Source organism: Venturia canescens, chromosome 2, assembly GCF_019457755.1.
Source record: "Venturia canescens isolate UGA chromosome 2, ASM1945775v1, whole genome shotgun sequence".
Lineage (NCBI taxonomy): Eukaryota > Metazoa > Arthropoda > Insecta > Hymenoptera > Ichneumonidae > Venturia > Venturia canescens.
The window spans coordinates 9,681,076-9,969,433 of NC_057422.1; the positions used below are offsets into that span (position 1 = coordinate 9,681,076).

Genomic DNA, 288,358 nt, shown 5'->3' on the forward strand with positions numbered 1-288,358 from the left:
GTTGTTGACGATTTATTGTTAGTTCCGTTTTAGAATCTAACAAATCGGTTAACTCCGCACCGATTTTGGTTTTCAATGTTTTTTTTTTTTCATTTAACTACTTTTTTTCCAAAATTTTGTTCCAAAAAAAGTCAGCAGTCAAAAATCAGTCGACCAAATTAACGGAGGTTTCTTTTCAACTTCTCTTTACAACGATTTCTTTTTATCCATGATCATAATAAATAATAAGTATTGGAAAAAAGAATAATTTGAAGCTTAAAAATTGTCCAAGCTCGTTTCTCCACAGACATTTCTTACCATAAATACATAGAAAAAAATCACGAGAGGGATCGCGAGAAGCACGTGTTTGCATCAACCGTACACATACACGTGTGTATGTATACGCATCTGTATTCCATTTTTTTTAATATCGTATATTTGTTTTCGTTTTATTGGTAAGTTTAAAAATGATGATTATACAATGCGATACTACAAGTTAGTTTCGTATTATCGATTAAAAAGGCTGTTCAACGAACAAGGTAATGAACAAAGATACGATCGACGAAGATATAACGAAGGCGATAACGCCAGCGACTTATTACTCGATTCCATCGTATGCATTTACAAAGCGTGTCATCATTCTAACCCTAATCTTAATTTGACCTCCGCTACCTCGTACGTGGTAATATTTCGAACGATCAATAATCAATACTTCATCGTTCATCTATGACAATGTGCGTCGCTCGATTCTCAAATGATAATCTTAGAATCGGGGATCTCATCCTTAAGAACGAGTTTCCATCCCTCGTTCCATCACGCGAGACCCTATAAAAGGCAATCGAATTACAGTTCTATGGTTTTGGCACTTGGATACAAGATTCACGATCGCACTAGCGTTACAAAAGTCGTACACATACTTTCATCAAACAAACAAAATATGTATATTTATATATTCATTTATGAAAAAAAAAAAAAAAAAAATAAACATAAAAATAAAAATAAAAAAATTGACTTTGAGCCATTATGCGAATAGATGCCTCTATTATTTGTTGGTATATATAGGTATATATTTATATGTATATAAATTTATATATGTATAGAATTAATAGATCTATTTCTAGAATTGATTTGCTCTTCGTTTATGTTACATGCACGTTTTCATCGTACACCGCTCAAACGGAAGATAAACTTTTTGTATGACGTTCAGTCAAACGTGTACAGTTTTCTCGAGTCTGGCGTGGTGATTCCGACGTGAAATTTCGACTTTAATTCCCGATGAAATCTCTGCCATCACATATCGCGATGAAATAATATACACTTCCCAGTTGACATTAGTTTTAGTGATAAAAAAAAAATTGAAAAAAAAAAAAACGAAAGAACTTAAAACGAAAATGATTGGCGGTTCGTGTTCCACCCGAAGTGAAGCTTTAACGAGTGACACTTTATCGGAGTAAAGCGACGCAAAGCTGCGAGAAATGACGAAAGAAAAAAAAAACTTGTCCACGATTGTCTTTCGTTGGGTTGGGAAAATTTCAGTTCACATCGCTGTAAAGGTAAGAAGATAAATCGTAGAATTATCGTTTATTCATTGAATTCGATGCAGATCGCTCGAGAATTATTTCGGAAGCTCGATAAAATGATCGGATCGATCGAAACTCCACGGGGATCGATCGAACGGATCTTTGAAGGGGGACAACGGGGGCTAATATTGAAAGATAAAAATGGAAAATTCGTTGGAAATGTTAAAATGGCAGTGCTCGAAATATTCGAGACTCGGTATATTATATTATGCTAATGATAATAATACATATTCAATATTTTAATAATATTCGATGTTGGAAAGAAGCTCGAAAACAGTTTTTCTGGCCGGTCGCTTGAGTTGTTTTTTTTTTTTTTTTGTTCGTTACAAACAACACATTCTACAAACGTATATTTTATTAGAGGTTTTGACACTTGCGCGTCTAAGGTGACTCCGTTTGATTGTGGTTACAGTTAACAAAGACATTAAATAACGTAAATAATTTGATGCGCTCGTCAAGTTGCTAATTTTAGCGTTACTTTCGTCGTTCCACAAAGTGGCAACCGATTTCGTAGAAAGTGTTACTCGCGCAGTGTCTCTTTGATGTGGTGGAACTTGGAATTTTTGTTGTTCTCACAGTCGAACACACGTCGGAAACGAAATTTTCGTTGCTGTTTCCAAGGCTTTTTACACGAATTATATGTTTTACCAGCAACTAGTTTGAGACCGAGGATTATATTGATGGTCGACGTGTGTTCGACTCAGGAAGCAGAAGGAGAAACGCCACTGGCTCAAAAGTCGTGGCGCCGGGCTCGTGACTTTAGCTCTCAGGAGAATAAAAGAGGGGATTAAAAATCAAACTAGCCCGAAATCCGTGTGGACGGTGACGTCACGATTGTTAGGCTTCTCAGCAGCTGCCATGTTGACCTCGACGAGCGTGTCGACGCTGTTGATCGGGCATCCTTTGAGAATCTTCTGGGCTGCGAGACTCGTGAATTGTACTTGCATGTCGCTGAGACTCGGATATGAGTACAAATCCCCGCGACTCACGGTCTTCTCGAGATTCGGCTCGGAGCCCTGAGGCGCTCTTCGCTGTTTGCCGCTCTCGAGGTTCTCGATGTAAACGTTGTTGAAGGAGCCGCCAAAACCGTCGAACGATTTGGTCGGCGAAGGAGGATTCGACGATATATTATTCTTCGATCCGGGGCGAAGCAGGTTGCGATAACTAAGAGCATCCTTCGACAGGGAAAGGCTGAGTTTCCTCGAATTGTTCATAGCGTCGTTGGTGTTTTTGGTCGTCGGTAAATTGACCGGTGGATTTTCGTTGGTGTTGACGAGAGAATTTTTGTCTACGATGGCCATGCCGTCCATCAAGTGTGCTTGGCTGTTGTTCAGACGGTTGGTCAGCTTCAATTTGTTTGGTGCTTCGTCCTCGACTTTGGGCTTGTTCTCCTTATCCGATTCGGCTGAGCTTGGCTTCGAGTCTTTGCTGCTCGTGTACAAGGACGATGGTCTTTCCGGTTTCGTTACTTTCCACTCATCCAATTTGCTACCTTTACGATTTTTTTCCTCCTCGCTCTTCCCGTTAAATAACTTTTCATCTTCCAGTCTTGATTTGTGATTTTTCTCGCTCACGAGCTCCCGCTCCTGCTTGTCCTGCTTCGTCTTCGCCGAATCTTTCTCAGGATTCGACGACGTCGTTCCGTTTGAGCCTGATTTCGTCGTACCGTTCTCAAAAGTAATGACCGAACGCATCGGAGAATTGTTCTGATGCACGTAAATCTTCGTACCCGGGGAACCCGATATCGTCGTCGTGCTCGATGCGTTCGAAGCCAATGTTACGCTGCTCTGTATGGCACGCTGCTGCTGCTGCTGCTCCTGCGGCGTACTCGCAGGACTCAAATTCGTCGAAACTTGAAGAGTTATCGAGTTTTGCGCCTCTTGGAGCGGCGTCAATGCACCCTGCTGAATCACCTTCAACGGCGACGATTGCACGCTGCTCGTTAATTTACTCGTTTTCAATGGCGACGACGAAAGCTTACTGCTCGATATTGATTTTCCGCTCGAGTGGGTCGAGTGGCCCGAACAAGTCTTCTGGAGGATCTGTCGAGCATTTAAAAAAATATCATTACCTCATTTATTCCTGTTCATCAGAGAGCATGACAAAAAAAACTCAAAAATTCGTTTCTGTTTACTAAAGCGAAAAAAATCGTACGAAACTTGGCTAATAGCAAAAAACGACGTTATTTTATGAAAAAAAATCATCTGAACATGAAAAAATTCGATGGAGAGTTCAACCTCGTTCTGAACGTTATCAGGAGTCGATGTAGCAATAAGTCAGAAGGTTCAACCTGCAGCAGGAGAAATGATTTATGAAGTGTTGACCGACCTTGTGTTGTGGCGAGCCATTCGTAGATTTGGTGCCACTTCCGCTCGAGTCGTGACTCGGTCTCCTCGAGCTGTGCCTTGTGCTCGATCGACCGAGAGTCGCCGTTTTGGCTGGGCTGCCGCCATTGGTCGCCCTGACGGAACCGGAGCTGCCGCCGCTTCGACTCGGCGACGAGTTTGTCGAGTGTTTGCCATTTTGCATCTGTCCCCGTGTTTGATAAGGCTCTTGATTCGCGCTCTGCGGCATCACCGAGGCTCGGGATGTGCATCTGCTCAGACTGGAACATTTCGATCGTGGCAAAGTCGAGCACGGCGATCGGTGCCTTCGCGAGCTTCTGGGTGTCGAATTCGCCAACAAGCTCGAGGAATCCCCGCTCGGCTGACGCCTGTGCCGTCTCGGCAATGTCGCTGAGCGTACCGAACTCGAGTCGTCCCAGACCTGAAAACTTGCCTGCGACTGGTCCAGACCTTCGAGCATCTGAAATTACGATAAAACTATTGAGTCTTTCTGAACTCGCTCGTTCGATTATTCGCGAATCCTCAAGTTTTATTTACCGATGGACTTGCTGCTCTAGTTTGAGTCGCGACACTGTGCAAATGTACAACACGCGGATTGAACCATTCCGTGGGTGGATATTGGGCGCTGAAAGTCCCCATCAATGGTGTCCCCTTCCGCCTCGTGCTCCGTCGAAAGAGCCTCGATAAGAGGCTTATTTTTTCTGAAAATATACCCGACAAACCTTGAGAACAGTAGGAGATGGACGTCCAAACAAATTCGATTAAACGTACAGTCGAGGATCGGGGAAAGGCTGGCCGAGGCAAGGGTTCGATGGCATTCGAAGCTTACGACGTCATTTCATTTATGAATTCTCTTACTTTCTCTCTTTCAAACAATCGATAGTAATCGCCAATTGTTAGCTGCCAATCAGGCCATGACTCACGTGTCACACTAATCAAACATTTTGTTAGTTTCTCTCACCCTCCGTGCTTCGATTATCGTGCGACATCATTTTCAACATCCCATCAATTTTATTCTCCGTGCTCAGGTCAGTTTGTTAGTAGAAAAATCATTCTCCAGCAATATCTCAAGTTTTGTCATCTCCTAGCAGATTTTTCGTTAACACGATCCAGTTCTGAACGAGTTAAGTTATAGACAGCGTTATCCTGGTCTGAGACGAAAAGCGACTGAATCTGTCATGAAAAATCGTTAATCGAGTCCCACCGGGCTCTTTCATTGAAATTTTAACATGAAATTTTGAATCTCGGTTATTATGAAGGAAATTGGAAACCGCAGGAAATTGAATCAAATTCGAATGACTTTCAGAGATTATTTTGATTGCTCAGGTTTTTGGGGATGAAAATTCTTTCACTGATTCTGTCCAAATTTTCAAGTTTGTTCAGCTCATCAAGTTCCACAAACAATGAAATGCTGCTTTTTTCTTTGTAATAAGAATGAATTTTGGGAAAATTTATTTAAAAAAACGGTTCCTCAGAATTCCAACTCGGCGATGACGAAACTTGCAATCGTAATTCCGTGGTGCGTGTGACTCCGATTTGTTTGAAATCGAGCGCAGTTATTGTGGTTGATTAGAAGCTGGAGGAATGAAGATTCGGTAAAAAAAGAAGCTTTCGTTCTTCCATCACCAAGAAAACAGCCCTTTCCCCGACATTTTAGACTCACTCGTCGGACTGTGGGGCGTGCTGTCCGTGCTCGCGTACTCGGCGCTCGACGATGTATCGCTTCGATCCGGCCTTCGCGGCAGTGACCGTGAACTTCCGCTTCTGTGAAGGCGTCTCGCCGAGCCCCATAGTCGGAGGGAATGCCGCCTTTCGAGGCGTCCCGGTACCGATCTGCATCGCGCGAACAGCACCTTGTCGTTCGGGTTGCCTGTAATTAACCAACGAATAAATTATCATCGCCTTATGATTAAATTTACATTTTTTATTTACTCTTCTCAAGCTCGAGAGGAAATTTTCCGTCCGGAATATAACGGTCCCATTTATTCATATCGCGCATCGGCTAGAGAAATCGATAAAATCCCGTCAAGACTTTTGACCCTTGGCTTCGAAATTTGAATAACCGGATTTCCCAGATTTTACCAACTCGTTTTTCGAAAAAAATCACATTTTATGCTCTCCTATGAATGAATATTTATTCGTTATTTATTCCCCAATATTCGTGATAAGCAACGAAGGACGATCGTAAAATAGATTTTTCAAAGATCAAGCCTCCGCTATAATGAGCTTTCACCGAGCTCATTTCGATTTATATAAAAAGATCGTAGATCTTTTTATATAAACCACCGATCGGTTCCAGCGGCATCCGGAGCCATCAAAGTGCCAATAAATTAGGATCAACCTCCAAAATTCGAGGACACTGTTACATCTAATTCAAAAACGATGTTCATTATTTAATAGAGACCCAAGTATTGATCCACCTTTTTCTCCCTGTTGTCATGAGGGGGACGAAAAATACTTTTTCATCACCATTATAATAAGACCAAAAGGAAAACCAATCTACGAATAAGAGACCCCAAACAGAGTAAAAGAAAAAGTCTAATCAAAAACCCTTTACCATACCCCTATACAACCCCTATCATAATACAATGAACAGAAGGACATAACTGATACCCCTATAAATTGGAGACTGGAAGTCGCGACACAAGCCATAGGCGACTATCGATGCCACCTACGCACCGATTAACAAGACACCCGTCCAAGAGGGGTAACACACGGAGAAACTAGGCCACGATTCCATTGCAATCCTACGAATCAGAAGTAAGAATTTTCCCCACCATCAAAAAATTACAGAAGGACACCACCAGACAGAGGAACCCTTAGAGAGGGGTAACACTTAGGAGATCAGACCACAATCTTATCCACGAATCCAAAAAAGAGGATTTTTCCCACCATCGAGAAATTGCAGGAGGACACCACCGAACAGAGGAACCCTTTGAGAGGGGTAACAAGTATAAAACCCCCTGTATTACATCTCGGAGTTCGAGTTCGAGTTCGCAGTATCAGTCTTCAGTCTTCGCGCGGTCAGGAGAGTCCAGTTCGTCGGAATTCGTCAGAGTTCAAAGCTCACGGTCCTACTTCTTATTAGCGAGTCAGTCAGAGGCTCTACTTCATCGGTACCCGTTCTCTAAGTCCGAGATCTTCTATTTGAACTTAGCCGAAAAACGCGAATAAACCAAGTCATAGTCACAACAAGTCATAGTAACACCCCTCGTTTAAGTAATCAACGCTTTCTGTATACTTTTACTACGATATACAAAATTTGTACCTGCATCTACTAAGTACCTTATTCACCCGGAAATAAAGAAAACCGGGATATTAATTGTGATTAACATTGTTCGTGTAAAATTGTAAACGTGTCGTGCAGCATTTGTGGGAACAATAAACCACCGGAAAACTAACCAACGTGAGTAACTAATTCATCTCTTATAACGTCAAGCCCCGACACACGTAACTCCCGGACCGTCCTCCCCCGACATTCTTTCCATACCAAACGACGAGACTTCCGTCCCTGGGTAAAGGACTTGATTGTCTTGACCCGAAAGAGGAGTCATACCTGTGTTGCGTTCTCTCTAACTCCGATAAGCTCCCGGGGACGTAACAACACGTAGCCGAATCGTTCCAAAAAATCACCAGGTTGAAGGAAGTCAACGAGAAACTTGCTCAGATGAGAATAGAGCAGTAAGGAAAAGGGGAGGGGAACATCGTGCTACGTGGTAGTCGTTGATCTCTGGCCTTTGTGTGATCTCGACAACGCTTAACGGTAGACAATGTCGTGGGTAATGGCTAATGTATCGTCGTACTAAATCCGTTTCCCTGATCATGTACATTCAAGAACATAAATTAAAAACGTTTCAGTGCGTTCAAAAAGGTTGATTGAATTGCTCGATTTCGGTACGACTGAACGTGCCAAGCTTCGTATTTCCTTGAAAATTGAAACGGTTCTTTAGCTTTTAATGGAATACTCGAAAAATTATGAATATTTTAACCAATTATGAAGAGACTGTCAAAAAAGTAATTGAAAAAGGGCTTTTTGCCTGTTTGCCATAAAAAATGTTGTTCCAGTGGTTTTGAGTCAATATATAAACAGTGAAATTGTCGTTCGGAGTTGAGAAAATGTTTGGCCGTGTACAAAAATAGGTGCAGAAATATCTTTGAATTTATGGGCTCCAGTCTGCGAATGATTGCGAAAATTTGTCCAACTTTCTTGAGGTTAATGAATTTTTATATTGATATCGAGACACTTTCCGAGTAGGTTAGCGAGATGAAAAGTAATTATGTTCGCGCAGATTGTCGGCACAATTTTCGCAATGTTGTATAACGCGAAAGTCTTTCCCAGTGTGAATGTGTGCGTGCCGGTTTTTATCTTCGTTTGACGATGAAAAACGATCTTTCAAGATGAGAGAGGGTACGCGCGTACGAAGACTCGAAATGATTGGCACAGGTAGAACGGGTCAGTCGGCTGGCACTTCTTACGCCAAGGACGTCGACAACATAAACGCGGAATTGTCGGCGGCGGCGGCGGCGGCGGCGAAGAATCACACTCGTACTGTTCGATGGTTAAAAGAGAGGAGAAAATAAAATGAAGCATAAACGAGAAAGACGAAAGGAGCCCTTTGACCGCCAGACACAAAAATATGCCGCGGAGGACCAGTTCAAAATCGAGCAAAAGTTGAAGCGTGAAAAGAACGAATTTGAATTTTTTCTGTACTTCTCTCCACGGGCTCCTCGATTCCCCGTCAACCATTTTCGCAATTTATTCGCGTAATTGGATTCAACATTTCAACAGTTATGAGAAAAATCAAACAATGCAACGAGCTCCAAAAAAGTGGCAGGCAAAGAAAAAAACAACGTGAGAACGATAAAAACGAATGAACGACGGCAGAGTAAAATGTGTTTCACCTCCGCAAATGACATCAGCGAGATTGGTCTGGACGGCCTGATGCGTGACATTTCCGTCCCTGAGTGTGAGCATTTCGCCATGAACGAGCGCCATCGCCTCGTCGTTGCTCATGAGCATACCACCCTGACCACGACAACCGGTTAGCTCTCGTGAGTTTCTTCTCGAGCTACCGGAATCGCGTCTGAGCCTTCTCGTCTCAGGCGTAACGACGAAGTAACCCTGCGACGTGTGATAGATCTTTCGTTCCTGCATTAGCTTAGCCAGGGCATCGTAAACGAGCTCCCGATTCGGTCGTTGCATCGTAGGAAATGCATTTCTCAATGCGGATCTCAGAGTGTCGAGTGTTGCCGCTTGCCTTTGTGACGTCAGCTCGAGGATCGCCCAGCAAAGGGCTTCCGGTAGAGGTGTGAACTGGCCCTGGGATACCGGAGCTACCAGACAGTCTTCAATATCGCCTGAAACATTAATCAATTCAATATTTATCATTAGAAACTTGCCCGCTCCGATAATTCATTAATCAACTTCTTTTATTCATTTTCTATATGCAAATAATCACGTCAAAAGTTACTTTGCATCAACTCCGATCTTTTCTGCTTTTAATCGTTCCCCAATCGCTACCTCGAGTTTAACTTCATTGCACTGTTCTCTGTTGGAATGCATCAGAAAACACGCATTTCAAATTTCATTAAATTTCTTCCAAATATCCAAAAATTTAAATCTTCGGCAATGAAAATTCGCTTGCTCGTAATCGTTTGAATCGTTTTCAAACGTTAAATCGCTTTTATTTTTTAAACAACTCCATGACTCATAACAAGTTTTACGTTTCACAGAAACGTAGTATATTCTCTGAATAAAACAATCGGCGAATTTTCGCAATGCAGAAATCCCTGAATCGCGGGCGAGATATTTAAAACGTGCGGAGGCCTTTCTAATCTGCATCCTCTGCTGCGGGGCTGGGGCGAGAGATCGGCTCACAATTCTATGCCATTTGAGTCGTGGCTTCGAGTTTCAAATCTGTGTTATTATATAGTCAAAGTATCGCGAGAAGCATTTCGTTCGATGACACCATTGTATTTGTATATAGATCATTTTCCTAGGCAGCCGATGCATGGGCTGTTTTGGCCTCAGGTCGAATAATTTCTAGGTTTTCGTCTTGTATTGACTGCCGTTTACGTTGATTCTATACGCGAGCACAGAAGACACTTCGAATCTTCATTTTTCAGTGGGCGTCCAAAACTTTTTCCAATTCTCGAGGATGGTCGAAAAGGTCTTCGACTATCCTCGTTTGAAGCAGAGCTTTATTTGCCAAGTGACAAAGCATTAAATTCACGATGAAAGGAGCTCGATGCACCTGAGAAACTGACCCAGAACGACCCGTATGCGAACACGATGCACGAAAGTAAGCGTCGATCGGTGTTCTTGTGGTCGAGAAGTATAAAACGGACACACAGAAGGTGTTCAAATATCATCGGTATATAAATGTAACGAGTCGATTCTATATTGACAGGGATCGGATTTCCGATCGCGTGAACGATCTACAACGACCTTTCCCATGTCTCTCGTAGCGGAATTGAGATCTCAGTGAGTTATTCGTACTACTTTTTTCGCCTGTTCTGGTCTATACTTAAACTTGAATAAAGAACGATTGTATTTCGAGTAAACTGCGCAGGATCGACGGTTCACGTTGTTTTTCTCCGGAACGTTTGTCTTCCGGAATTTTCTGGATTTCAATTTAAAAATAAAAAAAAAAAAAGTGTCATTTCAAAATGAAAATTCATTAACAAACGATAATCGAGTACGAATCTTTTCGAAAACTTTTAGAACCGTAACGAACGAGGGAAACTTTGCCTCGAACCGCGCAGCGCCTTCGAACATGCCTGGAATTCTCTCACAGTAGTAAAACTCGACGTAAAGTCAGACAAAAGATTTTCTATCCTCGATAATTATTGAATTTATGAGCGCTGCGTAAGCCTGCGAAAATGCTCTTCGCCACTCACATCATGTTTTATCTTGCCCCCAGCGTGGTGTGCGCAACACTTTTTTCTTCGATTCCGCGCTAACGAGCTCTCGATCAGGCTGGAAAAAGCGATTTTCGCACTAAATCGTCAATCTGCGTTATTCGGTATGCGTTGGAATTCCGCAAGGCTTCGTGTGCGAAATCGCAATGATTAAGTGTTCTTTCTCTTTGCTTTCTTGTTACCTTGTGAAGCAGCACTTCGGTGTCTTCGCAGTCAGGCTCTCTTTCCTCATTTTTATTTTCTTCTATTTATACTTATTCCCTTTCAGCGTGTATGCAATAATTCAAAGGTAGATATCGATCGCTGCATCGATATATTTCGCACGATGTGCGTTCGATTGGAAAGAAACCTACGCGTAAGGCGGGTACGGTACATTTATAAGGTACGCGAGGATGAAAAAAGGAACAGAAGTAGAAAAAGTCCACGAAAAAATAAGCTCGGATGCGGGAAAGAACGAAGAAAAGAGGCAGACAAACTGAACGATGACGTTGTCGAAGAGAAAGTTGCGGTGTGAAGGAAACCGAACAAATGGAAGGAAGGACGATGAGGGAAACGATGATAAAGCGGTGTAAGCTCGAAACAAAAGAATTTACAAAAGAAAAATGTACGATGAGAAAAATAGGAACTCAATTTTTTTATTCTTTAATTTTTTTGTTCTTTTCACGATCGAAGAAACGATTGAAATTTCTTTACTTCAACTCTCAAAGTTGAAATTTTCGATTTCCATTAGTTTCGCGTCAACTTCCTTAATTGCTGCTCTCGAGACTCTCCCGGAGATCTCGTTAGCGAGCTCTATTCTGTCCCTGCTTGAGCAATATTTTCTCACAAATCTGAATCCTTACAGCACCGACGTATCTCACAGGAGTGTCTCGACACGATGCCTCGAGAGTTGGAGGCGCCAAGAGCTTGGGCGGATACTAACGCACACGCATCGAACCGTGGGCCACGAATAAATCTCTGTGGAATTGTATCGGTGGATGTTTATTCCTAAAGTGTACACGCGATCCTAGTCAATAAATACAGGAGCTTCCATGGAAAACTGCACACTCTATTTCCACTATTTTTATCGTTTGTTCCAATCAATTGATCCATCGCGCCAAAATTCACCGGGTCAAGTCACTCGAGCAAGCACGCTTAAAGTATTTCATGGAAACTTCACTAAAACTCGTAACTTTATCGTCAAAGTTACAAAAATGATCAAAAACTTTCTTCGCTGCTAGATCATAAAAAGGACATTTTTTTCTTCCTTATTTTTTCGTGTACCGTTCGTACGGAGAACTTCTAAACGCAGCATGAGGCCGAATATGAATTTTTTCACGTCGATTATGATAAATTATCGGTCCAGTTATCCATCGAAATGGGAAACTGAATCTCAACGACGCTGAAGTTTGCAACGCTCGGGTCCAACGAAATGAACGAAAAAAACATTTGTAATTCACCAATTTTTCATTTCACGAAGCATCGGTGCAGGTTGAAAGACTACGAATTGAAAATTCGGCAGGACATGAATTTGGAGAATCACTGGAATTATTGGAGAGTTTTTTAAAATCGTTTCGCTGGACTCGTTGCAAACTTCAGCGTAATTGAATCTCATGCAATGGAATTTTCATATTTCTTGGGCTTATTAGACACGAAGAGTCGAAAAAAATCAATCCCATGGCCAAGAAGTTTGGATGATTCTTTTGTTCGATGTCCGTAGAAAAGGACTCGAAAAAGATTCATTTGAAACGGAGCGACCGGTGTAGGTATCAATACATCGGAGATATCGTATTCCTACAGATATTGGTACATTATACACTGCATATAATAGGTTGGCGTATCTTATAAATTACGTATACAACTCGCAGAGCAATAAACACACGACAGATGGAAGGTGTGGAGAGATCGCGTCTCAAAACGCGCCCGGGAGTTGCGTTGCGATGCAGGAATCGCGCGGTATTAGTTTACTCTCCGGGAGCGTTGTGTTCGCGGAGCTGCCGCGTGGTAGTTTCAACGAGAGCGAGACGCTTCTGCTGCGTACTGCGCGGATCGCAGATTGGAAATTCGCATGCGATAAATCTCGTTCTGTAATAATGAATTGAGACGTTGAGACCTTACTCGCTCGAGGCAAACACTCTCGAGGGTTTAATGGAAAAACATTAGCCTGCCTGCATTCGCGTGTTCATACGAATGGATAGTCCGAGAGCATTTGGAAAGTGCTGCGTTTGGTCAAGACCTCGAAAAGCCTCTTTTGTCATTTTTCAGACGATTATCGATAACCGAATGACTTTGACGTTTGAAACTTTCGAGAATATCGAGGATCGATAGCCATTGGTGAGAGGAGGGAAAATCGCTCGGGTTGCTCGCCTCCGTTGTTACTGCGACGACATGTGCCTCCTGAAGACAACGCCCATGGGAACAGTATGGATTTTTATTTCGAAGAAACTTCGCTGACAAAAGAGACAAGAAGGTGATACACATACGTAGGAGGATTCACACGTTGATGCGTAGGGACGGGGCTCAGAGCCCACGTGACAACGTCCTCGGAGAAGGTCCTCAAAATTCTGGAGGTGTCACGAAAACGTGGCTCGAATACAACGAAAACGGTCGCTCGCTATTCGTGTATTGCTCGAGCATTCACTTTCGGTTAGGGCCAAGGCTGTTTGATCGATACGCAGGGTTAAGTCGACCAAGATTCCTGTGTCTTTGCCCTCTTCTTCGAGTTTGTAAAATCCACTGGCATTTCCATGCGACTATTATTATTGTGAAAAAAGCTGAGCATTGAAAACAATGCCGAACACGAGTTGAACAATTTAAACTTCTCCTCCACCGTGTTTATCTATTTATTTTTATTCTACTCGACGAAACGAGGCCTTTTATGGTTACGAAACAAAATGGCCCTTGTGCAATAATGAAACGGCTCGTTCGGCATTGTTACGACTCCGAAATTCTTCCACTTGAGCCCCGGCGTTGGAACAACACCCAAAGCCTAGGCGCGCATTCGCTCCCCTTCCCTGTTTTTGCAGATGCATTTTAATCCGTTCCACCCTCTTGGCAACGAGCAAGGGGCCAACGATCCTCGTGTAACAGGGCTAAACTCGTTGGGGTTGCCCCTCTGCATGATACAGCAAGGTCGCATACAAATATACTGGGCGTTTCATGAGAAAAAATCCATTTTTTTTTGTCTTTTTCTGTACCTTCCTTCATCCAATTGGTATAATTAAAAAGTATTTCTACAAATTGGATATTTTTTGTGGTTTTCTTATCAGATAATTTTTCAATTCGAGTCTCCGAATCCCATAAAATTTTTTTTTCCCATCTCACTTGTCAAGTCTGAAAACCACTCAAATTTTCTTCAGGCCTTTACGATGCGATTGACAGAAGCAAGAGCTCAGGAACCAGATCCACGAGATTCTGATAAATTCACGAAATTCTCGAGCCGAGAAAGTTCGGAGTCCTATCCGAGGTGGAAAGGCCCTTGCATCCTGCAATAATGTGGAAGTTTCTATCTGTTGAAAAACGATTGAAGCTCCGTACGTGTGCGTAAGCGTCGTGGTATGACGAATGTCTTTCATCCATATATGGTTTTCATCCCTTTTATTTGTGCCGCGTGTGCCTGCTGTTCTCTCGGGCACATATATACGTCGCGCTAGGAACAGGGAGACCCTCTGTTCCAGCCAATTAACGATCAATGCAACTTGTTCTCTCGACGCCCCGGCGACTCGCTACGAGGCTGCCCATAGATATGAGTGACGCTGACAGCGATCCCTGGTACCCACCGCAAAGTACCACGGAGAGAGAATCCTCTTGTAAATTATATTACACTGTATATCTCTGTCTATGGGGACTCTAAGAAACATTCTCCTCCGAGTCTCTTAGACAGTCGATGAAAAATTCAATCTTCGGTGCCCCGGTCCGCTTCGATCTTCCGGTCCAAGATGAAGCTCTGCGTAAAAAAAATGTGTGGAACTTAATTTTACGATTTTTTTTTAACAAATCGATATTATTTGGTCTTCAAAAGTTGGACTCGACGAAGAAAACGTTACGCGAAGATGAATTTTCTCATGGTAATTTTGTCGAATACATTTTGGGAAAAATTCACAAGCGAGGTCTGAAAAATCATGAAATTTCATGACAAATAATTTGGTTGTTTTTCGAAGCGAGAAATGAAATGCAGTGGTGTGAAAACGGACGGAAGGCCCCGTGCATATTGCAAATTTCTACTTTAGCAACTCCATTCGCGAATGCGAGAACAGCCGCGTACATGTGGAACGAACAATGAACAGTCTCTCCAGAGTATTCCGATCTCGTCTCTCTCCGCAGGTTCCTTCGCTCCGTCTTCATTCTCCTTTTATACTTTTTCCATATCATAAATGTCGGTTGTACAGTCGGCCGGCGAGAGAATATCAGCTTTGCTTTGCTTCTCGAAGTATAATGATACTTGACAGCATTTACGACGCACGTGAATTGCACTAGAATTCTTCGATGTAGCACATTTGGAATAAAGTCTGAAAAAATAGGAGAATTTTTAATATATTTCTCAAAAGCGTATCTAAAAACGTCAATAAAAACTTGAGCTTTTCCACGAAAGCGTTAAATAGTATGCTCTGGGGTACGAAAGTTGGCGTGCACATCGCTTCGCAGGCAAACTCGTTTCGGAAATAAACTCGGAAAAGGAATGCTCTAAATTCGATACTCCGAGCATATTTTTCTTCTTTTCTTCATATAAATTCCCCCTCCCCCTCTCATGCACACTTGTCGCGTTCGCAGATAGTGCCCTTGCGCGCGATCGCGCTATAAACTGAAAATAACGCGATCCTGGTGTACCAGTAGGGGATTACACTTTTATTGCATTAGATCGTCCATATACGATCGCGAGGGAGATCATAAGCGGGGAGTATGTTTTGTATCGAGCATCCGAGCGGTAATAAAGACACTCTGCTCTTTCTCCGATTTTAATATATGTATCTCCGGTCTCTGTGGAATATTTGTTACTGCGAAGTAAACATCGTCGAGAGCTACGAGTAAGACGTACTCGATCCTGAGAACGAAAAAGACTCGGTCCTCGCTATTCTCGTTCTCAATAAACCAAGTTCCGGCTGCTTTTCTCCTCGCTCGTTCTCCATAACCTTAAAACGTGTTGCGCAGTTTCCAGCAGTATTTCAAATTAGGAAAAAACCCCATTTTTTACGACGTAAAAAATCGTAGAAGTACCGAACGTGCTCGCGATTAAAACGAGCGCTAGTTTGTCACGATACAAAATTATATTCATTAAGTCTTAATTGGATGAGTTAATTTAGTTTGAAAGAAAAAAATAAAATGAAATTTCGATGCTGTTTCATTTTTAGGACGAAAATCGAAGTATTTTTAGTCGCTGCAGGGAAAAGAATAGTTCGCTCGAGTCCCTCTTTCACTCGCACTCTCGTCAGGTTATTCAACGAAAGTCAATAAATATGTCGGATTTTTCACACGCCCCCGCACCGTCTCAGGAGCCCGTCGACCGGAGCTAATAAATAAGTTCTTATTCTCTGGGTCCTTGGAATTTATAGTTCGCGAAAGTCTACAGTGTCTCATGCGCTTGTAACGATAAATTTAATACGCGGTTTGACAGAAAATTATTTTTGCCACGAGAAGAAATGTCTTAGACGAAAGTTAGTTTAGCGAATTTGCCAAAATACAGGGACTAATTTTGTTTTTGGGAAAAGATAAAGTACGAAAAAGACGATACAAAAAAATGTGACGACGAATTTATCCACAATTCTGATCGAGGGACGAATAATTGCGTTTGAATGAATTTGAAGATTTTGAGCACGAGGAAAAAGGTGTTGGAATCAGAGTGTGTACTTATCTCGTGTATGCAGAATGTCATGCCTATAGATATCGTACGCTCGAATCCACTGCATTTCCTGCGTAACTCGGCGAGGAGCGGCCCACCCACGCGTCTGCTCTGAGGAATATCGCTCTCGACGCGAGAACATATATTCGTACGAGGACCGCAATTGCGTGGGGAGGTTGCAGGACCAGAAAACCGAGACTCGCGGGGTATCACGAGAGAACAGCAGGTGCGTGTTTCTTGCGAGTTATACGTACGCTCCATTCCATCGATTCACAACAAAAATTCCATCGACGTCAAAATCGTTTGTACTTTCAATGAGAATTTATATTTTTTCTGACTCTACACTTTCCGAACGAATACGTAAATAACGGGCATGACAATGGGAGGATTTCTTCTTCTTCTTCTTCTTTTTGATTGGAGCTGGCTCCGGTCTACGCTCTTGGGAGGATTTCCACTAAAACTGATTAAAAAAACTATGACGAACGAGCTTTCGGTGAATCGCTGGTTGTTACGCCGTTATACGCTCTGACAGAATCGACTCGAATGTCGCTAGTGTCGCTACGCGTCGTTTGGAAGCAGCAGGTTGCAGGTTCATTGAAATAAACGCTCAGCGAAAAATCAGGCTCGGAATGATTGCTGCACTTTGTTGCTGCCTATTTTTCTGATTCTTTTGAGTCTAATTATATTAACAAACGATGTCGAGATGATTTGAATTATTGAAAATGAAAAATGATTTTTAGTTGCGATTTTGCGCGTGTGGCGTCGTTCACGGCGGTCCGCGCAGCTTGTTTTGGGCCTTTGTACGCATCTCAAGATGGCTGCCGCATATCAACAAAGAACGCGCGGGATCGTGCGCATTGTTCGCGGTAAAAATGTCGAGTCGGTTCGACAGTCGGTATTCTCGTCATTTCGCGAGTGTTAATGCGGATAATTATTGTGGTTGACGAATTGATTCTAATATCAATTCAATATTTTCGATACGTTTCTACAATGAAACATGCGCAAATATTTGTGTACGCTTGTTAAGTAGGATGAAAAATAGTGCTCGAGAATTATCGTGTCATGATGCAGATACAGTTTTTGTTCAACCTTTACACGAGCGAAATGTCGTGTTTTTATTTGAATTCGTTCTCATCGAGTAGTACAGCAGTCAAATTATTATGTCAGTTAAAACACGTCAGCAAAGACACGTTATCGGTGATCATGAGAGAAGAAAAGGCGAGAGAAGACAAAAAATCCAGATCAGATTGCACTGGTGCGCGAGAGAAACGATCTTGTTAGAACGATCGCGTTCTAAAGGTGCGTAGAAAAAATATTCTCTTCCGTCTCTCTCGCTGCTCTCTCTCTCTCTCTCTCCTTTTCGAAGGGTAACTTGAAAGCCACGGGGACGTGTGTACCCGATGTCCACGAGACGGAGACCCCGTGGCTGTACAGTGCTAAAGAGAACAGTCAAGTCGATTGATTCAATCTCGGTTGCGCAGTAATTAATCGGAAAACATATCGAGGCTGAGCGAGAGTCGCGGGAGACAAGATTTCACGATGTCGATTTTTATCCACGTAACGTGTACACAGCATCGAGCGGGGGTGTCGACTTTCCACGAGGTAAGAGATTAACATTTCAAGCTTTTCATATGCCTTCGATCGATGTTTTATGCAAATCTCGCTTATCTCGGTTATCTTCGAAAAAATAAACGAACATACAACGTTCATTATTTCAAACGACTTATTGAATTCTCGAATAATTTTATATCCCGAACCGGAAACCGGTAGCGCGACGATCGAGAATATTTATCGAGAAATCCACGGCCCAGTGAGTGTCTTCATTGCCAACGCTGCAAGCACACTAAACTCCTTGTCATCGTCCAAATTTTCGATTCCAAATTAACATTTTAACTATTTCTAGATGCGAACTTTGGAAAATATTTTTTTGTACATTCAATCGCACGAACTGTCACACGCGTTCGAGAATGGAAACGTATGCAAACGTTGCCAAATACTCTTTTCAATTTTTTATTCGAAGAGCCTATGACAGAACCATCTGCAAAAAAGGTCAAAAATCGACGCAAATATTTGCCAACGACACGCAACGAAATCCAGTTAAAGATTCGTGCAGTCCAACTCGCACATTCGTTGAAAGCTTCGAATGATTTGACTGCAGAGCAAGCTACACGATTTATCTTAGTCGGTCTCTCACACTTTTCTCTCTCTCTCTCTCTCTCTCTCTTTGTGCGTATAATAAAAGTTTGAAGCAGAAATTGTCGTCTACTTCGTGTTTTAGCGTCAATGATCTTTATTTTCATGTAAAAGGACAAGACTTTAGTGCTCTGAATGAAATTTAAGTACGACACGAGGCATAAATACGTCCGAACAAGGTTGTATATACGTGTGTTTTATAAGCAGGGAAATTCGGAGCGATAGAGCGTAATACTCTCGCGTGGGAGACTCGAACGAGAAGAAGTCTGAGTTGCACAATTTTCATGAATCTCCGTGTCTCTCGAATACGACTTAGTTAATCATATAGATATAGAACGCGACGCTTGGTATAAAACAGCGAAAGGAGGCAAAAGTGTTAACCGACGAAAGCCACGCCCAAGCTTCGCGAACTCGAGAATTATCGATGCGAATGCATCGATATAGACATTCGAGGACGAGGGAGAGTGCGGATGTGTGAAAAGTTCGTTGATCCGAGCCTCGAGTGATCTTCTTAGCGCGGGCCTCGTTAAATTTTCGTGCGTGTACGCGCTCGGGAGTGCTCCGTGCGTGTCACTCTAATAAGATTCACTAATTTCAACTAATTAGCGCGTAAATGGGCAATAACTTGGCTCCGAGAGCCAAGCAAATCTGCTCAACGCTTTTTTTTTTACTTTTATTCAATTTACGAGCCCGCCACAATGACGCTGAAGTTTCCAACGTTGGAGTTCAACGAAACGATCGAAAAAAACTCTCCAATAATTCCAGTAATTCTCCTATTTTGTTCTCTGCCAAATTTCCGATTCGTAGTTTTTCAAGTTGCACCAACGATTCGTGAAATAAAAAATTGGTGAATTACAAACGTTTTTTTCGTTCATTTCGTTGGACTCGAACGTTGGAAACTTCAGCGTCGTCCCGCCACATGGGATTGTGACTTCGGCCAATGAAAATATGAGCTGACAAATTATTCGTTTGGCAATAACGTGTATCATTACGCGCAGAGCAGACTCGCGGAAACAATTTGCTGTAACAGCTTTTTTCCATGATTATTTATTCGTTCAATATAAAATCAATCGAGCATTTTTTCCTCGCCTGCTCAGCAGCCATCGAGTTTTAATCGAATTCATCGAGGATATTCGCAGAGAAAGTAAGCACGGAAAAAAAATCGAATTATTTTACGATAGATGAAAAATATTGAAGTTTACGATAAAAACTTGAATGCGGAACGAATTATTACCGATCGAATGGGACGAAGTAACAGAATGTAACGAATTTTCTTCGCGAGACTCGCTCGCTCGATGCTGGTTTCGGGAAAGCCGAGCTCGCGCCTACAAACCTCTTATTTGAATACACAAGCGAGAAGAAATGGTCTCTTCCGCTTCGATCTTCGAATTCTCACTCCCTCTCTCCCTTTTTCGTTTATTCCTTTTTCCTTTATTTGTTTTTTTCACGTTTATAACGAGATACCGCACGGCAAGAAACGATCCGGTCGGTCGGGAAACTCTCTTGCGCGGAGCTATAACTCAGCCTCTTTCCTGTTTCCATCTCTCTTTTACTCACGTTTGACAATACGGACGTACGTGCATGCATGTATCTATCGACGTGAAAGTATGCAATCAAAATCTGTCGCATCGCGCAGCGAAAAGAAGTCCCGTGTCCTCGGGGCGTTCGTTTTGTTACTGGGAACTCGAGGTGTCGGGATTAACCCCATTCAACTACGAGTTTGACACGCGCGAATGAGCTTCCCTTACTTTTCTCCCTCGCCTGCTTCTTTCCTTATTTTTTCATGTTCTAACGAAATTTCGACCTTTATCTTGGGAGTCTTTTCTCTGGGCTCTCCGCGCGATATAAATTATTCACGGTGTTTCGGGACCGACGAGGGAATCGCGTCGTTCTCGGGTCTCATTTCCCCCCCTCGCTTGCCGCACGACGAAACAGTTTTGAAAGGAAGATGAAAGTTTATCGAGAATTTCGAAGATTTTTTATCTCCTGAGATATTTGACGAGAAAACGTGTGCTCCGCGTGAAGAGTTTCCCGGCTCTTTCCACCTTCTTTCGCGTCCGCTGACGAATCGTCTCTTTCACACGACACTGAAGTTTCCAACGTTGGAGTTCAACGAAATGAATGAAAACAAAATGATACATTCATCAGTTTTTTATTTCACAAATCATAATTGTGTAGATTGAAAAGCTACGAAGTATAAATTCGGCAGGAAATAAATTGGAGGATTGCTGGAATTATTGAACAATTTTTTAGATCATTTCGTTGGACTCCAACGTTGGAAACTTCAACATCGTCTCTTTCACTCTTTTAGCAGCGCACTCTGAGAAGCAGCCCTCGTGGCATCGGTTCTCGCCAAGATCTCGGTAATGTCTGGTATCATGGAAGTATTCGATCGCGTTTAAATTGCACAGTTGAGATGAGCCAGCACGTGTGTGAATACAAACATGTATTTGTTGAGAGGTGTTTGAACGTTTGCTCGGTGCGAGTAGAAGCTCCGCTCTGCATTGATCTTTCGTCGTGGTGCTGCGCACACCTTGACCGTGTAATATTCTCTCAGTTTTGTATATTGGCATGGAAACACAAAGTGCCAGGAAATGGCAGGTGGAACGATAACTTGGTACAAATTCGTGGAGAGAAACGAGAGTGATTATAACTCTCTGCGTACAGTCGGATCTCTTTGGTAAATTCACTGTCAGAATCTCTGATCCATCGGGGAAACGTTGAAAATGGAGTAAAATAGGATTTATGAAGAGCTTGAGTGTACGGCCCGGGGTCGATACATATTTGATGGAAAAAGGAAACGGAACGTGGTTGAGAGAAACGATTGCGGAAGCGTACAGAGATATGGCGAATTGTAATTGGCTGGAGAGAGGAGTGCGCGGTAATCAGAGGCGAAACGAACAAATTGTTAAGTAGCACGCTCTTCGGAGGCTCGCGGTAGGATCGATAGAGGTGAGATAAAGGGAAGAGATAAAAGCGATGAATCTCCGTATGACGTTAAAGACATTGGGAGAGAAAGGAGCTGGCGAGGTCGAGAGAAGCGCGTCCCGTGCTTCTCTCACGTTTCGGTATATCGCGTCGCGAACTAGAAAGAGAGCTCGCCGGAATCACGCCTCGAATTTGCATAGAACAACGATCGAGAGAGCGCGGGATCGTTATTCTTTTCATTCCTTTTCTTGTTATTTCGTTCGTCCGTTTTTATCCTTCTCTCTTCGCTCGAGCCGCGCGGCGCGCGCGTCTCTTTATTTCTTCGTAACATTGTGCGCTCTCGTCGACCGCGCGATCGATTCACAAAGGTCGTCCTGTGTTACGAGAGAGGCCATTTTTAAGTGTGCGCTACGTCGCGGTCTTTGCCATTTCCCATGAACGTTACCACAAGACCCAAACGAGATCCATATAAAACCGGGTGGAGGTCTCGAGAACCCAACTAGAACTACGGCCACGATTGATCACGACGATAAGGGAATCTAATGCCTCTTTCGCTTCGGATACTTCTTGCTTACTTTCGCACGTTTCTTTCTTCCGTAAGCCGCTCTCCTTCCTCCTGCGCGGCGCCGCCGCCGCCGCCGCCTTCCTCTCTTTTCCACAATGAGACTTCTCGATCGTCGTGCTTTATTGTGTCCGCGTGTACTGAATTCAACATCGACTAGTTGCGCGATAAAAGCCCGGGCATTCTTGCATCATATATACAGGAACGCGTGGACGCGGGGTGTGCGACGGTGAAAAGACGAGAAATGGGTCGGGGGCTCGTGCAGCGGGAACCGCGTGCGATTTCGGTGAAAAAGATTTATCAAACTGCTTCGTTTCTTTCTGCGGCGCTCACCCCTCGCGCCGCATTTTCCAACGAAATAATGAAATAAATTTAAAGCTCCTTATTGAAATATTTAAAAAAGCTTTGATAAATTGCATTTTGGCTGCGGACGAACTCGAGCGGTGATTCGAGTGGGCGATCAATGACTTCGCAATAATCTCCGGCTTTCTCGCGCACCGCGCACAGTTCCAGCGATAAACCGAGAGTGATACAGCAGCCTTACGTAGGACGTGGGGTCGCATACTCCCAAGGAACATATGCAAAGGCGCTGCCTCAACGAACGGAGGAAAGCCGTGCGTATGCGTGTTTTATGCATTGTTACTAATAATAGAACGCGCACTGTCATGGCAGCTGACAGTAGCCAGACTCGGGAGAAACAGGTGGGTCTTGTGACCCCACTGATATTCATCAACGATCGTTTTGTCACTGATTGCGAACCGTTTGCCATTTATTGTTTCATTCGGCTGCTGCACGCCTCTAATTCTATTGAGATCGTTGGCCCAGAAGCTCGAGGAAAGCAGCAGAGTCCGATTGATCGGACTGTGCGAGATTTATTCGACGACGAGGTGTTTGTTTCAACGAATCGTCTCTGAAGACGAAATTGGAGGATCGCTGGAATTATTGGAGGTTTTTTACACCATTTTCGCATGTCCGATTGAGGCAGTCGCGCAGATTTTTCCGTACCGAGAAAAGCACATCTCGCGCTCTCTCGCTTCCTTATTGAATTTATGTATTCTCGTGTGCAATCAATAGTCCGAGAAGTCAGTCTGACATTTAGAGGGGTTGATACACGCAGCCAACGTATTCGTTGGTGCATATAAAAGCCATGGGATTGCGTAACATGCGAGTAACAGACGATTATAGCTTTGCGCTGTAAACGAGGTTCTATTAATAGCACGAAACGCGGGATAAAACATCGGAATGCGCGTTCGGCCGAATTGATTTGCGATCGGAATTTTCAAAATGTTATATACCTTTAATTGTTCGTGATTGGGAATTTGATGGAGCAGAAGATAAAAGATTGATTTTCAATCGGAGAGCACATTGAAAAGGATGAAAAGGCAGAGTTTTATGCTCCTGGTGATTTTTTAGTTGGAGCCTCTGGCTTCGCAATTTGATGGGTCAAGACCGTGATCAAACTAACGAAGGCTTAATTATACACCGCAATATTTCATCGGCCGCGCAATTGCGAAGCCGTTGCAAAAATCCTGTAACCTCGATCGCGAGGCAGCGACTCGATTCACCGCGAGTTTTCGTGTTCCTTTCGTGGGCAAGGTCTCGTTAAAGGATCCTTTTGAAACTGCGCGGAGGTCTTGCCAAAGGTGCGAATATTCTCCCAAGGAGCTTAAGGATTATTGCGTCGAAGAGCGTGGCTCACCGAGTAGACTCTCGTTCCCGCGTGGTTATATTCTCTCTGGCATAAAAGATAAAAAAGCGTTCGCGAGTCCTGAGTCAGCTGCAGCAGGGAAGAGTCACGTTAATGGTCTCTTCCTATGCTGGTCTTCGGAGACTCGAGGGGGTCTGCACTCGGTTTATTCCCACGTGTCAGTGGGTCACCGTATCATCGAAGTTCACGATAAGAGAGAGGGGATATCCTGCTCTTTCTCCTTCTTCTTCTGCCTCGTTCTTCCCCCACTTTTTGTAAATCGTTACTGTTCGATCGGTCGTTCTTCATTCAGGGCGAGAGCTTCTGCCTCGATGTTGCTGCACATATCGGGGACTCTCCGTGTCTCGACACCGCGGAAGTCATTGCCAGATGTAAATTTCATGTAAATAGTACGAATGCAGGGGGGTCTCGGAGCGGGGACGACTGGAACGATCATCGATCGGTGACTTTCTCGGGTCGCGTACAGCGCACCGAACGATTTTTAAAGATTCTCTTCGAGCGTGGATCACGAGCAGGGACTCTGCGACAACGAGGATCGGGGAGCTGTGACGTGCCACGCGGGGATGAGAATATCGTCAGGCATGCCCTCGAGAAATGAAGAGAGCTCGGGAGTATTGTCGATATGAGAACAAAGTTACCGGGAAAAGAAAAAAGAGCGAGGGAGAGAGAGATGGAAAGACAACAATAACTAAGAGTTCGTGATCATGAGGCTCGAGGGCGAACGGAATTCATCGTTGGGATCCGGTTCGCGGGCATCTTTCGTCCTCTCAATTCTCTCGTGATGTTGTACAACGGGCAAATTCACAGCCCAGAAAGAGCCATCTCCCGGTTCGTAACATCGAGTCTCCGTGTCTCTCGCGTGTACGCCTCTGAAGGTAGCTCATACAAATCTCGCCTTCCGTTTCTCATTGTGACCCGATTAGCCTCGCGAGCGCGCGCAAGTTCAATAACGAGTGTAGCAATAAGAGCGAGTAAAAGGACTTCCCGGCGGTGGGTTTTTTCGTTTTTTTTTCTCGTCGTATAAACTCGTACGTTCCTAATGACCGATGCTCTCGAAATCTCGCAAAGCGGCGTTCACCTCTTGTGCGAAACGATGATCGTCCAAGTCTGCTGGATGCGCGGCGAGGCGGGGCTGGCTAAGTTGGCCGTACGATGTTTTTACCGACGTCGTATACTCGGGAACAACAACGATCGAGGAACAAAAAATCCCGGCTTTAAAACACAACGCTTGCACACATTACGCCGCAGAAAGAACGCGCCCCGTTAACTGTTCCGCTTCCTCCTTGGAAAAACGCTCCGGGACGTTGAAATCGGCGAGGTCGATCGTCATTACCGAACCCACGAGGATTGGAAACACTCTCCTGTTAACCTACTGCGTGCGCACGACTGTCGACTGACTGCGCGACGCGAAATAAGGGAAAAGTAACGGTCGCCCTCCTCGCACGAGGAACATCCTCATGACTCTCTCGCTTCATCCAAAGATATGAATTAATTATCCTTCGATCATTAATCATTTTGGCTTCCATGTATCTCGCCTTCGGAGATTTATGAAAGGGATTTGTGCTCGTTGCACAGTCAAAACATACGCGCAGTGCTCACGTCAACTGCATATACCTTGAACCCTACCCACTCTGCCTTGCCTGCCTGCCTGCCTGCCTGCCTCCGACTGAACGACATACCACACCATCAGGTTCTGTAATAATAGAGCCAGCCGATATTTTTGTCGTATAAATAACTCAGCCTGGCTATCACCGTTTTCAGTACGGAGGCACGCTTTGATATAACTACGCCACAACTACTCGGATCGTTTCTACACGATTTCCATAACAAACTGGCCCATATATAATTGACTCTTTTCGGCCCCCTCGACTTCCTTGGACCAAGTATCGTGGCTGCTGGGGTTTCTCTGCTCCACCCCACGTGCTTAGCGGACTTTTGAAACGATATCCGAGCATACCAGAGAGCCCGAGCCATGTGCGTTATCTCGTTTCACTAGTGCGTCAACTTTCCAATACGTTATTAGCCAGTCGAATGAATGAAACTCCGGCAATATCGCAATTCCATGTTTTTCATCATTTTTTCGATTTCATCCGTTCGTAAACACCCGGCACGTGCAATTTTTCGCAATCAAAGTCGGAGAATGAAGTTTTTGCGGTAAACTTGGCCGACATTGATATTTCGTTGACGGACGAACGAGGGGAGCACTCATTGATTCCTGCTCGCACTTTCGGATTCAATGTCTAAAGATTATTTGAAATAATTTCGGTTCGAAAGTCCCAGCCAGGAGTAGTCTCCGCAGTCACGGACGTGGATTCATAATTCGATTTAAGAGAGCTGGACGAGAGGTTTGTTACTCGAATGTAAGTTGTGCGAGACGTCCGAGGAGTCCAGTTCCAACATGTGCGCCTATTTAATTCGAACTTACGGTTGTCCCAGGCTCTGCACACACAGACACACACACGGACTCAACTCGCGAGCACTGTAATTCTGCATTATTGCTTCGCAAGGTACAATCGTGTGTGGATGTGTACGAATACGCGCGTGCACATTGAAAACTCGAGTCGTGAGTGGACCAGCGGAGAAGGACAATTTATGGGCGATAGTTGGTTGGTCAGGAAGGAGCGAGGGCGTGGGTCGGTTTTCAGCGTTTCGCAGTTCCTCCGTATAAACAGTGCGTTCTCCGGTGCGTTTTCCGCTATCTCTGCTCCGCGAGGCAGACACACTGCTCGAGAATTGCTCTCGCGCTCTCCCGATTAAACTTCCTACATGGCGGGCGCGGAACGCTCCGCGTCCTCGCGAGCGAGCGCAGGCAATTCGTACTCCCGGATCATTGATATAACAAGCCTTGGAGCTATTGGTTCGCTTTTGCCACATAAAATAGTCCTGGCCGTCGAAAGAAAGAACGGAGTCGAAAAAATTCCCGGCGGACTCGACGCACCGGGCGCGCGCACGCAACGCGCGACCGGCAAATTATTTAGCTGCCATTTCCGAAGGTTCCTGCTCCCCGAGCTAAATACTTGTATCTGAGAACTCACCGTTCGATTGAGATACATTGACTTATCGCTCGTACACCTACGCACGTCCTCCACTATCGTAGTTTTCACGCCGTAGAACGAGATCTCTGCTGCGTTAACTCTCTCACCGCGATATTTCGCCGCGCGGAAATTGTCCGGAAGAAATCGCCGCTATTTATATCTCCGGTATTGCCGGTTTGACTCATCGATAGGTTGATTTATCGGCGACGTTTCACATACGTCCTCGATCAAGTTCACTTTGACCATTTTTCATTTGATTTTTCTTGATTTATTCAATGAAACGGGGCCTCGCGGTGCGTGCAGCGGAAATGGAGCAACGTGACTCCAGTGTCGATACTTTTTACAATGTAATCGAACGTTTTTCTTCGTTGTCTAACATCTTCGTCGTTTCGCTAAGAAGAAGAAAGAAAAATGAAGATTTTTAAGGAAGATTGAGTGCCCACAATGGAATATGGCACACGGGCAATCCCTCGAGTTTCCTTGCGTCCGATATCTCTCTCAGATTTTCTTCTCAACGCTAATAATTAAAGGCAGCTTGTCCCGGATAGACTAATATGCTAATAAAATCCGTCCAGCGAGAGTGTAAAAGCATGTTGAATAAACACGTGAGTTCGAGAGCTGTACGTATGCTTATGACGCAGATATAGCGATGTGCGGAAGAAGGTACCGCAGAAACGGTAACGTGGGAAATACATATTAAACGTAATACCGTGTGCGAGCTAAACGATTTCTACGTCGCGTTCCTTTGACCCAAGGCTAAAAGAAAGATTTTCTCATATGGCACACGTTCCAGGTATAACGCCCAAGTGTACTCGTTCACAGCTGGCTAGTATTTATTAACGAGTACACGCACGAGATAAAGGATTTACCGCTCGTATAGTCGCGTGGAAAGTACCGAGTTTATTAAATTCTCTTCCTACCTTTTTTTCAAGTTCAAAATAACTTAATTATATCTTGTTCGGTTTAATGAAAGTTTGCATAACATTGTAAAAGCAACAAATATATTTTTTCCCACACACATCCACCATTTTTTCCCCCCAACTCCTTCATTATCTTTTTAGAACACCTTCAATTTACTGCTATTCAATAAATTTTCTTTGCATTAACTATGAAATTCATGCCCTACTTTTTGTAACATGGGCTCGGGGTCCTCATCGTCTAAAATGCTTTTCCCAGTCATAAACAAACTTATAACTTGAATATATTCTTATTTTGCAATAACGAATAGAACGGACATGCAATAAATATGATTTCATTGAAAATCAGTCGACGAAAAGTTCATTCAAAGGATGAGACATTTAGAAAACGGAAAAAAAACCTCATTCTTTCGCCACTAGGGTTAAAATCTACTCCCCTCAGGATTTCTAGGCTCAAATTTATAAAAATGGCTACCTTCGTCGATTGAAAATCGCTCCGTAAGATCAGCCATGTTCATAATTACTCTTTGATTTATTTTCCAGATCAATGAATTTCATCTTCACTCTGAGAGTTCGTTTCTCCCCAGTTGAGCCGAGAATAAGAAGGGTCGCACAGGAGGTTTTTCTGGAAGAAGCTACTTTGGATCGTGACACCGAGGTGAGGAAATTCTTGAACAAGAGTAAAAAGCATAATCCAACTTCATTATTATTAACGGCGCTGAAATTTCCAACGTTGGAGTCCAACGAAATGAACGAAAAAAACGTTTTTAATTCACCAATTATTTATTTCACGAATCGTTGGTGCAGCTTGAAAAACTACGAATAGCAAATTTGGCAGGGAACAAAATAGGAGAATTACTGGAATTATTGGAGGGTTTTATTCGATCATTTCGTTGGACTCCAACGTTGGAAACTTCAGCGTCATTATTATTATCAGAATTATTACTGTAATAACCTTCATTATATATCTCTCGCTGCATTATAATTTGGAATTTCGTAGGGTGTGAACCCGTAATCGTGAAATGTACTGTTAAGACCAGTCGGAGAAGAGGGATACATCGATACATCTGCAGGATTAGCAGCGTGTCACTGGGTCATCAGGTGGATATGCTATCAGCTCAGGTCTCTACGCTATATACGCAATACTCGTCCATACACATTTTCTCGTTGATACGAAGACTCGACTAGAATCACCGGTCGTTGTTGGAGTCTTATGTATCCATTTAAATAATGTAGACATGCACATATACGAATGAGGATTTGAGAAACGTGTCATGACCGTTATCTCGGGAAGCGGTGTGCCTACCGCATCAGGTAGTCTAACCGACGCCTCTGTGCGCTGCCTGCAATATTGTCTGTTAAAAGCAATACAGGATGGATCTTCGCAAGAGTAGTGAAGCGATCCTATGAGAATTTTATGAACTCTTTGCGAGTTTCTTGATCTCTCGCCTCCAGTCAAGCCCCCATCGGGCGCGATCATTAACTTCGAATTCCAACCATTTAGCACGCCCATTTTTCACCATTCCAATAGAGGCCTTTTTATACATGGAAATCGATGAAACAGCTCCAAAAACGAGCCGAACTATTCGTTTCGCTTGAAAGACAAGGAGCATTTTTAACGATAGAAAATGCGATCGAAATAAACGATTCAATGCAGTCCGCATTCCGATTGTGGCAATTCTAGTTTCTCGTATCTTGCTAAATAAATACAAAAATGAGCGTATGGGGTTATTCGTATTGGAAGCGAACATCGACGGAGCTAAATCAATTTTCTATCTGCTAAGAAATAACTCATTCGTCGTCGTAAAGTATCGGTCGGAATCATTTGAAATGCTAAATGCACTTAAACGTGTCATTTAATTTTATGTCGATCTGATTTAATGGCGGAGTGTAAAAAAACTATTTTCTCTCCCACAGTTCCAGTGGAGGAGTTTTTATGCTCAGAGATAACAGTATTGGTTGTAATTTGTGCAAGTATCGGTACAAGTGTACACCGCACACACGTGTATCTATGTGCATGCATTTATAAAAGTCTATAAACCGTGATGATCGAGGCGAACACTTTTAGCGAGACAAGGTGAGACGCTGCATGACCAGGTATCTTAGGTAGTTGGTACACACAGCGCACCGCACACCTTCGAATGAAGGGTGAGTACGATTACTCCCGGCTGGTTGCACCTCGTGAACATTGCACAGTCTCAGGAGCATCTCTCGTGATGATCCTAATGATAGCCGTTGCAATTCTCACCGCGCGCCGGTCTCGCTCAGAGATAAAGACGAGAATATCGGAGGAGAAAGAGAGAGAGAGAGAGAAATGGAGAGGATGATTCGAGCTGCAACAAGGTAAGGGGCGAGGGAACGATGAGAGCATCTTTCTTCGTCCGAGCTGCAATTATGGAATCGACGAGATCCTCGCCGTTTAAAACATTCTGAAAGATTTCTTTTTTTATGGTTCAAGTCTTTTGGTACTCTGATGAATGCGACGTCATTCGTTTTAACGATGCATCGCCCACTTCGGGTGCAATCAAATCTTGGGTAATTGACAATATTTAAGGAGGAAAGAAAAAAAAAATTGGCCTGTTTTCATACAAAATCCAATTTTTTCCACTCAATATCGCTGGCCCGTGTTTACTTTTAATTCGTTCACCCTCGATATTTCTGCTTTTTTCAGTCAAGATGAACAATCGAGCAATCGAGCAAGAGTCGAAGACAGAGCATGAGAGGGAAAGGAAGTTTTGGCCGAAAGAGAGACGAGACCGAGAAAGAGAGAGGACGATCCAGCCGATCGAGAATCATAAACAACCATTAACTGGGTGTTACGGTCAGATGTAATCCCCTGTTGGCCGTTCGATCGTAAGTAGGTGTTAAAGTTTGTGTGGGAGTTAATCGTGCCTGGTTCTCATGGTGAACTCTCGGGACGTGCACTCTGTGTGAGAGATGTTTACGTATATACCGGGGAACTCTCAGATGGAAGAAGATTGACCGATTCATTTTCCTGAATACTCAGAAAGGATGCTTCTTTGCATGTTCACCAGCCTTCTCGATTTCTCTGTTTTACGCAATTCAGGAAGTTCCATTCATTTCTATGTATCGACGAAGCGATGTACTACAATTTATCTCTACTGCTGCTTCGGATTCGTAATTCGCGTATATTTCAAATGATCGAGTTCTAATCAATCTTTATCCTCATATTTTCCATCTCCATTCTCTAGTGTATTGTTTCATTGCTATAGAGACTGTCAGACTGAAAAAATTGCTTTGTTCCATAAGATCCGAGTGGTCTGACAGTAAGGGCGTTGCCTCGGGCATAGCGATGTCCTCATCACTTTTCTATTGTTATTATGAAACGTACATTCAGAGGAATAAAGATATTGATAGTCGCTTAAATTTGAGTGCGAAACTTTCCGGGTTGTAATGGTTGCAATGAGGTCCTGTTGCAGATATAATGAGATGCTTGCATCCACTCGAGAACGTGCTCAATATTGCGCGATATCAACAATATCAACAGCCCATAAAATATTTCGATGACAATAATTGGCTCTTGAAGAAATCTCCGATAATTTTGATTCTTCTGTTTCATAGTTCACTCCAAGACCAGCGATCATTCTCTTATTGCCAATAAATGTAACCTTTGACTCGATGTGCTTCGATCGGCGGTGAATTGAAAGAGGAAGAATGCGGGACTGGCTGCGACAGAGTGGGATCGAGGAACGAGAGAGAGAAAGGTTGAAGAGCAGATAGCAGAATAGTCTTTGTTGCATTCACGCTTTACAGTCATATTAGATCGAGAGATTTCTGTCGCATATGCACTGTGTTCGTGCTGCTGCTGCTGCCACCTTTCGGAGTCAACGATCACGATCGATCGATTGACGATCGTTTTGAGAATAGAAAATATACACGTGCATTTGACGACTGACAGGAATAGGGTCTCGCAGAAATGATGAGCAAATTTCCGATCTCGAACGAAATCTCGTCGAACGTTTTACATTTCGTAAATAATTTGACAGCTGTCAAAAAAGTGGTTGCAGCAACGCCGCTGGCTGGGACGAAGTTCACTCGGCATTCGTAGTGAACGTAATCGAGTAATCTTATTCACATTCTAAATAAATGCTTGATCATAGTTATAATTCTTACGAAATCGCGATATCTATAATTTCGTTATTTTTCATTTGAACTTCGACTCTCATTTAGGTAGGCGCGCATGAGTTTCATCACATCGGTATATCTCAGCCATAAACGAAATCTCTATCAAGTTAATTGGACAAATTACAACGACGATGACAATGAATATTACAATTACAAAATCTATACCGACAACGCTGCCTAGTTTCAAGTAGTATTTTCAACCAGCTCGTTAACGTTTATTAGTCACAACGAGACTATTATTGCAGCAAGATTGCCAAATAATTGGAGCGTGTTATCGAACCAGATAGAAGCTTAAGATAAGAAGTGCGCGTGGCTAAATTTAAGAATTGGGCTCACGTGGACGCCAATTTCGGTGAAGCTGTTGAGCAAACGCATACAACTCGATCAATATGAGCAATTCAGAATGTAATGCTAGGAGTGTGAAAAACGGCAAGTTGAGAAAAAAGTACAGAGACGTGAAAGACACGCGAGCGTGTGATACGCTCGGAGTAAATTTCTCACGCGGAATCTACAGGCTACATACGTACCCAACGAAACACACTCACATTTACAAATCTCATTTTCGTTGGACCATTCTCCCGACACTTCCCGGACCCAGAGAGATGTAAATTCACGGCCTCGTACGTCCCGTACGTTCGTGTACATATGCGCGTGTGTTTCGATGGTTGAGGATGTCGTGATGTCCCAAAGAACAAACGTTTGAAGAAACAAGAGATGGAAACGCTGATAGAACGTAGTTTTTCTATTCTCTCTCTCTCTCTCTCTTTCTCGCGCTTTTTCTCTTGTTCTTCGTGGATGCTGCGTACGAGGAGGGCGACGGTTTGCCGTGGGCGTGTATAACGGCTGGTCGGCGCTTCTCGTCGGGCTCAGCTTTGGCATTAGCAACGTGTAATTGAATTTGCCGGGGAAATCGGTCAAGCCGCGTTATCTCTAGCTCTAGCCGAGGACGACACGCTTCGGGCGATCTTTCTCGCACACGCGCGCGCTATCAAATACCCGCGTTCGAGAGTCGTAAAACTGTGTGCTTACGTGTGCTCGAACTATGCTTTTCACGAGTCTATGTGTGCGCGTGTGTACTGCATATATAAATATACGTGCAGGTAGTCCTACGACGTGTAACCCAACCCTCTCATAAAACGGTACTTACTGCTATTTTTTAACTCAATTTTCATTGTAAAAATTGGCGTATTGCTCTTTCGAAAGGTCACACACATAAGCGAGAGAAATGGGCTTCGTGACTGTTTTCAGACTCTCGCTACGCTCTCTGAGAAACAATCGCGTTTCAGTTTGACCGTGAATTAACCTTTTTTTTTTTTTGGCAGGCTATACACGGGGCTGTTGATTTTCGTTATCCCGCTGGGAAAGGAATGCCCGGCTCCGAGTAATTGGACTAAATTCGTTCGGAATCAAAGGCTTTTGGTGTTTTCTTACGGCTCTTGATACTCGTCGTTATCATGACTTTTGAGAGAACTTGACCCACTTCGACTCCATCTCATTTTCATTTCTCATCGAACGCCAACAAATGAGGTCTTCATTCGTTCTCGTCCTAATAAAAATGTCCGGTACATCGGCCCCGGCATAGGTGAATTGGACCGCCCAGCGGGTGATACCGAGTCTCGTTCGAGTGTCCAGCGATCACGATTTTCGACATGTACATGCAGCTTACAAGTGCTGCAAGTACAAAAGTTCATCGGTAATCCGTCAATAACACACGATGTACCTTTGATTCTTCATCTTTTTATTTGCTCCATGCACCTTTATGCTGCTTGCTGCTATGCTCGCGAGGTGCTAGTCACACAGTGGAATCTGTAGTTTGACGATCAAAGACCTACAAATCTCTGACCGAAAACATTTTAACCGAGTTCAAAAGAATGTTGAACTTTCATTCGTTATTTATACGCACTCTTAAATCCATCGAAATTTATTGGTCGGCTACGAAGATGAAGAACGACGAAGGAATCGACTTTCGGATTCGACAGATTAGCTCGGATTGATATTTGAGATTACAGCAGAATTTGGGTATGTGGGACATTTCGTACCACTTTTACGTTCTGAAAGCACGAAGCCTTTTGGTATTTTTTTTATCTTGTTCCATACAGGAAATAGGGCACTTTATGGTTTGAATTTTTGTTTTACTTAGCACGCATTTAGATTTTCAAAATTAGATCTATTTCGAAAACTATAATTCCTTCGGCCTAAATATTCATGATTGTAAGAACTTGTCAAAAATTTGAAGAATTTGGTCCTTTCTATTTCATTTTCTCGAAAATGAGTTGAATTTAGAAAATTTGGGAGAGCAGGTTTAATATTGAAGACAAATTTTCGAAAGCTTTTTTTCATTCGATGTCCGCATTGAATTAAAAAATCCTATGATTCCCCTTCGGTTAGGAAGTGATTTTTTAAAATGATCGGTCACAGTGGATCCTTATTTTACGTAAAAGTGTATCGACTAATTTAATCCTTTAATTTAAGTGCATCTACGTAAAAGACGATCGAATGAAGAGTAACAAGATTTTCACTCACATTTCTGCGTGTGTAAATACTTCATTCATCCAACATTACATTAAATAAATTCTAAACAATCATCACGACCGCGAGTCTGTATTGAATATTCACTGTTAAAAATAGTGTGAATACTCAGAAAGCCCCGTGAGTCGAAGCTTTTTATATATCGAAAGCTCGTTTGGAGAAAGTTGTGCAGAAAATCACGAAAGCTAGAGTGAAAAGATTCGATAAAAAAGTGATGGAAAGAGGCATTTATTCTAGGCAAGAACAAATGGGAATTAGCGTGAAGAAATAAGCAACGATCCTGCACGATATCGGGGAGTAAAAAATCGTTTTCGTCTCAAACGTGTTCCTAAAGCGGTACGTTAAACTTTTCGACATTTATCTCGAATCGATTGGATAATACAAACAGTCTCGTAAAAATATGTCGAGGCGTGTGCAGTGTGTCCCGATACGTAATCCATCAATTACGCGTTTAAATGGAAGCCCGGAGGGCAAGCTATCCGACAGTTCGTCTAGAATGACGTTTTTTTTCTGCATCCCAGCGATTGCGTGACGCAAATTCTGATTTGGTGTGCAGCAGCAGCAGCACATGGATAAACGGTGTTTTGTGTGTTTTTCGAGAGCGAATATACAACTGTAGAGAAAACTTATGGGCTACCCTGCGTGTCCGTGCAACGATCGATTTGGAATCGATTTGAATCGACGGAGGGTGAAATAAGTTTACGCAACCCGAGTTTGCCGTGCACATGCATCGCGCCGGGATCGAGCCTCTATAGATATAGCGAATAGGAGTTCTGCAATTAGCCGCAGGCCCACACCAAACGGGTCGTTCAATCTATCAGTTGCAAAAAGTTTGAAAAAGAACATCGATTCCGGTTGAAAATATCGATTATGCATAACGGTGTGAGCAAGTCTACACGAGTCCCTTGCGCGGAACGAATGAAAAATCTCATTCACCCACGACTGTATACTCATTTAACCGGCTTCGTCGCCTCATTACAGACCGTTATAAAATATTCGTCGATCTCTTGTGCCAAAACCGATAAATCTGTAACAATATGCGATGTCTATATACGTACGCTGAGAGGTCTGAAAGTGAGAAAAGTGTGTCACGTTTCATTTAACACGGCCAGTGATCAAGTACGTACTTTTGACTTTTAGCACTCGATATTTATATTTATCGATAACTGGGACAACAGCCCCGGAGGTGTCGTGCAAACTTATGGCGAAGAACGACTCTCGCGGCATGTGCTTTAATCCAAATTTTGTGCTATTCGATCGTGGCATTATTTTCTCCCTCCCCCTTCCGGGATCTGCAACACCATCAAGTATGAACGGCTCGTTTCACTCGGTGCTAATGAACATACTTTTCGGACACCGTTGTACATTCAGACTGCCAAAAAAAGTGAAAAAACTTGTAACGAGAAATTGGAACTCGAGTTCTATCTCAAAATTTTCAACACATATAATTCGACCAAAATATTTCCCCTCTCCAAGTTTTCCCGAGTCGAGGTAGATCGTTGAATTTATTCAGTGGCGATCGAACGAAGAGGTCCAATGAAACGTACGGGACTTGAAAGCGATTATTCGAAACAAAAATAAAATATGAGTTTCATTCCTTATGTTACGAATAATATAAATAAATAAATCGTAAACTCAATATCCTCATTTTCCCAAGCACAAAATAGAATTGTCACATTTTCAATTTTAGCCCAAGTTTCTCGAAACTTGAGCAAGGAAATAGCGAAAAAAAACTTTCGTACGCACTTGGATAAATTGTTAAGTTCAGGTGAATGTAGTTCTCCGGAGAAAAGTGTACTGCAGACTGAACAGCAGACATTGTTGAGGGGATCAGCGGAAAGCCTGTTTTGCAATTGCTTCCATGCAGTCTCCGTGGTTTCATCCGAAATAGTTCGTACGTGCGATCGCTTGGCACAATTGCATCAATGTTTTTTCATTCTTATTTCGCAAAAGAATCGGTTTCGCATCGCAAAGCGATATATCGCGATGAGCTTGAGGGTTGCCCGTGCTTGATCAAGCTCATAAAACACCAGGGGATATTCAAGTTTAAAGATAATACGTGTGTTTGAGTGCTCGGGATATTATAATACGATCCTCTTGGAGGTATTATCGCTGCTGCAACGGGTGATGATGCGTATCATCAATCACCACGTCGTATTTGCAGTTCGTCATGCTTTCTTGGCATTAGCCTACATGCGCGGGGCGGCGCATTATCCTGCATACGCATGTTGGACATAAAAGTACTTGAATCACACACGTGCATATGGACGCGCGTATCATGAATCGGAGCATTGTGTCGACGTCAAACGACGACGCGAGGACTGCTCCGAGAAGGGGATAGAAAAGACATGATTCTGAGGAGAAGGCACAGCTCCAAACATGGGTATCGTTATTTAGATGTGAAAGCAGTGGAAGATTTGTTGATTTCCTTCGATCTATAACCCTTTGTTAAGGCTTTTTATTCCAACATTCGTTAAAGTCGATACTGCGAGGCTGAGAAAGCCTTCTGAGCCTCGGATCGGAGGTTTGGTGAGGGCAATTTTTACGCTCATTCGCTAGATGATTTTCATCCTATTCTCTCGCACATAGAAGCACCACCGATTCCATACAATGGGTGAGCGAGCAAAGCGAGCAATAAAAAGATCGCTACGAGCAGAAATCAGCTCAGGAATTCTTGAAGATAATTAGCCCCGAGAATTTCTCTCGTGTCGATAACGAAAAGAAAGGTTTCGCGTGCTCGCACGAGACACAAGTCAGCTCAGCATCACGCTAGGCACTTGCATTTTCGTACTTTAATATACTCCGAGCGCGGTGGTACACGCGGCTGCGAGGTAATTACACGAAGCGTCCTCGTCACACCTTATTCGCTTCTCATTCTATTGCAACCTCCGCTTCTAATAAACGTTTCGATTTGCGCGTGCGCTTAACGCACTCGCCAATTGCACGCTCCGGAATAGAAACAATCGGATGGTTTGCCTGCAAGAGAGCTCTGCCGGTCTCCGGTTATAAAAACGTCGACGAGAACGAGCCCAACATTCGTTTATATAGGGGAGTGGGCTTCTCGAGGTTCTTGCACCTCTTCCAATGTCCTTCCAATTCAGACCGGTTGATATTTCAGAGTTTTAAGGACTCCCAGACTACGAGCAATCCGACGCATTTTTCTCGTCGGCAAAAGTATCCGGTGGAGCGAAAGAGCGAGAAATGTATAAGAGCAGGAATAAAGTTTAGGGAATGTCGGAGAGACTCGTATTATCTCGTTGTTATAGGCAGGACTCTGATACTCTTGTTTTTCTTCGAGCAAACATGCTCCGTCGGGATTTCACTAAACGCACGTTCGCGCATAAAAAATGTGAATACCCACGCTCCGCGATCTCTCGCTCCGAACTTCCTCTCACTCTCTGTCGCGCGAGTCTCTCCTCGATGTTGCGAGTTTTTCTTGAGGAACGATCGAAACTGCGTGACCGAGTCCCACGCGAGGAAATTAGCAAAGGCCCGTGAAGGCCGTTCCTTGATAGTTGGGCGTAGCAGCTGCTGCTGCTGCTGCTGCTGCAACTGGCGTTGAGCTCGCGAGTGTCACGGACCGCGGAGCAAAAAGGACATCCGTAGGCAGGGATTATACGCTTGTATTGAGATTGGAGAAAGAAAATTCGTGTCAAAATTACGACAATAATGGGCTGTTTGAGTCGAATGGATTGCAAAATTGGTAGCGTCAAAGGTAAACAACGAAATGGATTGGAAGATCCAAAGTAGTTGGAATTGCGGCGTGTAATTGACGTTTTTAAGGTTTTAAGGTGGTTTCACGAGTGCCTAAGGTCAAAAGCCCAATGAAAAGTCCCGAGTTCCTCACATCCATTATTTTCATGAAATATTTTTCATTGAAACTCGTTGGCGAAATGCCTTTCAGTTCCAAAGTTACGAACAAGCAGAATTTCCGAAGCGTTGTTTCTCGTACTGCTCGATTTAGCATCGCGATAAAGTTGCGGTGCTCCGCCGCACCAGCGCAGGGTATCTCTGCCGGCAACGAAAACGACAGCGGCGAGTGCAGTCTGAAGCTTGGTATATGCTAATGCGTGTGCGCGAAAGTGCTGCGTGAAAGGAGGCGCGCATAGGTTCGAGACACATCCCGTGTGGTCAGTGAGACACAGGGAGACCCTAAATACAACGTGTCGTCGTCCCGGGAGTTCCCGCTCGGCTTATCCACTGGATCTTTCTGCTTTGCGAGCCCCCTTTCGAGCGGTGGTCAAAAAGTTTCGTAGTCTTTCGGGATCGAGGAGCAGACTGAGCCAAAAGCGTCGATCCCGAGCGTCCTTGGTGCTCGATGGGGAGAGGCTTTGCTCGTCGTGTCTTCCATATATTCTTTCAGATGAAAAAACTTGTGCCAAGTGTAGCATTGCACCCTGTTACGTACGTACTACGCGAATGCATTAAGGAGGCTTCTTGCACATGCTTTTTCAAAGGGCGCACCAGACTTTTCTACATATTCTTGATAAAACGTATACGCGCAGGTCCGATTCGGTCCGCTGTGTTGGTCGCTCGGCTTGTTCAATCTCAGGATCTTCTTGTTTGGAGCGCCGACGGCGCTAAACCGGTCATAGTCGCGTCCCCGTCCTCGCCGGAGAGCGTGTGCGTGCGAGTGTCCTTCGGAATCCCTATTCCCGGTTTCTCCTCGGCGTCCTTGCCCGCACTCTGTCGTGAAGTCAGAGTTTCTCGTGGTGCGCCGCCGCCGCCGCCGTCGCCTCCGTTCGTAATGCAAAAGTCCTGTTGGAATGGCTCCGCACGCTTCGTTAAGCTTTGGAGCTTGGGCCGATGGTCTGCGTCAACAATTAACAGGACAATGACGAAATCGTTGGGCAGACTTTGCTCCATGTCTCTTTCTCATCATCCAGGGAGCGGGCTATACAGCTCCTCGTACCCTGGACAGCCTTCTCTCCGAGGTAAGTTTCCTTGGGAATCGAATCTCAGGCAGAGTTTCTCCGCGGATCGCGATTGATGGCTAAAGTGACTGGTGAGAAGTCAACATCCGCTAGGCATTGCTGCTGCCGTTGGGATCGTGTGCTTCGCGTGCTTTGACTTTTACTACACCGCGAGCGATAGTCACCTGTTGGAAGAGCCTCCTCGTCTTACAACAAAGAGTGCTACGTGTACGATCCGCTTCGAGTATAGTCCTCGGTAGAATCGTTTTGTGCCCGGGGCTTGCCGATTGCTCGATCATCCAGCACTGAATCTTTCATCTCTTCAACTCTTTCGCGACAAAGAGCCTCCTTCACTTCATTCATCGTTGTATGCGCGTTGTGTGTACATTCCTATTCTAGTATAAGTATACACATGCCTTGTTGTATTATACGTTGAGAAAGGTTTACGTGCATAGAGTGATACGAGTGTAAGCTTTGGCCAAAGGAAACGGCTCCCTTTGATCGACGATCGGGGCAGGTACAAGGATAGGAGGTGCATGTCTGTCGATTTACTTCGTTTCGCATCGGTAGAGTTGCCTTTGCGATTCTCTCCTTCTTTCTTCCACCTTAACATCTCTCCTCGTCTTTCGTTCCTCCTTTCGCGTGTTGTATGCATCTTCCGAAGAGCCTAACACACCATTGAAGAGTCTGCACGAAAGAGACCGAGAGTGAGAGAGAGAGATATCCTCAGAGGACCTCTTCTAGCACTTGTAGACCATACACTGTGCGCAACGACGTACGATGCCTGATATCTTACGAGGGTGACTGCAAAGTTCAAAGATCGCTTGGCGACTTGGAACGCGCGCGCCTCGTTTCTCTATCGGATTTTCTCGCTCCTTTTTCTTCTCTCTTTCACTCTCGGCCTCTCCTTCTCGAGCTTTCGTCTTTCCGTAGATCGATTCGCTGACGCACCGGGAGAGTACCGCGATAAATCTCGGGAACCAACTTCTGAGAGAGCAATGTTTTGTTCGGAGCAATCCCAAGCTCCCATAGGTTGCTGCCTCGCTACAAACGTTCGGCGTATCGACGACGTGTTATGTACTTTGTACTGGTGAATGATGATGTAATAAACAGATCGAGTTGGAAATCATAACGGGGGAGCGAAAATGTTTGAATGATATTGATTTTATGGTGAGGCTGCAGTCTCGTACTCTTGCTTCGAAATCCTTATTTATTTCAGCTTTATAAATCGATGGAAGAGATTGAGGAATGGGTGTACTGTACAGATTTATGGTATACCGATTTATGGCGTGTTCCTGGATTGCGATATGAGAACAAGATAAAGCCAGGCCAGTGAAAAAATAGCTATTTGATAGGAATTACAACAAGATATACTTTCGATATCGAAGCGAAGCAATGTGTGCGCTCGCATGTCGTAACTTTTTTGCTGACTGCGCCACGTAAAAACAGCGATTCACATGGTTCGATGATCCCTGGACTTCTTCTATATGTAAACGAGAATTCTCGAGCACAGAATACACGAAAAGTGAACGACAACTTTGAGCAAGTTTCGCATAATCAGCTCATTCGAATGTGCTCTCGCAACGAGACTGACGGAAATCAGGCGTGCGCATGTTCCTGTCGAGAAAGCAGGTATCGGAGCTTGTTCCAAAATATCTACGGTCGTTTACGACGAACGAAATTGTTTGCCACTCGGCCAGATAAAACGAGTGTTTCACGGAGTAATATTGCTCGTTCAAGTATGTGCAACGACGTCGTGCAAGAATTCGTGATGTTCGATTGAAAATTCGTGTGGTCACGTGAATAGTACACGTGTTAGGCGAATACTTTGATCCGGAGATGGGGTTACATGCATAAATACTTCCTCCTATCGGTCGTTCTCCTCTATCTCAGGCGTTGTATCCTCGTGGCGTTACACAGGCACGCAAGCAGGCGCGTTTCCCATACGTGATCCTTGAATCCCGCAGGGCAAGGAAGCCCGGCCGCTGAGGCTCCCTCGGAGCCGATCGAAAATACTCGGACACCGGCATCAGAGCTGGTGGGGGCACATCCGATACTCCTTGCACTCTCGTCCCTCAATACACACATGAGAAGCTTCTCTTCGCGCGGTGAGATAGTGTAACCTACACCGGGAGGCGAAAGATTATGCATCCTGGAGATCCACGAAGTAGATTTCAGGCAGGCTGATCTATGCTCAACAACAGATCGGATGGGATCAAGCACGCGCTCGCATTTTATGCTGTAAATATCTCGCAAAGTTACTCGCACTTCGTTCTCTGCAAAGGTCCTTACCGGGGACACGAACTTTGACTTCCGGTAATGCGGATCGCGCGAATTATCGCTGTCTCGAGTTTCCGTACCACAACGCCCTCCATTGCAGTTCGCTCAAGAGGACTTTGACGTCAATTGATGCGCGAGCAGCTTTTCATGTTCGTGCGATCGTCAATCCCATTGGCTACTTTACCGCCACGCGGAGGCGAAGTATCAACGTAATGAAGCGAAGAACCAAGCGTCGTGATCACGGAGGTTTTGAAAGAGGCGAATAAATAAATAAAAAACTAGCATCGTTCCTCGCTCTGTAACTGGTGCTGTGAAGCGAATGATCGAGCGAGGCTCCTAGATCCGGAAATTTCTCAGGTCATCATACCGCGCGCTTGACGTCGGGCTACACAAACACTTCGACGTGTGTACCCAGCACACTTTGTATATCCTCCCTCTGCTGGCATATTAAAGCTCACCTCATGCTCGCATTCGAGCCTCTCTCCCGCCCGGAGTTGTACCAATGTTTATATACGAAGACGAGGGCGTAGGTGGACCTGTGAGAGCTCCTTTCCATCGGCAAATAAAGGAGATCGAGAGACGAATGGTCCTCGGGTGAATGAGAGAGAGAGAGAGAGAGAGTATTATCTCCGACACCCGACTCGCTCGGGAACGCGCGCCAAACGAGAAAAGTAACAAGAGTGATAGAGTGATAGCGAAATCCGCACATCAAGTGGGAGTTTGAACATACGTCTAGCTTTATATCTGGAACGGTCTAGTTCCCATAGTCTCCGCCATTTCCTTCGCAACATATGAGCAATGCAAATACACATGAATTATTGCGAGCTTGGTTTTTCAGCACACCTATACTTACGCCTAGAGACAAAATCTTGGGCTTCTTGAGTCTGCGAAAACTACGCTAATTTCGACAAATTTTTCGCCCCATACTCTGTGAAAATGGAATTTTTGTTCCTCCGGAATAATCACTTTCCGTTATCCGTGGCTCTCCCGTTTATCACGAATTCTCAAAACACACCGCGAGCCGAAATAAACGCGTTGGAATAAAGAAAATGATCATGGGCGCGGTTAACTCAATTTCGGTCATTTTTATTTTCTTCCCACCTCGAGATGGAAGTGAAGACTGTTTGAACGCACACGGAATGGAGGCAGAGCGAACGCTTTCACTCTCTCCAATTACGAATATGCTCAATGCACGTAAGCGTCGTTTCTCGTCTCGCAGCGGCGGGTGGCACGCTGGAACGAGTGACGTCCGGAATCGATTCAGGCAGATCTTTTCTCACAGTTCACCTAGATATACAAACCTCATGTGCCTAGCATGCATATGCACTCAAATATGCAAGTAGATGAGCTGGAATTCTTCATGGGACTGTGGGGCGTTGGAAGAGACATCGACAGAGTTTTACACATTGTGTGTATACCTCCGGGTACGCGTGTGTGGTTACATCCTTACACAGTACGAAACGCTTTACGTATGTAAGTACGTGCATCGTCGCGCGTTATTCGTGCGACGTGATGCTGCGGCCAGAAAATTGTCGATTCTCGTTAAGATAGCGATAACCACGATACGAGCGCGCGTCGGCATCGTATAAAGTTACTCTTTCATGTATGCCTTTACATATCGAACACCGAGTATGAACCTCTCGCATGCCTCCCCTTGATAGCAGCAAACTTCTCTGCATATCCGTACATTTCGATCATTTTCCGTGTCTGAATTGCCTCCATCCTCCTCATCTTTCATGTTTTTTTTTTTTTTTTTTTTTTTTCATACAACAAGTGTGAGGGAAGTTTCGATTCGGCAGTAGGGGAGGAGAACGTTTTTTTTGTTTCGGAATCGATTTTTTGGAACTCGCTGTCAGGCTACGCAGGACGATGGCAAAAATCGACTGACGGAGCCTTTTTTTAATCGGTCAAGCTGTGTCGAAGAATTTCGATTTCGAAAATTCCAAGTGAGGTTAGCCGACTGATCGATACTCTTAAGAAAAGTCGATCGGAGATCAAGTGACTTTTGATCCGATTGGAGCGTTTCGTTGGCTCAACTTCAGTGCTCTCGCGCTCGTAATACGTCGGGGTTTGGTGAAAAATGAATGGATTTAGTCGATGATTTATAAACGCGATGCGATCGTACCGTATGATTGGCACCTCGTAATGATACAGTGGGCGAACCAGCATCGGTTTTATCGTCGTCAGGTGCAGTAAAAGAATAGAAATACAAATTACGCAGAGATGCATCCGCAATCGAAGTGAATCCAAATGGTGCTCACTTTTCATTCTGAACTTTTAAATTCTCATTCTCATGCGATATATAGTGGCTCAAGTTTCTTCTCGTGGTTTATGTCAAAATGCCGAATATAATGAAGCATTCACGTTTCTCGTATTACTGCACGATGAAACTCGAGATCGATATACTATAAAACTTGAGAATATCGTGGAATTTGTGAGCTATGCAAAATAGCGAGACCAATTGTGTCGTACATAACACACGAGAGTTTATCTATCGCTTTACAGCACACGTCGTGAGATTGGGTGTATATAAAAACTTTTTTTGCATTCACTTGAGATCACAAAAGACCACCGGACGACCTATCGCCTCGGTTCTCGCCCCCTGGGGGCGAAAATGTCGTTTATAAGTGCCTGTACGCTCATTTTCATGGATAAAATACTACGGGGAGAGCGTTTTATAGGACCCTATGATCACGAGAGAGTTGCTCGTTTATCCAAGAGCCTCATTAAGTTATTACTTCGATGATCGCGAGGATTATCATCAGTTTTGTATCATTTTTTATTTTATTTAACAAAAAATCGTCACTCTTTTGCAGGCACGCGAAGATTCACCGGATTTTCTTCTTTGCCTTTCCCAGCCTCGGAACCTTTTTCATCTCGTTTCAGTCTCTCTCTTTTTTCATCTCCGGTGCATAATCTTCAGAGGTGGAAGCAACGCGTCTGTGAAGTTTGTGCTCGTCTCTTTCACATCGAATTCTTTCGACGGATGCTATCGTTTCTGCCTCGGGTATAAGGAAGACGTATTTTTTTATTCTTTTTATCTCATACAAAGTTGGAGATTTCCTACCTCGAAATCAACAGCACGAAGAATAAGAAATAGAGGACTCTAACTGGCTCAATTAGTTTTATGTGCACGCTACCGCGATCTCCGCTGCGGTGTACGTGCATCTCAACATGTGTGTTCACGTATGCGTATATGCAAAACGGATACACAGCCAACAGGACATACACAGTATATATAATCTCGTGAGATATGAAATCTCCTGGCATCTTATAGCCGTGTCTCGATTCGTAAGCAATTAATAATCCGGTTATCGTGTCCCCCGACGATTTATCCAATTGCTCGCGACTATTTAATTATTCAGAGATCCGTTACGTTCAACTCCGTGCTGCGAACTTTGCGAGCTCATGGCTCCGTTCAACCTGCGTGCATATACGTACAAGAGGTATTTAATCTCGCATATACGCTCCGTCATATTTTTCAACGTTCAACTGTTTTGTCATATGACAAAAAGTGGTCAGTTCTATGCGATGTGAAGAATGTGAAGCCGAAAAAAACAATTGGCGGTGTGATCGGTGCGGAAATGGGCTTGACTCGCCGGATTGCTAGAGTCCCGCAGACCCATCGCCGTTGCTACCAAGATAATCAGTTTCCCCAAAAGTCATTAATAGAAATCCAAAAAGTATATGGAGCTTGAAATATTTTTAAATTCGTCAACCACCTCACGAATTTGCCACCGCCAATTAGCGAATGTCCACCTCCGCGGAGGCTCTTTGCCACGACACAAGATTGAGGTAGACCGTGTCGAAATCCATGCGAAACGCCTCATACGTGAAAATAAGCGTCATTAAACGCACGCGTACAATCTTCTCGCACTGGAAACATCATCGACTAAACGTAAGTGCGGAGGGCAGCAGTCACAAATGTCGACGAGCGCGAGCAGTCTATTGCTCAGGTATATAAAACAACGACCGCACATGCGGAGAATCGCGCGAGAGATACGAGCCTGAAGTGTATACGAACACTCGTTAACGGTACGTATCGAAGATAGAGAACGACTTTAACACCGCGATTAGACACACGCGTAGTATATATGAACTTACGCATTCACGATTGCAGGAACGATTAGGCTCGCGGGGAATCGACTTTTGTACACCTCAAAACTATACATTCGATAAACACAAATGCGCGCGCACCTATACATGTGTGCGTACGCAGAGTAGACGCGGGCGTGTGTGTCGGATGGTTGCGCGCATCGAGGATCTCTTTGATACAGTGGGCGTGACCGAGGGAGGTCCACATGCTAAGGATTAATTTATTAGCAACTTGCAATTATCCGTTACTTAATTCCTCCTCGCTGTTACAGTAGGTAACCTCACGACTACTAAACGCATACGCGCACACGTATAAACGCATTTTATGCAGTAGGCACAAGTAGGAGTAATTATTAACCACTGCAGACGTATACATTCGCGTCTGCGGGACTTTATTGCGTGCGTATCCGCACATAACGCGCTTGTGTCTACCTTTGTAGAGGGCGTTCTATAGAAAAGTAACGTCGCTCGTTGTGTAACGAGCATTATTCTTCGTGTATCGCACTTTTAATTGTCTTGCAATAAATCAAAATGATATTTTTCGTTGTCGCTGAGAGCGCAGTACACGAGCCGGGCTCTTAAAAATTCTATGCTCCGAGTACCTGCGGAGAATTATTTTTGAAAAAGTGTTTTACCGAGGAAACTTGAGTCAATGGCTCTGTGTGCGTCTGAACCGCGACGCTGGGAGCGGGGGAGACGTTGGGGCGACCGAAGCGGGGGGTGGCTGACGGAGCCAAGGGTCGCAGGGCCCCGAGGATCAACGCCAAGGGGTAGTTTTTTTAATTATTGTCAGGGACGAAGTCCTGTAATATAACGACAATTTATCGTCTTGATCAGTAAATATTAATTCTTGTAATTCCGTAAAAAAATATATTTACTGCAAAATTAGGCTCGAGGATGAGGACGAGATATTGGGAAACTGTAAACTTTTCGTCCTGCTTATTTCGTCGGGTATTTTCGAAAGATTGAATCTCGACAGGAATAACGCGAACGGATTTATTTCGGAATTATGTAAATGTCCGCCGTGTTGCACTAAATGCCTCGTGCGCGGTAAAATTTTCACTGACATCCCGTTTTTTGCTGTCATTCGAGAGTCCTCGAGGTACGAGCGAACAGGTTTACATGCGTCTCGATAATATACGCTGAGAATATTTCGATGCACGTACACAACGCTGAGCGGTTGAATGCCAGAGAGCTACCGGTCTTAAATAATCGTTTAATTACCTGGCGATTTCATTAATCGGAGCTCTCTCCGGATTCCTCGATACTAACTGCTCGAGCGACCTCCGCTCGCTGCCAGAGAGGTCGCTTTCGATATTTTCATCTTGCGCCGCGCACTCTGCTACTTATTTACGCTTCATCCGGTTGAACGTTCACGCAGCTACGAATCTTAATGTCTCTCTAGCTGCAGCAGTCAATGACCATCCTGTCGTTTGTTCCTCCGCTGACGCGGTTAATTATTGTGTGGATAAACGAATGAGATATATACTGCAGTCATTTATCGTTTCTCAAGACGTTTAAAGCGCGTTGCACGCTAACTGAATTTATTTCCAACCATATTTCCAGACGACTCTCGAGTTGTGAGGAATTTTCAGGCTTTTTTCATACATTCATTCGTGCACTCGCGCGCACTCGGATGAAAAAAAATTACGTTAACATCTGCGAAGCCTCGTCGAATTATCGCGTTGCCACAAATTTCCATTTTTTTTTTTCATTCACAGTTTTAGCCACGAGAATGAAATTAGTTCAATGGACAAAAATTATTGTTGGCTTCATATTCTATTAAACATTTATACGAAAAAATCTGTTCACTCGAAAACGAAACAAGTTTTTTTCCACAAGTTAGCAGAATTAGGCAAATGGTGAAAAAAAGAATGAATCAAATTGCGTTTCAGTAGCAGCGAATTTTTCAGTTTTATGGAAAATTCCATAGAAAGTGTTACAGGGCCGCACTCGTGCTGTTAAAGCATAGCATTCAACTGTACATAAAGTTACATTAGCAGCCTCGGTTTAATCGACAGAGCAACGCCACAGGTACACGTAAATACGTTATTCGATCGATTTCTCAGTGATTAGAGACGTAGTAGATCGAGACGTGGAGACAGCCGTGGTGTAAAGAATTTGCTAATTAGGAGTCGAGAGTCTCGGGCTTCTTGTATTCAGTGCAGTATGTGTAACGAATGTTATTGAATTACAAAATGTATAGCTGTGCATATACATTTAAGTGATTAATCTATGTTTATAGGTCGATTGGATTTCCGATAGCACGTTTCGTGACGTGTCAGAGCAATTAATACCGATCGATTATAGGAACTCATTAGTTTTCAATGTTTATACGTACGAGTGTATAAAAACACTTGGAATCGCGCTGATGGATTGTGGGGGAAAGACCTTGTGTAACTTCATTGATGTTATTTATATTCGAGCGTTTGATATTGCAACGAGTACGCGCAATATTGATAAAATGTTCGAAGCTTTAAAGCTGATTTCAAACGAATGAGCATCGAGGTACTCTGTTTCGTCCAAACGCGTTTTCTGTCTATGGGAAAATCGGTAATTCGTGAAATTGATATTTGAAAAGCTTATGAAAGATGAATCTCGATGCTCTTGACATGCTAATGACAAGCTTGAGCAATTGAAGAAAATTTTGTCTTTTGTAGCAAGGTTCATTGTTGAATATTGTATCATGATTATAGTTCATTATGCGATAGAAGAATTGAGAGGACTCGTGCGACGCTCGTATGCTACGAATGCGCGATTATGAAATTTTGAATTTCATCATTTGCATTACGAATTATAAAACGCCTCCTTTCCGCCTAGTCGCGACGAAAAAAATGTTCTTTCTTTCGCTCTTCGTACATTTCCGCTTGTGCCGTGCGGCAGGAAATCGCCACTCTTGGCTTCAGGAGTACGCGCGAAACGTCACGAGCGTCTATCATAATCAGAAGGCGTCATAAGAGCTGTTAGCACGCTGGGTATCCTCGATCTTTATGGGCTGTCTTCGTCTCCCGTTTTTTTTCGTCCTCTCCTTCGCTCCTCTCGTACTTATTCCTCATCTCCGGTGCGCCGGGGGTCGAGGTCGACGATGATTGAGCGAGCGTGCCGCCACTGCCGCGAGGGTGTGGGAACCGTGGGATTTTGTGCTCGAGATCAATCGCGTCAAAGACCCCCCATGCACCAGCATGCACTTCGTTCCCAATCGGTCAGAGCAGCGTCAACACTCTCGACTAAATTATCCAATTGCTGAAACAATCGCCCTTCAGCTTGATCCAATGAGTTGAAACCTCAACGGCGGAGAGGACGCTCGACGAGAATTCACGACGATCATTTGAGGCTGAAAAGTTTTGGCACTTTGTTCTACTTTAGATCTTCAACATTGAGAATAGAAAAGATCCGAAACCCGAGAAAAGCGTTTTCAAAGTACGCGGAGATCGTTATTCTTTCGCCACGGAAATTGGCCCCATCACGATTCGCTGTAAATGCGAGCGTAAGTACGCTACGTCGTAGCCCATGGAGATGCATGTGTACCCTCTGGAGAAAACCAAAGACGAGAATCTCTGAGTTCACCGCTGATGAAAAGAGGGACAAGAGAGCTCGATCATCGGTTTCCCGGGGGCTTTCGCTCGCCGTACACAACACACTCGTACAAACGCCTCCATGCAGATATGCCTCGGATAGATGCGCTTGTATGCACGGTGGATCGATTGTTAGCTAATAAAAGGGCTTTACCGAGGCGGTGTAACTCGTCGAGTCATTTTGACAACGCCCTTTTGGCTGCCAGTGGTCGATGTGCACACCGGCTATTGCCGAGCAGACACACACTCATCTTCGCTTTGCTCCTTTTATCGTGACGAAGAGATGGGAAAATCGCTGTCTGGTTACGACGCCAGTATATTTATATACTGGAGATGCGTTTAGTGTGCGTTTACTGACGTCCCTATGTGGACGTATCCGTGTGCGCTGTACGTGTGATCGAGCGTGAGAGACTCATTTCGAGGACGCGAGCGCAAGAGATTCGCGACTCTTCTCGGCCGATCCCGTGCTCATATTCTACTCCCCGAGGCCGATAGACAACAACTTTACACGTTCGTTGACTCTTTCGATCTTTTCACCTCTGACACCGGACATTCGATGACGGAGAATGAGAGAACCTCGAATGTGCCCGGATCACAACGAGCGATTTTTATATACACGCTTGGATCTTTCTTCTTTCGAATTAAATCGACTGTTCCGCGATATGTGAACGTTTTTTTCTCGTGCTCTCCTTCCCGGTCGACCGGCGGCAGCGGGCAACTTTGTGCCAAGCCCAATTCAACATTGACCTCGTCTACGGAAGCTTCGAATTGTTGGAACTCCAAATGTTTAGCAAAACCTTCATTTTTTTCTTTCCATCGTTCCAAATTGGATCTCGAGTTTGCATCACTGCTCTCCATTGCCTGTTTGAGAACAAATATTCGAGAGTTTGCTCGTCGCGTCCCGCGTGAGTCAACGAACATAATCAATGAATTATAAAGTTTTTAAATAAATTGTCCACGCGGCGCTGAAGAGAGAAACGCTATTTGTCAAAGTCCGCGTCATAACCGCACAGGGAAATTTTGCCTTGTAGCGTTACATGGAATTTCATACGAATGCATATGTATTTACGAATAAATATATGTATGCAATGTTTGAAGGAAGCCGTGAGAGTTGCGATTTGTTTCGAGGACGCGAGAACCCAGCCCCGGAGGCCAGTAGCCAACTCAGCGGGGAACACACCGTGCGCCAGCTTTTGCTTGTGCTTACTCGTGGCTTGTTTGTATCTATCCCCACGAATCAGAGATATATCAAAGGATATGAGTAGGAAACTTTGACGTTCACGAACGTATTCCCCTCCTCGAACGTGTCTAAACACTCTTAGCGTCTCGTAAATTTATCCTCGACAGTTTATCTGTGCTGTCTCTCGTTCGCCTCTTCGCAAAATGCCCCTATAGATACTTACATTCTTCGCATAAATGCTTATGTGTATTCTGCCCGATGTAACATACCCGAACAATCCAAAGATTTCTAAAGTAACAAAACAGCGCAGCCGCGTGCAGCAATCTCGTTCTCGCGCTGCCCTCCAATTGAATGCATAAAAATCGCGACTCGCGTGTGATAAGACGTCGGAATGCAGAAAAAATATTGTCTTCGCAGCGACTCGTAGTCGTCTCTGGGTATTCAGGCGAGCAGAATCGTCGTATATAAACGAGAAAAATGTGTATTCTACTGTGAATCGATTCAAACGACGATACAGTGCGCATCGGCTGTGTCTCCGATTGAAAGGAAAAAATGGTCTGTCACTTGAAATTTTAATCCTAAACACCGATAACTGTGTTTGCGATCTTTCTGTACTTTCATCCTCACTCTCATAAGACTCGTAAAAAAAGAAATGAACCATTGTGCTGGCGGACCTCAGGGTTTTCGTTGACTCGTGATTTTGAAAAAAACTCATGAATATTCAATTGCCCGAACAATAAAACTGGCACAGACCACTTTTTCCTTTCAACACCCTCGCTATTTTGAATACAAGTGCGAATAACGATGATAATTGTTGGCTTGAATTTCACACCGTGAGAGATTCCATACACCGTGGGGCTTTTACTCGAACATGCGAAAATATACAAAAATGAGAATCAGAATCGCCTATTGGAAGAGCTCATGAGCCTCTTGTATAGAAGCCCGAAGATCGAGGAGACAAGAGAGCAAGCGAGAGAGAGAGAGAGAGAGCGAAGATGGTGTATATCCACCGCGAGAGTATTATAGAAACCCCTCATCCGATGCTGGGCTTGTCCAGTCAAGCTTTTCTCAAGTGCCCGTAGCATCTCGTGAACGAGCCTTTCCTATCTTTACGAGCATCGCAGGAGTTCGGAAGAGCAAGAGAGACGGAGAATGAGAGAGAGAGAGAGAGAGAGAGAGGGTGGGGGGGGGGCAGAAGCGCGTGCGAACATTGAACAGCTCGTCCAGATCTATGAAAAAAGAAGGGAAAATAAAAATATGCATTTATCGAGGAATCCGCATCAATGGGGTTCAACAAGATCTCGGCAACCCCCTTAAGAATCTGCTTCAAGGCACTCTCTCTATAACCGTGTCGGGTAATATAATATTAACGATACCTTCCAGAATATCTTAAAAGATCATTCGTCCCTTTCGTATAATCATAAAATACTTACCCCCCCCGTCATCCCTTCTACTTTTCTCGTGGCTACAAACTATTTTTAACAAGTCAGCACTTTCATTCTCTTTCCACGAAGTCAATTTAATCCTTTGACTTATCGCAATTGCATCTTTTTTTACAAACACCTCGAGAAATATTTCTACACTCTTTGGCTTTTGATATTTATGAGCTAAAATTCTGCTTGCTGTGGATTTAACGTCTCGATAAATGTCTACTTCTATGCCAAGATATTTTGCTGGTGTTTGCCGCGAACTCGAAATCTCAGGTTGATCGAAAGCAAATTAATATCGTAATGAATTATTCTGTGTTATTAAAATTTTATTAGAAAATCTAGCATCGGAGTATCGAACAAAATGAACGTTTTTAACACTGAGAATGAGCTTTTCTTTGTAACGTGAAGCAGTCAACGGGGAAAGAAAAGCTTGTCAAAGCGTTAAATAAAACGAGATTCCTGCAGAGTTTTTTCAAGCATCGTTGCCAATCTCAAATGGCATAGACGAAAGTACAGTTTAGCTCGCGACACAACAAGCTCAGGTGTTTAATGCGTCAAGAGATCGTTTGTAAATCGCATATGGGGAGAAACTATGACGGCGATAACAATAGTCATAATAACGGAGATAATAATGGCGCGTGAAGGGCTCCCGCGGCATTCGTGTTCGGTTATTATTTCTCGTTCTCTCGCCTGCGCTTCTAAATTACATGTATAAATATATACGGAGCATTGTTATCGCGTGCTTGTGATTATGGATGTTGTTATTATGGTAAATGATGATGATTATTGTTGTTGTTGTTGTCGTTGTTGTTGTTATTGTGGGAGAGCTTGCAGTCGAGAGGTGCGATATACACCGAGACTCCCAGGTGTTTGCCAGGGTGACTATTATGCACGGAAACTCGAAGTGGTTGTCGCGCGGAGTTGCCACGACTTATTCTTTACCGACTTAATCAATCTCACTGGAATGCAGCTACCGTCGTGTTTTCTCACCACCGTGATTTATGCTCCTTCCTTCCATACCTTTTATACGTTTGCTCTCGGGCTCCATTTCTCTTATTCTCACTCATCCTGCTGCGAGTAACGAATCCGCACGGGAGTCAATTTGTTTTTGGATTTTTGGACGAATCTGCGATTGAAAGACGGTTATCTGCTCGAATTGGCTTTTGGTCTCTGATACGTTTTAAGGAATATCGAATAAATTTGGATTTTATGAAAAAGTTATGCGCGGCGCTTAGATTCCGTTAAATATTCTACGATTGACTTTCCCACGAAATTCCCCAATTCCGTTATCTCTGAAATCCCACTTTGTGTATCCACGTTTTATGTATAACGGCTCGTCGAACAGTATTATTTTATTCGACACGTCGCGTCGAATCACAGTGTCTTACATACGTTTCGTAACCGATCTTCCGCCTCGCGGAGACTTCCGCCGATCAAACTCCGAAAGGTCGTACGCACAAAGTTCTGCTTCGAGAAAGGAGACGTCGAGTTTCGTCGTGTCACGTTAATCCGGCCTGCATAATTAGGTGAGGAAAATTTTGGTGTCCTCCAACCGGAATTATTCGATTGAACAGCCCACGCAATGTTTGTCATCGCTTCGGCTCGCGGTCTTTCGAACGAAAATATAGACATGAAGGATTGCCGATGCAACGAACAAAATGTGAAAAAAATCGTAAAACGAAAAAAATCATTTCGTTATTCTTACAGTTTCACGATGCCCACGCCTTGTACGATGAAAAAAAAGAACTGCTCTGACAGGAGAGTTTAAATAAAACAGGAGAAATCCCGTACACGAGATCTCTGTGCGGGGGAAAGAGACGGAGGAAAAAATATTAACATGAATACGACCGGACGTCGGGAGGACAATAAATATCATAGGCAGATGCGGGCGTGTTATAAACGTTACGACTAGACGAACAGCGAGGGGGCAAGAGCGAGAGAAGGAGGAATAAAAAGTAGAGAGAGGAATGAGAAAAAATGAGGGAGAGAATAAGAGGACCAGAGGGATCGAACAACTGCGTACATGCGAGCATCAGAAGCTGTTGGGATGAACGAACCGGAAGACGTGAAATGGTCAGTAGAGATACCCCGAAGGCCGCAATATATACGTGTGAGCTCTATACGTAGCCCATATGGGCCCATGGGCCCGGTAAAGAAACGTTAGCTATTATAATAGTGTCGAGTATTACAAAGAGCCAGGGCGATGAGTTAAGGTAGTTGTCGACGTGGCCGCGAGGGAGACCGGACAGCCGACCAATTACGTATATCTAACACACACGGGAAGTCTCAACTTTATACCACGGGCTCTCCAACGTCTCAACAGCAACAGCGATATTGTTACTATATGCATTTATATACGCCTAGGATTTTTATGAGTATAATTCGCGCCTACATTAGAATACTCATTTTTGTTCGCGTAAGAATTGTTACGATCGTGACGTCATACACGGAGACACACCCCTCTCGTTCTTTCGCCACTCGGTGATCGTCGTCACTCTCGTATCCGGAGTCGCGTCGACAACCACGTTCTAGGAGCATCTTGGATTTTAATGGGACGATAAAATGCCTGGTCTGGAGAAAAACATACTCGGGCATTTAGTTTTGGAGAAAATCGAGTTATTTATTTTCTGTCGAGGGCTGAACAATTCGGTATTGGATTATGGAAACGGGTCTCGAAATCAATGGCACAGAGTTTAAGCAGAGCTATTGTATGTTTTATTCAATGAACTTTACTCCATCTTGTCCTTCGAAAAACCTGCTATACCGTGTCAGAATGAAGCGAACGAATTTTTTATCTGGATTTTTGAGTCTGCGTAAAATCTACAACAATCGAAATGATATTTTGTCGAATCCATGGTTTTGCTTATTATCGTATAATAAAGAAGTGGATATCGCAGGTTCCGTTAGGGCTGAAAAACTGGATGATTGATGGGAACGAAATATATTGGAGTGTAGCTAGAATCGAGGGTGAAATAAAAGCACGCGAGAAGCGAAGGAGACTTATGAAGATCTTGAGCGATTTGCGCTGTGTATATATGCGTACGTGGACACGCACGTGTTAAACACACGAATAAACGGTGAGAAGGTTCCTTCGGGAGTGAGTACTCCCGCACATGGCATTAGCATAAGGGCCATCAGGCGCGCACGTCTCCGACAAAGAAGGAAAAAGAGGAAAAAGCGTTTTGATGGTGCCGGAGAAGCGGAGAACAATCTCACGGATGAGCGTGGGTGCTGCGTCTTCCAGTACATTCGTGTGTACACACACCGTGGAATATATACGAATAAGAACAAGCCAACGATCAAGAGGAAGAAGGAGAGGGCAAAGAAAAGAGAGTAAAAGATAAAAAGCGAGTAAAGGACATTCAGACACACACGCACACGCGGGTGCACGGGCACAGCCAGAGCTGCGTGCTTCGGGCTACCTGATAAGCGACAACGTTTTCCCGTTCATACGTAGGCGAGCCGAGAAACGCGAATATTATAATGATGTGAAAAAGCGTGCAGCAAGAGCGTTCCAGCGGCAGCAATATCGCGTTGATTCCCCCTCGTCCTCCATGTACTCGTAATACCCTTTCAGTCCCGCAAGTACATGCCCATTGATTCGCACGTTTTGTACAGGGCGTTTCGTAATGAAACGGCCAATCTCTCTGGGGTGGCTTGGAAAACTTCGTTTTCCAAGCCACCCCGTCGAGTTAATTTCTATGAAGTTTATGGGGTGGATTGATCGAAGGATGATGCGAGGTTTTGGGAAAATTTGGTGGTCGATGGTCGCATCTTCATAACCGCAAAAATTATGAGCAACGATGAAAAATTATTATTTTAGATGCGATGCACAATTGTTTTTAGAACGGCTCGTATAAGAAGGACAAACGGGGCGATAAAGTGCGTGGAAACCGCAGTGTGTATACCGATAACGGCGCGATAAGGGCCTTCTATGCTTACTTCGCAACGGGGAATTTAAGTAGTCGCACGTTCACAATACTGCGTACACCAATTACTTTATTCGTTGCTTCGCATTGAGACGTTATTGACACTTATTTAGAGACTCGACGTATTCAGGGGGGCGTGACGAAATGTTGGATGCCTCAATGCAGAAACGGAATTTTCTGGGTACGTTTCACGCGATTAGTTCATGAAATTCAATCGAATAATCGTGATAGCGAAACAGAAAATTTATCAAGCTGATTTTGGGATGAAAAATTTGATCGAAATAATGCTTCCTGCTCGCTGGATAATTCAGGTTCATTATTGCGAGTGCTTAACTTTTGTAAACGTCGTTGAACTTACCGAGACAGGTGATGGCGTGGTCGGCAGGCGGTCTGAGGACGTTCCGGGACCAGGCAGCCCTGAGAACCTCGAGGGCACAGGGCGGTCCGCCGACCATTAGTACACCCGGTGATACGTGACCCTTGTACCTCAGTTGACGAGTCGCGTCAATCAGGGCAGCGTTCCACCAACACTTTGAATTTGCTTCCAAAAAACCCTGCAACACGAATGCATCACATTTATCAAGGGATTTTATGATAGTTGAAATATTTTTTATTGAAAATATAATTATTTCTGTTTTTACAAATTGATTTTATGTTTTAAAAGAAATTTTGTAATTCGTCGTTCATTCGCGACTCTTAGGAATCTCGAGAACGCTCATGCCATTGAAGGCAGCATTCAGATTTTATAGGATATTACAGACGCAAAGTGGAAGACGGGACTGAATCCCAGCGATTACCTAGTGAAATACGATGGCGGTACTAAGTGTTTACCGCTCGAGGCTGTTTAAGACTACGAGGGTGTGTGGCGAGGGTTAAAAAAGAGCTAGTAAAAGCCCTCGAGAGTATAGTCAAGTCTTTGGCTACGGGGCCAACAGACAGAGGGAAAGTCCAGAAAACGTACGTTCGTTTTTCACCCTCTGCTCTCGTTTACGATTGGCATTACGCTCGAACGGCTCTATCGTTACCCTCCCTCTTATACGATGCTGGGAAAGCCGCAAGCATTCCCTTCGCCATTTTTTCTCTCCCTTTTCTTGAGAATCACATTCTATGCTCCAGCAAATACATTTTCCTCGGGCCTCTTTCATTATTTTTTCTATTCCGACCACTGATTTCTCTCTCTCTCTCTAGACGTTCGCTCGATGCGATTTTCGTTAAACCGTGAAATTTTCACTACCATCTTTCGACTTGTCGATCCTGAAAATTTATTCAAAGGATTTTTCTATTTTAACAAAAACAAATTGGTAAAAAAATTATTTCAATTTGTCAGATTCTTTGGAATCTCCTCGATTTTCCTCGTAGCTGGTGTTGAGAATATTTCTATTATGAACTAAATTTTTATGAATTTTGATATATTTTCGAAGTCTTTCTACTCCATCCACACTGAATAAAAGGATTGGTAAATTTAACTCACCAAATGCGATAAACGAAAATGTGTTAAAACTGATCAAATTTAGTTAATCTTGAATAGTTCTATCAATAAATTACTTCATATCTTTTCAGTTCAATCATATTTCGATCGTTGTATACAATCAGTTTTTTTTTGAACATATACTCTGCACGTAGTAACCGATATACTAAATTGTTCTGTTGAAGTGAATTGCCAGTTATTAGATTACTCTATTAGGATTTTTGAACCACGGAGAGGTTATAGTGATTTCATCATTAGAGGACTCATTGCAATGATTTTTTTTTTTATTTAAGAAGGTTGGATCACGAAATCGAAATAATCCGAATTTGATAAAATTTGGTGATAACGTTCTTTGGCATCGAGTATACAAATATAATTTTTTAAAAATTTTTTACTATCGAATAACTGAGCGTTAAATCGAAGTACCAGTGTTCAATTATACTCGAGAGCTATGTGGTAGAAAAATCTAAAAAAATGTATATTGTCATATATATTTTTAATGTATATTGTCATTATATTTTTACATTTACCAAATTTTATTAAATTCTTATCATTTCAAAATTTTTAACGTTTTTAACATGGTTCTTAACATCTCCGTTTTCTTTAATCGTCCTTCATCAACCGTCTTCATTTTTGTTTCCTCTTTTTTCGTCTCCCCCACTATTTTAGTCTTCATTCCTTTTGTCGGTTTAAACATTTTTTTCTGTAAGTCAACTCGAATAACTTGAATTTCAGCGGGTGCTTGAGTCCCAATAATATTGAATATTTGTGGGAATGTTTTACAAAATAGTACGCGTTCAACTTGTCCTAATGTCGCCGGTCAACTTCCCGCGGCGTTGTTTGTTTCTCCTTAAATAATTATAAGTATAGGCCCGCTGATAAAAGGAAGAGACGGATGATCGCCTATGCACGGTCATCTGATCTCGCATTTACATATGGACAGTGATAAATGCGTGGTCGGTCTTGTCGCTTGGTCGCTCTCCCACGATAAGCAGCCTCGGGCAGGCCGACGCTCAGTTGGGTGACCGCTCTTTCATGCGTCGGCCCGCGTGCATCAATCGCTGAGCGGGAGGAAGTTTTTCTCAAGCTCCGTAACAATACAGTTGCCGCTACCGATCGGATATTTTCAGTTTTCTTTTGGCCCTGTGGAAATGCCCTACAACAGCACTCGAAAAAGGACGCCCGTAGTGAACCTCATTGAGGGCGCTGCTTGACGCAATGGAAATTCGTAGAGTGGATCGTAGAATGATAGACGAGCATATCAAATCCTACAAGATGCGCGCGGGAACAAGGAAATCCAGAAAAATACAATTTTAGAAGAATATTCTCATTTTTGTAGTTGCTAAAAGTCTCATTTTTGAATTTATACACAATTTTGCTGAAAAAATGAACAATTTATAAGTTTCATTAACTAATTTTGTTTTCGCCTTATTCATCGTATTTAGTCATTATTCAAATTGCGGAATCAATCGATGTGGCAATATCGTACAATCGACAGCAGAATATTCCACGTGTATAAAAATAGTAACGCAATAAAAATAAAAGTGTTTCGCGCGTATGTATCGGCAGTAGTAACACCTGCGGCGGTATTGCGAAAAGCGCGAGGATAATTTAGCGATTTTTGCTCCGGCGAGAGCCGCGAGTGGAGAAAAAAGTAAGCTGATTTGAGGAAAAACGAGGGTCGTTTAGGGATGGATGTAGTCTGGGCGCTGCGTACGCGTTGATCGATGAGCGAAATGGAGAGAGAAAAATACTTGTTTATATACATATATACGAAACGTGAATGATCTAACTAGAAATGCCGGGTGTGCTAGTTTCAATCGATCTCTTTCACGTTTCTCCGTTTCTTCAAAGATTCGTTTTTTCTTAGTCTGTTCGATTTCTTGAATCCACGTACTCGTTGATTAGAAACTTTGTGTAATGAAGAGTTAAGAATTGAGATCGGCCATTCGCCGATTCGCACTACCAAAATAGTCCAATTATTAGCTCGCTTTCACATTTCTGGCTAGTATAATTTGTCTTGCTCGATTAAAAGGACATTAGCAGTGAAACGACGGTGGGGCGGGAGAGGTTTTTTCATTTCGAAATCGCGTGGGCCTTAAAGTGGAAGTGCGAAAGCTTCTTTCGGACAATTCTTTTGGGAATGTTAAAAATAACTAATTACAAAATCGTTCTAACGTCCGAGTTTTTATTTAAAAAGCACGACGGAAATCTCATGAGCAAGGTGAATTGGAATCGCTGCATCAAACCCAGATCGAAAGTTTCCTCGACAATTTTATCACGCGAAACATCTCCGGGTGACGAAGAGAGACCGAGGAAGACAGACTGGATAAGTGTCTCGAAAGTAAAAGTTTATTTCCAAAGTTCTAAGCACTCGAATTCTTCGTACGTAAGAATGAAACTAAGGCTTTCGAAAATGTAGCGAAAGAGAATGAAAAAAGTTTGTCTGCTCCGGGGCATTCTTCCACATTTTCTTGATAACCAAGGAAGGTGCTTTCTCGCGGTATCATCTTCAGAAGCTCGACGTGATAAATTATTTATTCGCGGTGAAATCGTGGCTTTCTGTGGCTTTCTGCACAGCGTGCGGAGTAACTCTGAAGATTTCTTTTTTCCTTGCACGTATTCCGCATTATGGGAACGAGAAACAGACAAGAAACAAGATCCTCTAATTACCTTCCTGCACTGATTAGTTCCATTTCGTCTGATACGTGCTTGACAAACTCGGTAATTAAAGGAGCCGAGGATGCCGTGGCCCCCGGTTGATTTTTGCGGAATAAACGAACTTCAATCCACCTCGAATAGTTTTAAAAACACGTTTCAGTATAAAACTGCGTGTGCTGCGACATTGCGCTCACGGTTGTCGCTGGAATCTAGCCGACTTTTTCATTCCATTCAATCATCGACATGACTGGGGCTCCAATAACGTTTTTATCTCTCGCTTGGCCCATCAACGTTTCTTCCATACATTTTTAAGAGTCCCACGAATTCGTTTCTGGCTTACACATAAAAATTTTCCAAGAAATCGTCATCTTGTATGATTCGCAGGCGAGAGTTAATACCCACAAGACTGTATTCCAAGTCGTTTTGCGATCGGGTGATCCGCGCTTCGATTGAGACTTAATGGCACGAGAAGACCGTCAGAATTTTATTGCCCCTCGACGAATCCACTCGCACTAATACACACATTGATAATAATTCCTGGAACACACGTATATTTGGCGAGAAGTGAGAGAAGACCAAGAAAATATATATCAAACGTGTTGTGTCAGGAACAGACGCAAGATTTCGAGAGTCGAGGGGACTTTTGGTAATATATATGCCAGTTGGATCGATAAGCCAAACCCTCTCCTACGCGAGTTACCGAGTCGAGCACTTAACTCCAGTATTTTGACGAGTGTCTTGTGGCTTTTTTCTCGAGCCTTTCTTCCCCTTCCTCCTTCATTTTCCTATTTTGCACAAATATTTCACAACTTTTCTCCTCTTCTCCAAAAGATTTTTCCAAACAAGTTAGAAACAGTCGAGTTGACTTTTCACTCTTCCTTCTCTCTTTCTCTCGAAAAGTGTTTCTCTTGTCCGATGAGAATTCTTCTGCGAAGAGTCGTACTTCAAGAAGTTCCGTGACATTTTTTACTCAATGTTTTCACGAGTTGTTTTCTTATCGATATTTTCTATGGCTCTTTCACAGGAAGAGACCGCGCGATATTTCTGCAGAGTTTTGTTTTCCTTCTTATTTTTTATTTTTTTTTTTTTCAACACTTTTGTAAAGTAGTATGGGGAAAAAGCAAGTGCACAGGGAGAGGACCCGAGGAGAAAGGAAATAAAAAGGGAGAGTCGCGCGAGAGTTTATGGTAGCGCGAATCGCTCGGCTGTTCGCTGGGCACGTATAACTCGCTTCACATATGAATCATATACATGTATATCCATACGTGCGAACGATTTCCTCACCACACACGTCTGGCAATGAACTTGCAGCATGTTCTATAGCTAAACAACGCGCTCGCGGAGAGCATTGCCTACACCGTACAGAATGGAGCACGCCGTATGTATATTTATACTGATGTGAATAACGAATATACAGATGTGTTCGTATTTATTCGATCGTAATGCAAATGCTAATTATTATGCAATGTTCTGGTGCGACGTGCTCTCGCATACTCGTGTGATTATCCTTTTAAAGTCGCACTCGCATAAGCGCGAGGGAACGCGAGGAACGAAAAAAATGAATTTTACATGCGTACTTGTTCGAAATTGTTTCATCGCTCCAAACGAGCACCTTCCGTGGGGTCACAACGCCAAATGAAAGAGGGTTCGTACACCTTCGGTGAATAATAATTCAATGAACGAGCGCTGAAGTGCCGTTTTCACAGTAACGTTTTTCTATTTTGCTCCTCAGGCCCATTTTTTAGAATTGAAATTCTTTTGCACGAGGGCTCCTTCGAGTGCAGATTTTATGCTCATTCGATATTTTGGACAATTTTTTTTGTATTTTTGGAAAGCCAGTGGAAATTTGAAAATATGAAGCATGTTGAATGTGTTCGAGCAGGGACGTGCAATCCAAATATTAAACCGCATTGGTCTTGCACCGAAAACCTAGAAAACAGTTGCATGGGAGGTTCTCACAATCCGTTGTCGAGAATCCGTCGGTTGGTTCTCCCAACGTAAACCATGTCAATATCAATAAAATGTTTAACTGTGGACAGACCTAGAAATGAATGTACTTATAAACACGTACATATAGGCAAAAGAAACATGAGAAGATGATAAAATGAGGCGATCGTTACTCTTTCGAATTGCCGTGGCTGCTATCCGTCATTGGCGATCGTGCGGAGCCTCGGGGGGCAGAATTGCGAGGAGTGCTGATAGGGTATACACACTTATTGCTTCCTACATCTCTCTCTTCGCGGTGCTAAACGAATGTGTGTATTCGAACTTTAATCAACAACCCCCGTCTCGAGACGGAGGAGTGCGTGTGTGTGTGTGAGAGAGAGAGAGAGAGAAAGAAAGCTGAAGAAAAACGGAGAGCAAAGAGCGAGCTTGCTTCGAACTTGTTCGAGTATTTTGCCTCCAACTAAGCGCGCGTACGTACGCACAGTTTGCTAGCTCCGGGCATAAATCACGATAACATAATTTATATGCTAATACGGGAACGGCTAGTCTCGTATCCGACAAAAAGAGAGACGAAAGAGAAAGACACAGCAATCTATCGAGAGTGAGAGAAAAGGAGATTCAGAGAGAGAGAGAGGGAAGGAAACGTGGGCTAAGGCTGTGTGAGTCTGCCGTTCGCATATCACCACCAGTTTGTTCAGTTACCGGTATATTTATAAATACAAATCAATGCGCTTCTGAACGGAAAGGGTCGTGCGCGAATAGTTTATAAGATCAAAAGTCCTTCCATCTCTGAAGTTATCCAGCGTGCATTGACGAACGGCGCCCAACGCGTCAAAGGGGTTCAATCAGCATCACTTCATCGCCCAAATATCCTCACAAAACTCTTTCTGTTAACATTCCATACCCGCAAATGCGTTCCTGCGTAGGACAGGCACTTTGATACGGGCGACTCCGCTGTTGCTCGATCCTCTACCAACCGACTTTTTCTACTGCAGCGCGGGCGGGCTGCTCGCATAACTCTCGGTCAGTGCTGGTTCACGCTCGCGAATCTCCAACGTTCTTTCACTCTCTCACCGTACGATATTTCCCGCACGTCTGACCACCCGACGTCTACACTCTCCTCTTAACAACTCTCGCAGAACATCCGCGAACAAGCAATTTTCGCGAGCTCACTATATGATCAGCCTCTCCGAAACTTGTACACTCGTTACTAACATCTCGATCACGTATTCGCTCTGCATCCGATGTCGTGCTTCATCGAAGAAGAATGTTTCCAAATACAGTCTTCGCGAGTGCCCAAGAGAATGTTTCGCGCGAGCTTTCTCGAAAAATACAACTTATTTAGCTGGATGCTACTTAATGAATGTTCTGAACGGCCAACTATTCAGATTTCCGATCGTATCAGGAACTCGAAGGTTCCGAGTGGTGTAGGAGTGTGCGAGGATCATTAAAGCGATTGTCGGCATTCGCGTGTCTTGTTTTGTTTGAAGAATTTGTCACTCGCTATTGCCTGCCTTAATAAAATTGATTGCTACTCAAATATATAAAATGTCGATTTATATAGAGGCCGATTTCGTCGCGTTGATGGAGTGAAATTTCTTCATAAATTTAGGGAATGTGAGACTTTGTAATTCTTGCATAAGTAATGACAAATTAAATCAGCGGTATCGTTAGTTTATGAGCACCCTACACGAGATCTGACAAAACTAGAAAGTGGAGGCATTTCGTTTGATAGGTTAACTCATTAAGGAATTTGAATATATTTTCTTTAGGTATAAAGTTGGAATGAAAATCGTTCCGTTTTAAATTCACGTCTATGATCGATGGCGTCGTAAACTCGTATATCACGCTGCCTCCGCTTTCCCAGCCACCGTGGAACGCCCGTGTCAGTCGGGTGGTCGCGAGTTTTTTGCTCTGGCAATTATATAGCTCGGATGAAAATCAATATAGAGAATCCATAAAGAGACGCGAGCAGCGAAGAGAAGAGTCGAAGCAAATACAAGCGAAACTATAGAAGGGTGGGAATTCTTTGACGAGTATTTTATAGCCTGAGACGTAGGATAAAACGAGCTCTCGCTAAGGGATTAAAACCAGAATTACGCCTCCCGTATCATGATAATCATAACAACAATAAATTGGCTTGATTTATAGAGCAAACGAAGAGACGACGTCCTTCCTTGACTCGCGAGAACCGAGAGCCCATCGCTCTCAGATAATGCCACAGACGGCCCCGCTCTTTCTCTCTTCATTCCTCACTATCTTTCGTTCTCTTATTCGCTCTCACTTGGAAGAGCTTTACGAACGACGTGCTTCGGTGCAAACGATATGCCGACTGTCCAAAGTGAGCTTTTGTTTCCTTTTTCAAAGTGTCAGAAACTACGTTCGCTATTTATGTTTGCTCCGATATATTTCTCGAGGATAAAAAAAACTTTTGAATCGGTATTATACACGAGAGGAGTAAATATAATCTGTCAGTACTTGAAACGTTAATCCGCGCGCTCCGAGTAGTCTCATACACAAAAGCTCACGAGCTCGTATTATACCCGCGCATAGTGATCACAACAAATTGAATTACAGAAATTTTATCACCGCACATATTAAGTCGTCAAATGATTATCCGAAGACGTTAAAAGTATTGTTTATTTTCACCTTTCGCTAACTCGTTAAAAAATTGATAATTGGCTCACACATCGCAATGTTTGATGCAATAAAATAGCGTTTTAATTATTTGTTGAAATCCTAATAACGAGCACTAATTGACCGGATATTTCGATGAAAAATTAAGGAGCCGCAGATATGAGTATTTCCTGCGTATACGCAAAGGTTAGATATGGTTTCGCATTGAAGTAGAACGACACGGAGGAGAAAAATATTCACTCTATCTACGAGTCCGTGTCACGTACGATATTATACATGCACATCGCTTGAAAAATGTCCTCGAGAACTGGAATTATTTGGAGCACGCTATACTATCTTAACGAGGTGTTGCTACGCTGTTAAGTGCGAAGGGTCGTTAGAAAATACTCGATTTGCAAACCTCGTGTCACCGCGGCCGTTGCTGCGAACTAATGTATCGATGTATTTATATTCGCATGCGTTGCTGGGTGTGTGACAAAAAGCGTATTTCAATATCTGCGACACTTTTTAGATGCCCACTCGACGGCAATCGAAGCTGTGACGTTCCGAGTCACCTAGTTTTACAGATCCTACAGGATTCTCCATAGTCTTAAGGTAGTTCACGCACGAAACGATTTTATTAAGAAAGTCTTGACTGACACGCACATCTAATTTTAAGGGGCTCGTCTTATTGGTTATTGAGATAAATGTGCTTAAATATGAAGAAAAATACACAGGGGTACAGAGACTATGTGTAAAAAATCATTTGTCTTTCCATACAACGAATGAACGCTTCTTACGAAGTTTATGAAAAAGTACACAATAACAATGAAGTATATAACGAAGGTTTGGAAAAAAATTCGAGACGATTGTCTCACTAGTAATAAAGATATATTACTTTAAAGATTGAACGAAATTGTTAATGAGCACTCGTATGACCTGACATTTGCTTATTTCGGTATTTTGTTTCTTCTTGGCTTGAGCCATTGCTGTCATAGCCTTCTGTATTTATATTAACACTTTTTTCTTGATCCATTCTCCTTTGTGCTTTCCTTTTGCCCTCTCTAAAGCGCTTTTTACATAAAAAATTAATGATCAGGCTTGTAATTTCATTCGCAAAAAGATAAGGTGAAAAAATTTATTCATAATTTCGAATTAGTAATAACTCTGACATCAATTTAAAGTGATTGTATCTTTAATGAGGAAGTAAAAACTTGGGCTTGAGGTCGATGTGAACGTTTGTCATCGCTTATGGGAACGACAAATTGTTGGTTGCGCGATAATTCCGAGCTTTCGCTCAACTCTGCAAATCAAAGTCGATTATGGCTTTGTAGACAGCAGCAGATGGCAAAGTTCCCCCGCGCTGTCCCAGGTCATGAAAAAATGCTACCGAAAAAGGTCAAGTCGATAACCCGCGAAATATTTGAAATCGAGACCTTCCGTGCGGCGACGTCACATCAGCCGCGTCAAATTTATTATTGAGAATCGTTCGGTTTATTTCGTCATGTGATACGGTGAGGAGTGAAAGTGCGACAATTGGAGAGGAAACGAGAGTCGTATTTGTCCCCGTCTAAGATTGAAGGTAGGGGGGACCCTCCTCCCGCTTCCTTTCTCGCTTCGCGCTCGTCTTATCTCGCGACAGGGAAGGATGCAACGACGCGCGATCGCTTGAGAATTGAGAGATGTGTGGGGTAATGAAACTGGACGTGGAGAACGAAATCCGGACGAAAAAGTATTTCGACATTGTCGCGGAAAAACGCACTATTTGCACGCACGCACGTATGCGTATTAATATATATTTATGAGTATTTATGGATGCAGGCGTATAACGTGCGGTATATTAATAATACAGTTTGTGGGCGAAAGTCACTGAGCGGTTTCGGTATCCGCAATAACAGCGCAGCGTGCGTCGTGGCCGCCCCGTTTGCGTTACGCGCCAACTCGAAAGTCACTCTCGCGGAGAAGCTTTTTATCGTGACAACGACGAGACTCGCATTGGATATTTCAAGAGAAAGACTGAGACCGAGAGTGAAAAAGAGAGGGAACGAGGGAAGAGGGAGATATAACGAGCGATCGGTTTGCACGTTTTGTTGAACTTGTTGTTCATTTATATTTCTATATTACATTATGTATATTAAAATATTGTAACTTGTAATCCACCTTTCACCGCATCAACGCACAACCGCAATCGTTGCAGTCCGTCGTTTCGATGCAGAGACCAGCACTCTCAAACGTCGATTCGAGAGTAACGTAATTGTAAATATTTTTCTTCCCGAATGAAGATGATAACAATGAAGCTAGATAAATGAGGATACTTTTTGGAAGAAAAGTATCAAAGTGAGTAAGTATAAGTATTGGTGAATAAACAATAGAAGACTGAGTGACTTATCGCGCTAACGCAGGTATCGTATCAACGCGAGAATATTTAAACGAAGCTCAAAACCCTCGGAGCTTTCGAACACGCGAGCTATTTCACACTGTTTTTTTTTTTTTTATTTTTTATTTTTCATTATCAGCACACGTAAAAAGAAAAGGATCCTCATAACTTCTCGAACGGTTTACGGTAAACATAGATAAAGAGCCATCCGCGGGGCAACAGTTCCTAACGTACGGCAGAGTGTGCACAGCTATGAAGTTTTTCTTGAACCCATCCGCGCAGGGGATTATTTACTCTGTGTGTTTGAAACTCTGTGTGTTCCTCACGGAGGAGGAGGAGACGCCTCTCTTATCTCTGAGCATCCACGTGCACTCTCAAGAGCTGCAATTGCAAACTACCAATATACGTAAAGATGTATATACGTGGAGAGCTGATATTTCAGAATTTTTTGTTTCGTCTCATTCCGCAGCACGAATGCACGTGCTGAAACATATCGTTTCGGTGCAAGGGAAGTGCAGCTTCGGAATGATTCAACAATCGCACATTCTTCCGATCCGTTTCATATTTTTTTAACGGTTTACATAACTTTTGATCTTATCGATTTACGGAGATCCGTGATCAAAGGGTTTTGGAAAATTGGTGAAAAAATTACAGCCGGTGAATGATTTTTAATGATTTTCGTGAAGTAACAACGATTTACAATGCAAATTTGAGATTTCTATAACCGAGCAACAGGTTTGCCGAAGCGATACTACGAATATCAAATTATTACGCTACACACAATCGTTGGGAAATAAAAGCTTAGTCGCGACCACTATCTGGCACTATAGCTTAGGATACCGGCGTAACAAAAAGTCTCGCCGACACTTGTATATCGCTATTGGGCTTGCTCGTGTACACCTATGAGTGTTTTATCGCTCATACTTTTTTCCTTCCTTCGAGATTCATGCCATTTTACGTCCACTTTATTTTTGTAATATTCGGCATTTTACGTCTGGGACCGGATAGTCTATTACCCAGTTTTTCTTTCTCCGGATAAATATCGGGACGGGATATCGGTTTAAAGCGTTGCCGCACATTCTCCTCCGAGCAGGTTGTTTTTTTATATTTTTGAAATATTATTAGTTTCTTTTTTTTCTTAAATATCTATCCGATAACGCTTTATTGGGCATAACTCTGAGCGTAATATCTTTTGGCATACGCAACGTATATATTCACGTGTCTTTATTTATATTCGCGGGACGCATAAGTTTATCGAGCATGAAAGGAGAAACGAGAAATATAGGGATATATATACGCGGTGTGTATAGATGCATACACATAATAGGCAGAGAAAAGGAGAGAAACGAAGTAACTGTAAACGGCATTATATTTTATTGCTAACTCGAAGACGGGACTTTGAAACATTGAACGTTCGACTGAACAATTTCCGCTTTTTTCCTCCTTTCGTATACTCCCTTCTCTCTCTATCTTTGTGCGTGTGCGCGCGAGTTGCGCGTTCCAATAAGCTCACCGTTCAAACCTATTATCATGAGTAAATTTGATACAAATTTCGCGTACCAATAAATTCGAGGAGAATGAGCAGGCAGTTCGGGCGGGTGAGCGCTTATTCCACAAAGCGTCTTTTACGTTCAAAATTTATAGAGAGAATGCGAGACATTTATCTCCGCGGGGCATCAATCATCGAGGCTTGTCGTTAGCAGGTGTTAATCATCATTGTTGAACAATAAGTTATCGTTCCATTTCGCGATGAGAATACACATTTTCATTGGGGCAAATGTGAATTTTACGTGTCGATTTACCCGTTGTCGCGATCGCATCGTAATTCTTTTATTTATAAAGAGGCCAGTGCGGCTGTTCGTGTGAAGAAAAAAATCTTGTAGGGCGCAAGAGGCTCGCGCTGAGATTTTTCTTTGTTACGAATATTGAACGATTCAGCACCTCTTCCTTGGTGGCCTCGTTACCCGCTACTTCGTTTACGTGTCACGGAGCCACTTCATCAAGTCCGGTGAATCAGGTTTGGGATCCTCGAGTGTTCTTCTTTTCATTTTTTTTCTACACCCCATGCGCTCCACTTTGAATTGATTAACTTCCGGATCCCAAGTACCGCGAAAGAGACTCACCAAAAATAGCAGCATCGTTGACACTCAAGATTTTCTGTGGCAAAATGTACTTCTTGCTCGCTGCGCTCCCGTTCTCAATTCTCGCCATGTAAAATTATAATTTTCATCGTCAAATCCCCGAATTTTCATTATCCCCTTTAAAAAAAATCATTGCCACACGTTTCAAGTTAAATCGCGATCATTCCACGTGATCACAGTTATTATTGAACGAATCGTCTGCCATATAGCGACTGGAAAACGAAAGGTTATGGTGTTGTTTGTGTGCACGAACGGATTAGCTGTAATCTGAATGGAAAAAGGAAGAAAAAATAAAGAAGGAAAAAAAAAACAGTCGTAATGAAAATGGCGAATGCAGGAGATCGAAAATACTGCAAGAGCCACGGCTCAGGAAAGAGGTGTGTAGAAAGAGACTGCGGATCGTGTTATTGGACCCGCTTTTGTTGAATTGCTCATAACTCATTGTATTTCATTGCCGTATACTCTTGAGTGCTCTCTCGTTCTCTGTTCGAGCCGTTTGTATAACGGTGTGTCCAGGCAGAGCAATCATAAACGCGGACGGGCGCGTGTTACCGCTTTTGCTCTGTAGCGTAGTATACAGGAGTGCTTACCTCCGGTTCAACGTGACTATAAGGCTCTGTGTGTATATTTGTCATATACTCGGGTGCGATTGCCGTAACTACCGATCGGGCTAATGCGTCCCTGGTGTTCCTCAGCGCGGTGCGTAATAATACCGCGGAAAGGATTATCTCGCGGTGCGTTCAACATCGTCAACAGACAGAGCGCGACGAGCGAGCTACATTTCGTAATCTTTGGTCGTGGCGTGCGCGGGATAATAGTTGCTCGATTCGTTTAACGATAGTGCTCGCTACCCAACAGCAGCAGCAGCAGCAGCAGCAGCAGCAGCGGTAAAAGAAAGAGAAAAGAAAAGTGAGAGAGGAAAATTGAGAGACAAAAAGTGAGGAAAACGTTGAGACTGCGGCGTCGCGTCAGGAGCATTATACATTGAAGAAATATAACGGAAAGAAAGAAAAAGAGCGAGCCGGTAGACGGCTAAATGATTGAGTGTTTTTGTCGTTCCCCTGTAAATTACCGCTCGCTTCACCTCGGACGTTGTATCGACACAATATTCTCGCAGACGCACTGCGAACGGAGAGAGAGAGAGAGAGTGCAAGCATACGAAATAGACTTGGCGGCGAAGCTCGTAAAAAGCAGAGGAAGACGCGCGCGCGCGCACGCGGTATCATATATTATCTCATACTTATGAGCGAGTCAAATGAGTTTTCCATCTCCAATGGACCTCAGCATATTTATCAATCGATCGATAATTACTTGATAACTGAAGGCGAAGAGTACATTACTCCGTGCCGCATATTGTTGACCTCTTTCGTCTCTCGCGCCCGGTAATAAAGGTTGATGAGTTACGACGCGCGGGAGAGTGTCGATAGAGCAGATTGAGAAAGAAAGATATTGGAGAGAGGCTCCGGCTCGATCTTACCTGGAAGAGATTGTAGCCCTTGTCGTACATCCACATCTCGTCGGCCGGATGTTCCTTAGCAGTCTCGTGCTGTTGTCCGGTGTTTAGCGAGTGCGGGGGTGGACCGCGACTCAGCTGGATTGCCAATGATCTCTGCAGGAGAAGTAAACATCTCGTTGGTAATCCCGGAGCCCCGGGGCCCGTAGCATCTCCCAAGATCGAGGCCATTTTCATTCGCCCGGCGAGCGAACGCCGAGCTCCTCTTTCCCTCTCACTACCCTCGTGGATCGACTTCCTTCCGCGAGAGGAGGCAATCTCGCTCGCTCAACCCGGCTAACAGAATATCACGGGCGGCCTCTGCGCCGGCTGCATCATCACGCTCTTCCCGCAGAGTTATTCTGTCGAGAAAACACAAAGAGAGAAAGAAAACGTTTCAATTTCGTGTTCGCATCAATTTTTCTCGCATGTATGGACTGCATACTCTCAGCAGACAGGATGTATTTTGTTCGTCACGTTTACAGGGGCCTCGTACACCGAGATGTACAATCCCGAAGCGCACCAGACTTCTTTCATAAAGTAAAATGTACCGTTGGCAAGCCAAGCTGAACCCAGACCGCCCGGAAGTTCCATCATTTCCGCGGCTTCAATCCGAGTCGCTGTGGCATCCCGGGACTTTGTGTGCACTCATTTCTTCCTATAACCTTTGAATTCTGGGCTCGAAGGCAGCTCAGAACTCCGCATCGGCACACTGTGTGGCAGGTACGGCAGGATTGGAAGATTGAGTAGAAAACTTGTTAGCTCTGACATTGGCGTGTACACATTCGTTCGAGGGAAAGTCTCCGTATACACCGAATGCACATATAATCGCGTCTCTAACTTGAACACACAACAGAGGCTTCCTATGAAATCCCTTGAAACACCACCCGATGGAAGATTATTCAATCTCCATCGCACTAATTATTTCTCAGTGTTCCACGCCTATACTACTCAACGTATCGCAAAATTATCGGACACGTGTATACGGGCCTTTGCTTATGATCCGTAATGCACTTTGACGGTTATTAATACTAAGTGGATCAAGCTTCAGTTTCATGCAGTAGCGTTTATAGGAAATTGCTTGGGTTTGTCAATTAGAAAAGTAATAAAGGAATTCTTCATCTAATTATAAATTCTCTATATGTCTAATTGTCATTCCACATAATTCAGGGACATCATTACTTTTGTAGAATCTATGCGTTTCTTTAAGGCTTTTCTCCTCTCCGTAAGAAGAGTTTTTTCATCAACTACCCACTAGAACGGAGAAATTATAATAATTTTTAAGTTGATAATCATCGGAATGTGGAGATCGATTGTTCTCGCATATACGTGACCAGCGTGGCTAAGCAGCTCTGGTATTCGCGTTGACGAAACGCCTTCTAGCTTTCCTGTACATGGCTAAAGTCTGACGGAGGGTTCGTTTCCCTTGTGTGCGTTCGTCACGTATCGACGTTATTGCCAACGCGTCCATGGGCATCTAATTGGCTTACTTCCCGCAGTAGTCAATTCCCAAAATGATTTCTCGGGCGTCTTTTATTCTGAGATGCTGTTGTGGTTAGGGGAAAAACTCTCGTATCACACAGACGAAAGAAATAATTCGTGTGACGAAGTTTCCTAGAATATAATTGATTGGGTATTCGAGAATGATGCCCATGTGACATTTCCGGGGTCGAAATGGTGGAGGGCCGGGTGAACAGGATGTTTTGTTTCAATTTTTTTTCAAACGAAATCAACTAAAATTGTGTTAGCTCTTCATTCATCTGGGAAAACATGTTTATCTCGTTTAATTACTATGCCACCTGGATAATACGATTTCGATTGTCAAAAAAGTTTTTGCCCTTCTATACAAGAAACAAAGCTTGAGATAATTGAAGTAGAGAGAAAATGATATTTTTTGATGTTTGACTTGGCAAACGACCCGATTTTACGAGAGCCGGTGTTTCCCTAGGGCGTCGGAGAAGCAGAGTTCCGCTGCCAATGTGGTTACCAGTAATGCATCTTTAAGTGGGCGAACTTTGTGGTGGCTTTGCCTTCTTTTTTCGTTCGCTTCAGAGCTTGCCAACTTTTTAGAATTTAAAGGCAATTTTGTCTCCCACGAACGAGATGGTTGGAGCAGCCAATTTTTTTTGTTTATTTTTTAAATCGGAGCTCCATTGAGTCTTAATTGTGTACGTCGGTATTTTTTGTTGCTTGTGCGAAGGCCGCGTCCGATGTGTTCTGTCTCACGCGGCATTAACACGATGCTCGAGACTAGCCAAATGTTTTCAATGGCAAATGTTTGCTGTTATTTGTTATTTGTGACGTTAATTAAGCCTGGAATGACTTCAGATATCAATCATGGTTGTTAAATCCCACCCCCCTCCCCTTTTTCGTGCTGCTCCGCGTCTCTCTCTCTCTCTCTCTCTCTCTCTCTCTCTCTCTCTTCTTTCGCTCTCGCCTTCGGAGATACAGTTGTCGAACTAATTTATAGGTATCGCAGACAAAAACAGCGGAGTTCACATCGCCTCGTACGAGAGACAGCGTCCATTGGCTCGTTGAATTTTTGACACGTGTCGAACGCGTCCCGATAATTTTACCTCTCGCTATTCCAGTCCCCTTCGTCGTGATGTTTGATTAGGTGTTCGTGCGCATGGAAGTGGGTCGTCTGGTAATTAGAGAGTACGTACTCGCACGTGGACAACTCGAATCTCGCATTATTTGTTTGTTTTTCTCTCTATCAGGGCATTGAAAATAAAGGAAATGTTGTAAATCGATTTCCCTAGAGGACAATTAGTTTCTAGCGTTCTAATTTCTGACTAAAAATCCTCTCGGAGATGCAGAAAAAATCGACAGGATCCCCAAACATGATCCAAACTCGTCAACGTTTCTTCAAATATCGTTGCAACCGTGTGAAATCCACTGACGCTCTGGGTCAGTCCTTAACCTCCCCAGGTTGCTCATCAATGACCCCGAACGAAGAGAATTCCGCAACGATTCTTCCTCTCTCTCCCCCCCCCCCCCCCCGTACATGTGTATTTATGTGGGTATTTACAAGCAGCGGAAGTATTGAATACAGAGAAAAAAAGGACTTCCTGTCGCGTGACTCACGGCTGCTCTTTGCTGGCGATTCCTGTGTGTTTGCGTCGAACCACGAGTACAATCTTTCTCAGAGAGGGAAAGAGAAATGTACGGAGAGAAAGAGAGAGGAACGGTCGTTCGATGATCACGGGGCGAGTAGAGCACAACGTGCATGCAATGGAGCTGCTGTAACTGCGCCCGGAGGATATCGGAGGACTTGTCCCTCTCTCTGTTTTCCGTGGCGCCGTCGGACGTCCCTGACCCTACCGCACCGCGGTCACAGTCTCGAGATCTCGGACTCTTTCGACGTTCACATACACGCTCCCTCAATAACACACAAACAGGATTATTCGAGACCGCTTAACAGCTTCACATCTAGTTATATGTACATGGCGTTTTACCAGGACAGAGGTTTCGACAGAGCAGCACCAAGAGAATTGGTGACTACCGGGGAGCAGGAGAGGAAAAGATAAAGCGACAAAAAGAGAGAAAGAACGATGAGTCAACTCTGTTTCGGTGTCTCAGGCTGTTTGGCTTACATAATCAAATCGTTTAGCGTCCGAGTGGAGTTTTGTTCTCTTGTTTTTGTTCTTTAACACATTGACGTCGCAGTCGAATCGAAAACATGTGTGCGTACGATGGAATTCATCAACTAAAACGTGTCGAAATATCGTGTGGCCCACCCAGACGAATTTGAGCGTGAATACGAATGTCAAAGAGTGAGAGTAATCCTTGAAATAAATGAAAAAAAAGTTCGCCATGCGCTGCTATGAGTGGAGCAGCGTGTTCCCTGCACGCTTATGTAACCACCGAAAACCTTTCGTATCCTCGCGAAGTCAGATCGTCCGATCGGATAAAATAATCATCCAGCAGGAAGCTTTGCCAGAAAAATAGAGATGCCGCACCGGTACAAATCTAATCACCGCGACCGTCATTCCAACTTCCGTCCTCTGTCGTCCCCGGTTTATTTTCTCCACTCTTCTTCGTCTCGCCCCTCGACCCTCCACCCCCCGGCCGCGTTCCCTCATATCCACGCGCTCCTTTTGCCATCGTGAGTTACAGCCGTGATAAGGGGAGAAAAGACATTACGGATTAAGAGGAGCGGGCGCGTGGATATACGAGAACGACGGAAGCGGCGATTGAGACGCGCAGCGGGAAAGCCGATGACGAAGATAGCGCTGGATGCGGAGCAAAAATGACGAAAGGGAGATTACGGTGAATCCATGGCCTGTAACTTGCCGTTCTCCACTTTACTTCAACGCAGACGCACGAATTCTCTCGTTCGTGAAATGGCTTTTCCTCCACGAGAGAACGCTTCCACGCCACACGATATCTGACTTTTTCTTTTCTATATCCCCCAATCTCTAGACTGTTTTATGAATATATCGCGGTGTGCCTGCGGATTTCCCTAAAGCTGGGGATTCACGGAAAGACCTTGGCGAGCTCCCACCTGGTTTTCCAACCCACGCGCAATAACGACTCTCTCGAGGATCTCAGCTCCCCGCGGAGTTTCCGGCGAGGTTTCCACTCTTCGTAATCGATTGGGACCCCAAAGGTACGTTCGGTTAGAGGATAACAAACGTTGCCATTTAAATGCATCGATTTCCCATCCGCCGGTATACTTTCCTTCCTCTTTTTCTACCTCACGTTTTTGCCCAATGCTTCATCGTCAATGATATTTATGCGCGGCTCTTCAAGTGATTATTAAGTTTCTCGATATATTACGTCGAAAGTGTCTTGCAGATTTGAAATGTCGTAGTTGTTGCGCGGTGAAACTACCTCGCTGGAATTGAATCGTGCGTGTGTTGGAGTGTCTCCCTGTCAAGGCGCACTCGCAGAAAAAGAGAGAGAACGAATGAGAGAGGGAGAGGGAAAGTTCGAGACACACCGATGCAACGGTAATAATAACGCGCCAGCAAGATAAATGGAACTGGATATATCTTGAGCGTATACTCTATATCAGCATACATATGGCTCCCCTTTCTGCCATCTATCACAATCGGTGGAGCGACCAGCTCGTATAGACCAGTTGATCGGTAATCTCCACGAGGAATTCTATTAATCCTGAGCTTGCGCGAGTTTCAGTGCTCTCTGTCTCTATTTCTCTTCGTACGTTCACAGATATGCTGAATCGCAAGGTCTCACAAGCCGAACTGCATCGCGCACACGCACGCACGCCACACAGTACGTATCTCCAGTTTGAGCTTTCACTGTAGAAAGTTAACGCGGCTCGAGTTGGCGCACAGCGACGACGATTCCACGCCGACAACGAGAACGATCGGGTTGTAAGTACCCGGGCGAGCGATTGCACAGCTTGTCTTTACTACACGCGGACAGGTACACACCTAAACACGAGAGACAGCACAGGTCTCGCGTACCCATAACTACTAATCCGTTCTATTATATATTTTCGTACTCTGTCGCTGTGCTTACTGCAAAATATAGCCAATAAATCCATCCGACCAATCGATCGATGATTCCTGACGCATGAACATTCGAACCTGGCCAGCTCGCGTAAAAGTACCTTGATGATGGATGAAGCGTCGAGGATACTTCTAGTTTCGAAGCGTTCGAGAACGATTAATCAAATCGGTTTTTTCAGGACAGTAGCGCACCGGTGCTCCTTGACATCAGTACGAGAAATAGTAAATACGAGGAACAGTAAATTAAATAAATATGCGGACGATTTTGTCTAGAAGCGTTTCCAAAATCGCTCCTTGTCTCAAATTTTCCGGTGGCGTGGGTAAAAGATTCTGAGAGAAAAGAAAAGCAGAAAGAGCCGCAGTCCCATCGATGTGCACTTTTTCTCTACTCGTTATTGGCCCGAAAGTGTCTTGAAGCAAAAGTCTTTAAGAATTGGGTCACGAAAGCTGCTCAGAGTTGAGATAGCCGAAGCTTCTAAAATAAAACACGGTTAATCTTGAGTTCGGACGCTTGTACTAAATCGATGTTGTTACTTGTACGCGTTCTTGTCCGTAACGTTGCCAGTGCCGAGGGGCCTTCGGATGTCGAAGAGTCAGGACAATGGAAAATTTAAGTAGTCGCGGATAGAATGGAAGAGAAAAGGAGAGCGAGGGAGGGCGAGTGGTGGTCGGGTCATTTACGATACGCGACATGCAGAACCCATCTCCCTGGAGACCCCATAAGATAAGCCGAGTTCGCGATACTTCACCAGCGTACACGTTCGAGTACGTGGGCGTTGTTAAATACTCTGCTAAGGCGAAAAGTAGGCCAAGATATATCTCTATCTTTTGAAAAACCATCTTCCAACACTTTAGAAGTCTCAATTAATGTGGAGGTCGCAAAATTTGTTGAAATTTTCAGTAAATAAGCATCGATAGACATTTTTTTTCGGTTGATAGGATCATAAACGTCATAAACAAGAGCACGGTAATGACGATCGAATAATTTCAGCTTGACTGCATTATCCATCGCTATCCATCGATCTCTCCTCCTACGATCATTAAACATTGATGAGCCCTTTCAATCAAATCTGTTTAATTACTATCTATCTGTTCATCCTTCGTCACACCGATGTCAGTGAAAGATGAATATACGCACTCTGTATGCCCATAAGTAGCCTCATCGCTTCTGTTACTTTCTCTTCGTTCGATACAACAAAAAAAATTTTTCTGCACTTTATAACGCGTGGTAACAATCCCAGTGGTCGAAAAATAATATTGTTTCGAATGAGAAGTTTTTGAAATTCGTTGCAGTGATTTTTGTCGAAACTCCTTGTTAAACGAGTTTTTTCGATTATTTGAAAGATAAAAATTGGGTTAATTCGGATGGTTGGAAAGTGTTGAATATTCACAAGATGAAATTTGAAAAAGCGGTACTCAAGCGCACCGAATCCTACCGTAAATATTTACTCAAGATACAATTTAGCTTCGATTCATTTGGCGTTATCTAATCAAATCTTTCCACTAGAGTTAACAACTTTGTATCAATGCTCAATATATTTAGTCTCGTTTCAACGTTGCCTGAGTCACATTTACTATCTTATATTTTTATTAACTCGATTAAGCTTGTAGATAACTTTGAATAAATTCACTGACATTTCGTTGTTGTTTCTACTTTAAATACCAACGAATTTTAGACAGACTTTTCGTCTTGTTTAGACAAGGAAACATTGCGAGGAACTCGCATCGACTTTGGTGAAAAGCCTTTGAAGTCGATGCGGTTCGAAGATCATCCTACTTTGTCGTACAGTATACACATGCAGGGAATAATGTGTGGTAGAATAAAGTCTTGTGGATGCGAGGTCGATAGGATCGGGTCTCTGGTGTATTCGCCTACTATAACTAGCAGAAGCCGCTTGAGCTTGTATACTCCCAGATATAGAGGTGTACACACATATATGCTTCGATAGCGTCCTCGTAAACTCCGGGGTCGGATCCTTTCGGTCACGAGTAACGGGCCTTGCCCTCCCTGTGAGCGTATAGTTTAGAGTTTCGATCAAATCGTAGTCGCATCGTCTTGCTTCGTTGCAGCGCTGTACGTTGCCAGCGTATGTCTATATATTCCGGCCATATTCGGTCGAAAGAGTTGTAATGACCGGGTAACCGAATAAATTTGAATAAATCAGTTTTAATGCATTCGGACGTCATAGGAACAGGTGAAACGTTTCATAATCTCGATATCCTCGTGGAGGGATATTCGGTTTACATCAGATTCGACAGATACATTTGACTTTTCGATGTTTACACAATATTTTTCATCGCATATCATTAAAAATGATAATCGAGCTTGTCTTTTTTTCATTAATTAATTATTGATCGAGATTTGCATGAAAAGCTGTAGATTCATTTTTTTTCTATGTAAAATCAGTTTTTTGTCTACTTAGCCAAATTTTGTTTGTGCTTGAACTCAAAAGCTCCGCGGCCTCGAATGTTTTATCATTTTTCGTTCCCTTTCTCGAATGGTTTCCATTAACAAGTTTTTTCAATGATGAGCTCTCGAACGATTGGCTGTTTTCTATTTTGATAATCCTGAGAAAAAAAGGAACGAAAACGCGGTAGTAATTTTTGTACATTAAACTGGCAAAGGTGATTCGATGTGTGGAGAAAATGCTCACCGCAAAAGTGAGACGTGCGTTCTCCATCCGCTTGATCTTTTACTGCCTGGTCGATGTTCTCTAATTGCCACTGCTTTTTATACCCGAAGCTACGACTGTGCATGCATGCATATTCGTACCTATCGGTTCGCTTGTCGAGTCAGCGGAGAAAAGCGTTGGAGCGCGTCCCTCTGTCCCAGTGGGAGGGAAACCCAACGTTTCTCATTTCCAATCGCTAACGCTGAGATTGTGATATTTTGGGCAATGGACGCGATCGGTCATTGGGTTGCCACACATGCGGAACTGCCTCCCACCCACGCATAATTTATCGTCTTGAATGATTCCACAAAAATATCGGTTCTTCAAGCTAAAATTCGTTGAACCGCCTCACCTGACTACTTTCCGTAAGCTTGTTCCACTTATTCAGGAAAGGAACGGTAATTTTTTTCGATTTTTATGTTTTAGACACGCTCCTCCAGGATGGTCATTTCGTTAAAACAAACAATAATACACGATTTCCTTTTTCGATAGAAACTGTAAACGAATCCCCAACGCAAACCATCGTGGAACAGATTTATTGGACGCTTCGTCCTATTTCGTTGTTCCACTTAAACAAAAACGATTATTTTCGTAATTTCCAATGCGTCAAGAGTGAGTCGAGGATCTACCACACAAACACCACAGATTTTTTCTCTAATGTTTTTCGTATTTATTCACGAGAAATTTGAGGTTGCCGAGTGGTACAAGATTTACGGCGTTAAATTCGAGGTATCGATGGACGAGAGTTCTGTTTTTTTTTTAAAACTTTGGAACGAGTGGGCAAAGATATTCCAAGAATTTTCGTCGTCGACCATGTGGAGAAAAACCTGAAAATAAACACTCGAATCTGTAGCTGATAGCTGATGCACTCAGAAACGAAGTAGTCTGTAGGCATCGGTGCTTTCAAGGTGAAAAAGTTGCTGTCAGGTACACGTTTCTGTTTGTTCATCTCGATAAGCGAGATTATTTGAGGCAGAATCACTCAAGGCTCATGATGACGATTCGTGTGAGTGCGTAAACGACCCATCGGTCTTTGGACTTTTTCCTTTTCGTGTACGTCATGACTTCTTCTCTGTTTCATCGACCTTCTCAAGACTCTTCTCTTATCTGTAAACGCTCATTAACTCTAAAACGGAAGACATTTTCCCTCTTGACATTGTGCCGCGAATCGTGTAAGTCGAAGCATCCAGTCTTCACCACTCGTCGTTGTTTATTCCACGCAGTTTTCTAACGCGGTTGTGCACCTTTCTCGGGTTCTCGCTCCCTTTGATCATCGAGAAAAGTATAATTAGTCGGTCGCTATGATAAGATCTCTTGCGATCGTGTACAATGTACGAGTAAATCAGGAAGAAAGTAGTTCAAGCATTGTTTAACAGATTCGTTTTCGTTATCCACTCAATTAGCTCCGTTTTAAGCACAATGAAATTTCTCGTTTACGACTTTTGCACGTAAATGGTGTCGCGCGTTGGAGAGCATCGTTGAAGAAACCGAAACCGCATTTCCTACTTCATCTTCCATAAATATTTATATCCTGTGATTTATAATCTCGAGATTTTCCTTGCTGAATCTGAGGATTTTTCAAGCTTCGTCAATCTGTTGTTATTGCTATAATTTCGTCGGCATCTCCATCATCTCACCATTCTGCGTTATTTACACGTTCAACCCTTCCATACTTTCGTTTACACAACGACGACGACGACGACGGAAGGTTTATGTATACTGCGCCAGTTTCGAGATGGATGCGATGATTTTATATAAAAGCACACACATGGAGCAACGATTAAGCTGTCAGGATGATCCGATCGCGGCCGCACGCCATTAAACTTTGTATACTCCGCGATATATTTGTATAGATGGTGCAGATGCCGCGCGTGGTGAATCGCATTTTTCTTTTCCCTCCGAAGATCCGTTTTTCTCTCAGCGTGATCTGTCGTCGATCGAACTATTGATTCTGCGTGCTTATCATCGCAGTTTTCTTTCGCTAAATTATGATTATATTCCCTTCAGGTCTGCATGCACCCCTGCAGGGAGCTCCGGGGCATCGATCCTTGATTTTTTTCCGATCGCCCGACACAGCCTCGCATTATCAGTAGTTCCCTGTGGCTATGATATCTTTCTAGGTATAGAATTATCGCGAGTACGGAGGGCGACACACGCGCAAATATCAGACTACCGTACGCGATATGGCGTGTGCCCGGGAAGACCACACACGCTCATCTCGCGAATATCTTTCGCTTGATCAAGCGCAAAAATCTCACGATAGCACGTATATAAACACGCTTAGTTATCGACTCACTGCATCTGCATCTGCAATAAATTCATGAACGCCCGGGCATGCACAAGCGATCGTGCCATTGGTGTATATCGGAAAGACCCGACGGTGGAAAAAGACAAGAGGAGACTTGCGAGCAACGGATAATGACAGCTTATGGCTTTAGCCTCGTCCTCTCATCTCCGCACATCCTACTTTATGTACGGGCAAGTGTTTTTTTTGCCCTCGTGAGAATAACGTTCGGATTGTACACTTGTCAGTGAATCTCCCATCGTTTTTTACCTCATTTTCCACACACGAGATGGAATCGTACGAAGACGATTCCACATGTGACAACGATTGAGGTCTTCTCCATCGAACAGAGCCCTGAGATTCCGCTCTCGCGATTCTAAACTCCAAGGCATTAATCCAACCTCGTATCTCTCCATCTTTCATCGGATATATCGGGCTTTATATGTTTACACAGTTGTGTAACTTAAGGTTCCCAGGATACGCGATGCAGAACCGGAATTATAGATCAGTTCGATGATTGTGTCTCAAAGTTATTTCACTGCTGCAATCTCTTCGTTGATTTTGCACGTACACACTTTTCAGCATCGGACCGATGATGAAAGATTCCATAGGAAGTTACGAAATAATAATTTATTAGTTAGACAAGCATCGGCACACCGGTCGCTATAAATCGGCGCTGCTAATATCCTGAACTTGGAAATTATACGTTCGCAGTGCCAAATTAAGAGTAAAGTATTGCCAAGCGGTAATTGATACAGGCACGAAAGTCTGTATTTGTCATAAGTTCCGCGAAACTGACACCTTAAAAATCGTGAAAAAAGTAATACGAGCAGAGAAACATCGACAAATTCATTCCACATGTTTATTTTTATTATCTAACGTTTCTAAACGCTACTGCTGCGTCCCAGTTCTTCCTCGACACTCGAGCGATTCTTCCAAGAGCGAATAGATCGCGAACGAGTGAGAAAACTGCTCTGCACGTTGTACTGTACCCTTACACATATAACCGTATTATATACGACCGTACTATTCAATGATCGTTACTCTTACAGCTCGTAACAAGATTCGATCTCCGTACATACATTCGATACGAGCGAGTGTCCGTTCTGCTCCGTCCTTTCTTCCTCTGTGTATCAATTTTGCGATGGAGAATCTGTTTTCCCTCGGATCAGAAGCCGTTGCTTCGTGAGACCATGATCAACGAAATATGGAGTCACGTCAAAAGTGAATTCAATGAAACGTTTTACGTTCAAAAGAGTTTTTTCTCTTTCCCTGTATTCGCGTGACGATGAGTCTTGACATTGTCGGTACAGAATACGATGTTCGTACGAAACATTCAATTTGTACAACATACTTATCAAAATTGACATAAACGTTGTTTTTTCATCATTATCTATGCAGAATTATTCGTTCGTGGGAAATAATATATTGCGATTGAACGATACTTTTGTAGTAAAAACTGTGATTAGTGGAAATGAAGGGGAATGTGAGTTCACAAAAGATCAGGAGCACTACTGGATGCTGCATGAAGCGAACAGCAATAATGGAACATTCGTTGCTCTAGCCCATGGGCAAATGGGTAGCGAAGACTGCGCACATGCATTATTTGCATGGGGAAACTCACGTCGCTTCTGTACACATTCCGTTCAGATGCTTCGAGTCCTAGTTATTTGTAAGAATTTTCACATCCTTTCCTCCGCACAAGAGAAGAGCGAATCTGCACTTCGGAACTTTGCGATTTCGAGCATTTTCATTAGAGTCTTTACCGCAAGTCGAGCTTTTAGATTTTCGTTCGACTCTCTCCGGCTTAAGCTCCGGCAACTCGCCGGATCTACGTGACCTACGACGGAAGTTATATATGCCAATTTTATGCAACGATCCGTTTAAAGAACCCCAAAATGCTTGTTAGCTTGTTCCTGGTCTAAAAGTACAAAAAATCGACCGACTCAGAAGAAGCGACAGTTTACAACGTGAAAGTGAAGTCAAACGCCCCGTATGCGTTTGGCTGGGTCTATATACATCAATAATAGCGCACACAGCAATTTATATAAATATATATAGAGAGACAGAGACAGCTGAAATACGTTATGCAGGACGAAAAGTCAACTGCGTATATGCATGTTCATCGGAGCGCTTGCTCTTCGGGCGCGCACCCCAGCACAAGTTCTCTTGGTATAATGGATCGCTTGGCATATTATTTTCTGCAAAGCGTGCGGATATGTTATGAATATAGAGCCGCCAGCTCGCGTCTCCACTGTATAGTATTTTATATTTATGTTTATATATATAAGGAGATATATCTGCATATACATGTATATACGTTACTCGTTTATACGTGAATATACACGAACGCACGTGAACTATCTCTCGTGTATTCTTCCAGGACCACCCAGGATTAAATACGCTGCCCTCACCACAGTTGTAAGCTTTTTTTTCTCTTCCAATTTTTTTTCCTCCCTTTCTTGTGGAGTTTGTGCACGTGTGCGCCCAGTGGCAGGTCTACGTGACGTTCATATCCGTTCAAAATTAAGAGCTTCTGCGGGCAGAATGCTGAGAAATTAATTTAACGAGAGCGGGCCTACGAACATTGTCGATGAAGCATTTTTCTTGGGACGAACCAATTCGGATCGACTTCTTTCCTGTTCCCCATAGCTGATAACTTTTTCATTAATTAGTACGACTCGCGGACTGACGTGAGGTGGTTACATGGCGAGGAGTTGCGAAGGAAGTTTTGAGGAACGAGGTTTTCAAATTAATTCAATCGGAGACACATGAAAAACGGTCGATTTTTCATGGAGAATATGAGGCAAATGGAAAAATTGGCTTGTTCCAAGTCTTTGATCTTATTGATTCTCCTATAAAGCTCTGCTCTGCACTAGAAATAGTAAATGCACCGTAATTTCTGGTACTCTCGATAAAGTAGAAATAAAAGTGCGCGATAACTTTACGTGGTAGAGCTGGATGTGTCGAGATCTCGTGACTCAAAAGTAATAAACTCATTCGAGGCAATGGACGAGATCTGGAAAATGTGCTGCGGATGATGCTCCCCCGTGCCATGAAAGTGACGATAATGTCATTTAGTTTCTCTCTCTCTCTCTCTCTTTATCGTATATTATTTTGTGTTTCGTGTATACGAGAAAGAGACCGGTGCAGAACGGTATAAGACGCGAAGCTCTTTCTCGGCAATACAACAACGGTTCCGTTGTCATGCGGCGCTAAAGGATGTCAATTGCCTCACGAGCAGGACGAAGAAGCGAGACTACAAGTAAGGAAGTAAGGAGACTCGGTCACCGGGCAATAATATGCCACGTCGTCTCGGTTCATAAATCGCGCACGCTTCGTACCTCTTGCGAGAAATCGAGGAAGAGGGTAGCAAGGTAGAAGATGTTACTTTAGCCAGCGTCGAAGACGGTGCAAAATCTTTCAGGAAAATTCGATTCATATTTGTATTGAGCCAACTCTGGCCAAGTCACGCTCAGTAAATTAGCAGAAAGTTTATTCTTTCATCAATTCTAATATTGATGAAAAGTGAGAATTATCAATACAAAATAATTCATTAATAGCGTAACGTCTGAGCAATATTTATTTTCAATTTGGATTAAATCGAGCTTTACGTTCGCGTTGTAAGAAATATTATCCTTTATCAAATGGAGAAATTTTCAAAATATTTCTCTTTTTCATTGGAAAAAGACCTGCTTCTAAACTCTACATTTAAGTAGAAACGTTGATTTTCGTACTTTCAAACGAAGCATCATCTTCTCATAAACCTCAAAAGATACACGTACGTAAAATGATTTGTTGATTCATATCGCCGATGAATAACATCTCGGTCGTTTGCCTCTCGCAGCTCGAAAGTTCGCTAATATACACATAATAATCCGCGGAGATGAACACATGACATGCGGGTGCGCATGCACGCGCTCAATACGGAAGTAAAATTGCACACACAAATTTAACGACATATTCATATTTATAAGTGGCGCGAAAGAGAGAGGAAGAGGAGGGGGAATTTCATGGAGTCAAAGGAAGGCTCGCGCTTTACTTTTGTGCGCGTCCGGTTCGTCAATCGATGCGACACTCGTCGAGAGTCCTACGCGATCTTGTCCAGTCATCGGTTAGACAAAATTTTTTCTACGCTTTGGCAGGCAAATAAAATCGATGAGCTTACTCAACGAAATGATTAAGAAAACTATGAAAAATGGGCATTGAAGTTTAACAGGAAATGCGGACAATTTCTTTTCATTGCCACCTTCCGGATAGCCGAAGCACGCAGTCTCCGGAACGATCGTCTGCTTCTTCGAAGCTCGTTATTCGCCCCTCGCATCAAACGAAACCAGAAAAAATAAAGGAATCTTCGGAGAAGACATTACGATTGTGAATCCTGACGAGAGCCTTCTCCAAGAATAGCCACGTCATAAAAAAAGTCATTCCAAGTTTATGTTTCAATCAGCGAATGCATCAGAAAAAATTGACGATGCGTCTACCAAACGGATCTACTCGACTCATTCTTATTAACCCCAAAAACCCCTTTCTTCCTAATTACTCAAATCCGAGCTGCTGTAACCTCGCGTATTGCGCTTCAAGCGACTAGAACCTCGTGAGTCCTCATAAGTGCCAGGTGTGTATTCGCTACGTGAATAATTGAGTACTCGGACAACGATCAAACGATCCTCGCATATCGTTCAAGTCCCTTCGTCGTAGGCTCAACGTCGAGCTCGATCTCGTGGCACGCGCTCGCGTCAATCTCCGCACGTACTGTGATTGCACGTCATTACCGTTTTCGTATGCATTTATATGCATTAACTATGAACGTACATTTTATAGAGACAGGTGAAGGGGCTTAAGGGGGAGGGAGAGGCGTCGGGGAGAGTGGGATATCGCTACCACATATGCAGTAAGTAATGAGAAGGCCGAGGCCGCGACCTAATTGCAGCTAACGTTGATGATCATTACCGAAGCCACGTGTCCAAGAAGCTGCGATCATGTTATAAGTTGCGAGTCTTTCCTCGCCGCGTCCGTGCGATTGCCTTTCATCCGATATTTCATCTTGCATCAATCCAGCAATATATTCATTTATGTTTGTACGAACCGCGACCTCGCGGACACTGTTTTCACTTTTATTCGCGCATTCATAGAGAGATCATTAACTGGGTTAATAATGCGCACAAATTGATGAAAGTCGCGATAGTGTCGGTGGGGGACGAATGCTGGGAACAAAGCGTGGATGGCAATTAGAGGAAATTTTCGAAATGAGCGATTCGTTAATTTATTTCATTACTCTTGTTACATGATTATTTGAAAAATGTTTCGTCTGAAATTGGCAGCCTCATATGGAGTCGAAATAAGTTAGAATGTATGAAAAATAAGCAGTAATTAATATCGATGACACGAACGAAAGTGAAAATGAAGTTGCTTTGTTGTTGTTGATTATTATTCGTGTTGCAGTTCGTACCGATGAATTATCCAATTCAAGGACAACCCCGGAAGCCTTTCTCCGTTTTCGCCACGGCAAAGCAGCGGCGTCTGCTCCCCCCGATCGGTAAGTGGAATAAACGATGTGGACATGCTGCTCTGTGTTTGTCAGAGGAACACGCGAAACACGAAAAAGCCTTCGTTCCATGTTGCGAGTATAACTGTACGTTTGCACTTTTACAAAGTACTCTGTTCTGGTTGCTCGGTGCATCGCGAGACTCATCCTTATTATCTCGTAACCGTTAATCCGGCCAAAGTCTGCTCCTCTCTTGCTCGTGTTTTCTCTTTTTCGTCGGAGCACACAGCGAGTACTTCCGGCATCGCGTAAAACCCGATCAGGACGAATCGCGAGGAAAATCGTGTAGCGGATTGAAAAATTAATTAGCATGTTTGCCGATCGAGTAACGAGATATTTACGAATTGTTTCTAGCGCAGTGTGTTTCCTTTTTCTCCAACGATTCCGCGTACTCGTTTATACTAGTTCTAGCCAATTTCGCAATCTCGATCCATTTCGATTGATGCACTTTGACATCGTGTCTTTCCTCCTCCTTCCCTCTCTCGTTCTGCCGCGTCTGCTCGCGCGCGCGCTTCCGACTAGAAAGTATTTTGCACTTGAAACTAGATGCGTTTGAACGAACGGTAAAAAAATAGCGGAGGAGAAAGAAAAAATGCTAAATCTCGTCGGGGTTGCAGCAGATAGAAAGTCTTTCGCACCTTTTGCGCTACGAAGCTGCGCGGAGTGAAAGCAGAAAGCGATTTTTGAGCGAACTCTGTACGTCATCTTAAATCATTGAATCGCTTCGAAAAGCACAACACAAAATGTGAGGTTGAATTATAAAAACGCACCGATACTTTTTCACCTCGACACAAACCTTCACGGAGGGACTTTTATACGAAAAATTATTGTTTTTATAGTAACGTCCCGGACCATGTATCGATATTACAATAATAATTCATACAGAGCGTGTCAAATAATGCAAAAGTTTGGGGATGCGCACCGTTCGAAAAGAAGATTTACTTCTTTTCGAACGGTGCGCCTCAACGATACAAAAATTTTAGACATTTAACAAATTGGTTCAATTCACCAATTTTGAACATTCCACCAAAGGCACGAGTGACATTCAGATATCGATACGTCGTTCCATCTAAGAGAATGTCACAAACCTCAATTTTTTCGGTCCTACGTAGTAAAAAAATTACTATGTACTTTGGTGAAATGTAATATAATAATAGACCAGCGCTTCTACACATCATAGCAAATATTTCTACGTATTTATCCCAAATATTAATATAAAAGTCTCTTCGTGTTGGTTCATTTCGTTCAATAATATTTCCAATCAATCGCACATTCGAAAAGACTCGAATCGCTTTTTTTCAAATCAACTTTTTTTCCACCGCAAAGAAGAAATCGATGATGGGCTCTTGAAAAAATCATCTCATACATTTCTTCGGCAATTTCTCGTCGATAGTCTCACGATTTCCCTCCTTACCAAGGCCACTTTACGCCCATTCGGTTCGATTAGCGTGTCTCTCACATGCGTGTATCCATTGCAATGCATATCCCAAGTGTCTTCGTCCCAGCAGGGATGCTGCAGTTGCATGAATTTTTCTTAAACGTACACATATGTTTGTACTTGAGTTTATATCCTCGGGGCTTGAACGTTCGGTTTGCGCTCGGTATACCTTACACTATGTTAGATATGGCCTCTTCCGTAACCTCGTAGCACCTCGACGCATATAAACGCACCTGGATTCTATACAAGCGATCTGGACACCGTTGACGACAGCGACGACGACGTGTCTTAGCCACTGCACATATGCGTACGAAGCTTGAACCTTCCAGCTAAATTGCCACCTTCGAAGTCCTCCACCTCGTACATCTTGCGACTGGCAAAGCAGGCTGTTGCGTGATAACTGGTCTGATATCTTCTGACGTGTGTTGAATTTTTCCTAATCAATAAGTTATTCCATCGTTTATTTGCCTTCAGAAGCTGAATGAGACGCTTTGTATCGAGTATTTTTTCTAACCGTGGGTCGGTAGGGTTCGATATTTTTTGGGGTTTTTTTAGTAGCAAATAGTCGCGTGGAGGGACGCGGAAATAACGAGAGTTTGAAGGGAGAAGAATGAGGTGTTCGCGATAAAGCTACGAGAGTGAAAATCGCCTAGGTAAAGTGCAAGTTTACATGTGAGTACACGGGCTTCGAACATAGTACAGAACGTTTCATGAAGATTTCTCGTTGCTAATACGCGAGAGCCGTGGCAATAAGTAGCGTGTGCCCCGCGCGCCGGGATGGGAGAATAAGCTGTGAAATATTCTCACACATGGGGCTATGGAAAGACGGAGGAGTGCATGAGAATTATTATAAAACTAGCGAGGATGATATTATAAGCGCGCCTCATTCTCGTCCGCGTTGTCGTTCACGTCTTGTGATGCTTGTAATCGAATGATTTGCATCGCCTTTCTCGTAAACGTGACGGCAAATGTGATACGCATCGTCTTTCCAACGCCGTTATGATATTCGATGGATACAAACGTGCGAGTGAGTGTGTGCCTCTGTGGATAAAGTACGCTCAGAAAAATCAGTTTCATCCCATTTTAACGATCGCTACACGATCACCTTTTTTCACAGGAAAAAACCCTGACGCGCGCGACCTCTAACCAGCGAAAATTCTTAATCATCCTGAAAGATTATGGCCTCGAGGTGTGCGCAATTTATTCGATCATAATTCACTCCGCCGCTGCATCGACTTCTCGATAAATAAATATATTTCGTACGATATCGCGCGCGCTCTCTCTCTCTCTCTCTCTCACGGAAAGCATCAAGATTTCAATGGCATTTTCATCAATATTTCACTTTGAATGTTCTCTGAAAAGCACGCAGCTTCAACCTAAACCGCGTGCGAAGAAATATTGAAAAGTTGTCGTCACGTGTTCCTGTTTATATAACAAAACGAAATAACTTGAAGGATTTGTGCCTTCGCGGTTGACGAAGAAAATTTTATGTAAAATGCAATTCGTTAATATTTTTTCTTTGGCTTGACTTATGATAATTATACGCACACACCGCTTCTTACGTACGTTGCTGCGCTCTTCCCCATTCATCCGTCTAAACAAAATACGAGTATATTTCCTCGTCGAACGACTCGAGTTGGACGTGCCGGCTCCCGTTGCAAACGCGCGACACCCGATTAATTTAATGCCCGTCATTAAATGAATAATAACCGAACGCGATATACAATTTATCGTGACGGGGGTGAACGTTTTAACGTGAAGGCCGGATATGGCGACGATGACGACAACGATAAGAGATTGTGCTGATATGCGTCACGTGTACGAGACATTCTACGCCGACTCGCGACTCATTAACATATTGAATTATTGCAACGTCGCGTCAATGGTTTTTTGAATTCTCGTATCCCAAGTCAAGAGGCAAATATATTTCATCGATAAATCCCTTGAAAATTGCGGCTGAAAATGCTCCGCAGCGATAACCATTGTTCTGTAATATTCTTATCCGTTGAAACGGGGAGCAGGAAAAGCGTCGAAAAAACTGACGTAACGAAAATGAGCGGAGGAAAAATCTGATAAACTACCAGCGTGACCGTAAAGGGAGAAAACAAAAATCTCGTTAAAAATAATGAAATGGTTACCGTGCGACTAGAATTCGAAGCTGCTAGTCCTTTTGTCGTGAAATGCCTCATACACATAAAGTCTTGATTCGTGCCCCGATCGTTGAAGGATTTACGAGTTATCGCAAATTGGAAAGTTAGAAAAGACATTACAGGCTAAAATACGTGCGCCAGTAAGGAGCTGACTCAAAATAAATGATAAAACGAAGCGAGAAAGAGAAAAAATAAGAAACTTGTAATGCAAAATATCGAGATGAAAAAAAATGGATAACGCTCGCTCTCTCTCTCTCTCTCTCTCTCTCTGTTGTTGCGAAGGGTTCGCGATTATTGAAGACGATACAATGAGCTCTCCAAGTGAAATACTGTATAAACTCTCGTGTGTGGTCCGTGTAATGATCGTATTCTCTGAGGTGAGTTTGTAGCAACAAGAGTACATCCCTCATCCAGAGATCAATCCCCAGAGGCGAAATACATATACACGGATACACGCGAAAGACTTTATATTCGCCTACGTTCTTCGCTATGTTCAATCGCCAGATATATATCTCAGGATACACGAGAATTTTTGTCCTCCTCTCCATCCTCACTCTCTTTCTTTCTCTCTCTCTCGTCTCGTTGACGTGAAATTGCGTTCACATTTTTCTCGACATTTAATTGAGTGCTGAGATTAATCATTGATACGTCCATTTCGAGTATCTCAGACGTCTCTGTTTTCACAGATGCTGAACGACACTCGTATCTCTGAACAAAAAGATTTCGATAGAGCTTCTAAATTGGTTAGGAGCACGGATTCGTTTTGTATAGTGAATTTTTTTATAGTGAATTTTTGAATTTTTCAACTTTTCGTCCCTTTAATTCTAAACAGCTTTATCCGTGGATGGCAAAAAGTGATGCACGTGAGAACTGCATTTTGTTTTCAAGTGTTATTCATCATGTCCGACTAGCACTTACTGATAAGTGGAAATGTATCGTAAATCACAAATTTTCACTGTCAACATAGTAAATTCTGTGATAAATACACGAATATACACCGAACACGTGTGACATTTTATCATAAATATAGTTTTTTTCAGGGTTGCCCGAGCATACTTTACAATACAAACATTTCAAGTGACTGAAAACATTTTTCACTATATGCTTATAGAGAAAAATATTCTAGAGTCTTTTGAATAAAAGGTATGGCTATTGGTCTTTTTACTATGGTAAATAGAACAATTCTTATTGGTGCTCTTCGAATTAAGGAGGGTGGCTACCGACGATACAATGTTGCCATGCTAAACCATGTTAAATACATTAAAAATTTCAAAATGATAAGAATTTAACAAAATTTGGTGAACATATTCTTTAGGGCTAAATTTGACAAAAAAAATTTTTTAAGATTTTTCTTCTGTACAGTTATCGAGTAATTGATCACTAAAGTTCAAGTGTATAAGCATAGCGTTTCCATATATATAGGTATACATTCCGGGCATGAGAAATCTGCTTTAATGCGTAATTACTCGATAACTAAGCAGAAGAAAATTTTGAAAAAAATGGTGTCTTCGCACTTGATGTTGAAGAACATTATCACCAAATTTGATCAATTTCTTATCATTTTGACGAGTGTAGCCACCCTCTTTAATAGTGCAATCCAGTACGTGTCCCCGAGATACAGCGTAGTCCTAGTACTTATTCCTCTAGAATTTTCGGCCTCGTTTTTCTCCGTAAAATATTGTATTTGTATAATGTGTAATTAACGTTCATTTGCGTCTCGATCACTTTTCATTGATTCACGTCCTTAGTTTTGAATACACTCGCGTGCGTTTTCATTTCGGCGGTCCCTTCATCGATATTCGATGCTGTGAAGTTTTTTTTTTTCACGGGGAACGAGTGAAGACGAGTGACGAAAGCTTTGAAAGCGAAGCTAAATTCTTCGCTCTTGGGAAACAAAGGGCAGTTTTTTCGAGAAAGTTTTACGACGATACCGAACTGATGGCTTTACCGAATATATATTTGTCCTTCGTCTTAGGCTCGGCAGACGTTCGCGTTTCCTCCAAGACTCTTGCCTCTGCGACTAAGACACGCGCGGAAATAAATCGGTGGGAGGGCCAGAAGTCACACAAGAATTCTCACGGAATTCAATATCGTTTTTCCGTTTCCTCGTCTTCTTGTTCCTCGACTATTCTCTTCTGTCGGCCAAGGGAACTTCGGAAGGTTTAAAGGTTTTGAAAAGAGACGAGGGAGGAATACGATTCTTGCTGCTTTCCGAGCACCCTCGACCAACTACACAGAATCGCGCTTCCCTCCGCGGCGGAATGGGGTCTGACTTTCGTCGTTCACTGTACTTCTCCCTTGAGATTTAAGAGTCTACGAAACTTCTTAAATTGCTTGAGTGCCACGCGCTGTATATTCAAAATTTATCTTCACTTTTAAAGGGATCGCGATATAAAGCAGACTCTGTAAGCTTAATGAAGTTTTCGTGAATTCCATTCCGAGATATTCAGTAGCTCAAAAGCCAGAATGATGCAAATAAGCAGGAAAAATCTTCCGCGTATCGTGCGAATTAAATTGAAATTGAGTGAAAACAAAACGAAAATGGCGCACCTGGAGAATCTGTCGGTTATTGGATATCGATGAATATAATTCAATTTGCCAACATCGAGTGCTGATAAAAGCAACGTTTTCTCGAGCACTCAAAACATTATCGAAGCCTCGCGCTTAACGCGGTTCTGTAACCGCATCTCAAAGTGCAACAGTCACGAAGTACTTAATTTTTTCTTCCCTCCCCTCCCGCCGGGATAAACGGCAATGGCCGGCGTTCTTCGGCGAACAAGCGTTTAAGAGTGTATTTACGAGTTTAAGACTGTGCACGGTAGTCCGTAGGGCAAAAGAGATCCATTATTCGTGACTCTTGATCTTGAATCTCGAATGATCGAGCAAAGACTCCTCTCGTGAGGATCCTGCGGTCGTTGTACGTCGTGTCAGTTCGGTTTTCTCGTCTCCTTTTTTCCTTCCGCGCCGCAATGACTGCGGCAGAAATATTGGCGTTTTGTTAGAAAATAGAGGGTCTTGGAGTACCGGTGCTACGACGTAGCTCGAAGATTCAATGCTCGGGTCTAATTCAACCTCGCTCGTGCTGCATCACGCGCCGAAAGGTTAAACCCTTTTTTGCCCTCTCTTCAACGCCTTGCCGATTGTTGTACGAGCGGTAAACGCTCCACGTTTATACAGAAATACACGAAGGGAAGAAAAAATAAAGTAAGCCGAGTAGCCGGAGACTCGAGAATGAACGATCAAATGAAAGACGAACGCGCGTGAACTAGTTTTCGATAATGATAACAGCAATGCTAATATATCGCATAACGATGTGTGCGTTTCCTTCGCATTTTTTAAAATCATTGTGCAAAGAATGAATGTGGGCATGTCGAGCGTAGCGATCGAATGATCAACGAGCGTTACCATGGCAACAAATAGCTCCTATTCAAAAAGTTTTTGAAAATGTTTCGCGGCAGTTCTGAACCATTATGACGAAACCGCATTTTTGCACTCTTTGATTCAATAAAGAATAAAATGCATGGAAACGTGTTCAGTTCATAAGAATAATTGAAACTGAGAAAAGAAATTTATCGATTCACGAGAACTTTTGTCAGTTGTCGACGTTTGAATAAACCGAATTTTCGTTGAGCTAACGAATTCCATTTGGTTCGCAACGATTCGTTGATCCAACGGAAATTTGCTCGAGTCAACGAATTCCATTTATCAGCCCACGAATGTAATTTTGTCCTTAGTTCGTCGGCGATAATTTTTTATTCCTCTTTCTAAAAGTGTTATTTTCGATGATATTGAGTGAGGAGTAAGTTGGAATTAAGGAATCATTTCTCCGGATCACCCGGCTGGATATACTGATGGAATTATAATCGATGAAAAGAAGAAAAATTTCCCACGATCCCATCGCACGCAGTGCTGTGTGGGTGAATTGGCAGGAAGAAGTCTCGAGCAAAGAATCTTCTAGGTCGAGTTTGCGGTCGCAAATCAAAGGTCGCTGCTTGTCACGCTGACCAACGAACACTCTCAGGAAGCTTCGCGAGCGACTCACCAGTGAAGATTCTCTCTGGCCGTATATCGAATACGAGGTCTTCGTTACGCGTGGCAGCGCGAGAGACGCGTCCGGGGAGCGTGCGAAGGAGAAAGTACCCGGGAGTATACGACTCGCGCGCGGTCTCTTGGAAGTACCGACGACGAAATTCTCGGTAAAACGCAGTCTCAATTAACGTGTACTACCGATCGCTGCGAGACGGTGCTCTCGAGTACATCCATTCTCCCGACATTCTCTCGGTACACTTCTTTCGCATTTCGGTGACGACCGTCACACTTTTCAGACACATCGATCAGGCCCGACTGAAAAGACGGTGGACGTTTCCAAAACTGGCATTTCAATAACGAAATTTCTTTTTCAACCAGACAACCAAAAATCCGGAGATAAAAACGCTGCTTTTCTGACCTTTCGGACACTCACGAGACCGTGATGACTGTTCAGAAAATCATGCGAGTATAAGAAACTTGCTGAGACTCAAAATCATGCATTGGCTTTCGCGGAGGATCGGGGTTGCATATGGCCAAGTTTATTTATCAACGTGGATTCTGTTCAGTTCATTTTTGCCGGTGGTGTGGATTTTCGGTGCTCTTTTCGTGCCCGCCGTTTATTAAATTGAATCGCGAAACGAGATTGTAGAAGAAATCGGCGTGGCTGACTCAAAGAATTTCATTTCCTCGTGAACTGGTTGTCGAGAAGGTGCGCGCGCGCGCGCGCGCGATTAGCCGGAAACGGTAAATGGCCTATAAATTTATAAACGTCCGGCCTAGTATCGAGCTTTTCCCAATGCCATCCGGTGCATCCAGAGAACTTGGGTCGTCTCGTCAATCTCCGAATACCTCGTGCAACCATAGCTTGATTTATTTGTTGTTAATTGACTCGAACCCGTCAAGATCGTTGCTGACGTGGCACAAAGCGAGCAGCAGCATCTCTTCGATGCGCACGCGGTGTAATTATTAGAGAGTTAGTGACTGCATTGGTAACCTAGTAAAAGAGACGCGAGAGACATATCTCGCCGGACTTCATTTCGATTTATGTATCGAAGTGTGCGCGTGCGTGTGTTTGTGTTTGCGAAACGATCGGTAATTAGCCACGTCGCAACAATCTGCTGGGGTACTTCGAGACATATATGATCATTTTGTCGTTCCTCCGGTGTATTTCAGTGTCTCTTTTAATTCAACGTGACGTTGAAAGCCTATTGGAATGAGCCGAAGTGAGCAATTTGCTGATTCTTTTTTCGCTCGTTCTTTTCACTTATGCTGACCTTAAAAAAGGCATGCGGGGGCGATTGGACAATCAATTGATTTCACCATTGTGCTGACCTCAAATTTGAGCCTTTGTTCGAGCGCAGTTATTTTTGTTTCTTTTCTCTCCCCCCCTTTATGATGGCCATTTACGAAATTCTTTCAAATGTAACATTTCTTGCAACTCAAGCGAGTTGCTTTTTACATTTATTCAATCAATCGAAGTTTTAAATGCGCTCAGTCGTTTATTGCATCGAAGCAGAAAACCGCCGATAGTTCTCAATGTCAAGGACGATCCAGGGGATTTACATTTTCTATTATTCTACCGACAAAAAGAAAATTCGCGCGTTCGTTAACGAGATGCACGATCGTTAAGATATATCTTGACTTTCGGACACGAGTCACGTGATTCATCTTCGATGGAGTTTCAAGTACATTGATTTTTTGTCTTCGTTGCTCCTTCGATTATTTCGCATTCTCCGTGGAAGCAGAGGTCGAGAATGATCGATTTTCTGGGGTGATAGCGTCAAATCGATATCGATCTAACTTCGAGCTGCGTACACGTACACACTGTTAGTTCCCGAGGCTCAAACCCTACTTCGTCATCCTTCCTCTTTCTCTTATCCATTGCGCTGTATTCCCTTAATGCGCGAGACAAGGAGGAAGAGCGAGGTACTTGGTTACATGACTGTTGGAAACGTGGTAATGGCGTTTTAATGAATTTATTTACCGTTGAACAATTAATCATTAATGCTTAATTAACTGGAAGATATTTCGATAGCTAAAATACCGAAAACATCGGTAGCTTATTTTTCATCACATTCATCTTCTGCAAATTTAATCGCTCGATGATTGATTAATGGCGCGTGTGTGGGTGTCGACGTACGCCTTTAATTGAGGTTACAAAACACGAACTCTTCCTATTCCAATAAATTAATTGACTCTTCCCCAGCTGGCGGTCCTGCTGCGCTCTCGTAAAACCTCAACATCTTTAATTTTGAAAATGAAACAAGAAGACAGATAAAGACTCCGCGAGACAGAGTTCCTGGTGTCGTACGGCCAGACTCCCAACAATACTTAATTAAATTACAATTAAACAACCACAACCGCAGCACCGTTCTCTAGTTAATTGCCGAACAATAAAACGACGAAGCGAGCGCTACCAGACTGCACACCATCAGAGCAATTCCCAGCTCTATTGTGCCAATTACTTCGTCACTCTCGTTGTGCAAATTTCCGAACTTTGAAGGAGGCAGGAAAGAGCGCAGTGTGCGAGACCGGAAGTCTGACAGAATTTCACGAGACTCTACCGATCCGAGAGACCTTCGAGACGAGTCGCGTGATCCCATCAAACGAAGTTCACTTCTCCGCTGTTCCCGGTGCGGATTCGTGGCGCGCGAAAGACACTACAATCCGCTGTGCAAAAAGTCTTGATTTCCAATTATCTGATAGCGTCGTTGATTGTTTTTTTACGGGTTCTAATGAAAGCGACGAAGTATAATGAGGGAAAGCAATTTCGCTGCAACTATGTAAAAGCATTGAGGGGAGTTGCAGCTGAAATAAGTTTTTAGTGTGGTACAAATTAATTGGAAAAACGGGAAGTTAATTCGAATCTCTGGTCGGATGATAACGTTTCCACTAATTCGTGTGAATAAAAAAGCGATCCGAATGGGTGATACTGATTGATATACAAGTGCCGGTGAACCTTGCATTTGGATAGAATCGAGCTGAACGAAGTTGAACTTGGGCAACGAATTCAGATTCGTCGACTCGCACTCGTTTCTTGCTCATCTTCCTTAGCTTAGATGAAGATTTTCAGTATTTCTTGGTTCATGCGCGTATAACTACAGAATTTACGTACGTAGCTCATTCGCATAGAGACGGAGGACCGAGGAAAACTTTCTATTCGTCAATGTGAGACACGCGGCTCGGAATCCCACTCTTTTCGTCGCTCGTGCGACCCTCGCGAGCGCCACGTACATGCAGTTTCTTAATTTCTCTCGCTTTCCTCTTTATCTTCATTTCCGCGCTCTCTTACGATTCATTAAACCGCGTTCCTGACGTTCTTTCGTTAGATAAGGGATTCCACGTGGTCCAGTGCGAGCAGAAAAGACTCCGGTTGTTCCGAAAATCGGTAGATCTCGAAAAAAAGGAAATTTAGTGGCGGAAAAGGAGAGAGCAAAGTTCCCGGTGCGATTCTCGCCACTCAATTATTTCCTCGATCAGCAGTAGTTTTTCGACGTGGAATAAGAATCGTCGTTGTGATCCAGAGTCCTCCTTGCGCCGACCTTGTCGATGTCTTGGCAACCTCAAAAACGAAATTGAGAAGATGCTGGATGCGATGGTGAGGGATTTAATTTCAATGAAGAGATAGTTATTGGCGGTCGATTGAGGTAGACGACGACGTGCCATGAAAATAATTAACGCGAGCCCGAACGTTGTTGCGGTTTCTGGGAGACGGTCTTTCACTCGCTGTTCACATTTTCGTAAGCCTCTTTTTCTCTCTTCTTCTCTCACTTAGTGTCCGTGAGGGACACGGAGAGGTCATCAATCCGCGTACAGCCTCCTAAAAAGGTTGTGGTCCACGCGTGCCCTCGCGTGTAACGACTCTCTCGTTACGGTGTGTGCACACTCTTGGAGGAGCACGAGTTGTTACGCAAAAGATCGTGGCACTCGGCCGTGCAATGGTCCACCGCAAATGGTCCAGCACAGCTCTCTCAGTTCGATCGCTCCTGAAAGCCGATGTTTCGCGTTCGATTGACTCTCGCAATTTGTATCCTCGCAGCAGCGGCAACAGCAGCAGCAGTATGCGGTTCAATTTCTCATACGTGTCATGTGCACATTCAAATGGTGAACCTCTTTTACCCTCATCGCATCACATTCTCCTTTTTAGCAAGACAAGTGATATGGGGGAGAAGGAGACAGCGAAGATTGTGAACTTGAAAAGTAAGTTGAGAACCCACGAGATTCAGGTTCCCAAGAGGGAGAGAGGGAGAGAGAGAGAGAGAGAGAGAGAGAGAGAGATCGCGTGGAGAGTCCGGCACAGTTCCGTGTTGGAAGCCGGCGAAGAATCATCGATATACGAGATACAAAGTTATACCTGTTACATGCGCGGGCATAAATGCCAAAAATATGCTCGCATATGGAGGTAGCCGGTTGGCTGAATGCAAAGGATCATAAACCAGATTAATTCGAAGGCAAAATTCAATCGTGTCAAAGTGTCTTCATTAGCTTCGAAAGAACCAGCGCTTTTTCTACGGAATCATAAAACATTTATTGGCTTTGTGTCCTAAACTTGGACCCATCATTGGCAGAAATGATTCTGGCGACTACACACTGTAAATTACTGTTTCCCACAGTAATACAATTTCTCTTATGTTCCAAGAAATCTATTCGGAATCATAAAACCAAAGTTATTCGCAATCGTTTAAATGTTTTTCGGGTTTCACGTCAAAATCGAATGTGCCTTCAACGTTTTTATTTGTAATGAGAACCCTCAAGATTCAGGTTCTACCGCGGGCGATCTGTAGCTCTCCGTGGACTCTTGGGTGGCGGGTATTCCGTCTCTTTCTCTCTTTCTTTCGCACAAAACTTGCTCACACGCTCACAGATACACACGGAGGCATAACGTCGACGCGGACGCCCTACGTGCTAAACTCGAGCTAACCCTCTCGAGGGCATCAAAGCCGGACCCCGGGAGAACCTAGAACGAGGTTCTCACCGTTTCTCTTCGCGATATCACGGAGGGGCGCCTGCTTCAACGCACACTACCGATCAAACCGCATCCCACATGCATGTTGCTCCTTACACAAATGTATCGAGAAAATAAAAAGAAGAAGCAATTCTGCAGACCTGTTTACCTGCGTCTAGTTCAAGCTCCGTTCAGATTTCGCTCCATCGAAAGAGCAGCCCCTTAAGTAGTCACCCTGATCGACACTTGTAGCGACTCCCTCTCGCCTCTTTTTCAGAGCACTCCCCCGCCCTTTCTCTCTCTCTCTCTCTCTCTCTTCGTTTTCTCTTCTTCCTTCATCCCAGTCCCGAAAGTGAACTCGAATGTGTGTTCATGCGTGCGATACCTGTTCTAGTCACGTGCAGCCCTATCTAGACCCTCCATCGTTAGGATAGGTTCGGAATTTGACTTTTCAAAATGCGACCATGAACAGGAATCCGTGAAGCGATAGTTCTGGATCGACTCAATGGACTCAGAATATGAGGGACCGAGGTTCTTTGGCTCAGCGAGGCATGGCAGGTTTTGGGCAGATCAATGATGATTCTGGATCAAATGAAAGCTGAAATATTTCATTCAGGCACCGGTAAAATGATCGCTGGTCATCAGAATTTTCGAAATTTTATTTTCTTCATAGAAACCCGTATCTTTGAATTGTTGTCCTGTTTTTTTTTTTTTTTTTTTTTTTTTGTTAAAATAAATCATTTTTCGAAATAATTTAGAGAACATTTTGAAAGGAAGTTTGTTGCGGACCCTGTACAGAAAAACGATTCACCAGAAGCCTGCTGAAGATCGTTTCGGTGGTCGCCTCTGTAGTTTTCGGGCCTCGAGAAGTCCTTCGGACCCCTTCGTCCCGTCAAGAAATTCCGAGAAGGTTCTCTCTCTCCACATGCCCACTCGGCCAAATATAACTCAGTGGTAAAAAAAAGGGACAAAAAGTAGGAAGAATCCAAGAACGCAGACCGGATTATGCCGAAAGAATTTTTTTTCCACCTCCGAGTCTTATATTTAGCTACAAAATCTGTGCGGGCGCGATGCATTCTCGTAGAATCGCATGCGATACGAGAAGTCGAGGTTCAGCTTAGAATCTTTGTCCCTGAACGTGCGAATTTTTCGTTATACCAAGAACACGATTTTTTCGACTGATTGATTGATGCTTATTGGCGTGAGTGGACAAGTTTTTCTCAAAATTCGCGTGCAAGAATCGCGATTTCGGCGCGGTTACGTGATCGAATCTCTTCTCCTTCTCTCTCTCGCTCTGGTTCGATATAATCGATCGGAGATCAATCTTTCGGGAGAGATCACGAGAGAGTGTACTCCGCACTCTCGAGTCACTCACGACCCAATTACCTGAGTACGACGACGGCGACGACGATGCGACGTAATAATTACGGACGTTGAGAAGGCGAGGCCGCGATTTCTTCGGTTATATCGATCGATGCCTCGCGCGTTCGAGTGAGACTAGACGGTTTTGTATATACATATATATGATGTGTATATAGAATAACCGCAACGAAGATCGGAAAGTCCGTGCTGCGCACTTATACGTTTGGTGCTTGCACCCGCGATAATATTGACCTCTTTTTTTCTTATCTTTTTAAATAAGAAAGAAAAAAGAGAAAGGAGAAAAATGTTAAAAAATGCAATCTCTGCTGCTGCTGTTGCTGCTGCTGCTGCTGCTGCTGCTGCTGACACCCACGTATATATGAGAGATCGGGTTAATAAGTATCGGTATTTAATGACACTGCCGTCTATACAGGGTACGATTGGACTCGTGATCTGTCGCCACTCGACCCCTGGTGATACGGGGTACCGGAACCCAACGGCGAAACGTTGATAATATGCATTTACTTAATGTATAGCAAATGCGATTGTATTTCTAGATAAGTACTGCTCAAGGATCCATGCACATATTCGTGTGAATTTAAATATCCAGGACACTGCAGATCGAAAGTAAAATGCCCGCCGCATTGAACATTCCTCTTTATCGTTGGGCCGATAAAAAAATAAAAAATTTCTACTTTTTCGGGTATTCAGAGTATAAAAAGACTTTCGATACATGTGAAGCTATGCGAGAACTTGAAGATCCCTTGTACGCGAGCGCGTATAAGTGCATACATAAGTAAAAAAGTTTACCACCATCTTGATATAATAATATCGAGGAACGAGACGGGCGGCGGTGAAACGATCGCGAGTACCGATAATACGATCTGTTGGCGTCGCCCGCGAGTGTCGGCCCCGCGCGCGCGCGCGCGCGCCCTCGCCCCTATAACGAGTTATGAAATTGCGATTTGCATTTTTACACGAGCTCTCTATTTCTCTCTCTCTCTCTTCAGATCCGGGCATTCAAATCTCCCGTCGCGAGAATGACTCTTCTCGCTTAGTACGACAGAGCCTCTTTCACTCTTTCCTTATCGCCTCGCTCATGCATATTGTATCCACAGGGTGTCCCCCTAGCGTAGGAATCTAATAACCGTGAAGGGGTGGAAACCTAAAGTGCATTTTATATTTGCATATCCAAATCATTGGACTTTAACAGCCCCAGAACGGAACATCAAAATATTTTCTAAATTTCGTCCCGTCAATATTATTTAGCGTCAAAATCTTTTCCCATTTCTTCCTTTTATTCCAATGCGTAATGTCGAAAAATTCCTTTATCGACGCCACAATTATGAAACCCGAGAAGAAGCACTGAAATTCGTTCGAATATCCTCCAAAATTGGAAAATAAAGTTCGCAGTAAAACTCATTAGACTTACGATCCGAGCACCCTGTACATTACATATAGTTATGGGAGAGTCGCCACTTTATTCTGTAGCTACTATACAGCTTTGCCGGTGTCACTGTGTAACTAACGAGCACGGAGGACTCTCAGCTTAGTGTATATAGATATGCGGATAGATGAAGATAAAAAGAGAGGAAAGTGCCATAGCGGAGTATGCACACCTGCGGGACTCGTCTCGCGATCTTCTCGCGGTTATCTGCGGCGGAAGACTTGCGCGACGGAAGAGTCGCGACATGGAATCGCGCGCTCGTACTCGAGAGACGACTTGTCTCTCATAAGCAAAAATACGTATACAAATGTATAGTTATATTTCTAGATTCGCGGTTGTACGTCATAAAAGTAAAGCGTCGGTTTTCACTCGACTTTATCAATTAAGGCCGACTGCTTCTTCCTCATGCTCTTGTACATTTTCTTATTAAAAGGTACGAGTGCATCGGTGTGTATGCGTGTATAAGTCGCTCGACCTTCTCAAATTATCATAAACGATAATACGCGGCTGGCACGCGAAATAACTTTTATTAAGAAACGCGCAGAAACGAGGTCGCTCATTTACAAAAAAACCTTCTTCTATTTCGACGTTGTTCGCTTAAAAACTAAGAGAAATATCACTCAAATGCGGTGTCCTCGATCTTCTAGAAACTCTTCAAATTGAATAATCCCATTAAATGATTAAAAGTTCATATGAAACGAGGTTAGATCCAATGATTCTTCCATGGAAAATATTTCATGGGAAATTTATCCGATCGTCGAAGTGAAATGAAAATAAACGCTTTTCGAATGTACAGCAGGTGCTTGCCATGGCTTTCATTGAGCCATCAAGTGTGTCAAATTGAATCACTTGAATTCCATATCGTCCATTTTATTTAGTTCGCCTCGAGCAATATTTTTGATTGGAATTGAAACAGCTCGAAGTCTCTGCTGTTTTCAACCATGTATATTTATTCCGTACAGTGCTAATAGGACTCTTTGCCTCAATGATTGAGTGGGTCCCGAAAAAAACTACGAGTATCACTCGAATAAATTTTGCGATCCCGACTTTCTTCCTCAAACGTCCGACGGCCTCGGTTCAACAATTTCCTGAAGTATCGTTGAAAAATAATTATAGTTATACTTGAGGTAATCGTTGGATGGAAGAAAAAATATGTTGAGGGAGTGGAGAAGGTCATCGGAGGCTCCGGGAATAGAACTCTGAGATGAGTTCGCTGTCCTTTCGACGACGCTGTCCCCGGAAGGATTGGATCGAAGGACTATCCGCGTTCTTCGTTCTTCTCGGCGTGGTGATTCTCAAAGCTTCTCTAACAAATGCGAGGTTACGACCCGATCTTTAATCGTCGATTTATCACGTCCGTTGGTCTTTTTGCACGTTGGATCTTTGTCGGTTCGTTTGCTGCGTTTGCTACCGATTCTACGCGGTTGTTCACCGTATGAAAGTAAAATTCGCGACAGTATACTGAATGCGCCGGATTCTTGGATAGAATTAATTTTGTCCTTTATAGTCGTATCGCTCTCTCGTTTATCGATGCTTCCGGTAATCTATCGGCGATCGAATCTTTGTGCGAGATCGATCGAACCACCGCGATCGATATTGATAAGCGATTTCACGGTGAAATTGCCCCCCGAGCAACCTCGCCGAGCTTACTATCAGAGAATCTCGTGGACAAGCCACGAGCTGGGGTTAACCATCCACCGATCGCCCAGGCAACCAAAAAGAAATAAACAAAAATCAAAATAAGGAAGGAACGAAAAAACCGGTAATTGACATACTTGTGTCTCCTTTTAACCAAGCCAATTCACCATCAGACACTGTCAATGATAGGCTGAAGCTCAATCACTATCTCTTACCACGTACACTCAACTGTAATACTAGTTTATCGAGTGAGACACACACAATCTCGAGGAACACCTAGTACCCAGCGGAGAGCAGCAGACGCGTGGAGAGAAAGAGCGAGAGAGAGTAGGCTTCTCTCTTATAACGAGCTGACAGACCGACTATCAGGTTCTCTCGCGATTTCTTCCCGCTGCCTTTAATCTACAATCGTCCGCGATCGTCGACGTACATGTCCGACAAATTGATTAATGCCATCGATTAATTAAAGGAGCTTCGCCTGTACAGCCACGTTGATCAAACGAGAATTTACTTATTTGGGCGTTATCAAATTTTCCTCGGACACATTTTCTCATGAGAGAAGCGTTGAAGTGAGTAAAGTAACGCGTGAATATTTGCGGATTATGAAATGTTCGGGAGTCGGTGAAAATTTGAAGTGACGACATTCTTAAGGAAATCGGATCTTCATCGCGGATGCACCGATCACCCCATAATATTACCCCACATCGATAAACTCAAAGTTTTCCATTTTAATTCCTCCATCGATGCTATAATTTCCCAGCATCAAAAGTTCTTCTAATCTCGCGACCGCGAGCGCGCACGTACGATCAACAGCCCGCACGAGACAAGCGCAAAGTTTAATCAACGATATTAATCAATCGAGTATTTATCAAGCGACTTTCGTATGCATATCGCGTCCTTGCGCGCATCCTCGCAATTGCGATTCCCTGCTCACATATGCATAACAGCTTACATAAAGATTCCACTTACTGTACACTCATTGCTATTAATGCTTATTCAACCGGGATATACGCATATTTGTCGAGACGAGGCTCCGTTGCGCGACGAAACTGGACAAACGACTTTTTTCCTCTGTATACCTGCAATGACCTCAAAAAAATCGTAAACGAGATATAAATAGAAGATGCGCGGTGTCGTTGCGCAACTAGTTAGAGGAGCATTGTACAAGGAATAACTCAGCCTTTTCAACGTTTCCTCAAATTTTATAAAAAATTTATTCACAAACGAAAGAAACACCAAAAATCTTGAAAAATTACTGGAAAATACGTTTGCTGCCGCCAGCATCTTCGGCGACCCAATTTCATCCACCGTTTCTCGATTCACCGACCGCTCTGTACACGATTGTACAAAGATCGCCCATGACTACTGGTATAAATGGACTCCCAACAATATATGTACTGACGAGAGACGACAAGTGTGGTACTGGCTTAGATTCGCATACTGATATAAGGTCAAAACCCACTTTCCTGCACCGAGATATCCTCTCCGAGGGGCGAAGAGCAAATCTGCTCCTTCATTCATTATCTATATATGTGGGTAATATAAATTTATACATGTATATCTTGGTGTATTCAGTAGGACGGATGCCTATGGTATGATAGCGCGCATACTGTCTTGCTTGTCTCTTGCTGGAGAGACCAGCAGTAATGGCTTCCCATAAAAGCGGATCGTATTCTCACGATCAGAGAATATACTTGTATATGCGCTTTTGTATATATCTGAGGGATCAGAAACACACACTCACACACACACACACACACATGCGCGCGCGCGCGCGTTTACATATATGGCACACGGTAAAGACAACACGCCTCGCCGTACGTTTCCCCACCTTGCCCTCCATTTACATGTGGATAATGCGCTCCGCGGCCACGCTGTACCGGCTTCTGCTGCGAGTGTCTTTCGCCTCTGCGGAACAATCGCTGCGGCTCTCTCACTTGCGGCGCGACAACGAAAGACGCCAGTCTCCTTAATAGACGAAGAAGAGGATCCTCGAGAAGGAGAAAAAAGTCTTGCTGTGACAACTCTTCGACTGTGTCGTTATTGGTTAGGCGGCGATCGCGACTACGAGCAAACGAATCGGTGCAACCCACATCACACTAATGGGTTAGGGAACTTTCTATCCGATGGCCAGGTCTTGAAATTCTGTTTTCAATAGATTGTGGCTGAGGAGTCTCATTTCATTCGATTCGTTCATTTGCTCCGGGAAGTTTGAGATACTTTTTTGCGTATTTTATCCGGAAAGCTGGTTGCGTGGGAAAGGTAACAGAAAAACTTGACAATCGTGCAAAGTAGTACGACGCGGAGTTCAACCGAATGAACGAAAAAAACATTTGTAATTGATGCACCGATGCACGAAGCATCGGTGCAATTGCTGGAACTATTGGAGAGCTTTTTAGATCATTTCGTTGGACTCCTGCGAATAACTTCAGCGTCGTAAAGTAGCGAGATTAACGGATCGTTATGTTGATAACGATCGTCAAAAGTCAAAAATATATTTGCCGTTTTCGTGAGAAAATAGAAATGAAATTCTGACAACTCGTGCGCGACGTTCAGGAAGTTCGGCTCCTCAGTCAACTTTGCTCCTTTTGGAGGTTCACCTTTCCGTACGCGTGGCACGCGACGGCGACGACGGCGACGATATGAGGAGGACAACGTTAGCTAAGACTAGCATATGCGTATGTGTTGCGGTATGGGAACCCGCGAATGGAAAAGGTATACCTAACGGTACGCAGTAAAATGGAGAAAAGAAGGAGAGAATGAGAATGAGGGAGAGAGAGAATATACATTCGAATGAGCAAACGATTTTATATACCTAACTGGGTGTGGGAAATCGCCATTGAAACTATCCTTCGAGAGGTTTTTTAACGAAGTTGCCGCACGCACGCGAGGAGCGCACCACGCCTCGCGATGTGCACCGTACGCTCTAACAGGTTTTTAGATTTCTGAGATCTTACAAACCTTTTTTTCTCTCAATTCAAGGCTCTCAACTGAGTAATCACTTGCCATTTTTAGATTGTAGACTTTTGCCGTTTATTCGCCATTTCGAGACCGAACGCGGAGGCCTAAAGAGTTATTGAAACGCTACCTGAATTCTTAACGAAAAAGATCCAAGATTACAGAGCCACTTGAACAATTACAACGTAAACCGCGCAGTTTCTTTTTGAACTTTCATTCGATAAACCACTTTTTTACATTCCGGTGCGGACTTTAAAGAATTCAGATATGAGGTGCATCGGTCCTGCGAGAACAGCAGAGGTAACGAGCACGATGACGCTGAAGTTTGCAACGTTGGAGTCCAACGAAATGATTTAAAAAATCCCTCCAATAATTCGAGTAATTCTCCAATTTCATTTCCTGTCGAATTCGCAATTCGTAGTTTTTCAATCTGTACTGATACTTCGTTAAGTCAAAAATTGGTGAACTACAAATGTTTTTTTTTTGTTCATTTCGTTGGACTCCAACGTTGCAAACTTCAGCGTCGTACGAGCACGCACTTTATTCAGCGACCCATGCGACCAACTCAGTCCAAAGTTTGCGAAAATATCGCGTCCATGCCTCGTGCGTATGTCCATGCACATTTGTATGTGCGCACCCCAAGCACTGCGCCATCACCGGCAGCAAAACCTACTCGCGTATGGGAAAATGTTATTGAAATTCTTGCCGAGGACGGGAGACCGGTGACACGATGACGATGCCACGAGCTTCAAGATTCTTCCTCTCTCTCTCTTTCTCTCTGGCTCTGTCTGTCTCTTGCTTCGTGGTTCCGTTACCGTATAGCTTCAAGGATATCCTGTGTCGCCGGCATGTATAGGTATATTTATTTGCGAGTAAGTGAGAAGTGTGAATTACATCAGAGTCGATACTGTACGAACTGCACGACTTGTACGACTTTTTCGACGAATTATTATGCCAATAACGACAATAATTTGTTTCCCGGTGTGTCATGAGACTCGTTCAGTATTCGTGACGAAACTTTTTCATTGTTTTTTGGCGTTGCCAAAATGAATTTGTTCGAAGAAGTACGAATGTTTGAAAAACTCGAGTGAGAGACATTTTACCAGGAAAGTTGGTGTTTTAAGAAACTTCTAAATCCAACATTCAAGTCACATATCGTGAATCATTTGATATTTAATGTTCCGACATCTAGCTAAGACGATGACGATGATTAAATTTTACATATGAATTAATATAAAAACGTGAAAAAACCGTTTTTGTGTGAATGGGAATAGCGTGGAAGATTCTCGAGCAAGATTGTGGGAATTTTCAGTAAACTTCCGTTGGCTCCACTCTTGGCAGGAAGTGACATAAGAAAAGGTCTCGTGGTTATCAGATAGTTTTTTTCTCTTTTTCGAATGTTGTATCCCCCGAAGAAAATTGGTTAACGTCCTGAGCCATTCGTTTCATGGCTGTGAGATAAAAAAATTCTTCACGAAATCCGATTATGCTCCAATTCGTTCGAGAGCGAGGCCGGTCGCCGGACAAGCTCAAGGCATACCGAGAAAGTATCCGAAATCACATGCGAGCGTGGCGGCAAATAGTGCACCACGTAATGAGAAAAATAAACGTGGAGAAAAAATATCTCGAGCGCGAGATTGCGCGAATAGTGCACCAGATGTGTAAAAGTTACGTAAAACCCTTGCGTAGGCCATCAACGCACGAAGCCTTGGAGCCACATGAAATTGCGAGTGTGCTCGTAAATTTTCGGTGAAAAGCCTCCGAGTAATTGCGCGGTGAGAGTGGCCTTATGCATCACACTTATTTGTTTGCTCGTACCCGCGTCTGCACACACGTATTCTGCATGTATAATATGCACTTTTGAAGCTTATTACGAGTGGCCCAATTTTCAGGAAGGACCATCGTGTGCATCAAGGGTCTGCGGGGCGACGAGTAGTCATTGAGTAACTTCCTTTTGCTTCCTGGTAGAAAAGAACATCACGTAGCGTGTGCACCGTGTTTATAAACTCGAGCAATGTTCTCGGGTCTTTCGCTTTCGCATTTTTTCTCCCTACTTTTCGTCTTATTCGCTCGCAAGTCTCAACTGTGCACGAGACACACAGAGAGGAGTTGCCGATTTCGAAACGCACGAGTACGCGCGAGCTCAACACTCTATCGGCCACGAGATCAACGCTGTGTGCATGGACACATTCTTTTTTCTTTTCGTATATTCATGTGACCGTGGTGTGTATGTGCAGAGATGGATTCGTAACGCGAAATAGCGGCCATTGTGAATGAAAATAATTGCACACGGTAGAGAGAACGGTGGGGTCGCGTGTAATTTATATCGTGCCATCAAGCTGGATCCTACGAGGTTATTAATGTCGAGATCCGAGAGACTGCGGGAGAAAAAGGGAGAGAGAGATCAAGAGAGGAAGGAAGATACGAGGCTGGAAAGCTTTCACGTGAGACGAGAGACTCCTCAAAAGCATCACTGAATCTTTCAGTCGGAAACTCTCTTTTGTTTTTTCTATTAGTATTAGCCTCAATTCACCCAATTTTTGCCCAGAATGAACGAATAAAGAATGATGGTCGAGGGAGGTAAAGTGAAATTATTCCGATAAAATATCATTGAGAAATGCTCGTGATTAGGATTTCGATATTAAAGTTCGTTAAGCCTGTGATTAGTTGATGCAGCTTTTGAATTTATTTCAAACCAAAGTCCGAATGATTCGCTCTCCATTTCTCATGATAACGAACATTCGAACGGAAGAGTAGAGAACGAAGATTATTTAGCGCGTGTGATTTTTTACAGCAATTCGCGAATGTTGGATCTCGTCAGATTTTTACGGTGTGCGAATAACCAGCGAGTTTTTTTTTCTTTCTTTTCTTTTTTTTTTTTAATGAAAGCATTCAGTCTGGTGATATATTACAAAAGTATCCATTATTTATCTACAAATGTTGCTCGAAGCCCGCCTTCAACATTCTCCGATTCTTCCTTACGGTATTAGCAAAAGCGGCGTGTGTGTGTGTGTGTGTGTCGGTGGCTCTCATGCCAGTGAGATATTAGATCTGTGTATGGAGTTTCTGTAGTTAAATTGTAGATAAATTAGTCTCTGATTAGCGCGTGGCGTGTGCCTCTCTCGAAGCTTTTTCCCCCTCGTTTTTTTTTCTTTTTCATAATTCCGGACGAACGTGCGCGCCGCTGCTTTACTCTCGTGGATGACTCTGGTGTGCACTCTCGCTTTTGCGAGAAAAATGCATCCACGTATAAGGAAACGCAGAAGAGTTACGTACGAACGTACGTGTATGCGTGTATTCGTACAAAGAGACGAGAATTCTGTTGTATATTATAGCGTAGACGAAAAAGATTGCGATCTTTTAAGGAGAATGAAAGTCATGGCTTTTGAAGAAAGTGGTGGGAGCTTGTGGGTGTAATTAACGGTACAATCAATTACATTCCGTAGAGCTGAGATTACAATTAATTGAGACAGTGAGAATTTCGACTCTGTTCCTTTTCCTCATGTTTTTTCAATACGCGATGAGATAATTCCAACGAATAGAAAGGTGTCGTTAAACTATCCACCGCAGTTGATAATATCCTAATTATACTTTTCTAATCAATAACCAACGCAGTCGCATTCACTTAATGGAGCGGCCGTCCAACCGCGATATGCTATACGATTCGCAAACGATATAAGAATATCTAATGTAAAACAATAAAGGGATAATAAAGGATTGATAGTCCAGGACTATCTCGCGTATGTAGGAAAAATTCAGAGGCATTTCTCTCGTAAGAAAAGTTATTGAGCAAGGCCACGAACGCTCAGATTTTTTCATTAATTCTTACTTTCCGTTCGGGGATAATTAATCGTACGGCGAAACTCCAACGCCGGATAATATCATACGTCATTTATATATATATAAGAGGACTAATAATACTCGCGTACCTGTATATTTTGCCGGCACCGACGAGAGTCTCGAATAACCGGCGAGGCGACTTTTACATTAAGGAAAATAATCGCTTACTTATATATATTTGTAAATATATTATTATGTATGTGTGTCTGTCTGTGTGTGTAGATACATTTGAGAAGCACCTTGCGTTGGCTCGAGGAAAACTGACAGGTAAGAAGGTTGTTCTACTTCGGTGCTATCTATACAAACAGGATTCATCCGCGAGACGAAAGGCATTCGCATAACAAGCGAGCAACAACGAGAAGTACATGTCCCAGCATCCACTTGGCGCTATGCATGTGCGAACCAACACACATTCTTATATATATAAATGAAATACGTGATCCATCTCGCTGTGGGTGAAAACTCGCTGGTTGCTCCGCTCCCCTAGTTTTAATGGTACAGCGAAAAGGCACGTGTTTGATAATCTTTTCGCTCTAACGCCAAACTGAATCGAGGAATAGAGACGGGCGTCGGTCCGCGCGCACCGCGGACTCTTTCGCTCGTCAAAAAACTCTCCTTGCCTTGGTTCCATGTTCGCGCTAATCTCCCGCCGAGCAAAAGTCGACGGGAATACGATCTTTTCGCGTATATACATGTGTTGCTACTATGTAAGATTGTATTTGCTCACCAGCTGTTGAACGTGTTTTAATTGAAACTTTCAAATCTACGAAATCGCTTATCTCACTCTCGCACGCGCCTGAATTTATCCGTGTTCTCAGTTTAAATTCCATATCACGAGCGCGATACGGAGCAACGGGATACTTCGTTTTTGCCGGAAGTATACATCGAGAAATTGAACTTTCCCGTTCGTCAACTCTCTTTTCTTCCTCTCCCTCTCGCCCCCCCCCCCCCCCCGTACAGTCCATTCGCGTCGCCAGAAATTCAGAGAAAAATCTCCGCCCGGCCCCCTCCTCGCTTTGCTTCCTTCGATCAACATTCGTTTACACCTATGTTCGAGCTCTTCACAATAAATCTTGGTTACGGCATTTTTGGGAATTCGGCACTTCGAAGACTGCTGACCTTTCGCACACGAAATTGAAAGTCAGCGACTGCTGCGAATCGGGACCACTTCTCGTCGAGTAATTTTTGTATCCTACCGATGAGCTCCATAAACAAGAGAATTGAACGGTAGACGAAGAAGACGCAATTTCCGTTGGAGAGACTCCAATCAATATTGGATAACTGGAATTCTTTAAGATTTAAACTTAGTACACCCGCAGCAGATTGGCTAACGGAAACAAGGCATTAGTGTTAGCAGCACCCTCCGTAAGATGACTTCCTTCTCGCAGTTCTCGCACTAATGAAAATAATGACAGGAGTCTGGGTATATCTGTATAGGAGTTTGTATCGAGGCTCGTGAAAAGAGCACAGTTGGGAGGCGAGCAGTTTGATTGAATTTTCGTGACAGGGTCACCCGATAGGAGAGATCGTTCTGGCAAGATACACGAAAAGAGGAAAAAAATAATGAAGAAAGAACGAGTCATCGGTCCCCGGCGTCGGCGCAATTGGATCGTGCGAGCTGACGCCCGCGTTTTAAAACCGTCAATAAAACGGAGCACAATTATTTCTAATCGAGTATAGAAAAGCGATCTCGAAATCATTCGACTCGCGTCGTCTCGCGCACACCGAGAAGAGAGACAATAACATATCGAGGCAGTGACTGAGCCTCGGTAGAGATTATATATCTCGATCACACGCGCGCGCATTCTCGTTACCGGTCTAGTCAAAGTTTCTTCGCCGGTTCAAGACTACCTTGACCATATCGAGTCAATAATGTCTCCTGCCGGCTATTCAACTTTTATGTTCATCTATATATAGAAGAGCTTCATCTCGCTTCGTGCTTCTTTCTCTCGCTCTCTCTCTCCACCTCGCTCTTTCTCTCTCTTTCCCTTTCGAACGAGCGCCGCGAGACGCATCTTCCTCTTTTTGTTTTTCCACCGGCGTGTCACGTAAACCGAATGCGCTGCGCGCGTAGGTGAAATTACCACGTCGACGAGGATCTCGCGCGCGTTCCTCTTCCCTATTAGCCTCGTTCGATTTCGAAAGGGTATAGTTACCTTCGCGTTGACGGAATAAACTCAGAAACGTAGTAGTTTCTATGCTTCTTTACACTTTTTTCCTACGCCCTGTTTGTTTCTTTATTTATATTCAAATATAAAATCGTGTGCGCCCGAGTCTGCGTATGCCTATTGTATACGCGAAGGCTACTGTGACTTCCACTTTTGTTACTCATTCTCTTCGGGCGCGTATACGTCGCGGAAAAAAACTTTCTTACAGTCCGTCTTCATCGGCAGTCTCTTTCTAGAGACACGAAAACCTTTCTCTTCAACCGCAATTTTTTATCAACGAAACCGGACAGCGCACCATTTCGACAGTAACGAATAGACGATCAATGAAGGAAAAAAGGGGGGGCATTACCGTCGCGTAATAAAAGACGTTTTAACCGAATCACGGAGCGGAATGATTCTCCGGAGTTATCGCGGAGAATAATAACGTTTGGGCCAAAGTTATTTTGAAACTCATTCGAAAAATTGGCACCCTGATCGATGATTCTTTTCCTTCTTTTCAGCAATCGCTCGCAGCCGGTTTTTCGTGACGAAAGTAGAGAAAAATTTGCGATCCACGAGTGGTATCGGTAACGAGGAAAGGAAAGGAAGGAGAAGGAAGGAAGTGAGGAAGGACGACCACCTCGTGGCGGACTATTTCTCTGCTCGCCTGACATCCACATCCTGGATTTACGCTCGAGTTATCGCGTTTTTCCCCCGCAACGTACATCGACGCATCGGACAGTCGCAGGAGCCGTTAATGCATCGGCGCAAAACAATATATGTTTATATTCGTGAGTAAACGTATATGTACATTCAAATGTGTTTTGTGCTGTTCGAGATGAGCAAGTAAAAACGTCGGACGCGATGAAGACAGAGAAATAACGCCTGGAGGGGTCCCAGACTCCGATAATTTTTCATCGAATTTTCAGCACGTGAAAGAAGCAGATTGAGAGACAGAGAAAAAGCGAGAACGGAAGAGAGCACTTACGTATATTGCGGTAAAAATAATAATATATGGCCTACCGCAGTTGTATCTCTCCGTACAAAGTAATAATTCCTCATTTTTTTTGTTACTTCGTTCTACCGTAATTCCGAGTCATTAGACAGCCATTTGTTTCGTTTGGTTACGTGTGTCGATCGAGTTAAGTAATGGTTATATCATAAGAGCTGTCGAGCATGCTGTAAACTTGTTTTTTTTATCTCATTTTTTTCGTTCCAAGTAACCATGCAAACTCTCGCGTTCCGTTACAATTGCTGTTGATAGAATCGACGATGTGCTAATTGAAAAGACCGACCTTCGTGTTTTACTTCGGCCTCAGCTGTGTGGCCTATATTCATTGTAATTTCAATACGTTCCATGTACTTTCTTGTCTCTGCATTCTCATTGAATCGTTTTCACCTACGTTCCTTGAATGAAAATTTCGAGTCTCTGTTTTAATATCCTTCTGCATTCTCCGGGATGTGGCCCATCGAATCTTCAAGGATTCCTGGCAAGAATCTCGCGCGCACGCGTTATTTGAGCTCGAGATCCATTGCGCAATGTTTATAAAACGATAGCTCGTATCTCGTCAATGTGACAAATGAAAATATGAATACAACAAATGTGTATAAATATACAGGAATCGAGCGTGTAAAATGATCGAGGTCTCTTGCATCGATTCACAAGGCCGATTCCCGTCATGGCTCGCGGATTCATTTGATTTCTGTACACCCTACGAATCCACGGAGGCATACGAACGTGTGCTCGATCGACAGTTTTTGCATTTCTCTCTCTCTCTCTCTTTCTCTCTCTCATGCCTCCAACTCTCCTTCATTTGCTCGAGATTGATGGTCAACCATTTCGAAGATGATGACAAGTAGAAGCTCTATCAACAACGACGAGCATTTCCATTAGCATATTTTTCACTTCTGAACTGCCCGTTTCTCATGCTCGAATTAATTCTTCACGTGCACACAGCTCTCGCTACTTGCGAGATGACATCCGGGATAGGAAAGAATAATAAGGTGTGAATTTTAAGCGTCACAGATTTGCGCACTTTCCAACAGATTCTTCAGGTTTGCACTTTGCATAGTAGAAAATAGGCATAGGCAAAAAGTACGCTCGTCAAATTGGAGTGCACACGAGAGTGCGGTAGCGCTCGATCTCGCGTCGGCCTTCGCGATTCCTACGAATTTTTTGTTCCAAAGACTCGACGTCAAGCCGCTCGCTGTGGTTCTCGATAACGTTTCGGTTTACCGTATTTTTGTCAAACTACTCGATACACGACATAAATTACGATGTCAAGATAAAAAAAATGTATCGCACACTCGATCCGACTAAATTTTGCTCGGAGCTGTCACGCGCTTTTTTTATGAGGTTTATTCAAATGCTGTTTTCTGGTAAACATCGTTTTTCTTATCACTGCAGAATAACGCCTATGTTCGATGAAATTCCGTGCGCAGTTTTTATCGTTAAACTAAAAAAACTTGATAATTTGCAGTTCTACCAACGTTATTGGCACTTTGTCGAAGGTTCAATAAGAGGTTGCCAACCAGTTTAATTATCACTTCAAACTATACGTACGGATGTAAAAAACGAAATAAAAACATTATGGAATCAGATGATTCTGTGATTTCCCAGCTGACACGAAGCAATTCTGATTATTCGCTTCTGCACTTCGTTACGAGGAATAGCGAAGCGTGGATAACGAGTTTTGTGAAATCTAGTGATTCGAATTCCGAGACTCGAACATTTCATTCGAAAAAATCAATTTTCTACGCAAAATTTCGTGTTGTATTGCGAGTTTTACAGTTCAACTTTGGGTCATCTGGTAACCGTAAAATTGGAAGCTATCGGATCGAGTGAAATTTGAAAAAGTTCAATGTCCTGCGAGCCTAGAGGTTTACTCGACAAATTTTCATCCCAATTTCTGTTGAATTCGCCTGTTTTTGGCACCACCTTTATTTACAATATTTCATAACATTAGCATGAGGAAAAATGTTATGAATTACTCACCAGTTATTTGTAATTGATATCCAAGCTTCTCTCGGTGTTAAAAAATCTCCACAAAGTTGATGCACCGTTAAATAAATTTGATATCGATGGTAAATGATTCACAAATGTACTAAATGAAGCACAGTCACGAGATCCTTTTTCGTCAGTAACATTCACCCACGTTAAAGTATGTCTTGACTTTATTTATTTGTTCAACCAGCTCATCTGAAAATCCCGTGGTCGTTGGAGAGCGAAACTAGGAAGATTCTCGAGCCCTTCGTTCAGGGGTGAGCAACGAAGCGTTCTTATAATCCGAGGCGATAATCGGGAGAAGAAAACTCGAAGTTACTCTCCTTTTCGTCCTGCCCCTTCGCACAAACGAACAAAAGGGATGCTCCCAATCGAGGAAGAAAAATCCTCGTCCTTTTGAGCACTTGGTCAATTTATTCTCGCGATAGAATCTCCAACCACCATCCCTAATGCCTTTTTTCCTTTCTACATTGCTGGAAAAAAAACGTCACCATTCTGCGACAGTAGGAAACAGTCCCGAGTCAAGTTTGACTTTTGATCGCGGTTTCAACACAGAGAATGCTTCGAAAAAAAGCGGAAAAATAAACTGTTAATCCTTGAGCGAATATTTCTGAGCGAGTTCGCCCGGACTTGGTCGTCCAACGTTTTTATTGTTTCACCTCACTGTTGATAAATTCTGGGTCTCGCACTTGAGGGATAAATTCTTTTGTCAGCAATGGTGGCAAACGAATGAAATAATTATTGGAAGGTGACGGAAGGTTGTGGATCTTCGTTAATCGACGATTACAACGATTCGTCTCAACTCCACGTTATTTAAAAATCATTGAAAAGGAAGAGAAATGAAAGAAAAAAGGAAGGAAATCGGAGTGGGAACGCGTGGAGACACGGCGGACAGAGCAGCGGATGCGAACGGTCCGATCGTCGGCTTGGTACTGATGAGGGGAGCCGCGACGAGCCGGGCCGAGGCCGGCAAGCGGAGATCCGAGTTTTACGGGGATACTGGCTCGCCGCTATGGCTCTCGTATAATGCTCCCCGACGACGACGAGACGATGCTGGGGAGAGTCTCACGAGCTCAGCGACAGTCGCAGCCAGTCAGCCGGCCACGCCGTTGAATTCTCGAGCTCCACCGCACATGGATACACACTCCTTGCATACACGTACGAGCGATGTATGGGCGCGGTGGGAGGAAAAACCGGCGTGCAGTTCTTGCATCGTCGCGCGAAAGACGTTCACGATCCCGCGCATAAGGCTCTCATCCTTTGCGGCGCACACTTCGTCAAAGTTCGATCAGAGCGAACTTCGAATCGTCGGCAATCGAAACATTTTTTTCATCAATTAATCGAGGCACTAATTATTCCAAAGCACCCTTAATAATATCGTCTTTATGTCGCTTTGGAACAAATTTTGAAACAATCACGTAAGAACTCCCCCGATTCACTTTTCCTCGAGGAGAAGTACAAAGACAAATGGGTTGATAAATATTTCACTTTTTTCAATAAAGCTTCTCACAATTTCAATAAGAAAAAGATCGAGGAAAAGGGGGAAAAAAAAGACTTCGGTGCAAATGAAAAACTCCAAATTTTGCGTCCAATCGATTTACAAATTCGGACTGTTTTTATCAACACCTCGAAAATTAAGGTCCTGGAATCATGACTCAACATTCAAATCGTCAATTCTTCAGAGAAAATGAGAAAATTTTACTAGAAACAATAAATTTATAACTTTGATAATCTCCACATGATTTCACCCGAAGCTGTTTATCTCCCCACACCAAAACTATTAGCTCGACAAAAAGAGAAATATTTCTCATTGAATTATTAATCCGCATATGAATGACTTCTCGAACAACTCGTTGATACAGAAACCGATCCAGCAGAGTTTATAGATACATAGAGCAGAGTTGGGAAGAGGCAGCTGTCAAAATACCATGAGGCTCAAATTCTTTATCTTCTCGTCTGTTTTGTGTTCCCCTGATGCACTCTTCAGGATCGAGTTTACACTTGAAAGCTTACACTTGCATATAGAGAAGCGTAGATAAACCACGCATTGAAACGAATGAAAATATCTTAACGTTTTAAATTTTCCATCTAAATTGAAATATTCTATTTTTTTAGGACTCTGCTTATATATTTATAGAACAATTATGCATTGAATTCTCAATGGTAGTGAGTGGGGGTAGAGTCAGTTATGAATTATTCCAAACGCTTCAACAATAGATTAAAAAAAAAAAAAAAATAAACTCGTGGACTCTTCTTCAGCTCATCCCTTCACATTATTTCTTCACCGAGAAAACGTCTGGCGGTCTACAGAAATTCTGGTCCGATGAGCCCGATTTTCTTCCGCATTGTCCAAACGTCCCGTTCGCGGGGGCGGGATTGAAATTCCGAACTGCGAGAAATCAGAAGGCTCAAAATTCCGAAAATCTAGCTGGGGCTCGAAATATATAGATATATCGCACTAGCGAGATTTTCGGACTTTTGAGCCTTCTGACTTCTCACAGTTTGGAATTTCAATCCCCCCCCCGTTCGCGTTACGAAAAGTATGTTTGATTCGTGAATCTTCAGGAGAGAAATTTTCTCTTACTGCGATTGAGCTTAACCCTCCGAGAGCATAGCGTCGTTTAATCGATTGAGTTCACACTGCCTCGGATGCACACGCATCGGATTTAGGCTGACAAAACCCTGCCGCATTACCCTCCGTGCGATGGATATCAAGCGGAAGTTCGATGGAGCAATACGAAGCGTAGAAGCGGCACGTGAGCAACGAAGACCAAAGAATTATAAAATATGGTTGCGACGTCAATAAAAATGAATGGAAAAAGGAAATATATCGCGAGACTCGGGTACGAAAGCGAGGGAACAACGGGACGTGAATCCCGGTCGGCAGCTGTTTCAACGTATGAAAGAGACTTCTCGAATTTTGTGTACGTATATCGGCGTAACCCAAAGTTTTACATCCATATGTCAGAATACGATCGACAGTCTTGCGTAGAAAGGCTTTTTCGTCTCGATTTTTTGTGCTCCCCAGCGTGTGTGGGTGGAATTTCCATGGGGACGTTTATAGACGAAGGGGGAAAGTGCGAGAGGCAAAGCACATACGCCCAGTCAATGCTTTTGAAGGGAGAAAGTACGATCCTTCGGCTCCGCTCTCGCGCCCCCTTAGATTTCTCTTTCTCTGTCGTCGGAGCTCGCTATCTCGGGGGAGTTATGGGCAAATATATACCCACGTCAAAGCTTGATCATCAAAAGGACTGAAGCGTCTGGGTCGAGCGTTGAAAATTAGCTTAACCATGCCCTTCCTAGTGTCAGCAGCCAACTTAGGCACAATCGACTGCAGCTATATTGGCTCGTACGCGCTTGGGGTGAATAAAACCACCCTCCCTTCCCGTCCCATCCACCCTTATTCTCACTATAGACATCCTTATAATCATCATAATACGCACGGTTACGCGCGGGCCTTGAAAATTCATCTGGGCACATTGCCTCATGAAACGATCCCGCAAGATTTAAAGATCTCGATTATAAACCGTCTATCGTAAAACCATTCCACAAAATGGAACTTGACAGACAATCTTTGATGAAATTTTCATCGTTCAAGTATGTCGAGGATTTGACATATTTGAATAAATTCAGTTTGTCCTGCTGCTTAAGTTTTTGGGGTTAGTTTGGTGCTCGTAAATAAGCCGCATCAGTCATTCAGGTCACGTTTACAATTATTTATCCGAGAATTACAAATTTTTGGAAATTCTCAACTCTGTAGGTTCCAAATCGAGCGAACAACAAATGGAATTTCTATTTCACGAAACTTCTTTCAGTTTTCCTTCGTGATAAATTTCATTTTCATTCGGTTGAAATTCGAGTCAATTTCACACGTGCTTGAATTACTCGAAACGCGGAACGAAAAAAGTTGGTTGGCGAAAAAAAACTTCTACTTCGTGCGGTATCAAAGAGATTCCGATACGTGCCAAGCTCGGACGTCACGTACATCGTAAATGTGTACGAGCTACTACGAGTGCTGAAATTCGTCGCTCAGGGCAAAGTTTCACTTGTTGAGAAGTAATCATGACGGGCAAATAATCATATACGCGATTATGGAAAGAACACATTTTCGATGATCGGTTCGATCATGCACAGAATTGTGAAATTTCAGATGAAAATGTTCCCATTATATTTGCAGCACGAAGATATTTATAACTCATTAAAAAAAAAAAAACAAAAACAAAACAAAACAAAACAAAACGAAATCATCTTTGAAAATCGAGCATTCGAGATGCGACGACCGATCGTGTCCATTATTTCAACGTTCAGGGATCACCTTTTCACTAATTTGTCGCGGAATACCTGTAAAATCTGTGGCACGATTTCTCACCATCTGACGATTGCATCACTATCAAGAGATCGAGAAAAATGCGATTCGCACTTTCGGCGTGCATAGCGGGTAAAAAGAAAAGAACGAAGAGAAGAGCGCGATTACAACATCTTCCCGAATTGGTTACAGACCTTACAATTCCATGTGTATATAGATATAAAGGCGTTGGTCGGACAGCATAAATATACACGCGTCTGCCACACGTAAAAATCGCGATTTATGTGGCTCGTTGTTGCCTCTCGTACCCCGCGCTATCTTTTTACGAGCAACAACAACGAAAGAGCTTGCATAATGTCTGAAAAAGTTTCCTCAGAACGGGGGTCCCCGCTCGTGTTTCGTAGCATTGCATATCTCGAAAACATTCTATTTACGCCGAAATAACGTTTTCGTAAGTCCCATATTTGGCGAGATGATGCGATAAAATATTCGCGGACGGGCGATTAAATATTCGGACATGTGCGTTTTATATCAGCTATCGCAAAGCGAAAGGCAGTAAAGTTTCGTATGGGAGGCAGAATTCGTTGGAAGATACGCCGTTTCGGTCGCTGACCGCGCAGTGCGATGGGAGCCGTGAACACCTTACGAATTCATTTGTGCCTTTAATTCGTCTCGACTAATTTAATAACCGAACATACAGTTGTCATTCGCGTAAGGTGCAGAGAAATTATTACATGTTACCGAGGAGAAAAACAAACTCCAATGTTCCCGGTTATTCCAGTGGGATAACAATTTCGTCGAGTGCGATCTTTTTTCAGGTAAATGAGAAATCTCCTTTTTTGCCAAAATCAAAGAAAACAAAATCAGAGATCCTGTGGCGTGTTTATTTAAATGCCATTATGCAGCGAATTACGTTCGAATTTCGAACGAGTCTGTTGCAAAATTGCAATCTCTTTCGTATACGCGTTCACGTTTGTTATAAAATCATTGAGAATCGCTCATATTCGTGATCACGATGCTCTGCTCGAGCCTCACAATCAAAGAGGCTCGTCATGTTTCGTCATCAATAGAGAAAAGCCACTGAGAGCATATTAATAGCATCTCCTCGTTTCCATTGAGCGATCTTTCATCTCATCCGCATCTCACTCCATACATAGCCAAGTTCAATCCTGCATAAGACCCTCATTCTCTCGTTTCACTTCTCCCAGCTTCATTTTATACAGTTCGCACTGACACCGATCCTCGTATCCCGTACCCTGGCGCCAGTTATCTCGACATTAGACATCACTGCCAATTTTTTACGCCCTTAACAGTAGTCTCATTAAGGAATTGTAGGGTGAGAACCCGATTAGCTCTTATACTTATGATACACGAGAGTTTTCCTTATCTATGAGTACGTCGTATAACGTCGTGTAACGGAACGAGTGAGGGGGAATGGACACTTTAACTATGTCTAATTACACTGGCTCAGATGATCACTCATTAACCCATGCAAGCAGGTTTCTTTTTGTAAATTTTCTTCAAAATGAAAAAAAAAAAAAAATAACTTGAGTCAAATTATTATTCGCAGATAAAACAAGTTCGAATTGCGAATCATTAAATTTGTGTTTCCCATGATTTTCAATTACATTCATGCCATAATGTCTGAGTGTATCGTCGTAGCATATTTTCCCGTCAACGTTTCCACGACGCTTTCATAATTTTTCTTTTTTCATCCAATTCACCTTCGTTTGAGGTCCTGAAATAAAAAAGGAGTGTTTTGGGAATAGGATTGTACTGAGTTAGGGTCCAAAAAAAGAGCATCGGAAGGGTTGATCAATTTCATTGACGAGGGTGCGTTGCGTGCAGGCTTTCGTTGTGTCATTCAAACTTCTGTACCGCGAGGATAACGCAATAAACTTCCTTTCAATTCCATTTTTACCGTAAAAATCAGCGGAGGTCGTTGCCCCCTTTTGCCCTCAACTCTATCTCGACGCTGTCTAATTTCCACATTTTTCTTGATTACGGACACGATTTTTGGAACGCGGAGAAACATGGCAGGAACGTGCTATCCCTCGATGTGGAAGATTCGAATTAGTCGTGAAAGGGGGAGTTGGGAAGAACGAAGTGCGTATGCGCTTCGCCCTAATATGACCACACCAATCCATTCTAGTGGCACATCGTGCGCAATACTATTTTCTCCCTACGTTCAAACAAGCAATTCAATCGAGAAGAAACATCGAAAGAGCCAAGTTCTGGTTTCCTCGATTATCCTTTCGCTTCATTTCCACGTACACACACGCAGCCGAGCTACCGCATACGAACTTTTGATTGTCAGGGCTCTCGCCTTTAGCGAAATTATGACAAATATGGTGATATAGGAAATTAGGACTCTGGGAATCGCGGTAAATATATCTAATCTCAAAAAACCGCCTTGCACAACGATTTACTTGGTTCTAAATGAAATTTAGACCTCCCTAATTGGAATACACTCGAGAATCGACAATTTATTGTTTATACAGGCGATTCCAGAAGCAAAATCCAGTAAAACATCGAGATTTCAATCCCACAATTTTTTATTTCCTATTTCCGAGCCTGGGTTTTGAAAATAATTCTTTTCACTCGAGTAATTGAAGTACTCAAATTAATTTAAAAAAAAAAAAAAAAAAAAAAAAAAATACGAGGAGCCTCAATCGCTTTCAAGCGAATTTCGATTCGACTAGCAAACTATTAACACTCTGCAGTAAGAATTCGTTGTACTCACCATCGACTAAAATGAGAGAGCGTTGGTGGATATTCTTTTTTCGCATCCAATGTTTTTTGGACTCGTCTGTACATTCAGTAAATCCTCAAGTCTTAGTCGACTGGTCCTCTGTAATCGAATAAGGTATATGTATAGTCGGAGTGTAAAAAGTACATAGGTGCCGCAAATGATTCCACGAATTCCATAAATTATCCGTGAAAGGGGCGAGAGAAAAGAGGAAAAGCCCGTATTTCCCTACGCAACTATAAGCATCTAATGCAGCAATTTAAACACACACACACACACACGTATATCTATGAAACTCACCACGCCTCAGCCGGGAGGCGACGACGTGTGTGCTCGTTTATTTGGCCTTCTCTCATGTGTAACTCAGCCCGTAGGAGAGCAGTAGCTTCGGTGCATTTGTCAATTTCATGCTGTTTTCTCAACCATTTCTTTGCGTTCTGGTTCCACGAGCTCTCGTCAAATCGTTGATATCAATCGAGTCAAATTTCTCCAATTTTTCATCAATTTCATTAATGTGTATCAGAAATTTAGAAACTTTAAACATGCGGTCAAGTTTGAAAGTTTGTAACGTTTAATGCAAAAATTGATCGAGTTCCTTTGGACAGAGTATGGTCGATGTAAACTATGACGTTTCATAAATGGAGATTTTGTTACGAAAATATGCTCTGTTCGTACAAATTCCATTCGTCGAAAGAACTCGCAAAACTCGCTGACATTTTGCTCGGTGGCATAATTCGTTCCTGTTTCGGATTCGTAAAATAAAATTAACGAGTTGATTGTAAAAGTGAATATTTTTGACAGCAGTTTCAAAATACTTTTCATTAAAAGCGACCTATTCTCAACGCTTGTCCCAGCGAAGAGACATTTTGGTAAAAAATATTTTGTAAGAAATTCAGGATTCAACGAGATAAACTTGCCCAAACTTTCTCCCAGTAGAATTCGACGAATGGAAGATTAGCTTGGATACTCCATTAACAGTATTTCGCTTTTTATAAATATATTGCAAATGCAAAATTGTTCGGTAGAGTTCGGCGAAAAAGTTTCAAACGAATATACAGTTTTGTTGAACGAGGTTGAATGCTTCATTATTCACCTGATTCCCTCGCGAAATTGTGAGATCAGCGGTGTTGTATTCCGAGGCAAATTAACATAAGTAGCATGCCACCGGGTTAGCATTACACGCACGTAAGCAAAAGGAACTTAACTGCGTTAGACTCATCAGTTTTCTACAGGGTGAGTAAACGGAAGTACTTTTTAGCGACGCGATCAAACGTTACGATATCCCATGAGCTTCCTCTTTCAACAACTACGATATTCGCCGATCCGTTTCAGCCTGAATGTATCGCATGCAGTGTTTCCCACGATCCAAAAATACGAGGATTTTGAAGTAATTCAGTGGTCGAAATATTCGTCTTTCTCTGTGTGGAACAAACACTGTTTCGCTCTCACCCGCCTTCCAAAGGTTCATAAATTTGCATTTTCTTTCCATTTCAGTTGTTGAAAATGGACGATATTGGAAAGGTAAATTATCGAAAGTCATGACTTTACGGAAATTCTTTTAAGAAACGATTTTGAACATTATTTCAGTCTTTTTCAATCCTATTTTCACAGGTTTGAGTCGCCCTCTGTTGAATATCAATCCATTCAAATAATCTGTTTCCCGTTTTTTCTCTGAACTATAACGGATTATTCTTAGCTCAATACTTAAAATTGACGGATGAGAATCATACGTGAACTCATCTGGAGAATCGTGCCTGCGGAACGAACATTGTGGACGAGCTCATTCTTCAAGCGCCTGAGCCTATCCACGCCGAAGACAATACGGTTCTCCCCGGTCACTGTGAACGTGTGAATGTACTTTGGCATACACCCTCTGAAAATTCGACCGAGAAGAACCCCCTAACCTAGTGCAGAGCACAAGTGATCCCAGCCACGACTCAGAAATTGAGGGCTGATTCGGGAAATCTGTATTAAAAAACTTGTTGAAGTTAGAGCAAAATGCACGATCATAATATAAATCAGCAACAAAATTTTCATGGAATTCCTCGGGTCCGCGGTATTTCCCGATGAAAAACTGCCAACGGTTGGTCAAAGTGTTTTCTTAATAACGACTAAAAAATCTGAAAAATTATAAGGTGTTTTTGAACCTCGCTTATTCGTAATGTGAATCGTTGCGAATAGCGTGCTCACGATCCGCAAACTTGGTTTGATAAAAAGGCGAATCATCTCTCGTATTAAATACGCAAGGCGAGTCTCGTATCGAAACTCGTTTGAGAATTAACATATGTATTGCTACTAGTTTGGCTACTATGTAAGAGATTCTTCGAAGAAGAGTAGAAGAGGGAGAGAAAGAGAGCGAGAGGGTAGAAGATAAATATGTAATAAATATATTCAGGGAGAAAAAGAGAGGCAGTATGAAAATATCAAAAGCATCGCGCGTATAAAAGTATGACTAGCTGGAACTGCTAGGACGACGCGGTGTCGAATTAATTCTTACTGGCATAACTTTATCCAGTCATGCATGTTAATCCTTACTTAACATCGAGTATTTCGATATTTACAGGTACATTATTTACATCATTATTGTTATTTATGCGACATTTATTGTTATTATTAACGTCGAAGGTATTTGATGTAATGTAATTTTTAATTCTCTATCACATGCTAGTAGCAATGTTATACAAGAAATTCAAAGGAAAAAGTGTTTTGCGGTGCAGACTATGGGAATGCAAAGTTCCCAGGCTTTCCCCGATTTCTTTCAATTCCCAATTATCCATACTATATTTTATTATAATTAACCGAGGTATTAACGTGATTATTTTCATCGGCGCGCTCGCGCACGTTATTAGACACGAATGCATCCTTGCTGAGGCGAACATGTTCGACTGCCCACACGAATACTTTGTGCGAGTATACTCAAAGCACATACATTTATATATAGCTAAAAAGTAATATCTACTTAGATCGTAGACGGGCGTGTGTAATATCGTTTCGCGCAGCGGGCGAATGGCCTGGCCTCGAGCCAGCCACACCAGATAGATAGCTGAATCTCCTTGGGAAGGCTGTCCAGATGGAAATGCATATCAATAGCTTCCACTGGTATTATAAGCACTCTCTAGCATATACAAATATCGATAATAAAATAACTTCGGAAAAGGAATGACTGTCGTTCAAAGTGATATGGAAACTCTTCTCGTTTCTCTTGATTTTCGTATGAAAAATTGAGGACGAAGGAATCGAAGGAAATGGTCATCAACAGGGGCTTTTTGTGAAGGTTTCTCATTTGTTTGATATCGCGAAGGGAAAGACCGAAATCATGGAACGATACTCCAGTAGCATGTGCTATTTGAGTGAGAAATTCGTAAACAGAGTGTCGCCAAATTAAATGCAATTAAGAAAATTAAGTCCCCATTAACGTATCTCTCCGAGCCTTAATGAACAATCGATTTTTCTTCTTTTTCACGAAGCAAATCCGAGGATAAAGTGTTTGGAGCGTCGTGCTGCCTGACACTATCCCGAAGTGCATAAAATATGTGCTTTCTTCACTTCGCACCAATCTCCCAAGTCCTTCTCGCTCGAAGAGACTTACGAGCATCGACGACCCCACACGCTGTTTAACAGCCATTTTTCGATTAAAGTTTCCTTTTATTCCTCGCGTTCACAAGGACTTTTTGCAATGGTGCAAAAGATCGCGAATGCAAGAAAAAATGGTTCGAGCTCTCCGATAAATCGTCCAGGAGCAAGAGAGCACGAATTTCCAACTCGCCTCGATCTGACATTGTCTTTCGGCGTATTCTTTTCCACACCAGACTAACATTGCTCGTATAAATATCGCCGTACTCCGACAACTCTTAAATGTACTTTCATTGTATGTTTTACGGGATATTGCGATATCGTTTGTCCAAAACCCGTAGCAATAAAGAACAACGAATTGGGTGTCGAGTCGCGGAGCGAGTACAAAAAATATTCGAGAGTTATTATTTCTGTTCTCGCGATACTTTCCAAACTCATTGCGCACCCCTAGGCCAATTCGTTATTCGAAAACAGAACAAATCTCGAGTATCTGTGCAACAAGTTTTCTTCTCTTTTCAACGAATTTCTTCATTTTTTTTTGTCTTTTTTTCCGTCTACGTACAATCTCGGGAGCATTTATCGCGAGTTTGATCGAAAGATTCGATTAATACGATAGCCAACTAATTGAATCAGATAAAATACAATGTTTATGTTGTTATTAGGCTATGCACGTGGATAAGTGTCACACTGAAAGTTGGAAACTTTATTTTAGATCTTCAACACCGTATGGATTCGTATGAATATTGATGAAACGTCAAGAGAGGCTCGTGTTCTACATGAAAAACTGCAAAATTTTTTACTCCTAGTTTACTCTACGGAAGTTGTCTATTTTTATAACATTCACCGAATTTCGGTTTTTTAAAACAATAATGCAAAAACTATAAAAACGTGAAATGAACATTCGTTCGCTACACGCCATTTTACTGTCGTTTCAATAATACCCCCGAATTTTTTTTTCTGCCCATTTTCATTCCTTTGTCGTACTTTGCCATCTTAGAAACGCCCGAATCCTTTGCTGCATCCCCAGGCACCCTAGAATGACCGGTATTTAAGTGAAAATTGAGATAAGCAAAATTGGATCGAGCACGAAGGCTGGGTCTAGTAATTTGAGATAAATTCTCACCATTCATTCATTAAAATGAGACAGTTAGACTTGAACTAATGCTACTGGCGTTACAAGACAAGAATATATGCACATACATTTATCCGTATCAGGGTAAATGTGTATGAAGCGAGAAATTAAATTTTCACGCAATGTCGTACGCTCCGTATGCTAATGTCTCGAATATTTCTCTGAGGTAGTAGATTGATCTTTGGTGTATGTACGATTTATATGATAAACGATTTCGTGTACCAATTTCCGTTGCTTATGCCGAGCCTCGGGTCGTTTTTCATCCACTCATGTCCGATTACATTTTCATAATTATTTTAAAAATCCAAATTCCAAACTGGCTTATAAAAATCTTTGACATTCCATTATAAAATGGACACACTCTATTTTATTTTTATCCCTCTTTTCTTAAACATCTGGAAGCCCGATCAAAAGTCCGATGAAAGTGTATGTGCCCAAAGTTGGAATAAGACTCATGGACGTCTGGGCAGTATAAGCACAGATTTGGCGGCTCCGTTCGATGCTAATTATTATTCCAAGTCTCGATTTTCTCAATCCAAATATCTGATCTCAAGCCGCGCCGGCGCGTCTCGACGCAGACTGTAAAGAAGACCGCGCGACCGCATACTATCGACCTGAGAATGGGAATCTTTTCCGTTATTTTTCCTCTTCACGGAATATGAACGACGCTAGTGAAATTTTTGAAGCTACATATGTTTTCCAAGTCCTTATACTTGGCTGCCTCGCGTATTCAGGATTGCTTCAAACTTTGATACGATAAGGAGCACCAGAAGGCAAAGGTCTCTTCGGTATATTTGAATCCATTTTTTCCCATTCGCTGCTCTAGAATACTTCACCCTGATCTTAGATATTTCCTGTATTAAACACGCACTTAACGTACTTCCGGGCACCTCCGCACCCACGCAAACTTATATGCATATTCGCTTCCATATAAATATACAATATCCGTACAACAAACGAATTATTATCATCGATATTATTGTTATATGTCCACAAGACGGATAGAGGATAACGCAGCAGCAGAAAACACGTGCAAAGAGAGCTTATAGCGACTTAACTGCATGTAGTACGTCTATGCAACTGCAAGTTGTACATGTTGCAGCACCGCCCGGTGAATCTACCTGCGACTGCGAGTGAACGCTCTGTAATCAGGGACGAACGTCCCGCAGGCCGCCCGCTTCTCGAGAGACCAACAATCGATTACCCTACGCCATGTGTATAATGTGTATTTCTATATACTCCATATCCATACAGTTATACGTCTGTAGAGGAAATTTCATGCGAACTCGACCAACGAATGTCGATCAAACCAATCGAAAATGACATTTTTACGGTTGGTGTCAAGTGGAGTCAAGGTTGTGATGTTTTTTTAAGCAATTGGATGTCAAAGCTTGCTTTGGTCGGTCCAAAATGTAGGAACGAGCGTGGAGAAAATGGTAGATATGTTGTCGGTATACTTTCAAAATTACATTAGAGTTTGAATTTACCGGGAAATCCGTTGTTGATGGATTACAATGATGTCGAGCCCTGACCTTGAGCCTTTTCAATCGCTCTCTTTAACTCAAGTGACCCAAAGTACATACGCACGATCATGAACGTTCGTCTATGAACGGAGGTGAAAGTACTTCGAAAATTCACAGGTGTTTGAACGTCGATGGGGGATTGAATTTTCATGATGGTCGCGATGAAATTTTCAAGACTGACGTGTTCACACGTTTATCTCGTTGACACGGAATGTCCCGTGGATAGCGTGGTGCACGCGTATCCAAGCTCAGAACTCGGAACACCCGAGCGATATCGCACGTTAATTTATAATATCCCGGCTCGTGTTCACGGTCCAAGTTCTCGTGTGCTTCTCGTCGGAGACCGGCCACCATTGGAGAATAACAACGACGAAAGATCCTTCTCGTTCCTGCTTCCTCCTAATCGCGACCGTGAGCGCATATATAAAGCGCTAGACCTCCGTGCACGTTGCCCGAACTTTGCGACGCGCAGTGCGCGCGAGTGAGGAGGAAAGAAAGCTCATATAGTCGAACGAGAAAACTTTTACTCTCGTGTCATGATGGAGTTTTCGTTTTATTTGCCAATTCCTTTGCTATCGTACACATTTTCCATTGCCTTCTACCATTAACGCGTCAGCCCGTAACCGGTCTCCATAAATTTCACTAGTTTCGCAGCCTCCCTCTTTCTCACTGTCTTTTCCTTCCTGTCATTCTCATTATCAAACGAAAAGCTCGCCGGTGTTGCATTCGCAATAACGATTATTAATAAACAATGACGCACTCGCTGCAATGCTTTCCAACGTAAGAACGGAACGAGTGTGTTCAAAATCGCGAAACATGGTAGCACGAATTCACGATTAACTGCTAACCATACTTCATCGTAATATGCCTCGTACAATATTTCTGCTGAAATATTTTTTTGCCAACTTCTAATCACACGCTCCTTATTTCACTGCTTCTGTGATGACGATTCTACCAGCCGTGTTCTCTCGAAGAAAGCACCGCTCCTCACTCGTTCGGACTGTAGAACATCATTGAGAACTTTCGACGTAACGGGAATGACGGTTCCCAATAGCTGTCAAATGAGATGTAACGTCTCCAGGTGACCCAAAAAAAGTTTCGAACGATACAAACTTTGTTGTCTTTGTTATGCCTCGGTTCTAATCTAGGACAACTTACATTTGATAGATCAAATCTGATTGCCCACTCCATTATATCCCATTGACACGCAGTTGATAAAACGTATGACAAATAACTTCTGTGTACCAATTTTTGCGACTTTTCTTCAAGCATCGCTGACAGCCGCACGTCAAATTGAAGAGAATCCTCTGTAATTGGCTACTCAAATTTATCCTCGGAGGCGTTTGAGGTTTTACGTATATTCGTCGTTATTAGCGTCTTTTAGCACACTCCAATGACGAAACTCGGTTGCCCAAATGGAACAAAACAAGGATAAATTACTTACCGGATCGTTTAAATAGAGTTGCGCAAAGTTGGGAGACGAACGTTCCTTCGATTACGATGCGCTGGGGACATTTTTTCCACAGCGCTATACTTTTGTTTTTTCTTATCTGATGTACCATACCTGGTGCCTTGGGGATGGGATGACGACAAGTCGTTGTACGACACGTGTGTGCTCGCTCGATTAGACCTCTCATCCTCTTCACAGCTCTACCATGCTTCGTCGTCGTCGTCGTCATACAGAGAAAATGAAACGAATGTAAAACAAGCTAGGAGAAACGAAGATGAGAGACTTTGAGATGTACCGAGCACAGAGATCAACTACAACGGACACCATGCAATGCGGTGGAGCAAGAGAGAGAGAATGTTCAATCGACAACCGACTAATGCGAACCTCGAGCTTGTAAAACTCGAGTCGTTTGTTCGTTCAACATCCAGGCATACAAAAGATGTCCTATACTGCGGTGAAGAACCTCTTTCACATCGATAATTTAATGTGTAACGTACGCGGTACATTCTCGGTGGACTCTTGAATGAGGAGTTTTTTAGTCGGAGCTGTGGAAACTTGAGAAAAAGGATTATTTTTGTGTTATCTGAATTTTCAATTTTATTCATTCATTCGAAGAAGCTCATTTAATTCGAATTTCAAATATTTTAAGGATTCTTTGTTACCTTTTTGATATTTTTAACTAGATAAAGGCACGAGTACGCCCCATCATTTAAACTTTAGAAACGTATTATTTTTACATAGTGTGTGTCACGAATCATAGACAACGAAATTTTCAATATTTTGCCATTTCTGAGCACTGATCATTGAAAACAAGGCTTGATCGATAACTGAAGTTTACGAAGGAGGTTTTTGGAAATTGCTTTTGTTATACTTTATCGATGACACCAAGCTCTCGCATTATTTTGAATATAAACAAAACACGTTGTTTGTTGAAAGTGAATTTGGCAACAAAAATTTCTCGGACTCGTTTCCTATGGAATGATCGTTCGTCGCAGCGACGCGTGAACAGACATCCTCGTAAACGCTTTGATGATTTAAAAGATAAATCAAGCAATAAATCCATCAGTCTTCACAGAGCTGCAGGCCACGAAATATTTAGGTCGAACGACCTTTCGATCTCCGATCAAAAGAAACAGAATCTCTTTATCGAGGTCCAACTTGTCGATGCAGGGACCTTTAAACTAAGCAGATATTAACATGAATATTCAAACGATGTTGATTTTCAAACGCTTATTGATATGATTTTTCTAAGCTAATAAAATCACTTCGTGTCTCTATCGAAAACTTTCAAGAAACTTTCGTATGATTTCTCAATCATTCTGCTATCAACTGTGTTTAAAATCTCTCCTTTTTTGAGATCAGGAAATCGTCGGAGACTTGCGTAATAATATCCGGCAAAGAACGTTATTCGTTTCGAACTGAGTTTTATATATAGAGGTTTTTGCTATGTAAATACACTTTCGTGAAACTCGATTTGACAGCCTTCAGGAGATATGAATATTCTACTGGTAATTAGACACTATCGAAATTAACGATCCTTATACAAATGAGGATTCTTTAGAGTCATTAATATTCCTCTTTTTGGGACATTAAGAAAACGACTACTTTAGTTACGAAATAATAAAACACAGGCTAATTGATATAAGTATGAGAAATTTGAGTCCCGAATTTCTTTCTTCTAAATCGCGTAATGTATTGTTTAATTCTTCTTTTATTTTGTCTCTGTTTTCGCAGTTTCCTCAACTCGAAAGTAATTTGGCTCCGATCTTGCGCGTGAGACGATTTCGTTTTTTTACCGCTCTGCTTCATACGCGTGGTTTCCGGTAAATAGTTTAATTTTTGTGAAAATACGTTAAGAGGCTTCCTGAAGAAAAGACGGGAGGGAAAATATACGTAACGGTACGCGATCGAAATTGAGACGCGTCGATATGAAAGTGACGAATTTCAATACAGACGTAAATTGACATTATCGCTTGCCAAGCTTGTCTAAAAATCGACTAGACTCGTGTGAAGAGTTCCGAGCTCGCCCTATCTTGGTAGTTTGTTCTTTTTATGGATTGCGTCGTTCGTGCCGGAGGTATACGAAACGCTCAGCACACGCGATCGTACTTTTCAACTAATATCTCGATAAAGCACGTTTCGAACGAAAATAAATTGAAATAAAAAAGAGTTCGGCGGTCTGGTATATCTGGGAAAAAAGATCGAGCGCGCGGGGATCGACGGGGAGCGCGGTTTCGCTTATGTATCTAAAAAGTCGTCGCAATAAGGCGCCTCGGGCACGCGTGGTACCCCAAAAAAAGGGGTCTCGGTCCGAACAGGTTCCAAGGAAGTTTGAACGAACCCAACTGTTGGCGGACGCTCAGTTATTTTTGTTCATCCTCCATCGCTTTGCTCGTCTCGTCGAACATAATCCTTGAATGAACGAAATCATGTTTCAACTAAATATACCAAACGCTTGAACGATTCATGAGAAAACATTCTTTCGTGGAAGCGCCTCACCGAAACCATTCAGCTAGTAACCTCAGCGAATCGAGTTATTTTGATGTGCTGCCTCCATTTATTATGGTGCTCAATATTTTTAACTATGGAAAACAATTATCCCTCCTGCGAGAATTTGAACTACTCAGTTCACATTTTCACAGTATTTTTTAAATTGAGTTTTTTCTGGTCAAAAATGCGTAGGTTTCTCATCACGAGTTAAACAAATTTCCAGTTTTATCTCATTTCATTCAACTTTTCGGCAAAATAATAGAGCTTTCTGAAAATTAATATTTCCATCAAAGATCGTTTGCTCGGTGCTGTCTAGTTTTTCACGTTCCTTATAAAGGACATCGGAAAACCAGAGAAAAACTATAGCACTCTTGGGTACTGCTGGTTAAAAATAACCTCGTTAGAGTACCTTCATTTTGACACTGCCACAGATCCATTATTTCATCGAATTAAAATCCGTGATCATTTACCGTATTGTTCAAAGACGCTCGTAATTATCTTTTAGAGCGATTGAGTAAAGCTAAAAAGAGAAAACATGTGACGTCAGTCTGTCGAAGCAATGAAGTACAACTTAACCGATAACAGTTTTCCTCGTCGTAAACGTATGTATTTTGTCCAAAGCTGTATTTTACTAGACTGCATTAATGCCTCTTACCTATAATTTTATAGAGGATAGTCAAGTAGTTCCAGCATCTACTTGACCGAAGCTTAGATGGACTGGAGCGATCGTGAGCGCCACTCGGCCTTATTCAGCATATTTGGTGGCGTGGAAACTGCGTACATGTCCGTGGACACCGTGGATCAGGTGTGCACGCACTCGCGGCAGGTGTAAGTCGAAGAAGGAGGCCGTAGGCTGCATTCGCGGTAGGCTAATCCGGATGGAAATCCCGAATGTGAGTCAAAAGCAAATTTCTAATTTTCCTTATGCATTAAACTCGAATAAAATATTTAATCGCTCCTTAAACCTGCGTAATTGGGCTGCCGTTTTTCTTCCATATATTCGTTCGATTATAATAAATACAACGGAAGAGATTCCGTTGTATAAAAATCAATAGCTGGTATTCTGTCTATAAAAATATTTTAAATCAAATTTCTTTGGACTTGTGATTATTATTGTTGCGGAGTTGAAGTCTTTAATCTTTCATATTGCAATTGGTACAGAGCGGTCTTGAGCGGATTTCATTATTTTCATGAAAAGAAAAGAAAATAATAACTCCGTAGGAGTAACGCACTTTGAATGTATTTTAAAAAGAAACAAATCGAAAAAATTGTTGAACCTTGCCGGCAAGATAAATATCTCGTATCGCCAACAAATTGCTCACATATTCGTTACTCCTTATTCCGAGCATCTTTACCATATGATACCGTAAAAAAGAGCGAAAAATAATATTGTATATGCAAGAGCACTTTCATGGTATCTACGTTTATTCCGGATCTCTTGGTGAACCGCAGAGGGAGCAGGTGCATCGAGAGAGGTGCAATGCCGGAGAAAGGCTGCGTAGCAACCTACACTCCTTTCAACCCAGTACTCTGCATGATATATTTTTGCTTCGAAGATTTCTCAGTTTCGGCCAGTTTAAATTATGGATGAGTGCCAACATTCTTTCGCTTCAAATTCCAGCGAACAAATGATCGGTGGCTTCTGGTCGATGAATCAGTAGAAATCACGTGCATTTGTCTGGATGTATATTTGATCACCCAACTCGAATGTCCATGGACGTAATTCAATGAACTTTCTGCGCAAAACAAAAATAAAATGCTCGAAAATTATCGAAAATCAATTCCAGCGTTAAAAACACTTCAAGAAACACTAAAGTTAAATACAGACAAATAAATAAGATCCCATTTCACGGACGATGTCGAATATCCTTGGAGAGCAAGTGAAATGGAATTGAAAAGCTCAGCATTGAGCTGGTTTTCAAGTATATTTTGCAGTCCACCACTCCTCGGCTACTTTTTCGTCAACCACCCGAAGATTGATCAGTCAAAATATCAAATTTCTCCAATTCTTCAAAGCTCAGTGTGAAAAACAGTCTTTTCTCTGTTTTTCACACTGAGCTTTGAAGAATTGGAGAAATTTAATATTTTGACTGATCAATCTTCGGGTGGTTGACGAAAAAGTAGCCGAGGAAAAAACAGACAAAAGACTGTTTTTCACTATGGCGAATTAGCAGCAGCGCAATTCAGTGTCCCAGCACTTTTTCATAGCCAAATTGAAAAGCCAAAGCCCCGAATTACGGAGCACAATAAAACAGTGCAACAGTTGCAACATCAGAAAAACTTACCCATGATTAAGCACGTGTATTAACACGAGTACAAAATGAAGTTCAAACTGAATATTAGTTTTCATTTTTATAATACACAACATTCGAAGTACGAAAAGTGCGCGATAAACGTGCCGTTTATTATACAGTCATAAAACAAGGTAAACCGCGAGAGGAAAAGGCGGTATCTATATCACGTTATGCTGCACCACATCGAATTACTCTATCGGTACGAATCATCAATGCAAGTAGGGAATTGCACTTTCTATGTGCAAACGCGACACGGAGATCTTAGCAGGGTGCATAGAGAATTTTATTAACGAGAAAAATGTTAGAGCTGTATAGATATTCTATTTTTACAATGAGACACGTATTTGTATATCCGTATTAATAATGTATGTGTGTATATTACAACTTATACTGCGATAATGTGAAGAGGGAAGGGGGAGGGGGGGGGGGGAAGGAGAATCCACGAGCCGTAAGCGTAAATTCAAGGCGGCGTGCGAAAGATTCAGACTCCACGGATCGTTTCGCGATAAGAAAATCGATAGGTCATCGGACGTGTGCTGGAGTCCACGCGACACGTTTAGTTACTTCGCCTCCTGCTCTCTCGCGGTTTTGATATAGTTACGTACTGATCATCTAATATCTAGAGGTACGAACGATTGTATTAGTAGCAATCACCAACACACTGGAGCGTGAATATCTCGATAACAAAAAGCCACGTGAACACACGTCGCTGCGTTTTGCATGCGAGGCAACATACGCCTCTCGCACTCTTTGGATGTTTGCTCTTCGCGTGTGTGCGAACTCGGAGGAGCAATGTGTGTGCACGAATGAGAAGCATTCTAATCGAGTTTGAGCATCTCGTGTCGTTCGCCTCATCGACGACTTTCTAAGGAATCAGGACTGCGTCTACGTATGGGCAATTAAAGGGCGACGACTCTAATGTAAGATTTATTAAATTCATGTACACGAATGAAAACACTTTTTTTCTTACTTTTTTTTCACAAATGCAAATGAGTGTCAATCGGCTCGTTTAAACTGGGGACGAAAGGACTGTAAATCCGGAAAGACGTTGGAAGAGGTTCGGAATAATCTTAACCCTCCTTAAGACTTTAAAACCTGAAAATTTCGGTTCTTATCTCGTAATTCAGTGACGAAACGAATATCGTTTTAAAAATTCAATGAAATTGTTTTCTTTTTATACCGTAAAAAAGTCTCGGATGACAGTTCGTAATTCATATAAACGGACAAATCGTAATGATAAATAAATTTGTTTTCGTGCTTCGATTTTCAGGCAGCTTGCGTATAATCGATAATCGATTTTATTATAAAGAATTGACGGAAAAGATCGACGAAAAAATGAACGTGGGAAAACGATGCTGGGAATATTGGTACAGAATAGCCCGTGCATCGTATAGACGATGTTGTACAAACGCGCGGATACGCGGATTATCCGGTGCTAATGAAGCTATCTCGTCTCTGCTCTCGCTCTCTTCCTGTGAATAACATCGAGAGCATATCATCTCGGCAACACTATCTCGCGCCCGAGAGACTCCCCGTGCTCTTTTTTCACTGGTAAAAGCTCTTTCTCTCTTTCTCTCTCTTGCCTGCTGGCTGCTCTCACGTTTCTCGTCGTCGCATCGCCCCGTAAAAGTTAGTTAAACTCTTTTCTTTCGGATGTATACGCTCACATACACATTGGTGTCACACACAGGCAGCAGGCCAGATATACAGACTCTCTGAAAGCCACAGGCGAGGGCGCAGATCGCGTTCGCCATGCTCTCGTCGCGTACCTCGTAGAGGTGAACACACCGTATGGGCCGCGGGCCCGTGTTAATTAAGATACGAGGTCACCTACATCGACATCGTGCCGCACCGCAAGAGAGTTCTGCACTCTCGGCGCTCTATACATCGCGGAAGAGCGGAGCCATTTTTTTCAATCGTCAATTCTTACTCAGGTTAAACCTGTGACGCGCGGTCGGTAATGGAAAAAACTCCAAATTTCGAATCCTCGCAACGCCACTCTTCTTCCAGTAATTACTATTTTTACGAAATTCAATTCGAATCCCCAGTTGAATTATCTCAAGAGAACAACATAGCGATTTTATTGAATTTGTTTTTTCATCGTGTTCGCGTTTCGTTCGGAAAAAAGTATCTCAACGATTATTTTTCCATCAGCAATCATCTGCCTCAAAGTGACAAAGCCACACGAATCGGTTTTGCATCTTTTTACGAATTAGCGTTTCTGTGCAAAATCAGAAAAAGACGTGGATTCTACAAATCGTACTTCGTCCTCCGGATTTCGCGAAGCATGACGAGAAATTCGGATGCGAATCTTAGCGAATCTTGTTCGGTAGCTTACTGTGCTTTTTTTTATTTCGAAAGATGCATATCTACACAGGAAAGTCCCGTACGAAAAACACAACTCGTCGAAGTAGTATAGTTTCTATCTACACACGTAGTTGTATCGTTCGGTTCGTATATTCGAGGTAGCAACGACCTCTTCACACCGTGCGATTTATTTAATAATCCAGAGAATCCCAGCAAAGTTATCCAATCATAGCGATCTTCATTCTCCGTGAATGTCCTTTAAATAGTGCTGGCATTGCTCGTTCGTCGTTCCCGTGAGATGTGAGCGTCGAGAGTCGTTTCCCGACGCGGCGATCGTCATGAATCGGCCGGTAACACAAACCGGGGTCACGCACGGTGGCCGAGGAAGAGTCAAAAGATTGGAGGAGAGCGTAGGAACGAGAAAAAACGGTTTATGTGAATTTCTGAAGCAGCCACGCGGCTGCGTGAGAGAGTACGATGGCCTCTGGAGATTACAGAGTACGCTCGTAATTTTTCTTCCTCCAAAATACTCTTCGAAGTATGTGCACGTATGTGCTCGGCTCCTCGAACACACAGACCGACGTATTTCGTTACATATTTTTATACAAATGTACATTGTTACATACGAAATTGAATCGTAATGAATTTGGGTGTGTATTCGTGTGCTCGAGTAGCACGACCGATGAAGAACGATTCAAAGCGGAAGGCGCTAGAGAAAGAAAAAACTGGAACGGTGTTCTTACGAATGAGAAAGTACTTCCGAAACTCGTGGACTACACACGCGTGCTTTTCGAGTAATTAGAGTCGAGGAAATCTCATTGTAGCTCCAGAGGAATTTGCAGACTTTTATTTACAATTTGTTGAATGATATCCGAGATTTTTGTCCGCCGGAGCAGGTACGGAGAACATGAAAAATCAATCTATTAGAAATACCTTTATTGTCGGTGGGAAAAAAGCGCAATTTGGTTATTTCGGTTCCCCTCGTATTATTATTTTCGTAGCAAGTAAACTTTGTAAACCGTGATGGAGTAATTACGGATGGTTTATCAGCAATTCACGCGTATAATTGATGACGTTCCGTTCGAGCGGTCGTAACGTATGGAATTAATTTCAATGATTTTTGCGATCCGTCGTGAAGGTTTTCGTGAGTGGGGGTTTTCGATTATTTTCTTTCTCGTTCCGGGAGTATATTTATTATAAGGAGATGTGCTCCGCGAGTGAAAGCAATCGAAGAGCGCGCAAGAAAGAAATTAAAGGACCTTCTCTCGAGTGTCCTTATTACGTCGCCGCGCGACGCGTCGGTACTTCTGTCTCCGTCTCCCTTGCGGCATCAAAAATGATTCGCGTAATTTTGTGGGTGCTTCTCTCCCGAGTTTGGCTTCTCGCAGGCGCGCGCGGGTGGTTGAGATTTTAGTCTTTGTCGAGGAGTTTCGTAAGCCCGCTTGTGTACGGGGGGGCCGCATCGAATCGACACCCGGGCTCCCATCGGGCCAGACGTTTCGAGAGAGCGTGCCGTGCGTTAAGCGACTCGTCGGGCTAAGTAACGAAGGTATATCGCGAAACGGGGAAAGTTCGCGGACGAGTCTCACCCTCTTGCCTCCGCTCGCGTCCTCCCAAAAAAAGAGACGAGAAGAAAAAAGTGCTCAAGGTATGGAGGCGAGAGCACAGCAGCCAAACCGGCAGATATAAGCGAGCACGGTTACGCGAGTCCCACGTTATCGTATCGCTTTTCTCTCGTGAGTTCTTCACAAAAGAAATAAAAAAAATAAAAATAAACGAAAACGACAGATAGAGAAAAAGCAAAGAGATTGAGCGGAGAGAGAAATAAAAGGAGAGAATTCTCGCCATAATTTACGGTCGTTCGACATTATCCCGCGGCTGAAAAGAGAGGCGTGACCTATGTTACTATCACAGAGAACACTCGCGCGACTCCGCGTGGTAGGCGGACGTCACGACGACGACGACGACGACGACGACGTTTGCTCGTTGCACAGTGTCCCATACGTTGAATTAGATTTAAGATGAATACAACTTTAAAAAACATTCCTCTCTCGCCCCTTGACTTTCGGCCTTACTCTCAGGAATGCTGCCGGCTGCTCGAGCCTCCTCGCATGCGCGATTATGAATACATTCGCGGCACAGCTTCGATGGCAGCAGATTCCTCGTGGTATCATTTCTCTTTGGCGGGGCGAAACGCGGATTACGGAACAATATATTAGTTGGAATCTCTTGTTTCGCGAGCAGAGAATTTCAATATTTGAAATCGCGTCAACATCGCCTACGTCGAATGACTTTTTTCCCATTCTTCTCAAAATCTCGATCTTATGTTTTGCCCAATTGTTTCGCTATTCGAATAGCGAATAAATTCGTCCTCCGTGCTCGTTAGAATCATCGAGCCATCATGCATGACATGTCAACTCATGCGATTATAGAAATAAAGGAACTTTATTTATTTCAACTGTTCTCTCTCGACACATTTGCGGTCTTGTGAATAATTGCCCGAGCTTTGTCAAACGAAATATAATCGGGATTGCGACCGATATAATCTCTGGTACAAGCACGCATCTGTAACGCTTAGTTTGTATCACTAAGTGTATCATGTCTCTGATCGGAGAAAGGACGGATGTTTAGCTTCGAAGCACGAAGAATGTGGCATTATAGCTTATTATAGACTGTATAGATACGTAATAATAACAATAATCATAATGATAAATCACATATACGTATACATATATTATAGGTATGAAAACACTTTACCGGGTATTTTACGAGCTATTATATTTGCTCTCACGGCGTAAAATCTATACAAAAGACAATGGGTGTTAAGTACAATGGATCACCGTTAGATACGTCGCGGTTTAACGATATTCCTATTTTTAAAGATAATCCGCACATGCGCTGGATAACGATTCAAGATTCCGTAGATTATCGAAGCACGAGCAAACGTCACGATGAGTTAATGTCTTCATAACTCAAATCAATTTTATGGCGAGCTCATTTTGTATGATCGAGTGTATAAGGAGGTTTTTTTCATTTACTCAAAATTCCACGAGTGTTTTTTTAAAAACGTTTTATGGATGTTTTTGATGAAAGGTTTTGGACTGTTTGCTCGTCACCGGTGTTCTTAACCACGTTCGAATAGAATGTATTATTCGAAAATCGCGAAGTAGTAAAATAGTCAGGCGCAGGCTTTTCCTTAAAATTTTTTTATCCGCAGATTGTTCACTGCTACCGAGGAATAAAAGTGAGTGAATCGCTCAAAAAGACGTTACGAACGGCGCGTAATTTCTGTAGAAAAAGGGAGCACTAAAATGCTGTTTCAGAAGCTCTCTCTCGTCGCTACTATTGCTAAGTAAAAGAGGTAAAAAATCCAAGGAGACAAGAAATTGCAGGCAAAGTTGAGGGGCCCTCCTCGATATATTCTTTCTCGGCTAATCGTGGCAAAACAACGCGAAGAGGAGCTATTTTACTGCGACCGTTTAACACGACTCTGCGGCTGAAAGTCCTCGGGGTCCCTTCAACGAACGGTGAACGGTGAATGAAATACGCCTTATATTCCGGCATCCGCATCATCGGGGCTTTTACTCTCACAAAAGTACTGTTGGATTATTCTACTACGGCTTTGGAGGTTTCTCGCGTCTGGGAAACATGTCAACGGAGCGATCCAAGTTTTTGACAAAACGTTAAAACATTTTTTTTTCTGGAATGACTTTACGGTTTGTTTCTATCGAGTGTCATGGTCCTGTACGATTTTTGGAGTTTCTTCAAAGCTTTTCCCTCGGAAAAATAGTTTTTAAGTACGATCAATCTTCGAATGAATTTTGTTGAAAACTCTTTTATTGGGTAATGTCAAAATGATAAAATTTGACAAAATCTTTTTTCTGCCTCACTGCATCGACTCGATATATGCTTCCCTGTTCTAGTCTTACATCAGGCAAAGATTTGAACTTCGAGAACAATGAAAAGAGTAGGAAGCAAGATGGTCAAGTTCTGTTGACCTCCAACCTTCTCTTGGAGCGTTCTCTCCATGCCGCCGTTTGCTCTTTCACGTTTCCTTCCCGACTCTTCTTCACTACATATACTCGCTTAGATCCATCTAAAGCCATGTTCCGTGAAGACATAATACGCTTCATTTCTTCAGGCCATCGGTCAATTGGACACATTACTTTGCGCCTTCCGCGACTCTGACATAACGCCTCGAGGCTCATTTTTCTCTCCCTCTCTCTCTTTCTCATCCTCTCGTCCTTTCTATCTTCCGAATCAATCTCACGTTGCGTTCTAATGAACGTTCACACGTGTTACAATCGATTCAGCTTCGTTGGGCATCACAACTTTTTCAATCGTGTTAAAAGATCGATCCAGCTGTGTCCCGGACCGCGCGCGGTGTCCTCGTAAACCGCTCGACGCCGCAGCGCCTCGAGTTCATGAACTTGGTTTATTAGACACGAACGATTTCACGATGTCACGTTGATGTTTCTGCAATTACAAACATCGAGGAAACTAACGGCACAAATGAGTATATAATTTGTGTATTTTTCTATTTCAACGGTATATTAGCCTCTTTTTGACGTCCGTGTTTTACCTCAGACAATGAAATATCTCGGAAAATTCGCGTTGGAAAAACGAAACGGAATGAGCGAAAGGAAACTTTCCTTCATTTTTCCCAGCGTGACATTTTTTCATGGCGCCACTTATTTTTCCCCAAGAAATAATTATTCAATTTTAAATATATTTATCGGAGGATTGACTTTAGCTCGAGAGATATTATTATCTTGTAATGGTCCCAAAGGTCTTGTTAGGTTGACACCGCGCGCGGTAACTCAATCGTGAGACATGCGAGGAAGATCATTCGAGTGAATGATGCGTGCAAAAGGATGGCGAACTTGGCCGAGAGCCGGCCCGAGTTGATCGACCCGAATTCCGAAGATTCAGGTCCTCATGACGGGAACCGGAACGCCACACGTGCCGTGACCAAACATTCGCGGCGTCTCACCTACCCCGCTCGTCCCCTTTGATCGTCGTATTTTCTCTATTTACTTTTTTTCACATCCTCGTTGAACAATCAAAACTTGGGCATCGTCTATTGAAAAAAACTCTGAGAGGTTCGGCCACTCGAATCTAGGGCAAATTGCGATTTATATTAACTCAACGGTTTTCGCCGTTTTCGCTGTCAGCTACGCCAGGGGCCAGTTCTCTTCCGCTCGTTTGACTTGAGAAATAAATAAAAGGTGAGAGAGGAAGAAAACAAGTTCATTGCTTCGGCGAGGGAAGCGACGGAAGGCCTAAATATTGATTGAACATTTTTTGCCCAATATTCGCGGATGGAGCGTCGATTTGACTTTTCATAGTCTCAACAACTTTCATTCATTTTTATCGTTCTGGCGTTCCCAGCTCGTTAAAGAATGCTTTCTATTTATGAAGAGAAAAAAAAACAATATAATAAATAAAACAAAGCTTCTTTGAGAGTAAACGAAAACGACCTTTTCCACTGTCTTCAAAAAGAATGAACTTTCTCCCTCGTTCATCTTATGTCCTGACGTAGCTTTTTGTCGGGCACACGCTGAGTATCATTAAGTATTCGCAAACAAGATCGAGCTCTGTTGTGCAAATTCGTTGCTTCGTTTATTTCTTTTATTTTTCTCTCCCCTTTACTTCTCACATTCGGCTATCTGACAGCGAGGTGGGCGCATTGATTGCTCTCGATTATCCATCGCGATGCCTACGCTTTGCTTTTAAGAACACTGCGACTCTCTGTTTCATCGACTGTAAAAGGTAACGTGCCAGTTGAGTTTGAAGTCCTTACTGCATCTCGTGAATTTCATTGGTCTACGAGGGAGCAGGAACCTCAAAACGATCCAACCCTCTTTTTATTTATCTCATAATGATTACCCGAAGACGTGTTATTGATCGAAAGTGGGAAGATCGGAGGTTGTGATATCTCGTTGATTGCCTGTTCACAGCTGCTCGCTGCATAATCCTAAAAATGTCTGCCATTACGAAAGTTCCCTTCTATAATTTCTACATTCAAAATTCACAAATAGAACAGTGAGTAACGAACGTGTAAACGAATTTAGATACGTCGATTTGAATCTCTCGGAAATATGAATTAATTCGGTGCCAAGTTTTGAGAGCAACTCTCGTGATTACTTTGTACGATTTGTTTGAAATATTTGACCTTAGCACGACCAGGTGTGCGCGAGCAGTACACGTGCCTTGGAACACGTTTTTTTGACAATCAAAAAATTTACCCAAGCTCTTTGAAATCCATAACCTTCACGCGTCGTGTAAGTGGGAAAATGTTATGAATCATTCGAAAACACAAAGTATCGTTGTCATATTTTATAGCCACAATATTTCTGAGTTATTTTCAATAATACAGCTTTTATAAAATTAAATATCCGATAAATACCTTTAGAACCATGATTTATCGTGGCGAAACACGAGTATGCGTACGCTAAGAAAAAAACGTTATTGGAACAACGAAATATGTGGCATTACGCGGTGCCAATGAAATATATGATCATCACAAGGTTAAATATGATTAAACGAACAAAAGAGTTTTAGATCAAACTGCAGATTCATTCTCTCCGAAAACATTGCAGTTAAATGAAAAAAACTCTTCCAATAACACCAATTGTTATTAAATCAACATTTTTTTTTCTCAGTGTATATGCAATCGCAATTCGAGTCGTTGATTCGGCCCATCAATTAATCCGCACCAGCATCGACGAATCATTAAAAAGCTGAGGATATAAATAAAATAGGAATTCGTTCCCGAAAAGAACGGTATTATAGCGTGTGTGATCAATTAGTTACGCTCTGTTCTACATAAATTGGTGTTTTCGTTCGTTCATGATATTCCACGTAAATTTGCGAATTTGAATCGGTGATTTTCGTGTCTGGCAAGCATACGAAATGAACATACATACTGACTGCATAATACAAAGTACTCGTGCCGTTGCCTCTTTTCTTCTGTACAGGCTCTCCTTAATACGCTTATTCGAATTGGGAAACTGTGTCAGCCACGAACATCAAATAGTAATCGTTCTTACATCCACGTATAATAAATATGCACCTGCCAGTAATATATTACGCATGCATGACGTTGCGTGCATTTCTGCTCGAAAATCAGTACTTGAATAATCTCTCGAAACTCGATATAAATCGAATCTCCTGAATTGCGACGCTGAATGCGTCGTAAAACTTTTCCATCGCTTTATTTGAAAAATTCGAAGCACCTTGCTCGAAATAACTTTTGTGTCTAAAAATACGTTTTTTTTGGTAATTGGAGTTTGAAAAAAGGTGGTCGCCCTCATGCACCTGTTCGTCGTGAAGGCAAGTAGTAAAAATCCACCTCGGCGATTGAATCTTGAGGCTCAACTACCTGCGTACGAGCGTGCGAAGGGTCTATTCTGTATGAGGCTTATTCAGTGGAGCATGAGTGGAAGGGAGATAACGTGACAGCAGCGCGAGAACAACGAGTGAAAGAACGAGACAAAGCGTGCTTATTATAAGGAGAACCGATCCACGCTAGACTGCATCACAGAAGCTTCCGGTGCTCCTTTTTCCCACAATACTTTAAACCGAAAGTGTAGCAGAAAGGAGGGCGCTACACTTGCGCATGGTCGGATGTACAACAGTCACTATAACTTGCTTCCCAAACGACGAATCTAAACAAAAACTCGACAGTTGTTTGTCTACAGTTTTCCATACACGAATGGCTTCTTTTTCCCCTCCATTTGGACGCGTTTTTCAAAGCCTCTATCCTTATGAAGTCATTTATTTTTATGAAAAATCTTCAATAGTCGAATCGTCGGATTCGTATATTTTGTAAAAAAGCATTCTTCTCACAGTTTAATTGTCATAGAGAATTAAATTAAAGTCTCATCACTTTTGAATTTTATCATTAAATTCAAGACGTTTTTGGACGAGGCAGGAATAGATCTGATCATTTTTCCCCTCGCGATGGACCTGCTCCAATTTCGGTATTCACTCAAAATTCAAACAGTAAAAATGGTCAAAGCTTGAAACTATTCGGATTAAAATTTGTTTTTCAGGATTGCCTACATACGTGCAGTTTCACTTAGACACTAAAAGACAATCATTCACCTTAGCAGAATGCAATCCATCAGACACTGAGTCTTAATTAACGTCTTTTTTGTACTCCCGGAGTCAAGGACATGCGCCTCGTTCACATGCATCTATATGTAGGTAATTCATATCGTATCCAAGTTACGTTCCCTTTCTTTGTTGCTAGCATGAGACTCGATAAAATCTAATCGCCCGATCGTAAGTATTTTTACGCGAATAAAACAATGCACCTTCGAGAAGCCTTTTCACGACCCTTTGTGGCATACTGAGTTTTTTCTTCGAAAATAACATCGGGGAAAATGTATCGCGGCTGTGGGCATTGCGCGTAAAGGAAGATGAAAAATCCCAGATATAATTAGGTGTCTTCGAAATTACTCATTCCTCCATATTTTCAAATCCATCCTTGTTAACGTTCTTGCTTTCACATCATCACAAAGTTGGCGTGCGCACTCTTCGTTTTCCCTTTACCGTGTGTCGTTAGTTTTGCATGTTCTGCACAAGAGTGACCAAGGTCGAAACGTTCGTTGATCATTCGATGGATCCATCCATGAAATTAGCTGTTTGCCTTAATCAACGATCGTCCGCTTAGAGCTCATAAGCAGTTTGAAAAAATGGTTTTTTTTACCACGTTCCAGATTCACGATAATTAACGAATAACATGCATCGTGTATATACTCGTATCACTATACCTGATGAAACGAGGTCCTCGTTGATGCTTCGCGGGCGTTGTGCGCACGCCAGAAGCTTATTGGCTCTTGGTTGCATGCGAAAAACGAAATTGGGCTTACGCGGCAATGCAAAAGAGAGGAGGCGTGTGTAAAAAGACCTCCTTGGGAACGTGCAATAACTAAGTGACTACGCAGATGTCTACGTAACGTCGTGTAGAATCTGCTACCGTTGAGTGCATCGTTCCAATTCGCGAGCGCGCGCACGTTCGCGAGAGCGACGACTTTGCGTGAGCGTAATTGTGTACAGCCTTGGCATTGGATTTGCTTTTCTGCTACTCGAGCGGTCTTTTCTGAGAGAAATACTCTCACAATGAGAGAGAGAGAGAGAGAGAGAGAAAAAATAATGACCGAGAGTGTTCTCCGGTCGTTGGAGTCTTTTCGTTTGCTTAGACAAAAGCGTGTCAAGCATCGCGCGCGGGGACGCGCGGTTGTTAAACTACGCGTAGCGAACCAAGCCCCATTTTTTCTAGAGCTTCATCTTCAAATGAAAATTGTATCAACGAGGCCTGAGAATCTTATTTTCATAGGCAACATTCAACTGTTTCAAATGGACTTGTAGTGTGCCATGATGATTTTTAAATTAGTACCGTTTGCATTAAATGTTTATCTTCAATCGCAAATGCTTAACGTATAAGCGAATTTTTATTGTAGGAAAACTCCATTTTATGTTAAAGAGTAAACGTCTCACAAGATTTCACTCACTTTTCGCTTTATTATATTCTTTGTCACCTTTCTCTCTGTCTTTTCTTCTGCCCATTTTTTTTATCCTCGTGCTTTCACTTACTCGAGACTCTCGCTTAAGGAGAAGACTCGTGCGGGATATCGGTCGGAAAGATGAGACTCTGATTCGGGAGCTCGCCAAAAGCTATATCATACTCTTCGTATGATTATGAACTATCATGAAAAATGTGAAATGCGAGTAAACAGTGAAACTGCATCATTTCTACTCACAGACACGATTCTGCCGTATTTTAACTTTTTATATTTAGATTTGTAATGATATTTTTGTACACTCGAGTGGAATGAGTATCTGCAAATAATACGCGTTCAATGATTGTTGAATTTCTTCTGATGGGTGTCTTGATAAATCTTTTTCCATGCCACCGGAATCCTTAATGCACTTGGTACGATCGAATCGACCTTTCATCCCACATCGATATCCGCGACTAATTTGAATGAAACCGTCTCTGTGCCATGTGCATCGAATAATTCTGGCACTCGTCAAATTTCTATTGTTTAAAAAAAAAACTTGTCAAACGAACATCAAGTTCGAAGTGATAATAGTGCTTGGTGGAATAAATAGGGAAAGAGAAAAATTCGCTTACGTAACAAGTTCTTATAAGTGTCTTATTGGCGCAGTAAACTTTCGGTCCTTGATGGCATTCTATACTGGCAATTCATCCTGGAAGATGGTAGTGTTTGCTCAAAATACACTTTCTTTCAATGTATTTTAAAATAAAGTTCGGTACATTTGATTGCTTTCGCTCACTTTACACGGTGTTTTACTGAGAGGCAGTCCAGGACAGCCGCAATGAACGATGACGCCGAAAAACGCCAAAATAATAAACCAAGACAATTTCACTGCATCTGCTGATGAAAAAGATGAATAGCGTGGTGTACAACGATGGCTGAAACTCAAATTTTACGGTACGAAAATCTTACGCATAATTGTAGCGATGCTTCAACGATTCGAGTCTTCAAAGAATGAAACGTTGCCGAATTCTCATTCTCGTTTTTTATACTAAAGATCCTTCTATCGTGATAGAGAAATTAAAAATTTTCCTCTTGCGCAATCATTACATCACTCGAATGCTACAAGTTTGGTTTCCTCATGACTCACTCTTCAGCAGATCTTGTCAAATTCGAATGTCGCGTAACGAGGAAAATACATATGTGCAACCCATCACACAATTTTCTCCTGAGCCAAAGAATTACACCTGATAAAATACGTCAAAAAATACAGCAAATATACGTCACTGTTGAAAACACCTTCTATTCGATCGACTTTCAAACTAAATCAACTTTCAACTAATTCTTAAATATATTTCAACAAATATAATATAAAAAACTAAAAAGCGAACTTTGCAGAATGGTCATTCATGCAATTCGAACGATACTGAAGTTTGCAACGTTGGAATCCAACGAAATGATGTAAAAAAACTCCCCAATAATTCCAGTAATTTTCTAACTCTGTTACCTGTCTAATGTGCAATTCGTAGTTTTTCACTCTACACTAATGGATTCGTGAAATAAAAAATTAGTGAATAACGAATGTTATTTTCGTTAATTTCATTGAAGCTTTCATTGAAACGAGAGTTTCTATAATGGGGTGATTTCTAGTTGTGGGAGTAAACACGTTGAACGGAAAAGAAGAGATACAGTCTAAGTCTCAGAGGTCTCGGCGAGACGTCGAGGCGCGCCCGCGAAGTTGAACAAGAGCCCCGTGGCTCTCACGGTTTTTACGAGCACCCTTTACGACACGATTGGCGCTGAAGCTGTGTATATATGCTCGACCATGCAGCGCATCATTCTATGGAGAAAGATATTGCAAATGATGTGGAAGAAAAAAGAGGGTTCTTTAAGGTCAATCGTTGTTCCTCGACATTGGCAAAATGTTTCTCAAGTTTTGCTTGTCTTATTTTGTTGTTATTTTTTTTTTCAATTTTCCGTTCATTATACCAAGAAATTTCTATCTCGACGAATAAAACGGTGCAACGTGCGCCATAAGTTAACTACAGTGGATTTGCACTTTCCACTTGTTGTCGCGAAAATAAATGAATAAGTTAAACGTGCGACATTGATCACCCTGATATTTTCCACGAGTATGCAAATTTTATTATCGAACGTGCATATAAAGGTACAATATTGGTGATAACAAATTTTCATGGGCATCGTCGCGGTGAGAGTGCACTAAGCAGAGAAGGGGTCCGTCGCGATTGTTCCTATATCCGTATACTGCTAGAGATATGAATCGTGTTAGTCGAAAGGTATGATTTGTGGGTGAAGAAAATAGCAAAAGGTGTGCGAGATTGGTCAGAGACGTATGCGAGACACAGGTCGTAATGAATGTGTGTTTATACATCATGAAGATCGAAAGATATACATGTATTTAGAAAATTTTAAAAATCATACCGGCTGAGAGATGAAGAGGAAAGAAAGGAGTTGGAAGATGGTAATGATTATGGAAGCATTCAATCAATTTCAGGTGTATTAGTTTCTTCGATTCGTATGGTAAACGATACTTTCGCTATTGAACGCACAGGTCACATTTAACGGCGGGTGATTGGTTGGTTTATGTACGAAAAAGTCGATTAAAAGTCAGTTGCATTTATCAGTTTATTTTTCTGAAGAAGTTGAGTATTTATTCTAATCGAACAGTTTGGAATTTTTAGGATTTTTGTTGAAAGTATTCATGGTGAAAGTGTGCCAGAAAAAAATATGAGGTCGATCCGTAAATCAATTTGCGTCGCCCATTTTCCGTTTTCCTCATTCACCCAGGTTGGTAATGAGACATCGGAACATCACTGGAACCGAAAATTTAGACAAGTTTTGAAGAGTTTTCTTCGTGCATGAAGTTCGGTAATTTGAGATCCGTGGATCCTTCGATGTGTGGTCCATAAATTCATTTATTCCTGCTCGCGGTGGGTCGATCGCTTGCTCGATCTCGCGCCGTGAGATCATCTCGATTTAGAGAGAAATCACTGGAACAACGTTACACAGTGATACAATCCTCAATGTTGCACACGCGGCGAGAGTGGTATTCGCCTGTAGCGGAGAGTCAAAAGCTTGACGCGGTGTAACGAGGAAGCATCCCATGAGATCAGGCTCTTTTGACAAACACGATTCGATCGAAATATCGAAAGATCTTTTTTTACTCGGTATACACACGCTTCCACTCGAGATAAGTCTGCGTATAGTCGCACTAAGAGAGGGTAAACGCTCGCGATGAGGACTACCGATAAATCCCCCTAATGCCGACGATTAATCTTAGACACTGTAACTCCTGACACCCGCAGCGGGCCACTTGAGCTTCCGGAATGGATATCCACGTCACGAAGTGCTTAACAGTGCATTCGGTCTACTACATATGCAGCACACTAACTAACCGACAACAACACCAATATTTCCTTTGAATTCGTGAAATATCGAATGTCTTGAATTTCCCGAATGAATTATGCTCTCAGATCATTCCAATCTGACGTAAACTTCCGGCTTCACTGATCGATTAATTGCTCCATTATTTTTTTCCAGTCGATATTTTCTACCGCTACGTTTTCCTATTCCGGAAGTATCATTTTACGCGAATATTTATATTTCTTTAACAGCGAACGCTCCAAGATGAAAAAGAGTCGGTGCGATAGGATCGACTTGATTACACTTGAAAAATATATTTAAAAATTGTCATAAAAATGAAATGCACGCGATTGCACAATGATGCTTTTATTCCGTCAAGTACAGGCGATTTTTTTACCGAGTTCTCTCGCGCATCGCGTTGTCCTAAGAGAATAGAATTGCGAGAAAGAGTATATACATTTAAGTCACGATGAGCTCGCAAAACCACCAGAGATTCAAAGGAATGTTTTGTATTCGGTGTTCATTTATCTGCATCGTGTGCTAGAGAGGCTATACATGCACTCTCAGCGATATGCAACGTAATCTTGGCACAGTCTGGGAGCCAGACGACTCGAGGATGCGACTCTATCCCCGTGCAGGCTCGTAGATAAATTCATATACAATAATGCCTCGTCCTTTAACTTTAGTACTTGAGATCTTTCCATTCTGAGCTTTTCGCCATTCATATTTTTTATTTTTTTACAAAACAGTGAAATATTGTTTGGTGCTGAAGCATACCGCTTTGTCTGAAATTTTCGCAATGATACATTCCCATTTGCCAGATGTTTTCTGATTAATACGTACACGTAAAATGTCACAATAATCACTCCTTTAGTTATGAATTTCTTATTGCGTTACATTATTACATTCTCCTCTCAATCTCTGAAGCTTTCTCTCTCTCTCTCACAACTTTACTAAACGCTCAAGAAGATTGTCATTCAGCAAGGAGGATAAACTTCAATGATGTAAAGACGTATACCCTTTGGTAAGATGAAGTGCAACGGAGGCGCGAGAGACACGAGGGGTAGATGATATATTACGTCATGGTGGTCCGCGAAGCTTACACTCTAACTCACTAGCTAATTACTGTCACGCCTCCAGATTTATTTCCATTAATCCTCGAGAGTCGCCATTTACGTGATACTTAGACGCACCATGAAGATGTTACAATGTGGGCTGAAGTTTCACAATCGTTCCAATAATTATTTTGAAAATAATTGAAAAATGTGTTTTTTTGAAAAATTAGCATACCGACAAATTTGAAATTCAATCTTTGTCTCCGTTATTCCAGTTGATGGGAAAGTGCATGTGCATGCTGTTCGAGAAATCCATGTTTATGGGATATCTTTCATCGCGTTGTTGCAAATAACGTGGGCAAGTTGAGCGAGTAGGCCAGCAAAACGAGGACATCGAGGAAGGAGCAACCGTACGAACACCGGGGTGGACCAATTAATGTTTAATAACTGGGAAATCCATGCCACACCAATTACATGTCGATGATGAGAGATGGAGCTCGAATTTATTCTCTCGCGGTTCTCAAGAGTTCCGTGCACTTTTATAGCCTTTCTTCGTGTATATGCCTACAAGTATATACTCGCACAGTTGTTTAAAACTGTGAGAGAAGAGCACGCGCTGGTAGATGCGAGAAATGCACGAAAGGTGCACTTACAACGTCTAATAAAGCAACCCACAAATACCATATATCGTGCGATTCATGATCACTCGACGGAGAGCCTATCGAGACTGTTGATATTGAGATGTACGATTGAAACTCCAACGAGAGAGCTATTACACAACGTGCCAAGTACGCTTAACGATAAATCTACTGTTTTACACTTTCGCAACGTGCCATTGAAAAGCTACAGAAAAACATGATTTTTTCACACTTTAGCGCGTATTGTTAGTCGAGAAGATGAACTGAACATTTATTCAGAAGCTAACGAAAGTCGCGAAAACGATACTTTTTTCAATGACAATTATCTCGCATCCGGATATGGCGCATCAATCGAAGATGTTTTTCAATTCTAGCCTTTTATAAACGTAAAAAAACGAGGATAAATGTGTGACACGAAGCAGTCCACTACTGAACAATTGAATCGCAGTCGAAGAAATAAAACAATGACAAAATCTTCAATGATCGTATTACGAAAAGAAATTTTTTGCCCTGCCTTAAAATAAGAGTTTTAGAATTATCGAACGACGATGATTTTGTGAAATGTCAATAGCGCGTGAGGCTTTTTAGCCTGTGGCTACAAAACACGATAATAAATTAAGTCGCTATCATACGAATTAGAACAGGCAAGGGAACGATTATCGGCTCAACGACGATGTATATCGGCGGTTATCTCGAGTCTTTTACATATTACTGTATCCACCTGCTTGCGAAGGATCGAGCTTAGCAACTATCGTGAGTTTGCAATCCAGATGTGCGCAAAAGTGTCGGTACTGTGGTCGTACCATTAAAACAGCAGCCGAAGGTGCACTCTCGGAGTATAGGCAGGCATTATCCACAGTTATAAATATACATGTAATATTCGTACAGCTGGTAAAATGCCCTCAGCTCGAGAATATTGTGGGCGGGAAAGTTGCTCTCGCCACTCTTGTATTTTATAGAAAGGTGATATTACTTTTTCGAATAATTTCATATACATGCGCATACATCACACATGCATACGTAAATGTGTACATGCGGATTCTACGTTGCGTCCATAAATATACCGCATGGATCTGTAGATATGAGGCCGCTTGTCGGTGTGCGTTGGCAAACTCCAACAGAGTTAGGCTCGACACAGCAATCATCGTGAGTCTCGATATTTGTTGGAGCACAATAATTAATATAAGAAAGGAGAGAACGATGCGAGAAATTGAAAAATATATGGGGGTTAATGTATCGCTAAATCTTTCGTACATTTTACTCATGCTGTATATACATACATGACACTCTATTAGTACTTCGTTATAGCTTTTAAACTTCCCAGGAGATCGCTCGAAACGAGAACGACTGACCTTATAACCAGTGTGCATGGTTTATCAGTGCGCTATTTGAGAGAGAAATAAGAGATTGAAATAATGTGTATCGCACGTGATGGCGTTAATCGGCTCGCCTCCTTCAATGCGCATATCAACTAAGAATACAACATTTCCATGATACATTTTACGTAAATGATTTATTGATATTGTGGCTTTGACTCACTTTTCACTGCTTTGATAAAATGGATTTTATTTCTGCCATGAATTTGCTACCTAATTACAGTTTGCAATTAGTACGTGTGTGTTCTTTACCTTCGTCACGATTGATGAATTCTCTTATCCATAAATTATTGCGCTCCTACACCCCTGTGTGACCATATTTCTTTACGGGGTTGTAGTCGATGGGATATGCAATTGTGAAGTGGCCCTTAATTGGCAATGTGTATACGCAAATACAAAACCGCGTTGTAATTAGTGGCGCCTTGCGTGACTAATTTTAAGCAACACGTACTTTTACACTATTAATGGTTTTTATTGCGTGTTTATTTTCGTTCTTAACTGTCATATTGGTGAATTGGAAAAATGAATATATAAGCAACATATCGAGGGCTCTTGGGAGCGCGGTATGGGTCTTTTACGAGCTGCTCGTTTTATTTTTCGTTTCCCACGTTTCTGCGATCTCATTTGATATATTGCTCGTTACGTTTTACGGGAAATTGAGAGTGCGTCTATGTGGCATCGTTGCACATTGGAACCGTGTCGTAATTGACGTTACAGAGACTTCAAGACCTAGCGCCCTGTGCCCATCTTCGTCCTTTCTGGATACCTTCCACAATTATTGAAGTCTCCACGACCTGTTATTTTTTTCGATTTCACGAGCAGTTTTCATTATTTCCAGTTCTCCACATTATTATTTTAAATTATGTATCCACGTCATCGTCAGATACGAGTACAGCTACTTTATTTATAACGCGCTATCCTCTATAGTATCCAACTAATTAAATAAGGGACAAAAATCGTTCGATATATTGAAGATTTTTGATCGATGCAAAATTACGGAGAAAGAATATGTCAGAACTTCAGTCACTATGTGGAAAAATAGAAACAGGTGTGGCACGCCATACACATTTTAGGTTTATAAGGTCATCCAAATGAGGCAAATAGGACAGAAAGGCTAAAACTTCGACTCGTTCTGACTACTTCAACATTATATGGGTAAGACTGTGTCGTATTGTAAAATAATTGTTTTCTTTAAACACGAACGAAATCGTGTTTCATCCAATCGGTATCTAATTTTTTATTATTTACAGTTGGTGTAAAGATTACGTGGGTCATTTTGTTAGTATGTTTTGTTGCTGTTGTTCAGTCCGACTAGCTCTTCCTCGAGCAAAAATCGACAGCAATACACTTCAATACCCCCAAAGGGACAACCAGCACAACCGCAGCGGTAAGCAATGTTTGATCAACGCAAAACATAAATAGATTTCTAGATTTTCTAACGGGAAAATTCTTTAGCCATTTTCACGGAGCATATGCCAAGAAGGACCAGAGCAGTATTGCAAAACAAAGGAAATTGCTAGATTTTGCCTGGTGAGTTTACTTAACATTTATATTTTTAGGTAGAAATTATTAAAAAATCGATTATTCTTTCGGTTTATCTTTCAATTCGTTCAACATATTTCATTTATAATATTTTCTTTTGTTTAATAGAAATACAAGGAATGCAAGGAGTGGGTTAGACGCAATAACATGAAGAATTACGAAATCTTCTGTTTGGATGTTTTTCATCGCCTTCTTCAGTGAAGCGGATAATCATTGGCCATATTAGAGGAAGTACAGGCCAATTGATAAACTTGTACACTAAGCTATGAAATCCGAATAGCGAACAGTTCTTAAAAAATAATCTCTCCTTGAATAGAATTGTTATATGTAAAATTCTGGTCATTATTTGTAATTAAACCAACAGTTTGAAACTAAATAAAATGAATTCGTTGTGGAATTGAGAAATTATTCGCGTAAGCTCGTGTCCATCTATGAGACGTCGTTGAAAGGCCTCAACTTCTTTCAACTCCTTATTGTTTCAATATGTATAAACATGTTGGTCCGAAGTGTCAATGTCGCGAGACTAATGCCTAAGGACTGCATCCGCATTCCGTTTCATCTGCGCATCGTTGCTAATTTTTATATCGCGAAATCCTGATGAATACGCGCACATAGCAAAAATATATTTGAAATCAAGAGTTTTTTCTTCATTCAAAATAAAGAAAACAAATGACACAAATTCATAAAAATCAAATAAAAAAAAAACCAATCCTGAAAGGAAGCAATGGGTTGCACACAAAATATTTTGGATCAGGCACCTGTAAATCAGACTCAGAAAGTCTTACGGGTTAATGGACAGTTCGTCACCTTGAAGCGAGTACAAATGTATTCTGTATTTTCCGACTCGGCCGAGGGTGTTCTATCGTTTGCATTGTACGTTCGGTAACGCAATTTTTATTGAAAATATCTCCATAATACTGTAATAGTTCAATCCAAATAATAAGCACACATGTATAGAGTTTCTGAAAAACTGCTTAATTTTCGAGAAACAAAACTCTTTTGCAAGATTCGATGACTATAGATTTTACGGTATTGCAACCGTCGCGCACCATTTCGTATGGTGACAGTTTTGAGGGAATAATCTTGCCCATTTTGAATAACTCTCGAGGCATCAATATTATTGGAATGATATTTTTAACAGGAATTATACTATTTCAAATATTCCTATTCTTTTATTTTACCGTATCATCATGCAGCTTGAAAACACAAATTGTTCATGAAATTTCAATGACAATTGTATAAATGCACTAAGTATTTATTCAAGAATCGATTCTACTAGAAACTTTTTCAGAAGAATATTGGATCAATCTACTAGCAATTAGTTAACATTCGATCAATCAGTAGAATATTTTCAATCAGAAAATCAATTGACTAGAAGCGAATCACGATCCACCGAGGGAATTCCTTCCATGTATCACGTATGTAAGACTTAACTGTCATCATGTGGAGAACGCAAAAGCCGCCGTTTGATTCCTCGTCAGATGAGACTTGAATATACAACAAAGTGTTACGTACCGACATGCAGCCGCCAGCATGTGGAACACGTGCAATTGTCGTTCACAAAGCTTATTATTATTCATTTTTGTACACAACAAAGCTTTATCTGGAATATTCAAAGGAATTCTGTAATTTACTAATGGATAATCCGTTTTCGAGCGAATCATTGAAGAGCTTTCAATGAATTTTTCATTATCTATTGAACTTGATAAAACCCTTGGATAATCAATATAATTTATCCCATGTCACACACCCAATTACAAGTGATCACAAGCTTATATCAATAGATATTATCGCATGAAGGCTTATTTCACTATTTAATTAACTATAATTTAGTATACTTGCGGTTTCGATTCGTAGAATTGGCGTGATTTCCGGTTTTGCACAATGTAAAAGCTACTTCAATAGCCGAGGACTTTGAGAATCTTTCCTCTTCTTGTACTCAATTTTTTTTGTACTGCTCGTTGCCGCGCGGCGCTTCTTTCACCCGTATAGTTCTCTTCTGTCCCGATCAGAGAGAGATTATGCTTTTATCTTAAAGTCGCGATCTTTCATGAGTACGGCGCGGTGTTCGTTCCCGTACAGAATCGCGTATTATAGTATATGCTTATACGTGTGTGCACGTAGATGTATGCACGAATACGTACGTAAGTATATGGACAAAGTTGTACAAAGGCAGCGAAGCGATCGTTCGTGAGCTTTCGCTCGCAAAATAGTCAGGCGCAAAATCTTCGCGGCGCGCAAGAACTTTTGCCGCATGAGAGTCATTTTGTGTACACTGAAACACGGCAGTGCAGTTAAGCATACTTAACTTCACTGTACATCGCGAAATTCCTCATGCCTAATTAACATTGGAACGAGCGGCGTTTCGTATACACCTCGTTCTATCAGATCAGTCAAATTGACGAAGATTTAACAAAAGCATTATTTCTGCGGTAGTTGAAACGATGGCGAGCCACTCGCTGAACATCAACCTGAGTCCAAACGTCACGGATGTTTGAACATTATCAAAAATATTTTAAGTGCACGTGATTGCGTGATTTATCGTGAATCAACGTCAAAAGTACACGATTCGAAAATGGCATTTAGGCGAGCATTCAAATTTGAAGATTTCGCGCGATTTTATCAAACGTGGCAATAAGATTCGAGTGGAGAAATTCCTGGTGAAGCATCTTCGGTCTTGTACAGGATCAAAATCAAGGAAGTGGAGAGTGTGGTATATAAAATATATTTATGGTCGCTTGAGAGGTTATATGGCGAAAGTTTTGCTTTAATGCATAGGGAAATTAGTTAACCATTGGGGCATTAGCACTTCGTAAAGTACGCAGTGGTGTGGCTTTCGAAAGATTCCACTGTATCGCTAGTATTTAAGATATTTCGCGTGCGTGAGAATCTCCAGATATGCATACGCGCCGCTGCAAAGATTACCGTAACAAAGGGGTGATCGAGAGACTGCATCAACAGGATGAAAGAAATTGAGAGAAGGAGCAATGCTAGACGACGATTCGCGCTCGCCGGTGAAAGTAACTTCCAGACTCTTTCCTCTCTCGCTTCTACCTTTCTTCGTGGTGAAAATTATACCAGCACGATCATTATTCCAGCGAGCAAATCTATCGAGCTATGCACTGGTCAGAGCGATGATACTTCAGGACAAAACTACGATGGGCAAACGCAAAACTGCAGTGAATTTTTCCTATTTCGCAATAATAATAACACGTCGAAGTAGCTGTCACTTTTATTTTTATTTTTTAAACTTTTGTTGATATAAATTTGTTGATCGGGGATACAATTTCTTACGAAACACAGATACGTATCGTGCTTCCTTAATATTTTTTATTTCGTAATCGATGATCGGGGGTAGTTGATCGAATAATACATTCAATCATGATCAAATTAGTAAATTTTTAAGACTCCTTGGTTACGTGCATTGTCCAAGTGGAAAGAGACGTTCCCACTTCATCATTCTATCTTTGTATAGATTTGTCTTCATAACTAACTCGTTACCGATCTCCAGATATTTATTATTTTCACATGTAAACGGAGTCCACACAACATTTCTAAATTTCTCATTGTTCCGGGGGATTGGCTCGCCAGTCTTAGCGAAATTGGCCCATATTCCGGTCAGTGTTTTTACTGTTTCATATTCCGGATCGGTCACCGCGAAGTAAGGGAAATAATCGTCCCAGAAGAGATACAAAAGATCATCGTGATGAACGACACCTAAAAGGCTCGGAAAATGTTAGTCAATTGGACAAGCGCATGTGGAGGCACTATTGCAAATTCTGTTTTACATTCAATAAGATACTTTTTTGGAAGCCACATTGAAAATTAAAAATAGCATGGTTCTAAGAATAAATAATTAGTTGACATTAGAACAAAAGTGTTTTTGCCTACCGAATGGCTTTTTCGTGTCGCTCCAAACAGAGTGACTGTAACGACCTTGGTACGTAAATTCGTAGAAATAAACCGGTGCTCTCGATGCTTGGCCCATAAGTTTTACGAAATTATTAATGTTGAAGATGACCAGTGCATCGGCATAAATCTGAAGACATTAACGACGAGTTACACATTCATAGAATATCTCGTGGGCTTGTGTTAACCGTCCAGTGTTGGATAATCATTTGTTTTGTTTCGAAATGTACCTTGGAAAGATCTTCAACGGTATCTAGGCTAACCGCTCGTCCCTTGAAGTAAAACTGCCTGAGAGCAGTGCTAATGTCTGTCGATCGTTGAGTGCCTCGTTCATAGAAAAAGCTTATTGGTGCTATATGGTTCCAGTGCTGATCCAAGTCTTCAAAAACAGACGTATTACCTTTACGAGCTAGTTCAACTGCAGCTGAAAATTGGGATAAAAAATTATTATTCGTCACTGATGCTCACATGGTTATTATGAATATCATAACTGAATATGGAACTGGCAATGTGGCACGAAACAATTGATTATTATTAGTTCAAAGTTTCAATCGACAGATAAAGGTTGAACCGAATGATGCTTACGTAAAAGAAATTTAATCGTAAGAGAAAAATATCTTACAGAAAAAGAAGACAATTTTTTATTAACACATTGAAAATGGAACGATTTGAGAAGCAGACGGTTCATGGCGTAATACTTACGAACAACGACACCGCCAAACTCGTCTTTACATATGCCAGTGATCAAAGGAACGTGTGAAAATTCTCCACGTTTAATCAAATCTGAAGGTTGACCTGTCAAGAACCTTTCAACTCCGGGAACTTCCGGTTCGATAACCGGAGCCCAAACTAAAACAGGATCGCCGTGCCATTCCTAATAGACGCAAAGAAACGAGAAGAAATTTGAAAAGAAAATAGCAGCCAAGAAGGTTGTGAAGTATTCAATCTGAATATACATACAAAGAATTGACTTAAAGTAGCTCCCATTTCTATTGCGTCTTTCGTCTTGAGACATTCGAGAATTTTGGCGTTCGTGTCATACGGGCAACCAAGGAACTGAGCTTGTTTGACAGCAAGATTTCTTTGGTGAGGTTGAAGAGGAGTTTGATAAATAGCGGAACCACTCATCGCTATAGCACGGTGAAAAAGACCCCGGCTCATTGGAGACAATAGATGCAAAGAGACGCTCCAAGAACCTGCGCTGTAACCAGTGATGGTAACGCTATTCGGGTCACCGCCAAATTTGCCGATATTTTTTTTCACCCAACGAAGAGCCTCCACTTGATCTTTCAAGCCCAAATTTCCCGGAGCGACAGCATCACCGGTGCTCAAGAAACCTGGATTTTATGAAACATAAAATGCTTTGCTTAAAATATTTTGCAAAAGTTTTCTTCACAACACATTGAGCTGGAAACCCTTTACAAATGTTTAGCTCTAAAAATTCGGTTTACCCAGAGATCCAAGTCGATAATTCACGGTTACGAGAACGATCTCTTGATCCAGAAGATAGTGAGGCCCTACAGTTCGACTTTGCCCAGTAAATACGTAGAAGGCACCTGGATGAAAGTATACTATTACTGGTCTTTTTGGATTTACCTCGGCCCCTTTATTTCTCGATGGTAACTGGAAAAAAAAAAACAACCAAATTTACTATATTTTAATGTATCAATCGAGTTAGGGACGTTTTCATTTACACTTGGGATTGATGTTCATAGTTCAAATTAAAAAACACAAATATGCCTACGAATACAATTCTACAATGTGAAAAACTAAAGTTGCGTACCTTGGTGGTATAAACATTGAGACGTAGACAATCTTCAGATTGGTTTCTACCGCCTGGCTGCGGGCATGATGGGCCTTCTTGAGAAGCGTCGAAAACACCGTCCCAGGGTGCCAGCGGTACTGCTTGCTAGAAAATACGCCTTTTTTGTCATAATGTGGAAGAGAATTTTGCCAATATTTTTTTCAGTTCGATGTAAATCGATAGATTTGGGGCTGTGGGTAGTTGAGATTTTTGTAGGTTTATTGAAATAGATAATCACCTTAAAGCGCCGTTCTCCCGTTGGTGGTTCGGCATACCGCAATGCCCTGTAGGAAAAAATGTCTTTTCCCAATCGCGAAGTTATGATCGAGCCCCGTATTTTGCCATCGGGTAATTGCAGTTCTAGATTTTTGGCTGCACGATGTGCCGAAACCGAGCACGTTATAACGATGACAAATAACAGTACCGCAAAATATTTCATATTTCGTATTTAAACTTAAACTCGATATATTTTTAATTTCGTGATGATTGAAAAAAAAAAAACAAATAACGGTGATAAGTGGAGTTCACGCTGGAAACGTATTATTGCGATGCGAATCCCGTACTCGTGGAACGAGAAGTGCATTGCGTTCAAGAATCGTCGAGTCTTTTATACTCGTCTTAATCATGAGGAAAGATTCCCAAGTGGTAAAATACGCAATGAATATTTTCCAGGAACAGGTCACAATTCTAAACTATTTGTATTCCATAAATAACCAGAGCTAATTTAGTACAGAACTGCCGTCGTCGTGAGATAGCCTTTCAGAAAGTAATTTTATCTCAATTCACAGCTTTGCACATTTTTATCGAGAAAAAAATCTCAGTGCAATACAATACTTGATCATCTAAAATACATATTTTGCTTTTGAGATTATTACAAAAACATCACAATGAATTATTTAACGGTAAATATATATTTAACCAAACCACTGCTCCAGTCATAAACATTGTATTAAAAGCCGATAAAAGAAGGAAAATAAAAAAAAAACCTCCAATCTTTTATCTTACCGTTCAACGATTTCGTTGAACTCGAGGAACGTTGATTATTGGAGCTAACTTTTAGTTTTTCAGGATTTTTTTTTCTAACCAATGATAGAAGAAATTATTCATCTGAAAAAATTTGGACTCAAAAACAGCATTTCCAAATATCGAAAAATTTCAATTCATGAAACTAAGTAAATACTTTTTTGCATAAAGCTGTACACGAGGATAAAACTGCAAATGGTGTAATAGCATACGATTACCATTTGTCATAGGTCAAAATGGTTCACAATTGTTCCATATATTAAGTACTTGATCTTGTTAATGCAAATTAGCATTGCATAGGCCGATGATTCATTCTGGGTTTTCACAGCTCGCTTAACCAATCGTCAGATAACCGCAAGGAGCATAAAAGTATTATTGCACTTTTTACGTCATTGCAGTGCGGTTGGCTGATGCTCATATTGGCCTTCGTTACATTGATATAAGAATTGACATAAACCAAAAAGTAGATTGTGTTAAATACGAACTTTTCGCTCAAACTCTCGAATATGAGCTCGTCGATGGTGATCGTAACGGTGAACTTTCTTCGAACTGGGATAAACATATTGATGAAAAAAAATGTTGAAATTGATACAGAACATTGGTGAAAATCTTTGGAGATATTGGCAATGAAAATAATATGCGATTCAGAGCCGTGTATGATACAACTGGGTTTTTAATTAGTTAATTATGGAATCTAGCTATTTGTTTAAATGTTTATTTTTAAAAAAAATTTCGTCGATTGTGAAAATCACATGTCTCTTGGGCACTATTACCACGGAATAAAATTAATTAGAAGATTATGAAACTCACTCAGCGAGTTCAAAGTATTTTCATTTATTATATTAATCTTTTCGGTTTGCTCTAATTCTTTTGGTTATTCAACTTTTGCCTTTTTATCCTTTCCGTTTGATCCCTTGCTGGTTTCTTTTTTAATCGGCACACTCTCGAGTTTCAATGGGCATCGGTATTGCTCGTACGTGAAATATTTTATTAGTGAACCTCGCATTTGTCGAATTTTTCTGCGAGTCTCGATCATCTGCTTGTGCAATTTCATTCTATACGATTACAAAATTAGTTGCAAATTTTTTTTTGTACACGATAGAGAAAGATACAAAAACTTAAGGAAGCAGTTGTGCTATGAAATATAAGAGCTTAACTACGCGAAAGTGCAAAATTTCTCGGTCGAATTGCCACGATATCTTTTTCTTTGAAAGTATTGGAATTACTCGTGCGATAGCGAGGTTGATGACACTTTCCGAGAAGGTTAACGGTGCTCTCAGCAAATCTGCATCATTATCTTGTTGTGTAAATTCATGATTTTTTCTTCTATGGAAAGTTATGTTCGGTCAGGTGTCATCATGCTCGTTATTGCAGTTTTTATCACTCATCTCCTTTTTTTCGTCACTCTTGTTCCCTCTGTATTAATACTATTTTTTCGTAGTTTATATGAGATTATTTTTTTATTGATTATTTGGGTTCGATTTTATTTTGTATATTTTGCATAAGATTGTTTCAGTTAATGTTTAGCGAAAGCTTGTTTATTTGAGTAAATGATCGAGGGAAAGAATTTCTTATTGAACTAAGCTTTTGTAATTCGTCTCAATTTTTGAAACTTTCAAGATTTTATCTTGAGAATTTTTTATTTAGAGCATTTTCAATTGATATGAAAGACCAGTGTCAATCTTCCAACGATACCAGAAACATGCCACTTGGATTTCGCAGTTACTCACGTTTATACAGCTTCTGGAAATGCTGAAGGGTCAATAAACATCTCGATCCCGAATACGATTTCGTATGACAGAAAGTCATGAATGAATGAGAATCATCGATTTCAACTGTCTCATTTTGCAATTTTTTCAATTTTGTATTGTCAATCTGACAACAATCACTATGAAATAAAAAAATATTCTCCCCGATGAATATAACCAAAAACGAAATATAAAAGAATATTCTTCATCAAGTGGCTCAGTTATCGTTGTAAAGAACCCATAACTAATTATACTTGTCGGAAAAAATCATTCTAATCATTAAACCGAGCTGCAATTGTTTCAGTTTCTCCTCCTTGCATGTGCATGCATTTGTTTAATTACTCAAAATGAAGATCAAATGTTCCTTGACAACGGGCGTCTTTTGAAATAAGTAAGATCGAAGACACATTAAACGTAAGAACCTCAAGCAACACGTGTCTCGTTGAATTTTTCTCATAGAACAAACCGCCCCAGTCTTTTCAAAAAATCTACTCAACTATTTATTTCACCAACATCGTTACAGTGTCAATACAGTAGTGAGCTGACGCATCCGTGATCTTTGTAATCCCGTATGTGCATAAACAGAGCAGTCAATATAGAAGATACATAAATTTCTAGTCAGTGCAAGATACACTAAAATATATAAGTACAGCCGGACCGCGACTACAAAAGAGAAGCAAACAGACATAAGAAGTGTGCGCGAGAAAATGTGCATTTTTTTAATGCAACGGGTCTCAGAGTCGTTATTCAGTTTTAAAATACAAGTTATTGATTCTGTGTTATATTCATATAAATAGTATATTTAGTACTTTCTTTTGGCTTGTATTCTAGATAATCAAAGAGATTGTCCCACATTACCATTCCATTCAACATCTCAAAACGTTTGTGCATAGTTAACTCTTGACCGACCTCGAGATATTGCATATTTGTACATGTGTACGGAGCCCATGTGACATTAGCAAAACCTTTGTTATCCCGGGGGATTGGCACACCAGTCTTAGCGAAACTGCTCCATATCGCGCTCAGTAATGTTGTCATCTTATATTCCGGATCGTTCACCGTGAAGCGAGGTGTAGCGTTGTTCCAGAAGAGATAGATACTATGATCGACATGAGATATACCTGAATGGGTGGTAAATAGTTAGTCAATTATTGTACCTGGATGGAGTGGAAAAATGCATATCTGAACACATGTACCTAGACCATAACATGAATCTATAAATAAAATAGATGGACTAATATGAGAACAAAAGTTTTTTTGCTTACCGGATGGTAGTTGTCTATCGCTCCAAACTCTGTAACCGTATTTACCTGGGTACAGAATATTGAGGACATAAGTTGATGCTGTCGAAATTTGGCACCAATTCTTTAGGAAGTTATGTACGGCATAGTTAACCATTGCATCGGAGTAAAGCTAAACACATTATCGACGAGTTAAAAATTCGAAGAACATAATGTAGAATTGAGTTAGCTTTCAAGTGTGCGATTATCATTTGTTTTGTTATAAAAAATACCTTTGCGAGAATTTGAGAAGAGTTATAGTTGATTGTTCGTTCCTCGAAGTACAAATCCCTGAGAGCTGAACTAATTTTTATCGATCGTGGAGTGTCTCGTTCATAGAAGAAGCTTATTGGTGCTATATGGTTCCAGTTCTGATCGAACTCTTCAAAGACGGACGCATTAACTTTAACACTTTGTTTCTCCGCAGCTAAAAATTACATTAAAAAATTATTATTTATCACCACCGGTTGTATGATCATTGGAAGCATGGTGACAGGGTGATACGATGAATGAAATATCAATTATTATTATCCATCAAATCATGTTTTACAGGATAAAAAAAAATAAACAATCGTTCATCAACACAATGGAAATAAACCAATTTGAGAGCCAAAAGAGTTATTGTGTAATACTCACCGATAGGTTGACTAACGAATTCGTTCTCGAAAACTCCAGTTATGAAAGGAACGTGTGCAACTTCTCCACGTGCAATTAACTCTGCAGGTTGAGCCGGCAAGAACCTCTCCACTCCGGGAGTTTCCGGTTCGACAACCGGTGTCCAAAGTAAAACAGGATCGCTTTGCGACTTCTAGATGCAACGAAACGACAAGAAATGTGAAAAAAAAAATAACAGTCAAGAAGCTTGTGAAGTATTTAATCTGAATATACATACAAATAATTCATTCCAAGTAGCTCCTATTTCTATTGCGCTTTTCGACTTGAGACATCCGACAAGTATGTAACTACTCTCGTATGGGCAACCAAATGCTTGAGCCTGTTTGACAGCAAGATCTTTTTGATGATATGGAAGAGAACGTTGATAAAGAGCTGAACCACTTATCCCTATAGCGCGGTGAAAAAGACCTCTGCTCATCGGAGACAATAGGTGCAAGGTGACACTCATAGCACCATCACCGTAACCAGCGATGGTAACGCTATTGGGGTCACCGCCAAACTTGTCGATATTTTTTTTCACCCAACGAAGAACCAGCACTTGATCCTTCAAGCCCGCATTTCCTGGACCGATAGTATCAGCGGTGCTCAAGAAACCTGGATTTAAAGAAACATAATGTGCTCTGCTTAAAATATTTTGCAAAAGTTTTCTTCAGAACACATTGAGCTCGAAACCCTTCACAAATGTTTAGTTCTAAAAATTCGTTTTACCAAAAATCCCAAGTCGGTAATTCGCGGTTACTAAAACGATCTCTTCATCCAGCAGATACTGAGGTCCTAACAGTCCACTTTGCCCAGATGATTCAAACAAAAAACCTCCATGGAAGTATACTATTACTGGTCTTTGCGGATTTATTTCGGTCCCTTCACTCATTGTTGGTAACTGCAAAAAAAAAAAAAAACAATCAAATCTACTACATTTCATTTACTGTGTCCATTGAAATAGGAACGTTTCCATTTACACTCGGGATTGATGTTCATAGTTTAAATTCAAAAATACAAATATGCCTACAAATACAATTCTACAATGTGAAAAACTAAAGTTACGTACCTTGGTGGTGTAAACATTGAGACGTAGACAATCCTCAGATTGGTTTCTACCGCCTGGCTGCGGGCATGATGGGCCTTCTTGAGAAGCGTCGAAAACACCGTCCCAGGGTCCCACCGGTATTGAGTACTAGAAAAAATCGTTTCTTTGTTATAGTGTTGAAGAGAATTTTGCGAAAATTTTGTTAACTTCGACATAAATTGATGGATTCAGAGTTGTGGATAGTTGAGATTTTTGTACGTTTGTTGAAACAAACAATCACCATGAAGCGTTTTTGCCCAATCGGTGGTTCGCCATACCGCAATGCCCTGAAGGAAAAAATATCTTTTCCCAATTGCGAAGTCATGATCGAGCCCCGTATTTTTCCATTAGGCAGTTGTAGTTCTAAATTTTGGACTGCATCTTGAGACAAAGCTAAGCACGAAATAACGATTGCAAATAAGAGCACCGCAAAATACTTCATGTTTCGTATTTTAACTTGAAATCGTTATATTTTTAATTTCGTGATAATAGAAGAGAGTTCACATTGGAAACGTATTATTGCGATCCGAATCTCATTCTCCTGAAACGACGAGTGCGTTGCGTTTCAGCATTGTCGAGCCTTTTATATAGACGTTTCAAGAGGGGAGGTAACTGTGAATGGCGAAAAAATTGACTATGCTTTCGATGTTCAATTTGCTAGGCAGAACATCCTTTCCTCCCAAAATCTGTGGAATGCTTGAAGTTAGAGGGAAGTGGGCCAAAACGAAAAAGCTGGGCAAAGCGGTGAACTCCTCTGGAAAAGCAGACAAATTTTTTTTTCCAAAACTTCGAAAGCAGATTTGATTATTTCGAATCAAATGATGGAAAACTGTTTTCAGAGTTAAAAAAAAAAAATTTCCGCTTTATAAGGGGAGTGTTCTGCTTTGTCCTATTCTCCCATACTTTAAAGTCAAATGTCTTTTTTTTTTTATTTTGGGAGAAAAACATAGCTGTAATATTCAATTAATTCTAGACTAAGTCGATCGGAGACTTCTCAATTGATGTACATTCTGGCACTCATTTTTTTCATATAATTTACTATTTTTATTCGTGACACCAATAGTTTCACTCTGAAAATTGGGAAAATGAAAAAATTAATTAAAAAATAATAAATATTTTTTTTTGTGTATAATTTTGCTTATTCTACGTCAGATAAATACTTATTCTCATCGATATTGTAAAACAAAACAGATATATTCATATAAATGGGGGCAATTTTATGCAGTCGATAACTAAATTTTATCAAAATCAGTCAACAAATTTTCACGTTGGAGTGTTTGAACATCCACAATTATTCGCGATTTCCAGGGCTTATGACAAGTTTCCATCTCCTTCGAAAATCCGATCGTTCTCATCGAACCGTTGTTCCGCGTTTTACCAAAAAAGATACCCAGCTCCTGTCAATGCATCCAACTAACATCTACATTATCGATAAAACTCTTTTACTGGTTCCGAATGATGATATTTTGTATCCCGAACGCATTGGGAAAAAGTGGAGTGAGGTTATTCCAGATACATTGTACAATGATTCCATGGATTTATGAAAGATTTGATTTTTTTTTTTTTCAAATCTTTAAAGTTGGCTCACGTGTTATGTATGTTTTGTTTGCACCTAATTTTTTTATACTTGATAATGGAAAGAATAGAAACTCATGGAAATACCGATACAAAATACAGAAGTCTTGCACCGAAAAAGTGCAAATGACGTTTTTTTTTTCATTACAACTAAAGGAATTATTATTGTGATAAGGAGACATGTGTAACATGTTAAACCACTCAAAATTTTAGCAGCGCCGAATAATAGTGCATCCTCGAAGTCTACATCATTATCGCGCTGTATAAATTTATGGTTTTTCCTTCTACAAGCATAACGTTTAGCGGGTATGATTACGTTTATTGTTATAATTATTATAATTATTCACTTTCATTTTTGTTATTTGCATTTAGAATGTACTCTCGTTAGGCGTGTACAGGTTACTTTTCGGACTGAAGTAACTTGCTGTTTTAACATAGTTACGACATTCCATCGTTGATCGATTTAAAATAGGCCAAGGCTTTAACCTTGAACATCAGAGAAGAGTACAACGAAATATATAATAACCAATAATTTATCTATGACAGCTGTCGTTTATCACGAGTTTACGCCAGAAAAGTATTTCTCAGTTTGAAAATTATTTTCGTTCATGTATTGCTATTATATCTGTATAAATATATTGAGAATCATTGGAGCAGTTGCTCATATTCCGCTGCACTCACTAATTTTCGCACCTCGTGAACAGCCCTTCACTTCATTCAGTTTGAAAGAGAGAGAGAGAGAGAGAGAGAGAGAGAGAGAGAGAGAGAGAGAGAAAGAGATGATGATACGATTGTTGTTATTGCCTTAGTAGAACTTTTAGGCAATATTTCCGAATAATATACAATCAGAATGCAACCAGTAATTAATTACAAGAAGACAAAAAGAAAAGTGCTTAAAAATAATACAAAGTAAAGGCGGAAAACAATACGAAAAAGAAGAATTTTTGAGTCCAGCATCTGAGCATTCAAGAAAATGAAACAAAACAAAAGAGAATAGCCTCATTTTATCGCAAAAATATAACAAGGATTGATTCAGAGAGAAAGAAAGAGATTGATTGATTGATTGTTTATTTATTATGCCCTGGGAATCCCATGGGGCAATTCAGTAAGACAAAAGAGTAACAGAGAATAATAAAGAATAATACAATGATATGTAGAATAAGAGTAAGTACAAATATAAATATGAATTTAAGTATGGGCAAGCAAGTCAGTAGTGCAACAATGCGAATCATATAGTAATGAGTACATTATGAGTAATTTATGACACTGACGTATAGAATTTATTTATCGAGTAGGATTTAAAAAGATCGGCATGGCCATGCTCAATACCGATATAAGGTTTCGAGAACTTAAAGTAACGCCAATATGCTAAAGAGAGAGAGAGAGAGAGAGAGAGAGAGAGAGAGAGAGAGAGAGAGCTAGACAAAAACGCTGGCAAGGGAGGGAACCCAACGGGTGGTAGTCACATAAAAATACTGTGGAAGAGGGAGATGGTACATCAATTACCGTCTGTAAAAATCATCTCTTTTTTTCTGCATCTCACGTAGTTTTTCTGTCGTATCGTGTCCACCGGAAGAGAGGTACTGACCCTTACCATATACGTTTACTGATATAAATTATGCATCTTGCCTCATACACACAAAATGCACATGTTTATATTCATTTTGTGGGAAGAAAAGACTGAGGGTGGAGATCTTCTTTTCACCTCAACTTCGGCCACCTTCAAATGTGAAGAAATAGAAAAAATATTCTCGAAACAATGTTTTTTTTTTTTAATTCCAACATGCTACAGAGGTATGTCAAATGATGGAATTCTTTTCGTATAATATTTCCAGGTATTTCTAGGATGATGCAATAATGAATAATTGTATAGAGTTGTTCTCAATAATTTTGGCAATTTTCTAAATATTTGTGCAAAAATACATATAAAAAATGTCCACAATTCTCTTTCTAGTCGAAAAAATTTGTTCTTATTCATGATGATTTTTTTTCAATGACCTTTTTCCCTTCAGTGATCGACGATTATGGCAGGCTTGCGATACTTTTCTTACATGGTCGACCCTCTTATCCGATCCATTGTCGTGCAACGTTGGATCGTACTCCTTCCTTTGGCCGTGCGGCATATGAATACATATATAGTACACGTACACCACCGGTCGTGCAATCACATTTTTATTCTGGTCCTTCCACAATACGCGCTCTCGAGTGCAGCGTGCATACGATTAATAGAACTTTCTCTCTCAATGAGTGGCTCTTGTTCGTCGGCTCTTAACTCGCTGCTGTTTCTTGTGGATCCTCACTCGTTGAATATCGGCGTATTCGAGCTCTCGTCGTTGGCTTGATCGCTTATCGTTCTATCCTTCTTTTATTTCTCCTCCGCCTTGCGTCTTTCTCTCGTAATAGTTGGTCTTGTTGTCGCCGTATCGGCTCGAACTCTGGCGACGACGCAAAATCCAACATGGTGCATCTGTGTATATGCAAGGAGAAAGGGATGAGAGAAAGAGCCAAAGAATCATGACCTCTCGAGCCTTGTTCTATTCATCGGAGCAATAAAAAAAAAACGTATCCAGTGCGCATTAACCCCTTTGTACTCACGAGAAACGTCTTTCCTGCCTCTCTCACACTATTGAACCACGCATCTTGACCTATCTGCTTGAAATATTTTTCAATCAAACTTCTTCGAGTAGTCCATTGTATTATGGAGCAAACAAACCAGCACGCAATAACTCTTCTATATTTCTATTTTATTTTCTGGTAATTCCATACACAAATAACAGTTTTGTAATTTCATGTATTTTCGAAACAAAATTTTCTGTCTTTGCGTTTGCAAACCGTTCATTTACTGTGCGTTCGACTACTCGAGGTGCGTTGTTTTTTTTTTTTTTTCTTACAAAGAGGATTTTATGAAAATATCGGGTCCCCGTGGGGGCAAGATTGCTAAAGATATAGCGATGCAACAAATTGTATTGCGGAGCTTGGTTAAAAAACATGACACTCCCGATAATTACATTCAATTGCAGGTATACGAAGAAGCTGATTTATCATAAGAATTTATTGTATAACGGTTCATCAGCCTTAAACATTTCTAATGACGTGCTAACAAACGTTGCGCAATCGATCTGATTACATCATGATAGTTGTCGCGAGTCGAATGATTCTCATCAATAGGAGATTTCTCTACATCCAAGCATTATTAGATACCGTTGTGTTTCGATCGAGTCATCGTCGTCGTTGTTTTTAGAAGAGGACAAAACGACGAAGAATGGTTGTTTTCCGTCGCTCGTGAGTTCACAAAAAGACTCGGGGTCACATCGATGACTCGTCGAGTACGGAGATGGCTCCGAAGAGACACTGACCCTGAAACGGTCCTTCTCGTCCTTCTAGCAGCAGCAGCAGCAGCAAACGTAGAAATCGTTCGCTCAAAGAGATGAGAACGGGTGAGGATGCGCAGCTGTTCTTTCGTGGCAAGCAATTCGCCACGTAACGAGCTTGAACATACGAGCTTATCGTTCCTCTCCCTCTATTTTTCCTACTGCAGCTACAGCTGTGACCAATGTCACTGGAAGCGAAGATCCCCATTGATCGAATGGTTGGCCACCTAAGCGCTTTGCAAAAAAAAGCACACAAATCCATAGACCCTTTAGAACTGACGTTGCTTTACCTTCGGCTGCCAATCGTTACAGTGATGCTAATAACTGTAGAGTTTCCTTTGATGTTCCGGAAAACTGTACATACAATGTCCACTGAGGTCAGGCTTTGCCCCAAAGTCTTGTAAGCCTTTGTCGATGGTTTCATGAGAGAGCGTCGCTACTACAGCTTTTAAAGCTTCCTACACGACCGTAATCCTCATTCTCTCAGGAATATCCCGAACGTTTGATATCAAAGTGTTTAAATGACATTAAAAAATAAAGTTGTACCCAACGCCCTAGGGCGCAGTTATTCTCGCAAAAACTTTGTGAACTTGTTTATTTCCGAGTCCATTCCCAGGACCAGGGACTCATGATATTCCAGCTGGAGATCGCTCTCCGTTTATTCCGCTGATTTACCTTTGTACTGTGAATGAAAAGAGTTTTTTTCGAATCGCGTAATTCACGACTGATCAATGAGGCCACTATTAGTTAGGAGCTCGAACAATTCCGAAGCAAATGAGCGCTAAGTGAGACCGCAGCATCTACGGGATGCAAAATTATAGCTATTTTCAGTCAGCAACGTAGTAAGTTCGTTGTCTTGTGTTCCTTCATCACGAGTACGTAGATATATGTCGCTTCAGCCAGTTATTCCTGGTGTGAATGAAATCCTGAGGCACTTCTCGGTTTGGATCCCATTATAAAACGTTTCACCGGCAGCTGCGAACGTTCAGTGTGAAATTCACCAACGTGCACGGTATCGTTTGAGCGATATCTGACGGCTAACATGGAATAGAGCTTGGTCATATACATATATTCTCATGTACGTCTATATAATGCATGAGAAAGATAGTGCGGAGGAATGACGAAGACGGGAAAGGCGTGAGACAGCGTGAGACAATTGAGCTAGCTGACGAGAAGAGCGAGTGAGTTGAATCTCTTATATTTAGTTTAGTAGGATTGTGTGCTGATAAGGACTTCTGTGGCTGCATGCATACGCTGCTCGCTGGTGGCTAGACCGTCTGCTCAATTTATCTTTGATTGAATTATAAAAGGGTAATTGCTTATTTCTCGGATGAAAACGAGTTCTTCACGCTCAATCAGTTGCGATTGATGCAAAAAAATAAATCCAACGCCTTTGTACCCGCTTGAATCGTGCATCGTTTATTTTCAAAGTCCTCTCGTAAGACGAAGCTCCGCGAATGAATTTTCGAAGCGTTTTATCGAGGTGCCGAAAATATAGATTGATCCTTCGAAATTTTTCTTCTGGAACACCTTGAGCCAGATACAAAGGGATTAATCCTTTCAACGAAGAGTTCGAGATTTCGAATCGCAAAGTGAGATCATCGAATACCCTCTTGATTTACGGCCTTCAGAGGGTTGTTGAAGGGATAAGTGGGAGAAAGAGCGAGAGAAAGAGAAAAGAGGGAGAAGGAGAGCGTGACTGAAAGATAACGGACTCTGGGTTATCGCTGCGGTATATGTTGTTGGGGCTTTACAGTCAAGACCGATCGAGTTTGAGCGAGTGTTAGCTAGACAAAAAAAGGCGTGAACGGTATGAGAGATCGAGAGAAACGTTCACTTGTTCACTTTTGCCGTCGGTCCGCTGCGGACAACGGTCATTAAATTGATAAGACTGCGAAAATAAGTTGCAAGATGAGAAAGACAAAGATGGATAGTGAGGGAGAGAACGGCGTGGCAAAGTGCTAAAGCTTCTAGTCGGCTCGAGATCTTTGAGCCTCACCCGTTCAAGAGAAATAAAGATGTCGTAAAAGGGCGGATAGAGAGACAGAGAACAATGATAAGAGCAAATCATGAGATGGAGAGAAAGAGGGAACCAATAGAGAAAAGTAGCCGAGGGGCCAATCGTGATCCAGCGATCCCACGAAACTCATGCTGGTCCACATCGCAAAATCTTTCGATCGTTTAGCGAGCCTCTCGCCACGTAAAAACTATCATAAACAGTCCAATGTATGGATTATTATACCTGTTAAACTTCACCCATTAAAATCGCAGCTTTCTCGAAACGATTTATCGAATTCTTGAGCTCCGATTAGAAAATTACGATGAATAATTAACACTGGCCTTTTAAAATAACTCAATTCCCTGATAATAATACATTTTTCATCGAAGCAAGTGATCTTTTTTCAATATCACACTCGGATAGAATAGATACATCGATGACGAATCGAAGGAGAGCATCGATCAATAAAATCATCGATTCGCGACATCCAATTCCTAGAATACCATTGCTGCAAGTAATTTTGCTTCCTCAATGTTTCCTCAATCAAGCAAGAGCATTATTTCATTCGATTTTCCTCCTCTTCTAGATAACCTTCGGAAAAACCCATATTCCTTTGCAGTCTCTGACTCTAGAGCTTTGTACTAACTTGAAATAAATCGTAATCTAAGGAAATAAAAGAGTTTTAGAGACCGACACGTATATGTACTCGAGTGTCATGGAGATTGGAAGCCAATCGTAAAATATCCGGTGTACCTAAATACCGACGTAGAAATCGTCCAGTGTGGAGATTGTTGAGCTGGAAAATCGTGCGATATGCTGATGAAGTCGCGGGAGGGGAATGGTCGTGTGCCTCTCGAAACTCCACATACATGTACAAATATCCCTTCTTCGAGACTGTATCTCGTCGAATAGGTTTCTCCTTCATGAAATTCCCGAGGAAAAGTTTGTTGCCTGCGCATCCTAATAGAATATTCCAGGGTGCTATGACTGTCAATGCAGAAGCTGCGGTCTTACTTCACCGCGTTTTCTTATCCTCCGACGAGTATTCACACACATACTCACATTCATGCGCCCGCAATTGCAGTTTCGCCGGGCTCTCTGAGCGATTCCACCTGCTGATTTTGCCAGATCTGTTTTACATAGTCAGATAAATTCACCCCCTCGCTTTTATCGTCTCGTAAAGTAAGCGAAGGAATTGAGAGATAGCAGTTTCGCGGATGCACACACTAACCGTGAAATAACATGGAAATATGCATATGGCTTTTCACGCCAAGTCATTTTTTGCCCACGGCTCGTAACTTTTTCCTCACAACGGAGTGGGACAAATTATTCAATCGATTGCGAGCGGCTTCCGGTCAAGACTTTCGGGCCTTTTCGTTTGTCATTTTTTTTTTCAAATTCTTTTACTTAGTGAAAATATTTGATGGTGATTAAACTTTCTTCTATCATTTGAATTATTCCAACACCTTGAGCTGACCTTTAATTCCAAGAAATCTTCACATTCTTACCTGCACTCGCTACGGAACCTTTCGAAGAACTGTAAGCACTCAGCAAATTAAATCAGCTGGATTAATCGAATTAATTGCTTTTTCGAATATCAGGCCCCGGCCTTTTCGAGATTCTTTGGGTAAACCTAGTGATTAACGAGACGGATATTCATTTACGGTTTGACACTCTTACATTCTTATAGATACTGACGAATATGGAAAAAAATGCCTTTTAAAATATGCTTCAAATATTTTGATAAATCAAAATATCACAACTCGATATTTCTGAGCATAACTTTGTTAATGGGTCGACCTCAACGTTGCAGATATACGGCATTGGGACACTCTCAATTCCACAACGTTTTTCCGTATGAAAACGTTCTCGTTATTATGTTCTCCCCGATCTTATAGATCATTAGTTAGTTAAAACAAAAGGTATTCACCGTTCAAAACATACTGCAAGGAATTCTCGTGTTATGGGGCCTTAAACACCACCCAGTACGAACGTTAAAATGCCTGAATCACATATTTAGAAAGAGGTCTGACTATCGTTTCAGAACATCGGCGTGCTCGATGGAAATCTGAGATCACTCGAGCGATAGGACTATAAGCAAAGGAGGCTGCGCAGATTCGCGAAAGAATAAAACTATATACGTTTATGTGTTTGTGAGGTATGTCAAAGTATTCCGGGAATGAGTATCTACCGTTAATAAGTCAGTCGAGCAGTACGAGATATTCTTGGGGTTGTACTGCGTCGTCTCCATCGACACGTAGAGGGCGTTTTTTGCAGAATACAAACTCCTTGTGACGAAAATAAGAGTAAATTTTTTATTGGTTTCACGTATGCGAAATAATTTTCTCGTAGTAATCGTGGCGTCATTCATATTTTTGGTGAATTAAAAAATATTTTGAGTACCAGCACTGGCTGGTTTGTGAGTAATTGCATTTCAAGCCCGGACTTAGGCCCGAAGTCACTTTTGGTCTCGCAGGTGAATGTCGAATGCAATAGTTTCCGTTAATTTTTTTGAATTTTGCCATTTTTCCAACGAACTTTCCGATACGTCCGAGCATTTTTGCTATTGGCCGAAATTGGCGCTGCGTCGAAAATGGAACGTTGGATCCGAGAATTTTTTTCTTTCGCGTTATACTTTGTCCGTAAATTCAAATTTTTACATAATTCACTAAATTTGACGCGAATTGGTTTGAAAATAATGAAAATCGGGTGAGCTTCAATTTCATGCAAAAAGTCCTATATGCATGGAAGCACCACGTGGATTTCTTTGGCGAGTGAATTCCGCATCGTCGTGAAATCCCGTACGACTCTACTATTCTCGTGCTGCTGGCTGTTGACAAAAAAGTGTAAATATGCGTACGCAGCCATTGTCACGTTTATTTATATATTAATGTTTTATGCAAAAGCGACGGGAGTACACCGTGTGGGCTAACACTTGTTGCATCGGTCAGGAGGAAAGGCCATTGTGCGAGGTGCTGCGCGCTGCCTTCACCCATTTTAGAGCCACCTACGTGATGCGTTACGAACTCTGCATCGCGCACGCCGGAGTTGATACACGGTATAAAATAACTGCGAGCTTTTGCATAGGAACGTGTGATGGGAAAAAAAGGGGCGTAAGATGTGTAAATTTGATTCTCCATTGCGGGGAATACGCCATTTTCAATAGTCAGATTCTCGTATGAAAGTTAGGAGACGAGCTAAAAGATCGCATAAAAACAAACAATTGTGGGTACGATCCGTGTCTCGCAGGTTCGCCGTTTCCCGCCAAACGAACGAGACGAAAACAGGGATCACAACCTCTGAACTGTTAATCCCAATAGCGGAGTTCCTTGAAGAATAATATATTCCGGTTGTGGCCCATGCTATAAAACGATGACGGAGTACCGATGAGTTGCTAAAATATCTCGGCAAGGACGAGAGTTCTCCAGAAAGTTGAGACCTTCCTCAATAATTTAGCGCTTGAAAAACATTGATTTTTTTCTTCTACAGCGTTTTGTTTATTCGCAAAGATTCAATTGGCACTGAAGCTTCAGTTATAATGCATAAAAATAAGCATTATTCCGTGTAGTTTCCGAGTGAGCATAATTCACCATCTTTCATACAACTTGTGCTGATGTTCCCGACTCAAAATAGAATGCTGCTTTCCGTTCGCAACTCAAGCAATGAAAAGAACTATATAATTCTTCGAAAGGACTTTAACAACAAACGTACAGCTATAAAACCGTGTACGGACGCGATGTGAACTCTGTGACGAGAGTCTCTCTGTTGCTCCTAGGAATTAGCATCGGATACTGGTAGCGTAAGTACACGAGGCAAGATTCTATACAGTTCCCCGAATACATATATATATATATATTAATGTACATTCGGAGTCTTTAGCTCTCGCTTACGATGGCCATGCACGACGACCCTTCTCGCAAACAACACTGAGCAACATAGTAAGGTATTATTATTCAGAGACGCTTACATAAGTAGTTTTGAGTTACATCTCGTTAGGCAAAACGACAAGCGCAGAACCCTTCGTGTGACTTGAGTTACTACCGGAACCGGTAGATCTTCCACTGTCTTTTTTCACGCTCCTTCTTCTTATTCTCCCGGTTCTCCATCACGTTCGTACACTGTTTGAAATATTGTGGACAGCTTTGTTTACCAGAGAGCACGTAATGTTTACCGGAAACTACTTGGGGACACAGCGCACCGTGAAGTCAGCCCTTGATCCACATAAAATGGCACTTTATCTCAATCACATATTTTTCAAGTTGAATTTCGAGAGTTGCCCTTGCGGAGAAAATTTCGCTATAAATCAAAATGAAGCGAAAATATGCTGAAGAGATAAGCTCGTATGAGTACTCTCCCAAGTGAACGTGACCGGTAACTTAATGATAAGCTCGAGTCAAAAGCACCAAGTAACCTTCGGCTGTGACATTTGTGGCTGGTTACAGTAATCGGCACTTCCCTATTTCCTGTATTTAATAATCGGATCTCTCGAGGCTCGGGCAACTTACGTTGAACATTCAACGAATCGAATCATTAACAATCTCTTTTCAGATAGTAAACGAGTGTTTTTTTTTGGGATTGTGCACGCAAGGCTTGCTCCCCGGTGCGTTCTCATCGAGCGTAAGAAACTAGGCAATGCAACTCATAATAATGGTATTATTACTAGTTGGTGGACTACTAAAAATATCAGAAAATATAATCGAAAAAAATCACAGTTTATCACCACTTTCTTTTGGTTTACAGCCACATCGTTAATATTCCGTTAAAAGTGAATGGCTCCTTGGCACGATCATATTTCACTGAAGGAGCACGTAACAGTGCTGGGGCAGCAATTTTAATTACGACTTAAGATTCTTAAGTGAGCTAACGATCGTAGGACAGTGGAATTAGTAAGATAATATTGGTCTGGTAAACAAAAGCTGAGAAGTACCAATAAATAATCCTCGACGTGAATATTAAAGGATCCTTTGGCTCGGTAGGTATGGATATCCAAGTAATTCCAAGAACATCCTTCGTTTAAAGAGCGTGTACTCTCGCATCAGCTAAATATAAACTGTATCGCGGCGTGATCTCGTCCCTTTTCCGCTACTTGCTCCTCTCTCCTTCTTCCATTTACTTATACACTCGACTTTAAATGTACTCCGTGGGTTCTCGTACTCCGTTGCGGAAGCGAGTGAGTGGGATTTTGTCGCAATGCGACGCTCCCTGTAGCAGAAAGAAAGAGTGTGTGTGTGTGTGTGTGTGTGAGTGCGACGTAGAGAAAGAGGTAGAGAGCAAAGACGAGGTCGACCTGCTGGTACATGCGAGCGGAAAATGGCCTCCGGATCATCCAGTTTTCGAGCATACACGTGTACATTCATCTTACGTATTATTCACCACAATCTTGTTTCACCATTTGTTTTCCTCGCGCGCGCGTGTCCACATTCACGATCGCAAGGGAACCGCGAAGTGCAAATCTCGAGTCACATCGGCAACCTCTCGAGGGAGGTTCTAAATGTCAACGGAGTTTATATTCGTTTCGTTTTTGCCAGATCCTGCTCCAACGTATCGCCATTGTCGTTTCACAGAACCCGTAAAGATAATTATCAACTATATGTACACCACAGAAAAATACCCTGGAGCAATGATACAGATGAAGATCTTCGCCACTGTAATTGATGCATTCGTGCAAATCCAGTCGTCGCGACATTATCGCGTACATAGAAAGTTCTTCTAAAGTAGATCTAGGTTGGATTACTCTTGAAAACATCATCGGGAATGAACGAAGTAGGAGACAGCTACGATTAAGCAATCAAAGAGTGAAACGATGCACAATCGAGTTCACCTTGAAATATGAGCTCCTTTAGGTTGATACGCTTTTCGTGATAGATTCTAGGGCTTCAACTTTCGTTGTCCATATTTTCATTGTCGGTATTTCATTGGTTTCAGAGAGAATGAGAAAATGATGAAAAAATGATGACTCTAAAAGCACAAAAACATTCCAGCCTCGACGGGTCCAGAGCGAGGCTTTGAAAAAAGTCAGCGCTGCGATTTCAGGATAAAACGCAGGACCTCGTTGTTCAAAGGGTTCACTGAACCCGGGGATAAGGTAGTACAGGATACTGAGACGAGAGAGTGAAACTACGGTTCTCGGAGGTTCCGAGGACAGACGTCGTAAGAAAAGGTGATGACCATACAATCAACCGGGAAGGAGCGCAGGAGTGGGAAAGAAATATGACGAAGGCCAAGGGGGCAAAGGATCGCGCTCTGCTTTTGCTCTTTTTCGTCGCGGGGATGGCGCCCGATATTGTAAATCGGAAAAAAATTTAAGGACTAGCCCCCCCCCCCCACAGTGAATTGCGTGTAGCAGGAACGCTTCTTGAACGTTGTACCAAAGTATTTTTAAAACTCGTTCGACGATGCGAAACCATTTTCGGCCACGGAATGAAGGCGACGTCGCGAAGAAGGAGAAGAAGAGGACACGCTGGAAGAATAACAGGAACGAAGGAACAGCTTTCCTTGAAGACACATTCGAGAGAACTCATTTTCGACTGTTGCGGGATGCAAGAAAGAATATGGCCGGAATAAATAAAAAAAATGAGCAAAAAGAGAGCGAACAATCAAATCGCGCCGGCGCTATAAAAGCCAACCCGCGAATGTGTACGGTTACTTTCTCGTACATGCAAGAGTATTCTCGCCCTCTTGTAATACACATCGCTTACGAGATACGTACGAGAGAATGACTAAAGAGGAATAAGACGTGCTTCCCGCGTGACATTTTTTTTCAGGACAAATATAAGACAGAAGCCCAGTGTGATTATTCCCGAATTTTTTCCCACCGATTTATCTTCCCCCCCTCCTAACGCAAGTCGCTCTTTCGCGCTCCCTTTTTATCTTGCTCGTCCCAATGAATTTTAAGTTGCCGACGCGAGAGCTCCCGCTGCCGAAATTGGTCAAGCATTTTTGAAAACTTGTTCGCGGAATTGTTCGCTTGGGATCCTTCTTCGGCTTTGGCGCCGTCTTTCGACGAGCAATTCCGAGTCAACGAGATTCCTGCTGATGAGTTTCGATTACTGACACGATCTTGTACTTTACGTGATTCGGGTCACCGAATCTCTTTTTCAATGAGACTGAACTTGATGACATTGTTCAGTGAGTAACATTTGTAACTTAAGAACATTTTTTTTTTTTTAATATACACATAATTATCAATAGTTTATGCCTGTCGCCTAACAGCGATCAAGAGACTCGATTTTTGGATTACTGGCAACAATCACTTTTTCTGTTGGACCATTGATTCTCAAATATTGTCTTCCAGAACTCTGGGGATTCAGTTTTATTCTTCCATTTTCGTGAGTCAACTGTTTCTTTTCTGTCTCCTCGTGCTTAAATTTTTCCTTCGCGTCGGAATAGCGGACCAACATAATACGTGTATTGGACAGGGTCTGGAAGTTCTTTTCGCGGAGCACGACGAGGCCCTATTCCTGGGTCTCAAAGTCAAGTGCCGTGAAGCGACGTTTTACGATCCACCGTAAATACTTTTGTGCGTATATGCAACAGATGTTATACTGTTTGTGTGTGTGTGTGTGTGTGTGTGTGTGTGTGTGTGTGTGTGTGTGTGTGTGTGTGTGTGTGTGTGTGTGTGTGTGTGTGTGTGTGTGTGTGTGTGTGTGTGTGTGTGTGTGTGTGTGTGTGTGTGTGTGTGTGTGTGTGTGTGTGTGTGTGTGTGTGTGTGTGTGTGTGTGTGTGTGTGTGTATGCGGAGCCCTTAAAGTTGCTTAACGAACGCTCGGAGGGCTACAACGTGGATAATGTGCGAGCGCGCGCCCGGCTCTTTTCTGCTGCCACACACACTTCATTGTATTCATACAAGCGGCGCGTCTTGGAATGCGAAATTTTTGACTTTGAACCAAGTGCAAGAGTAAACCACAGAAAAAAGGAGCCGCGGTAAGAATGGAAAAAAAATTGAGTGCACCCGCGAAACCGAGGCCATTCAATACTTTTTACGAGCCAGCAGCCTTGTGGCTGCAGGTTTACATTTAGCGATGTACTGGGGAAGATTAATTAAATGTTATACCGTTCTTGTACATGCAACGGTGTACAAAGTTGCGTTGATATTTTTTTAATGGACCGACGGCTACGGGTTCGCGGTCAGTATGCGGCTTTTACAATCTCTCAAGTTAAAATGCTTCCAGCAGAGTCAGGATTCGGATGGGCGAGCGCTCATAGACTAGCACCGATTCCGAGACCGCGCTCGAATGCTGAGCGAGGGACAGTTTTTTCCCGGATTCTGGTTCAGTTTTTCACTGCAAATACGGTACAGTTATTTATTTAAACTTTTTGTTTGCGTGAGTTTTTTTAATTTGCGTCGAAGACGATTTGACGCATTGATTTGTATATTTGCAAATTTTTATCGAGAGTGTTACGACGTGATGTTGAAAGTGACCGCACATCCTTTTTTGGCCACTGCTAAGCGCGTTCGTGAAGAATATTTAACGTGGGTAGTCCGAACACTTCGCATACGAACTCGCAAATTGCGGGCGTTCAATAATACTCGATGATTTTTTTTTCCTGAGTTTTTAAGTTTCGAGGGGTCTCGAAACTCTCGATACGTGCACAATTCAGAAGTAGGCTGCGACAAAAACGAGAAACCACTTCGAAAATGTTTGATCACGGGCGAAGTGGGCAAGGTTTCTACAAACCTTTCGCTATGTACGAACATGCAAATAGTGTCGCTGTTGGGGGGAAAAAATTGTTTAGAAAGTCAGCTCTTGCAAACAAAAAACTATTCTGACTGAAAAAACCTCGTGGGCGACCGGCGAGACTTGAAAGTAAAACTCTCATTCATTTGAACTGTTTAAATTTAATCTTCCGATTCAGGAGTTTTGTGCGAGTCGACAAAACAGGAAATTCGATGTTCCAGTAGCGTTTGGAAGAAAACTTGCATAAAGAAAAATGAAAAGGAACTGGAATGAGAGGCAGTGAAACTTCTGGCTCGTTATCGTAATACATAAAACAGCTCGTGGTTTGGGATCAAACGATGTACACCATCTTTCAAAAGTAATTTCACGCTTGTCAAAAGTATCACCGCAAATTTCACTCATCTAACGTAACGAGAACGATGATTCGACCTTCAATAAGCATAAAATGGATCCAAAAATCCTCAAACTGAAGAAGCGATGTTCAATATTAATTTTCTACGGTGTATATAAACAGGCGTTTACATGTTTGCTACAGAAAATTTCGATAAACATGAGAAAATTAGATTGGCCAAAACTGAGTATGGAAATTGAATATTCAGAGCTCTCAGATAATAATAAACTTTTGACAGACAGTGTAGAAATGTCTCTTCTCACATATAGATTCCGAAGAAACTTTGTGAAATATCGTTTCGGTTCACCGACCCTTCGCAAACTCGAAGATATTGGCTCGGAAATGATGTTACACTGGCAAACAAAATGAGGGGAAGAGAAAAACAGCGAGAGACAGTGTGAGAGCAAGCAAGATAGTATGACGATAGTCGATGACCAACTTGGTACTTTTGCCAATTGCAGCTTATGTTGGTGGTCTACGTAAACGCACAGATGCGCGCGCACACACACGTAAATGTTGGCGGCACAGAGGAAAAAACGATGGAAAGAGAAAGAGAACGCTTCGAATGCACCTGTATCAGACGTCGAAATCTTTAAAATGGCATATGAACAAAAAAAGATTCTATTTGGCTCATGGATCGAGAATTCCGGATCGAAGTTTGTTGAACGATCGTTCGTTGACTGCAGTTCCAATAGAGCAGTTCACCAACCTCTTTCATGAGATTCTACGTAGTTTCGTCTCTTTTCTTTTGCACATATATGGGAGAAAAATATAGCGGATATGGTGGAGAGACTTTGGCTATCGAGCTCTGAGATAGTAAAACCTCAGACACATACTACGATTTATTTCCTCTTCTTTCACCACAACATTCGGCTCATTCGTATTCCATGTTTTTACTTCATTCTCAATCTAGAGCTACTCGCATTTGGTCAGAGCATTACTTCTTTAAACCACTAAAAACCTGTTGTTTTTTTTTTTCAATTTCTTTTATTTAAAAATCAAAGAATTAAAGTAGTTCGGCCGCTCGATAAAGTACGGTGAAGGTCCACTTTTTTGCGGTAAATGATAGCTCAAGGTTCCCTGATAACGTGAAGCACAGTTTCGGGGCTTCTTACGGAGCAAAATTTTGAATTATTTCATTTACAATTTTGAGTTTTTAACACGGTACTCTATGGAAGAACTCAAAATAGTATATATTAATTGTGAAAAAATTGTACGGTCTTCGAGCTTCGGAAAAGTTTATATCGTGAAGAAAATTTATCACAGATTGCGTTTCTTTAAAAAAAATATTATCTTACGGGGCATTTAAGAAAGAAAACATGAAAAAACTTGAGTTTTTGACGCGACGAAAGCGGATGCTAATCGTTACGTTGGACTGATGGTAACAGCTGATTGAACTTCGGGCAAATTCGGGAATCGCGAGAATTACATGAAATTTATTTTTGACACTGACTCACAGTGCTTTCATTTAGCTTCGATTTTTTAAACGAATTGACCATTTCTTGTTCTCGGTGCCATCACACCGATATAAACTTTCTTTCACGCAATAAAAATGTTTCCTGTATTGTGTATTTCAAGTGTCACCTGGTACCGACTCAATCATTGAGCTAGTCAAGTTGAAGTATAAATTTTATCTTTTATGATATTTCAAAAGCATTTTATTACATTCCTATGATAAAAATATTCTCAACGTAAGTGTTTATTAATTTTATTGATAATTTAGACTTGAAATTAATCAACGCATAAAGTAGTTGCAAACTTGACTACTCATAGCCGAACTACTTTGAGCATCGATTCACGAATTTCGAAAAGTTGGACAAACAAAACACGTTTTTAGGTCTGCTCGTTCATTTCCGTGGTCACCGACACACCAGGTGACGTTCTCATCCGAAACTTTAGTTTTTCATTCATAGATAAAATAGTCGACGAATATTTGAAATGGGAAAAGCACGATATTTCAAAGATAAAATTTCCCCTTCAATTCCCACGGTATACGAAGGGATCGTAAGCTTTTTTGCTTCGAGGAAAAAACCCTTAGAGCACGTATCATATTTGTACTGTTGATATATTATGTGTGCGAGTTGGCGCAATGCATCAACCGGGGTAAAACGCGAGACGCCTTGCAGACACGTTGGCCAGAAGAAAGCTTTGAGACTTGTACACGCAGAGTTTACAAGGGATCGCGGAGACGACCCGCCATCGTCGTCGTCGGTATCCGCAAACGAACCGCGAGATAACCGCATGTCTCGTGATCAATTTCCCTCAATCCCACCATCTTCTGTCCTGAAAGCAAAGAAAAAAAGTGAAAAAAGAAATTGTATAAAGAGTCTTAAATTGATATATTGCTGTCACTACCAGCGCGTACTAATCAAAGAGGTTTGAGCGATGTCCCAAGCAATGCGGGTAAAGAACAAAAAGGTGAGTGTTACAATTATTCTACGTTGACACAAATCAACCATGAAAGAATAATTTGTCCGATGTTACACAAACATTCTCTAAGTAAAACTTCAACTTCTCAGGTTGTGAAACTAACATGAATTTCAATTTATAAATATTGCACAAATACATCGTAGTTTACGTGAATGTGTATGAGTGTATGCTCAACGCCCGGTATATAAATTAAATTTTATATGTATAAGGAAAGGACAAGAAATAAACTGTAATAACTGTATGCGCAACAATTTAACAGCAACATAGCAATTATTCGAATTTTTAATCTGTTTCTATGTCACATTCCATTTATACATAGAGCTTTTAGTGTATTGTATATTACCGGTAATCTCTCAGGTGGAAATAAGCATTATGATTGGTGGCCTACTACCTTCAATCAGGCGCGATATGCCACGCGATGTGGTTGATGCGACGGCAAAAGGCATAGCAAAAGGAGAGTGATGGCCGACGTTGTAAACATGATTCTCTGGCCGAGCGTCGCGTTGCAAAATGCTTTTGCTCGATCTCGCACACCGTCCTCAGAATTCCTCGAGGTGGCATAAGCCCGAGAGTCGTGTACACATATATATTTATCGTGTTCATTCTTTCATTGCGAGACGCGAAATTAGGCTAAATCCGTATAAGGTAACGGGGAGCTCGCGGATTCGCTTTCATTCGCTTCTCGCGCGCCATGCTCTCTTCGGCAGTACTTTGCAAGAGCACCTCGTACAGCCCCGCGCCACTAGAGCGGTGAAGTATTTTCGGCAATATTAGTCAATTGAAGAAAATCAATTATGGAGATGAAAGAAAGAAAATTGGCAGATGCTCCCGGGGGTTCGAAAATTAAAGTCTGCATCACGAAGCTCAATTGGTTTTATGCTACGATTTCACCGAAAGCTAGTCGTGTTACGTCTTTCTCGTGCCTCTATAGACTTTCTATAACGTATTTGAAGTGCACGCGTTTCCTTAAAATCTCATCAGACAAAATATTTCAACTTTTTCAGAGAGTTCCGGGCGGGGAGTACGGACGGGGAGCGAGAGCTTGCGTACATCGATCTCGGAGTTGAATCAACACTTGGCCTTCGATTCAAACTCGATTTTTCACGCGAGGAATTTCCCTTCGAGTTTCTCCTGTTCGCCAGTTTTCTTCACCGTAAAACAAGCTTAGCCAAGTTTTGAGGAAAAGTTTTTCTGCTTTCGAGACGTGCCTCCAGCCCAAGGTTCATCAATGTCAGAGCAGCGTGTGTTCTAATATATTGCTTATTGTTGGTAGTTCATAATGGATTGTATTTTTTCGGGATTACCTCCAAGCCTTAAAGGAGGTGTGAAAAAGTGTGAAAGACGAAACACACGATGCATGTATCCCATGAAATTTAATGGGTATTCTCGACAGCGTATGAATGTCGAGCCGAACGTCGGTAAACATTTGTTTCGGTTTCTCCGAGCTCTGGGTATCAAGTATCAGGACATTCATCTGCACTTCGCGTTGTTACAAGAGTGCGCTACAGATCCACGTATATCAAATACAAATATGGAATATGTTCTTTTGTCGGCGTACTCCGGAGCTTTCCAAATCGACGAATTAACACCGTTTAATTCATCGTGTAATTTATAGCGCACGAGAGAATTACCCTATTCACTTTCCAAATATGCTGGACCCGCGCGCGCGCGCGAGCGGAGAGTTCGTCAGATGAACTGGGACAAGGCTCCTCTCTTGAGAGCGGCGGCATACCGGGTTCATGCATTTTTTTTCGTACCCGCGCGCATACATGCCCTCATGTTTCCTCAAGGCCTTAGTGAGGTTCAAGTACGGCCATGCATTCGCACAGGCAGAAACTATAAATATATTCTGCAAACGATCAACAACGTACGGGGGCTGCTTCACACATAAATTTTTCACAGTTTCCTTTCAATCGTTAAACCGTGCGAGCGGGGGAGAAGCAACGAAGAAAGTTATTTCGTTGTGTCTGGTTAGAACAACGTATATTTCAAGCGTCTGCGTTGATTGTTTGATCTCAACGAGATTCCGAAGGCATATTCATCGACAACAAATGCCCATTGGTAACGAGAATATATCAATTAAACACGGATTACACAATAATAGTGACAAGTTGATTTTAGCGGCTCGAATGGACCTGGCACCTTTTTAGATAAATCATTGATAGGTACAATTACTGTTTACTTAAGACGAGCCTCAGGGCACTATTGAGAGCTATCGAGATCTCCGGTCTCTCAATCTCCCAGCAAAATATTACGAAATTCTCATAAACTTGACCCGCGCAATCCTCATTGAATTCTCATTCAAGCATGAAATCACTCTTATACCAGTATAATATCGTCAGTTTTATCGAGTTAGTGGCTGAGAGATTGCACCGAGTTATAACGCTAGTCATCTATCCCCACGAATATGTATATACGTCGACAATATATGTGCACACACATTTGCAAGTATGCACGATGCAGTTTCTGACCGAGAGGCTCCATTGTTCCTGAGATCTTACTCTCCTGCGTGCATTTGCCATGTAATGCGAATGCTGCCCTCGCATCCATGGAGCTGCGGTTCAGTAGATACGTATATTACGGGCACATGAGAATCCTCCTGTGAACCGTCCCCGTAAGCGTCGGGGTAAAAGATCGAGCGTGGGTAGACCAATAACGTATGCTCGGACCGGAGAAGCTTCCTCTCGGCAACACTCTCCGCGTAATCGCGTTACCATATGCACGCATTCGTCTCTGCGGTTACGCGTGTACCACTCGACGTTCCTTTCAAAGCTCGAGACAATACATAGGCTGTCGCCGAAAGTTATGCCGAACATCACGAGTTACTGAATTGTGATGAAAACCGTTTTTCTTCAGGTTGAGCGCAAGAATGATGGAATAATGGATGATTAACGGGGTAGAATTCGTTCGGGCGGGTGATCGGGAGATGAGCGATCATGATGACTGTTAAGGTGTCTACCCTGATTGAACGCGCAAAAAAAGGCTTCGCGATTTTTTTTGATGGTTTTAAGTGATTAATCTTGATATATAAAGTGTTAAACCTGATGATTACACTTTTGAGATATACACAAATTTTTTTTAATTTATTTTCGTCACTTTTCGTAGAGAAAAATGGAGGGGAAACATGATCTGGAAAAGATGGGTGTGCACTGTTGATGAAATCTCTTGAATGGTTGATCCGAAAAAATGGTTTTAGATTCAGTAGGTTAATAGCTATAGGGCTCATTATACGATTTTTTATGCTTTCAAAAATGACCGAATAGCAGTAAAGCTATTAAAATATTTAGCCGATTCAATTGTCAATGAAACGGGAATAAGTGTGATGCTTTCTCAAAAATAAACAATTGCTGACTTTTGCTGCGTGCATATATTGAGAATCAGTCTAAGGATTCAAAGACTTTTGTTTACAGTTCAAGAATCCATTTGCATCGCTGACTTTTAATGATTTTTATATTCTTCCATATTCCTCGGTGATCGACTTCCATTTTCAATGTTTTTTTTTCACACTTTTCTGGTTTTTCCGATCGCATTGCTCCAGCACGAATTTCAAGAAGAGTTTTTTCTCAACGTGGCATGGTACTGCTTCGCTGGCTATCAAAAGATCTCAAGAGATGAACTCTGTGATCAAATTGCCTATGAAACTTTGAAAAGTCGGTTACGACGTCCTACTTGGTGTGAGGGGATGACAATAATTACCCGCGAGCGCAGACAAACGAAAGAATAATTCAACTTCGTTTAAACAACGCCTTTTTGATATCGCCGATCACAATGATCTCCGCGACATAGGATAACCGTGCGTGAGCTATAGAGTGCAGCACTACAGTCGATGAGCGCGCTCTCTCGTGTCTGAATGGACAATTTTTCTGATGATATTTTGACTGCAAATCATTGAAAATAATTAATTTTTCGGAAAAAAATAATGATTAAAGTAATCAAATACGGTTTTTGTCCGATCAACAATGATCGCATTCAAAATCAAAATGACGTAAAAGGAAAAAAACTGTTTGAATCGAATGACGTTTTAAATGTCGTCGAAACAGAAAGTTTAGTGGATGAATTGACAGTGTTTAACCTTTTGATCCATTTGGTCCGTTTCACACTTTTCCATGGAGAATGGACTGTGCCCTTTGGGAAATAATAAAATTTTACTGATACTTCAACGTCTCGGCGTCGAAATTGTGCATTAGAGCACTCTCGAATAATGCAACAATATTTTCTCGATCGAGACGTGATGAAAAATAATTATTTTATTTTGTTAAATAATGCGAAATTCCCATATGCGCCTGCTTCAAATTGCACCTAGGAAGTTTTGAAATTGGCCGCATAGTGACACTGTAGACGCTCCGCACGGTCCCTATACCGGAACTGAGTAATAAAAGTGAAAGAGAACGAGGCGCGGGGAGCGGAAAAAGAGACGAGCGTGTTATGAGGACCTCCTGCCGCGGGAAAGAGAATCGTGCACTTTGATAATGACGAGCGGTGATGACGCAACCGCAAAAGCGTTCATCAGACCTAATGGTTCGGTGGACCAACCGCAAAACTAAATGAAACTCGCTTCTCCAGACGCGGTTACCGACGTTGCTTCGATGCAATTGGGAGAGCCCACCGCGAGGAAAACGGTCTTAACTGACTCTCGATATCTGTCTCCGACCTACCGGCGTGGAATTCAGGCTTCGTCCGAATTTACGCTCGGTTTGTCCCACAATAACGAAACGACGAAATTTCCAATGATTTCATTGCACTCAATGTCTCAAGATACTCCGCGATATTATTCGTCTATTTGACCACATAAAAATAGCGTCGTCCGACAGGAAATTCGCGGCTGTTCAAAGATTCTTGACTTCGACGAACGAAAAGCATGTTCGAAATGTCCTTCCCTCAAATTTCGAATACTTTTCGTTATTCCGAAACGAATTGCATTCGTAATGTTCTTATTATGAAGCACGACGCCTCTTTTCTTCGCGAGATAAAACGCTTAGAGTGTCCTTGCTGCAAAGGTTAAGGAGAATTATTTTCTGCCGGTGCGCGAAGTATACTCAGAAACGTACCGCTTTAAAATTCAACTCGCTTTTGTCCGGTGAAACAAAGGCTGCTAATTAAATGCCAAACTGAAATATCGTCTGCCGGAATACAAGTGCGTACGCGTGTGCACGCATGTAGGTAGTAATCATCGGTTTGCTCCACAAAATACTCCTCGTACGTGTATATTTGCCGTTGGCTCACTCGCTATTGGTCTTCCACCAGATTCCCAGGAACTTGCGCATACGAAGGAACAAACGTTGCGGGCTTTTGTTAGCGGAGGAACAGCCAGCGTTACATTTATATTGCGATTACATAATTGTCCTCTCGCGCGACTTACAGTCGAGCGAATGATAATTGGTATCGTGACAAAACGTCCGTCTGACATAAGTCGTTGATGCTTTTCTTCCATTTTTCAGTCTCGCGGAGCCGCCTTTCCAACAACATTTTAACACTGAGCTAGCGCGACCTTAAAGTTGTACGTTTTGCGCTCGGAGCGTCGGAAGGGAGAGAAAGGAGGGTGACAATAGCACGCATTTACTGCTGAGCTACAAAAAGGCATTTTCCAGATATTCTTATTACACGATTGTCAGATTTGCAGCCTTTTTCATAGTCACTCATCGATGTACAGATGCGAATGCAGCACCGTGCCGTACCAACAAAGTAATGCCCAATAAATAACGCTATTGGACAGGCGAATGACGGTGAAGCAGAAAAAAAACATCGACTCGCCGGTCTATTATTCAAGCAATTCCTATACACTCAGAACTAATCGATTATCTACCATTAATTTACGGCAATCACGTAGCCAGCGAATGGAAAGAACTTGCGCGTATGTGTTCGAAAGAATCCGATTCGAATCGAGGTGGGACCGCGTGAATAAATTTCACAACGTACGTAAGAAAGCAAAACAAATGTCTTCAACGAAATCATTGGTTATTGAATAACTTGTGGGGTATTGCGATTTTCATGATTTTTATTTCTGAACATCACTATTTTTTACTATTCGTAGTTTGCAAGTTTTCAGAGTTTTTCCGTTCACCAATGCTGCTTTCCGAATTTTGTAAAAATCGCGCCAAGAACGACCTGAATTATGCACGAATAAAAACTAGATAAAAACTGTCGCCATAATCCGCATACTATTCATGCTCGCAAATCATGATGTCGTACTCATAAAAATGATGGTATAATGTCTACATTGTCGTCGGTGTACGTTATTCACGCGCATTACAATCAGCATTTATATGACGCTATAGACATCACAATAAAATCCCGAAGCACGCGCTGTATGGATTCCGCGTGTGGCTCGAAGGGACCCTGGCGATTTATTATACTTTGTGAGCAGGAGAGTGAAAAGCTAAGAAGGGAAGTGAGAGAAAGATACAGAGAAAGAAAGGAGAAGGAGTAACGGCGGCAAAGGAAAGGATGGAAATCTGATGTCGTTCACTCGAAAAAAAATAGTGACGTAGACGAACGGAGATGGTGTTGGATGCTGGATATCCTTACGTGGGTCGAGAGGCGCCAGCTCGATACTAATCGCCCGATCGGAGTTGATTATTTGCAAAAGGATACACGAATGAGATGGGACGTGCGCGTGAAACATCGCCTTCGAATGCTCGTCTTGTGGAGCTCTAGTTACGACGTGCTAATGCCACAGTCGCCGCTAGCCTTATCTGCCTCCCTTATACCAATTGAACTACTGCGAGAAACAAATTGAACGAATTTATTCCTTGTAGATAATGTTTTTTGAACCATTGAACGAATTATGCGCTGGCAGATTCTTCATACTTCTCGATTCTACTTCAATTATTTATTTTGGTAGAATCGAACACAAGCAAATCGGGTTTTTGAATGTGAAAAAAAAAACCAGAAATGCATTTGAAAAATTTAACGAATCAGTAGCCTCAGAATTGTATCGATTTTGGGTAGATGAATGGTAGAATGCGAATAATTTTAATGCATCCTCAGCAGTTGATCAGTTATTTCGCTGATTATATGGACGCTCGTTTTGCACGCAGCCTTAACGATAATTCAATTTTTGACATTGTTTTAGTGCGTTTCAGCGGAGAATCTTAATATTGCAACTTTTAGTATCGGCATGAAAATGGATAACGTTGAAGTTTTTGGGCGGCGCCTGGTACTTTCTGGCAAGTTAGCCAGCGCTGTATATCCAAGAGTTTCGTCTACAATGGATGATGACGGGCCGAGAAAACGTCCACCCACGATACAAGAATAACTGAGATAATTTTGTACGGTTCGCTCAGGGACGAGAAGACCTCTCTGTGCGCTCGCTTTGTATGCAGAAATGCAAAAGCATTGTGCGCTAGACCTCGGCGCATTCCGCCTATCCTGTTGTATATCGTCGTCCCTGCTACGCCCGCGATTACAAGAGACTCACCATTTTATTCCTCTTTTTTCAAGTCTCCTCCTATTTACTTCCTTCGCAAATGGCGGAGAGGGCGAGAAAGAGAGAAAATATGAGAAAACGATCTGAATCTGTATTTCACTGCAAATGTATAGATCTATAAATAAACTGTTTTGCACACGCTCGTACGGATTCTCGGAAATTGTGTAGGAGGCTCGATCGCACAGGTGACATTACGTGAGCGATATATTACTATCGGGTTAATTTATCCCAGCATCGTAAACATAAGCTCGAAACTTTGATGGAGAAGCTTACGTTATTGATTTTATTGCTGCATGAATTTTATGAGCAGCAAGAATCTTCTTCGATGAGCAAAAGCTGGATTTACTGAGCCCAGATGCTGTGAAACTCAAGCAGATCGACGCAGAGCTCGGTTTTTAACGTAGCTGGGGATTAAAAGAAAAAAATTTGAAATTTTTCTATGATTTTCTCCAATTTAGCAGATTGTTGTCATTTTTAAGGTACTCTTTTCACGAACCCGAATATTTTTAAATTACAGTGAAGTACATACGAATACTAAAATTACAATTGTGTGAGGTTTACAAAATTGATGAATCAAAATTCGAGATGCAAATGCAGCGAAACGCTTCTTCCTAGAAAAATCATAAAAAGTACATTCCATTTTTCAATTTCTGTTTACCAAAATAGATCCTTGCATCGATGAAATTGTGTACCTACATTTTATACTGTTCAAACATACGAGCATGACGTACGTGCTGCGGAACGCATTTGACGTTTTTATCTCGAAGAGTATATACGTGATGGATGTGTCTTCTAGTCCCTATCCGCTGCTGTGATCCGAGTTTCGTGATGATTCGAAGACCCTTCCGTCTTTTGCTGGACAAACAAGGAGAGATGAGAGAGTTCGAAGAATCGATAAAAAGGGAAAGTTGGACCCTTACCCCTCGATCAATTGACAAATAAGGGTGAACTCTCGTGTGCGAGTGTCTTGTGAACTGGAGGGTTGTAGCAGCTTCATAAACGCGTTCGCGATTATGCGTCGACTATTTTATTCGTCTTATTTTTTTTTTACAACGTGCAATAGGAAAAAAGAAAAATCTATAATCTAGTTTAAGGCATTGAAAAAACGTGTGGACACTTGAAAAGAATCTGCTTCAGAAAAACCCAACTCCGTCGACCAAATACGCCAACTGTTTTACCTCCTTTTCTTATTTCGAAGGTCGCAAATCTCACGTAACCGACGATATTCAAACTCTGGTATTTGAGTTTCAGCCTCTTTACATAACTATACTTCCCACTTTGAAGCATCAGTCTCACAAGTATTTTTAGTTCCCCTACTGAAACGCCATTTTAATGCGTCGTTTACATGCTAGACACTAGACACATCAGCTTTATATAACCAACTATTATAGCACGTATGTAATGTATGCGTATGTGTATGTAATACCGAAATTCATGTCTTACCCGTGAGGGGTCAAGGTCCTCCGGATTTATCCGCATCCGTATGATTCAGCGCACGCGCGCTCAAGACTCTCCTTTCCACGGGCTAGAGCTAGCAAAAGTCGAGATACGTCCCCTTTTACTGTACTATCCTGTGTGCGAACGAGTACGTGCGGAGATCATGACTCATTCTGAGCGTCACAAGCATTCAGGCTCGGACATCGCGAAAGAACTTGTATTTATTGGAAAGTATAGTGTTACTTTACCTGGTGAGAGGAAATGCTCTTGATTGCAATATTTTTTCAATTACATCGACGTTCAATTACGGTTGCAGGAGCATTCACAAGGTTATACGAAGGTAGTCAGACTTTTGGTGATCATTGAAACGATTGCGAGGGCAGAAAACGATCGAATATAAATTTGCACATGAAAGTTGTAGAGATGGGGAAAAAAATTGGGGGACGAGTAGAACGGTAAATTCGTTTTGAATGGTAATTATAAAAGTTTGGCTACTTTGGTGGAAAGTTGGTGGAAAATTTGTGGAAGAACGGTTATCTGCAAGCCCCTTCTCTGCTTCCGAGAGCATTTTTTTTCTCGCAGTAAGTTGACCCTTAAAACGCGTAAATCTACATGAGAAAACGATCGAGCGAATCTCCGGATGGTGATTAAACTTGTCCGTATATCTCGTAGCTCGTTGTCGTTAGCCGACAAAGTATAATCGTTCCTTTTTCTTTCCTCAACTGACGCTGGCGATCGTTGCGTGTCCGATTATAGACGACAGATTTTCTCTTCCTTGTGAGGAAACTGGGATGAGCCAAAGTGTATATATCGTTAAATGCGAACTTTTCCTCGCGATTGTGTACGCGTCACGTTTGTTACGACGTTCTCTCTCGTTCTCAGACTGCTGCGAAGATGCGTTGGACTGTCAAATCGAATTAAAGTCCCGCGTCTCTGGATCCATTTATCGGTTTTGGCAAACGCTCAATTTCTCCGGTGAAAATACTTGAGCAGAAAAAACAATAACAACCACTGCGTTTTCGTGACATCGACAACTTTGCCAAAAAATAAGCTCGTGCGAATCGAATAGTTTTCGATACTGTATAATAAATATATTCATTATTCAACGAGAGAACGCATTTTCACTGCAGCCAAAAGTCTCATACAGCTTTCGAATAATTCATTTGCGCCACTGACTATTCCCTGTAAAATAAAAACTAAAGTATACGAACTCTACAAATCGATAGTCATTCGTCTTATAAATCATTGGATTCGTTCTCGACAGGTCTCGAATGCGACACACCCGGGTAATTAAAAGTTGCATAAATAGAACGTGAGAAAACCTAAGCATCCAGCAGTCTATCAGAATTTTTTTCTCCGTTGGTCACGACGTCAATCTACTTTTTCTTCGTGATGATTGTCGAGATATTTACTACTCGAAACTCTGCTAGATCACTATAATCATTCGACGTGACCTCGAACTTGATATCAAGTCGATTAGATCTTTTATGGATATTACAACAACGTTTTAATGGGCGATATCCCTGGTGGACTTCTTCAATCAACGTGACGTAGAAATAAAAATTATGAGGTAATAAATCCTCTGGGCGGTCAATAATAGAAAGTTTGCAATAAATCGATTTCGACGATGAAACAATTCCAACGAGATTCTCTTACCTCGTAACTCCATGACGAAATTATTTTCAATGAGAGAAAATTGGCCGTCTCGCCGATTGAGTGCTTGAGGTGCTCCAGTTTTTCTTCTGCTTCGAGGGACAAACGTTTTTTTCCTCGTGTGTGTCAGAAGCCGAGAATGAGCGGGGGCAACGAGAAACGTGGCCTCGCGAAGTCCCCTGAAAAACTCTACATTGACGGAGCTCCATTAATCGAGTCCAAAAATTCAAAGAAAAAACCAAGAATGAGTTTGAAACATTTTTTCCGCCTCCGTCACAAAATGTCTGCGCAAAATGTAAATCCCTCAAGGGGATGCTGTAAAATGGTCGAGAACTGCTGGAAATTAGATCAATTGGTATTCGTTAAAGAAAAAAGATGCAATCATTTAGTCGTTATTGCAAGCGAGGAACAAAAACTTGTCCTTGCCCTGTAGATTCGTCGTCACCATTCTTTCAACATGGCGTAATTTCTCATTGCTCGTCCCACCTCCAATAGCACAAGCGAACATGAGATAAAAATGTGAAAAAAAAATTTTCGACTCCTCAATATTAACTGAATTTTTCAGCAGTGTACGCTGTCGATATCTATAATCTGTTGGAGGTTTTTCTCGAATAGCTTGCGGCCGACAAAGCGACGGAGTCTCGCACGACCTTTTCACCGTGCTCGCGGGCGAGAATCCACCGTGTTCGCGTCCCTCCCGTGCCCTCCTTCGTTACATGCACACACATGTTTGCAGTGTGTGCACATGTGGGTGAGCACGAGGCATTGTATCTGTATTTGCTGTTCGGGAAACCGGGATAAGCCTAGGTGACTGGTTCGCATTAACGAGGCCGAAAGCCGTGTTTCCGAGCGTGCGAAAGTAGCCAGGATCGTTGACGAGTTCGAGCTGCTATGCATATATCGATAGTGAACACACGTAAAGGCGTATCCGCCATGATCTACCACGTAAAGCAATTTTTTTATGTTCCTTTTCAACTTTTACCGACCGACACTACGCTCCAAAACGCCCTTTTCTGACTCAATCGATATTGAAAATTTCTGCCCGAAAGTCTCGTTTTTAGTTTTGTGTGTCGGTTCTGGTACATTCGTAGAATAATTTATGGAGAGGTGACGAGACACCGGGCAAGATTTCTCTGATAAGAAAAAAATGAATTCCGTTAGCGGAGTTCATATTTTTTGCCGGCATATCCACGTCAAAGTTCACGAAATAAAATGAAGAAGCTCCTATACTGCCATACCGTAAAAAGAGAACCAACATTTTCTGAAACTTGGAGAATGCGTGAAAAAGTCAGTGCAAAATCGTACCGAAAGAAAGAAAGAAAAAAAATATTGACTCGTAGTATACCTGCAACGGCTGTCATAGAAATTAATGACAAAACATAAAATGTTAGACAAAAACCACAACATGAAAAATACGACAGATAAAACGTATACATAATTATCATTGATTGAACAAGTTGTTGGAAGAATGACTATAGACGTTAACACTTTAACGATGTTCCACAGATTTGTGAGTATCGCAAACGCAAAGTATTTTCACTGCCTGTGTACAGCTCTTCCACGTAGATATGCCTGTAGATATGAAATCTAAGATCATAAACAGCATATACGAATCCCTTAATATATGTGCCAATGATAGATTTATACATGCAGATTCAGAAGCGATATTGCTAGTTGAAGCAATTTCACGTACAGGCTAATCCTGAAGTATTCTCCTTGAAGTCCATTCTATCGCAAGTAGTTCTGCAAAAACGGTTCGTCATTTTTTATGTTCTTGAACAGGCTTACTTGTAAAGTACGAGAAATTCAATTTTTCACGTTGAAATATAAATTTCCATAAGGCGATCCGCGAAATGACTATAATCAAATATGTGCTCTGATCTCTAAATTTGATGAGTAGCAATTTCTACATCAGTCATAATTTCATACCAACTTACTTTTATTTAAATAGAATTTTCATTTTTATTTCTCCATTTGAGACATCCTGTACAATACAATCATAATATATTAGCATTAACGACGATTTCAAAGCGAGTGCATGCATAATATGTCAGATCGTACTACTATCGTTCTTGGCCTCCAATAAAAACCTCCGATACGCAGGATCAAAGGTGAATTTTCAACGTTTCCTGAAGGATTCACTGCGTACATAAGCAGAGAGAAGGAGAGAGGAAGACAGATAGAAGAAGCCAGACAGAGATTTAAAAAGTTTATAGTTGAGATTCGAATGTACAACTTATAGGCGCGATTAGCTTCTTACACACGCATTTCCTGTTAGATATTTACGTATATCGACTTCATTACTATACGTTCGAATGTAAATTTATGCACTAGGAAGCTGCGATGATGAATTGTTTTGTTTGCGATGTTATCTACATCTCCGACTTTTTATTCGCACATAACTACGTGGGCAAACAATTGATATGTTTTCATGCATGATAAAATTTTCAAATATAGTTTACCACATTAGCGCTGCTATTTTTAAGTTTATCCATAATATGCAAATGTTCGTTGGATTATATACGACGATAAAGTGTGTGTTATGAACGGAAGTTAAAATTTTTTACGTCGAAGGAAGGTTTTAAAATTTTCTCTTTCCATGATAAATGATATTCTAACGTTTTGAATGGAGCCAGAATATTTTCGAACGTTCGATAGAAGCTGCGCAGCTCGTTTTTAATGGATGTAAATAGTTTTATAAATTGTGCATCGAGCGGAGCGTCAATGATAAATGGTTTTAGCCTCATGTAAACCGGAGTGGACAAGGATGCAGCCAGGCACTTGCATGCCTAGCTATCGGTCACTGATTTCATGTCGAAGGTGAATATTTTCTCATGTTGAAATTGCTTAGAATGTGCGCGGTTGTAGCGTTCATTATGCGTGTCAAAATTTTTTCGGTTTTTACTAATTTTGCGATTATTTATTCCTTTTGGCAGTTAGGTCTCAGTCAGTGAAAATGAGCAAACGAGTGTGCAGTATGGAACAGTGACCTCATTAAGTTTGCGTAGTGCCTCCGTAATGCGGCGCGCGGCGCAGCTGAATCCGGTATCGAAAGTCGTGAAACGGTCGATTAATTAACTGACCATTTTGCTATGTAACATTTCATTTACGTTTCCGAGAAAATCGTGAGAGTCCAAGACCGTTCGAAAATGGTTCGAGCTCGTATCGTCCTCGACATTAAAGTGTAACACGAGATTCCAACTTAGATCGTAGAATGAAACACGTTTGAAAATAAAGTGCTGTCTTCCAAGAGAATAGCGACGGCGCGTCGTGAACTGGTACCAGAAATTTAGCAACATTCCTCAAACCTCACTGGCAATCGGTTACGAATATATTTCGATTTTTTCGAATCATTGTTATTTGCCGTTACGTAACACTGCACAGAGAGTCTCTGGTCGTTGACACGTGAGGTCGCGCCAAATGTTACAGGAAACGAAAGTGCAGAAGAGGATTCGCTGGAAATAATCTCTTGCTGACATTTAGTGATCATTTTTTTATCACGAATCCTACGCGCGCAACTCACAGAGCCTTCGATATATGGGACAGCTGCTTTTTGATAGGAATAAATACCGGGCATTTCATACCGAATTCCTCTCCCGGTCGTTTCCCAGTCATGGGATAAAAGTTGATAATTATTTTGTGCATTCCATCAAAGATATTTTTCAGAGATATTTACACGTATTTCACACGATTTTTTTGGAAAGAATGTGAGGAGATTCTTCTTGCGTACCCAAACAGTTTGACGAGCGAATTATCTCGCTCGATTTTTTCTGCATGTAATCCACATCGTGAGTAAAAATATCGAGTGTATATCTTATCGGCTAATGAAGTTCAAGGTAAACTTCGAACGAGATACTATACACGAGTAATTCAATTATTTCATGGTTACGATGGTTATCCGAACAGGAAATAATGCTCGTTCTTTATTAACTTGAAAGAAAATGTCCAGTCATTGAATCCGACAGCGAAAAAGTGCGGGAAAAAATGAACTGTGAGATACGAAATTCCACTTCCCCACCAGTTATGATGCAAAAAAGTCCCGTATTTCCATATTCTTTTTCTTCTATATTACATAAATATGTATAAATAAGTATCCGCAGGACGCTACCGGGACATTACGACATTCCAATGACCCCGTGCCTCATAATTCATAACACACATACCCTCGTACCGTATCCCCTTGCTCGCACCCGTTATCAAGTAGAAACACATAACGCAATATATCGTAAGAGATTATAAAGTACGTATATTTTCTATGGCATTACTCGAACGATGTTCGTCGTGTCTTTCGACGCTAAAATGGCATAAAACAGAGCATCTCGTTTCACAATATAATTACACATTGCGGATATTTTCTTGCTACTCCACACATCTCTATCTCCTGGAAACGAACACTTCGATTTCATTTTTTCTTCAATTTTCCTTCGCTATCGAGGGCTATCGAGAAAAGAATTTATCTTTTCTCTCATTCCAGCTCATGTTATGCTCACACGAATGCTCATCATCGGTACAGCATATAAACAGGACTTCACCCGGTACTCCCGATCTTCTCCGTGTCATCGCGGGTTATTTCGTCGTCTCCATTGCTGCTGCTGTGACGGCTGCTCGCTGGGGTCGTCATCGGTGCTCGGGTCAACACTGGGGAAATATCTAGGTTCGGTGGAAGCACGCATCGACAGCATAGTCCTTTCAGTCTACATCAGATTTACTGTGTCGTTGTCATACAACTTGATAATTTTCTCTGAAAATATTCCATTCTGATCAATGTTATTTTTTGAGAAAATAACCGAAAATTTCTCCAAGTTGTTCGTTTTAACGATTTTGTATCTTTCCTTGGTGAGTTTACTCCATTATTTTTGCTGCACACAAGACGAGGATCCGTCTTCTATTTCAAGGCTCAATAAACATTACCCAGTTGTGCACACATACCTCGTCTTTATCATATACGATTCACTTTATTGCTTATTATTGGATCGTCGAACAATTCACATTTCTTTCAGATTCCAACGTAGTTACCCAAATATTTTTTTAATAATTTCATGACATTAAGGAAAAGATCACGCCGAGCCAATTGCTCTTGAACACCAATTTCTCAGAAATGTTGAGGTGAGTAATAATGCGTAGCGTATAAGCGTTCACAAGTAAAACTTGTGAAAGCTTATAGTTTCACGGAAAAAGCGAATTTCTCGTAACGATTATTTGATATTTTCTAGATACGGAGACAAATTTCACTTTGTACGGTGAAAAATATTTCCATCCATTTTCGCTAGGTAATAACGATATGAGTGTTTATCGTAATAATAATAAAAAATTTGAATGAATTTTTCATTTCAATTCGAATGATATGAAAAATAAATAATATTCAGAAAGCTTGCTTCATTCCATATTCTCTACGTCGCAACTACCAGCGACAATAATCGAGACGATTTCGACGAAAAACCTGAGGAATTAACTGCTTTTCGATTGTTTGGAGTTAACATACATATTGAGAGGAGATAGAGAGGGCAAGACGCGAGACTTTGGTATGCATAATAGGAGTAACTCAGCTCTTACTTTCAGCATCCATTTACATGAGCGCTGCGCGTCTCGCAGTAGAGCGTAACATTGGAGAGAGATGTTAGGTAGTTTCCTAGCGAGAGCCATGAGGAAGAAACTTTTTGATAGCGCATTTATCGGCTTATCTCATATTTTGAGAAAACGTAAAGAAAAAATAACGATTTCATTGCCAGAGGCTCAAGCATATGAGATTGGTGAAGTTTCACTCGTATTTCGTGCAGCACGTGGCATCAAGTTAGGATAAAAAATCATGGAAAAACCGCAATCCCAAGCAGACAGTTACTGAGCTTTGCTTTTGTCTCTTGATCTCCGGGTGCTTCCAGTTCAAAAGGATACTTTCTTGATGCCAGTCATACTCTGAATCGGTGGTTAAACTTGTCTCATCATTTTGGTGCATCTCCTTTTACATTTCACTTATTATTTTTCACTCGTTCGAAAGGTCAAACGGCCCTGAAGACTCAGGGGGTTTTATAGGCATTGAACAATGGCCTCCCACATGCTGCATTGCAGACCAGAGTTATATGGTTTTGCGGATGAGAATATGCTCCCCATTCGTCGATTCATGCAACTGCTCGCGACCACCAAACTAGTGGAAGGAGACTAGACGTTTTTCTTCTCTATTTTCTTACCCCTATTTTTTCTCCCCCACTCTGAACATGAAGAGCACAAAATGACACGCTATTCCAATGTTCGTGCCTTAAAGGGAGTGCCACACTTTCTGTTGCCATCAAATCATACCGACTACTAAGTCTCGAGTGAGTGTAAAAGAGATTCAATAAAAGTTTAAATTGTAGCCAGTCTTAAATGATGAATCGATCGAAATGACGCAGTCTGTTTCACAATCATAAGTCATTTTGTACAATGAAATATTCGCTGAAATAAAATTAGCAAGATATATCAAACGAATGAGCATAGAACGTCCCATGCATCCAATGAATTTATAGCCACCACAATCTACGCGTTTCGTTCTGGTACTAAAAGTTGCGTCGACAAACAGCGATCACTCCACACTCGTGTCTTACTCTCAGCCGATCTTTTCAACGGGGACAAACGAGTCCCTCCGGCAATTAGCACAGATTTAAAAGAGTCCCGCAACTGTTGCGGCCTCGCGAGCTCCTACGACATTCCGATTTTACTCGGCTTCAATCCTGGCCACACTCTCTGCCCACGAGATAATGTACGCCCGCGGCTCTTACCCTTTCTTTTCCTTTTTCTCTCACTTCAACGGCATATATGCATTTTACGCGCTGCGCTTATGCACGTGTTTTAATATCATTAGTGACACTCCGTTCATTACCTTTAACGTTGAGATATCCTCGAATTCTCTGGCAGTATGATCGACGGCGAGGCACAGCTGGAAGCAGAGCGTTTAATAATCTCCGAAAAAGTAGATTTACTTATCGAACAATAATTCAATCGTAAAATTCATCAGGAATAGTGACGCATTGGGCGGAACCTTGGGACGTTATGCACGCATCGATATTACATCACATCGCTTGAATTCAATTTAGTTCAAATATTCACAAAAGTACCCAAGACCCTTGAGAAAGCCTGTTTGCGTTGTTTCAGAAAACAACGAAATTGCCCGCTTTCGTAAGAGTTCTCGAGTCATAAAAATCCAATTACTTCATCGCCTCGTTCCTTCCATGCTCCATTGAGACATTGAAACGAAAAATAAAACATACGACATGTGAATAAAATATGAAAAATTGTCATGCTAATGTGATTCATCGAGTGTAATTCAGTGCTAAAATGCTACTCGATTCCTTAAGTAATGTTCGTAAAAAAATGAATTCTTTTGTTTTTCACTGTCTGTAAAAAAAAAAATGAAAGAAAAAAAGCACTCTCTTTTTTGTAACTCGCGCACGTACCGCTAGAGTCACGTGAATATGGTAGTTAGCTCGCTCGGGTAGATGCTTAAGAGAGTGACCATATAGCCTAGAACTCATACAGCATCACCGCAAAACAGGGTATACCAGTATGGTACCTATATAAGCTGGTACTTGCTGCGTGTAAACAGAATCTGGACTTGATCGTGAGCAAACATTACTCAACTGCAATAGCGAGCCGCGGTACACGCCGAGGAGAATTAACCTGAAGAGCAAAAGCACTTAGATACTCGAAATTCCATTCAATGAAGGAGAAAGAACTAAGGGACGCAATGAAATGGAAAGAGATCTAGAGAGAAGTCTAGACTCCGAGGATGATGACATCTCAAAACGTGTGAGTCTAACTTGATTATGAAATCCGATGAGAAATGTAAATAGTTTGGTTTTTGAGCATCTCCGAGTAATCGATTGCACAAAAGTTACAATAATTTTTGTTTTACTAAGAATCTCGTTGATGATTCTCCTCAGAACGTACTTGCGGTTGCGGCAGTCATTTGCGCGTTTGATTGGACTCGAAAAAAAATGATACGACCAGAGCTTTGTATATTTTTTCAATCAACGAATCATTTTTATGATAAAAATAAGCCGACAACTCAAAGAAGCGAGCAAAGAAGACTCTTTGGATTTGCGTTTACTAAAGTTTTCTTTCGCTCTCTCTCTGTCTATACCGATCTCTTTCGCTGTTTCTGCAGTTCGATTTCGAAAGGTTCTCGTTGATTAAAGAAATCGTGAAAAGGTGGAAACTGAAAATATAAATTTGAACTCGATCGGGAATGAGTGTTACAAATTCCGTGCACGCACTGGGTCAAACGATTCTCCCATCGATTACTTTACTTTCTATCCGCAAGCACCAGAAACCAAGTCCGTCGAAGGTTCGCGCATTAAACTATTTTCAACAAGACGTGTGTTAGATCGTTTCGAGATCTTCGTTACGTTCTCGGTCGCGGTGAGGCTTCGTCCTGTAGAATTTCCATGAAGTAGGCGCGGGCGGTTCAAAAGAAATCTGTTAAGCTTCGATGTATCATAAAGTTTCAAATGCTAACGAAGTTCCACGCTGTTCGAAGGAGCTCTCGTCTCGTCACGTTGAATGTTTCTATCACTCGCTCTCACCACCTTCGATTTACTTCATTGATTTTGTGAGCAATTGCTCCTGAAAAAAGGTTCGTGGTCGAATGGAACGAGCGCGGTTTCTCCCACGCATGTTTATTGCTGAGCTTCGGGTAAATGATTTTTCAATTAACGAACCGAGCTCGCAGTATACATAGTAAATGCACTGGCGAATGTCGATTGAGAAAAGTTCAGACTCATCAGTATTCTCTAAGCAAATCAACATTTCAAAACGAACGTCTTTTTCATTAAAAAAAAACTTTTTAAAACAACTATTTTTTTCAACGAATCCTAACGTTCGAGCGCGGATCGATAAAACTTTATTTTTATCTTCGTATAAAGAAGAATAACTCGAGAGAAAAATATATTTGCATCACTTTTATTAAGTATCTCTACACGTGGTGCATGTACGAATGGAATGATACACGAGAACAATTCCACTCTGAGAAACGGGTCAAAGTTCCCTGACGTTGGTTCAACCGCCGTAGCTCCCCCGCGAGCCATCGTACAAAACGTGTGGCTCACGAGATGAACACCCGGGTGCATCGCGTCGTTCAGCATACGTAATATATAGGTGTACATTTTAGCTTTTCCCATCGTTATATATATACTACGACGAGCCTATGTTCCTATATAAATTCATGCATATACAGCTGTGTGGAAGCAGTGTCGAGCCACGTGAACCAGGACGACGATGACGAAGATGACACGCGATTGTCCCGAGGCTGTAGTATAACTCTATGATGAAGTATGTGTATATACGCTGTATAAGCAACAATAAAGAAGGTTTGTAACGTCGAAACGATTAATTTAAAGTGCAGAAAAAATTGAAAAATAATAAGGAAAGACGCTGGTAAAGAAAGATTTTTCGTCAGAGATCACCAACGGTGAGAGAGCAATATGAAAATTTCTAATTTAAATTATTTTTCTACAACTTTGTTTATGTCTAATCCGCGTTTACAATTTTTGGTTTCAACACCTCCAACGCCGGAGATCCTTTAGTATTTATATGTTTTGTCATTGTATTGCTTTTTACGAGGATACGAATAAACAAAACTTATATGGCGAAGTTGTGCGAACGATAAAGTTGGGAGACTCATGAGTTATAAACTTTCTAAATTTCGACCCGACTACATTATCTCGATAAAAGTAATATAATTGTGTTAATAAATTTGTCATAGTCTCGAGGAAGTTGCTGAAATATTCACTAAGTAGGGGCAAAAATGTGCGTGTGTTGTGTTTTAATGTAAATTTACAAATGATTTTCAGGGTTGAAATATATGATCACTCGGCGTAAAGGTCGAGGAATTTACTTGCTGTTTATAATACTTGTATTGAGAGGGTCAAACGCGTATACGTGTGTATAACATTAGCCTCGATTGAACCCCGCGACACCTTTTAAAAGTACGTACTACTATCCGCGTTGCAGTTCAATGCTAATAATAAGATAAATAATACAATAAGAAAAACAAAACATATACCAACAAGTCTTTCTTAGCGGGTTTAATGGATACCGAGATGTTGCACCGGCTGCTTGCTCTCCTCGAGAGAAAGAGATTTCTCTCTCTTCCTTTCGGATCCTTCCCTCGCGAGTATATATCTAACAGGACTTTCTAGTTTGCTCGGCAAAAGGACGATCCCCGCCCACCGTGGGCGCTAATTCCAACTGGCTGGATTCTTGCTCTTCTCATATGTATAAATTACTCGATAAATTCGAATCGCCGAAAAAAAAGGAAGAAAACAAAAAATAACAGTAATTTACTTCTCGATACGATTGGCGAACTCGGATCGTGAGAATGTTCGACATGCAATTAGGTATCAACATATTTTTCTCGTCCCATCTAATTGAAGGTGTTAAGAGAGGCGATGAGTAAAAAATACAAAATTTCAATGTAACTATTCGTAATCAGTATTTATCCTGCATCATCGTCGACTTAGCTCAATGAACGCATAAACTTGTTCGAGAACGCGATGCATTTTTAAGCCTTTATTAAAAGGCACTCCACCACCTCATTAGTGAACACTGACATGCAACGGGTATGATACTGCGGTCTTATCCAAACCAACAAAAGAGCTCACGACATATAATGTGTATAAATGTATTATAATCGAGCTCTCGACGTGGTTAAAGTCATCGTGACAGAAGGAAACGTTAATCATCGCTGCATCGTGCGTCTAGCTACTCTCGATGACATTGGGGGTCGCAGTGAACATCGATTCTCGTCTTACCGCGTCATCACCTTGGTACTCACATGACTCGACGAGAAGTTCCGCGCGAGCCGCACACGTTTTCTCATTTCCAATGTCAACGAAAGACACTGAAAATTTGTGATCAGCCTACTTCTCGCGGCTTGAAGTAGGATAGCTCCGCACAGGTGGACGAACTGAAGGATTTTTTGGAACGTTTGATCACCGCAGCGTTAGATCAATATGTCTCGACAATAATAACCCAAACTAAAATAACCTGGTAATATTATCTCTGGGAAAAATAATCTACGTCAACAATATCCCATGTATACCCCCTCATAAATAATCAGTCTATAAATATCCTACGCAAACACAAATCACAAGGCAAACAAACATATGATGATGTATTCATGTGATACGGATAATATTGTATATTTCAACACTAGCATATATACGACGTTATGCCCCAAAATATGGTTTTTCGATCGGAAACAAAAGAAATTATTACACTCTGAGGCTGTGCGCGAGTCCACGCAAATAATCGGTAATATAAGACTCTCCATACATCGCAACAATATTTACAATTATCTTGTGTTGATCCTGGTACTTTTTTTGCATGATCTCATCATCTCCACGAACACTTTGCTACAGTTTTATTTCTGTGAGTGATTCGTAATAATTCATAATCCATAAAAATAATCCATGATAATTATTCACAGAAATACACCTCACATCAACATACTCCCAAACTATATACACATTTTTATAGGCATTTTGTGTATACTGTTTGGGAAATTCGTGTACGAAGATATTTTTTGTATTGAGTTATTTTTACATGACGTTCTTTGTTTATGGGTTACTTTACATGGGATTAAATAACTAGGATATTATTGCTTGGTTATTATTGTATGGGATATTTAGGTCAAACCCCTGCTTGATCGCCATCTTTCAAGCGTACACAAATTTTCGTGCTGTCAAGTATACCTTAACTTAGTTGATAGTTGAAAAGTTGGAGCGTCTTCTTCAGACGAGGATCTATGATTTAACATTTGACATTATTGGGGAGGCTCGTCCAGCAGTACCGAGCGCGAGGCCCAATCAAGATCTTCACTTTTAACAGTTTCTTCGGTTGTTGAATGACAATATATCAAGGACAGAAGTGAGTGTATATGCACGCACTCGAATAAGTCCTGAGTACTCGAATTTCTCAATAGGGAAATGAGTAAACGAGTAACTTTCTACCCGAGCTTCTGTTCTGATCTTCGAGGCACGTTCACCGTAATGCGCGCTGTTTTTGTGAATATATATACACATTTTTTCTAATGCAAGTGAGTTTGCTTGTGCGTGAACGCTGCGCACACTAGCACTTGATCAAGACTATTGAGACCACGATAGAGAGACTCGCACCGGTCGACCTTGCGAGAAAATATATTTATATACCTAACGTAGCTGCCCGAAGTAATACTTTTATCCTACTTTTTCTTCGCCAATGGGATATCCCTCATTTTAAATCGTGGATTAAATCGCAAAAGTACCAAAAAACAATCGATGTAAATCTGTTTTAATGAAATTCATAAAAAGTTATCGATCACTTTAATCGTTAACCGCGCATAAGATAGTCAAAGGTTTAAGGATCGTATTACTAATCAAACAAATCACGAAGTCTTGTTTTTTTCATAACGTTTATCAATGCACATTTTCACTTGATACTTTCGATCCATCTCGATGAATCCTCTCAATCAAAGAAAGTGTAAAAACTGAGACTATAAAATACAAAATTGCTGGTACCGATCGATTTCGATTATGTGCATCACTTTTGAGTGTCACCTTTCTTATACACAAACGCAGTTGTGTCATGTGTATAGAACGTACGTGAAAGGTGGCTGTGAGTTTCGCACGAGGGCCATAGCTAAGGAGGACCTTGCATTCCTGTAACCTAACCAGGGCTACTGTAACGCTAGAAGCGACAGAGAAACGATGTATTATAATCCGACTTGTTGTGCTTGCACTTTATATGCTACCAGAAGAAACGATACATGTCGAGTAAGGTTGGACCAGAAAAGAACAGCAACATCAGCGCGATCACTTTGCACAACTCCCTCATCATCTCCCCCTCCCTTCCTCTTCCTTCTTTTCCTCCGTCGTTTGATTTCGTGGTATATAGCACGACGTCAATCCTTGAAAAAGGCACCGATGGCATAATTCATATTTTTATGAGATTGAAAACAAAAACAGTAGAAAAAAGTAGCAATACTTTCAATTACTTTTTTCCACGATAGTCCCATCGCTATTTATTCCCACTGTATAAATACTCCATCGAGGCACCTCCATGACTTTTTTGAATGATGGAAATTAGAGATATATTTATCATTGTAAAAACTCTTACGTAAGAGGCAGAATAATTGAGCGTTTGACGGGCTGTCAGAACATATCGCGTGACGACCATTCTTTTTCATCATCTTCTGTGAGACTGTTTTCTCATTATTAGAATTTTTCAGTATTTCCTTCTTTAATAAATAAATACAATTATTACAACGTGAAAGGATCGTTCCTACAAAAATCACCGTAAAAGTTTCCAACAAAATGTACGACAAAAAGTCGCTTCAACTTTTCCTACCTTTCGTCTTGTGAACTTCCTCGAAGTTTACCCATATACGCTCTCCATAAAGTTACGTATACGTAGATATACATGCACCCAAAACGTGTACATACAACAGGAGATTCCCGATCGTCGATACAGAGGAAAATCTGTCTTGTGAAGCGTGTGGAAAGTCACGCGAGAGATGAGAGTACGAAAGTTGCCGGAAGTCTCCTCCGTACCCGGGAGCGCAGCGAACATCGAATGCTTTGCATAGATCTGTGTACATTCGCGCACATATAAGCATAAACCCCGCTAGATATACCCATACATTTACATGCGAATAGTTACAATACCGATGTATCGGACGGAGCCAGCGTTCCGGGCGGAGACCGATGAACTTGGAAGATTAATTAGCCACTAATTAGCTTGCGGTGGCACGCCGCGTCGAGCTTAACTCTCCCTCGTGTTATTAGCGCAAACGAGCATGCGCAGTGTATATTACGCTCGCCAATAGTACTGCCAAGTATAGTTATTCCAGCATATAATAAGTTTCGTAGTACACATACAACGCATTAAGATACATATGCCTGGGTACTATATCACGAAAGAATAGAAAGGGGATGAATCGCTGGCGCTACATGCTTAAGTCGATGTTTATGCACAGCAATCATCTTTCTCTCTGTGCCAGTATCTTGAAAGATTGAATCATGTAACTGTACACAAATATACTTATAATTATCTTACGAGGCTCGTTCCCGAGATTGAGTTGTAATTTCGTATGGAAGCAGCAGGTAACACGAAATTTTCAGTGCTCAATAAAAAAAAGTGGAACGTGGGCTTAGCCGACATGCTGTGTACGCGTCGAATGTCTTCATATTGTTCAAAGACCTACTCATCGTGATGCCGGAATAATAAATATGTTCGTTTCCTGAGTCAGGGGAAAATAAGTAGGAAAAAAATCCTCGTGGCACAGTGGAATGTGATGATCGCGAACGACATTCTGAAAATAATTATGATGGAAGTTTATAGAGGTCAGCTCTCGCGTTCGGTCGTTTGGTATGAGGGAAGTACGAGAAATTATTTACGCGAGTTCATTTAGAAACGAAGTCAACAGAAGCCAAATGTTTTTTTTTCACCTTCCTAGTTGTAGCCTGGGAAATGGAATAGTCTTTGAAAAAAAAAAAAAACATTTAAAACTGCGTATTAGCTATTTGTAGCGAGTCTTCGGCGCACGGTAATCGGAAAAATTACACGCGACTCGGCCATTTACATAGGAAATATACTCGCGTTCTCTCCTGTAGCTATTAGCGCTTTATATCCTAGGGAAGCGGCAACCTTTTCAAGAGGGTTCTGCCTCGTCAATAGCCCGGAATATCGCGGGTTAACAAGTCTCAGAGGGACAGGAAGAAGCGACTAACAGAACGTCCGCGGCGGCTTCGCTGCTTGTACTCTTTGCCACGAGGGGCGATAATTGGCTCATTGGGCGAGAGCGAGAAAAGATCTACAACTAGTTTCAACCGCGGTCTTGTGTTCTTCGTTGTTTCTCTGTCCACCGGTCCAACTCTCTTTCTCATTATCTCAACCCACAATCGGCATCACTCTGCTGCAGATGCGGATCCTGTCATTCGGTACGAAAGTTCGTCCAAATTCGTTAACGATATTGATAATTTCATTAGCGAATCAGCCACATCCATGGCAAATGCCAACCATTGAAAAATCAGTGATGAACATGCAAAACTTTTCATAGTGTACAAAGCGATCGAGCATTTTATATGAGTGAGTATTCTCAATGCTGGATCCAGTCCTGGTGTCACGATGAGAGTTTCAATAATGATGCGATGCACTATGTTCGTCCTATCAAAAAGGGAGGGATATCTCGTTTGGATAGAGCATGCACTCGTAGGCAATGTGGCATTAGTAGCATCAGCCCAAACACAGAGGAAACGTATCACTATATATTTCTATAGAGATGAATGGTGAGATAAAACCGGAAGGACAAAGACGAGATGGGAGTGTGTTGAGAGCAGCCGATCTCTAATGCCATAGAGCTCTGAACTCGTCGGAAAAGCAATCGAGTTCGATATACATAATTTCTTATCCTCGTTATCCCTGCACACAAGCAGAGCGTTTATCCCGAGCTACGATCTCGCAGAGATCCAATTGCTCGCAGTCTCCCTCTCTCTTCCTCTTTTTTTGTTCATGCAGCTCTTAGCCGATTGAGAAACCCTTCCGCATCTTTTGCCCCTCTTCTTTTTCTCGTTTTTCACCATAATGGGCTCTATTTTCATCTCTTTTTCAAGCTTCTCAATATCTTACTTCATACAAAATTCATAAATAATCTATTCAGTTATACATAAATTGAAGCTCGTTTGCCTCTCCGTTTGTATTATCTATCTGTGTCTTTACACCTCTGTGTGAGTCAGGAATACGGCACAGTCATCGAGATTTTTTCACCTCCCGTACTTATATTCGCGTTGGGTGTAGCAAACAGACCTGGTCACCCGATACTCCCGGGCAATGAGATCTTTTCTCTCCGCGAGCTTCTCCCTTAACGAGGATATGAGTTGAAGCGTGAGAAAGGATACTCAGCTGAGGGAGAGAAGCCAGCGAGCATCAATGATGACGACGCTCAAACGTCGTTGATGGCGAAAAAGAAGAGGCACAAAGAGAATAGGAAAGCGGTATGGGGCAGAAAAAAGTAGAGATAGATAAGCAGGAAGCACGAGAGTCCAAGAAAATCATATTCAATCCTGACCAGGAATAGCCAGTCCTTTCGTTTCAGACTATCTCGATTATTTTTGTCAATTTGGAAAGGTACCTCAGGTGCGGTGATTCACTCGATTTAATCAGTGTTTTCCATATGCTTTTATCACACATTTTCACCTCGAACAATAGGGAAACAAATAAAAATGTTTTATGGCCGATTATACCGAAGAATAGAAGTTAGAAGCGAGCGATTTACATCGCCAACCCGCCATTTTTTCCTCGCCGCAGACTCTCGGTCTTTCAAAACATTCTATATTAGCTTGTTCTTAAGCACGCGTACCCCTTTCAAGCCTGTCGTTTGGTCCACGAAGGCTCGCTCGACGTTATACGAGTTTTGCACACCCGCCAGAGAGTCCGCGCCGTTGCAGGCAATCCCGTGGACAACCTTATATAACACGCGGCGACACACTTGCATCCTCGTGGAATGCGGTGCACGCGCCTTAATTGGCCCCATATGCGCGATAGTTATTTCATCGGCGTTACAACGCTCGAGCTCGCGTTGCAAAAACTTCCACTGAATAAAGAACTGGGCTATCGGCCCTCGTGTGTACACCGATGTGCTTATGAGCGTTCTCCAATACTCTAGTTATCTGCTCACAACCTAATAGTGCGCAGGCTTTGTACCATTGTCAGGGATAAGTCTGAGCCTTTTCCTCTGTCTGCTTTTATCAAATTTTCTTCTCCACTCTTCCAGACACACGAACACACACACGAGACGTATGCGTACGCTCAGCTATCCAGCTAATAGTGTAATGAGGTACAATTAAAGAATCTCATTGCAGTTGCAACGCGTGTTACAATACGAGCGTGACGAGAAAAAACGTTTGCACCAAGTTCTCGGAAAGTCAGAGCACAATCTGTACCATTTCTGAAGATGTCAACGCTATCGAGCACGTACTATTAACTTTCTTTTAAACTCTTGAGCGTGTTGATTGTTGGATGTGTCGACATAACGCTGAAGGTAATAAATCCGGATCTTTACACTCGACGAGATGTTTGCAAGCGTCATCTTCTCTTCTGACTGGAAAATCGCTTTACCCGCTTTCGCTAATTTCTACATGCGGCAGTCAAGGAGGTCAAGGCACTGAGTTCAAAAGGAATTTAGTAAAACACGAAAATGTTAAATTATAGGAAAATCGAATTCTCAACTTTGAGGGACTTTATTTGATAATTGAATTTATTTTTGGAACGTTGAAATACTTTTTTCCTACTTATGAGAGCGTACCCACTCTCTACCAAAGAATCGAAACTCAATTGCACAAGATTCTCGATTGAAATAGTTTTGATAAAAGACGTGCAGCAGCCTGAAATGACACGAAATATTTCCAACTGCACGTGTGGAATTGCAAACCCACTCTGTTGAGTGATTAGTTTCTTTTCCAAGTTCCTCTTAGGCACATATGCACGTGCTCGCGGTTAATTTTATTTATGAAGACTACGGTACGTCTCGTCAACAAGATCGAGCGTGAAACGCGTCGTTGTACACGTTCTATGCTCGCGAGTCTCGCGCGAAAAGGAGTTTCTCGAGTATCGCTCACTTCGACTTGATCGAAAGGCTTCCATGGCTCGAGTTCTCCGTGAAGACCGCGATGCAAACGACCCAGAACACTCATTAACGAGTCCTGCCACACGCTTTAATACCGCTCGTTCAGGAAGCTCGACATTTACGCACGAGACGCGCCGATGAGTCGGTGCGAGAACGACAAGCCGCGTCCGTTTCCTCATCCTTGCCTCCAGCTTTTTTGTCTATCGAACGAACGCGTAATATCGACCTCCGCCGAACTTCCGACATTTTTTCTCGTTTGATATTCCATTCACGACTCTCACGTCGATTCGCGCAACTGTGACCTGCGATTCGTATGCATATAAATGCATGAAATATATTCGAATATTAAAAACAGCGTGGGCCAAGTCGCTTTTGGCAGGAAAATTTTCGATTCTATTTATTGAATAGGCAAACCATCCATGCGTGTTCTGGGTATTCGTTATCAAAGATAAAAGTGAAAACCCAATGACCTTTGATGGCTTTCGCGAACTATTAAATGTGAAGTTTCGACAAACGGTGGCGAAATCGTTTCGAAATTCAAACGATACGAAAACCAATGATTCTGCTCCCTGTTAAGTTTCTGAATTGAAAAACGAGTGGGATTCTGCACTAGAGCTCAGTACACTAATTATTATGGTGTGTCCTTCTGGTACAAAAGTCCGTAAAATATTGTGCAATATTGCTGCTACTCTGTAACGAGCAATGCAATTCGATCCATTTTAAACTCCAATTATAACAGCGATCTCAAGACGCGTGCGCTATTGCAATTTCCTTCAATTAGCTATATGAATTGGTTAATGGCCGGAGAATTAGAAAGGAAGTGAAGGGAGAAAGAAGAAGGAGCATCAACGAGTCTAATTTGGTCTCTCGTCGGAGCGCAATCGAGAGAGAATTTTCAACGGATAGTCAATTCATCTTCTCCGTCTCGTCACTTTTTGCAGGCGAGCAGCGTTAAATTTCCATTACCCTTCAGATAAGTTAATTGCCTTGGACGCGCGTGCGGCACAAAAAACTTCTTGCATAATTCTCGCTATATCTACGGATCAACAAAGACCTTGCATTGTTCGCTTCCAATCATTTTCATTCATTCCCTCCGCAGTTTCCTGTTCAGTACAAATATTCGCAATGCGTGTACTCGTTCCTCGACGAAACGACAAAGTATATCTGGAATCTCTCTGTGGAGGCATGCACCTCGATTACGTGACCGACGTGATCTGCATCTGTATGCACATTTTCACTTGCTCCCAAGTATACCCCTCGTCAGCAGATCGCAGATCTTTGAACACGTCTGTAGCACTTGCTTAACCTTCCAATGAAATCATTTTGTTTTTTATTTTTTTTTTATTTTTTATTTTATTTTTTTATTCTAAATCATTTTGCTTTATTCAAATGCCCAAAGTTCTCAAAGTCCTTCGAGCTGTAGTAATGGAATAATAATATCCATGGAAATTTTGTCGTTCCTGAACGGCAACAAGAATATACATTCACGGAATCGTAATGTGGATAAACGAAGTGGAGAATTTAGTCGATAAATTTAATATAATTAGTTCCCTCTGGTGTAACTCGCGCGATAAAATGAGAGACATGAATGGCTTAATTATAGAATAGACACTGAGCGTAGACACTTGCAACGAGTATTCTAGGTGAACAGTCATAAAAGTGTCCTGGCGAAGAGAAGCAAATGAGAAATATACCATTATCTTTACATCGTGGTACCGTGAACCACATGCCTGCTGGAAAGCTACAAAAGTCTGAGTGTACACATGTGTGTGTCTGTGTGTGTTTGTCATTGGCGAGCAGAGACCTCGGCGATGACGGCGCGGTTGTGCGTGTCTCAAGAGAGCGGTGGCCGTCGGTGCGGGGGTCGTTGATCCTCTGGGCAGGTTCGCCAGCGGCGTTCGTGCGAATCCATTCATGCCGGTTGTCTTCCGATATGTTCCTCGTGCGTCGCGTTGACGATGCTGCAATAGCGTTTCCGCGCACGATACACTCATTCGGTGTTCCATGAAAAACGATCATGAGCGTACACGCACCGAGACGTCAATTTTGGCAAGCATTTTTGGTGACAGTGATGGGTTTAATGATGACATCGATTTTATCGCTCTGGATAAGAACTCTCGAATCGCACCGAATGGAAATGATCGATCGAAAGGTTTATTTTGTTTTTTGAAAAGTTCACGCTCGGCTTTGAAGAACTTTTCTTCACGACGTTCTGACACGTCTGACCACACTCGATCAAAACTACTCGCAGCCATTGGAAAAATGCAGTCCGTACAATCGAGTCAGAACCTCTCTCTACGCTGGTTGTTTTCGCTCACTCCGCAAGTGCACTTAACTCGTGTATAAACACCACGAGGACGGTGGGACCCTGGTCAAACGATGGCGGATCTTTATTCGCTCTACCAGGAAATACTTTTAAGCATTTGCGAGGCAAGTTCGTCCGAGACAACGCGAGGTTCGAACAACGCTAACTTCATAAGCAGCTCGAAGTAGAGTGCCTGAAATTTTTTATCTGGAGATATTCGAACGTGACAGAATAATAGGAGAGAAACGCTGGGTCATTCGAGCTTACCGAGGCATTCGACATTTGCCCACGATGCTGGGAGAGCTTCGTCGTCGCGATGAGCACTGCAAACATTTGCGTTGAATTTTGCAGTGAGGATGCAACGCGGTTTTCTCAACTCTGGCAGCAGACTTTTGTTGTACATTTTCCCACTCCGAGTACACACGAGTGTCCATTTCATCATTCGAGAGTACGAGAGTTCCTACTCGAATAGAGAGACTCGAGTCTTATGAAAAATAAGTGATGATAGGAGCGCGGTGCGAATATGTTGCCACTCGCAACAACTGCGAGAACGTACATCGTCGTACTCTATTATTTCACGTCTCCGTACATACAATCTTGCTCGTTAAAGCATGTTTATCCTTCACCATTTATCGATATCTATCTTGATTCAATGTACATATCCTACGAATCTATCAATCGTGCCTATTCAACGTGCATGGCTGTGCCCTGCCTATACATTTCGCGAGCGCGCGTGCTGGTGCGTAAAGCATGTATCCCGATAGAAGAAGAAGAAGAAGAAGAAGAAATCGAACGCAGAGAAGGAGAGTGAGAGAGTGAGAGGATGCAGATTCGTGCACCATCGGACGTCGAGCACATTTGTCACGGCTTCTAAGTCCACTTGGTGGTCGGTGTTGGTGTTAAACGCCGGGGCTGCTTCGCATTCCTGAATCTCAATCGAGCGGGTTCGATTTAACGAGATGAAAGAGGAAGGGAGGAACGGGAGGGGGAGAGGGAGCTCGTAATATAACAACTCCCACGCTATGTACACAGCGGGACTCCCTAGGCATCTCGTTACTCCGTAACTTTCTGCATCGCTGGGTATATGCGTGCGTACGGAATTTACGAATCCACATTGACTAACCGGGCACGCGCGATCTCGAACAAATATATTACGCGCGCAGTGAGAACTCTTCCATCGAGAAACTTCAGAGCTCTTGCGAGCCGGCCCTTTTTACTGCCATCCACTATACTCGCCCGAGATATGTATACGCTGAATTAAATATTCTCGTTATAGCGCGCATATTCAGCCTCGGTGGCTGTGGATCGCGTATTAAAGTGCAAGGAGGAAAAACGAGCAATCTCTAAGCCCGATTTCCCTGGCTCCCCTTCAAGTCCTCGGCGTCGTACTTCTTTTTATCATCCTCTCCCGCTGTTGCGCCTGCTCCCTCTTTCTTCTTGTGTTATTTCCCATACCGGAGCGCATCGTCAAAGCCAACAGCATTGAAGCAACGCGAGTCGGTGTGTGGCTGAGCGAAATGAACGACGGAAGAAACGGGATTAGATTTCCTGGTTTACTCTCTTTCGTGGCACACAACTTTGCATCGCTAAGGTTCTTCTCTCCCTCGTCGCTTCTCTGTAACACATACATATATTTATATATGTGAACATTATCCATGATCTTGCATACGTTATGCGAAGCCTGAACGCTTGTAATCATCGAATAACAGATACGGAAATGCGCCCTGAAACGCTCAGAGGCCGTATCGTGTGCACTCGTAATATATTGCGTCTCCGATGTCTGTATTACGATGTTATAGTAAGCATGCAAGATACACAAGAATTTATCATTTTTTCATATCCATGGGCATGCTGGCGTTGGCGCAAAGGAGCTGGTTTCGAGGCAACTGAAAAACGGGTCAATCGACGCGCATTCCGGACCCTATACAATTTATTCTTGTCTACTTGACGCAGAGGAGGCCTCCAAGATCTTCATGCGAGAAGTTCTCATTCCAATTTCCATAAAACTTAATTACACTAAACTTCACGAAACGTGGCTAATTTACGGAACCTCTGCAATCGTCTATTAGCACGATAAACGCCAAGAATCCTTGGGTCTGTTGAGCGATATAAAGTTAAGTCCGGAGTTGCAACGAATGTTGCTCTCTGCATCGAGCTCGCTCGTTCTCGTCTAGACGCGGGGGCGTCGTCGTCGCAGCCTGAAAACAGAAATGCATTCAGCAATCCTCGGAGAATTCCTCATGTTGCGGGAGCAACGGCAGCAAGCAGAGGCAGCAACCGCCTCTGGTACAACACGATTCAATTGGAGGTGCTGCGCGATGATACGGGAAAGAGAATTGAGGGAGTGCGAGAGAACGAGGGACGAAGATATATTATATGCTGGAGTTAGAACACGATATACCGGAGCGAGCATGAAGTCAGGAACGGAGAGAGCTCCGAGTACACACAATACACAAACGCAATAGCCCGAGTTTACACGACCCAATTCGTGAGCGTAATACGAAAGTGCACAATGCCCGGGCACACGGGGAACACACTCAAACCCACGGCATGCTTATGTTATGCGCCATTGCTGCTGTGTTGCTCGTTGTTATATTGTGAACCAGGGTCCATCCCCTTGGGGTCGAAAGGGAATTGCGACGTGTGCGTGAGCGCTGCAATATTCAGATAGATGCATAAACATCCGATTGTATTTAAAAATACTTTTTTCCCCGCGTGAATGAACCCAGAAATCCCCAACCTAACCTGTTCTATCGCGTCCGACCAGGCGCGTGAAGCTCCGACCCACTGAAAGCGACAAACCTGCAAGATCCAGTCACCTGATTATTTTTCTCCAATGCCACGGTAATTGTTCTCGCTTATTCGTCTCATTTCTAGGCTGTTACAGAATAATTCCACAGGTAACTTATCGCTCTGTACCAAGAGCATCTGCCCAATAATATCGGACAAAACTTGTTGCTTACGATCGATATCATTCAGCAACGACACTGACACATCTCGAGACCAGGACCGCTGTGAGAAGAGCGTTAAGAACGCAAACGCTTGCATCAGAGGTTATCGAATGGTTTATCACAAATCGATCCATAGAATTGGATGACGTTTCAACTGGTTGAAAAAAAGCCAGCAAAGTTACAAACTCCTTCAAGATGAGAGCACGATTGTAGATACTTTATATACTGCTTAAATAGACGATGCGTAATGTATACATGTGCAATCACCAATCTTAAGCACTGGTTTGCAAGGATATTCGAGATTTTAATTGGCAGTCCACTAATTGGGAGAGCGATAAGGAAAAGTTTGCATAACGATAGACACACGAAGCAGTGAATAACAACACGAGAATGACCATCGCAAGCAACTAAATTTCAAAGTAACTGCAACTCATTTGAAATTAACTTCGTAGAATGATTTTACTCTCCTTCAAATTTTCCATAAATTGCTTTCTCGTTTCGAATATTAGCGATACTCTCGGTTGCACAATCCCCACATACGAGAACGTAACGGGATTATAAATTTCACTTCGGAGTGACCATGAGCCATCCGCGTAAGGAGCAATGCCAGAAATGCTGAAAAAAAATCAACCAGAAGACGAGTCTGCTCGCCAAATGAAATACAAAAAAAACGAGTCAACTAGCATAACTAGTTGTGACATAACTGGACGTAACACGGTAGTGTCGTGTTCCAATACGGAGTGCTCCTTCATGCGTGTAGCTGAGATCGCCGCGACCCACCGACCATCCGCGTTCTAAAGTGCGCATCACCCTCTACCTTTTTCTCTTTCTCTTCACTTGCATATATAACCAGTAATGTTTTAACCTCCGGGACTCGAGGTAAGTCTCGAGGATTCACGATGAATTTCCCTCGCCGATGTTTGCCTGTCACGAGGTCAGCACTTCCGTGCTTTTTCCCAGAGCGATTTCTTTCCATTTGCAGAAACTTACGTCTCTCCGAGACTACGGAACACAATTCATCGATATGCCGAAGGGAAAATAACAATGCTCTTCAATTCCATAGCTTTCAACTTTCAATAATGCACATGCTAAACTCATCGGAATCTGGTCTTACGCATCGGTGAAAACGTTCGCTGACTCAGTGAATGAAAAAACCTTTGAGTGTGCTCCAACTCGATGGATATGAAATTGGAAAACCGCCTTCATTCCGCAGTCCCTCAGTCAACTGATCCGAAATCTTATAAAATTATTCTTATTTAAATTTTAATGAGAGTTCCTCATTTCGCGATCAGAGTTTTCAATAATCATTTTATCGAATCGTCACTCTAGACGAACTTTTGGAACAACAACTTTTGAATGCTCGGAGCGTCAGAGCTTCCTCTTTCATTCACGTTGAATGATATGCTCAACGCGTATCAGGTGGGAGCTCTCGGACTTCGGGAATCTGTAGTAAAGAAATATAACAATATGACTGTGAGTCAGGCGGTCCGAGAATGAAATATTCGCCAAAGTCCGTGCGTGTTACAAGAACAGAGTGTGTAGAACCGCGTGGGTCGCAGCATATCTGACCCTCTGCTTTCTTTTTCTCTATTTATCCCCCACTCCGTGCATCTGTGTTTCACTATAAAGCGAGGTGGAACAAGCTGAATGTACTCGAACATTGATCTCGAATGTTGCGATCTGCATGGGGCCTTGTCATCGGAGTAAAATGTTTCACTCTCACACGTAAATAGTCGCAGTATGCTCCCATGGAATTGACTCCGTTCTGCTCTGACACCCCGGACTTTTTGCCTGGGAACTCGAACTCTTGCCCGGCCTGCGCAACAACTCGCTCTTGTCGTTGTCTTAAACAGCCGCCTCCGTTTAATGGAAACTCGAGAATAGCCTCGCGTCGATCGAGGATAACGAGGAATTACGTACCAACTCGAGAAAAATGCGATAAACAATTCACTCTGCTGCATTCATTGAGACTTTTTTGTTATCTGACAACCGGATGCCAAATGAATTTCGAAGTCAATGATCAGTATCGTGTCGGGAAAAACGTTGAAAAGATCTCGAAACTTCATGTCGTTCCAATTGATATTATGGATGTAGAACAATCGCCCTGGAGATGAACTATTCTAATTCGCTGAAACTCTCTCTTCACTAATTGATCAAACGAGATATTGATCTGTCTAATGCAATAAAAACTTGGGAAAGCAATCTAATGTTCAATTGAACTAAAGTGAATCGCTACGAGGGATCATGTAACTCATATAAATCTCATGATCTCGTGATTGACCAACCACGCTGTCAAGAATCGCCCGGTTAAAAGCGCTGCAATCGCGATCACAAAATAAACGTATGCGCGCGAGCCGCTGCACAAGAATCACGCGATCGCGTTTTCTAGATTCATTTGGCTCACGGCGATCTCGCCAGAGGCGTCTTCTTTCATTGTGGAGCATGACAGGTAGGAGCAAAAAGGAAAACGAGGGGATCGAGATAATCTAAAAAAGAAGTATAGTCACGCGTTGCGATCTGAACTTCCCCGCAACTTGATACACGCGAGGAAGTAACGAATGCATCCTTCATTAGAATTCGTGTCCGCATAACTGACCTTTCGATACTCTCGTCGAAAATACACGGAGAAATAATTAAATTTGAAAAATTACCATCCAGTAACGATACATTAAATAACAATACATAATAATTCCAATACATTAAATCATATTCATTGTTCAAAGTGGGAATTTTTACCGGAGTATGTCTAAAAAATGTCCGGTCGAAGGTGCCGTACTTTTGAAGATGATTTCAATATTCATTTCGAAATATTACACGAGCATCGCGGTGAATTTTACTGTGCTCCACTGTGAAAAATTTCCGTACGAATGTTTATGGCAAAATGCGGCGATAATAGGAGTATGGCAGGTTGTCGCCACATCGGCCTATTTTTCCCCATTGTTTTTATATGCTCAGCCCTTTGTTGAAGTGTGTAAATCACCGATATTTAGTGTGTTACGGTATTCGGAAGCGAGTAAGTAAGGAAGCGTAAAATTTACTAAACGTTTTATAAATTTTAGTATGCGTACCGTAAATTTCACTATCTGCAACATTTACTATAAGATAAAACTGAAAATTCCACAAAATATTTAAATTTTTACAGTGCGTTACAGCAGGAAAGAATTTTTTTTCGTTAACTTGTCTCCGCAGTCAAACACCTCCGGTAAATTTTACAGTGAATTTCTTGCTAAATACTACCCTTTAATTCTCCCCGTGTATTGCTTCGTGTTTTCCATACTTGTAACCAGAGCAAGGATTTAAATTATTTGGCTCCCTGCGACAGTTTTCATAAACTCAATAACCGATGTTTCTGTACGCCTCACATTCGTATTCAAAGAATATTTACGACTGTCCGACTGAGGCACTGTTAATTACCTCGTAATTAAAAGCGACGTATAGAAACGCTTTCATTTTCGCGCTACTATATTGCCTATTTTGTCTCATGAATGGTCCGCTATTCGAATCCAAAAGAATGGAGGCTCGATGACGTGGCAAAATGCGGTTCTCGTCATTGAAAAACACAATCGTAAGATTGCGAGACGCGAAGAAAACGTGACGAGTATTCACGAAACGTATTACACCAAATGATAAAATGCGAATATACATCGCGATGCGTGTCCACATAGGTGTGCTAGGGCATATAAAGAAAGAGAGCGCAATAATATGCGGCGATAAATTGCATCGGTTCATTCGATACCTCGAACGTGCTTCAACCTCGATCTTGTGGGTGTGTTATAAATATACGAACGGTGAAGTCTGCACTTACACTTACACTAACTTACATGAATATTTAACTAACCACGCGACACAGAATACACATTGAAGAGGTCTCAAAGTCCACACCTATGTACGCAATAGCACGGGGATATAAGTACGTACGTAATTCCCGAGCAAAATGGAAACACGAAACTACATCTTTCACCCTATCACACATCGCGTTTACTGAAACGCTAACATATCCGTGATACAGATAAGAGAGTATATGAAACGAATATACATGGAGAAATAGTAAATTTTGAAATCTCAGAAACATAACACGTGAATTTCACTTGTATTTTTTCGATCTCCATCTCAGCAATATTACGAGGCGAATTGACTTTGAACAAATAAAATAACGTTTATCTCCAAGATTATGATCAAGCGGAAGTTAATTCCTTTGTCGTTTGTTGTTAGGCGCCTTTTTCCAATTATAGAAAGCGCAGCATTAAGAATTTTTTGGTAAAACAGTTTTATGCGATATCTAAGGTCGATATCATGCGATTCAGCGTGTCTTTTAAACGGTGATAATGGATCGCCGGTGACCGCGTTCCCAGGAAACAACTGAACGAGCATTCAACGCTCGATGCTTTAAACCATGAGATGCGCCAATACCGAAGATAGTTTCACCAGACGAAAAAAGCATGCGCATAAAACACCCGCGCCCGCGTTCCTTCGTCTACACACCCAGCGCTGTCGAGCCTCTTGGCTTTATCTTTTCATTTTGTTACTTTCGAGCTGCTGCATTTTCCCTGCATACTAAGACCCCTAACCGCGTCAGTCTTCTAGCTATCACGAATACGCTCCACAGCACTCGCTTGTTTCCGACGATTAAAATCTGAGTGGAATTTACAACGGTCGATATGGAATTTCCGTACATTGATCTACCGCTCCGATGAAAATGCAGCGACATAACGGACAAGATCGCTCTCACAATCACTCTCGACGTTCCCTCCAGCTCGTAAGAAACTACGACAAACAAATCTAAATCTTCCACGCCTTCGCATTTTCACCATACTGCATTCGAAAAAGAGAAAAAAATGTGAATTTGTCTTCAGGATAGAGTCCACTGTTCGGACCGTAGAAAAGGATTTTTCGGTATATTATTTGTCCCTTTTTTCATTCCCTAAAACTCCTATCTCATGATTCGTGAAAACATAAAATTTATTAATCTCTTCACTCGATTCGTAATTTACTTTCAGCTCCTAGAGCTCTCTCTTTTTTCTCATCACATTTACACGCATTATTCCGTGTTGACAGCTCTCCGAGTATTGAAATAATTGAAAAATCTGGCATGAGAATTATCACCAATGTGACAGCATACATTATTCAAGGCGAGCGTATACGGATAATCAGAAGTCGACAGGTAAGAAAGCTCCTTAAAATGAAACCAAGTCGGCGATCTCGTGGCCAGATAATAATCTCGAATACGCGATGTCAACTTATCGGTGTCGTCTATATTAAAGCGACGAATGCCGCCGCACACACGTGAAGCATACGAATTCTCTTACAGCAGAGGGAGGCCGCATGCTCAAAAAGTAGGAAGTTCCGGTCCGAAAGTATTTCTCGCGAGCGTCGCGAGCGCGGTGGCGCGTTTGTCGGGAACGGCAATTGCCGTCCGGCATTATTATCGACGACGTCGCTCCGGTATCAGCTCTCTGTAACAGTTTGTTGTACGTACGTACATTACGCGTTGTATACACGCACATACGTACCATTTGCCCAGATTGCTCCGTTTGATGCTGAAACTCGAACTCGAACTCGGACGAAAGAGCCGCATTACCTATAGACCCAATTCTGTCGTCGAAAAAGGAGGCCTCTTTCCCAACGCACACAAGTGCTTACGAATATATCGCGCTCGCGAAACTCCGACAAGAGTGTGTATCCGAACGATCGTCTGAGATATACGAGTGAGCACCGGGATATTTGGGACAACGGGAATCACTTTGAGATATGGTTTCCTTTCGTTTTAACCAAAAACACCTTTTTACTATGGAATACGAGCCTCTTTTACTTCGTAATTTCCACATATTTTTTCATTTAAAGTAGTTCGGCCGATATCTATAACTAGCCAAGTTTACAACTACTTTATGTTCATTCATTTCGAGTCTAAATTATTAATAGAATTGATAAACACTTACGTTGAAAATATTTTTATAATAAAAATGTTATAGAATGCTTTAAAAATGTCGTAAAAGATCAAATTTATACTTCAGCTTGACTAAGCTCGAACACCCTACAATTTTTTCACAATTCATATTATTGTGAGTTCTCGCATAGGGTACCGTGTTAAAAACTCAAAATTGTAAGTGAAATAATTACAAATTTTGCTCCTTAAGAGGCCCCGGAACTGTCCTTCACGTTATCAGGGGACCTTAAACTATCGTTTACCAGAAAAAAAAGTGGGCCGTACTTTATCGAACGGCCGAACTACTTTAAAGCGGTACAACTTTTATTAAGAGTTTTGATTATTTTTCAATCCCATGACAATTGCCATTTTCGGGGTTCGGTACTTGTCGAATGTATTTGAGACAAAGGTTTTCTTACAAAAGGAGTGTTGTAGCAAAGGATTCTAAATCTGAATTTATTTATAGGGCGCTAGAGTCCTCTAACCAAGTGACATTAATCATTTTTAATTAACCTGAAAAAAAATGTATTTTTGGCAACAATTTATCAACTGTTGGATCAACATTTGTAACTGGGCGTTGAGTAAATCTTACGAGATTTATTCATACGTAGCAATATTTTGAGGACTCGCATTACTCGTTTGGTCATCATTAACCAAAGTTTCTCTGTCGTTGAAGCAGCAAGACCATGTGAATCCGGTCAGGAGAGAAGGTTGCCAGGCACCCTCACCATCATCATCATCATTGGCTCTCTTAGCCTCGCTCTCGCATCTTTGAGGATTCGTGTGTGTCCAGCATACAAGAGTGATGGTAGGTTAACGGTCGCGCGTGCCTCGAGCGATTCTCGTGATGCGTGGCAGGCTCTGAGCGACCTGTGGTCCCAGATTGCAAATAACGTGGACCAACAAGTTGGTGAAGCAGAGCCTCGCGTTTCGAATTCCGGTGGCACGTGCGTCTCGTGAGGTCCGACCATCTGTCTGTCTATGTCTGATTTTTCTCGGTTTCTCCGTCGAATGAATTTCTCCGAGTGCGCGCCGAAAACAAAAGCGATTTTATTCTCGGCAACTCCGCGTGTTTATCGCATTCGTTGTTTATCAAAGTGTCTGAGAACCGTCAAAGCCTCCAAGTTCATTTATTCGTAATAAGAGCTTGCCCTCTTTGAAATTGGATTATGGTAAAACGTATAAATACCCATACACTTGAGCGCGGTGTACTTCTGGAGCATGCCCCGGATATTTAGTCTGCAGTGCTCGTAAAACCCTTATTCACTCCCTCCCCACATTTGCGGAACGGACCAAGCACATAAAACTCAACTCTACATACGCCTAAAACCGCGAGCGCACACAAAAAAGCGAACCCTCCGCTCGAAGTTCCGTGTACACCGCAGGAGATTGAGGTAAGTATATCGCGGGGGAAAAGAAATACTGTAACGTCATTGATTATATACAGACACCAATGAATATTCATAGATTTATCGACGTATCCAGCGCATACCTGTCGGAATAAACTATGCAAAATGCTCAAGTAATTATCCGTAAAAGTAAAAACTCTCTGCGGCAAACGGTAATAATGTGGAAGTGTACACTAAAAAAAGAGTAAAAGGTCACTAGTTTGTTGCTGCGTCATTAGTACGAAGGATGGGATGCTGCGAAATGCGTAAAAGTATGGCAAAGTGTGTGTGGTAATGGCATTCCAGTTGTTTATTTTGTGGACTTTACGAAGTCGGAATAAAATTGACAGCTGCTATTTAACCGGACGTGTATGACGATTTTTTCACAGATTCAATCGTTTTTCACGGGGCCCACGACTCTGCGACGTTAGCATATGGACCACGCTCAAGTGGTCTACCAATAAGCACTCTTTACTTACCACGGCGTAGGTCGACTTCGTACACTTTGCTCTACTCACTCCGGAGGGTCTAAGAAATAAAGAAAGAAAGGGAGGAAGCGAGAGGGAGAATCCGAACAGGACATAAAACATAGCTCAATCGCCGTTTAGCCTGTCACAAGGTATATTTATAAAAGCACTGGAGAAATGAAATAAAGAAAGAGAAAAAGCGGCAGGAGAGGGAGGTAGGAGTGAGCTCTCTCGAACGAAACGAACGCCGTGGTCCAGCCCTTTTTGCCTTAGGGAACACACTCGCGTACGAGCAAATGTTTTGCCAATGCGTTTATAAATATATACCTTTCATGCTATTGTTTCTAACAACGAGAGTAATGACGCTCGCGCCAAGCTTTGTCCTGTTCTCCTTCATCTGCGCGCGCACGCGCTAGACAAACACTCAAACTTCATTTGTGTATATGCACATATGCACGGAACGAACGACTGATATAAATTACCCGGCGCTGTGGTAAAAATTATAATTATATACAGAGCTCCGAGTTTTCTGTCAGTTATTTGAAACATTGTGCTATATATTTGAGAAAAAATTCTCAGAATATACGAGACTCGTTAAATGTCTGCAATGTACAATCACATTTTTCAATCCACAAACACGTAATCATGGAATCTCATTGGTGTAATTATCGGGTTTATTGTACATTCGATAATGAATACACAAATATTTTTCTCTCTTCGTGTCTCTACTCAATAATAAAGTGAACTGATATTAAAATCTGTACCTGACAATAAATACGAGTGAAATGGAATATTGTTTTTTTTTTTTTTTTACTGTGAAACAGAACGCGGACGTTGCCTCATTCTGTGTCATCAAAAATAATTCTCCATGAGTATTTACAGAGCATTTCACGACAGATGGCTCTCAGTTTATACTTCAAAATATTTAGAAAGGGTGCAATTAGTCGAATCTTCATCTCGTCAAATGTCACTAAATGATAGCTTACACGATTTCTGTTTTAATCAATTTAATTCCTACGTACTGAAGAGTACACTTACACTGATCCTCGTCAATGTGTTCGAGTGTATTTTTGTTCCTGGAGTATTCACATTCTTGAAAGTTGATCCTCCACGAGTTGGTTTAGATCCAGAGGAGTGATAAATCCCTCGGGGTTCCTGTTCTGACACTGCGAAAGATGAACGAGACACAACAAAATATTTGTCATTCTCAACGGAATGAAATATCGAACGAAAGAATCCTGGGCAGACTAGTGCTATGTTAAAATTCAAGCCTTGAAGAACGTCGAGGATCTTTGTTCAAATAATTTCCCTCGTTCGGAGCATTAGACTCTGGAAATATAAAAAATTACAAGAAAGTAAAGAAATCACTTGCAGAAATGCTGCTGAGGAATATTCAGCTTTGCAGTGTCATCGACCCGCGAATGGTTCGAGATTTATGGAGCCCAAAAATAGTTGAATCTCACGATATTTATTATCTTCTTCGACAAACACAGTTTTCACCAGTCAATTAAAAATCATCGTATCCGATACGAAAGAATATGAAAATTATGATTCGAGACCGGCCCTTCTGGCATAGAAGTTGAAAAATAAATGGCGTGTCCGAGAAGACGAAATCGCGAAGAGTGCAACTGCCCGAGCGAAGGGAAGGTTGAAAAAATAAATGCAGGAAAAATAAAAGATTTAAATGAAAGGGACCGTGGGAGAGAGGCGTGGGCGTTAGTCGCCCTTCACGAAAACTTGGTGCAGAGGAACGGTACGCTGTTTAATTACTACGGCAAAACTTTCGTGTTTATATCGCCTGGCTCTTACACGACGAAGGCTGTGAACGAGTTGGCCGAAAAACAAAATGAGGGTTTTAAAAACGAATGTATCCACGTCGCTTTTGGTGGTCCCATCGAGATGGAAAGAAGAGCAGTCATGTTTGCCTTCCATGGTTGTATAATCATCGATAAAACGAGCCTTTTTAATCTCTGTAATTACGTTAATTGAATTCAATAATTGATGCCATTATACCGGGCAACAGAAACCCGGTTCGTTTATTACCTTTGCTATAACGATAATTTCAAATCTACCAAAAATCAAAGCCTTTGAATCAGAGTAAAAGAAATATTCAACGCAAACTGCTACTCGTTAATCAACGTGTACCTGCTCGTGGTCCATTTATTTAAGTGACATTGTACCGGAACTAGCATGGTGGTCCAAATTCCTACCGACTCCGTTTTATACGAATGCAAGTCCTGTGCGACGACTAACACAAGATAGAGCTCGAGATAAGGATATAAATATATTGATGCAACATCAAGTGCAAGTCGCTACTTTCACCCAATTACACTGGATTTGAACGAATTGACAAGGCAATCGAAACGCACAGACGTAGTACATCGTTGTGCGTCCCGATCTTGTAAGATCGTTTCGAATCGGAGCAAAAGTGACCGAGTCCGGTGTGTGTATGTGCTTTTCTTGTTGCGGAACTCGGAGCCTCCAAATGGACTAACGAAGGCCGAAACATCATGAACTAACCAGTAATAAATGTTTCCAGTGAATAGCCTCTTTTTGCTCGTCGTTATCTCCTGACGTTCGATCCAGATTCAACAGTTTGAAAAAACATAGTTAAGCGACAATATTCAATGGCCCCGTGCTATTTGTCGATAAGATCACGAAATCCCGAGTCTGGACCTTCTGGAAATCACGAGTTCGATTTGTGCATCCTGAAAGACCATGTCCTCTGACAAAATATTCGAGTCAAAAGTCATACTAACATGGAATATTTCTAACGAGAGAATATTCGCCTTCGAATGACGTCATTGAGATTTCTTCAACTAAAGAAAACATTTCAGTCTCACTGTCAGCAATCGTGAGAATTGTTTCAGTCGTCGTGAATCGATTGCCATAAAAATACGAATAACTTTGATCACGTTACTCGAATTGTCTGTTCCACTCTAAGGGTTGAGAGTCTATTCCAAATAAATCCACAAGACATTCAATGATTCGCAACCAATCGAGATGACTGCAGGAGATAACAGATTCAAACGACGCTGCTTCACTTTCATATTCGATATTTCACGAAGCTCGGCGTACTTTTCTTAACAGATGAATCATCTCACATGTCCGACAATCTCAGCGTATTTCTCTCAGCAGGTGAACCATTTTACATGATCGACTGCGAGACGGTTTCACATATCAGCCAAAAAAAATGAGAACCGAAGGGGATTTTGTTCGAAACTATTAATAGCAGCTAATAGAGGGTGTTCGCGTTGGAACGAAAATCTCGATGAACGAAATGAAAAGCAGATCAATGTATACCATGCTGCCTACACGTGCGATGTGTGTATATACAATTCAAGATAAACCACGATGGTCTAGTGGGCGTGTCTCGCGATGAATCCCCGCGGTGGACGCTTCCCGTTGGGCAATAAAAAGCCCACGATATGTATGTGCACTTTCGTGCTATCCACGGATCTACATTACACACATTATATTGCTATTTCAAATCATGAGCCATGCCACCTGCCATGGCCAGCGAATCGAACGGGGCAAGACCAAAAGAAATCATGATATCGAGGGACAAAAGGACCGAGATGAAATTCTTGAGTAGGCTCGAGTCTTATTTTCATTTCGATCGCGTCTACCTGCTCACAAGGTTCCTTCCTTCGCAGGTTATGCAGTCCTGCCGAATGATTTTATTCCAGATTCGACGCACTCGAAGACTCCCGATACGCACACGGGATCGTCTCTCCTCTCTCTCGTTCCGCTTCTCCCCTGGACCGGTGCAGACTGCATTCCACGACTTTCGCGCGCGCGCCCGCCCCTCCGTACGAATGCACACGCGTGTATCCGTATTTCCCTCATGTGCCGGAGATGGCGCTCGTGATGGGGGAAGCTGCATATGACGTGTGATATTGGTCAGCCGAGTGGACCCGAATGCGGCTGCGGAACAGTCGCGGCCAACGAACTTGATCGCGTATCGATACCAAAATTCTTGTATCCGCTGATCGTAACCTTCCGACAACTTTTGATCGAATCATGCACTCGATAACGTTCGACATGCTAGCGGAAAATGGTATGCAATGATTGCGAGACCCAAAAAAAGAGACTGCCAGCGATCTCAACTAATGGAAAAACAAAATTCGAGACAAGTCGGCGTCGAGATAATGTTGGAAAGATCAGATTGAAAAAAATGTTATTCGACAGCTTACACGACCTCTCAGGCTCAGTGTAAACGAGAAAAAAAACGCTTCTATACATACGTACTGTAAGGTAATGTAATAAATACGTGCATGTACGTATGAACATCCGTGTCATCGATCCTCGCTTGCTTTCGCTCTTCGATCTTAATCGAGTTTGCAGATACCTTATACAAGTTTCTCTATCAAGAAAGCAAACGAGGGCCCCGCAGTGGAAAGTACCATTTTACCGAGAGGTTTAGGATATTGCCTAAGATCTACGACAGATTAGAGCAAAGGATATATCGACGCAATGAAAAGTTGCTTCTATGTCGGTTTTTCTATATCACCTGCACAGCCGAGGATATAACAGGGGAGAAGAACAATCGATTCAGTGGCAAGGACCTCGCGGACGAAAGAATATTATCACGAACTTGGCATTATAGGTATATTCGACCTAAGGTATTCTAGCAGCTAAAGTTTTGAACCCAAAGACCCTTGTGGAGAGAGAGCGAGAGAGGTGATTTATGTAATTGTTAATTAGTCTTAATTGTGACTTACACAATGAAGATTCCCAGGGGCAGATAAAGCGGGTAATGGCCGTTCGTTCTTTGCTTGCATCTGTTGCATATAGTGACTATACTGACGTGTAGATCCGATCATAATATTTCAATGCATGTGGCATTCTGGATCGCATTTTCCAAACCATGGAGCTGCATTCTTCTCTCAAATTCAGTTTGGAGATTTGGAAATCTCACGAAATGTTGCTATTTTTATTCTCATCCAATAGGAATCCATAAACGAATCTCGCAATTGTTTCATTCAAATTTTTCTAAATGTATGTCTTTCAAATGTCTAAATCTGACCAAGTATCGGGTAAGTTTTTTCACACAGGGTCTGAATACAATTTGCCAGAAAGATTTTCGTCGTTATCTCCATCGGTGACGGTCGTCACTTCTTACTCCGCGCCGTCCCATTCAGCGCCCCACTGCTCCCTTTGTTTCTATTTCGACCGAGAATCGAGCGTGTGGGTCTTTAAAATGATTAAGAATTCAGATAGATTCGATTTTTTTTAAATCTCAACGATAGTGAAAAAAAATGATGCATTGGAATGACTAAAATCCAAACAAGAATTGTTGAAGCAAAATTCGATATAAAATATTCCATGCGACTTGAAATTTTTTCTGTTAATGAATTATTTGAGAAATCAAAGTTAAGAAATAGGGCGGGAGAGTGCGATAATTTAGACGGAAGTCACAAATTACCGATAAACAGAGCGATCGTCAGGAACGCGTGCAACTCACTGAGAGACGACAGTTCACGGCATTTGGATCACGTATGTACACTCTCACTCGGCTATAAAGAGAAAAACAGTGCGTGAGAAAGAACGATGAAGAGGAAGAGAGACAGAGAGGGAAAGAAGACGGGCTTGTGCCGGGGCAGGACAAAAACCACCCGACAAGCTACCAAGGCCAGCAGCTCTTGCATCGAACCCTCGTCCACTCTCGGCCATCCATTATTTATCGCTTACGCAGAACTCTTCTCTCTCTCTCTCTCTCTTTCTCTTCTCCTTCTCTCTCTCTCTCTCTCTCTTACCTTTGATATGTTGCTGTTGCTCAGTCTCCGGAATGGCCAAAGAGCTCCCAACGTTCACCCAACGAGTACGATGATCCTCGAATTCTTGCTAAGGAGACCGAGCCGATCGCGAACGACAAAATCTAAACGTTTCATGCTTCTTACTCTGTTAGCAAATATTTCTAAACAATTGAGAGTAAAAAGGGTGCTCTGATCGTTCGAATAAGACGGTCCAACACTGTACAGTTTTAACGTGAAATTATATGTCGATGGATTGCACACTTCGAAAGACTTTTTTCGGAAGGAAATTTCGTAAATTTTCTTCATTTATTTTCAGTATGTTTTTCCTTTCTCGGGAAATTAAAAAATTATTATGAAAAACTATCGGGCTGTTAACATTAATCCTGATTTTAAAAAATACCGAAAATTCGTTTTCTTTATTCTGTTTCAGACGAATGTACACGTGCATCGACTGTTGGAATTGAATATAAGTGGAATAAGAATCAACGACGATCTTGCTGATGACAACGATTATGCTACTGACGATACACGGATCTCAAACTCTGACATTCCTGACCGGTTTTCGTCCTCAAACGAAACGAAGAGCTCGTCGAGTACTTATTCTCAAGGAAATCATAACAAGCCACAGATATGTTTACGAGACTCCCCGTGTTTCAATCGTTTCGTAGAATTCGCGAAAACGCACGTTCGTTTTTCAAATTGATTAAAATTATTGAAAAGCTAGCTCAGAGCTTGGAATTTCGTTGTTAAAACAATGTTGGAATTACCGTATCGCTGAACAGCATTGTAATTCAATAGAACATTTTATTTTAATGAATAAACTGAACGTTTTCTAGAACTTTAAAATGGAAAAATAATAAAAAAAGAACGTTTGAAAGCAATAAAATTCGTCACCCCATTTCACGATCAGCTTCGCACCAATCAACGTACTCATTTTTAAGAACTCACAGAGCCATGTTTTTTCACTTTCGGCTTTCTCCGCGTTCTCTTGGAAAAGTAACGACAACCGAAATCTTTGCAGAGCGTAATGACGTTAAATCTATCCAAGTGCGGTATTTCGTGGTCGTAAAATTGCAAGAGTTCGCGAGCCCCGGAGGAGAGTATAGGTATGCCATGAATTTTGTGGCATGATGAAAGAGGCAAAAGAACGAATGAAAAAATGCGTTTCGTGTGATAATAACCGAGCGGCTAACGCAGCGGGGGCAGTAAACCCGCGACGTTAAACTTTAACGGCGTGTGCGTCCGTGGCTGTTTTTACTTGGGTTTCTTCAACAGGGTATTTGAGAGGAGATGCGGCAGCAGCACGATCATCAACAGGTACAACCCCCGCGCATGGCCATTTTTTCAGGTGCTTTTTTTATTTTTTATTTCATTGAGTACTCACCGAAGCTTCGAGTTCGTGATGTATGTGACGTGGTGAACTCTCTGTACACTATGAATCTGCTAGGTCCATTCGTAACGTCTCATAACTTATAGCATGTGTAAGAAAAACCTTGCAACAAAAAACAATTACGCTGCGCGTGCTCCTTATTGCCACGCTGTCTCCTAAATATTACTTCGTCGATTATTATTTTTTCGCGTATATAACATAAAACTTTGATTGCGTTGAGGCTTGACGCACAATTGAAGATTTACGTGCAATTTTCAAGATCGCGATCCTTAATGGCGATGGACATTTGACCGATTCCAATATTCTTCCGATATATTTACGAGCAAAGATAAAAACAAATGATTTGTGATTCGGGGGGCCCAATGACTAACAAACAGCCAAAATTATTCATAAAAGTTTCTTGTATTTATTATCTTCCTTACCATATATATATTCACAATGACAGGTGACATATGTACTTTTGTCTAAACATATTTTCATCGACAAATAACGATCGACATGATTTTTCATTTCATTTTTTTTTTTCTTTATTCATAATCACTTAAATTTTATACTTACGCCCCCCCCCCCTCCCCCCTCCCACGTTTACTCTCTAGCGTCTTCTTAGCGTAATTCTACTAATATGGTATGTGACCGTAAGTGGCATTTCCTTTTTTTTACTTTTATTTTATCTTTATTTCATTTTTTTTCCTCATTTGTATTATCGTCTTTCAACACACACCTACAAAAAACGTACATCTGTCATTTAGATCAACCAGAAATAATGTCTTCATTATTATCTATACATAATAATATTTTGGCGATGTCACAACGCCTCAAATATCGTAGATTTGTAGTTTTTTTTTCATCGTTTTTTTTTTTACTTCTACACGTTTTTTTTTCGTCATTCGTGCTAATTATGAAAATTGTATCGATAAAAATTCGAGATGAGTCTTGATTTCTTTCTCGTTTTTTTTTTTTTTTCGTTCAACATTGCTTCTTCGTTTTGTCTGATATTCGTCCCGTGCGATTATTAGCACGAGTCTTACTGGGTTTTTTTTCCGTGTCGATATACCCGAATGAAAAAAGACCAGATGGGGAAAGAAAAATTTACTAAACTGGCTACGAGAGCAGCACTTTTCCATCACGAAGGAAACAGATGTGAATCTGTCGTATCGTCGCTTTTTTTAAATCAATCACGCACTTGTGGACAATTCAACGACTCTGGATTTTTTAAAATTACTATTGATTTATTTTCAAACTCTGATAATGTAATCTACAAATATGGTTTCACTTTTTTTTTGTTTTCATCTTTTCTGTTGTATTCTGCTTCATAATAAGGCGGACAAGTTTTTTTTACTCACGAGACATACACATAATTTTGTTTTTGTCGTGTTACACAACTTACATACGTTCGCTACATACTACGTAAAATTTTTATTATTTTTTGTATTTATTTTCGTCACATCCGCTTTTTTTTCATCTTTTTCTCATTCGTATTTTCGTACAAAACAAAATGGCATCTTTTTGGCATTGGAAGAAAAAATACATAATTTTTTTTCAACTTTTCTTACGATTTTGCATTTTCTTTATTTCCTTTTTATCATAATTTTTTCCTCTGTCATTCAATGATTAAATTTTTTTAGTGATTTCATTTTATTTCATTTATTTCTTTCCAATCAATCAGCGATAATCGTATTACTTTAAAAATGATTTTTTTTTCTCATCCTTAAATTATACTTTAGCTTTGATAGTTTTCATTACAATTATTACAATTATTTACCTTCTAATTATTACACCTTTATCAACTATTTTGGCATCCTCGCGTGAATCTTCGAGATTGTATGTTCATTTTTTTGTTTTTTCTTTCTCCTTGTTTGTTTAAAAAAAAATGTTTTCTATTCTGTCAACTTTTATAGAAAGTCGTAAAAGCCTTTCGGCATTCGTTAATTATTTCCTTTGTTTCACGTGACATCTGGAAGTACGTGTTTTCATTTACGTAAATCCGGCTACGCCATTATTATCGTTAACCCGCGATATAACGCAGAATTAACGAAAAATATCAATCAATTTACAATTTTGGCTCGAAAAATATGAAAAATAGTAGCCCTTTCACAGGACCCCGATGTCTGTCTGCTTTTCTCTCAATTGTGTTTATCAAATACTCGTGTCAAGTGCGGTGCGCGATGTATATTGCAGAATTGATTTGAAAAATTGTTTTAAAAAATGGTAAAATCAGGAAAATACAAAATTTTTACGATGGACAAAAAAATGTTGAATATCAAAGCTCAAGTTATGATTTTTAGCTAATTGTTGTACTCTTCATCACCGTTAGATACATGATTTATATGAGAATCGGCGAATTCACGACAGAATTTTCTGTCTAATATTTTCTTTCGATTGTTTTATCAACTTCAAACTGCTCATTTGAAAAGAAATAAAAACTAAAAATTCAATAAAGAAAATACAACGGAAGGAAAATGAAAATAATTATAATAGCGTAGAGTATTTTTTCTTTTACTTGAAATATCTTTGTCCGTCCTTACACGATTTATATAATGTAAAAAGAAAAAAGTAAGAGTAAAACCTAAGCATGACGAAACTTAGCTTACCGAGAATTTTGGAATAGATTAGGATTGGTTCGGATCGTTCACCAATGCCAGAAAGGGTATGTGCATTTTTTGTTTTCTTCGTCATCGTTATTCATATCGAAAACGTTGATCTGTGACGTTGATAATTGGGGAAGAGACAAAAAAATTTGCACATTTTTTCTCAAAACATTGACTTTCCATCACGAACCTTCGCCCCGCTAAAAGTAGGATATATAATAATAGTGGTGGTAGTAGTAGTAATAGTAGTAGTACAATAACACTTTGTCAAACTTAATTAATAAATAATCAATTAAATTAGATTATATTACTAATCGTTTATATGCGATAATAATGGATGATAATATATTAATGATTCTTATAATACTACGGACAGTATGTGTGTGTGTTTGTTTGCATGTGTGTCTGTATGCGTTTTTCTGTGGGTTTGTGGCAGACTTTGTGCCGATTTTTTTTATAAATCGATTTTTTCGTTCGTTCACAAAAAGTTTTCTCTTACCACAACAAATTAAAAAATACATTCGTTACTAAAATTCTAACGCAACTTTTTGTTTATATGTAAGATTCAATTACAATCGTTTCTAAAATCATGCTAAATTTTTTTCCCCTCCGCGCCTCCATGGGTTGTTCGACGTATTGAGGAATACAAAAAGAAGAAAACTTTAGTTATGACAAATAAATAAATAGTAAAAACATTTCTTCAGCTGCACGATCCAAGATCTTCAGCTTTTCTCCACGTCATCATCGCTCTTTGTAAAAAAAAATTATCTATAATTCGTGAAATGAAAAAAAAAAAAAAAAAACGATTTCATACGGGTTCAATGATACAAGAAAAGAAAACAATTTATAAAGACCTTTTTGCCCGAGACTCGCATGAACATCGTCTAAGTATATGTACAACAAGAAGATGAAAGGAAAAATTCAATTGATTACATTATAAATAAAAAAATTTCGTTACACGAACACAATTGTTATACTTTACAATATTTCGAGTCTTGTGAGAATTTAAAGAAAAAAATTAAAAACTTCCAATTCACTCGTTTCTTGAGCCAAACTGCCGAGTTACTTATTCGTTCGTCGTTCGAGTATTTTTTTTAATTTTATCGATACGCTTCAATATTTCTTCGCTCTTTAAAGAGCTAATATCGACGTTCAACTATCCATTTCGTGAATATCATTTACAATGCAACGCAATACCATTATAATAATTTTAATATTAATAATAATAATCATAATTATATCAATAGACATAATAATAATGATAATAATGTGTCTAGAGCAGATGCGTCTAATCATTCCGTATTTTCGTACGTTTTGATTGAATTTAAAAAAAAAAAGAATGAAAGATCCTTTGTACTCGGTCGCTACGAGCGACTGTTTAGTCTGTATTTCGTGCTTTATCAAGTACGATCTACCGTAGTGCGAGGCAACGAAAGAAAAAATATGAAAGAGAAAGCACTCGAGCATTAAAAAATAAATACGAGACAACGAAGCGTAATGTACAAATGTGAGTTTAAAATGTAAAAAAAAATAGATTATCGTAATTAATAATCTTGAGATCAACTTCGTTTTCCAGGGTTTCATCCGTTTTTTTCGACTCCTATCGCTTCGTTTCTCTCTTATTCTGCCTCTCTTCCTTCCAATTCTAAACTAGCCATTCAAATATATTCGATGAACGTGTGAGCTATGCGTTTACGAGAAATAAAAAATTTCGAAAATCCCGAATCCATTAGGCCCAGATTTATTCCATTGAAATTCGTTTTTAGCAATATTTATTTCAAATATTTCTTTGAGTAAAACAAATTTCATCTGCTCAATAAATCTTGGAGCAATACATTCGGTGTTCGATGTATATCATGATAAATGGAGCTAGTCTTTTAATTGGCTAAATGAAACGACGGTGCTACTATAACGCATCTCACTGATATACCGCGAATCGCTCTCACATCAGCGATCGACGAACTGTTTTTAATTCAATTCGTCGAAGAGTCGAATGCGTTTTTAATAATTGATATTAAAACATTGAATCGAATTACACAGATTGAAGGATTTTTATAGACGTTATGGATAAAAAAAAAATAACGGAATTTCTTTATCCTGGCGTTCATCATTATCATCTGCTTGCCTCTCATTCGGCGAGCATTTTTGTCTTATTAAGCTGCTTCATACAGTCATTTTGTTTTCTATAGGTTTCTCTCATCCTAAGAATTTCAGCCGGAACGCACAAAATATCAGGCTTATTTGTCTACATTATTTATGTGTCTAAACAAAAAACGATTTCGTATAAAAGCAGAATGTTTTCGTAACACGCATATGCAGTCGAATAAAAATCTTTGTACCACTTTTATTCTCATTCAAATTCCTTTATGACGCAAAACGTGGAATTAGAAAAAATGGCAGTGGAGTTATATTGTTTGTTCGTTTGGTTAAAACCCTTTCGCTTAGCTCATGTTACTCGTGTCAAATTCGTGTTTGTGTTCAGCAGAAAGATCCTGGTTATACATTATCGCATTTATTTCTAATGATTGAATTCTCTCGGCAAGATGTAACACTCGCCACATTTGTATCCTGGACAAGTCGAATCGACAGTGGTATTCATTGCACACACTTATGTCGAGCATTATCCTAGTGTCTTTTAACCTTTCGTTTTTTCTCTTAATTCTTCTCCAACGATTTTCTACGATCGACGACGATCGGAGAGTATCGTGTCTCTCGACTGTTCGTTCATCCTATAGCCCCGCCTTCCTGATAAGGACCCGTTATCATGCACGGATGCATAGGGAACAGCGTAGTCCAAGTCATGGTCGTGTAGGTCGGTGATCTCATCATGAATTGCGAACTCGGTACGTTTGGTATGTGCGGCAGCGGCGGGGGTGGCGGTGGCGTTGGTTTGCTGTCATTTGGGCCAGTGACATTCGGGTTCTCGGGTGTTGTTGGAGTAGCCTGGGTATTGGCGGTAGAGCTGGTGGTGGTTGTTGCAGCTGCGGTTACACCGAGTTTTCTCAATCTCATTTTTTCTTCCCATTCGTCCCAACCGTGTCTCGGTCGGTTCAAATTACGATGCTGATAGAACACGAGACTGATTCTCGTGGGGTTCAGTCGATTAGGTTTTTTCAAAGCTGTTGTAGCGTGCATCTCGTGCTTGGCACATTCGAAAAGTACGCTGCCGTGGCCGAGAGCGATGGCAACACCACCCATTTGGGAATCTTTGAAACATTCCTCGTTGTCTGAGTAATCGGCGACTTCGCCAAGCGGTTCAGCTTTTGGTGGAGGCTCCGGTAAAACGGGGAAGTACGAGGGCGGACCGTAGAGGTCCCACCGGGGAGCGTCCCATCGCGCCCAGCCTGGATTCAAACCTTGATAAGCCGGCATGCCTTGATAAGGATATTGAGATGAGTGGAAGCAGGGCTCGCGCTTCGGCTGTTGATAAAACTGCGGCGGATATTCCGGCGTCTGATGGTAAGGCTGATGGTGATAATTATAGCCGTCCCACGTATTGGGATATGGTTTTTCAAAAACTGGATAAGTTGGGTAGCCATATTGAGGGAAAGCGTGGTGTCCCAATCCTGGTATTGCGTGGAAATCTTGAACCTGCTTCATCTCATCGGCCCAAGCCAAACAGCCCTGGTTAGTATTAGCCATTTCCGGTCTATTACTGTCATGGAAGCCCTCGCGGAGTTTGTCCTCTGGCCACTCGGATCTTCTCTGACTAGGAGGCAAATTTGTATTGTATGGTTTTGCAGCGTGGGGCGGTATGTCCGAACAAGTACCGTTGTTTCTGAGAGGTTCTGGAGGTTTGAGGAACGTTTTGGAAAATGAATTTTGAAAGGTGTTTGATTCAGCTGGATTTTGGCTCGGTGGACCAGCCGTTCTTGATGGTGGCCTTCCTTTGGGAACTCTGAATGGCGAAGGTTCGTTCATATTGTCCCAACACTGATTTTTTGGCTGATCCGATTGAGGGATCCTCTCCGTCCACGAGGTAACTTTCTGACGATCCGGAAGATGATGCTGCTGATGCGGCTGCGAGCGATCGGTTGACATCTGATGTTCTGCTGGATGAATTGGTCGAAGTTCGGAGGACTTTGCAGGATCAATGGGCCAACTGTTGAGCGGATTCCAATTGTTACCACAGTGGGGATTGGTCACTTGATCAACCGGAGCTGGTGAAAAATTGTTGAATGCCGGAGGCTTCACGTCGGTTTGTCTATGCGTTCTTGCAGCTTTTTTGTTATTGTTCATTGATGCAAATCCTTGATTCTCCAATGACTGAGAATGATGTTGTTCGCTCTGAGGCATTTGTATCGAGCCATGCATCATATATTCCGGATTTGTTCCTGCATACGGTTTGTCCATGCACGACCCGGACGGCTGCATACCCATGAAACCTGACATCATTTCTGTTGGATTAGATTCAACAGTTGGATTCATGTAATCCGGATTTTTGGACGGAGTTTGAAGCGACTGCTGCATTGGATACGTTTGTTGCAATCTCGTTGCGTACTGTGGATCCATTATTTGTGATTTCGGTGAAGTGAGCCGCGCCGTATTCTGCATTTCCATACAATTTTGACCCGGATTGCCAAGGTAACGTGATTGCATGTTGTGATCAAGCATATGCCGAGGTGATGACATTTTTTGCTGACAGTTGGGATCGTAGCTGGGACCGTTCGGTGCTTTTTGATGGTGCAATTGATGATTCATCACAGGCGATTGATTTCTCACGTGAGTTTCGGGCGGACCCGGCATGGACATGTGAGATCCGATACGAGGCGATGGATTCCGTTGAAGCGCTTCCAAATGTGATAAAGAAGGTGAATAGCCACTACCTCGTGGCGACACGTTAGGTTGTCTCGTGTCCATCATATTTTGATACGGTCGTGGTGAGGGTGAAGCTAGTCCGTAACCACCTTCCGAGGATCCTGGTGTAAGAGGATAGCCGGAACTTCTCGGTGATACCATTTTTTGCTCTTGATTGTTTGGCATAGATCTTGGTGACATAGCATAAGGATTTTCAGTCGGTGTTCCAGGATGTGAACTTCTCGGCGACAAAGGATGGCCTCTTGGCGAATGAGGGTAAAGTCCACGAGGTGACTCAACTGTAGAATTTGGTAAATTTCTCGAACCCGGACGGTGAACATCGTCTTGAGACAAAGCACTTCGAGGTCTCGTATCATCCAAACTCGTACTGTCCGGATCAACTTTAACTTCTCTCTCAAGACCACCAAAAGGATATTCGCCCCAAGGATTCAACCAATTATTTTTACGTTGATCGAGCCAGCCACCACGTCCCCATTGCTGTTCGCCCTGATAACCCCATCCTTGGTACATCGAAACCGGACTATCGAGAACGGTCGACGACACCTGAGAACTTTGCAGCTGTGCATCCATCCCTTCGAACATTGTTGCCATGTCGAGTGACAACTGAGGATCACGAGGTCCCGGTGTTCTCGATGGATCTTGGAAACCCGGCGTTCGACTCGGCTCGATCATTTTCTCAGCATTTTTTGCTATGTCTTTTTTGTTACTAGCGGTATCGGGCTCGTCTTCTTTCCTTTTTTTTCCATGCCTTCTACAAGGCTGAAGTGGCACAGAGCGAACTCGGACCTCACACGGATATCTACAAACACGAGCAACATCGTCAATAATTCTGTGAAATGGAAATGTGCTTTTAAACATTTTACTTCGATATGATGACTTACTTTGTTAGAACTTCAACCGCTCCAGATCTGATCTTCTCATCCTGACCGTCTTTCGAACCAAATTCATCCGTATCATCCATCACATAAAGCGGTAAAACGTGTAACTGCTCGTCGTCAGGTTTACTCAACGTTCTATGTTTTGTAAGGCTGACAACCTGAATCATAATGAAATCATTGATTCATCAGTAATGATAAATCAAGGTTATGCCATAACCTCTATGAAATAAATCAATCGATTCAGACTATTAGGAAACTTACCACCGTACAACCATTGTTCATATTATGTAGATCTCTGTGTGAATGAGCACAGAAGTCAATGCAAGCTGTTACTCCGGAAAAAGGTCGACCTGGTTTAAATCCTAACCGACATTCACTGGCATCTCTTTCGAACTGAGTCTGATTATTGAAAGCTTCCGGAGCGAGGCTCAGATAAAGCGGTGAAAGAAGTGTGGCAAGTACGTGCATCCTTTCTTCGACCTCTTGTTCCTGCAACAATATTACAAAAGCTCTAGACAACCGTTTTCAGGCCTGTTTGATTTACCATTCATGGCGAGCCGAATATTGACAACGTGAAAAGTTTTTTATGCCGAAATTATGTGGACGAATATTGGCCAGAAATTACCTCAGTCCTCACGGACAATCGAAACTTGCGAACGGTCTTACTCCTCGCATATTTACATCCGTTGTAATACATCGACCAGGAACATCCAAAGGAAAAGCTTGCTCCGCAGGTGTCAGGGTCGAGCCCTTGGCAAGCGCAAGTTCTTGGTTCATTGGTACCGCATCTTCGGGTCGTTGGAAGTCCAAAGCGATTGAGCTTATGACTGAGAAGAGAATAAATTCTATCTGCTTCGTGGGTGGGAACGCCTTCCCAGGCAACAATTGCGACAACGATCCATGCCGTCGCGCATTTGTGACCCTGTCGATGTTTCACCAATGACAATATCTTCTCTTCGTTTCCCGAACGTCTGATGACCTGGATGAAAGAAGTATTTTTAGTATTATGCTCCGATGAACATTGTTGTCGATTGCTACGATAAACAAGTGGATTATCAACTCACCCACTTACTCAACGGACAACCTTGCGTGGTTTTGCCCTCTTTGCCCGTGTACACAAGTTTTTCGAATCTGATTGCAGTTCCTTTCAATCCAGTTCTCTTTTCAAGATCGTTACGAAGGTCTAACAAATTGGCAGCTGCTCCCAGATGCGTGTAGTAGGATCCGGGTTCTGGTGGACCTTTGAATTTGGAATAATTTTGCTTAGAACACTTTGAGACGAACTTCAATGACACGTATGGAAACAGCTTAGTGGTCGACTTACATTTATCAGCTGGAAAACAATTGCAATCTGGGACCTCGGTTCGCACATTGTTTTTCAATTTATCGAGATGATCTTGCAACTTAGTCGTTGATGTACCGCCCGCTGAACTCGAATCTTCGGTTTTAACGTTGGGATCAGCTTTTTGAGGTGACTCTGCCAAAATCTCATCTCTCGTTTGCAGACCTTGACAACAACCATCGCGTAGGTGTTCCGGTGTCGGTTGTTCGGTGCCGCCACGACGGCAGCACCAAGAACCACCACCGCTGGTCAATTTTGCTGGACCTCCGTCACCTCTGAACTTGTAATCCGTTGTTTCCGCATCGTCCTGATCAGGTTCCTCCTTGATTAGATGTGGTTGCGTCGCTTCTTCTCTGGTCGTATTGACCTCGTTATTCGTCTCATTCGTGCACGTGTATTCCGTTGTTTCTTGTTTAATTGTCTGGTTTGAGTCGTACTTAACTTCTGACCCATGATCATCACCGTTGGCATTATTAACGTTTCCGCTTGAAAAATTTTCAGGATGTATGGATGTATCGTTATTAGCCTCAGTTTCTTTCAAAAAATCAATATCATCAAATTTCTCAATAATCGGATTCTCTTTGCAGTCTGTAGCGTCTTCGATTCTTTCTTCCGGTGGTACTTTCCCATTGATTTCTTCGGAAGGAGAAATTCCAAGATTTTGTTGGAAAGATTTGTTATCTACGTTAGTATCTTCCGTAACTTTTGCATTTGATTCTGGCCATGGATCTTGCTGTTGATCGTTACAAGATGTCTCACGATCGGTCTTTTCCTCGGTCGCGTATTTCATGAAATTTTGCATAGCTGTGATACCCGTTTCTGAGATCATCTCCCCGCTCTCAACGTGATTCACGTGACCTAAATGATTTCCTCCTCCTGTCCATTCCCATAAGCCACCACCGTCGGGCAAACTATCGGCCCGAGGGTGGTGGCTATGCAATAAAAAATTACCGGTCATGGATTCGTTTGTTTGTGGCATCGACATTACTGCGGATTGATTGAGATACTGTTCCGATCTTTTTTCCTGCATTTTTTCAGATCCGTTCTCATGTGACTCTCGTATTCTGTCATCCGTAGGAAAATCATTACCCGAGCCATTGTTGCCGTTACCGTGTTGCGATGACATATGATGATGTACATGATGATTTTGTTGAGGTTGCAAGTCCTGTTGGTTCATTTGATGCTGCTGCTGCATTTGTTGATGCTGCATTTGCTGCTGCTGCTGATGCTGTTGTTGTTGTTGTTGTTGCTGCTGCTGCTGCTGCTGCTGATGTTGTTGTTGTTGTTGTTGTTGTTGCTGCTGCTGCTGCTGCTGCTGCTGTTTTTTATTTAGAATCATTGACTTTAATCGACTTGTAACGCGATTGGATTGAGAATACATATTATTTTCCGAGCCATCCTGATTCTCGGAATAACCGTTTGATTTGCTATTTTCCGCGTTCTGTTGCTGTTGCTGCCACATGATTCTTTCCCCAGAATTTTGCATATCCTGCTTCGTATTTTGTTGTCCCCAATTCACCGGATTTTCAGAACCAGAACTAGGAGACCAGCTCATTTGCGTGTCCATTTTATTCTCCTGATTTTGTTGATTTTGCCACGAACCTGTTTGGTGACTCGGTGTTCTACGTGGACTCGGTTGGGTCTCTGGCCATTGTTGCTGAGGTTGTTGGCTACCGTCACTCTTCATACTGCTCGGTGACCAATTGGGTTGACTAGTCGGCGTATCTGGCCAGGACATTTGGTTTGACGGGGTTAAACGTGGATTTTGTTCGATTTTCGTTTGTTGGGCCCACTGTTGCTGTTGCATTTGTTGCTGTTGCTGCAATTGTTGCTGCTGAATTTGTTGTTGTTGTTGTTGTTGTTGTTGTTGTTGATGTTGCTGTTGCATTTGTTGGCCGGACGGTGTAAGTCTCGGATTCTGGTGGCCAGGTTGCTGCTGAGCCTGAATCTCTGGACTGTTTTGTTGCCAATTATGCTGTTGTGATTGTTGCTGACTGGACGGTGTGATTCGTGAGTTTTGTTGCGCAGAGCCTTGGTGGTCCGACATTTTTGGCGAATGCTGAGGCCAACCTTGCTGCTGCTGTTGAGCGGACGGTGTCAATCTTGGATTTTGGTTTTCACGCATTTTTTGACTTTGCTGCGACCAATTACCTTGCGACGACTGCTGATCCCGTGACTGTTGCTGGGCCTCACCGTTGTTGTCACTCCAAGATTGCACTGTACGCGATTCTTTTGTATTTCCATTTTCCCAGCTCATGTGACTCGGGGGCCTCGATTGTTCCTGCATATTACTCGTGTCTGACCAACTCATTCCATTGTTACCAATTTTTGCCGTCGTATTCGAGTCCGCCCATATGTGTCTTTGACTTGCGTCCGAAACAGCTGGTTGTCTTGGCATTTGAGCTTCTCTTTGCTGTTGCGCTGCTGCCGCAGCTGCCTGTGCTTGTTGCTGAGCAACTTGTGGCTGCCATTGATTCTGTACTTGCTGCTGACCCATTTCCACGTAGCCTGGATATCCGTTAGAGTTGTGTAAACTCTGTGGGCCCGGTTGAAGTGGATACCCAGGCATCTCGTTTCCCGACCCGTTGCCGGTTATCGTTGCGAATCCTTTTACTTGGGAATCGTTAGGTGGTGGCTGTTGTGATTGCTGCTGGGAGGTTTGTTGTTGTTGTTGTTGTTGTTGTTGTTGTTGTTGTTGTTGTTGGGTGTCCATGTGAACCGAGCTGCTACGACTCGTCGGCGTGGTCGACGGCGGTGGTGCCATCGTCACGTCCTGAAAAGAGGATCATTCGATCTGTAACTTAAAACCGATCGATCGCTCTGAGTCTCGCCGCGTGTTCTTCTCGCTGTAAACGCCTACAAAGATTGCTATTTTCTTTTTTCACTAACTCAAAATATTTTTTTTCTCACAGTTACTACATATCGCAAAAAATAAACTGCCAACAACCGAAAAGAAAAAAATCAAACACCAATTACGAATGACGGACTCGGAAATCATTCCGCTAATGTTTACCGAAAAATGCTATCCGTGTGTCGGGGATGAAGAAAATGTGAAAGTTTTATGTGACTGCTTTTCTTACCTGCTGCTGGTAGCCGTTTACGTACTCCTGACGTTCGTAGCCAACCGGTTGGCCGGGTGTTGCTGCAGGGTCCATAAATTGGCCATTCAGGGCTCTCTGAGGTGTCGAGCCTCCCGTTTGTGGAGCCACAGGGGCTAGGGGCGAAGGTTGCCCCGTGATTGCGTATTGTCCCGGAGCACCGGCACGCTGGAAGGCTGACTGATCGGTTGCGATGAAAGCTTGTTGCTGATAAGTAACTGTAATTTTCACCACGTCAAATCGATTAATCATTCACCTTTATTATCCTTTCCTTCGATTCAAATCTTTGTATTTATTTTTTGTCATGAATTATTACTGACCTGGTTGAGGGTGGTAAGGAGTGGCTGCACTATACTGAGTATGATACCTCAACTCTTCCAACTGGTTTGGTGCGGGTATTTGTTGGATAAATTGCTGGGGTGGCCAAGCGGCTGGTGTGGTCTCAACCGTGACTGCACCGACGGGACCTACTCCCTGGTGCCATACGGTATTACCAAACCCAGCGGCTGGCCGGAAGCCGGCACTCGTGTCACCGTAAAACGGCATTACACCGGGTGACTGCAACAATAAATTAAACAATATTCCATATTTAAGCAAACTTTCATTAATCATTCATTAGTTTTTAGTTATCGTTGCTTAATACAGATAATAATCGAATTCAAATATCAAAGAGAAACAGTCTGTTCGCCCTTTCGAAACTGAGAGCAATGAATATTTGTTTATTTCGAACAACAATTGGATTGCCACATATCAAGCATGTTGAGAGTCAAGCCTGTGAGTGATTTCGAAATATTATTCACGTCCATTAGCGAACAAACACAAAAGTAAATAATATCAAAATTAAATGGTTCGTAATCATTGAAACCGAGCTCGATGAGTTAGCTGAGTGGATTAATCCTTCGAGTGACTTCGAAACATCGTTTCAGAGATACGATTATCAGGATGTTATGCACCTGGTACAAAATTGAAGGAAAAAATGTGGGAGCATTCAGTCAATCTCAACTGAATCGCAGAATACACACTCGAGAAACTAAAAGCCCTCTTGGAAGCCTTTACGTGTTAGGATTTATATACATAGAGGTGTAGGATGTCTCCTTGCAAAGCTCTGTAGTAGCTTTTTTACCGAGGCACTTTCTTTCGTCATTCCATTCATCAAACACCTTGACGTTATATATGTAAAGTCAGTGCACTTCTTTTCGACGGCTGTTTGACCATGTCGGTTTTTCATTCATCCTCAAACTGCCTATTTCAGATTTTCTAGAGTTTTCATTTCCATTGGAGAAGAAAATAGCAGCTTATCGGTAGATCGAAAGAGTGAAAAATGTGCAAGATTCTCACAAGTAAAAGTGTCCACAGTCCCAGATGTTAACTTGATCGGAATCTGAGCAAAATACCCAATTTTTTTTATCAATCAATATGAATAGTCCGGGGATTCTGACCACACACCACGTTGTGTGGGAAAAGCTTTGTCAAAAATTTTTTAAAATGGTCAAGAGACAGGTTCTGTGGAACGAACTCGTTTGTTATATATCTATGTTACGTATATTATGACGGTACGAATACGAGAGAGAAATAGAAGAAAACTAGTGTGTGAACAGCGTTGGCTTATCCCGTTAAAGCTTGGCTCCAGGTTTTGATGCGCTTTACCCACCCTTCGTTTCAGTTTTACTTTTTATTCCCTTTTCGTGTGCCTTTTCCCTCTATTTCACTTTATCACGCGAAAATGACGCTAACACTACGGGTACGAGGAGGTAGAAAAACTGCAAAAAGCTCTGTGATAATTTATAGCCGTGAATACGACGACCACCATGGTGGAGAAAAGAGCCTCGGAGCTTTTCAAAGGTAGAACTATAATATGAACGTGGAAAAATACTATAAAAACTTCCCACCTCTTTTTTTTAAGCTTCATTATGCATGTAGCTCTCATGGACGTAGATTCGATGTACATTACTGTCTATGTGCGTCCTATCCTCGTATATGGTGCATCACTCAAGAAAATCTCGTTAAATTCAAACCGTGTGACGTATACAACTACAGAACAATGAGTCGTATGAATAAAATGCTCTCGCAGAAGAGTTTTGGGCTTCAACTTCACGCACTAGCTGGACAAAGCTTACATTTCCGTGGACTCTTGAAAAAATATGATTTTCTAAAAAAAAATGTGGTGCTACGTTTTTCAATGAGAGATGAACGAAGAAAAATAGTAAAGAACGACAAGGGTTGTTGCCTCAGGCAAAAGGAGATTGAGAGAGATTTGTTCTCGTCGAGAGACCGCGATAGACTCGGCAACCTCGCAAAGCGCCTGTAAAAGTAAGTGCAAAAAGAGAACGATGACGAAACGGAGGAGAGTTTTAGTCGCGACGTTTCATGCCAGCTTCACTCCCCTCTCGCCCTCACTATTTTCTCTCGTGAGACTATACAACTCGCTCAGTAAAATAATAATATTTATATACAAATACTTGGATAAACGTATGAAGATCCTTCAGATCGGCCTCCAATTCACTCAGGAACTTGAGAACCCTTTATTCGCCCTTTTTGGGCTTTGAACTTTTTCAATGATCAAAAAAAAGCATAACAAGATTAACCCCATCACTGTTAACGAGTTTAAATATTCACGGTGAAAAAAACGCTCATTAAATGTCTTTCCGAATCGTTTATTCGCGCTGGGGACTCGCTGGCGCGACCAGCATTCTTCTGACCTTCGAACGTGCTTCAGGCCTCTCGAGAAGCACTCGCAGGTAACTGAGGCTCGCCAGGTTCGCGATCTGATACTCTGACCGAGAGTCAGCGGCCGACCTCGTCCTCCAAACTAACCGGTCAATGATCGTTATCACTCCGAATCATCATAACTCCCATGCATAAATGTATTTTGGAATTCAAATGAGCCCAGCAATATACGATCAAACCTTCGATGACTAAAACAAATTTTATAGAAAACTGTCCTTATGAACGTTGGGAAAAAAGTGGCGAAGAGCGTTTCTGACAATAAAAAAACTGTTTCCATTATGAATTATTGTCAAGGTTAGGCACGCTCGTCGACGAATCCTGTTTCCTGATTGTTCAATCCCTGTGGAAACAAGTTCAATAGACTTTGCGGAGATTATACTGTGCGTCTCATATCAATGGAAGAGATTCCGTTTTAACAAACATTCGATAAATCCCCGTAAACTGTCTCTTTTCGAATTTTCCTTTGAATAAATCTATACATGGATCGTGGAGCCACCGCGGGTGTGTATCTCGCTTCAGGCAATTAATTCAAAACTTGAAGCACCGAGGTACACCCACTAGCATCTTGGAGCTTGCTGCTCCTCGCGCCTCAGCTGTCTCCTCCGTTTTGCGGCTTATTACGCTCGTTACGAGTTTCACGGTCCAATTAGGCGCTATTGAATTACCGAGGGTAATCCTCGGGTGTCTCGCTGGTCGGGCAAGGGATCACGGAGACGAAAACAAACTTGCTTCGGTTCGACGGAGGTTATATACTTTGTCTACGAGATGCGACGATTTCAAATGAAGCAATAAGCCGTAAGAGTTTCGACGAAATTGAAATTGGGCTTCAAAAGATTCGCCATCTCAGTGCTTATTAATTAGAGCGATAAAGTTGAGTCGTTGAAATCGAATGTTTGATCGCCTCCCGTGAAAAAAAAATTGATGCCGCGATGAATGTTGACTAGAATCGAAGAAAAGTTATCAGCCAATTAAACAAATTAAAACTGAAACGAATAATTTTGAGAAAATTTGAATAAGCGAGTTTACATTGAATCAAAAAAGACTTCGTGTGAATTTGAAAAATGAAGCTTTTTCACATTTATCGTGTCCAAACGCAGAGTATGAATGCGGGGAAAAGTGAGTTCGTAAAATCGAGTATGAACGGGAACTAATAAATTTTATAAACAACTTTTTCGACGGGAAGCTTGTTATGTAGGGAGCTCGAGAGAGTTTTCCGCGTACATTGTAAATCTGATATATTACCGGGCTCTCCTACAGGGTGCACGAGAGAAGTTTAATTTTCGGTCCGCACGGGATGGAGGACGAGCGCGTTTTCTCGTCGCGAATTCATTAGGTCCACAGTTAGTGCGAAGATTTAATTAGTAATTAGCGAGTTTGTTTGTCGACGGAACGCTTCATTAGTAGAGGGTTTCCATGTAGCAAAGGGAACTCGAGAACAGTAAAGCACGAAAAACAAAGAGCAAGAGAGGAAGAAAGAAAAAGGGAAAAATCGTTCGTCGAGTATTTCACTTCCTTACTCTTTTTTCTCGTTCCATTGAATCCCTAGGCTTTTGACATATAACATACACAAGTATACTCGCCCGAGAGCTCCTATCGATCGAAACTTTATTCCCGAACGTCTGTGACCAGTCGTGATAATGTTTCAGCTCGATAGTATAAGAGTAAGCGTATGTTCTTGTACTACAAAAACCGCGATCCTGTAGGTACGTGCTGGCAGCATCAACTGTAGCATAAAGCGCTCAAGAATCGTTGCAGAAACTTGCTGATCGGGCAAAGAGAAAGTTTGCTCCGTCGGTTGCGGTTCTGTCTCTCACGAAATCGATTTCACGTTGTGCAATGTAATAGTTGTTCAGCTCGTCGCGGGGCAGCGTTTTAAAATAAACGTGACAGTACGGAGAGACAAAAACGAAAATATCGTGCGTGGCGTTCATGGAAAATTGGTGAAAAAATAACGAGGCTCGTGCGAACGATAATCGATATAATTTTCCGATGAAACTTTGACGATGAATTCTCCTTGTCAGATGACCGCAGGAAGTCGCTTTCGATTAGGAAAAATCAAACATGCGTATTCGTAATGTCAAAACTACCGAAACAAGAGCTTCCAAATGGGAAGGACTTTTTATAGAAACAAACAGACCATCGAGGATACTGTCCAATCAAGTAACACGATCTCATCGAGTGGTGGAAGATCAAGTGTGGCAAATGCGGCTTCATCGTTTTCTCGATTATTTTCCTCTTAATAACAGAGCCATTCTGGAGTACAGGAAGCAGAAGAGAAAAGCAATGTTTCAATTGGACGTGGGGATCGGTTCAGAGGATGGTTAAAAGCCACGAATGGGACGCCACCACTTACCCATCCATATTAGTATGTCCGTTTTCTGTATATAAAGTATAATTACATCGGGGCGGGCTTCCCGAAAGTGGTTCATGCCGAACGGTGTTTGTGACTGCGATTCTCGTGCCCTGATAAAATCGAGGATGTTGAAGGCTGGGGAAAGTTGGTGAGGGTTCTCTCTACAGAGCTGGTAAGTTTAGGGCGTGTACGATCGAGAGAGACAAATGAAGACGTCGCAGGTCACTACGACCCCTTGACGCAAAAGCCTCCGAGACCTCAAGGACGTAACCCGGCCTGTCATCGGAAATACGAGAAAACTGTTGGACAACCCCTTGTACACCCTCACAAATACTGGCGCCAAATGGCTGAATACAGAAAGGGAAGCTAAAGGAGGAAAGAAATACTGAGGCGAGGCGTGTGTGTAAGAGGAGGAGAAAGAGAGAGAGGGAAAGAAAGAGAAGAGAAATACTGTTGAGCAATCGTAAGACCGAGGGGGATGAAAGTGATGGCTTAACGATGAGATATCGCTGCTCCTCTTCGCCCTTTTCTGTCTCTTTCTCTCACTCGCACCTCGCCAAAGGTTATCCTCCTAGTGACGTGACCTACGACAACAACAAGACCAAAAGGTGGTCGTGGCAGCAATGTCAAGCGGTTGAACGAGCAGGCGACAACCGCACGAACCTTCTACCGATGGGATAAAACGAGATTTCCTGAATGGACACGAACACGCGTTACTACATAACCCCGGGGAACCGACGCCGTGACCCCAACTCGCACTTCACTATGGCCAGAAGCCCATCCTTTAACTGTACGTTAGCAGCATCATGTAATCGTTTTCTCTGTATAACACGAGGTGCAGGGGATCATCGACGGAACCTCGACCTCCGATCCTTTCCCCTTTGAATCAATTGCTTCTACAAAACTTTTGGACCCCCGAGAGATAGCTTTTGGGACACTTCAAAATAGTCGGAAATTAGGCTCACAAGTGTGGGACTGAAAGACTTTGACACTTTGGTCAGCAAATCGACGGGAAGGATGCTTCGGATTATAAACGATTTTCTGGCAAACGTAAAACCATTTTAGTCAATTAGTTTTTACTGAATCGAAAAAATCTTCGTTCAATCCTATTTTATCATTTTTACCCCAATATTCTCACGCCGTTTTCGCGGAAGTAATATTGCAAAAATTTGATTCGAATCCCGGACTTGACATCAGGGCGAACTCCATTTTTTTGTGAAGTGACTCCTGACGCTGGAAAAAAAGGTGAAATATTGTCGAATTCCTCTTCTGACGCGGTTTTGTTCATTTCCCAGTCTCCTGTCGATGTGTGTCGAGAAAAAAAACGAAAAAATGCGTCAATCAAATGAAAAAGCGAGAACTCAAATGGAATAAACTGCTGCCGCAGATCACTCGCCAGTTTCATTTTGAGCTTTTTAAAGTAATCAAGTGCCCAGGGCGGTCACATACTCCCTGAATACGCGGTCACGTGTGTACGCGCTCCCGTATGGATAAAAAGATTGAAAGATTTATTGCAGCCAATTCTGGTTTCGCAGTTTGAAATCGTTTTGTCACTAGTTTCGGAAATTGAATACTTTGCAGATTCGCTTCGAAACGTTAACCGCCTTTTTGAAAAATGTTACCCCTTCGCTTATCGTAAATCAATGGACGATTAATTAAAAAATTACGAGCTTTTCTTAAAGGTCCTTAAAAAACCCTGTTTATAGCTCACTTCCCAGCATTCACTTCCGAGAAAGTGCGTTTCGTAGAAAATTCGACCAGCTGCGGGTAAATAATGCTGTCAAATCCGTAAATTTGAAAATATACCCGACCATTCGTAAGTGAACAGGAAGAGGCCATTGAATTATTGGGAACGTCCCGAAATATGTCCACCCTTAATTTCATTAACACGCAAAATATTGTGCTCGTTTCCCGCGGGTATAACACGAAGGGGTGCCTAATTATGATGGTTTCAACAATTATGTCTCAGTGCTATTAAACTTATTATTTGAACATGAAACTCGCGTGGAACGGATTATTCAAACGTGGATATAGTGGGGCGGCGAAAGTGGATTGCATCGGATCACGGTGTGAAGAAATCTATTTATTGACACGATGCTTTTGCCAGGAGAGAATTTTGGTATTTGCTGCTCAACGAGCGCTCTAATCCCTCTTATAAATACATGTGCATTTGTAGATTCATATACGAAGCAATAAAGAGATCAGAGAGAGCGAGTGTGCGTGAGCGAGAGAAACCAATAGCAAAATTGCGTGAAAAGCCATAAAATGTGATCCCCCGTCCAAAGGTAAATCCTTCATTGCCCTCGCCTCTTTCAGGTACACGTTGTATACACCATTTAAAGTCTATATCGATACTTGAAAGCTTCGATGAGAATTGGAACGTTCGTTCTCGCTGAAACGAGAAAACGAGAACTCGCCAAGTGACAAGGAGAGAGTGAGAACGTTTGAAGCTCTCTCACGCCGCTGCTAGTAGTGGATTTATCGACAGTTTCGTTTTACTGAAACGCTTCTGTATCGTCCCGACTCTATCACCGTTTTATTCTTTATACATTCTAAAAAGTCGAACTACAGCTTCGGGGTATATCAATTTGTAATGAACTATGGGAATTTGTATCAAAATGAAAAAAAAAAAAAAAAAAAATTTTATTAAATATAAAATACACAAAAACACAGAAGACCGAACGCGGATTTTGACAGGTCTTGTCAACGCGAGTATAGCTCGCACTATCGCGTGTCGTAAAATCTTTATCCAAATTCCACGTTTGTTGAATAAACTCCATAAAATTTATTGATCATTGTTGCGATAGTAATTGGCAGAAAATTATTCAAAATAATAAAACAGATGAAAAATCAATTTTCTGCGAGCTCGAATATGCAGGAATAATTTTTCCTTCTCCCTGATTGGTTTTTGATTGCTGATCTGAACCAAACATTAGTACATCCACTCACAATTGGCATATGAAAAGCATGTTATGATTGCATTATGCCAGAATCGTGTACTCCATTAAATCTTGTGTGAGAGAGAAAAGAGAGATGGCGGGAAATTGAATTTGAATTTACAATGGGTCGACAAGCGTGTAAAGCAAACGTATGACTGATATTCCACGTACGACCAAATTATATTGTTTCTCCCTGAATTCTGTCTGTTACCAGGCAATGGACACGGATTCGAGTGGAGATTGGTAAAGAGCTTTGTTCGTGTGCGTGTGAGCCCGCCGTTTACGAACGGGAGCCAAGCAGCCTCGTATACATCACAAGTGAAAACCGCACGTGCACCGTGGCTCAGTTGCAATTCTATTGTTGTACATATCTGCGTTCGTATTTCTATGTGAGCCTTTGCACGTACGAAGAGTAAAGGCTACAACGCACATGTATTGTAAGTAACATTCGGTGGACCGTGCGCCAACGAGTACCGGAATTCCGCGGTTTCGGGTTTGCTGCATAATTGCGCGTTTCGATGGATACTCGGAACGTCGATTCCTTTATCGGCTCGATATTGCCAATTATCGTCGCCGCACACATTAACCATCCGCACGTTTCTGTTTTCCCGTTATGGTTCTCTCGTTCCCGCGCTCCTTTCTGTATCCCTCTTTCTCTTTAAAGTGAACGCAGGATCGAACGTACACGGGTCAATCCGCCAGATTTCATGCAGAGTGCATAAAATTATTGTTCATATCGTATGTGACCATTTCTCCTATCAATTTGTATGTCACTGTTGACCATCCCGTTTGAAATTAATTGTGCATACGACGCGCAATGATCTCCTTGCTCCTTCTACCTGCGATTCTCTCTCAGTGGATTTTCGGAATTAAATATTCACCAAATTCTCGCCTGACTTTGCTGTGAAAAACCTTACTCGTTGTGTTCAACGTATTTTTTCGCTGGATCAGCACTTAAATGCCGCGTCAGCTCGTTTATTTCGTTATCGTTTTACAAACACAAAATTTACTAGTCCAGTGAATATTCATTTACGACGATTCTTCGAAAAACTTGAACCGAGTCAGGAGTGCTGAAGAATACTGAAAAATCACGTCACTAACTGAGCGCAGGTGGGTAACTTTGCATCGAATTTATTGGCAAATCATTTCGATCTCGATGCTCATTGAATTCGTCTAAATCCAAAAATTGTTTCGAAACTGTACAAAATGGAAGAGACGAACCGATTGGAACCGATTTCGGTTCGAAAACTTTTAATGAGGTTTTCCGCTGATGGAGACTAAACTTTGAGGTCGAAGATATTGAAACCACTTCGCAGACTGCGGGCTATTGAAAAGGTAAAAAGTAGCGTTTTTTCGTGGTGGATTTCTTGAGTACTGCATGCTTTCCATGGAAGAAAACTACATCGATGAAGGATTGTCTCCAAATGCGAATAGTCTTTGGAGATATGGAAAGACGAGAAATTGTTCGAGGTCGTGAGCAGGGCATAAGGCACAGGTGCACGTGTATGTACGTACGTAGAGGCAGTAAAGCGAGAGAAAACGAGAGGAAGGACTCTAAAACATGAAAGCCAGAAGGGGTAGACCGTCGGTAGACGCCGGCTGTGGGGGCGGTGACCGACCACCAACACGAATCAATACCCGCAGGAACAGGAAGCACCCTCTCTGCCTATCTCTTTCCTTCGGTCCTTCCCTTTCTCTCTTTTGGTAGAGAGAGAGAGAGAGAGAGAGAGAGAGAGAGAGAGAGAGAGAGAGAGAGAGAGAGAGAGAGAGAGAGATAGCAAGGGAGGAAAACGAACGAGGCGTTGGTGGGAAGAGAGAAAATCGGGTAAAACGAAGCTGGGCGAAGGAAGAAAACGAATGACGTGTATGAGGTGCTTCATTCGCGATTGAACGATAAAATTATTTGAAAAATTGATTACACTCTTTTATCAAGCACTCGAACTTATCTTGTGTACTCTCCGTTTGATTCGCCGTAACATTCCGCATACTTCCGAAGAGCGATTACGCTTTTTAACCTCAAATTTCGCAACATTCAGTTTTCAACGTTCCATTTTGAAATGCTTGCCCAATTTTCTGATAAATTAACTGCACGTCTACTACACGCTTCGCGATTAATAAGTGAAATCTTGGGGAGTGAACACCAAACGTAAAACGTGCGAGGCTCGAACTTCTTAGCTCTATCGCTCGTGCTTTCTCACTCTGAAAATACAACGGAACGACGTTATAAAAGTCGTAATGTGGTGTAATAATAAGCCAGTTAGCTAGAGGAACTGCAAGAATATTACCGCGAGCAAACGCGATATGATTAACAAGCACTGAAACTGGAGCAAGCGTTCGAAACGTTTGTACACCTTTCTACTTCTTCTTCTTCTTCTTCTTCATACGTACAGTCATAGTTGTTATATACATACAAGTGGGAAAGAGAGAGAAAAAGAGTTGTCGGGTCTGATAAACCTCTTCTGGCAACCATTCGTTTGTCAGAGTGGATAAGCCTCGAGGACGACTGAACGAAGACTGACGTTTTTATGTCTCAAATTGCAATTTAAAAACGACACTTTACTACGTGATTGGCTACCATTCGACTAAGGTACAAAAAAAATGTATTTTTACTCGTAATATTGACTGTCAATTGGATTAAGCTGAAGAGCTGATTCATCGATGTGAAAAACGAGTTGGTACGTATACGTGCGAATGTAGCTCGATAAATCAATGGAATACTTTGGAACACGATTGAACTGAAATCGAATTTAATCGTTGGTTCCGCCGGTAATGGTCGAGGAATCGAAACTTTTGAACCTTGAAAAAGAAGTTGAAAAATGTTTTTTCCTACTAAAAGGTTTTTCTGTAGTTAAAGAACAATGTACGCGAATGAAAAGAGTGATGGGACGCTTCTTCCAATGACTCACCATCGAGACGACCGGGGGCGGTGGATTTCCGTTTCTAAGAACGCCGGTTTGCTGATTCGCCACCGGATTCAGATTGTCCTTTGCTTGCTGCATGGGATCTGCGTGTATCGATTGCTGCGATTGTTGTTGCTGTTGTTGTTGCTGCTGTTGCTGCTGTTGTTGCTGCTGCTGTTGCTGTTGCTGCTGCTGCTGCTGTTGCTGCTGCTGTTGCTGATGCTGAATGCCACCGAGACCACCCTGAGGACTGCCAAGACCGGTTGGCGCGCTATCCGGGGTACTGACTTGTCTCGCGATTTTCCGGTAACTCTGTAATAAAAAAAAAATAATAATAATAATTCATTAAAATTGCACGATTGCACGACATAAAATCTTTATACCTCAAATTATGATTATCGTCGCGAAATTATTTATAAAAACTCCATCGTTTGGAATCTACATCCGTCAAATTATTACGATGATAAAATCCTATTGAATGCCCCATTCACACACCTACGCGCATCCCTATAAATATACTCTCGGTGCATGAATATTCGCTTATAACTCATATTATTCTCGCTTAACGAAGCGAAACGTCTTCATCTTCCATCCACCCCGACAATCTCAATTAGAGTCTCGAAAAAGCCATGCACAGGCCTCTGTGTCTCTCGTACATTTGTAGAAAAGAGAGACAGAGAGAACGAGTTAGAACGGTATAGCTCGCGGTAGTTGTGACCCTAATGCTAAAAATATCCATGTGGCCTTAAGTAGAACGTAGTCTGTGTATGTGCTCGTTGAATTCGTTTCCATAGTTCAACGTGCTTCTACATCAGGCTTACATAGTGCATGAGCCTCTCTCGCTATCTGTATTCTGTAAATCTGCTGCTAAAAAAGTTTGCATGTCTGCATATTTGAGGAATCATGACGCGAGAACTATACTCAAAGAATTTCTGTAAATTTCTCGCAAATGGACAGCTCAGAATCAGCAGTAAAATAGTTAAAAGACAAAAAAATCTCATCGATTTTCTGCACTGTTTGAAATTCCTTGGTGCTTGGAAAGGATAGACGAACAAATGAGAATAATAAAAGTAATAAATTCTTAATACATCCGCGTACGTGCAACGATGTGTAAATTTGTAAGGTAAACTTTACCGATTCACAGTCACGAAATCTTACTGACGATTATAATGGGGCGATAGATTATCTCCAATTCTCCAATTACTCAACTATTCTGCAGTCCGTTTATCCCAACTACAGGATTTGTGCACGATCATAGATATACCGAACAAAATTAGTGCTTGAAAGTCTCAATGCGCGCGACCATGAATCAAGAAAAATTACAATCCCTTCCTTCCCAGTATAAATTCAACATTGAACCGTTGAAAACTTAGCAAAATAATTAAACCGTCTGAAAATACAATGTAAAAATTAAATTAGCCCCATTCTAATTTTGCCCTCATTTCGTTATACTCTCATGCCCTTACAGAATTCTTGAAAAAAAAACTGCATAAACTTGGCGATGATCGACAGCTGTGCATCGATTTTTCGACCTCTCCTCAAACAATTTTCGCATCGATGGAAATGTTTAATAAAAAAGATCAATGGCCTCTATATCCGGTATTATAGTCAAACTTTCCAAGGAATTTCCACATCTGTCTATAGATGAATCTATAGATGTGCGATCGGAATAAGTATGATGCAGCATCGCGAATCAACTACTGGCACTTTAATTACAAATTTGCGTACAGAATGTGCACACACGTACAGTAGATATATTAAGGTCTGTTGTGTACGCTGCTACGAATACTATAGACATTAGACATACTGTGTGAGTACGTTTGAGCTGTATACATGTTAGATCTATAAATAGACAAGGTCTCGGGCCCATGCTAAGCTAGCCAGGAGAGCCGTTGGCTATAACTTCTTAACTGCTGTTACCAAATGCTACGCGATGCGCTCTCCCGCGTCGAGATATTTTATTCATTCTTTGTCGAATGGTGCAAGGGTTTTACGCCTTCTGTATGTATAGCGACTAAAAGAATGAGTATGTACTCATGAAAATCGCATTCAAAGTGACATTAATTACGGACATGCTAGGAATGAAATCTGAGGAAAGGCTCGAAGACAGAAATCGAAGCGTGCGTAATATTTACGCGATTTAAGCTTCTTAAGGCAGAAAAATAATAGTGTTTGGCTCCAGAAGTTGTTGTTCCGACTTGAATGTAGAACTCATTTTTGTTCTCCAATGTTAACGTTTATCTGTACTACGTGTACGCCGTTTCGCCTTGGCAGCTCGCCCGAACCGGAAGTCACCGTTCGTCCCCGCCCCGCCGTTTCCATGCACTCCTCGCCCGCGCTAAGAATTCGATTATGCGACTCTCGACTCGCAGCAATGTGAGAAACGAGCTCGAGCTGTGTATACCCTATTCAATCACGTTTTACTCGAGCGAAGATAAAAATTCGATGTAGTTTGAGATAAATCAATTCGCAGTTTGCTCAACGAAACTTCGTTTCCAATCGCCAATATTCTCTCCCGTCATACGAATAAAAATTGAACAACTTTGAAGGTAGCATTATTTATCGAGATAAATACGAAGCGAAACACCATTTTTATGGAGGTCTTTAGTGCCTGCGGTGAATAAATGAAAAACAAGGGCCAATCGATTTACGTCACTTTGCTACTGTCCTGCCAGTCCAACTGCATTCGCACACTGCGATATTTTTATTGGTTATATTATCCAGAGCCTGATAACGTATACGGTTTGCTCAACCTTATTGGTGTAGAAGCTCTAAAAAGCTAAAGGCTACATAGAACGTTAGCTCGAAAAGTCGTAAAAGCAAGCTTCGCGAGAGTCACAAGCCTCGAACAATGCACGTACTTTTTGTACGAGACGTTCAGGGACGTCTCGAGGCGAGCCTGAGGTATGTTTTTTTTAATGGCGATGACGAGTTTTCGAAGAACCCCTACGAGAGGCGGACTGCAACAATTATCGACGTCGTCGAGCAAAGTTTGCCCTCGAAGTATACCAAAATAATCATATTTTAATGAAAACGTTTTATTGTCTGATTATTACTGCCACAGAAAAGCGTGATCTTTTCGATGTATTTTAAATCGTTGTAACTCCACCGAAATACTGCTTGGGCGAGATGAAAATGGTTACAATTATCGAAAATGGCATTCGCAGTGCTAAACATGAAAGCGCAGTGAAACTAATAATAGTGAATGGAGTTGAAGTATCGTGGAATTCAATTTACAGAATAAATCATGAAGTTTCTATCGAATTTCTCGCTATTCTGAGACTTTGCGTAGTATTATCGAAAAAACATCAAAACTGCGAACTAAAATTCTCGATCATAAATTCAAATAATTGCATTTCTCTTACCCGGAGAATATACTGGAATATTTTTATCATCCATAGCGCATCGGAGAAAATTCAAATGTGTTGGAAGAAGAATTGGAATATTTTAATAACGAAAACATAACCAAGATCGTAAACCAGTATAAAGGTTTTGGTACGACGCCGGGGGCCCTTATAATATATTCGAAACTTTACGAGCAGCTCCCTTTCTTCAGCTATCACGGGTCGCGGTAAATCTTCACTGGCACAAAGATTTTTGTCGTCGTCGTAGTTTTACCCTCAGCCATTTTTAATAGTCGGCTTGATCAGCATATTCACTCGGAAAAAAGTACAAAAAGTATGAAGAAAAATGGAAGAGAAAATCTGGAAGCAACATCGATCGCAGTACTTTTGTAAACTTTTTCAAATTTTTTTTACAATCGATATTTTGTTTGTGTGTTGAATTTTTCACTCATTCACTACCGACAAAATAATGAAGCAACTTAGCTGTAATCGGACTTTCATTCCAAACTCATCATCTTTTGTTTGCGTTTTATTTTTATTTTTTCGAATTACCACAAGAAGTGAAAGACGTAAGAGCTGCTTAACGACCGCAGGGACGACAACGAGAAGCAGCGCGACATTTTCCCCAGCCAACCGGTGGTTAAACGAATTGCACTTCTGAAGTACTTCCGGACCGTTGAAAATTCATTAACTCGAGTACTCGTTGGATAAAAAAAAGTTCCTAAGTAGAGCCAGTGTGAAAGGTAGAGAAAGAAAGAAATGAAAAAAAAAATGAGAGAGAGAGAAAGAGAGCTCTGTTAACCACCTGCCATAAATTTGCAATTTTCTCCGAGAAAATTGTGTTTTAAACTCGAATGTGACCAACTCTGTGAACATTTTTTACGTCCATTCCAAAGTATATAATAAAAGCAATAAAAAGGAAAATTGTTGAAGCGCATGAAACATTTCAACTGTCATTATCGACAGCTGATTTTATACTTTTAACGTCGATGTTGTTTATTTCTCCCTTGCCTTTATCATCCGTACTAACTTAGCAATCGAAACAATCCAAAGATCACTTGTACTGTTATTTAAAATTCCCCAATGTATATTCATGAAGCTTGTTGCAGTCTTTTAATATGCATCCGGCGCGTGGTACTCTTCTCGTCGAGTTCACTCCAATTTATAATCGACCTCAGCAATAAATGCGATGATGCTCGCAACATTCGTCGGTATATGTGTTTGTCCACGTATGTGCACTCCGCGGGGATTCCGGTTATGCATTTTCGTCGATGGTGCACTAAATTTACGCGAACTTATGCAGGATTTGTCATTCATTGAAATTCCGGAAAAAAATGATCGAATTGCTATTTATTTATTCGTGAAAGTAAATTACAGCCGAGAAATCAAACAATTTTTTTCCTTAACGATGAAGACATTGACCTTCCGAACATTATTCCAAAAATCGTTTATTGAATTTGAAGACAAATTATTTGAAGCTACAACTCAATCAACGTTCTTCTTATTGTTAGCTTCACTCAGCTGTTCCCGAGTTCCTTAAAGAATAGACAAGACCAAGAGTCCTTAAGAAAATGACAATGAAAATAACGGAAAAACATATTCAGAACCGTCATAGAAAGATGATTGAGGGTTCGTGGCCTTTTGGCCTGTCAATCATCGTAGTTTCCAGAGAAGCAGAAAAAAGTGGGTTCTATTGGAGCTGATTTTCGGATGGGCATCCGAAGAGTGCAAACCCCCGGAAGATTAAATCTGGCGGGGAATTAACAGAGGAAGAAAATCGAACTTTGTTCCGCATGAGAACTCGAGACCGGAGCATCGAACATACTTCGATCTCCGTCCCTGAAAGTGTATTGTTGCGCTCCATATTATCATCATTATTGTTGTTTTTATCGTTATTATTCCAACTGGTTAGAAACGCGAACCATTTCGATTGGCTCGTAGTTCCCCCACGTAGATAATCTCCACGTGGTGCCCTGCGAATGACCAGCAGCAAAAAATAATTTCCTTACAAACACGAAAGTTTCTCGATGAAAGAGCCAAGATGAGAGAATTTATGAGAAATTCCGCAACGACTATTTTTTCAATTGAACACTTATTAAGTTTTTATTCTGTCGAATAAAAAAAAAGAAAAAAGAAAAAAACAAAAGTTATTGTGGAAGATCGAACATACTGAATTTCATGGCGTGACGGTAATAGCATAGGATAAACGCGTGACCTGAATTCTTCACGATAGAGTCAAAGGATTGCGCAACTTTCGTACCACCGACGAGCACACATACGTACATAACATTCAAGATTCCCCTGCCTTGCCATAGCGTTTTCGTGAACAAAAGCGTTTGTTATGTGCCGATTATTTAGGACCAGTAAAATATTTGATTCCCTAACCCAATTAAATACTCGGAAGTTTCATCAAAATTTCAAGCTTTAGGAAAAAATTTTCTAAAAATCATCAATCAACACTCGGTGAGTAAAATATAACACAATTCAATAGACTTTAATGTCACGCTAAGCGCTTCCGTTTTTTGTGAAAAAATTTTACTCCAATCGTTTTGTTAGACGATCAAATGTCGAACTGAATAAAAAATTTTCATGTCCTGATGAATTTTCTAATTTTTTTTCACACTCGTCACTGGGCTCTGCACGTTTCACGTATACTCATCGCTCGACTCGTGCATGTGTTTTTCTAGTTTTTTTTTCCCCACCATGCCAGGAAGAAAAATGGAGCATGACGTCCGATAACAAGACGATGGCCGCGACTAGTGACAACCTCGTGAATATACGTCACTCTCTCAACCTACAACCCATCTCGTGCCTCTTTACCACCAGAAACTCGCTGAATATGTAACAGATCTCCGACGGTTTTGTGCCATTCAAAATCATAGTTACCAGTCTACGAATCGGAGAAAATGTGGAAAATCACGCTTGTTATCCTCCACAGCAGCATTTTTATTTCCAATTGCTCTTAGATTTTCATTGCTTTGCAGAATTTAAATTGTATCAACGAAGATGAACTCGTGATTGAAAAATCGAAAAATTCCTTTGATGAAAAATAAATCAGAAAACGTCCGATTATCAATGGAATTATCGCAATTTAATTCTAAATTAAACGAAGATTTTGGTAATTTCCATGGAAATTTCCACTTCGTCACGCATGTCCAATAGAAAAATAATATTTTTTCAATAGTTCGTGCACGATTAAAAATTGTTTTTCTCTCGTTGATCTTCCCGATATGAATTTGTTGTTGTGTGCCACGTGCACTCGAGTGAAGAAAAAACAGAAAAAACGTGTTTCCGCACTGCAACGGCTAGACTTTGATGTTTTCTGTCTGTGGTTTGTCTGCTCTCGATGTTCTTAGTGTGTTAACGCTACGTGTACATCGCGATGTACACTCGTAAGGGAGATACAAGGCGAGACAAGCAAAAGACAAGAAGGGGAAGGACCTCGAGACGCTGCGGAGAGGAAATCCCCGTGCTCGAGGCTCGGATCGCGCCTACAGATACAAGTATACTAACGAGTGTATATTTGAATTTATTACGTACGGGTGAAGGTCTCAAAAAATATTGACGCACCCGTTGTGCATTGACTGAGTAATTATACCGGGTGGCCGTTAAACCGTTCGAGCAAGCAACAGCGTTTTTACAAAGTTCAATATTTTAATCGATCTGAGTTTGCAGTAAAAACGATAGAGACCGAGAGGGCCTGTGAAACATGAAAATTTGGCTTATCATTTACCAAGACGGGCGACCTGCAACTGCGAGCACGAATGTTGATCTGATTTTCCCGCGCAAACGCCATCAAGTTTCTAGCTCAGACCTCGTTGTCCCAATTCGAAAAACAACCTTTCGATTCGCCACGAAATGAAAAAACCAATGCAACGAACGACAAAATTCCCATTATTTTGATCTGCTGCAATGCTATTCCCTCTAAAGCTTTATCAGTTTCTTGTTTGATCTTTGTCACGACATCGAATAACGTCTAATAATACTGTTCCCCACAGTGTCATTTGTACATGATAAGAAAAAAATGTAATTTTATGGATGAAACAGTTAAAAGATCGCGATGGGATTGAGTAACTTTTGGTATCTCTTTAGGGAATGATTCAGCCACCATATTTATTCAAACACGAGAAGGGGGCTTGATAAATCTGTAAAAATTGATGTCAAAAATGGTTTTCGCATGGGGGAACACAGGAAGATGTTTTGGCCTTTCCTGGTCTACCGTTTCTCGGGTATGCCTCATAGCCTCTCAGTTTTCCTCCCACTCTTTATCCCGCTGCTCACCTTTTCTTATCGTCGTTGTCGTCGTCGTACAGTCGACACCGTCGTCGCGGGGGAAAATCGATTTCGGGCTGCCTCGACGAGGAGTCTCTCCCTCTCGCGACTTGTCGGTCTCTCTTACTCTCTTCACGACGGTACTCCGCGCTTCCAGACAGCGGCGGCCGGTTTGTGTTATCCCTCTGCGCGTCGGTATAATCGCGTATTCGTCAATGTTTTTTTTATATTTTATATCGTCGTCGTACTCTTTTTATTAAATTGTTGATTTTAAAACGCACATGATGATATCGGCATAAAATAACCGTTGAATAATAACGCTTTGAGATTTTCACTGAACGGGGATAAAATATATTCCGAACGGAGTAAAACACACACTGTGCTCACGGATGATTTTATAAAACGAAGTCCCTCACCGTTCCACGGCCACGGCGAGTCTCTGCTCTCCACGTTCGATGGCCCCTCGTGTGCTCAGGCTTTCCTCGCTGACTCTTCGTCCCTCTTGATCACTCTTCGCCTCTCTCTCACTCTTTCGGAGCCTATCCCTCTTTCTCGCGGTGCCTCCTCTTCCCTGGGTATCCTTCTCTTTCTTTATTTCCCTCTCTATCGGTCACTCGTTCCTCCGATATTTCTCTCCTTTGCCTCTCCCTCTCGCTTCTTTTTCCTCCCGTTTCTTTTCTCTTTTTTTTCAATTCTTCTTTTACTCTTTCTCGTCTTTTCCCTCCATTTTTGTTACTTTTGTTTTCGTTTCAGCTCTCTCGCGATCTCTCTTTCTTTCACCTTCCGTGCCAATATTCACCTCCTCGTTGCACTCTCACTGCGCCGGTTTATCGTTCTCCTATCACGAATTCCGGCGTACTCTAGTACCCATGCCCTTATCACTGGTCACCGCCTTCCTGTGCATAACACGATGTTCTCATCCTTCTCTCGTGCGTTTTATCTTTTTTAATCCACCCCTTGTCTCGTCGTCTGTCTCTCTCTCTTTCTCTCTCCCCGATTTTCGTGTTGTATTGGAGAAAATAAAAAATTTTCAAAACACTCCGGTGCTCCGATACTATTTCCTTGAAACCGATTGAATTTAATCGAACCACGAGATTAATTCGGAGGCGTTTTTCATCCTCCGTTTCATATGTTATTGTTCCTCACGTGCAAACCACACCCCATGATAAAAAATTATTATCTACTGATTTCAAATCGTCGTTAGTTTGTCTCGTGACACGAAAAGGTGAATTCGTTTCAAGGCAGTTTGAAACTAGTTTTCTTTTCGGTGATAAAAAAATCTCGCAGAATGTGATAAAAGATCGAACGACTATGTCTTCTGCCTTCAATTATTTTCCCCGTAATTATTTTTGACTCTATTTTCAGTATTTTTTTCTCAAATATTTTTTACGGGTTACTTGTCTCTTTGCCTTTTCGTAAGCACGTTTTTTAATGGCACACGGCGATCGTGTATCTCGTACGTATTCGCTTCGACTCTCGTGCGTCTGCTACGTGAGCGAGAGGAAGCGCGACTATCTATCGTGTGCGCGTGCCATGTGAACGCCGCTGTATAGTTGTTTGAATGTATGTATAAACTTACAATGCACACAAATACACTTATTCAGGCATGTATTTACTCATATATACGTTCTACTGTGTGAGGGCCTCGACGCTGGCTATTTCACTCTCGTACTATCTGCTTCTCTCTCTCTCTCTCTCTCTCTCTCTCTCTCTCTCTCTCTCTCTCTCTCTCTGTCGTAGCTTCTTTCTTTGCCTATAGCCGTATACACATTTGGTAGAACCTCATCATTACAACCGTCTTCGTTGCTCGAGCATTGCCTCTTCGTTCCCTCTCCTTTCAACCCCCTTAACGAATCCCTCCCAGAAACCCATCTCATACACGAGGTCTCTCTCTCTCTCTCTCGCTCTCCGTCCCACCCACGCCTCCACCCCCTGCCCTCTTCTCCCTAGCTTCTCCCTCCCCGTCTCTTCCTCCTCTTTAGCTGTATTCTCGCGTTTCCCCTCTTTTCCCGGCATCTCTTTCTCCGTCCGGCAATTCCCAGAGTTGGTTGGTCGAGCTAGTTCTCCCGCTCCGCGTCGGCGTCAATTGCGCGCCACTGCGGTTTCGCTCTCTTCGCATCTTCGTCAGCAGCAAACGCGGGTACAGAGAGAACAGCATCACCAGATATGCTCTGCAGAATATTGCAGAGCGGTGTAGAAAGAGAAAGAGAGTTTGTGTGTGTACGTTGGGGAGAGAGAGGGAGAGCGGGCGAGCGCGGTTCGCGGGCTCGAGACGCTCGGAAATGTTCGTGCATTTCCGCGTTGTTCCTAAGCCCCACCGCCTCTTTTCTCATTCTCTCTTTTCAACCCGAGCTTCAAGACTCTGCGAGAATAGAGTTAACGAGGGTCTCTCCAGAATCGAACCAATTTCATTTTGGCTTACGATTCCTCGAAATTCATTTACAATTTTCAACCAAACTCATCCAAGGAAAAAATAAAAAAATCGTTTCTTTTTCTAATCCCCGTCAAATTTTGTATTCCCCGTTATTTTGTTTCTTTCGTACAAGTGATTATCGTATCACCAACGTACCCTTTATCTACCGTCACTCTATCAACTCGAGACATTTGCATTCCCGTGTACTTCAGGCTCGAAGCAAATAGTGAGGTTTTTCAACAGTTTTCAAAAATACTTTCCTCGCTACTTAGTTAAGGCAGTTCATGCTCGAAACGATTTTCTTGAAAGAGACTTGAAATTTACACAGAGCTTAAATGGGTAGTCGACAGACAGGCATATCAAATTTTAGAGGGTTCGTCTTATATTGGTTGAGATAAACGTGTTTAAATATATATGAAGAAAAATACACAGGGTTATACGGACTATGCGTAAAAATTGTTTATCTTTCCAGATAAGTTTATGAAAAAGTACACAATAACAATGAAGTATAGAGTCGATTGTCTTACTAATAATAATAAATTACCTTGAAGATTGAACGAAATTGGTAATGAGCACTCGTATAACCTCACTTATTCGATATTTTGTTTCTCCTTGGCTTGGGCCATTTCTGTCTTTTTATCAATACTTTTTTCTTGATTCATTTCCTGCTGTGTTTTCCCTTTGCGCTCTCTAATGCGATTTTTGACATAAAAATTTATGGTATTTTCGCCAGGGACGAATGAAATTTGGGGTTCAGTCAGTGATGGATCTCGATTAATTAATGGCTTGTATTTTCATTCACCAAAAGATAAGTTGAACAAATTTACTTACAATTTCGAATTAATAACTCTGACATGAATTTAGTGATTATATCTTTAATTATAAAATAAAAATCGATCCAATTAAGACACCTATAAAATACGATCCTTCGGGCATGATCTACCTTAATTACAATATTTCGCAAGACATATTAGATCATTTTGAAAATCGTAAGAGTTAGCATCGCCGTATTTTACTCTTTCGAATCAACAATTCCATCTTTTCCCCCAGTCACTATTTCCGGCGATTTCACTTCCTCCGGCTCTCGTTTTTTTCGATACATAAACATTTGCAGCACTCGGCCACTTTTCCAGTACCGTCTACGGCCTCTCGCACCTTTCCTCTTTGCCTTCGACTGCCTCTGAGCTGGCCTTGCTCTTTCGCTGGCTGTGTGGAAGAACCGTGCGGTACTTCTCAGTTCTCCGCCACCCCCTCCAACATCCACCCCGGGGAATAGACTCAACCCCCGAGCCCGCTGGTTGCAAACCGAACAAGGAGACCCAGAGGCTCTGGCGAGCCCCTGGACGCCCTCGAAAAGACGACAATGTAGTATGTACGTATGTATCAAATACATATATGCATGGAGTCGTTATGCGGTAGCCATGACGATACTTTTAGCCCTCGACAGTGCTCGGTGGGCGACAGTGTCTGTTGAGTGCATTCTCAACCCTGTGTTTCTCATGTGTTAACCCCTCAGCAAGCAATTGCTGTATGAACATCGTTATTAGCCGTGTAATATAATCGTTCAGTTTCATATAAGCGCACGTATTCGCATGTACTATAAAGATACATGGGGATGGAGGTGCGTTGCGTATTCAATGCTGTATAACCCCTCGGGTTTCCAAAGCCACGAGACTACGGGGAGGGTCGAAAGGGGCACATTTTCATTTTTACTCCCATCAGCAGGTTTTGTCACTTAACATTTTCGCCCCTTTCTCCCCCGCGGCCGAGTCAAGGACGGGAAAGGGTAAATATGTCGCGGCTGGAGAGACACTCTCGATAATCGAACAAGGGGATCGCGAGGGGGAGGCTACGGGGATGAAAATCCTCGAAGCATTCGTTTGTTAGCTCGTGCTGCAACAAGTTGCAGAACGTTTTGCCGTTGGCCTTGGATCTCGCAATGAATAACATACATACCCACAAACCCAACCCCCTTTGCCTTTCTGTTTCCTCACTCTCACTATTTTGCTCTTGCTTTGTGGTGTCACCGCGCTCATCCCTTAGCTTATGCTCTCTCTCTCTCTCTCCCTCTTCATTCCTCTCGCGCCCTCTTTCCGTCTCGTTTCATCCCTCACACTCCCTGAGGACTTTTGTCGGCAGCATCCCGCTTGAACTTGCCAACACCTTTTCTCCTCCCACGTCGCGAGCCACTTCACTCTCAGTTGCTCCTCCGTCATCCCTCTTGAAGGAAAACCAAGCTGGCGGCGGTTAGACTCACTCCTATTCCACTTCCAGGATGAACAACGGAGCTCTTACACCGGCTCACTCGCACCATCGCCCCTCTTGTCTCCCTCAGATTACCAGAAGGAGAACGGTCCCTGGGTAAAACCGCCACAGAGCACATCTTCAACCTGACACTAGTCACAACAAACCGCACGCTTGTTTACCTTAAGCTCGATCAATCTCGCGGCTAATTCAACGAATTTCGACGACTTCTTGCTTCGGTCTCTTGCCAATTCAACCTCCTTTTTGTCATCTTTCAACACGCCCACGATCTTGTTAGGCTTATCAAAATTTCCCAAACGTTTCCGAGAGATTTGCTTTACCCTGCTGATGGAAAATTCAAACGAGCTTCAAGCAAATCGTAAAAGTTGGAGGTAAAAAAGTCTCATACAAAATTCATCATTTGCTGGTTTCCAACTTGAGATTATTACGATTACGATGATCGAACATCCAAATGAACAAATCAATAACAATTTCTTCATTCCCCTTCGTGGAGATGTGTGTCTGCCCTTTCTGAGGTAATAAAAACAGAATTCCTCGAAAATACGATCCATTCATATACGTTGCATGAGAAGCAATTAGATTCGAGGTAAAATGATTTTGGCGGAACAAGAAATAAAAGTTCTTTCATTTTATGTCCCTGTGATGTCTGCTGAGGGTCGTTATGGACACGTCGATATACGCAAACATGGCGTCAGTCTCTTACGATACGTGCATACTGTAGCTTGACCCTTCCTTGACGACGTGCATCGATATGACGCATACGCACTGCCGTGCCTCTGCGATAACAAACCCGAGACTCGGTCGTCACCGTGAACGCCGATAAGGAACGATAAAGTATATTTTTCGAGTAACACAACGATAAATTGTGTGCCACATTTTTCGAATGGGATGGACTTACGTTATAAAGAAAATCAAGCAAGTTGACGCCATTTTCGAGGAATTCTGATGGCATAAAAAATGTATTATTTGTCCATAATTTCCAGTGCTTAATCATTCAAAATGTTTCCAACAAAAAGTATCGCATCGAAGGCCAGCAAATATTATTTTTGGTGCGACGTGCATTTTGAGTATTCCAGAAAATATTTTTATTGCTTTCTCTCAGCTCGAAATATTTCTCTGCCTGCATAAACCGCACTTTTGATTCCAAGAGTAAACCACCACCTCACTAATTCATTTTATCTGTGAGTTTCCAGATAAGATTACAAAAGTAGTTATAAATAGTTTCAGATGAGTACGATACTATCTATACGTCGCCTGTAGTTGTTAAATGAAATGTGAGACCGAATAAATCATCATCAATCATTATATTTGTATTCTGCTGTTCAAGAATATCAGCAGTTATAACTGATCATAGTGCATCGCGATCAATCATTGCGATTCATTTATACTCTCGAGTCGTACTGCTTTCTGGAATTTTTTAAATTAGTGGCGTTTCAAGAATCTGATTTCTAACAGACATCAATCGTCACTAATTATAGATCGCTAACAGGCATCACTCCTATAATCAATTATCAATACGAATCATGCATTTTTTATTAGTAATCTATGCAATTATCCCATTACAATAATTATCTAATAAATGGCTATGAATTATAGTGTAAGCACTTATGAGTTCAGCTACAATTCTTCGTTATTTCGTTATAGATTAATTTCCATTGTTTCTGCATCAGATCGATGGCTCCGAGTCGTAATCGCAAAGGTTGGGCAAAAGTTGTTAATTTGATTATAGGCATTGGCAGGTCGTGTTTGATCATCATAAATTTTATTCTATTTGATTGGTCAAGCGATTCTTCATGGATAAATGAAAAGTGAAACGACTATTCGTCACGAGGTAAGATCTTCAAAGACAAAGCTATTACAGAGGGTGGAAATAGGCAGGTGGCAAACACGCACACTCGGTATAGTGATACGTAAAAAAATTCTCGGGGTTATAAATAGCTAACTGTGGCGCCTCGACCCACGCTCAGACTCGTGTCTCTTATTCTTCCTGTAAAAGTCGCTTTTTTCTTATACGAGAGAAGTGAGTGCCTAGACCGAGATTCGGAGGGTCAGACACACTGCTGGATCTTATTAGCCTCAGAAAAGCTTCCACGATTGTCCACGTTTATTACTCACGTTTTTATATCCCATTCGGAAATTCACTTCTCCAAGGCGTAGCAATTAATGTATAATTTGCTAACGAGCTGGATCCCAATGAAAGTTATTTCCGTATAAAACTGATTGATATTGATTTTATTAAAATACGATAAATTGCGGGCTCTGCGGTGAAGGATTTTCACCAGAATTTTTGCAGCTATTAATAAAAAATCTTTATTTATTAATCGTAGGAGGGCTTTTATCGTGCAGCAAATTTTCGGTTGGATTTAAATAGAAAATTAAATTGGGATCTCCGCGTAATTTTATGAAACCCAAATTCCTTTATGTGATTATAGATTATCTCGTGCAGACAAAATTTACATAATTTAAATTGCGTCTTCGAGGAGTCTATAGTTGGAGCTGCCTGAATTAGATTTTCGAGAGTTGAGATTAATTCGCCAAAGTCAATTAGGACAGCAAAGACTTTTTCCGTGAACGTTTGGAGCAATTTTTCCGTTGAAATATCACGGATTGCGATAACGGACGAAAAAAGCACGAATCTTTCGCGGTGGCTTAAGCTTTTGCGGACGAAAAATGCTCGGTGGAGGGCTATGGATAGTTGTGGTCTCATCCGGCAGGGGGACAAGGCAGAAATGGTGAAAATTTTAAACATGGCGGTGCGAGCACGTTCCACGAGCAAGCCGGGGAGACAGCCCACGCATCGATCAATAGCGCCTTGTTTAATATCAGTTCTCAAACTCCCATACAGCCCAGCATCAGGAACGAGTGAGTGAAGTGGCGAGCGGGGAAAACGTAATCTTCTCTCTGTTCCCTGTTTCTTCGCGACGTTAAATTTTAATTTAAATTTTCTCAATTTAGCCCCATCCCCGCTTCGTTCCTAAAATTTCAAGGGATGAGATATCTGGGGATGAACCAGAACAATTATACACTTCGAAATTGACTCGAAATATCATTAATAAATAAGTGAACAATCCATGATTGTAGATGGAGGAATAAGTTGAGTTTAAATCGACAGAATTGTCCAGGGAGCTTTCAATTTTCCATTTTTGGAATAAAATTGGAATAATGATCTTACTAGAGTCGGAAAACTCACTGAAGCTTCTAAATTGTTTTTGTTCCACGAATGCAATCACCGCATTCCATTCGATGGAAAAATATGTACACAGAAGCTCGCAGGAAGTTGTTGAAATTTTGAGGAAAGACATTTTCGAAGAGTTCTTGATGGGCGAGGTATACGGCCCGAGAGAGGATAAGTACGAACACTTCTAAACCGGAAGCTCCGCGAGTACTAGCACTCGGCGAGACGATCGAATAAAAGAGTAAATAGAAAAAGTACGAGTGATCGTAAAGATCGTAGTCTTGGACGAGTACTTCATCCGCAGTCTTTCAGAAGACTGACGCATAAGGCAGTACAGTTTCCGGATTTTATGAAGTCGTTTGAGTGCTGAAAACCGACTGGCTTATACGACGCTTTGAATCTTTCTGTACTTCCGTCCGGATCGTATACTCGAATGCTATTGGCGTTATTTTAGTATCCTCGTTATTGCTATATTTACGTTTTGCGATTGAAATCCCGCACTGGTGCTCGAGAGTCGAAAATCGATTGTTCATATTGTTCTTATGAATTCGAAATGCCTCAATTAAATTATGATCCATTGTGTTCTGAAATAGTGACGCGAGAGAGTCCAATTCATAGTCATGATATTTCCACAGTTGATCGAATCTATGCTAATTTGAGAAAGTTTCAATAAAATTATACAATGACTCACCCTGGTTCCACCTTTTCCTCGACCTCTGCCTCTTTCTCTTAGCAACCCTTCTCCCGTCTGCAGGTGGTACAAATGCTGAAAAAAGAGAGACAAAAAATACATTAAACATCGATTTACCGAGACTTATCGATAACTCAACAATGATTCGACTGACTGCAATATTTTGAAATTAATTTTAAAACGCTCCTGTCAAGAGACGATCAACCGGAAATAACACCTCAGTGCGATGGTGATTGATGATGTATCGTGCCACCCATCCATATCGTTCAATTTGTCTTCGTTGAATTTAACGAAGCTTTTATTAACGAGATAAAAAGTATCTGACTGCAGTTCCAATGCATCTCTGTCAAACTATCATCCGGGCTTCAAAGTGGTATAAAGTTTGAAATTTAAGGTCAGAAATCGAGCTCTTATCGCAGATAAAAAAGTTTGATGGGATCGTTGTACGGTAAGTGGATTGTGACTGCATCAGCAGTTTTACCACGAGCTGATAACGTCACTTACTTGTACTGTCGAACTTTTCGAAATGATTGAGAGTTGAGAATTTTCATAAAATTATTTTTTACTATAAAATATTCCTCAATGAAACCACTCAAAAGAGTTATTTTTTCAAAAGTTATTAGAAACAATCAATTTTCCGCAGTTCTCTGCATTATCACTGGCAGGCTCATTCTCCCATAGGCAGAAAATTCACTTTTACCGACGAGGGTACAAGTAAGTGGGCGAAAAAAGTGCACGACTTCCGTACCGACTGCGGGGCAAAAAGAACGACGTTCCTTTGATCCCGAGCAGTTTCCTATTCCCAACTTGCGCAAGCGTGAGCGCAGTGAAACAAAATTGATTTTTTTTTTGGGCGCCCACTGCTCGAGAAATTCAATTACGTCGCGAGAGGGACTCGCGTCCAAGTAGCTGCGAGTTCTTGGCTCGTAGGATTGCTTTTTAAAAAGACTTTCCACATCCTTCCTAACTCATTTCTTCAAAATTAACTACTCGAATTTCCCACTCGTGATTATAAAATTCTCAAACTCACGAGACAAGTTTATAGAATAAGCAAATATGAAAAACGGATGAATTTTCATTAAGTTTCAAAGAGCAGAAGCGAGCACAAAACTTCGAATCTGTAAGTGACGTTTTTTCGTTCTCAGCGTTTCTGGGGAAGAGTCAAACGAAACTTGCCAACCAGATCACTCGAAGTGGAGAGCTCCCGTGGAAACTTCAATGCGAGACCGCACCAACCCCCGAGGAAAGTCAGCAACACACAAAAAGAACGAGACAAACAGAGTGAACCTCGAAGCCATTATTTTCTCATTGCCTTATTTCTCAATCTCAAGTAACTTGAAAAACAAAAATATCTCCATTAAGATACGAATTCTCCGATGACTGATCATCACACTCGTGACATAATTTTCCGATAGTGGCAGAGCTATCGGGTTGGAAAATGGTTCCACTCTCCCTGTCCACGATCATGTAATATACCGCACATATTTGTACGCAGATATGAATATACGGTATTACATACGCAAATCTACATGTGTAGAGTTGTGTCGAGTGAGGTCCGAGTAAATGCACGCATGTGCCCCCTGCTTCGAGCAATGCACACCACGCGTGGACGATTATGGTCTAATTCCCTCGTACACCGTGAGGGAGCTTTATGTCTCCGTCTCTTTCACTCTCTCGGTACAATTTCTCGTATATAACCTCTCCCTCCAACCTACATAACGCTTAATGTTCTACCTACCTAGCTACCTACCAACCTACAGGCAGGGCGAAGCGTCACCCGTCCACATTTACCGATCTACCTGCTCGCAAACTCTTTCTCCCTCTCCCTCTGTTTCTCCCTTTGCTCGCGGAGATTTCTTCGGGGGGTGAAATGCACCTAGCAAAAGTATGCGCGCGCGCGCGCGCGCGGTGGGTAAATGAGACCACGCTCCAGAGACAGGGGTCTCGTGGATATTGCGTGCTGATCCTGCATCACCTCGCTTCGTTTTTACATCCAACCCTCTCCTCGTAAATGTGTTTTCTCTCCTCGCAGTGAGCGATACGGTACAGGCTATCACTGCTGCAACAACTACGCAACCCTCTTGCAGGGCTTGCACCCGGAGGGAAAGACCCTCGAGTCTCTCGACGAACAAGGCAGAAAGAGGGAATCCTCGTGTACCATTCGCTCTTCGGAGCCTCTTTGAGCCTCGTGTACACGCGTATGTATGGACCTTTCTGTTCTAGCGGTGACAAGAGGCTCGGATCCGAGCCACCTTTTGTGTGCGCAATATTCTGTTTCAGGAAAAAGATCGCATGGAACGAGTCGCGAAGGGCTTTCAGGAGGCTTCGGAAAAAGCGAAGATATCAAAAATTTCGTTTCCAAATTACCAGGCGATGATCTTATTACAGTTCTAATGATAAAGAGGGACGTTTTGAGGCTTAAAGTTTCGACAGATTCGATAATAGAGATTGTCGATAAATATAAAAATAGCAATAACGCAGAAATAATAAAACAGAGGACGAAAAGTCGATCGATTCGGCATGAAATAGCCTGTGGAAATATATGAATCGCGATAAGATTTTTCATTCGTGGAAAAAGGTACGAGAGTAGGCGCAAGGCAAATGTCAATATCGACGATGCATCGTTGAAAAAAGAAAAGAGGGAAGCCGCACTTGGGGCGCGAATGAGGGCGTTATTAATCGCAATAGAGGAAGCACGAGAAATTTAGCTCTCGCTTTCTCCAGGGGTATCTTCAATAGTACATACTACGTGTAAAAGTGCGTATAGGCATAAGGAGACCGAGAGGTTTTTCCCGCGGGGTTCGACCCTCGCGCTGCGCGTTTTCTTTCGCATGGAAATACACGCTGTAAAGAACGTCATACAATGAGCCGGCTAATGTACGCACGGGATTTTCTGATGCTGCGAGCAAGAAACAACGGCGATGACGAGGACAACGACGCAACGACAAAAGGGGCAGCGCGCAACGGTATTTTTACTTATGCACGAGCAACAAGAACTTGGCGCGTGTATTTCATCATACGTTAGTTAACGACGCGTGTACTAAACATGCGGAAGAAGATACGAGATCCGGAAGAACGTCGGTCGCGGAGGGATTGCAAAACATATTTATGTCCGGGGCTCCATCGAGCAGCAGGGAAATCACCGACGCGTGGGTGTTAAGATCCCTGGAGCTTTTCCCCCTCGAGAAGAAAGAGCGTTCGATGAAGGAAATAATAATCGCTCTACAATTAGTTATTTTTTTATTACGACACAACCGATACTCGAAGAAACGCGATAAAGAATCGAACCACTCGTCGCAACGTGGCCGAAGAATGTCGCCGTGTGAAAATCCTCGATATGAACAAAAGTTTCATCAAAATTATTGATGCTCAAAAAACTTATCACTTGCCAGCCGTTCCCTCCTTCTTGCGTTCTCTCATTTTCGCATGAACGGTGCTCCGAGTCAAGATACTGTACGAGTTTATTGTAGAGAAAAAAGAGCCAATTAAGTGCACGCGGACACGCGGCAGCTGTCAACGATTTGTGTGAGCGATAAGCTAATTAAAATATTTCGTAAATACTTTCCTCAGCGTCGTTTCTCCCGGCAGCACAGCGCGTCACGTTTGCGAGCGTTCTGTTCGCCAGCCATCACAGATGTCCTGCTCGCGATAAGACAATATAACACACTTCGAGATCACTTACAATGACGTTTTCGATCGTAATAATTATTGCGTATGACCCAAAACCAGAATTTTTAACTAGAAGCTCAATATTTTATTTACGACAACGAAATATAAAAAACGGTCATAAAAAATGCCTCTTTTTATGAAGTTTTTTCAATTTTTTTGTTCCCGTAAGGGTGGATGTATGCTTTTCCTCGCGGCCCTCAAATTACAAACAGAAGAAAAAGGATGAGTTATTTTGTTTTACGGCCGGATAAAATACAAAAAACCTCGAACACGTTGGTAGTACGAAACTTACATGCAGCGCGAGTGATGTAAACGCGAGACCAAGCGAGATCGCATCGAGCTCTTTTTTTATCCACAATCCAGTCTCGGTGATAAAATACACCGCGAGACAGCTGTCCGATGATTATTTTTCCCTTTAATTTTGGGGATATGAACCATTTGGTTGGAAAGTCCAATCGCATGGGATTCCATACTATTAAAAAAAGGTTGTTTTGAGCTTATGAAAAATAAACCTCGATCCTAAGCATGGCCATTCTTTGGACTAACTCTACAGTCGATTTTTTGGTTATTCGCGCCCTCGATTTAACAACGCGTGGAGGAAACAATTGTTTTTTTATTTGTACAACAATTCGTGGAAATGTATGAGATCGTAAAATGACGTACGAGCAGGAAACGGTTCGTTCCGAAGACAAAGAAAATAGTCGGGAATCCGATAAGTGCAAGAGGCTTCCATAATTCACCGATCAATCACACGTCCGAGCCAATTCCGCCTACTTTTTCTCCCGAGTGTTTTATATTTCTGAAAACATTTTTCAAAACTGACTCCGCACACGTAGCGGAGCGCTGCTGAGTGAGTTTCGAGTGGCCCAAAGGTCCGAGGTCGATAATTCGTCACGGTCGTGTATCACAGCTGTTCAGAGGGAGGAAACGGTCACAGACACGAATAACGTAATTCTACAATATATCTATTACCATATAAATGTGGTTCACGAGCGAGTAACGTTGAGTTATACGTGCGAGCGTATAATCGGAAAAGAAAAGGAAGGGTATTGCAGAAATTAAATCGCAACGATGAAAAAAAGGACAAAACCAAGTTTATGCGAAAAGTTTTTTTTCGTAGAACACGAAAACAAAAGCGCGAATTCGGGATTTAAATTTTGACAGTTTACGATAGAGGCCTGTGCGCGTTTGAGCTGAAATGTTTTCCGACGTCTGGCTCTGACGAAAAAAAATCCCTTCGCGCTCACTTTTTCCCATCCTTTCATCTTCCGTTCTCTGTTTTCGCGGTTTTTCGAGACTATTCGAGAGGGCCGTGACGTGACGTATCGGAAACATATCAATAGGGATGGAAGATAATAATGTCAAGTACCGGACGAGGGCTCCGGAGACTGGAAAAAACACAGAGTTTTTTGCGATCCTAAAGAATGAGTCGAGCTTGTAATCTGACGTAACAAAGAGCATTAAAAAACTGATGCGTTGTCACGGCGAGAAGAAATCAATAAATTTCGAACATTGTCCATCGCGATACACAAAAGTGTGCAATTCCTAAAAACGTAGATTTTCATTCACTCAAAACGCATTTTCTCGAATTACTCATGAGAAATTAACGATACTTTCAGTGATGATTCCTTCAGCTTGCAATCGTTCGTACGAAATGAAAGTCAAAGGGAACTGTCACGCTTGGAAAAAAATGTTTACCGCCAAATAGGTGGACCTTTCTCGGTTGATGGCTAATGAAATCGTTTCGTCCAATCCGGAGTGTGTAATACCTCGCAAAAGTAAAGGCGCGACCGGAGACTCGAGAGACCGTGTGTTCCATATATCCACGTTCCACTCGCATCAGCTGACTTTAATTTCTACCGAAGAACATCATTTCATTCTACGATATACGACAGATGGCCGGCGTTCCCGAAAGAGCCGTTGCTTCCCCATTAGATGGTTCAGGCGGTTAGAACAGGTTGTTGCGCTCACGTCCGGCACACTCTTTCTCTCTTTCTCATTTTCAGTTTTTATATTATTTGCTCGAAAGCAAAAAGAAAGGTATTTAGCAGGGAGGAGAATTTGTAATTCGCTAATGAATCATGGCAATGAAGACCAGATGGACACACGAGAAAGTCCCATCGCGAAAAAATATATGAAAAATTTCGGTCCCTCGATAAATATAATAGTGAAACTGATATTTTTCGTAAGAGAACGTAGCAATTCAAATATGGACGTGAAATCCAAATGCTTTTCAGATGGATGACCACCAAATTTGCTATGATACTTTTGTCCCAGAGTAACTTTTACCGAAGGATGTGAATTCTTTGTATTCTATAAATCAAATCCACTCATCCGGAAACTTGGCAGTAGCTGAAAACTGTAACATTCGAATGGAAAGTGCCTCGAACTGTGACCTTTTTTGTGGCATCATTCATCGAGCGGCATATCGAGACGAATCAGATTTTTTGCGGAAACGCGAAAGAAGGAGGGAGCGAAATAAAACAATCGTAAGCTCTCGAAAGCATCTCGTGCCAGGAGGATGGGGGAGTAAAAAATATTTTCGAATTATGCCCGCATCACCGAGTAAAATTGATGACTCCGTTTCCTTTCTTTTTTCCGCACATACCGATCCGTTCGTGCAGTGGACATCTCGTTGCAACGTGTGCCGAAACGATTTCGTCTCCCTGCGCACGATCTCGGTTCTGCGAATGTGCGATAAAAATTGGTGCGTGTGGAATTACGGGACCCTTGGCGACCCTTTGTGCGAGTGTATACGCATACGGGGCTGCATGTACGAAATTCAATATCTTTAGTTCGATTCGATTCGATACGCGATACGTATTTTATTTCGTTTGTACTTGGAGCACGATCGATCGCGGGGGCTTTGACAAAATTGCATTTTTTCAAAGGATTGTTATATTGAATGAGTGAATTATGATTTATCCGAGCATGAGGCTCTCCGACGTATCGAAAAAGCTGGAAGTGAAAAAAAAGTAATGTTCTCTCCGCTGTCATAAAATAAATAATACGAAGAAACACTGTAATTATATTATACGTAGCCGTAAAATACAGCAGGTAAATTGACTGGGCAACGACGTCAAGAATACGGCATCATAAATCGTCCACCAGTCATACTCGCAATGCGTTATTGGTTTCAAGTTTATATTTTCGCTTTTGAAGCGCTATGAAGAAAAAAAAAATGATAAATTATAACGAGTGCGGCGGAGAGCTGGGAGTGTGCGAAACTGAAAATACACTCCAATCCGGATAATAATCTTCGCTCAATTATCTGTATGCTCGATGTATAATTACAGATAGTAAAAAAAATGGTATGAAGAGGAGAAAGAAATGACAAAAGAAACATGGGATAAAATGTGAGGCGCAAATACTCATCACCTAATACCGGGAAATGCGTGATGGGGAGAAAAAGAGGAACAAAAAAAGAAACAGAGTACAAAAAGTCGCGTCCGGGGACTCGAAAGTTATATGACGTCTGTCAGAATTTTCGCTGAGCACGAATGAGCAAGAAAAAGTAGAATGAAGCATTGAGGGAGTGCAGAAGGGGTGAGTGAGGGACAAAAATGGCCGAGGAGAAGGAGCGAACGAGGCAGAAGGAGGGAGCAACAAAAGTGTGAGAGAGAAAAACATTTATTGCAAGAGAATGAAGGAGAGTGCGAGGGAGAGAGTGAATGGGAGTTAAGCGACTGTGCGGTAACGGCTTTAATAATTATTTTTACAACGTTTCCGAGTATATCGAGTGACGGGGCTCGCGAGAAGGAGAAAGAATTGTTGGTGGACGCGCTGCACGGCGGCGTCGCGGTCGAGCGCCTCGCAGCTGGCCCTGTGTGGGTCTGCCCGGGCCTTCGACGGGCAAAACTCGAAACCCAAGAGCTCGCGAGTATGAGAAAGCAAGAGAGAGTAAGCCCAAGGGCTGTTTGGAGCGCGCTCTATGGGTGCACTACATGCGAGCGATACGAGTTCCGTGGCTACGCCCTTAGGCTACGCAGGATGCACGCCTTTTTCCCGTCAAACTGCCACGAACGAACGAGAGCCCGGTATTTATAATCGCCGCTGTCTTCCTTCAGGCTGCATCACATTCTTGTTGCCACGAAACGCGCCTTGCCACGAAACTTTCCACGTAGATTTTCGTGCGCGCTTCAAAGATATCATAGACACCCGCTTCCACGTTTAATTTCACGTCTATTCGGATGTATTCGTGTTACACGTATGAAAAAAGGGCACGACTGTATCGGAGTAGGAACAGCAGGCACGCGAAGCAACCTCCGACTGTGCCATTACGAACGCTAACTCATTTATCCTTCTCTTGTTTCGAACACAACCTCAAACCCACGTTTTTTTTCTTCGGAGAATCCAAATCAAAAGGCTTTGTCGATGAAATTAGTGGAATTGGATTTTCTCGGTACGCTGAATGGATGGAAAAACTGTCTTGGAAACACTGAATTCCAGAAGCACGAGGACTCTTTTGTCACGAATTTCTAATAATTCTAGAAGCTCGATATTTTATTTCATTTGAATTAAAAACAATGCGACGGCCCTGAGACTAATTTACGAACGAATTGTTTCGTGGGAGACAATTCGGTAGTCAAGAAACATCATTTTTAGTCGACTTGATGCGACGATGCAACATTCGTTCCGAGGCGCATCGCCATCTCGAAATGGCTTCCGAGACCGACTCTCAAGTGTTGAGCTTCATTCTCGTACCAAAACAATCCTGCGACGAGGATGAAGCCATACGAAACGCAGCGGAGCAACCCCCTGCAGACAAATCCCCCGTTTCTTCCTCCTCCGTTTAGCGCACCAGAAATAGATGCCTCTCAAATGTACGAGTCTCGGCTGCGTGCAGTCCTCCACACGATTCAAAATCGACGCATCCAACTTTCACCCTTAATCCAAACTCGCCGCTTTCCGACGGCCCCGAGTCGTTTTCCGAGGGCTGGAAACTCTCGGGAACAGCCGATGACGCGTTCTCACGTTGTTGCAACCTCGATGACGTGACATTGAGCAGACACCGCTTGCGAGAAGTCACTGCTCGCACATGGCCGTGCCCTTCGCACCAAAATTATTTAGTCCACGCCAACGGATCAACCTTCAACCCTTGAACTACTGCGTACTCCACTATAAGCAGAAGCACAATCATTTCCAAAGACGAAAGCCTTCCCTCCTCACTCGAGAAAAAAAATTGCAGCGAGCAGTCGTGCGCAGCTTTTACACAAACTCTCAAAGACCCGCGAGCGTAAAGCGAGCATTTTGGAAACGCTCAACAATCCAAGCCTCACAGTCCCAGTATATTCACAAACAAAATCATAAATCATAGTTAACGATGCTCGTACAAAAGCACGGCCTACTCCGCAGTCATCACAGTGCTCCATCGCCCACGAATCTCAAAGATTCGAATCCCGATAAATCGCCGAAGACGAGGCTTGATGAACGGCGCGAGTACGGGTCAGAATAAGCAGGAAGAGAGCAACCGGTGTCAAGATTCTGCAAGATCTAGGCACGTGACCGTGTCCACGTGGTTTTGCGGTGTTATTGTTTTGAATGTAAGGGCATTAGCCCGGGTGTAGGATAGAGGAGGGTGGTATACCGGGTGAGAGAGCATCCACAGGGATGGATATAAGGAGGGTTGTGGACACCGCTGGAGCCCAGGAGACCCTCCAGGAGGGATTTCATTCATGAACCCCCCGGCCTCCAAGTTCTCCCGCACTATCTGGCTTTTCTCCTTCGTATCTCGGTCTCGCTATACGCAACGAATCCTCGGGCTAGGGCGAGAGCGATACATTACCACCACATTGTGGAATCCAGCCGCACGCGGCATCGAGAAAAGGGTATAATATGGTCCGCAGGCTTGGCCTACCAAGGCGTCTACACCACCCGTGTGTATACCGTTCGCGTGGGTATACGCATTTATATGTATTTTGTACCTAGATATAGATATACATAAGGAGAAGAAAATCACGCGGAGAAGCCCCTGTAGAGTCACCGACGTCTCGAAGAGGGGACTCTCGGCTTTTGGCCATTTGATATCTTAATACGATAGGGATGGAAGATCCGCCCCCGTATTTTACTTAACGCCGTGAGCGTACAACAAAATAAGGAGCTAGAGCCCGGTCAGAGAAAGCACGGTAGGTCAGTTTTCCTTTTCGTCGCACCTCGCAACCACCCACGCACACGTAGCCCCGTTTTATTCCGGATTACGGTATTCCTTTCACGAACCCGAATATTCTACAAATAACTGATTTTAAATTACAGTGAAGTCAAAGTACATGCGAATAGATTGCCGAAATTTTAGCTCAGGTTATCGAACATTTTATAAAGAATAAAACTTCTATACGGGAGCTTATGGAGATTCCATCATCACTGCGTTTCTATGCAATAATTCATGTACCGAATAATTCTAAATTCCTGATACAAACTGTCTCGTAGATAGAAAAAAATGTAAGGAATTTGTAGCGATGAAACAACGGGTTACCGAATGTTTAAAAATAATGATAGAAGTTGGAAAGATTGCAGAAGCAGAAGCTTTTCCCATATAACAACGACTTCTCAGAGGTTAAAAATCAGTCCAAATTCCGAGCGCCCTAGTTTGGACCACTAAAAAAAATACAGTCATGCGAAAGGAATACCTTAATCTTTGTCGGCTCGGTTTTCTTCGACAATCTCCTTATCGTAATAGAGATTAGGGGCGATCGAACTATTTTAGTCGTGAGTATTGTTACTATTTTCAAATACGAATTCATGGCTCATGCCATGAATTCGGAGTGCTGTGTCCAAGCACTCCGGGTAATCCACCTGCTCTCACGGATTGTATACCTTTTCCCTGTTAACGTTATTCGTTTGCTTTCGTAACGCAACGGACAGTAATTTTCTAGCTTCGTTTTCCATTCGCGAATGTGGTTCGCGAATCCGAGTCGAAAAAAAGTGGTACCCGAATTCGCAGGATCACATAAGCGGAAGCGAGCGATTACCGACACAGCGGTAAGGTTGTCGAAAATTGTAGTATCGATGTCGTGCAGGATTCGAAGGGGTCAAAGACTCGCTAAATCTGAAAGGGGGAAGAATATTGAGATCGAGAGCTGAAAGAGGTCCCTGAGATGGCAAGGAGAGAGCGAAAAGGCGTGTGTTACACATGTATGCAGCCGACAGGGTCTCGAGTGTTGAGACGTCTAGACCACCAGGTGTCGGGAGAGTCTAGAGTCTAGGGGTCCTTTTGCTTCCTCTTTGGCGAGGGTGTGGCACACGCTTCCAGATAATTAGGCAAGGGTCCTCTCTCCGGTGATTCTCGGCTTGGCGTCCTTCGTTTTTCGTCTTTTCTCTTTCTCCTTCTTCGTTTTTTTTGCTTTTTTATTTCGTTGCTCCACTGCTCGCTTCAGAGGAACCCCTCGAAGTTATGAAGAACGCGAGGAGCCACACGTCGATGCATTCACACACGCGAACGTGCAGACATCTCTCACTGCGAAAGGGGGTGAGAGCTCGTCGATTTAACGTGGGACGAGATGTGCACGCTGCGCCCTTTTACTTGCTAGCGATCGCTCGTCTCCGGTGAGAGTCAGACGGACCCCATTCATCACTGGAGATCTTGGCGGCACGGCCCTTTTCGGAATTTCAGGGGCCAATATACGTCCACGTATCATATACTCCCCCACGAGAAGGGGAGAAAGCCGAGTATAGGGAAGAGGGCCCCCAATTCTTTGGTGGCACGAGCCACGCACTACTATTACGCCGCAAGAGCGAAGGAGCCAGCGAAAACGGAGGAAGAGGGATAAAGGCAAGATCAGCGAGAGAACAGGGGCGCCTGTCGGCACGTCGTCTCTTTTCGTCTCTTCCACCACTTCTTCGTGTCTTCCCCCGTCGCTTTATAACCCACTACCTTAAAGCCACTTTTTCTCTTTTCCTGGATCCTCCTCTGCTCCTTCTCACTCTCGTTTCTACATCGCACGATCTTCTCAATATTGTAAGTATACGGCCACCTCCGCCCCCTACAAAAAAGTACACTCCTTCCCTTTTCTCGGCACACGCGCCCGAATCCCCGGGGGCTACTTTTTCGCGGCTGGAAGACGAAAAAAAACACTGCTCCTGTACACATTGAGCAGGCTAAGGAAACGAAAGACAGCGGCTCAGTGAGACGATTACCGGCCGCATGCACGCGAGTGTACCTCGCGCTCTTCCTCGCATTTTGATGTACTTGTTATTTTTTCCCTAGAAGACCATCCCTGCAAAGGATATAAAATTACTTTCTTTTTCTATCGTCGCGATATTAGAGGATGCGCTTGAAGAAAAAAACCCTTTTTTCCACGTCAATGATATTCGAACGTTCTCGAAACGCACAGCGAGCTTAGAAAAGCAAATGAATTATTGATTTCTTTTCGAAATTCATTCAATGAGGTCAAGCCGCATCCGTCTACGTCTCCGCTGCATTTCTCAAGGCTTTCTAAACTCATTTATTATATTAAATGCTAGCTCTCCTCCGCGCCAGCTTCTCTAACATTTTTTTCGTCTCGACGACTCATTTACTGATAAAACTCAACGAGTAAAGCAGTCGTGAGGAAAAGGTTCCTGTAAGCACGTATTAAGCACGGTGGAGAAAAGTCTGAGACAGATGGCTATGAGGAAAAAGAGTAAGAAAGTTAACCCAAGAGCATCTTGCAGCCGAGCATCGTTCTCCACGAGCCGATGCACCCGCGCATCAATCTTTACCGAAAACACCAATTTCTCCTATCCACGCCTCATTTTATTTTCCAATACAATTATAATAGTCGAATTCCCCCGAAGCCCGATACTAAATTTTCCACTCGTATAAGCATATTTATTTTTTGACCAAGGATTTTTGCAATACGCTCCATTATTTTCTCCCTTCATCAAGTCAGTCTCCAACCGAACATTTTTTTCCTCGAAGCAATCGAGGTCCATTAATAATCCTCGGAGTTAACTCCTCCGCAGAAGACTTTACACAAGAATTATGCCAGCCCAGAGCCTCGTGTTCTCTTTCATCCTCGAGAAAAAGATTTTTCCCCACAACTGAATTGCTCCAAACCAATGTCAAGAGTACGCATATTTCGTGTTTTTTCTCATCTCCATTATTAGCCCAGAACCGGCAACGTATGAAGAAGCCTAAAAGTTTAGCACGTCGGAAGCGAGAGAACACGCGATGGACGTGGAATAAGGAGCGCGGTGCTTTGACGCGAGTAAAACGAACCCAAACAAACCCCGTCGCGCGAGATCTTTCGGGGTCAAGGTTCCCACCCCCGCCCTCTTTCCCTTCTACTATCGAGAAGTGCCGTCTCATCCACCACCCACGTCAACCCCCAATCCTGTCAACCACGGCACTAGAGACGACGACTGCTGTGTTATCGCACATGATATATACTTGTGTTACAAGCACCCAAACACACACACACACACACACATGGACGTCTAATCTATATAAGAATCCCGGAGGTATAGTTGGAGGAAAGGGGCGGTCGCGCGCGTATATGCGTTCGCGCGAAACTTGTCCGTATAAACATAGCAACTATTGTATTCACTGGCACATAATCCTCCGGGTCTGAGCGTTTGAGCCACACACTGTATATCGGCCTGTACATAGAGAAAATTGAGTACAACCAACTGTTGCTTTCCGTCGCACATGTTGCACGATCGTACAAATAAAGAGTTTCGTACTCCGTGGATTTTCCTTGAACATATTTCATTCGCCGAAACGTGAACCACCGAATTGGAGAAACTAGAAATCATTTTTGTGGGCATTTAAATTTTTACGATTGGTAAATAATCGATGGGTTGTAATACCTCGTTTCGGATCACTCGATCGTTGAGAATTATTTTGCTGAATTTGTTGTCGGATACCTCGAAACTGGACGGCAGGGATGCCATGGAAAAAATGTACTGTACAGTGACGTGGACAAAGTAATGACATTTAACGATGCTGAACACTTGATAAGTCCCCAACTCCCTCGATACGAATCTCTTTTTCATTCTCTTTGTTTTTTCTCGCTCTATCTCTCTGCGTCTTGTATGCTATATAGAATATCGTGGTGTATGAGAGCTTGAACGCTAACTGTCTACTTCCTAACTTAATCCGTAACTTCCGACGCCGATGTTCGCGGCAATCTGACATCCTTTTTTATTTTCATTGGTTGATGCTCTCGGTGTCTCTCCTCTCTCGTCGAGCGTCTCTCTCTTTTTCGCTCTCCCGATCGTCGGGGTCTCGTTCCCAGGATTTTTCAATCCGCGATCGAGAGCCCGGCTCGTATACTCTCGGTACACGCACACTCGCGCATTCGTGCATGCTCTACATGCGTACTCGAGAGTACACCAACTAATCAATTTATCGTCATTGCGCGGGCACACGGCTGACGCGGGTTCGCCTCTCTCTCTCTCTCTCTCTCGAGCGATGCTGCGCTTCGAGCCCAGAGAGAACAAATTGCTCGGGCCCAACGTACGAGGCATTACATGACATCGCTTGCCTATATTATTGGCCTGTATTTTCACTATATACGTGTATACAGTGACGGAGTATGGCGAGAGCTTGCGAGCTTGAGTGCGGCTTCCGTCGTTCGCGTTACAGGTTCATAAAACCTGTTAACCGCTGATTATATGCGCGCAGGGTGTCCCCGCGTGCTCATCATCGTTTTCCTCCTTCCCTCGCCTTCGTTCGTTCTCCAGAACAAAAACAACTTCAACTTCGCCTACGATCGTTAAATGCCCAAGATTTTCTTTTTTATTTCACGATACGCAGCACTTGGTTGCTTTCTTTTTTCCTTTATTTTTTCCAGGAGCCTGAGAGCTCGGTCGATGTTTTTGGATAGCGAATACAATGCTTGGTTGTGCGCAGAAGATTACTGTTTGTGGGAATACAAATGTAAAGTTTCATTCGCACGTTTTGCGTGTTAATATTCGCTCGGATCATTTTCCCCTCATAACTCGACCCGATCGTTTTGTTTTTGGCTCCATACGTTATTTACTCGAAAACAGCGAACTTTACTGCCACGAATTAACGAAGAATTTTTGAAAGTTCCGCGAACCGGTGAATATTACTCGAGACCGGCTCGAGGATGTCCTCCATCGAGCCTAATTATGGGGCATAACGAGCATACTTTGGACACTGCGAACTGGGTGAGGAATTAAATAAGGATACTGCATCCGCGATCTTCGCCTGTCTTGCCTCTCTCTTTCCTCTAGTTCTCTGTCGGCGTCATCCGCATTCGGTTTATGAAGAAATTCTTGAGGTTCGGAGTACAGATCATTCTGAAGAATTTCAGCGATTTTAATTAAATCCGAACTGCCACCCGCACTGCTTGGCTGTATATAGCTCTCGGCGGTATATAAAATGCGATGCGTGCGTATATATATTTATCCGAATACACGGAGACTGCGGGCGTGCAAATCCGTAGTAGGATTTCAGTCCTCGTTGATAAAAGTTTTGGGCGATTCTTATAACGGAGCACTTCGAAGCTTAAAGAAAGAATTCATTGAGAAATTCTTCTCCGGCAAGACGTTTTTTACACCTTTATCGATCCCGTAGCTGCTCCGAGTTTTCTTTTTGTTATGCGCGAACATTGAGACATCGGGATTGAAC

The 288,358-nt window shown here is 42.0% G+C and overlaps 4 protein-coding genes and 1 long non-coding RNA gene across 8 annotated transcripts in view; 2 read left to right on the plus strand and 3 right to left on the minus strand.

The window, feature by feature from the left end:
* Window positions 1–392: 392 nt before the first annotated feature.
* knockout (Stork-head domain-containing protein knockout) lies at window positions 393–116,700 on the minus strand. Of its 3 annotated transcripts, none has more exons than XM_043410986.1 (8): window positions 115,696–116,700; window positions 70,748–71,124; window positions 56,419–56,614; window positions 8,807–9,262; window positions 5,568–5,774; window positions 4,442–4,626; window positions 3,888–4,364; window positions 393–3,601 (listed from the first exon to the last, which is right to left on the minus strand). In XM_043410986.1, the coding sequence occupies exons 2-8, from the start codon at window positions 70,958–70,960 to the stop codon at window positions 2,354–2,356; spliced, it is 2,982 nt and encodes a 993-aa protein (XP_043266921.1). In that variant the 5' UTR covers window positions 70,961–71,124; window positions 115,696–116,700; the 3' UTR covers window positions 393–2,353. The 3 variants fall into 3 exon arrangements, with proteins under 3 accessions (XP_043266921.1, XP_043266922.1, XP_043266924.1); XM_043410987.1 differs by having other exon boundaries at window positions 4,442–4,605; window positions 115,696–116,699; XM_043410989.1 differs by lacking the exons at window positions 56,419–56,614; window positions 70,748–71,124; window positions 115,696–116,700 and adding exons at window positions 14,584–14,750; window positions 15,069–15,580.
* On the plus strand, window positions 17,948–152,745 carry LOC122405913 (uncharacterized). 2 transcript variants are annotated; one of them, XM_043410990.1, is made up of 5 exons: window positions 17,948–18,242; window positions 28,527–28,641; window positions 86,644–86,737; window positions 113,222–113,491; window positions 151,752–152,745. In XM_043410990.1, exons 2-5 carry the CDS (start codon window positions 28,531–28,533, stop codon window positions 151,841–151,843), a joined length of 567 nt encoding a protein of 188 aa, XP_043266925.1. In that variant the 5' UTR covers window positions 17,948–18,242; window positions 28,527–28,530; the 3' UTR covers window positions 151,844–152,745. The 2 variants fall into 2 exon arrangements, 1 of the variants encoding a protein (XP_043266925.1); XR_006259844.1 differs by lacking the exons at window positions 17,948–18,242; window positions 28,527–28,641 and adding exons at window positions 75,974–76,104; window positions 133,597–133,820.
* Window positions 152,746–158,252: 5,507 nt separating this feature from the next.
* LOC122407289 (uncharacterized) lies at window positions 158,253–166,979 on the minus strand. Its single transcript, XM_043413411.1, has 16 exons — window positions 166,779–166,979; window positions 166,520–166,645; window positions 166,180–166,351; window positions 165,689–166,065; window positions 165,433–165,604; window positions 165,030–165,223; window positions 164,782–164,929; window positions 164,300–164,637; window positions 160,984–161,178; window positions 160,725–160,850; window positions 160,393–160,564; window positions 159,902–160,278; window positions 159,644–159,815; window positions 159,172–159,365; window positions 158,924–159,071; window positions 158,253–158,749 (listed from the first exon to the last, which is right to left on the minus strand). Exons 1-16 carry the CDS (start codon window positions 166,977–166,979, stop codon window positions 158,448–158,450), a joined length of 3,414 nt encoding a protein of 1,137 aa, XP_043269346.1. The 3' UTR covers window positions 158,253–158,447.
* Window positions 166,980–203,112: 36,133 nt separating this feature from the next.
* Window positions 203,113–232,767, plus strand: LOC122405914 (uncharacterized). Its single transcript, XR_006259845.1, has 2 exons — window positions 203,113–203,275; window positions 232,352–232,767. It is a non-coding gene; the product is annotated as an uncharacterized lncRNA (long non-coding RNA).
* A 927-nt stretch (window positions 232,768–233,694) lies between these two features.
* The window catches only part of Tet (Ten-Eleven Translocation (TET) family protein), an 83,905-nt gene continuing 29,241 nt past the window's right edge, over window positions 233,695–288,358 (minus strand). The window contains exons 2-11 of the mRNA XM_043411023.1: window positions 273,115–273,189; window positions 256,961–257,266; window positions 246,356–246,593; window positions 246,018–246,253; window positions 242,920–245,710; window positions 242,660–242,835; window positions 242,221–242,574; window positions 241,857–242,084; window positions 241,599–241,753; window positions 233,695–241,516 (exon numbers count right to left, since the gene is read on the minus strand). Of these exons, the coding sequence (XP_043266958.1) occupies window positions 238,624–241,516; window positions 241,599–241,753; window positions 241,857–242,084; window positions 242,221–242,574; window positions 242,660–242,835; window positions 242,920–245,710; window positions 246,018–246,253; window positions 246,356–246,593; window positions 256,961–257,266; window positions 273,115–273,189 (7,452 nt within the window). The 3' untranslated portion in view covers window positions 233,695–238,623. The remainder of the gene's footprint in view (window positions 241,517–241,598; window positions 241,754–241,856; window positions 242,085–242,220; window positions 242,575–242,659; window positions 242,836–242,919; window positions 245,711–246,017; window positions 246,254–246,355; window positions 246,594–256,960; window positions 257,267–273,114; window positions 273,190–288,358) is intronic.

Bases quoted from the DNA above. Each gene is read 5' to 3' on its own strand.
- knockout (XM_043410986.1), bottom strand. From the start codon at position 70,960: ATGAAAATGGCCTCGATCTTGGGAGATGCTACGGGCCCCGGGGCTCCG. The intron at 56,615-70,747 runs GTAAGATCGAGC...TTCGTGTTGCAG, and splicing joins AGGGCTACAATCTCTTCCAG to GGTTTTTTGGAAGCAAATTC. The intron at 4,627-5,567 runs GTGAGTCTAAAA...ACTGTTCTCAAG, and splicing joins CACGCCCCACAGTCCGACGA to GTTTGTCGGGTATATTTTCA.
- LOC122405913 (XM_043410990.1), top strand. From the start codon at position 28,531: ATGAATTTCATCTTCACTCTGAGAGTTCGTTTCTCCCCAGTTGAGCCG. The intron at 86,738-113,221 runs GTAAGTGGAATA...CCTTCTTTTCAG, and splicing joins GCGTCTGCTCCCCCCGATCG to CAATCGCTCGCAGCCGGTTT. The intron at 113,492-151,751 runs GTGAGTAAACGT...CCGTTATTCCAG, and splicing joins AACAATATATGTTTATATTC to TTGATGGGAAAGTGCATGTG.
- LOC122407289 (XM_043413411.1), bottom strand. From the start codon at position 166,979: ATGAAGTATTTTGCGGTGCTCTTATTTGCAATCGTTATTTCGTGCTTA. The intron at 166,066-166,179 runs GTAAAACGAATT...CTTTAAATCCAG, and splicing joins TTACCGACTTGGGATTTTTG to GTTTCTTGAGCACCGCTGAT. The intron at 160,851-160,983 runs GTGATTATCTAT...CGTATTTTCTAG, and splicing joins CGGGAGAACGGCGCTTTAAG to CAAGCAGTACCGCTGGCACC.